Source organism: Dendrobates tinctorius, unplaced genomic scaffold (assembly GCF_039654945.1).
Source record: "Dendrobates tinctorius isolate UK_male_01 unplaced genomic scaffold, ASM3965494v1 ptg000180l, whole genome shotgun sequence".
Lineage (NCBI taxonomy): Eukaryota > Metazoa > Chordata > Amphibia > Anura > Dendrobatidae > Dendrobates > Dendrobates tinctorius.
The window spans coordinates 1,847,204-2,116,914 of record NW_027361847.1 but is presented as its reverse complement, the minus strand read 5'-3'; the positions used below and the strand labels follow the sequence as shown (position 1 = coordinate 2,116,914).

General features: G+C 46.4%; 1 protein-coding gene across 1 annotated transcript; it reads right to left on the bottom strand.

Moving 5' to 3' along the window:
- Window positions 1-80,129: 80,129 nt before the first annotated feature.
- Window positions 80,130-245,394, bottom strand: LOC141054881 (uncharacterized). Its single transcript, XM_073551765.1, is given in 19 exon segments — window positions 80,130-80,706; window positions 113,839-114,678; window positions 125,780-125,897; window positions 126,020-126,117; window positions 126,224-126,302; window positions 127,933-128,030; window positions 130,752-130,875; window positions 156,911-157,084; window positions 177,216-177,406; window positions 178,184-178,312; window positions 199,407-201,185; window positions 227,325-227,442; window positions 227,564-227,661; window positions 228,883-228,961; window positions 229,040-229,137; window positions 242,456-242,579; window positions 243,878-244,057; window positions 244,376-244,523; window positions 245,298-245,394. Coding segments are annotated over 18 exon segments (4,938 nt in total). The 5' UTR covers window positions 244,454-244,523; window positions 245,298-245,394; the 3' UTR covers window positions 80,130-80,173.
- Window positions 245,395-269,711: the final 24,317 nt, after the last annotated feature.

Below are 269,711 nucleotides of genomic sequence, written 5' to 3'. Positions count from 1 at the left end.
GTGCTGTCACTGATGAGGCTGTGGGGGGGAGGGTGCTGTCACTGATGAGGCTGTGGGGGGGAGGGTGCTGTCACTGATGAGGCTGTGGGGGGAGGGTGCTGTCACTGATGAGGCTGTGGGGGGAGGGTTCTGTCACTGATGAGGCTGTGGGGGGAGGGTGCTGTCACTGATGAGGCTGTGGGGGGAGGGTGCTGTCACTGATGAGGCTGTGGGGGGAGGGTGCTGTCACTGATGAGGCTGTGGGGGGACGGTGCTGTCACTGATGAGGCTGTGGGGGGAGGGTGCTGTCACTGATGAGGCTGTGTGGGGGGAGGGTGCTGTCACTGATGAGGCTGTGTGGGGGGAGGGTGCTGTCACTGATGAGGCTGTGTGGGGGGTGCTGTCACTGATGAGGCTGTGGGGGGTGCAGTCACTGATGAGGTTGTGGGGGGTGCAGTCACTGATGAGGCTGTGGGGGGTGGGTGCTGTCACTGATGAGGCTGTGTGGGGGGTGCTGTCACTGATGAGGCTGTGTGGGGGGTGCTGTCACTGATGAGGCTGTGGGAGGGTGCTGTCACTGATGAGGCTGTGTGGGGGGTGCGTCACTGATGAGGCTGTGGGGTGAGGGTGCTGTCACTGATGAGGCTGTGGGGGAGGGTGCTGTCACTGATGAGGCTGTGGAGGGAGGGTGCTGTCACTGATGAGGCTGTGGAGGGAGGGTGCTGTCACTGATGAGGCTGTGGGGGGAGGGTGCTGTCACTGATGAGGCTGTGGGGGAGGGTGCTGTCACTGATGAGGCTGTGGGGGGAGGATGCTGTCACTGATGAGGTTGTGGGCGGAGGGTGCTGTCACTGATGAGGCTGTGTGGGGGGAGGGTGCTGTCACTGATGAGGCTGTGTGGGGGGTGCAGTCACTGATGAGGTTGTGGGGGGTGCAGTCACTGATGAGGCTGTGGGGGGTGGGTGCTGTCACTGATGAGGCTGTGTGGGGGGTGCTGTCACTGATGAGGCTGTGTGGGGGGTGCTGTCACTGATGAGGCTGTGGGAGGGTGCTGTCACTGATGAGGCTGTGTGGGGGGTGCGTCACTGATGAGGCTGTGGGGTGAGGGTGCTGTCACTGATGAGGCTGTGGGGGAGGGTGCTGTCACTGATGAGGCTGTGGAGGGAGGGTGCTGTCACTGATGAGGCTGTGGGGGGAGGGTGCTGTCACTGATGAGGCTGTGGGGGAGGGTGCTGTCACTGATGAGGCTGTGGGGGGAGGATGCTGTCACTGATGAGGCTGTGGGGGGAGGATGCTGTCACTGATGAGGTTGTGGGCGGAGGGTGCTGTCACTGATGAGGCTGTGTGGGGGGTGCTGTCTTTGATGAGGCTGTGGGGGAGGGTGCTGTCACTGATGAGGCTGTGTGGGGGGTGCTGTCACTGATGAGGCTGTGTGGGTGCTGTCACTAATGAGGCTTTGTGGGGGGGTGCTGTCACTGATGAGGCTGTGGGGGGAGGGTGCTGTCACTGATGAGGCTGTGGGGGGAGGGTGTTGTCACTGATGAGGCTGTGTGGGGGGTGCTGTCACTGATGAGGCTGTGTGGGGGGTGCTGTCACTGATGAGGCTGTGGGGGGGTGCTGTCACTGATGAGGCTGTGGGGGGAGGGTGCTGTCACTGATGAGGTTGTGGGGGGAGGGTGCTGTCACTGATGAGGCTGTGGGGGGAGGGTGCTGTCACTGATGAGGCTGTGTGGGGGGTGCTGTCACTGATGAGGCTGTGGGGGGAGGGTGCTGTCACTGATGAGGCTGTGGGGGGTGCAGTCACTGATGAGGCTGTGGGGGGGAGGGTGTTGTCACTGATGAGGCTATGTGGAGGCGTGCTGTCACTGATGAGACTGTGGGTGTTAGGGTGTTGTCACTGATGAGGCTTTGTGGAGGCGTGCTGTCACTAATGAGGCTGTGGGGGGGTGCTGTCACTGATGAGGCTGTGTGGGGGGACTGTCACTGATGAGGCTGTGGGGGGAGGGTGCTGTCACTGATGAGGCTGTGGGGGGAGGGTGCTGTCACTGATGAGGCTGTGTGGGGGGTGCTATCACTGATGAGGCTGTGGGGGGAGGGTGCTGTCACTGATGAGGCTGTGGGGGGGTGCTGTCACTGATGAGGCTGTGGGGGGAGGGTGTTGTCACTGATGAGGCTGTGGGGGGGAGGGTATTGTCACTGATGAGGCTGTGTGGGGGGTGCTGTCACTGATGAGGCTGTGGGGGGGTGCAGTCACTGATGGGGCTGTGGGGGGAGGGTGCTGTCACTGATGAGGCTGTGGGGGGAGGGTGCTGTCACTGATGAGGCTGTGTGGGGGGTGCTGTCACTGATGAGGCTGTGGGGGGAGGGTGCTGTCACTGATGAGGCTGTGGGGGGAGGGTGTTGTCACTGATTAGGCTGTGTGGGGGGTGCTGTCACTGATGAGGCTGTGGGGGGGTGATGTCACTGATGAGGCTGTGTGGGGGGTGCTGTTGTGAGTTCATTTTCCGGTCCACCAGTTGTTAGTTCTCCTACCAGGCTCCATCTGGTGGTAACTGGAGGTAGTGAGGCTGATTTAATCAGTAGTGATCTGCCACCTGATAATGAGGATGACGATTGGACCTCAGGAATCTCAGACTGGATTTAAGACAGCCGACGCCCTAGTCTGGTGCTGGTGATTCCTTCTGGCTTATCAGGTCTTTGTTTTCAGCTCTGTTCCACTCATCTAAAGCTGTTTTTTTCTGCTAATGTTCACACTTGATTTTGTTGGTCTATTCAGTTTTTTGTGTGGTTAGCCAGCCCCGGCTGGGGCTGCGCTACATTTCCACTCTTATTTATCTGTATTTGCTAATTTGCTTTTTGTCCCTTATTAGTTTGGCCTCTTTTTGCTCTGTCTCAGAATATTTCAGAGTGCTGATATAGTGGGAGAAGTCTAGTGACTTCAGGGTTAATTTTGCTATCAGAAGTGTTGGACTTTATTCTTGTAGGGTTTTTTGCAGATTGCAGACAGTGTCTTTCCTTTCCTGTCCTTTCTAGTTAGCTTGGGCCCCATCGTTTGCTCAGCCTATTTTCCTGCCTGTGTTTGTGCTTTCATCTTGTTTCACCGTCAATACATGTGTGGGGGCTGTCTTTCCTTTGGGGCAGTTAGTTTTCCCCTTTTCATGCTTCAGGCTTATTTAGTCCTCTGGCTGTGACAAAGCGTCTAGGACCATCGTAGGTACGCTCCACGACTGCTGCTAGTTGTGTGGTTAGGATCAGGGATCTGCAATCTGCATAGTTACCAACCTCTCTTGTTTTCTGGGACTTAGCTTGTTTTGTTTTTCTCTCCTCCGTGACCCATTCATAACAGAATCACCAGCCATACCGCAGATTCTAGGGTACTCAAAAGCAGGAAAAAGTTGTTAAAGAAAGAAAAGAAAAAAGTGTCAGAATTTTTTTTTTTACTTATTTATTTTTTCCTCTTTTTTTTCTGGGGCCGTAGGAGGATTTTTTTTTTCCTAATGGAGATTTAGCAATTGTCTGATTGTGTGGAGCAACTTGCTGCTGAAGTGCAGGAAATTTCCACCTACCTCATTCAGTCACATGCTGCTGAACCTAAGATTCTTACTCCTGATGTGTTTTCTGGGGATCGGTCTAAATTTCTGAATTTTAAGATTAATTGTAAATTATTTCTTGCCTTGAAGCCTAACTCATCGGGGAGCTCTGTGCAGCAGGTTAAAATTGTCATTTCCTTGCTGCGCGGCGATCCCCAGGATTGGGCGTTTTCTTTTACACCTGAAGATCATGTTCTGACTAATGTGGATGCATTGTTTCAAGCCTTGGGGTTGTTGTATGATGAACCTAATGCTGTTGATCAAGCTGAAAAGACCCTGTTGGCATTAAGCCAGGGTCAGGATCCTGCAGAGTTATACTGTCAAAAATTCCGAAAGTGGGCGGTCCTTACTACATGGAATGATAGTGCATTGGCAGCCCTCTTTCGGAAGGGTTTACCAGAGACCGTAAAGGATGTAATGGTGGGATTTCCTGTTCCCTCTGGACTGGATAATTCTATGTCATTAGCCATTCAAGTTGATCGGCGTTTACGTGAACGTAAGACTACACGGGAGGCACTGCCACCTTCTGAACAAATATCTGAACCTATGCAATGTGATGGGTTTTGTCAAGGGCGCAACGTCAGGAGTTTAGAAGGCGTAATAAGCTGTGTTTTTTCTGTGGAGACGCCTTTCATACTATTTCTGTCTGCCCTAAACGAGAGAAAAGTTTTGCACACACATTTGCTGTGGGCAGTGTACAACCTAAGTTCCTTTTGGCAATTACTCTGATCTGCTCCTTATCCAAGTTTTCCACTAAGGCTTTCGTGGATTCAGGAGTAGCGTTGAATCTGATGGATTTGGACTTTGCTAAACGTTGTGGTTTTTCCATGACACCTCTGCGGACGCCTATTCCTTTGAGGGGTATTGATGCTACTCCTTTGGCGGAGAATAAACCTCAGTTTTGGACCCAGGTGATAATGCGAGTTGCCCCAGACCACCAAGAACATTGTAAATTTTTGGTGCTGCATAATTTGCATGATACTATTGTTCTGGGTTTTCCCTGGTTGCAAACTCATAATCCAGTTTTGGATTGGAAATCTGTGTCTGTGGTGAGTTGGGGTTGTCAGTGTGTTCTCAGGGACGCTCCTGTTTTCTCCACCTCTCCTCAGTCTCATGATGTTCCTGACTATTTGGCTGATTTTTCTGATGTATTTAGTGAGAGCAAGTCTGCGTCTTTGCCTCCTCATAGGAGTTATGACTGTGCAATTGACTTGATGCCTGGGTGTAAATTTCCCAAGGGTCGGCTTTTCAACTTATCAGTACCCGAACATGATGCTATGCGATCCTATATTAAGGAGTCGTTGGAGAAGGGTCATATTAGACCATCCTCTTCACCTTTAGGTGCTGTTTTTTTTTGTGGCCAAGAAAGATGGTTCATTAAGACCGTGTATTGATTACACAGGTCAACGAAAAAAATTTTTTTTTCTGGTGTCCAAAATATTTTAATGAATTTGGGGTATTTTTGGGGTGCTGATTCTGAATATGTCATCAGTTTTGCCAGATTGGCTCAAGTTTTTGAGATTTTTGGTATCTTATTTATAGCACTTGTTGGTAAATGCGACGCATCATCTCATTAATTTCTTTGGATTAGTACTTGAACTGAGCAGTTCTCAATATAGTTTTGTGTTAATTAGTGTTCTAAAAGTTTGTTCATAGCTTGATTTTTGCACTAACTTTATGTTGTTGTCTGTTTTCCAGTGAAAAGCATGAACTCATCATGAAGAAGTTGTCTTAACGATCCAGACTCATTCTGTTACATTTGTGGTGAATATACACTGCCAAAACATAGAAGAAACATAACAGACTTCGTAAAAAAAGTGTATTTTGCCTATTTTGGGGTTATGCTTGGGGACCAAGACAAGTTTTGGGCACCACACATAGTGTGCAAAGCATGTATCGAATTATTACGAAAATGGAGCAAAGGACAAAGAAAAAGCTTCAAATTTGGTGTTCCAATGGTGTGGAGAGAGCCAAAAAATCATCATGATGACTGTTATTTCTGTGCAGTGCAAGTGCAAGGATTCAATAAGCATAAGAAACGAAAATGGGAGTAACATGGAATCTGCAAGAAGGCCTGTCCCTCATTGTGAAGATGTGCCTGTACCTGTGTTTACCATAAATAACAGTCATCATGATGATTTTTTGGCTCTCTCCACACCATTGGAACACCAAATTTGAAGCTTTTTCTTTGTCCTTTGCTCCATTTTCGTAATAATTCGATACATGCTTTGCACACTATGTGTGGTGCCCAAAACTTGTCTTGGTCCCCAAGCATAACCCCAAAATAGGCAAAATACACTTTTTTTACGAAGTCTGTTATGTTTCTTCTATGTTTTGGCAGTGTGTATTCACCACAAATGTAACAGAATGAGTCTGGATCGTTAAGACAACTTCTTCTTGATGAGTTCATGCTTTTCACTGGAAAACAGACAACAACATAAAGTTAGTGCAAAAATCAAGCTATGAACAAACTTTTAGAACACTAATTAACACAAAACTATATTGAGAACTGCTCAGTTCAAGTACTAATCCAAAGAAATTAATGAGATGATGCGTCGCATTTACCAACAAGTGCTATAAATAAGATACCAAAAATCTCAAAAACTTGAGCCAATCTGGCAAAACTGATGACATATTCAGAATCAGCACCCCAAAAATACCCTAAATTCGATGAAATATCTTTGGCACCAAAAATGCTGTTGACCAGTGTTATCGTTCCCTTAACAAGATGACGGTTAAATATCAGCACCCTTTACCTCTGATGTCTGATTTATTCTCCAGAGATAAGAGTGCCTGCTGGTTTACTAAGCTTGACCTCAGGGGGGCGTATAATCTTATTCGCATCAAGCATGGGGATGAATGGAAGACGGCGTTTAATACTCCGGAGGGACATTTTGAGTACCTGGTGATGCCTTTTGGGCTCTCTAATGCCCCTTCTGTCTTCCAGTCCTTTATGAATGATATTTTCTGTGACTTTGCGGATAAGTTTTTGATCATCTATCTGGATGATATTTTGGTCTTTTCTAGTGATTGGGATTCTCATGTGGAACATGTTCAGACTGTTCCGGATTTCGAGGGAGAATTCCCTGTTTGTTAAGGGATCGAAATGCCTCTTTGGTGTACAGAGGATTTCATTTTTGGGATTTATCTTGTCTCCATCGACTATTGAAATGGACCCGGCCAAGGTACAGGCCATTTTTGATTGGGTTCAGCCTACTTCTTTGAAGGCCCTCCAGAAGTTTTTGGGTTTTGCCAATTTCTATCGTAAATTTATTGGTAATTTTTCTGGTATTGTCAAACCACTGACTGATCTGACCAAGAAGGGCGCTGATGTGCTGAATTGGTCTCCTGAGGCTGTCTCAGCATTTCAGGAGCTTAAGCGGAGATTTACTTCAGCTCCAGTTTTACGGCAACCTGATGTCTCACTTCCATTTCAGGTGGAGGTAGATGCTTCTGAGATTGGTGCAAGAGCTGTTTTGTCCCAAAAAGACCCTGTGACTTCTAAGATGAATCCCTGTGCCTTCTTTTCTCGAAAGTTCTCCCCATCTGAATGCAACTATGACGTGGGGAATCGGGAATTGTTGGCCATGAAATGGGCATTTGAGGAGTGGAGACATTGGTTGGCGGGAGCAAGACATCAAGTTGTGGTCCTCACTAGTGTTGAGCATTCCGATACAGCGAATATCGGCCGATACCCTATATTTGCAGTATCGGAATTCCGATACCGAGTACCGATATTTTTTCAATATCGGATACCGGAATCGGAAGTCCCCATAATGCAATGAGCCACTTTTGTGGCTGTGATTGGCTGCTGAAATGATGTCATCATGCTGCGCGGTCTGTGCCGGCTGCCAGTGGTCTGTACGGGCCTCTTGGGGTCTGTACCGGCTGTTGGTGGTCTGTACGGGCCTCTCGGGGGCCTGTGCTGGCTGTCAGTGGTCTGTACGGGCCTCTCGGGGGCCTGTGCCGGCTGTCGGTGGTCTGTACGGGCCTCTAGGGGGCCTGTGCCGGCTGCCGGTGGTCTGTGCGGGCCTTCCGGGGGTCTTGTGTGTGTGCAGGCATCGTCCGATGGGACTACAAGTCCCATCATGCGATGCCTGCTACACTGACAGTGATTGACACATTTGCCAATGACAGTAGTAGTCCCATCATCCGGCTAATGTGTTGAATGTAAAAAAAACACAAAACATACTACATACATACTACATATATACTACATACATACTACATACATACATACTACACACATGCTACATATATACTACATTCATACAACTTACATATATACTACATACATATTACATTCATACAACATACATATATACTACATACTACATACATACTACATACATGCTACATATATACTACATTCATACAACATACTGTACATATATACTACATACTACATACATGCTACATATATAACACATATATATACTACATACTACATACATGCTACATATATACAACATACATACATGCTACATATATACTACATTCATACAACATACATATATACTACATACTACATACATGCTACATATATACAACATACATATATACTACATACATGCTACATATATACAACATACATACTACATACATACTACATACTACATACATGCTACATTTATACAACATTCATACAACATACATATATACCACATACATACTACATTCATACAACATACATACATACTACATACATGCTACATATATACTACATTCATACAACATACATACATACTACATATATACTACATACATACTACATATATACTACATACATACTACATACATACATACTACACACATGCTACATATATACTACATTCATACAACATACATATATACTACATACTACATACATACTACATACATGCTACATATATACTACATTCATACAACATACTGTACATATATACTACATACTACATACATGCTACATATATACAACATACATACATACTACATACATGCTACATATATACTACATTCATACAACATACATATATACTACATACTACATACATGCTACATATATACAACATACATATATACTACATACATGCTACATATATACAACATACATATATACTACATACTACATACATGCTACATATATACAACATACATATATACTACATACTACATACATGCTACATTTATACAACATTCATACAACATACATATATACTACATTCTACATACATGCTACATATATACAACATACATATGTACTACATACATGCTACATATATACAACATACATATATACTACATACCACATACATACTACATTCATACAACATACATACATACTACATACATGCTACATATATACTACATTCATACAACATACATATATACTACATACATACTACATATATACTACATACATACTACATACATACATGCTACATATATACTACATTCATACAACATACTGTGATAAAACACTCCGGGATCGCCTTTGCTGGGGTCAAAGGTCACGTGCGTTCAGCATGAAACTCAGGCGCAGAGCTGGGATTCGGGTGTAACTGACCCTGGGTCAGGTTTATTAACGGTGAAAGCAATGCAAAAGGAAATAAAACATAAAACAAATCCTTGCCTGTCCGGCACTAACTAAACAATGGACAACCTAACTACCAACTGGCGGGCTTCTCCCGTCCAGCCAAACCACAGTTGCAGTGGGCACTGCTTTCACTCACATGTGTCTCTCACACAGACAGGCTCTCTGTGTTCCCAGGCTGAGACACTCACACAACCACCTGGCATCCTTTTATATCCACCTCCCATTATCCATTAGTAAGCAGGTGCGATACTGACCAGACTAGGCCACATAGGAAAGGAATCTGGGCGAGATATACCTGCCCTCATCCACTATTCCCACATGATTCTCACATATCCCCCACTTCTGCTCAGACCACTCCGGTCGAGCAATGACACCCGCCAAACAGTGCACTCGGGACAGGGCATCTGCATTTCCCATCTGTACCCCTGGGCGGTGCTCCACCGTAAAAGTGTAGGCCTGCAAGGCAAGGAACCACCGGGTCACCCGGCTATTCCGTTCCTTGTTCAAGTGCATCCACTTGAGAGGGGCATGGTCAGTGATCAACCTGAACTTTCGGCCCACCAGGTAATATTTGAGGGCCTCTAGAGCCCACTTAATGGCGAGGCACTCTTTCTACGACTGCATACCTTTGCTCGTGTTTATTCAGCTTCCTGCTGAGATAGAGGACTGGGTGTTCCACTCCGTCCCTCACTTGTGAGAGTACAGCCCCGATACCGGTATCAGAGGCATCCGTTTGTACCACAAACTCACTGCGGAAGTCCGGAGTCACCAGTACGGGCTGAGAGCAAAGTGCCCGTTTTAGGCTATGGAAGGCTTCTTCTGCCGCTAAGCTCCATTTAATCATGACGGAGTCTTTCCCTTTTGTAAGATCCGTCAGGGGGGTAGCGATGGCTGCAAAATTGGGTATGAACCGGCGATAATAGCCGGCGATCCCCAGGAAGGCTTGCACCTGCTTCTTGTTGACAGGTTGTGGCCAGTCCTGAACCGCCTGAATCTTATCAACCTGGGGTTTAACAACACCCCTCCCAATTACATACCCCAAATACCGGGCTTCTTCTAGCCCGATGTGACATTTCTTGGGGTTCGCGGTTAGACCTGCCTCCCACAGGTCGTCAATCACAGCTTGTACTTTCTGGAGATGAGTCTCCCAGTCCAAGCTGTAAATGACAATGTCATCCAAATAGGCCGAAGCGTACCGCCTATGTGGCCTCAAGACTCGATCCATCAGTCTCTGGAAGGTCGCCGGTGCCCCGTGCAGTCCAAACGGCATATACACATACTGAAATAAACCTTCCGGCGTAGCAAATGCCGTCTTTTCTCTGGCAGCCTCCACCAGAGGGATCTGCCAATACCCCTTTGTTAGGTCTAGGGTCGTAATATACCGGGCTTTTCCTAACCGATCTATTAACTCGTCGACCCGGGGCATGGGGTAGGCATCAAATTTTGAGACCGCATTCAGTTTCCTGAAGTCATTGCAGAACCGGATGGTGCCGTCCGGTTTAGGAATTAGCACAATCGGGCTGGACCAAGCACTGTGCGATTCCTCAATGACTCCTAACTCTAACATTGCCTTCACTTCTCGGGAAACGGCTTCACGGCGCGCTTCCGGGATTCAGTAGGGCTTTACGTGAACTGTGACACCAGGTTCCGTTACGATGTCATGTTTCATTAGCATAGTCTGCCCGGGTTTTTCTGAGAAAAACTTTTGGTTGTGAAGTAGAAACTGCCTGACTTCCGTCTTTTGCCGCTCCGAGAGAGTCTCTGCAACCCGTACCTCCGGTACGGTATGCGAGCAGACAGGACGGGCCAGCTCCGCTGACAAGGCAGACCGATCCTTCCAGGGCTTTATCAGATTTACATGATAAATCTGTTCAGGTTTCCGTTTACCTGCCTGGTATACTTTGTAGTTTACTTCACCAACTCTTTCCTTGATCTCAAAGGGGCCCTGCCACTTTGCCAGGAACTTACTGTCCACCGTGGGGACCAGGATCAACACCCTATCTCCGGGTGCAAACGTACGGATCTTGGCGCCCCTATCATAGATTCTTTTTTGGGCTCCTTGAGCCTGTATCATGTGTTCTTTGACGATAGGCATCACAGCCGCAATACGGTCCTGCATTTGTGTGACGTGATCTATCACTGTTTTAAATGGAGTGACCTGACCCTCCCACGTTTCTTTTGCAATGTCTAACAGTCCGCGAGGACGTCGGGCGTACAATAACTCGAAAGGCGAGAATCCCGTGGAAGACTGGGGTACTTCCCTGATGGCAAAAAGGAAATACGGAAGTAAATAGTCCCAGTTCTTCCCATCCTTGTCTATCACCTTTCTCAGCATCTGCTTCAGAGTTTTATTGAACCGTTCAACCAACCCGTCTGTTTGAGGGTGATACACGGATGTGCGTAACGGTTCGATTTGTAACAATCGGCAGAGCTCCTTCATTATCCTGGACATAAAGGGGGTCCCCTGGTCGGTGAGTATCTGTTTTGGTATACCGACCCGACTAAACACATGCACCAGTTACTTGGCAATCGTCTTGGTGGCCGTGTTACGCAAAGGGATGGCCTCTGGGTAACGAGTGGCATAATCCAAGATGACCAGGATATGTTGGTGTCCACGTGCAGACCGTGGAAGGGGCCCAACTAAATCCATCCCAATCCTCTCAAACGGGACTTCAATAATAGGTAGGGGTACCAGAGGGCTACAGAACCGGGGCTTAGGTGCAGAGGCTTGGCAGTCAGGACAAGACTCGCAATATACACGAATATCATGATGCATGCCTGGCCAAACAAAACAGTGTAATATCCTTTCGGTGGTTTTCTGGACTCCCAGGTGACCTCCCATCACATGTCCGTGGGCCAGGTCCAGCACCTGCCGCCGGTAGGGTTTTGGCACGACTAATAGTTGCACCGTATCTTCCCCCTTTTTCCCTATCTGATAGAGTAAATCATTCTCCAGAACCATGTAAGGATATGCCAGCCTAGAGCCATGTTCTACGGGTACCCCATTTATCACTTTTACATTTGTCCTAGCCTGAGAAAGGGTAGGATCCTTTATTTGCTCGCTTTGGAAGTCATCTTTCTGAACTTCTAAATCCGGCAAACGGGGAGGTGGACGGCTGTCGGCCTCCTCCTCTTCCCCGGTCTCCTCCGTATCACCCGCCATGACTGAAAACGGGAACTGCAGGTCATTTCCCGCAGACTCTTCCCCAGAGTCTTCCGGGGAGACCTCTTCCAGGGGTTCGGGACCCACACGTGCCCTGGGAGAAGAATCATGTACACTATTACCCGAGGGCATCAACTGATGCTCCCACAATTGCCAGAAGTGGGGAAAATCCCGGCCCAGGATAACATCATGCAGTAACGCCGGGACGAGTCCCACTCTATGTTGCACAGACCCATAGGAAGTAGTAATGCATATGACCGTGGTGAGGTACGAACAGGTGTCTCCATGCACACACGTTACAGAAAATTTGTCTGATGTTCCAGTCGGGGCTGACACCAGACTGGCCTTCACCAGAGTCACCACACTTCCCGAGTCTAACAATGCCACCACATTTTTGCCATCAACAGTTAAATCACACAAGTGTTTTTCCGCATCCTTTTGACCGGCATTCACACTCACTACCCGTGCAACCATAGACATGCGGTTTTTAGAGTCTGTGACGTCGCACTGCATGGGTTCAGTAGTGACCGGACAGTTCGCAGCAATATGTCCCATCTCTTGGCAGTGGAAACACCTAACGGGCCCCTTGCTTAGACCATAGTTCGTTACTCTCGGCCTCGCAGTGCGGGCAGTCCCGTTTTCCTCCCCCACTGTCTTAGGGATTTTTCCATCTCCCCTACTCCCTGGAACAGTCTTACCGGTTCCACGTGGAGACGATGAAGAACGAGGTGGGGTAGCGTCGTCTCGGAGTCCTTCCGCCACGGAGTAACGTTCAACCAGATCCACCAGTTGATCTGCCGTCGTAGGATTTCCATGGCTTACCCACTTCCTCAGGGCTGGCGGTAGAGCTCTCAGGTACTTGTCCATGACGATTCTCTGGATTATCTCTGGCGCTGTCAGCACCTCGGGTTGTAGCCACTTCTTCGTCACGTGGATCAGGTCGAACATCTGTGACCGCGGTGGTTTATCCGGCTGATAAGTCCATTGATGCACTCTCTGTGCACGGACAGCGGTCGTCACTCCCAGCCGGGCCAAGACCTCGGCTTTCAGTTTGTCAAAGTCCTGCGCGGCTTCAGGCTCTAAGTCATAATAAGCCTTTTGGGCCTCACCGGAAAGAAACGGGGCAATCAGGCCGGCCCATCGTGCCTTCGGCCATTTTTCTCTCACCGCCGTCCGTTCAAACGTGGTCAGGTATGCCTCGACGTCATCTTCGGTCGTCATCTTCTGCCAGTACCGACTCACGTGAATCACTCTCGACTCGGCTTCCAGGTTAACCTCAGGTAAGCTTGCCAAGTGCTGCGCCACCTGCTGGAGAAGCGAACGATCGGTAACTGTCATGTCCACCAACTCCTTCAGCTGGGCCATCATCACCCGATTAGCTTCTTGCTGGACGGCGGTGGACTGTACCAGCGCTTTCACCACGTCCTCCATGCTCATGCTTGCAACGTGATGCCCGTGTTCTCCACCACAATGTGATAAAACACTCCGGGATCGCCTTTGCTGGGGTCAAAGGTCACGTGCGTTCAGCATGAAACTCAGGCGCAGAGCTGGGATTCGTGTATAACTGACCGTGGGTCAGGTTTATTAACGGTGAAAGCAATGCAAAAGAAAATAAAACATAAAACAAATCCTTGCCTGTCCGGCACTAACTAAACAATGGACAACCTAACTACCAACTGGCGGGCTTCTTCCATCCAGCCAAACCACAGTTGCAGTGGGCACTTCTTCCCCTCACGTGTGTGTCTCTCACACAGACAGGCTCTCTGTGTTCCCAGGCTGAGACACTCACACAACCACCTGGCATCCTTTTATATCCACATCCCATTATCCATTAGTAAGCAGGTGCGATACTGACCAGACTAGGCCACATAGGAAAGGAATCTGGGCGAGATATACCTGCCCTCATCCACTATTCCCACATGATTCTCACAATACATATATACTACATACATGCTACATATATACAACATTCATATATACTACATACATGCTACATACATACTACATTCATACAACATACATACAGTGCCTACAAGTAGTATTCAACCCCCTGCAGATTTAGCAGGTTTGATAAGATGCAAATAAGTTAGAGCCTTCAAACTTCACACAAGAGCAGGATTTATTAACAGATGCATAAATCTTACAAACCAAAAAGTTATGTTGCTCAGTTAAATTTTAATAAATTTTAAACATAAAAGTTTGGGTCAATTATTATTCAACCCCTAGGTTTAATATTTTGTGGAATAACCCTTGTTTGCAATTACAGCTAATAATCGTCTTTTATAAGACCTGATCAGGCCGGCACAGGTCTCTGGAGTTATCTTGGCCCACTCCTCCATGCAGATCTTCTCCAAGTTATCTAGGTTCTTTGGGTGTCTCATGTGGACTTTAATCTTGAGCTCCTTCCACAAGTTTTCAATTGGGTTAAGGTCAGGAGACTGACTAGGCCACTCCAACACCTTGATTTTTTGCCTCTTGTACCATGCCTTGGTTTTCTTGGCTGTGTGCTTTGGGTCGTTGTCTTGTTGGAAGATGAAATGACGACCCATCTTAAGATCCTTGATGGAGGAGCAGAGGTTCTTGGCCAAAATCTCCAGGTAGGCCGTGCTATCCATCTTCCCATGGATGCGGACCAGATGGCCAGGCTCCTTGGCTGAGAAACAGCCCCACAGCATGATGCTGCCACTACCATGCTTGACTGTAGGGATGGTATTCTTGGGGTCGTATGCAGTGCCATCCAGTCTCCAAACGTCACGTGTGTGGTTGGCACCAAAGATCTCGATCTTGGTCTCATCAGACCAGAGAACCTTGAACCAGTCTGTCTCAGAGTCCTCCAAGTGATCATGAGCAAACTGTAGATGAGCCTTGACATGACGCTTTGAAAGTAAAGGTACCTTACGGGCTCGTCTGGAACGGAGACCATTGCGGTGGAGTACGTTACTTATGGTATTTACTGAAACCAATGTCCCCACTGCCATGAGCTCTTCCCGGAGCTCCTTCCTTGTTGTCCTTGGGTTAGCCTTGACTCTTCGGACAAGCCTGGCCTTGGCACGGGAGGAAACTTTCAAAGGCGGTCCAGGCCGTGGAAGGCTAACAGTAGTTCCATAAGCCTTCCACTTCCGGATGATGCTCCCAACAGTGGAGACAGGTAGGCCCAACTCCTTGGAAAGGGTTTTGTACCCCTTGCCAGCCTTGTGACCCTCCACGATCTTGTCTCTGATGGCCTTGGAATGCTCCTTTGTCTTTCCCATGTTGACCATGTATGAGTGCTGTTCACAAGTTTGGGGAGGGTCTTAAATAGTCAGAAAAGGCTGGAAAAAGAGATAATTAATCCAAACATGTGAAGCTCATTGTTCTTTGTGCCTGAAATACTTCTTAATACTTTAGGGGAACCAAACAGAATTCTGGTGGTTTGAGGGGTTGAATAATAAATGACCCTCTGAATAAACTTTTCACAATTTAAAAAAAAATTAAACAAAGAAATAACATTCTTTTTTGCTGCAGTGCATTTCACACTTCCAGGCTGATCTACAGTCCAAATGTCACAATGCCAAGTTAATTCCGAATGTGTAAACCTGCTAAATCTGCAGGGGGTTGAATACTACTTGTAGGCACTGTATATACTACATACTACATATATACTACATACATACTACATACATACATGCTACATACATACTACATTCATACAACATACTGTCACGTCACCGCCAGACTCAGGGCCTGCTGTCCCAGCCTCGGCCAGTAGGAGGCGCCGGACTATCACATCGCCATCAGACTCAGGGCCTGCTGTCTCGGCCTCGACCACTAGGAGGCGCCGGACTGTCCTATCACCGTCTGACCCGTGGCCTGCAGTCCCGACCTTGGTCTCTGGGAGGCGCTGTGCTTCAACCCCGAGTGGTGGCGGCGATAGTCATGAGGCTCCTGCGCAGGCGTCCGCTGGACGCAGGCTTCGCTCCTCGGTCAGTCATGAAGGGGCTGGTGCATCACCATCCAGCCTGGTCCTGGGGGCGGTCCGGATGACATCATCAGCCCACGGGCCTGTGAGGGATGACCTGATCCCTCAAATACCTTGGGACTGCTCTTGCAGGCCGCCGGATATATTCTTGGTTCCCCTGCGTGTTACTGTGTGTATTACTGTTGACTGACTCTGACTTTTGCCTGGACTTCTGACTCTGCTTCTGCCTAACGATTCTGTACCTCTGCGACTCTCCTGGTTTATGACACTGACTTCGGCCTGGATTCTGACTCTGCTTTTGCCTAACGATTCTGTACTTCTGCGACTTCCCTGGTTTATGACTCTGGCTTCGACCTGGTATCTGTCTTTGCTGCTGTCTACCGTTTTTATACCTTTTCTGCCTGACTGGTTTAGTCTCGGATATCATTGCCTTTTTGTCCTGTGTTGGAACACCTGTCTGGCGACCGTCCTGCTCTGGTCATTGCTCCTATTCAGACAGCGCTTCCTGGGCTCTGCTATAAATCCAGATCCCTGTATAGGGGTAAAGGGTATCAGTGTTTCTCGGGGTGTTGTCTGGCTGCAGCCCAGACCGCAGGCAGACGTCACACATACATACATACTACATACATGCTACATATATACTACATTCATACAACATACATATATACTACATACATACTACATATATACTACATACATACTACATACATGCTACATATATACTACATACATACAACATACATATATACTACATACATGCTACATATATACAACATTCATATATACTACATACATGCTACATACATACTACATTCATACAACATACATATATACTACATACATACTACATATATACTACATACATACTACATACATATATACTACATACATAATACATACATACTACATACATGCTACATATATACTACATTCATACAACATACATATATACCACATATATACTACATACATGCTACATATATACTACATTCATACAACATACATATATACTACATACATGCTACATATATACTACATACATACTACATACATACATGCTACATACATACTACATTCATACAACATACATACATACTACATACATGCTACATATATACTACATTCATACAACATACATATATACTACATACATACTACATATATACTACATACATACATGCTACATACATACTACATTCATACAACATACATACATACTACATACATGCTACATATATACTACATTCATACAACATACATATATACTACATACATACTACATATATACTACATACATACATGCTACATATATACTACATTCATACAACATACATATATACCACATACATGCTACATATATACTACATTCATACAACATACATATATACTACATACATGCTACATATATACAACATTCATATATACTACATACATGCTACATACATACTACATTCATACAACATACATATATACTACATACATACTACATATATACTACATACATACTACATACATATATACTACATACATAATACATACATGCTACATATATACTACATACATGCTACATACATGCTACATATATACTACATACATACAACATACATATATACTACATACATGCTACATATATACAACATTCATATATACTACATACATGCTACATACATACTACATTCATACAACATACATATATACTACATACATACTACATATATACTACATACATACTACATACATATATACTACATACATAATACATACATACTACATACATGCTACATATATACTACATTCATACAACATACATATATACCACATATATACTACATACATGCTACATATATACTACATTCATACAACATACATATATACTACATACATGCTACATATATACTACATACATACTACATACATACATGCTACATATATACTACATTCATACAACATACATATATACTACATACATGCTACATATATACTACATACATACTACATACATATATACTACATACATAATACATACATACTACATACATGCTACATATATACTACATTCATACAACATACATATATACCACATATATACTACATACATGCTACATATATACTACATTCATACAACATACATACATACTACATACATGCTACATATATACTACATTCATACAACATACATATATACCACATATATACTACATACATGCTACATATATACTACATTCATACAACATACATATATACTACATACATGCTACATATATACTACATACATACTACATACATACATGCTACATACATACTACATTCATACAACATACATACATACTACATACATGCTACATATATACTACATTCATACAACATACATATATACTACATACATACTACATATATACTACATACATACATGCTACATACATACTACATTCATACAACATACATACATACTACATACATGCTACATATATACTACATTCATACAACATACATATATACTACATACATACTACATATATACTACATACATACATGCTACATATATACTACATTCATACAACATACATATATACCACATACATGCTACATATATACTACATTCATACAACATACATATATACTACATACATGCTACATATATACAACATTCATATATACTACATACATGCTACATACATACTACATTCATACAACATACATATATACTACATACATACTACATATATACTACATACATACTACATACATATATACTACATACATAATACATACATACTACATACATGCTACATATATACTACATACATGCTACATACATGCTACATATATACTACATACATACAACATACATATATACTACATACATGCTACATATATACAACATTCATATATACTACATACATGCTACATACATACTACATTCATACAACATACATATATTCTACATACATACTACATATATACTACATACATACTACATACATATATACTACATACATAATACATACATACTACATACATGCTACATATATACTACATTCATACAACATACATATATACCACATATATACTACATACATGCTACATATATACTACATTCATACAACATACATATATACTACATACATGCTACATATATACTACATACATACTACATACATACATGCTACATATATACTACATTCATACAACATACATATATACTACATACATGCTACATATATACTACATACATACTACATACATATATACTACATACATAATACATACATACTACATACATGCTACATATATACTACATTCATACAACATACATATATACCACATATATACTACATACATGCTACATATATACTACATTCATACAACATACATACATACTACATACATGCTACATATATACTACATTCATACAACATACATATATACTACATACATACTACATATATACTACATACATACATGCTACATACATACTACATTCATACAACATACATACATACTACATACATGCTACATATATACTACATTCATACAACATACATATATACTACATACATACTACATATATACTACATACATACATGCTACATATATACTACATTCATACAACATACATACATACTACATACATGCTACATATATACTACATTCATACAACATACATATATACTACATATATACTACATACATGCTACATATATACTACATACATACTACATACATACATGCTACATTCATACAACATACATACATACTACATACATGCTACATATATACTACATTCATACAACATACATATATACTACATACATGCTACATATATACTACATTCATACAACATACATATATACCACATATATACTACATACATGCTACATATATACTACATTCATACAACATACATACATACTACATACATGCTACATATATACTACATTCATACAACATACATATATACTACATATATACTACATACATGCTACATATATACTACATACATACTACATACATGCTACATTCATACAACATACATACATACTACATACATGCTACATACATACTACATTCATACAACATACATACATACTACATATATACTACATATATACTACATTCATACAACATACATATATACCACATATATACTACATACATGCTACATATATACTACATTCATACAACATACATATATACTACATACATGCTACATATATACTACATACATACTACATACATACATGCTACATACATACTACATTCATACAACATACATACATACTACATACATGCTACATATATACTACATTCATACAACATACATATATACTACATACATACTACATATATACTACATACATACATGCTACATACATACTACATTCATACAACATACATACATACTACATACATGCTACATATATACTACATTCATACAACATACATATATACTACATACATACTACATATATACTACATACATACATGCTACATATATACTACATTCATACAACATACATACATACTACATACATGCTACATATATACTACATTCATACAACATACATATATACTACATATATACTACATACATGCTACATATATACTACATACATACTACATACATACATGCTACATTCATACAACATACATACATACTACATACATGCTACATATATACTACATTCATACAACATACATATATACTACATACATGCTACATATATACTACATTCATACAACATACATATATACCACATATATACTACATACATGCTACATATATACTACATTCATACAACATACATACATACTACATACATGCTACATATATACTACATTCATACAACATACATATATACTACATATATACTACATACATGCTACATATATACTACATACATACTACATACATACATGCTACATTCATACAACATACATACATACTACATACATGCTACATACATACTACATTCATACAACATACATATATACTACATACATGCTACATATATACTACATTCATACAACATACATATATACTACATACATACTACATATATACTACATATATACTACATACATACATGCTACATATATACTACATACATACTACATACATATATACTACATACATGCTACATATATACAACATTCATATATACTACATACATGCTACATACATACTACATTCATACAACATACATATATACTACATTCATACAACATACATACATACTACATACATACTACATATATACTACATTCATACAACATACATGTATACTACATTCATACAACATACATACTACATACATACTACATACATATATACTACATACATGCTACATATATACTACATTCATACAACATACATATATACTACATACATGCTACATATATACTACATTCATACAACATACATGTATACTACATTCATACAACATACATACTACATTCATACAACATACATATATACTACATACATGCTACATATATACTACATTCATACAACATACATATATACTACATACATGCTACATATATACTACATTCATACAACATACATATATACTACATATATACTACATACATGCTACATATATACTACATACATACTACATACATACATGCTACATTCATACAACATACATACATACTACATACATGCTACATACATACTACATTCATACAACATACATATATACTACATACATGCTACATATATACTACATTCATACAACATACATATATACTACATACATACTACATATATACTACATATATACTACATACATACATGCTACATATATACTACATACATACTACATACATATATACTACATACATGCTACATATATACAACATTCATATATACTACATACATGCTACATACATACTACATTCATACAACATACATATATACTACATTCATACAACATACATACATACTACATACATACTACATATATACTACATTCATACAACATACATGTATACTACATTCATACAACATACATACTACATACATACTACATACATATATACTACATACATGCTACATATATACTACATTCATACAACATACATATATACTACATACATGCTACATATATACTACATTCATACAACATACATGTATACTACATTCATACAACATACATACTACATTCATACAACATACATATATACTACATACATGCTACATATATACTACATTCATACAACATACATATATACTACATACATGCTACATATATACTACATTCATACAACATACATATATACTACATACATGCTACATATACAAAGGAAAACATTTTTTGTCAGCTCACCAAACCGTAGCACATGGGAAGTCTGGAGGAATGCAATCAATCCTGGGCGGTGCAGGGAACTTGGATTCCGGAATATCTTGTAGACATAATACTTAGGAGATGTTCCAGCAACTTCGACCAAAGGATGGTTAAAATCAAAAGACTTTATTCCAAAAAAAAATTAAAAACAGGATAGATGCATAAAAAACATATGGTTCACCAATGTGACAGACGCTTACGAGTTTCGGACTAGAGGGTCCTTACTCATAGCTTAACATCTTACAAATAAACATGTACCTATATACACTTGCTGGCTGAAGTAAAGTGGGAGGGAAATAAAATGGGCGGAGGTCCACAATAGCAGGAAGGGAGGATTTTCTCCACCATACTCAAGAAAAAAAAAAAAAAAAAAAGCATTGTATCTAAACATGGAGGAAATCACCACATCATCTTAATCATATATATATATAAAAGATCAGATTTTAAATTCATGCCTGCGGGATATCGTGTTTTTAACTTTAAAATCCACATTGCTTCTTTGCGCTGCAATTCCTTTTTTCTATCACCTCCCCTCTTGGGGTTTGGGACAGTTTCTATTATATTAACCCTACAAGTACTGACATCTCCTCCATGTACAGAAATAAAATGCTGAGAGGCTCCCGAGGGACTCCTTGTAGTTTTATTACATGAATCATAAAGATGTTCAGAAATCAATGCCCAGGATTGATTGCATTCCTCCAGACTTCGCATTTGCTACGGTTTGGTGAGCTGACAAAAATTTTTTCCTTTGTATACTTGCCGGTTTTTGTCTTGCTCCTATAAACCATTAGCTGAATTTGATCTATAACAATAATTTTTTCTGGAGTGAATAGTTCATTTTCTAAAGATAAAGACTATTTATATAATATGGCTGAAGGTGAAGTGTCCTTTAAAGACTCAGAATTTTTTTCTATAAAAGATGTGGATAGACTTAATAAGGCCGCTGCTGTTTTTTCTAGAACAAATAGAGTGGATTCGAAAGATCATGATAATATTGAAAAATCTATATCAGAATTGGAAAAGCAAATGATCATTAGATTAAAACGTGGTGGGATCTGACCACTTTGCAAAATTATATAGGTCATGAAATGATCCCTAGAGGTTTAAGATTGAATAAACGCTCCACAGTTCTATTTGATGTCTCATTTTCTGACAAGTGGAATAACATTCTGTCACATTGTTCCATAAAATTAATGTCCCTTATTATCCAGTATGAGGAAGAAAAAGTTTCCGTTTTGGATAAAAAAATCAAAGATATTGAAATCGAATTAATACAATTTGAGAAAACGGATTATTATATCAAATCAAAAAAGAAGATGTTTGATAATCTGAATATGCTGGAAGAGGACATTGTAAAAAGGAAACAAGAAAAATTTAAAAGAGACATTAGAGATTATGATTAGAGTTGAGCGACTTTTGTTTTTTTAGGGTCGCGTTTCGTTTCGTGAAACCCGACTTTTCCAAAAGTCGGGTCGAGCAAGATCGGCCGATTATAGGGAAAAGTCGGGGTCGTCCTGAAACACGAAACCCAATGTAAGTCAATGGGGAATAAAAGTCGGCAGTGAGAGGAGGACAGGAAACACACCTACAGTGCCCATTTGAATGCCAAAAGCATCAATTCTTCTTACTTAAGCTTGTCAACCTTAATTAACTTCATAATACAAGTTACGCACTGAAAAATGGGGGTTATTTGGCTAAAGTTGTGGGGGGGTAGGGCTGGCTCCAGGTTTTCATGTGCCCTGGGCGAAAGAGCGCCCCTTTAACACATACCACAACTCATCATGCTCCGATACGGCAGAGAAATAGCGGTATAGTACAATGAAAAATACTTCACTTTTTACATCTCATGACGAGGCCCATCTATTTCTCCATACAGAATCATTGGTCCCATATAATGTTTGAAACAGTATATGATGAGCTCCACATAATGCTACAGTATATGTTGGTCCCCATGGATGAAGCTTCACTGTCTTATGGGCCCAAATAATGCTCCAAACATAATGGGCCCCATTTCTAATGCTCTAGTGTATAATGGGCCCTGTAAATGCTGCTCCAGTGTCTGATGTCCACCTGTGGAATGTTCCAGTGTATGGTGGGCCCCATCTATCATTCTCCAGAGTATAGTGCTCCCCAAAAATTGCTGTCCCAACATTGAAAACAATCAAATAAGTCTCCTCGCTAGGGAATCCCTGAACTAGTCTGGACTCCTCGTCGTCCCCATCTTCCATCTCACTGCACAGTATTTCAACCTTGCAAGTGCTATGATCCTGAGCAAGCAGGGGGGGCCCACTCATTGGCGACGGCACTGGCACAGGGCCCCTGATAGTACGGTGGTGTGTCTGATGGCGGGTGGGCTGAACCTGCACTTTCATCTGCAGCTTCCTCTTTGTCACCGTGTAAGATGGAACTGTATATGGGAAGGGTAACCTGAGTTTCATCAGGGTCAGATTCAGGCCGTGTAGCGTGCGAGGGGAATGTAGTGGTCTGGGTCAATGTACCAGCAGATTCATTGAGCAGTGGCTGGGCATCAGTGCACTTGTGTCGCCCCCAGGAGTACGGTCGCCACAGTGGCATTACCTTCCTCCTAGGGAGTGTGATGTCATGCTTGGGAGCAACGAAGGATCTCTCTAGCAGGTTAACTGATTGGGCGGCGTTATTCCCACGAGTCATGACCCTCCAAACAGCGTTCATGAAGGCAAAGTTTTGTTTTACGTGGGCACTGGGCAGTATGGTTGCAAAGCTGAACCTTAAAGGAATGTCCAGAAGGGCACCACCAGGAGTGGAGCCTACGGTTTAATTCGACTCCACCTGGGAAACCTCAACCATGCCAGCTACAGAACAGATGCACACATTGCAAGCTTAATTCTGTTAACGAACGAGACTCCGTCATGCCCCGCGGTCCGAGTCCGGCTTACTAGAGGGACATGTGAGGCTCTGGCACATGAGATTGGCCAATAACTGGTGTGTCATGCCCTTACATGTCCGTGGCTGCATGTGCGCTACACTGAAAAGGCCAGCGTTTGTCGCTTACAGGTGCAGATAACCCGCTGAACACCGTTAGTGATGGGGATCTGTGATTACAATTATTACCCGCGAACGATGATTTCCCAGTAAGTGCAGGTCAATCGCAGTTCCGGAATTAGGCCTAACCGTCATTCCTGAAAAAATGAAAAACTTACGTGTGCAAACCACAGGTGCTGTAGCTTGCTTAACAGCTCGCCAGCCGTTCTCACGCCCAGTATGGCTTGCACGTGATTGCACAAAGGTGAGAAAGGGTACCGTATCCCCAGATAACATGTATGGATAGCGTACACATTCAAAATATATGTCTATACATCAGGAGGCAGGCTCAGACGGTGTTAGGCCCAGTATGGCTTGCACGTTATTGCACAAAGGTTAGAAAGGGTACCGTATCCCCAGATAACATGTATGGATAGCGTACACATTCAAAATATATGTCTATACATCAGGAGGCAGGCTCAGACGGTGTTAGGCCCAGTATGGATTGCACGTGATTGCACAAAGGTGAGAAAGGGTACCGTATCCCCGGATAACATGTATGGATAGCGTACACATTCAAAATATATGTCTATACATCAGGAGGCAGGCTCAGACGGTGTCAGGCACAGTATGGATTTGACGGCCCAGACTACATAGCGGAGGAGCAGGAAGAGGTAAATATTGCAAATGCTGGGGCCCTGCCCAAGCAAGGGGGGCCCACTCGTGGGCGTCGGTACTGGCACTGGGCCCCTCATAGTACGGCGGTGTGTCTGACGGTGGGTGTGCACCACCACCGTCAGAGACACTTGATTGCACTATGAGGGACCCTGTGCCAGTGCCCGCGCCCAAGAGTCGGCCTACCCACCTGTCCAGGGCAACGGCACTCGCACGGTGTCGTGCGCTAGGTGGTGACCACGGCCATGGGGGGGGAGGCAGCACAGTTAGGGAGTTTTTGAAAGTGGCATATGTTGATGTTGGACATTCAGCTGATGCAAAAGGCAAAATAGGTCAAGTCCCAGGAAGAGGTGGACCAAAGTAAGCCATTTTTCTGTCACCCTATGTGTCATCAGGGGAAGATGGGACAAAATCCTTGGAAAACCATGCATGGTTCATTTTAATGAAGGTTAGATCATCCACATTTTGGGTCGACAGACGGGTCCTTTTTTCTGTCAGGATTGATCCAGCTGCACTGAAGACTCTTTCCGATAGCACACTTGCAGCTGGGCAAGCGAGCTCCTGTAAGGCATATTGTGCCAATTCAGGCCAGGTGTCCAGTTTAGCGGCCCAATAGTCAAAAGGGAATGACCTGTGTGGGAGAACATCGATATGGGAGGAAAAGTAGTTTGTAACCATAGTTGACAACTGCTGTCTCCTGTCACTTTCCATCGATGCAGTATTACCAGTTGTGTGAGCGGTACTTGAAAAATCAGTCCACAACATTGTCATGAAACCCCTGTCTGCAATGCCACTTCTGCTGTGTGCACCACGAACACCTCTGCCAAGCTGCCCCAGGCCCGTACGGCTCGTGTGAGAACCATCACCGCTGCTGTGTGCTGGGAATGCCTCAAGCAACCGATTTACCAGAGTTGCTTGTTTATTAGCCAATATTAGGTCAAGGTTCTCCTGTGGCATGATGTTTTGTAATTTGCCTTTATAGCGTGGATCCAGGATGCTGGCCAACCAGTAGTCGTCATCGTTCATCATTTTGGCAATGCGGGGGTCCCTTTTTAGGATCTGCAAGGCATAATCTGACATGTGGGCCAATGTTCCCGGTGTCAATGATGCACTGCGAGTGCTGGTTGGAGGAGCACTTTCTGGCAAACCCACATCCCTCCAGTCACGCACAAACCCTGTACCAGACCTTGCCACGCCAACATTTTCACTTGCCCCACGAGATGCATCCTCCTCCCCTAAGTAATCATCCCCATCATCATCCTCCTCCTCTTCTTCCTCCACCTCATCCAGGAGAGGTCCCTGAACAGACAATGGCTGAATGTCATCAAGGATTCCCTCCACCTCTTCCTCCTCGTCAACATTGGCTGCAGACGCCTGCTCCTTAAGGTGCGTCAAAGTTTGCATGAGCAGACGCATAAGTGGGATGCTCATGCTTAGGATGGCGTCGTCTGCGCTTACCAGCAGTGTGCATTCCTCAAAACACTGAAGGACTTTACAAAGGTCTTTCAGCTTCGACCACTGCACACCTGTCAACTCCATGTCTGCTCTCAAAGTGCCTGGCCGTGTATCCTCCCACAAATGCATTATGGCCTGCCTCTGCTCGCACAGCCACTCCCCCATGTGCAGGGTGGAGTTCCACCTTGTTGCAATGTCGATAATGAGGCAGTGGTTGGGAAGGTGGAGCAATCGCTGCAGCTTCTGCATACGAATGGAGTGTACAGGCGACCGGCGGATGTGCGTGCACAGTCTTCGCACCTTCTGGAGCAGGGCTGTTAACTCCGGATAATTTTTGATGAAGCACTGCACCACCAGGTTCAAGGTGTGAGCCAAGCAAGGTATGTGGCTGAGTTTTGAAAGGGCTATGGCTGCCACAAAATTACGGCCGTTATCACTAACTACCTTGCCTGCCTCAAGATGTACACTGCCCAGCCATGACTCAGTTTGTCGCTGAAAGTACTCGGCCAGCACCTCGGCGGTGTGTCTGTCGCCCAAACACATCATCTGCAACACAGCCTGCTGATGCTTTCCACTAGCTGCTCGATAGGGGGACACCTCGTGTGCAACAGTGGCAGCTGCAGATGGAGTGCTCGTACGACTGCGCTCTGTGGACGAGCTTTCGCTTCTGGAGGAGGAGGAGGGTCAAACGCCTACAGCCAACTGTTTCCTATACCATGGGCTAGGCAGCACTGTCCCACCACCGCTGTCCCCTGTGGACCCTGCATCCACCACATTAACCCAGTGCGCAGTGATGGACACGTAACGGCCCTGGCCATGCATCAGTTGTGAGGTGCACCTTTCCACTCAATGACTGCTTGAGTGCATGGACAATGCGGTCTTTCACATGATGGTGGAGGGCTGGGATGGCTTTGAGAGAGAAGAAGTGGCGACTGGGTAGGTCATAGCGTGGTACTGCATAGGCCATGAGTTCGCGGAAAGCTGCGCTTTCCACCAACCGATAGGGCATCATCTCAAACGAGATTAGTTTGGCAATGTGGGCGTTCAAACCCAGTGTACGCGGATGAGAGACTGAGTACTTTCGTGACCTACTCATAGTCTCTGGGAGGGTGAGCTGGACTTGAGAGCTGCATATGTTGGAAGTAGCGGTGGACAGGGCGGACTGAGAGAGGGTTGATGATGGTGATGGAGTTGGTGTTCTTTCTGATGGCCTACATTCAGTATTTCGTTGATATAACAGTGGGATTCCCTGACTGCTGTGGCCTTGCAACGACACCTCAACATTTGCTGCTGTGCTAACCGGTGGGCTTACAGTGGGGGAAACAATGTAGCGTTGCTGACTACCTTCGTTGTGATCAGTTGCACATGTGGCACTTGAGGTTTGGTGTTGTGTCCACGCTTGCAAGTGCATGGTGGTTAAATGTCTAAGCATGCAACTGGTATTCAAATTTTTCAGATTTTTCCCTCGGCTAAAGGTCTTTGCGCACTTCTTACAGATAACCTTGGCCTGATCATGAGGATTTTGTTCAAAAAAGTGCCACACTGCACTCTTCCTACTTTGGCAGACATTTTGCGGCCTAGCACGCTGTGATCTTTTGACCCTCTGGACAAGCTGTCCAGCAACTCTTTTGATTTTTGGAACCTGTCTTTGGAGTGCTCCGGGCATGCCAGATAACAGCTGTTGCGATGTCGATGTCTGCTGTGGATGCTCCTCATCTGAGCTATTGGAAGCAGCACCCTCTTCCCCCAATGGATGCCAATCTGGGTCAACAACTGGGTCATCCATCACCTCCTCTTCAATGTCATGTGCACCTTCCTCTGTGTCACCGTGTATGGTGGTATAGTGTGCGGGAAGGGGCAACTGAGTCTCATCAGGGTCAGAATCTGGCTCTGTACACTGCGAGGACAATGTAGTGCTCTGAGTGAATGTACCAGCAGGATCATCTATCAGCGGCTGTGCATCAGTGCACTCCATGTCAGATTCATCTTGGCCTGGGTAATTCACCATTTCACTTGATAATCCAGGCATGGTATGTGAAAACAGCTCCATGGAGTAATCAGTAGTATGGCCTGCGTCGTCCTTCAATCTCGGTTGGGGTGAAGGACACAAGGAAAGGTGTGGTTCATGAACATGAGCCTCCATTGATGACTCAGTGCTTTTACTTTTTACAACTTCAGAAGAGGAGGCGATAGAGCTGGAGGCTGAGTCAGCAATGTAAGACAAAACTTTTTCCTGATGCTCTGGCTTTAAAAGCGGTTTGCCAACTCCTAGAAAACTAAGCCTTCGAGGCCTTATGGAGCCAGACGATGACGCAGGCTCAACACCTCCTGCATTCGGTCCTATTTTGCTCTTGCCACTACCATCAGATCCACCACCAACACCATCATTACCAGCTGCCAACCCCCGCCCAATTCCACGGCCTCTTCCACCAGCCTTCCTCATTTTTTGTAGAAATGTAGACAAAATCCAACAAACTATATAGTAATGTAAAACAAGGTACAAGGTGTCTATAGCACAGGGGAGATTTTGAATTTCTGCACACACTTGTGGACACTGGACACTTTTGGATTGTGTGAGGCCCACTGAATATCAGAGCGCTATGTCACAGGCTCGATGGCACAGGTGTGACAAAAGTGACTGCAGGATAAGGGAGATTTTGAATTTCTGCACACACTTGTGGACACTGGACACTTTTGGATTGTGTGAGGCCCCCTGAATATCAGAGCGCTATGTCACAGGCTCGATGGCACAGGTGTGAAAAAAGTGACTACAGGATAAGGGAGATTTTGAATTTCTGCACACACTAGTGGACGCTGGACACTTTTGGATTGTGTGAGGCCCACTGAATATCAGAGCATTATGTCACATGCTCGATGGCACAGGTGTGAAAAAAGTGACTACAGGATAAGGGAGATTTTGAATTTCTGCACACACTAGTGGACGCTGGACACTTTTGGATTGTGTGAGGCCCACTGAATATCAGAGCATTATGTCACATGCTCGATGGCACAGGTGTGAAAAAAGCGACTGCAGGATAAGGGAGATTTTGAATTTCTGCACACACTTGTGGACACTGGACACTTTTGGATTGTGTGAGGCCCACTGAATATCAGAGCGCTATGTCACAGGCAGAAATTGGCTAGTGTATCACAAACCAGAAGGTGTATGTAGAATTGGGCAGAATAGGAATCTCCCTAGAGTGTAGGTCTGTAAGAACGGAACAAGTCCTCGACTTATTCTCACAGAGTGACACACAGATAGCTTCACTGTGGCCGTGATAACAGCCGTTACACGGTACTGAGAGGAGCGTGCACGTACACGGCTGTCCGGTGTACGTAAAATTGTCAAGCTCCGTGTTTTTTAAGTATACGGACTGACACTCGCTGTCTATAGTTTTGAATGTGATCAAACAGCAAATATATTTAACTGTTTGAAAGCTAGACAAAACTAGTAGGTGCAGGTCTGTAAGAACGGAACATGTCCTCGACTTATTCTCACAGAGTGACACACAGATAGCTTCACTGTGGCTGTGATAACAGCCGTTACACGGTACTGTGTGAGGAGCGTACACCGCTGTATGGTGTGAAAAAATGCACGCTCAGTACCTCAGCAGGACAAAAAAAAAAATTGGGATTGCTTTTAAAAAAGCAGTTTGCAGAGCAGTGGGTAAACAGCAATGCAGCCGTCAGGAAGCCTTAGAAGGCAGCCTAACAACCAACACCGCTGATCCACCAAAATATAGCCTCCCCTTGCACTGCACACACAGTGACTGGTGTGTTGCACAGGCAAAATCGCTAGCAGCAGAAGCAGTTTTTTTTTTCTTCTTCCCTGCCTAACGCTCTCCCTACAGAATCAGCAGCAACCTCTCCCTATGCGAAGATTGGCAGAAGTAAGATGGCGGTCGGCGTGCACGCCCTTTTTATACCCCCTGTGACGCCCACCAAAGCAAGCCAATCACTTGCATGCCCTTCTGAAAGATGGTGGTGACCCCTGCCTATGTCATCACGTTGCCCACAGTGTCCGTGGATCCTGATTGGCTGAAAAAGAGCGCAAAACAAACTTTCGAAGCTCGACTTTGGCGCGGAAGTCGCCGACCTCGTGGCCGACCTCATCCTAGGGTCGGGTTTCGTTTAATGAAACCCGACTTTGCCAAAAGTCGGCGACTTTTGAAATTGTTCGACCCGTTTCGCTCAACTCTAATTATGATGAAAATGTGGTCTATAGTTGGAAAACATTCAATAGAAATAATACCCCGAACAGTAGTTTTCGAAAGCGGTATAAATCGCAAAGACACGTGAGTTTTTCGTCTACTGATAATACAGATGGGTGTACTGATCAGTCTGATGTAGACATAGAAGAACAGGCAGCGACTGTTAGTTCTATCCTGACAAAAAACTTGGATTCACAGAACAAAGGATTGCCATCAAGAAAAAACGGAGGCGGGCAGGGCGAAAATATCGTAAGATGAAATTACTATACCAGGCACTACCAGAAGAGGAACAAACAGTTCTAAACCTGTCAGACACAATTTTATCAGATGCACAGGTGGAAGTTCTAGAGAAAGGACTGGGTTTTGTCCCAAATAAACAGTTCAATCTTTTTGATACAATTCTGGACATGAATAAATTCATCAGAGGTCTAACAATAAAGAAACATTTTTTTGATGAACAAGACTCTATTCATATCGTCCAAGGTGAGATTCCACCTGTGAATGAATATTCAGAAAAATCTTTTTCAGACCAGATTATGTTAAAAAATTTGTATGAAATGTCAGAAGAAGAAAAAAATTTTTTGGACATAAATGACCGTCTGTTTGGAAACAGGGTTCCCAGTCCTACTTATTACCCAGTGCAGTCACGTAGCACAGTGATGAATTTCAAACAGTGGTGGAAAGTGAACTTACCAAATTGGCATCGGAAAATAAAAATCAGAATAATAAAAAAAATTTAAAAAAATTGGAGGAATTGAAGAAAAATTCAAACATTGTAATAAAAAGTTCAGATAAAGGTGGATCTACTACTATACTGGATACTGGTCTTTATGAACAAGAAGTGCATAAGTTGCTTCAAGACAGTGTTGTGTACAAGCTGTTAAAAAAAGATCCTACAGAGGAGATAAGAGTTCTTTTAATGAAAATTTTGGAAGAAGGACATTTGATGGGTTTTCTTACTAGTCAGCAATTGGAATTTATGAATCCGCCTTTCCCCAAAATTCCTCTTTTTCATGCCTTGCCCAAGGTTCATAAGGGGGTATTTCCCCCACCTATGCGGCCTATTGTATCTGGAATAGGGTCATTATTGGAGAATTTGGGGGATTGGTTGGATGCACGACTTCAACCACTAGTATTGAGATCACCCAGCTATATCAAGGACAGCAAACATGTGTTACGTGTAATGAAGAACATTAAGTGGAATAGTAATTATACATGGGTTACTGCAGATATTGCTGCCCTGTATTCATCTATACCTCATCATCTAGCTATTCGTGCACTTCAGGATCAGTTGCTTAAATATACTAAATACAGTGTGGAATTGCAGCAATTTATTTTATCTGTAACTGAATTCTTGTTAAAAAACAACTACTTTATGTTTAAAAGGAAAAGCAATTTGTTCCTTCAATTACAAGGATGTGCGAAGGGGGCGAAATTTTCCCCATCGCTTGCAAATATATTTGTTACTTGGTGGGAGGAAGAAAAAATTTATGGTCAGGAAAATATTTTTATGGATCATATAGAATTTTTTGGAAGATTTATTGATGATCTGATAATAATATGGAAGGGTGATCCAGATAATATAAAAGAATTTATAAAATTCCTCAATACTAATAATCATAATCTAAAATTTACATATCATATGAATAAGGAACGAATTGCTTTTCTTGACATGATGTTGATTGGAAATGAAGCAGATTTTAGGGATGAAGTATGTTTATATAGAAAACCGCAATCAGGTAATTCTTTGCTGCATGCTAGCAGCAACCATCCCAAACACGTCATTAATAATCTCCCAGTAGGTGAGTTTGTGCGTGCCAAGAGGTGCTGCACAACTGATTCATCTTACAGACAGGAATGTGAAGTAATTGATGAACGATTAAAGACTAGAGGTTATCGCAAGCATCAAATTAATAGGGGTAAAATTGTAGCAGAAAGAAAAACAAGAGATGATTATTTGGAAATAAAATCAATATTTAGTAATTTTCAGGAGAAACCAGTTTTTATTACTAAATATAGTGATCAATTTAATCAAATAACGGAAATTATTAAATCAAATCTACCTATTTTACGGGTGGATCCAACTTTGAGAACTATATTGGATAAAGGCTGCAATTTTATTCCTAAAAAAGGAACTACAATTGCGAATATTTTGTCCCCCAGTGATCGCACTTTGCGTCTTTCATCAGAAAATAATTCAAGCTGGTTATCTGTCTCTGGCAGCTATCGTTGTGGAATAAGATCATGCGGTTTATGTAAATACATATATAATACGTCTACATTTAAATCCACAGTTACAAAAAATGAATATGTCATAAATATGTTTGCCAACTGTAGTTCCACATATGTTATTTATTTAATAACATGTGAAACATGCTGCATTCAATATGTGGGCAACACCACACGTTCTCTCCGCAAAAGGATTTCTGAACATCTTTATGATTCATGTAATAAAACTACAAGGAGTCCCTCGGGAGCCTCTCAGCATTTTATTTCTGTGCATGGAGGAGATGTCAGTACTTGTAGGGTTAATATAATAGAAACTGTCCCAAACCCCAAGAGGGGAGGTGATAGAAAAAAGGAATTGCAGCGCAAAGAAGCAATGTGGATTTTAAAGTTAAAAACACGATATCCCGCAGGCATGAATTTAAAATCTGATCTTTTATATATATATATGATTAAGATGATGTGGTGATTTCCTCCATGTTTAGATACAATGCTTTTATTTTTTTTTTTCTTGAGTATGGTGGAGAAAATCCTCCCTTCCTGCTATTGTGGACCTCCGCCCATTTTATTTCCCTCCCACTTTACTTCAGCCAGCAAGTGTATATAGGTACATGTTTATTTGTAAGATGTTAAGCTATGAGTAAGGACCCTCTAGTCCGAAACTCGTAAGCGTCTGTCACATTGGTGAACCATATGTTTTTTATGCATCTATCCTGTTTTTAATTTTCTTGGAATAAAGTCTTTTGATTTTAACTATCCTTTGGTCGAAGTTGCTGGAACATCTCCTAAGTATTATGCTACATATACACTACATTCATACAACATACATATACTACATACATGCTACATACATACTACATTCATACAACATACATATACTACATACATGCTACATATATACTACATGCATACTACATACATATATACTACATACATACTACATATATACTACATGCATACTACATACATATATACTACATACATACTACATATATACTACATGCATACTACATACATATATACTACATACATGCTACATATATACTACATTCCTACAACATACATATATACTACATACATGCTACATATATACTACATTCATACAACATACATGTATACTACATACATGCTACATATATACTACATTCCTACAACATACATATATACTACATACATGCTACATATATACTACATTCATACAACATACATATATACTACATACATGCTACATATATACTACATTCATACAACATACATATATACTACATACATGCTACATATATACTACATTCATACAACATACATACATACTACATACATGCTACATATATACTACATTCATACAACATACATATATACTACATACATACTACATACATACTACATATATACTACATTCATACATACATACTACATACATACTACATATATACTACATTCATACAACATACATATATACTACATACATGCTACATATATACTACATTCATACAACATACATACATACTACATACATGCTACATATATACTACATTCATACAACATACATATATACTACATACATGCTACATATATACTACATTCATACAACATACATATATACTACATTCATACAACATACATATATACTACATACATGCTACATATATACTACATTCATACAACATACATATATACTACATACATGCTACATATATACTACATGCATACTACATACATATATACTACATACATACTACATATATACTACATGCATACTACATACATATATACTACATACATACTACATATATACTACATGCATACTACATACATATATACTACATACATGCTACATATATACTACATTCCTACAACATACATATATACTACATACATGCTACATATATACTACATTCATACAACATACATGTATACTACATACATGCTACATATATACTACATTCCTACAACATACATATATACTACATACATGCTACATATATACTACATTCATACAACATACATATATACTACATACATGCTACATATATACTACATTCATACAACATACATATATACTACATACATGCTACATATATACTACATTCATACAACATACATACATACTACATACATGCTACATATATACTACATTCATACAACATACATATATACTACATACATACTACATACATACTACATATATACTACATTCATACATACATACTACATACATACTACATATATACTACATTCATACAACATACATATATACTACATACATGCTACATATATACTACATTCATACAACATACATACATACTACATACATGCTACATATATACTACATTCATACAACATACATATATACTACATACATGCTACATATATACTACATTCATACAACATACATACATACTACATACATGCTACATATATACTACATTCATACAACATACATACATACTACATACATGCTACATATATACTACATGCATACTACATACATATATACTACATACATACTACATATATACTACATGCATACTACATACATATATACTACATACATACTACATATATACTACATGCATACTACATACATATATACTACATACATGCTACATATATACTACATTCCTACAACATACATATATACTACATACATGCTACATATATACTACATTCATACAACATACATGTATACTACATACATGCTACATATATACTACATTCCTACAACATACATATATACTACATACATGCTACATATATACTACATTCATACAACATACATATATACTACATACATGCTACATATATACTACATTCATACAACATACATATATACTACATACATGCTACATATATACTACATTCATACAACATACATACATACTACATACATGCTACATATATACTACATTCATACAACATACATATATACTACATACATACTACATACATACTACATATATACTACATTCATACATACATACTACATACATACTACATATATACTACATTCATACAACATACATATATACTACATACATGCTACATATATACTACATTCATACAACATACATACATACTACATACATGCTACATATATACTACATTCATACAACATACATATATACTACATACATGCTACATATATACTACATTCATACAACATACATATATACTACATTCATACAACATACATACATACTACATACATGCTACATATATACTACATTCATACAACATACATATATACTACATACATGCTACATATATACTACATTCATACAACATACATACTACATACATGCTACGTATATACTACATTCATACTACATACATATATACTACATACATGCTACATATATACTACATTCATACAACATACATACATGCTACATACATGCTACATATATACTACATTCATACAACATACATACTACATTCATACAACATACATATATACTACATACATACTACATACATACTACATATATACTACATTCATACAACATACATACATACTACATACATACATATATACTACATTCATACAACATACATATATACTACATACATGCTACATATATACTACATTCATACAACATACATGTATACTACATACATGCTACGTATATACTACATTCATACAACATACATATATACTACATACATGCTACATATATACTACATTCATACAACATACATACATACTACATACATACATATATACTACATTCATACAACATACATATATACTACATACATGCTACATATATACTACATTCATACAACATACATACATACTACATACATGCTACATATATACTACATTCATACAACATACATATATACTACATACATGCTACATATATACTACATTCATACAACATACATGTATACTACATACATGCTACATATATACTACATTCATACAACATACATATATACTACATATATACTACATTCATACAACATACATATATACTACATACATACTACATATATACTACATGCATACTACATACATATATACTACATACATGCTACATATATACTTCATTCATACAACATACATATATACTACATACATACTACATATATACTACATTCCTACAACATACATATACTACATACATGCTACATATATACTACATTCATACTACATACATACATACTACATTCCTACAACATACATATATACTACATACATGCTACATATATACTACATTCATACAACATACATATATACTACATACATGCTACATATATACTACATTCATACAACATACATATATACTACATACATGCTACATATATACTACATTCATACAACATACATACATACTACATACATGCTACATATATACTACATTCATACAACATACATATATACTACATACATGCTACATACGTACTACATTCATACAACATACATGTATACTACATACATACTACATTCATACTACATACATATATACTACATACATACTACATATATACTACATACATGCTACATATATACTACATTCATACAACATACATATATACTACATACATACTACATATATACTACATTCCTACAACATACATATATACTACATACATGCTACATATATACTACATTCATACAACATACATATATACTACATACATGCTACATTCATACAACATACATGTATACTACATACATGCTACATATATACTACATTCATACTACATACATATATACTACATACATACTACATATATACTACATTGATACAACATACATATTATTATTATTATTTATTGTTATAGCGCCATTTATTCCATGGCGCTTTACATGTGAGGGGGGTATACATAAAAACAAGTACAATAATCTTAAACAATACAAGTCATAACTGGTACAGGAGGAGAGAGGACCCTGCCCGCGAGGGCTCACAATCTTCAAGGGATGGGTGATAATACAGTAGGCGAGGGTAGAGCTGGTCGTGCAGCGGTTTGGTCGATCGGTGGTTACTGCAGGTTATAGGCTTGTCAGAAGAGGTGGGTCTTCAGGCTCTTTTTGAAGGTTTCGATGGTAGGTGAGAGTCTGATATGTTGTGGTAGAGAGTTCCAGAGTAGGGGTGATGCGCGAGAGAAATCTTGTATGCGATTGTGGGAAGAGGAGATAAGAGGGGAGTAAAGAAGGAGATCTTGTGAGGATCGGAGGTTGCGTGCAGGAAAGTACCGGGAGACGAGGTCACAGATGTATGGAGGAGACAGGTTGTGGATTGCTTTGTATGTCATGTTTAGGGTTTTGTAATGGAGTCTCTGGGCAATTGGGAGCCAGTGAAGGGATTGACAGAGGGGAGAAGCTGGGGAATAGTGGGGGGACAGGTGGATTAGTCGGGCAGCAGAGTTTAGAATAGATTGGAGGGGTGCGAGAGTGTTTGAGGGGAGGCCACAGAGCATGAGGTTGCAGTAGTCAAGGCGAGAGATGATGAGGGCATGGACTAGGGTTTTTGCAGATTCTTGGGTGAGGAATGAACGGATGCGTGAAATATTTTTGAGTTGAAGTCGGCAGGAAGTGGAAAGGGTTTGGATATGTGGTTTGAAGGAGAGATCAGCGTCAAGGATTACTCCGAGGCAGCGAGCTTGTGGGACTGGGGAGAGTGGGCAGTCATTTACTGTAATTGATAGGTTCGTAGGGGGGGTCACGTGAGATGGGGGAAAGATGATGAATTCTGTTTTGTCCATGTTGAGTTTCAGATATCTAGTGGAGAAGAAGGATGAAATAGTGGACAGACATTGAGGGATTCTGGTTAGTAGGGAGGTGATATCTGGTCCAGAGATGTAGATCTGTGTGTCATCAGCATAAAGATGATACTGAAAGCCATGAGATTCTATGAGCTGTCCCAGGCCAAAGGTGTAAATAGAGAACAGCAGGGGCCCAAGGACTGAACCTTGTGGGACTCCGACAGATAGGGGGCGAGGTGAGGAGGTGGTGTGTGAGTGGGAGACGCTGAATGTCCGGTCTGTTAGGTATGATGAGATCCAGGAGAGGGCCAAGTCTGTGATGCCGAGGGATGAGAGGGTCTGTAATAATAGGGAATGGTCCACTGTGTCAAAGGCAGCCGACAGGTCCAGGAGGAGGAGGACAGAGTAGTGTCGCTTGCTCTTGGCAGTTAAGAGGTCATTGGTGACCTTAGTAAGGGCAGTTTCAGTGGAGTGGTGTGACCGGAAGCCAGATTGTAAGCGGTCGAAGAGGGAGCAAGAAGAGAGATGGGAGGACAGTTCAAGGTAGACGTGTTGTTCCAGTAGCTTGGAGGCGTATGGGAGAAGTGATATAGGGCGATAGCTAGATACAGAGGATGGGTCAAGAGAGGGCTTTTTGAGGATAGGTGTGATGGAGGCATGTTTAAAGCTTGAGGGGAAAACACCAGTTGTTAGTGACAGGTTGAAGAGATGGGTTAGGGTTGGGATGAAGACTGTGGTGAGGTTTGGGATGAAGTGGGATGGGATCGGGTCGAGTGCACAGGTGGTGAGATGTGATCTTGAGAGTAGAGTGGAGAGTCGATCTTCTGTAATGGTGGAGAAGTTGGTTTTGAAGGTGGAGGGCTGGGAAGTCGGGAGGAAGGGCTCTGGGGGTTGTTGACCAAAACTGTCCCTGATGTTATCAATTTTCTGCTTGAAAAATGAGGCAAAGTCTTCAGCTGAGATGAGTGGGGAGGGAGGAGGTGCTGGGGGGCGGAGGAGAGAATTGAAGGTGTTGAATAACTGTTTAGGGTTGTGAGACAGGGAGGATATGAGAGATGAGAAGTAGGTTTGTTTAGCTGTGGCGAGTGTGGTCTTGAAAGTAGTGAGGGACTGTTTGAATGCGATGAAGTGCTTGTTGGAGTGGGATCTTTTCCATCTGCGCTCAGCAGCCCTGGAAGCTCGCCTCAGCTCTTTGGTCAGGCTGGTGTGCCAGGGCTGTCTGTTGATTTTGCCAGTTTTGGTATGTGTAAGTGGGGCAGCGGATTCCAAAGCTACAGCTATTGTGGTGTTATATAGAGCGGCAGCGTCATCCGCATTGTGTAAGGAACTTATATCTGTAAGAGGGAGGAGGGATTCAGAGAATGAGTGTAGGTCAAGGTGTTTAAGATTCCTGCGAGGGTGTGAAAGTTTGTGGGGTGGGGATTGTAGACATGGAGTGAAGAGGGAAGAGAATGTGAGCAGGTTGTGGTCAGAGAGAGGAAGAGGTGAGTTAGAGAGGTTAGATAGGGAGCAGAGGCGGGTGAAGATGAGGTCCAGTGTGTGGCCATCTTTGTGGGTGGCTGTAGAAGACCATTGAGTGAGGCCGAAGGAGGAAGTGAGAGATAGAAGTTTAGTGGCAGCTGAGAGGGAAGTGTCAATGGGGATGTTGAAGTCGCTCATGATGATGGTAGGGATGTCCGCGGAAAGGAAATGAAGTAACCAGGTGGTGAAGTGGTCAAAGAAGGAGGTGGCTGGCCCTGGGGGGCGGTAGATGACAGCCAGTTGGAGGTTGGAGGGGGAGTAGATGCGCACAGAGTGCACCTCAAAGGAAGGGAGGGTAACAGAGGGTGGCAGTGGGATTGGGGTGAAGGAGCAGGTATCTGACAGGAGAAAACCAACTCCTCCACCATGTTTGCTGCTGGGGCGGGGGGTGTGAGAAAGGTGGAAGCCGCCATACGAAAGTGCAGCAGGAGAGGCTGTGTCAGAAGGGGTGAGCCAGGTTTCGGTGATGGCGAGGAAGGAGAGTTTGGTAGTAACAAAAAGATCATGGATGTAGGAAAGCTTGTTGCAGACAGAGCGAGCGTTCCACAGAGCTCCTGTTAGTGGGACTGGGGAAGCGGGGGCTGGGTGAATGGGTATAAGGTTGGAGAGGTTACGGAAGGTTGTGATAGAGCGTGGATGGGAGGTAGAAATGACTGTGGGAATGTGAGGAGGACCAGGATTTGGGGAGATATCGCCAGCAGTGAGAAGGAGCAGAGAAAGTGTTAGCAGGTGGGAGCAGGAGAGGGCATGAGGGGGCTGTCTGTGTTTGGAGACAGAGGATTGTATGTTAAGGAACAGTTTAGAGGCGGAGGTGAGGTGGATGGGGAGGATTGAAGAAGAGATGAACAGTTCCTTACTAGGAGTAGGGATTAGGGGAATTAGCAGAAAGTGAAGGATTATTGGGGTGAAAGTGAAAACAAACAGAAACATTGTTTACAGTGACTGTGTACAGTTACCTTCAGTTCCCTTCTGGTTCAATTCTGGTTTTAATTGTTAAATTAATCTTCACACTTCTAGCACACACTTATAGCAATCACACTGCAGACTTGTGCTCTGCAATATATGTACAACTAAGTGCAGTCAGGTGTGAAGCAGAGAGGAGTGGTCTCTGCTCTTCTTGGTCAGACAATTAAGAGTGGACCAGATGTATATGATCAAGCCAGAGTAAACAAGGTCATAAATAACACTGGGGTAAGCTGGGGTTAGCTGAAAGGCATACCATGTGAATGCTAGGTGCAGAGGCAAGTCTATGTGCAAAGCTGGGTGATGCACTGTGTGTCCTTCATAGACAGACAGCAGGAGAGCAGGAGAGCTGGGTGGATGGACATACCATGTGAATGCTAGGTGCAGAGGCAAGTCTATATATACATATATACTACATACATACTACATTCCTACAACATACATATACTACATACATGCTACATATATACTACATTCATACAACATACATGTATACTACATACATGCTACATATATACTACATTCATACAACATACATATATACTACATACATGCTACATATATACTACATTCATACAACATACATACTACATTCATACAACATACATATATACTACATACATACTACATATATACTACATTCATACAACATACATGTATACTACATACATGCTACATATATACTACATTCATACAACATACATATATACTACATACATGCTACATATATACTACATTCATACAACATACATACTACATTCATACAACATACATATATACTACATACATGCTACATATATACTACATTCATACAACATACATACATACTACATACATGCTACATATATACTACATTCATACAACATACATATACTACATACATGCTACATATATACTACATTCATACAACATACATATATACTACGTACATACTACATATATGCTACATACTACATACATACTACATACATACATACTACATACATGCTATATATATACTACATTTATACAACATACATATATACTACATACATACTACATTCATACAACATACATATATACTACATACATGCTACATATATACTACATTCATACAACATACATATATACTACATACTACATACATGCTACATATATACAACATACATATATACTACATACATGCTACATATATACTACATTCATACAACATACATATTTACTACATACATACTACATATATACTACATTCTTACAACATACATATACCACATACATGCTACATATATACTACATTCATACAACATACATACATACTACATACATGCTACATATATACAACATACATATATACTACATACATACTACATATATACTACATTCATACAACATACATATTTACTACATACATACTACATATATACTACATTCTTACAACATACATATACTACATACATGCTACATATATACTACATTCATACAACATACATGTATACTACATACATACTACATATATACTACATTCATACAACATACATATATACTACATACATGCTACATATATACTACATTCATACAACATACATATATACTCCATACATACTACATATATACTACATTCATACAACATACATATATACTACATACATACTACATATATACTACATTCATACAACATACATATATACTACATACATGCTACATATATACTACATTCATACAACATACATATATACTACATACATACTACATATATACTACATTCATACAACATACATATATACTACATACATACTACATATATACTACATTCATACAACATACATATATACTACATACATACTACATATATACTACATTCATACAACATACATATATACTACATACATGCTACATATATACTACATTCATACAACATACATATATACTACATACATGCTACATATATACTACATTCATACAACATACATATATACTACATACATACTACATATATACTACATTCATACAACATACATATATACTACATACATACTACATATATACTACATTCATACAACATACATATATACTACATACATGCTACATATATACTACATTCATACAACATACATATATACTACATACATACTACATATATACTACATTCATACAACATACATATATACTACATACATACTACATATATACTACATTCTTACAACATACATATACCACATACATGCTACATATATACTACATTCATACAACATACATGTATACTACATACATGCTACATATATACTACATTCATACAACATACATATATACTACATACATACTACATATATACTACATTCATACAACATACATATATACTACATACATGCTACATATATACTACATTCATACAACATACATATATACTACATACATGCTACATATATACTACATTCATACAACATACATATATACTACATACATGCTACATATATACTACATTCATACAACATACATATATACTACATACATACTACATATATACTACATTCATACAACATACATATATACTACATACATACTACATATATACTACATTCATACAACATACATATATACTACATACATACTACATATATACTACATTCATACAACATACATATATACTACATACATGCTAGATATATACTACATTCATACAACATACATATATACTACATACATGCTACATATATACTACATTCATACAACATACATATATACTACATACATACTACATATATACTACATTCATACATATATACTACATACATACTACATATATACTACATTCATACAACATACATATATACTACATACATGCTACATATATACTACATTCATACAACATACATATATACTACATACATACTACATATATACTACATTCATACAACATACATATATACTACATACATACTACATATATACTACATTCATACAACATACATATATACTACATACATACTACATATATACTACATTCATACAACATACATATATACTACATACATACTACATATATACTACATTCATACAACATACATATATACTACATACATGCTACATATATACTACATTCATACAGCATACATATATACTACATACATGCTACATATATACTACATTCATGCAACATACATATATACTACATACATGCTACATACATGCTACATATATACTACATTCATACAACATACATATTTACTACATACATACTACATATATACTACATTCTTACAACATACATATACTACATACATGCTACATACATGCTACATATATACTACATACATGCTACATATATACTACATACATGCTACATATATACTACATTCATACAACATACATATTTACTACATTCATACTACATATATACTACATTCTTACAACATACATATACTACATACATGCTACATATATACTACATTCATACAACATACTTATATACTACATACATACTACATATATACTACATACATACTACATACATGCAAGATTCAAAGAAGCTTTAGTGGCAGGACTAAATACACATACTACATACATACTACATACATGCTACATATATACTACGTTCATACAACATACATATATACTACATACATACTACATTCATACCACATACATATATACTACATACTACATACATACTACATACATGCTACATATATACTACATTCATACAACATACATATATACTACATACATGCAACATATATACTACAATCATACAACATATATATATACTACATACTACATACATGCCACATATATACAACATACATATATACTACATACATACTACATTCATACCACATACATATATACTACATACTACATACATACTACATACATGCTACATATATACTACATTCATACAACATACATATATACTACATACATGCTACATATATACTACAATCATACAACATATATATATATACTACATACTACATACATGCCACATATATACAACATACATATATACTACATACTACATACATGCTACATATATACAACTTACATATATACTACATACTACATACATGCTACATATATACTACATTCATACAACATACATATATACTACATACATGCTACATATATACTACAATCATACAACATACATATATACTACATTCATACCACATACATATATACTACATACATGCTACATATATACTACATTCATACAACATACATATATACTACATACTACATTCATACAACATACATATATACTACATACATGCTACATATATACTACAATCCTACAACATATATATATATATACATACTACATACATGCCACATATATACAACATACATATATACTACATACTACATACATGCCACATATATACAACATACATATATACTACATACTACATACATGCTACATATATACTACATTCATACAACATACATATATACTACATACATGCTACATATATACTACAATCATACAACATACATATATACTACATTCATACCACATACATATATACTACATACATGCTACATATATACTACATTCATACAACATACATATATACTACATACATACTACATATATACTACATTCATACCACATACATATATACTACATACATACTACATATATACTACATTCATACCACATACATATATACTACATACATGCTACATATATACTACATTCATACAACATACATATATACTACATACATACTACATATATACTACATTCATACAGCATACATATATACTACATACATGCTACATATATACTACATTCATACAACATACATATATACTACATACATGCTACATATATACTACATTCATACAACATACATATATACTACATACATACTACATATATACTACATTCATACAACATACATATATACTACATACATACTACATATATACTACAATCATACAACATATATATATATATATATATACATACTACATACATGCCACATATATACAACATACATATATACTACATACTACATACATGCTACATATATACTACATTCATACTACATACATATATACTACATACATGCTATATATATACTACATTCATACTACATACATATATACTACATACATACTACATATATACTACATTCATACAACATACATATATACTACATACATGCTACATATATACTACATTCATACAACATACATACTACATTCATACAACATACATATACTACATACATGCTACATACAGTGGGGCAAAAAAGTATTTAGTCAGTCAGCAATAGTGCAAGTTCCACCACTTAAAAAGATGAGAGGCGTCTGTAATTTACATCATAGGTAGACCTCAACTATGGGAGACAAACTGAGAAAAAAAAATCCAGAAAATCACATTGTCTGTTTTTTTTTTCATTTTATTTGCATATTATGGTGGAAAATAAGTATTTGGTCAGAAACAAGCAATCAAGATTTCTGGCTCTCACAGACCTGTAACTTCTTCTTTAAGAGTCTCCTCTTTCCTCCACTCATTACCTGTAGTAATGGCACCTGTTTAAACTTGTTATCAGTATAAAAAGACACCTGTGCACACCCTCAAACAGTCTGACTCCAAACTCCACTATGGTGAAGACCAAAGAGCTGTCAAAGGACACCAGAAACAAAATTGTAGCCCTGCACCAGGCTGAGAAGACTGAATCTGCAATAGCCAACCAGCTTGGAGTGAAGAAATCAACTGTGGGAGCAATAATTAGAAAATGGAAGACATACAAGACCACTGATAATCTCCCTCGATCTGGTGCTCCACGCAAAATCCCACCCCGTGGGGTCAGAATGATCACAAGAACGGTGAGCAAAAATCCCAGAACCACGCTGGGGGACCTAGTGAATGAACTGCAGAGAGCTGGGACCAATGTAACAAGGCCTACCATAAGTAACACACTATGCCACCATGGACTCAGATCCTGCAGTGCCAGACGTGTCCCACTGCTTAAGCCTGTACATGTCCGGGCCCGTCTGAAGTTTGCTAGAGAGCATTTGGATGATCCAGAGGAGTTTTGGGAGAATGTCCTATGGTCTGATGAAACCAAACTGGAACTGTTTGGTAGAAACACAACTTGTCGTGTTTGGAGGAAAAAGAATACTGAGTTGCATCCATCAAACACCATACCTACTGTAAAGCATGGTGGTGGAAACGTCATGCTTTGGGGCTGTTTCTCTGCAAAGGGGCCAGGATGACTGATCCGGGTACATGAAAGAATGAATGGGGCCATGTATCGTGAGATTTTGAGTGCAAACCTCCTTCCATCAGCAAGGGCATTGAAGATGAAACGTGGCTGGGTCTTTCAACATGACAATGATCCAAAGCACACCGCCAGGGCAACGAAGGAGTGGCTTCGTAAGAAGCATTTCAAGGTCCTGGAGTGGCCTAGCCAGTCTCCAGATCTCAGCCCTATAGAAAACCTTTGGAGGGAGTTGAAAGTCCGTGTTGCCAAGCGAAAAGCCAAAAACATCACTGCTCTAGAGGAGATCTGCATGGAGGAATGGGCCAACATACCAACAACAGTGTGTGGCAACCTTGTGAAGACTTACAGAAAACGTCTGACCTCTGTCATTGCCAACAAAGGATATATCACAAAGTATTGAGATGAAATTTTGTTTCTGACCAAATACTTATTTTCCACCATAAATATGCAAATAAAATGAAAAAAAAAAACAGACTATGTGATTTTCTGGATTTTTTTTTCTCAGTTTGTCTCCCATAGTTGAGGTCTACCTATGATGTAAATTACAGACGCCTCTCATCTTTTTAATTGGTGGAACTTGCACTATTGCTGACTGACTAAATACTTTTTTTCCCCACTGTATATACTACATACATATATACTACATACATGCTACATATATACTACATTCATACAACATACATATACACTACATACATACTACATTCATACAACATACATATATACTACATACATGCTACATATTTACAACATACATATATACTACATACTACATACATGCTACATATATACAACATACATATATACTACATACATGCTACATATATATTACATTCATACAACATACATATATACTACATATATACTACATTCATACAACATACATATATACTACATACATACTACATTCATACAACATACATATATACTACATACATGCTACATATATACTACATTCATACAACATACATATTTACTACATACATACTACATATATACTACATTCATACAACATACTTATATACTACATACATACTACATATATACTACATACATACTACATACATGCAAGATTCAAAGAAGCTTTAGTGGCAGGACTAAATACACATACTACATACCTACTACATACATGCTACATATATACTACATTCATACAACATACATATCTACTACATACATGCTACATATATACAACATACATATATACTACATACATGCTACATATATATTACATTCATACAACATACATATATACTACATATATACTACATATATACTACATACATACTACATTCATACAACATACATATATACTACATACATGCTACATATATACTACATTCATACAACATACTTATATACTACATATATACTACATACTACATACATGCAAGATTCAAAGAAGCTTTAGTGGCAGGACTAAATACACATACTACATACCTACTACATACATGCTACATATATACTACATTCATACAACATACATATCTACTACATACATGCTACATATATACTACATACTACATACATGCTACATATTTACAACATACATATATACTACATACTACATACATGCTACATATATACAACATACATATATACTACATACATGCTACATATATACTACATTCATACAACATACATATATACTACATACATGCTACATATATACTACATTCATACAACATACATATATACTACATACTACATACATGCAACATATATACAACATACATATATACTACATACTACATATACACTCACTGGCCACTTTATTAGGTACACCTGTCCAACTGTGTGTTAAGACTTAATTTCTAATCAGCCAATCACATGGCGGCAACTCAGTGCATTTAGGCATGTAGACATGGTCAAGACAATCTCCTGCAGTTCAAACCGAGCATCAGTATGGGGAAGAAAGGTGATTTGAGTGCCTTTGAACGTGGCATGATTGTTGGTGCCAGAAGGGCTGGTCTGAGTATTTCAGAAACTGCTGATCTACTGGGATTTTCACGCACAACCATCTCTAGGGTTTACAGAGAATGGTCCGAAAAAGAAAAAAAATCCAGTGAGCGGCAGTTCTGTGGCCGGAAATGCCTTGTTGATGCCAGAGGTCAGAGGAGAATGGGCAGACTGGTTCGAGCTGATAGAAAGGCAACAGTGACTCAAATTGCCACCCGTTACAACCAAGGTAGGCAGAAGAGCATCTCTGAACGCACAGTGCGTCGAACTTTGAGGCAGATGGGCTACAGCAGCAGAAGACCACACTGGGTACCACTCCTCTCAGCTAAGAACAGGAAACTGAGGCTACAATTTGCACAAGCTCATCGAAATTGGACAGTAGAAGATTGGAAAAACGTTGCCTGGTCTGATGAGTCTCGATTTCTGCTGCGACATTCGGATGGTAGGGTCAGAATTTGGCGTAAACAACATGAAAGCATGGATCCATCCTGCCTTGTATCAACGGTTCAGGCTGGTGGTGGTGGTGTCATGGTGTGGGGAATTTTTTCTGGGCACTCTTTGGGCCCCTTGGTACCAATTGAGCATCGTTGCAACGCCACAGCCTACCTGAGTATTGTTGCTGACCATGTCCATCCCTTTATGACCACAATGTACCCAACATCTGATGGCTACTTTCAGCAGGATAATGCGCCATGTCATAAAGCTCAAATCATCTCAGATTGGTTTCTTGAACATGACAATGAGTTCACTGTACTCAAATGGCCTCCTCAGTCACCAGATCTCAATCCAATAGAGCATCTTTGGGATGTGGTGGAACGGGAGATTCGCATCAGGGATGTGCAGCCGACAAATCTGCACCAACTGTGTGATGCCATCATGTCAATATGGTCCAAAATCTCTGAGGAATGCTTCCAGCACCTTGTTGAATCTCTGCCACGAAGAATTGAGGCAGTTCTGAAGGCAAAAGGGGGTCCAACCCGTTACTAGCATGGTGTACCTAATAAAGTGGCCAGTGAGTGTATACTACATACATATATACTACATTCATACAACATACATATATACTACATACATGCTACATTCATACAACATACATATATACTACATACATGCTACATATATACTACATACATACTACATACATGCTACATATATACTACATTCATACAACATACATATTTACTACATACATACTACATATATACTACATTCTTACAACATACATATACTACATACATGCTACATACATGCTACATATATACTACATACATACTACATACATGCTACATATATACTACATTCATACAACATACATATTTACTACATACATGCTACATATATACTACATTCTTACAACATACATATACTACATACATGCTACATATATACTACATTCATACAACATACATATATACTACAAACATACTACATTCATGCAACATACATATATACTACATACATGCTACATACATGCTACATATATACTACATACATACTACATACATGCTACATATATACTACATTCATACAACATACATATTTACTACATACATACTACATATATACTACATTCTTACAACATACATATACTACATACATGCTACATATATACTACATACATACTACATACATGCTACATATATACTACATTCATACAACATACATATTTACTACATACATACTACATATATACTACATTCTTACAACATACATATACTACATACATGCTACATACATGCTACATATATACTACATACATACTACATACATGCTACATATATACTACATTCATACAACATACATATTTACTACATACATGCTACATATATACTACATTCTTACAACATACATATACTACATACATGCTACATATATACTACATTCATACAACATACATATATACTACAAACATACTACATTCATGCAACATACATATATACTACATACATGCTACATACATGCTACATATATACTACATACATACTACATACATGCTACATATATACTACATTCTTACAACATACATATACTACATACATGCTACATATATACTACATACATACTACATACTTATATACTACATTCATACAACATACTTATATACTACATACATACTACATATATACTACATACATGCAAGATTCAAAGAAGCTTTAGTGGCAGGACTAAATACACATACATACATATATACTACATTCATACAACATACATATATACTACATACATGCTACATATATATTACATTCATACAACATACATATATACTACATATATACTACATTCATACAACATACATATATACTACATACATGCTACATATATACTACAATCATACAACATATATATATATATACTACATACATGCCACATATATACAACATACATATATACTACATACTACATACATGCTACATATATATTACATTCATACAACATACATATATACTACATACATACTACATTCATACAACATACATATATACTACATACATGCCACATATATACAACATACATATATACTACATACTACATACATGCTACATATATACAACTTACATATATACTACATACTACATACATGCTACATATATATTACATTCATACAACATACATATATACTACATATATACTACATTCATACAACATACATATATACTACATACATGCTACATATATACTACAATCATACAACATACATATATACTACATACATGCTACATATATATTACATTCATACAACATACATATATACTACATATATACTACATTCATACAACATACATATATACTACATACATGCTACATATATACTACAATCATACAACATATATATATATACTACATACTACATACATGCCACATATATACAACATACATATATACTACATCCTACATACATGCTACATATATACTACATTCATACAACATACATATATACTACATACATGCTACATATATACTACATACTACATACATGCTACATATATACTACATTCATACAACATACATATATACTACATACATGCTACATATATACTACAATCATACAACATATATATATACTATATACTACATACATACTACATACATGCCACATATATACAACATACATATATACTACATACTACATACATGCCACATATATACAACATACATATATACTACATACTACATGCATGCTACATATATACTACATTCATACAACATACATATTTACTACATACATACTACATATATACTACATTCATACAACATACATATATACTACATACTACATACATGCTACATATATACTACATTCATACAACATACATATATACTACATACATGCTACATATATACTACATTCATACAACATACATATATACTACATACATACTACATTCATACAACATACATATATACTACATACATACTACATACATGCTACATATATACTACATTCATACAACATACATATATACTACATACATGCTACATATATACTACATACATATTTACTACATACATGCTACATATATACTACATTCAGGCAACAAACATACTGCATACAATACATTCATACATTCATACAATACATACATATAGACATACAGTACATATAACATAGAGTACATACTTACCATTACTTGTCACTTTGTTCCCCAAAGCCAGTGTCAACTATGAAAGAAATTAGAAAATAACAAACAAACAATATACTTACCCTGATCCGCAGAAATCCTCGAGCACGAGTGTCCCATGCCGATTTGCCGTGGAGAACAGCAGCATCAGCTGATGCGACCGCTCTCCAGGGGCTTCAATAATCCAATGACGGAAGGTAGGTATCCTTCCGCACTGTATTCCTCCGCCACTGTTAAAAAAATAGTCCCTAGTCTCACTTTATGGCAAAAGCTGTGTGAGAAATTTCCCATGCAGCTTTTGCCATAAAGTGAGACTAGGGACTATTTTTTTAACAGTGGCGGAGGAATACATTGCGGAAGGATACCTACCTTCCGTCATTGGATTATTGAAGCCCCTGGAGAGCAGTCTCATCAGCTGATGCTGCTGTTCTCCATGGCAAATCGGCGTGGGACCCTCGTGCTCATGGATTTCTGCGGATCAGGGTAAGTATATTGTTTGTTTGTTATTTTCTAATTTCTTTCATAGTTGACACTGGCTTCAGGGAACAATGTGACAAGTAATGGAAAGTATGTACTGTATGTTATATGTACTGTATGTCTATATGTATGTATTGTATGAATGTATTGTATGCAGTATGTATGTAGTATATATGTAGCATGTATTTAGTATATATGTATGTAGTATGTATGTAGCATGTATGTAGTATATATGCATGTAGTATGAATGTAGTATATATGTAGCATGTATGTAGTACGTATGTAGCATGTATGTAGTATATATGCATGTTGTATGAATGTAGAATATATGTAGCATGTATGTAGTATATATGTATGTTGTATGAATGTAGTATATATGTATGTTGTATGAATGTAGTATATATGTATGTTGTAGAAATGTAGTATATATGTAGCATGTATGTAGTATATATGTATGTTGTATGAATGTAGTATATATGTAGTATGTATGTAGTATGTATGTTGTATGAATGTTGTATATATGTAGTATGTATATATGTAGTATGTATGTAGTATGTATGTATGTTGTATATATGTAGTATGAATGTAGTATATATGTAGCATGTATATAGTATGTAGTATGTATGTATGTTGTATGAATGTAGTATATATGTCAGATACCTGCTCCTTCACCCCAATCCCACTGCCACCCTCTGTTACCCTCCCTTCCTTTGAGATGCACTCTGTGCGCATCTACTCCCCCTCCAACCTCCAACTGGCTGTCATCTACCGCCCCCCAGGGCCAGCCACCACCTTCTTTGACCACTTCTCCACCTGGCTACTTCATTTCCTTTCCGTGGACATCCCTACTATCATCATGGGCGACTTCAACATCCCCATTGACACTTCCCTCTCAGCTGCCACTAAACTTCTATCTCTCACTTCCTCCTTTGGCCTCACTCAATGGTCTTCTGCGGCCACCCACAAAGACGGCCACACACTGGACCTCCTCTTCACCCGCCTATGCTCCCTATCTAACCTCTCTAACTCACCTCTTCCTCTCTCTGACCACAACCTTCTCACATTCTCTTCCCTCTCCACTCCATGTCTACAATCCCCACCCCACAAACTTTCACACCCTCGCAGAAATCTTAAACACCTTGACCTACACTCATTCTCTGAATCCCTCCTCCCTCTCACAGATATAAATTCCTTACACAATGCGGATGACGCTGCTGCTCTATATAACACCACAATAGCTGTAGCTTTGGAATCTGCTGCCCCACTTACACATACCAAAGCTCGCAAAATCAACAGACAGCCCTGGCACACCAGCCTGACCAAAGAACTGAGGCGAGCTTCCAGGGCTGCTGAGCGCAGATGGAAAAGATCCCACTCCAACGAGCACTTCATCGCATTCAAACAGTCCCTCACTACTTTCAAGACCACACTCGCCACAGCTAAACAAACCTACTTCTTATCTCTCATATCCTCTCTGTCTCACAACACCTTCAATTCTCTCCTGCGTCCCCCAGCACCTCCTCCCTCCCCACTCATCTCAGCTGAAGACTTTGCCTCATTTTTCAAGCAGAAGATTGATAACATCAGAGACAGTTTTGGTCAACAACCCACACAGCCCTTCCTCCCGACTTCCCAGCGCTCCACCTCCAAAACCAACTTCTCCACCATTACAGAAGATCGACTCTCCACTTTACTCTCAAGATCACATCTCACCACCTGCGCACTTGACCCGATCCCATCCCACTTCATCCCAAACCTCACCACAGTCTTCATCCAAACCCTAACCCATCTCTTCAACCTATCACTAACAACTGGTGTTTTCCCCTCAAGCTTTAAACATGCCTCCATCACACCTATCCTCAAAAAGCCCTCTCTTGACCCATCCTCTGTATCCAGCTACCGCCCTATATCACTTCTCCCCTATGCCTCCAAGCTACTGGAACAACACGTCTACCTTGAACTGTCCTCCCATCTCTCTTCTTGCTCCCTCTTCGACCGCTTACAATCTGGCTTCCGGTCACACCACTCCACTGAAACTGCCCTTACTAAGGTCACCAATGACCTCTTAACCGCCAAGAGCAAGCGACACTACTCTGTCCTCCTCCTCCTGGACCTGTCGGCTGCCTTTGACACAGTGGACCATTCCCTATTACTACAGACCCTCTCATCTCTTGGCATCACAGACTTGGCCCTATCCTGGATCTCATCATACCTAACAGACCGGACATTCAGCGTCTCCCACTCACACACCACCTCCTCACCTCGCCCCCTATCCGTCGGAGTCCCGCAAGGTTCAGTCCTAGGACCCCTGCTCTTCTCCATCTATACCTTCGGCTTGGGACAGCTCATAGAATCTCATGGCTTTCAGTATCACCTCTATGCTGATGACACACAGATCTACATCTCTGGACCAGATATCACCTCCCTACTAACCAGAATCCCTCAATGTCTGTCTGCTATTTCATCCTTCTTCTCTGCTAGATTTCTGAAACTTAACATGGACAAAACAGAATTCATCATCTTTCCCCCATCTCACGTGACCCCCCCCAACGAACCTATCCATTACAGTAAATGGCTGCCCACTCTCCCCAGTCCCGCAAGCTCGCTGCCTCGGAGTAATCCTTGACGCTGATCTCTCCTTCAAACCACATATCCAAGCCCTTTCCACTTCCTGCCGATTTCAACTCAAAAATATTTCACGAATCCGTTCATTCCTCAACCAAGAATCTGAAAAAACCCTAGTCCATGCCCTCATCATCTCTCGCCTTGACTACTGCAACCTCCTGCTCTGTGGCCTCCCCTCAAACACTCTCGCACCCCTCCAATTTATTCTAAACTCTGCTGCCCGACTAATCCACCTGTCCCCCCGCTATTCCCCAGCTTCTCCCCTCTGTCAATCCCTTCACTGGCTCCCCATTGCCCAGAGACTCCAGTACAAAACCCTAACCATGACATACAAAGCCATCCACAACCTGTCTCCTCCATACATCTGTGACCTCGTCTCCCGGTACTTTCCTGCACGCAACCTCCAATCCTCACAAGATCTCCTTCTGTACTCCCCTCTTATCTCCTCTTCCCACAATCGCATACAAGATTTCTCTCGTGCATCACCCTTACTCTGGAACTCTTTACCACAACATATCAGACTCTCGCCTACCATGGAAACCTTCAAAAAGAGCCTGAAGACCCACCTCTTCTGACAAGCCTATAACCTGCAGTAACCACCGACCGACCAAACCGCTGCACGACCAGCTCTACCCTCACCTACTGTATCCTCACCCATTCCTTGTAGATTGTGAGCCCTCGCGGGCAGGGTCCTCTCTCCTCCTGTACCAGTTATGACTTGTATTGTTTAACATTATTGTACTTGTTTTTATTATGTTTACCCCTCCTTACATGTAAAGCGCCATGGAATAAATGGCGCTATAACATTAAATAATAATAATAATAATAATAATATGTAGCATGTATGTAGTATATATGTATGTTGTAAGAATGTAGTATATATGTAGCATGTATGTAGTATATATGTATGTTGTATGAATGTAGTATATATATAGCATGTATGTAGTATATATGTATGTTGTATGAATGTAGTATATATGTAGCATGTATATAGTATGTAGTATGTATGTTGTATGAATGTAGTATATATGTAGCATGTATATAGTATGTAGTATGTATGTATGTTGTATGATTGTAGTATATATGTAGCATGTATGTAGTATATATGTATGTTGTATGAATGTAGTATATATATAGCATGTATGTAGTATATATGTATGTTGTATGAATGTAGTATATATGTAGCATGTATATAGTATGTAGTATGTATGTTGTATGAATGTAGTATATATGTAGCATGTATATAGTATGTAGTATGTATGTATGTTGTATGATTGTAGTATATATGTAGCATGTATGTAGTATATATGTATGTTGTATGAATGTAGTATATATGTAGCATGTATGTAGTATATATGTATGTTGTATGATTGTAGTATGTATGTAGCATGTATGTAGTATATATGTATGTTGTATGAATGTAGTATATATGTAGTATGTATGTAGTATGTATGTAGTATATATGTATGTTGTATGTATGTTGTATGTATGTAGTATGTATGTAGTATGTATGTAGTATATATGTATGTTGTATGAATGTAGTATGTATGTAGCATGTATGTAGTATATATGTATGTTGTATGAATGTAGTATGTATGTAGTATGTATGTAGTATGTATGTAGTATGAATGTAGTATGTATGTAGTATGTATGTAGTATGTATGTAGTATATATGTATGTTGTATGTATGTTGTATGTATGTAGTATGTATGTAGTATGTATGTAGTATATATGTATGTTGTATGAATGTAGTATGTATGTAGCATGTATGTAGTATATATGTATGTTGTATGAATGTAGTATGTATGTAGTATGTATGTAGTATGTATGTTGTATGAATGTAGTATATATGTAGTATGTATGTAGTATGTATGTAGTATATATGTATGTTGTATGTATGTAGTATGTATGTAGTATGTATGTAGTATATATGTATGTTGTATGAATGTAGTATGTATGTAGCATGTATGTAGTATATATGTATGTTGTATGAATGTAGTATGTATGTAGTATGTATGTAGTATGTATGTAGTATGAATGTAGTATGTATGTAGTATGTATGTAGTATGTATGTTGTATGAATGTAGTATGTATGTAGTATGTATGTATGTTGTATGAATGTAGTATATATGTAGCATGTATATAGTATGTAGTATGTATGTTGTATGAATGTAGTATATATGTAGCATGTATATAGTATGTAGTATATATGTATGTTGTATGATTGTAGTATATATGTAGCATGTATGTAGTATATATGTATGTTGTATGAATGTAGTATATATATAGCATGTATGTAGTATATATGTATGTTGTATGAATGTAGTATATATATAGCATGTATGTAGTATATATGTATGTTGTATGAATGTAGTATATATGTAGCATGTATATAGTATGTAGTATGTATGTTGTATGAATGTAGTATATATGTAGCATGTATATAGTATGTAGTATATATGTATGTTGTATGATTGTAGTATATATGTAGCATGTATGTAGTATATATGTATGTTGTATGAATGTAGTATATATATAGCATGTATGTAGTATATATGTATGTTGTATGAATGTAGTATATATATAGCATGTATGTAGTATATATGTATGTTGTATGAATGTAGTATATATGTAGCATGTATATAGTATGTAGTATGTATGTTGTATGAATGTAGTATATATGTAGCATGTATATAGTATGTAGTATGTATGTATGTTGTATGATTGTAGTATATATGTAGCATGTATGTAGTATATATGTATGTTGTATGAATGTAGTATGTACAGTATGTAGTATATATGTATGTTGTATGAATGTAGTATATATGTAGCATGTATGTAGTATATATGTATGTTGTATGATTGTAGTATGTATGTAGCATGTATGTAGTATATATGTATGTTGTATGAATGTAGTATATATGTAGTATGTATGTAGTATGTATGTAGTATATATGTATGTTGTATGAATGTAGTATGTATGTAGCATGTATGTAGTATATATGTATGTTGTATGAATGTAGTATATATGTAGTATGTATGTAGTATATATGTATGTTGTATGAATGTAGTATGTATGTAGCATGTATGTAGTATATATGTATGTTGTATGAATGTAGTATGTATGTAGCATGTATGTAGTATATATGTATGTTGTATGAATGTAGTATATATGTAGTATGTATGTAGTATATATGTATGTTGTATGAATGTAGTATGTATGTAGCATGTATGTAGTATATATGTATGTTGTATGAATGTAGTATGTATGTAGTATATATGTATGTTGTATGAATGTAGTATGTATGTAGCATGTATGTAGTATATATGTATGTTGTATGAATGTAGTATATATGTAGTATGTATGTAGTATATAGTATATATGTATGTTGTATGAATGTAGTATATATGTAGTATGTATGTAGTATGTATGTTGTATGAATGTAGTATATATGTATGTTGTATGAATGTAGTATATATGTAGTATGTATGTAGTATATATGTATGTTGTATGAATGTAGTATGTATGTAGTATGTATGTAGTATATATGTATGTTGTATGAATGTAGTATATATGTAGTATGTATGTAGTATATATGTATGTTGTATGAATGTAGTATATATGTAGTATGTATGTAGTATATATGTATGTTGTATGAATGTAGTATGTATGTAGTATGTATGTAGTATATATGTAGTATGTATGTAGTATATATGTATGTTGTATGAATGTAGTATGTATGTAGCATGTATGTAGTATATATGTATGTTGTATGAATGTAGTATTTACATGTAGTATGTATGTAGTATGTATGTAGTATGTATGTAGTATATATGTATGTTGTATGAATGTAGTATGTATGTAGTATGTATGTAGTATATATGTATGTTGTATGAATGTAGTATGTATGTAGTATGTATGTAGTATATATGTATGTTGTATGAATGTAGTATATATGTAGCATGTATGTAGTATATATGTATGTTGTATGAATGTAGTATGTATGTAGTATGTATGTAGTATGTATGTAGTATGTATGTAGTATGTATGTAGTATATAGTATATATGTATGTTGTATGAATGTAGTATGTATGTAGTATGTATGTAGTATGTATGTAGCATGTATGTAGTATATATGTATGTAGTATGTATGTAGTATGTATGTAGTATATAGTATATATGTATGTTGTATGAATGTAGTATGTATGTAGTATGTATGTAGTATGTATGTAGCATGTATGTAGTATATATGTATGTAGTATGTATGTAGTATGTATGTAGTATGTATGTAGTATATAGTATATATGTATGTTGTATGAATGTAGTATATATGTAGCATGTATGTAGTATGTATGTAGTATATAGTATATATGTATGTTGTATGAATGTAGTATATATGTAGCATGTATGTAGTATATATGTATGTTGTATGAATGTAGTATATATGTAGCATGTATGTAGTATGTATGTATGTTGTATATATCCTCACCCATCCCCTGTAGACTGTGAGCCCTCACGGGCATATATATTCTTGTTTGCTCCCGTAAATTTGTATATAATAAAAATTTGTACTAATCAGCATTAAATCTGTATGAGTGTGTGGTGAATTTAAATTATATTCCTTTCACATGTAAAGCTCCATGGAATAAATGGCGCTATAATAGTGAATAATAATAATTAGCTAATAAATAACCAATTTAACTTAATGTATAAATAACAATCGAAAAAAACACTCCAGGCAAAAAAAGAAACACTTATGTCTCGTTCAGGGCCTGTTGGAAAGTTGCATAACACAACAATAAATACTTTCAAGGTCCATTTCCTTCAAGTATAATCCCACAAATGGAACTTGCATTTGTTTTGAGCACAGGGCCCCGTCACACAGTGATGTAAGGGGTGAGGTAGGCAAAATTCTGGCCATCTCTCCACTAACAGCGAAACAGATGCCTGTTCCATTTGTGAGGCCCACATCTACTATTGTGGCACATTCTGGAAATATGGGAGCACCCATTAAAGTGCTATAGCAAAAAATGACTTATTTACTAGATAACAATAAATTTTATACAAAACTGACTTTACTGAACAAAATGTATAAATCCCAAAGAAATAGGAATTTCACCTTTCCCAATTTTAAAAATTGGAAATCAAATTTGCCTACAAGCCATCTCAGCGTGTTCTTAGCACCTACTCAGTAATGCAAATAGACACAATTAGCTCAAAGTATGTTGGGAATATGCTGGGATCACCCAGCAGCACCATTGAAGCAGCGCATCACACTTGCCCCATCAACAACACTGTTGGGCCCTTTACATGTTCATATAAATCATGTATGTGTTCCACCGATATTGGTGACACCAGTGTTTTCGATCAGTGTGTTGTCCATGCGCCATCCGTGTTTTTCCGCTATGGATACTGGAAATGAAATTACAAAGCCTCTCACATACTTTCCATGTGAAACACGTACAGCACACGTATGGCTCATGGACAGCACATGTACAGCTCACGGACGGCATGTTTACATGGACCCATAGACTTGTATTTTGTCATCTGTGCTGCTGGGAAAACATGGACATGAGAGCAGCGCCGTATGTTAAATAGGGGACACGTGTGGTTGTGTGAAGGAGACCGTATAGTCACATAATAGAAAACATTAGCAGAATTGCCGCCTTTTCTATATACTACCTCACAAACGTCAGAATAAAAAGCGATAACAAAAAGTCTTACATGTCCTCCAGCCTACTCTGCTAATTCCCCTCTGGATCTGTGGCCGATGGTTTGGGGGCCCTGATGAATATTATTCACTTTGCAGCTATAATATAAGGTGCTGTCACAAGATGACTGCAGCCCAGTGCTGAGACTGGCAGAGACCCCCGGAGCCACAAGATGACTGCAGCCCAGTGCTAAGACTGGCAGAGACCCCCGGAGTCACAAGATGACTGCAGCCCAGTGCTAAGACTGGCAGAGACCCCCGGAGCCACAAGATGACTGCAGCCCAGTGCTAAGACTGGCAGAGACCCCCGGAGCCACAAGATGACTGCAGCCCAGTGCTGAGACTGGCAGAGACCCCCGGAGTCACAAGATGACTGCAGCCCAGTGCTGAGACTGGCAGAGACCCCCGGAGCCACAAGATGACTGCAGCCCAGTGCTAAGACTGGCAGAGACCCCCGGAGCCACAAGATGACTGCAGCCCAGTGCTAAGACTGGCAGAGACCCCCGGAGCCACAAGATGACTGCAGCCCAGTGCTGAGACTGGCAGAGACCCCCGGAGCCACAAGATGACTGCAGCCCAGTGCTGAGACTGGCAGAGACCCCCGGAGCCACAAGATGACTGCAGCCCAGTGCTAAGACTGGCAGAGACCCCCGGAGCCACAAGATGACTGCAGCCCAGTGCTAAGACTGGCAGAGACCCCTGGAGCCACAATATGACTGCAGCCCAGTGCTAAGACTGGCAGAGACCCCCGGAGCCACAAGATGACTGCAGCCCAGTGCTAAGACTGGAAGAGACCACCAGAGCCACAAGATGACTGCAGCCCAGTGCTAAGACTGGCAGAGACCCCCGGAGCCACAAGATGACTGCAGCCCAGTGCTAAGACTGGAAGAGACCACCAGAGCCACAAGATGACTGCAGCCCAGTGCTAAGACTGGCAGAGACCACCAGAGCCACAAGATGACTGCAGCCCAGTGCTAAGACTGGCAGAGACCCCCGGAGCCACAAGATGACTGCAGCCCAGTGCTAAGACTGGAAGAGACCACCAGAGCCACCATACCCCTGCAGCCCAGTGCTAAGACTGGCAGAGACCCCCGGAGCCACAAGATGACTGCAGCCCAGTGCTGAGACTGGCAGAGACCCCCGGAGCCACAAGATGACTGCAGCCCAGTGCTAAGACTGGCAGAGACCCCCGGAGCCACAAGATGACTGCAGCCCAGTGCTAAGACTGGCAGAGACCCCTGGAGCCACAAGATGACTGCAGCCCAGTGCTAAGACTGGCAGAGACCCCCGGAGCCACAAGATGACTGCAGCCCAGTGCTAAGACTGGCAGAGACCACCAGAGGCACAAGATGACTGCAGCCCAGTGCTAAGACTGGCAGAGACCCCCGGAGCCACAAGATGACTGCAGCCCAGTGCTAAGACTGGCAGAGACCCCCGGAGCCACAAGATGACTGCAGCCCAGGGCTAGGACTGGCAGAGACCCCCAAAGCCACAAGATGACTGCAGCCCAGTGCTAAGACTGGCAGAGACCCCCGGAGCCACAAGATGACTGCAGCCCAGTGCTAAGACTGGCAGAGACCCCCGGAGCCACAAGATGACTGCAGCCCAGTGCTAAGACTGGCAGAGACCCCCGGAGCCACAAGATGACTGCAGCCCAGTGCTAAGACTGGCAGAGACCCCTGGAGCCACAAGATGACTGCAGCTCAGTGCTAAGACTGGCAGAGACCCCCGGAGCCACAAGATGACTGCAGCCCAGTGCTGAGACTGGCAGAGACCCCTGGAGCCACAAGATGACTGCAGCCCAGTGCTAAGACTGGCAGAGACCCCCGGAGCCACAAGATGACTGCAGCCCAGTGCTGAGACTGGCAGAGACCCCTGGAGCCACAAGATGACTGCAGCCCAGTGCTAAGACTGGCAGAGACCCCCGGAGCCACAAGATGACTGCAGCCCAGTGCTAAGACTGGCAGAGACCCCTGGAGCCACAAGATGACTGCAGCCCAGTGCTAAGACTGGCAGAGACCCCCGGAGCCACAAGATGACTGCAGCCCAGTGCTGAGACTGGCAGAGACCACCAGAGCCACCATACCCCTGCAGCCCAGTGCTAAGACTGGCAGAGACCCCCGGAGCCACAAGATGACTGCAGCCCAGTGCTAAGACTGGCAGAGACCCCCGGAGCCACAAGATGACTGCAGCCCAGTGCTAAGACTGGCAGAGACCCCCGGAGCCACAAGATGATGCAGCCCAGTGCTGAGACTGGCAGAGACCCCCGGAGCCACAAGATGACTGCAGCCCAGTGCTAAGACTGGCAGAGACCCCTGGAGCCACAAGATGACTGCAGCCCAGTGCTGAGACTGGCAGAGACCCCCGGAGCCACAAGATGACTGCAGCCCAGTGCTGAGACTGGCAGAGACCCCCGGAGCCACAAGATGACTGCAGCCCAGTGCTAAGACTGGCAGAGACCCTGGAGCCACAAGATGACTGCAGCCCAGTGCTGAGACTGGAAGAGACCACCAGAGCCACCATACCCCTGCAGCCCAGTGCTAAGACTGGCAAAGACCCCCAGAGCCACAAGATGACTGCAGCCCAGTGCTAAGACTGGCAGAGACCCCCGGAGCCACAAGATGACTGCAGCCTAGTGCTGAGACTGGCAGAGACCCCCGGAGCCACAAGATGACTGCAGCCCAGTGCTAAGACTGGCAGAGACCCCCGGAGCCACAAGATGACTGCAGCCCAGTGCTGACACTGGCAGAGACTCCCGGAGCCACAAGATGACTGCAGCCCAGTGCTGACACTGGCAGAGACTCCCGGAGCCACAAGATGACTGCAGCCCAGTGCTGAGACTGGCAGAGACCACCAGAGCCACAAGATGACTGCAGCCCAGTGCTGAGACTTGCAGAGACCACCAGAGCCACAAGATGACTGCAGCCCAGTGCTGAGACTGGCAGAGACCACCAGAGCCACAAGATGACTGCAGCCCAGTGCTAAGACTGGCAGAGACCCCCGGAGCATCAGTGCTGGAGCCGCTGGGGATTAATCATTACAGCCTTTTCACTTGCATTTTTGTGTCCCGTTCATTTGAATAGGAAAAAAAAGCTTTAGAAAATGCTGAAAGACAACAGCAAAAGATTTATATAAAAAAGTGTCTCCTGGCCAGTGTCAACTTAACCTGACACTGCAGGGAGAGAGAGAGGGGGGATGTAGAGGGGTTTGAGAAAGACGATCAAGGACTGCAGAGAATGCACAGCGTTATTCACTGTAAGGAATGTTGTACACTGTCTGTGCACTTCATAAAGGGGCTGCAGATGCAGGGGGCCCCCTTTGTGGGTGGCAGGAGATGGGGCTGGGGGTGGGCGCCTTGCCCATTTTCAATGGACTACAATATTTTCCACGTTCACTAAAGATGGCTGAATTGGCAGCGAACTTAGATGTGATACGTGTGCGGGAAAACGTCACATTAAAATATCTGGACTGTAGGTAAAAATTTATGTTTGGATATCAAACTGGTGTCAATAACTAGGGTAAGACACAGCAAAACCAGTAGAATGGAGGCCTGAAATGCCACAATTTGTAGCACGCAGATAGACCAGGCGTGTGACGGAGATACCACACTGTTCAATACGAGGCCGGGATTTATTTTTTACCCCAAAATAGTGTATAAACCTAGGGTAACAGACAGCAAATATAGTAGAATGCAGGCCTGAAATGCCACAAGTTGTTGCCCACAAATAGATCAGGTGTGTGACGGAGATAGCACACTGTAAAATATGTGGCCTGGATTTTTTTGGGCCACTAGAATTGTGTCAATAAGTAGGCTATGACACTACAAAAAAATTCTTTGGAGGACTGAAATTGTAAAATATTTAGCGCAATGATATGTGATGCGTGTGGCAGACAAAACACAGTGTTAAATAGATGAACTGTAGATAAATATTTTTTTGTCAGATAAAAATTTTTTGGTCACCAAAATGGTGTAAATTTTTTTTATAAGACACCCCAAAAAATACTACAGCACCACAAAAAATGCCAGAATTTTCTGCACACTCAGATGTGATGCCTGGAACGGGCAAATCGGTTTAATATTGCTGGATTTTCATGCTGTAGTATTAAAAAAGGATCTGGCTGTAGTCTGCAGTGTCAACAAGCAAATGGAGAAAAAAAGGGGCTCTGGATTGCTTTGGAATAAAATAATCAGGATTAAGGTGCAAAAAAAAAATATTCCTAGCCACTTATACCTGGAGCTAGGTATATATGTATATATATATATTCCAAAAACATACTGATAGGGAATTTAGATTGTGAGCCCCATCGGGGACAGTGATGATAATGTGTGCAAACTGTAAAGCGCTGCGGAATATGTTAGCGCTATATAAAAATAAAGATTATTATTATTATATGTAGCATGTATGTAGTATATATGTATGTTGTATGACTATAGGTAGTATATATGTAGCATGTATGTAGTATATATGTATGTTGTATGAATGTAGTATATATGTAGCATGTATGTAGTATGTAGTATATATGAATGTAGTATATATGTAGCATGTATGTAGTATGTAGTATATATGTATGTTGTATGAATGTAGTATATATGTAGTATGTATGTAGTATGTTTTTTTTTGTTTTTTTTTTACATTCAACACATTAGCCGGATGATGGGACTACTACTGTCCCATCATTGGCAAATGTGTCAATCACTGTCAGTGTAGCAGGCATCGCCCGATAGGACCCATCGGACGATGCCTGCACACACATAAGACCCCCGGCAGGCCCGCACAGACCACCGGCAGCCGGCACAGGCCCCAGAGAGGCCCGTACAGACCACCGGCAGCCGGCACAGGCCCCCGAGATGCCCGTACAGACCACCGACAGCCGGCACAGGCCCCCGGCAGCCGGCACAGGCCCCCGAGAGGCCCGTACAGACCACCGGCAGCCGGCACAGGCCCCCGGTAGGCCCATACAGACCACCGACAGCCGGCACAGGCCCCCGAGAGGCCCGTAAAGACCACCGACAGCCGGCACAGGCCCCCGAGAAGCCCGTACAGACCACCGGCAGCCGGCACAGGCCCCCAAGAGGCCCGTACAGACCACTGACAGCCGGCACAGGCCCCCAAGAGGCCCGCACAGGCCCCCGACAGCCGGCACAGGCCCCCGAGAGGCCCGTACAGACCACCAGCAGCCGTCACAGGCCCCCGAGAGGCCCGTATAGACCACCGGCAGCCGGCACAGGCCCCCGGCAGGCCCGTACAGACCACCGACAGCCGGCACAGGCCCCCGAAAGGCCCGCACAGGCCCCCGAGAGGCTCGTACAGACCACTGGCAGCCGGCACAGGCCCCCGGCAGGCCCGTACAGACCACCGACAGCCGGCACAGGCCCCCGAGAGGCCTGCGCAGGCCCCCGAGAGGCCCGTACAGACCACCGACAGCCGGCACAGGCCCCCGAGAGGCCCATACAGACCACCGACAGCCGGCACAGGCCCCCGGCAGGCCCGTAGAGACCACCGACAGCCCGCACAGACCCCGCCCGCACACACAGACACGCACAGTGTCCGCCCACGCACTGCCCACACTCTCCCCCCCCTCCCGAAAGGGTTTTTTTTAATTCTGATATTTCTGTCCCATTGATTTTAATGGGACTTCCGGTATTGGAATCGGCGATACCCGATACTTTTTTTGTATCGGCCGATCCATTCCGATCCGATACTTTTGAATATCGGATGGTATCGCTCAACCCTAGTCCTCACCGATCACAAAAATTTGATTTATCTGGAGTCAGCCAAACGCTTGAATCCTAGGCAGGCTAGATGGGCCTTGTTTTTCACGCGTTTTAATTTTGTGGTCTCTTTTCTTCCGGGCACTAAGAATGTTAAGGTAGACGCCCTTTCTAGGAGTTTCTTTGCCGATTCTCTTAATGTGACCGAGCCTACTACTATCCTAGGTGAGGGGGTAGTTCTTTCTGCCATTTCGCCCGATTTGAGACGCGCCCTGGAGGAATTTCAGGAGGATAAACCTGAGCGTTGCGCTATGGGAAAATTGTATGTTCCTGACCAGTGGAGAAAGAGAGTAATGTCTGAAATTCATTGCTCCGCATTGGCTGGTCATCCAGGTATTTTTGGTACCAGAGATTTGGGGAGTCGGTCTTTTTGGTGGCCTGCCTTATCTCATGACGTTAGGAATTTTGTACAGTCCTGTGGGACTTGTTCTCGGTCTAAACCCTGTTCTCGTTCTAGTGGGTTGCTGATGCCCCTGCCGGTGCCCAAGAGGCCATGGACCCATATCTCAATGGATTTTATTTCTGATCTTCCTGTCTCTCAGAGAATGACTTATCTGGGTGATTTGTGATAGATTTTCGAAGATGGTCCATCTTGTACCACTCCCAAAATTGCCATCTTCCGCTGAGTTGGTGCCCTTGTTTTTACAACAGGTGGTTCGGTTACATGGGATTCCTGAGAACATTGTGTCCGACAGAGGAGTCCAGTTTGTTTCCAGATTCTGGAAAGCCTTTTGTTCCAATCTGGGAATTCAGTTATCCTTCTCCTCCGCGTTTCATCCCCAGACCAATGGACAGACTGAGAGAACAAACCAGACCTTGGAGCCCTATTTAAGATGTTTTATATCTGCTGATCAGGATGATTGGGTCTCATTTTTGCCCTTGGCCGAATTCGCACTGAACTATAGAGCCAGTTCTGCCACTTGGATGTCACCCTTTTTCTGTAATTTTGTGTTTCATCCTCGATTCTCTTCAGGGCAAGTGGAATCTTCGTCTTGCCCAGGTGTGGACACTGTGGTTGAGAGAATGCAGCAGATATGGGACCAAATGGTGGATAAGTTGTCAGTCTCTCAGGAAAAGGCCCAGCGATTTTCCAACCGGCATAGGACCATTGGTCCCCGGTTTAAAGTGGGTGATATGGTTTGGTTGTCGTCTAAGAATATTCCTATCAAGGTTGCATCTCCAAAATTTAAGCCAAGATGGACCTTATAAGATTTTGGAGATTCTTAATCCTGTTTCTTTTCGATTGGCTCTTCCAGTTACGTTCAAGATCCATAACGTATTTCACAAGTCTCTGTTGAAGAGGTTTGTTGAGCCAGTGGTTCCCATGGCAGCACCTCCTGACCCTGTGTTGGTTGAAGGCAATATGGAATATGAGGTAGAGAAAATTTTGGATTCTCGTTTGGTTAGACGGAGACTCCAGTATTTGGTCAAATGGAAGGGTTATGGCCAGGAGGATAATTCTTGGGTCTCTGCCTCTGATATTCATGCCAATAGATTGGTTCGTGCTTTTCACCGGGCCCATCCTGATCGGCCTGGTGGCGTGGATGAGGGTTCGGTGACCCCTCCTCAAGGGGGGGTACTGTTGTGAGTTCATTTTCCAGTCCACCAGTTGTGAGTTCTCCTTCCAGGCTCCCTCTGGTGGTAACTGGAAGTAGTGAGGCTGATTTAATCAGTAGTGATCTGCTACCTGATAATGAGGATGACGATTGGACCTCAGGAATCTCAGACTGGATTTAAGACAGCCGACGCCCTAGTCTGGTGCTGGTGATTCCTTCTGGCTTGTCAGGTCTTTGTTTTCAGCTCTGTTCCACTCATCTAAAGCTAAGTTTTTCTGCTAATGTTCACACTTGATTTTGTTGGTCTATTCAGTTTTTTGTGTGGTCAGCCAGCCCTGGCTGGGGCTGCGCTAAATTTCCACTCTTATTTATCTGTATTTGCCAATTTGCTTTTTGTCCCTTATTAGATTGGCCTCTTTTTGCTCTGTCTCAGAATATTTCAGAGTGCTGATATAGTGGGAGAAGTCTAGTGACTTCAGGGTTAATTTTGCTATCAGAAGTGTTGGACTTTATTTTTGTAGGGTTTTTTGCAGATTGCAGACAGTGTCTTTCCTTTCCTATCCTTTCTAGTTAGTTTGGGCCCCATCGTTTGCTCCCCTTTTTTCCTGTCTGTGTTTGTGCTTTCATCTTGTTTCACCATCAATACATGTGTGGGGGCTGTCTTTCCTTTGGGGTCTGCTCTGGGGCAGTTAGTTTCCCCTTTTCTTACTTCAGGCTTATTTAGTCCTCCAGCTGTGACGAAGCGTCATGTAAGATCAAAAACGTCACCACAGAGGGCAGAATAAAGAAACTGAAAGAATTTGACACAACTATACCCATTACCCATCATCCCTCGACCTTTCCCCCGTGGTACTACTGAACGCCAGTGACTGTCCGCAGTCTCCAACATCATGTCCGCTCTCTATCTGAAACTTAACCTCTCAAAAACTGAACTTCTTCTGCTCCCGCCGTCTACCAACCTCCCTAAATCTGACATTTCCCTCTCCGTGGGTGGCACCATAATAACACCCCGGCAGCAGGCGCACTGTCTGAGTGTTATGTTTGACACCAATCTCTCCACATCCTATATACAATCTCTTGCCGGTTACACCTAAAGAACATCTCTAGAATCCGCCCTTTTCTCACCATGGAAACAACAAAAACCTTCACTGTCACCCTGATCCACTCCCGCCTGGACTACTGCAACGCTCTATTAACCCCTTAGTGACGGGGCCAATTTTTTAAATTCTGACCAATGTCACTTTATGTGGTGATAACTCTGGAACGCTTCAACAAATCCCAATTATTTTGAGATTGTTTTTTCGTGACACATTATAATTTATGATAATGGTAAATTTAGGTTGACCTGTTTTTAGTTTATTTATAAAAAATATCAGAAACTTGACAAAAATGTAAAGAAAATTGAAATTTTCAAACTTTGAATGATTATCCCTTTAATCCAGATTGTCATACCACAGAAAAACATTAAAAAATAACATTTCCCACATGTCTGCCTTACATCAGCACCATTTTTAAAATGTTAACTTATTTTGTTCGCATTTTAAAAGGTTTAAATATGTAGCAGTAATTTTTCATTTTTTCAAGGAAATTTACAAAATTTATTTTTTTGAGGGACCTATCCAGGTTTGAAGTGACTTTGGGGGTCCTATATATTGGAAAACCCCAAACGTGTTACCTTTTTAAAAACAGCACCCCCTGACATATTGAAAACTGCTGTCAGATAGTTTATTAACCCTTCATGTGATTTTCAGGAATTAATGCAAAGTGGTATAGCAGGAATGAAAAAGTGTTTGTTTACCACCTACAGTTAGGTCCATATATATTTGGACAGAGACAACATTTTTCTAATTTGGGTTCTAGACATTACCACAATGAATTTTAAACAAAACAATTCAGATGCAGTTAAAGTTCAGACTTTCAGCTTTCATTTGAGGGTATCCACATTAAAATTGGATGAAGGGTTTAGGAGTTTCAGCTCCTTAACATGTGCCACCCTGTTTTTAAAGGGACCAAAAGTAATTGTACAATTGACTCCAAGGCTATGTCATGGACAGGTGTGGGCAATCCCTTCGTTATGTCATTCTCAATTTAGCAGATAAAGGCCTGGAGTTGATCTGAGGTGTGGTGCTTGCATCTGGCAGGTTTTGCTGTGAAGGAAACAATCGGTCAAAGGAGCTCTCCATGCAGGTGAAACAAGCCATCCTTAAGCTGCAAAAACAGAAAAAACCCATCCGAGAAATTGCTACAACATTAGGAGTGGCAAAATCTACAGTTTGGTGCATCCTGAGAAAGAAAGAAAGCACTGGTGAACTCATCAATGCAAAAAGACCTGGGCGCCCACGGAAAACGACAGTGGTGGATGATCGCAGAATAGTCTCCATGGTGAAGAGAAACCCCTTCACAACAGCCAACCAAGTGACCATCACTCTCCAGGAGGTAGGCGTATCAATATCCAAATCTACCATAAAGAGAAGACTGCAAGAAAGTAAATACAGAGGGTTCACTGCACGGTGCAAGCCACTCATAAGCATCAAGAATCAAAAGGCTAGACTGGACTTTGCTAAAAAACATCTAAAAAGCCAGCACAGTTCTGGAAGAACATTCTTTGGACAGATGAAACCAAGATCAACCTCTACCAGAATGATGGAAAGAGAAAAGTATGGCGAAGACGTGGTACAGCTCATGATCCAAAGCATACCACATCATCTGTAAACCATGGCAGAGGCAGTGTGATGGCTTGGGCATGCATGGCTGCCAGTGGCACTGGGTCACTAGTGTTTATTAATGATGGGACACAGGACAGAAGCAACCGAATGAATTCTGAGGTATTCAGAGCCATACTGTGTGCTCAGATCCAGCCAAATGCAGCCACACTGATTGTCCATCTGTAGTATGAAACGATGACCAATGACCCAAAACATAAAGCCAAAGCAACCCAGGAGTTTATTAAAGCAAAGAAGTGGAATATTCTTGAATGGCCAAGTCAGTCACCTGATCTCAACCCAGTTGAGCATGCATTTCACTTGTTAAAGACTAAACTTCAGACAGAAAGGCCCACAAACAAACAGCAACTGAAAACCACCGCAGTGAAGGCCTGGCAGAGCATCAAAAAGGAGGAAACACAGCGTCTGGTGATGTCCATGAGTTCAAGACTTCAGGCAGTCATTGCCAACAAAGGGTTTTCAACCAAGTACTAGAAATGAACATTTTATTTACAATTATTTAATCTGTCCAATTACTTTTGGTCCCTTTAAAAACAGGGTGGCACATGTTAAGGAGCTGAAACTCCTAAACCCTTCATTCCAATTTTAATGTGGATACCCTCAAATGAAAGCTGAAAGTCTGAACTTCAACTGCATCTGAATTGTTTTGTTTAAAATTCATTGTGGTAATGTCTAGAACCAAAATTAGAGAAATGTCTCTGTCCAAATATATATGGACCTAACTGTAAATGTCGCTAACTTCTGAACTGACGGCTATAGCCGAGTGACTCTAAGGCCACTATTGGGCCATGAACTGCTATGGCAAACATCAGGACCACACAATCATGATTTCGGTGTGTCAATTAGATTAAAGCGGAAGCCCCCACAATCTATTAACCATTTATTTGATGTAGTAACTTTTGACAGCAGTAACAAAGGGGTTAAACAGATATGGATGGTGACAACACTGATCGTTTATGATACAGCAAGTTGTCAGCTATAGTATACAGTTGACAGCTGCTGGATTGTTACCTGTATGGGGATGATATTCTCTTATATCTCAGGTCAGTTAAAAGACGTATTGGCAGTCATTAAGGGGTTAATTGGCCTCCCCGATACTCGACTATCCCCTCTCCAGTCCATACTTAATGCAGCGACCAGGGTCATCTCTCTGGCTTATCGGTACTCGGACACTTCCACTCTTCGCCAGTCCTTACACTGGCTGCCCATCAGGGCCGGACTGGGACTAAAATTCAGCCCTGGCATTTGAAGTTACACAGGCCCACTAGTCACATGGTGACTATATAATATCTTTGTACACTTGTAGTTTACAAGAAGTGAGAGGAGATTAACATGACTATATAACATGCAGTCACAGCTGTGCCCAGTATTTCAGCTCAGTCCCATTTATTGCTTTTAGTTGCAGTACTCCTCCCAAAGCTCTGTTCCCTTTTGTATGCACGGTGACAGAATTCCTGGCAGAACTGCTATCCATTGGGCAACCAGACCCCCAGGTCATAGCCGCCCCATCATACCTCCCAACTTTTGAAGAAGGGAAAGAGGGAAAAAGACTGCGGCGCGCTGATCACACTGACTGGTACTGAGGGCACAGTGGCTGGCATTATGGGCACATTTGCTGGTACTGTGAGCACACTGACTGGTACTAAGGAAGAGAGAAAACAGAGAGAGAGAAAAAAGAAAACAGAGAGAAAGAAAGGAGAGCGAAAAAGAAAGGAGAGCGAGAGAGAAAGAAAAGTAAAGAAAAGAAAGAACAGAGAGAAAGAAAGAGAGGAAAGAAAAAGAAAGAGGGGAAAGAAAGAACAGAGAGAGAAAGAAAATGAGGGAAAGACAGAACATAGAATGAGAAAGAAAGAAAGATTCTATAAAGATACTATAGCAGCCCAGCTCCCATTGTAGTGCCCACCTGAGCCTCCCGATGCAGGACATATCATGATCTGCTCACATGGCCGGCATCCCTGATTCCAAGGTGATCCTGCTGTCTGTGCTGTCGGAGGAGGACATGGTGATGGATCTGAAGCATTCCTAGTTCCGTCACAATCTCCTCATGAAATTATCTCATTACCGGTCAGCTTCCAGCACATCACTTCCAGTGGAACGTCATGTGTGAGTTTTAAAATGCTCCTCGGGGCTCCGCCGTGTACTCCTGTGTCCGTGGGAAAAGCCCGCTTTGTATGCTTCGTACACACTTGGCTTCGCTCCGTACATCCCATACACATATGGCTCCACTCCATACACCTCATACACGCTCCGCTCCGTACACCTCGTACACACATGGCTCCGCTCTGTACACCTCGTACACACACGGCTCCGCTCCGTACACCTCGTACACACACGGCTCCGCTCCATACACCTCGTACACACACGGCTCCGCTCCGTACACCTCGTACACACACGGCTCCACTCCGTACACCTCGTACACACCCGGCTCCACTCCGTACACCTCATATACACACTGCTCCGCTCTGTACACCTCATACACACACTGCTCCGCTCCGTACACTTCGTACAAACACGGCTCCACTCCGTACACATATGGCTCCACTCCGTACACACACGGCTCCTCTCGGTACACCTCGTACACACACGGCTCTGCTCTGTACACCTCGTACACACGTGGCTCCGCTCCGTACACCTCGTACACACACAGCTCCGCTCTGTACACCTCGTACACACACGGCTCTGCTCTGTACACCTCGTACACACGCGGCTCTGCTCTGTACACCTCGTACACACATGGCTCCACTCCGTACACCTCGTACACGCGGCTCCACTCCGTACACCTCGTACACACACGGCTCTGCTACATCCACCCTGTAAACCCCTCCTGACCCCACACACACTTCCCTCATCCAGCACCATGACAACCAGCACAGCAGAGTCCTGCAGACACCAAGAGGCAGGGCTGTGTGCACAGGACCTGTGATGAGGTCACAGAAGGGGCGGAGTCAAGGGTCTGGACAAAAATGCGTGATCATGTGACCCCTGACTCCTCCCCTCCTGTGACCTCATCACGGGTCCTGTGTACAGAGAAGAGAGCAAGCAAGCAACACTGTGAGTGGCTGCGGGGGGGTCTCATGCTTGGGCGAGGATGGGCTGCGTTGGGGGGGGGGCGTGGCGGCTTATCTCCCTGAGGGAGGGATAGAAAAATCCCAGGAGGGTTGGAAACTATAACCGCCGTGCCCGCAGAGGGGGCCGGCGGCAGGAACAACAGCCAGGCCAGTGGCCGCATCAGCTGGCAAGCGGCCAGATGACCGCCCGCAGCCCACATGACAGCGGCCCAGCGGGAAAATGCCAGGTTGGGCATATTACCAATCCGGGCCTGCTGCCCATTCATTATAGGATTCAATTCAAAGTACTTGTTCTCACCCACAAAGCTCTCCACAGTGCGGAACCCCCCTACATCTCCTCCCTCATTTCTGTCTATCGGCCTAACCGACCTCTGCGCTCTGCAAATGACTTTCGACTAACCTCTGCACTAATCCGTACCTCCCACTCCCGACTCCAAGACTTCTCCCGCGCTGTGCCAATCCTCTGGAATGCTCTACCCCAAGAAATTAGAACCAGCCACAACTTGCACAGTTTTAGGCGCTCCCTCAAAACACGTTTGTTCAGAGCGGCCTATCATGTTCCCTAATAAGTCATTTTTGCTGTAACCCCCCAACCTACTGTCTCCTTCCCCACCATCCTGTAGCATGTAAGCCCGAAAGGGCAGGGTCCTCTCCACTCTGTATCAGTCTGTCATTGTTAGTTTGTTTACTGTAAGTGATATCTGTATTTTGTATGTAACCCCTTCTCATGTACAGCATCATGGAATCAATGGCGGTATATAAATAAATAATAATAATTTTATGTGTAAGTGTGCGTGTGTAGCCCATACACTATCTCTATCCCTCAAGATGGCTGGACCATCATTGTAAATACACACCTGCACTCTGTATCTCCCCACCTGTAGATAGTAAGCTCTCACGAGCAGGGGCGGCTTATTTTCATCTTATTTTGCTTTAATCATTGTATTATTGTTACTTTTGACTGTTGTGTGTGAAACTGTTAAATTTTAAAGCGCTGCGGAATATATTGGCACTATATAAATATAGAATATTATTATTATTATTATTCTGACTAGAAGAGGTAATTTTTACCCCCAAATTTGGGTGGAAAGTTGGGGTGTGTCTTATAGTCTGAATATAGCTTATATGGGGGGAGGGTACAGTTGTGGAGCGGGGGTCACAGGAGGCAGGGTCCCGGCTGCAGGAAGCCGGCGGTAGAATTGGGGCGAGGCTGAAGGACCTCAGGCAGTAGTTTTCCTGAAGCCTGACCACTTCTTCCAGCCTAGGACCCGCAGCCTTGCTACGCTGGGACACCCTCTCCTCCTCCCAGGGCTGGAGCTCTGCCTCACCACCACTGGTTTCGTGTAGCACGGACCCTGCCTCCTGTGATCCCAATCCACTGCTCCCCATGTTAGCTACCGTAAATATGGACTGTAAGGCTGGTTTCACACTTGCGTTTTTTAGCGCTGCGCCTCGTGCGCATGCGCATTGCTCCCATATATTTAACATGGGTGCGCATGGTCTAGTGCATGCACGCGTTCGTATGCATTTTCGTGCGCATGCGTTTTTTTGTAGTGTGCGCGTAGGTGCGCCAGACGCAACCTGTTGCATTTTTGGTCCGTCCGACCTGTCTCCAAAAAACGCATGCACACGTTAGCGCGCGGAATCTGCAAAAAAAACAGCATTACAGTCTATGGGAACGCACACGTGTGCTAGGACATGCGCACACATGCGTTTAAAATCGCATGCGTTTTTGAGTTAACATGGTGACAAACTGGTTAAATCGCATGCGCAAAAAAAACAGCAAACGCATGCAAAACGCCTGATGCGTTTGGTATGCGCACGAGGCGCAGCACAAAAAAACGCTAGTGTGAAACTAGTCTAAGATCCTCATTTTATCAAAAATCTTTTTTTTTTCTTTCTATTTTCCCTCACCATAATTTGGGGTGCCTCTTATAGTGTGAAAAATGTAGTAAATTAAAAAAAAAAAAAAAAAAGTAAATAAAAAAACCTGATAATCATATATGTAACCAATTTCTCAGGGCCCAGCGGTGTTTTTCGGTGTACGTCGGCCTTCTGTAAGCACTTGCCGTTCTCGGTGACCCATACGGCCCGGTCCGTTGTAGTAGTCATATAGGACATATTATTATGGATATTTATTAAAGGGCCGTCAGTTTCTGAGGGTTTGACTGCGGTGCCCCCACTGCTCCACAGCACAGACTCTGGCAGCGGTCACTACGTATTTTACAGAGGGGGTACAATACTCCTCTTAATAATTTTGAAGAGTGTTTTTTAGCCAAGAAGGACATAATCTGCAGTGAGATCTCCAAGCGATGTACACAGTATACATTAGAGCATACTAATCCTATCATCTCTACATTGTATCAGATTAAGATGTGTTTGCACAAGTTTTATAAAACGAATCTCTTTATTTTAAAGAGATCTAAAATACATGGAAATGCCATTAAAAATTAAACAAGGAGCCTCAAAGAGCACAGATAAAGAGGCCGGCTAAAGCCTGACGCAGATATACACAGGGAAATGTCTGTCAAATATTCATCTGAACTGGTCCACGTGCTGTTACCTTTTCCAAGGGCAGCACTCAAGCAGACAATACGGTTGTGTGAATATAGCCTATGAAGAAGCAGCTGAAAATAAACATGTTAAGGATGGGCTGCTACTCATAGGCCATTGCTGTGTGCTTGCCCCCCCAGGAAAAAATTTGCCAGCCAGTCCCTGGTCCCATACAGTCCTTCTCATGAGGTGGGAAGGGGACAGATCAGGGGTTAAAAGGAGCACAGTAAGGTCGGAGACTCAGGCCTCTCTACCTTCAAGAGTACCCCCTGGACAGGGATAGATAGGGTCCCAGTTCCAGGGACAGTTTGAGGCCCCTCTTCCTTATCAAAGACAGTCACAGCGTGACACGTTATTATCGGTAACATCATTTATCCTAGTTTATATCTGTACAAGAAAGTCAGCCGACACGTGGGTGACAAATACCAGAGGTTTTATTGGATGTGGTAGACCTAAATGTGGTTTGTGCAAGTATGTGCCCAAAGCAAAAAGGTTTCATCTACTAAACAGAATAATATAATATTGGACGTCTCATTAGTTGTAGCTCCACACGTCACTGACATCATAGTGTGAAGCTTGCCCCCTGCAATATGTGGGGTGCACGGTCAGAACCTTAAGTCTCCTCATTGGGGACACATTAGGGACGTTCTCAGCCCCACAACACATAATAAATATAAAGACTCCTGGGACTCTGGAGTGAGGAAACCAAAATAAATGTTTTGGAACTGATGGATTCAAAACTGTATGACTTTGCAAAGGTGAGGAATACAATGAGAAATGCACGGTACCTACAGTGATACATGGTGGTGGCAGTGTCCTTATGTGGAGGATGCACACGTGCAGATGGTGTCAGGAGCTACATGTCATTGATGGCATCATGAATTCACAGATGTCCTGCTCTACAGTGAAAGAGAAGATGCTGCCATCACTCTGTGCTCTTAGTAGACCAGCACTTTCCAATATGACAATGATATAAAACACACATCTAAGGCCACTGTTGTATTTCTGAACAACAGGGTGAAAGTGATTCAGTGGCCAAGTGTCTCCTGATCTCAACCCAACCACACACCTATGGTGAATCCTGATGAGACAAGTCATCATCACTCTCCATCCAGCATCCAGACTCTAAGAGAGCTCGTTCTTGAGAGGGAAAAAAAGATAGAAGGTGTATTATGTCACCAACTAGTCCATTCCAGGCCTAGAAAGACTTGGTGCTGTGATTACAAATCATGGAAACCATACAAAATGCTAGATGTAGTAGCTTGTGGGGTGCACTAATTTTTTCCTCAACTAATTTGAGTAAACCTGAAGATTGCGTAATGACATTTATATTATTAACCTTACTTTTATGTTTTTATTCAAAAAAATGTTCTATGAAACTCAGCACTGGCAAAATTTTAGAAGTTTTTCTTGTGTTCTGTGTGAAATTAATTAAAATCTTACCGATCAAAGGGGGTGTAATTATTTATGCTGAGCAATGTTTATTAACATTTAAAAAAACATATAACATAATTACAGTTTATTTCCTGCAAGCCTCTTGTGTTTTACAAGACATGATTTATACTTAAAAGATTTCCCACATAGTGAACATGAATACGGCTTCTCTCCTCTATGACTTTTCTCATGTTGCACAAGATTTGATTTAGCTGTAAAGCATTTCTCACAGAACGAACATGAATACGGCTTCTCTCCTGTGTGAACTCTCTGATGTCTAACAAGCACTGAATTATCTCTAAAACATTTCCCACATTCTGAACATGAACATGGTTTTTTTCTAGTATGAATGCTTTGCTGTCTAGTAAGATTCCCTTTATCTGTGAAGGACTTCCCACATAGTGAACAAGAAAATGGTTTTTCTCCTGTGTGACTTCTCTGATGTTTAATAAGATTCTCTTCAGCTGTAAAGCATTTCCCACATTCTGAACATGAATACGGCTTCTCTCCTGTGTGAATTCTCTGATGTTTAATAAGAAGCCCTTTAAAAGCGAAGGTCTTCCCACATTCTGAACAGGAATATGACTTTTCTCCTGTGTGCATTCTCTGATGTATAATAGGACTCCCTTTATCTATAAAGCTTTCCCCACATTCTGAACATGCATATGGCTTCACTCCTGTATGAAGTCTCCATTGTCTACTAAGACTCGCTTTATCTGTGAAGGCCTTCCTACATTCTAAACATGAAAATGGCTTTTCTCCTGTGTGAATTCTCTCATGTATAACAAATTGTGATTTAGTTGTAAAGCATTTCCCACATTTTGAAAAAAAAAATGGGTTTTCTCTTGTATGAACTCTCTGATGTGTAATAAGACTTCCTTTATCTGTAAAGCTTTCTTTGTGTTAAATAAACTGAGATTTTTGCAAGTTGCTTGTCACACTGGAATCTTGTATCCACTTTGTCACCTGGAATTGTGGTAACAATGTGAGATTGCTCAGGAGAGGGTTCCTCATGATTAGGAGGATTATAAGAACGTGAAGTGCTGGGAAGTCCAGGAGCTCCATGAAGGGTAATGAGGTTTTCTCCATTAGACTGCTTCCCGATATCTTCTTCTTTTTTACAATTGAGTGATAAACCGTTATTCTCACAAAGATTTCCTATGAGGATGAAAGAATGAAAAAAATCACATCTAATCTACAACAAAAGAGATTTCTAAATATATTTTATGGAGCTTACAATGAAAACGCCAGACAGTGAAAAGACCGGTAATAAGGAAGACAACGACATGCCACTTGACAAACGGTAAGGTTTTTAATATCAGATTTAGGATTGTCCCAATTACGGTCACTGTGAAGAGGTGGGATGGCTTTTGCATTTTTTTTTATATGGTCGCTGTCATGGGGTTACCGCGACAGAACAGAGCCAGAAGACCGCAGTATCTGATGGTTCCTGCTTTGCCGCTGAGAAGAAGCACTTCTCCGGCGTATTAAGGATGTTTGTTTCTTTCAGCAGGACAGGGGTTAATCGGCCATGTGGAAATCCCTGCTTTCAGCTGTGCTTGGTTAACCACTCCTCTCTCATATAAAAAGTAGGTCTGCAGGCCAGATCATTGTCTGAGATAGCATTTGCTAAAAAGATCTGGAGAGAGAGAGGAGCTGGTGTTTGGAGTGCTGGAGGAGTTTACTGGGCGACGGTTGCTTGGTTTGTACGCTTGGAAATTCCTCATCCATTCCTGCTTTGTTTTCTTACTCCGTCCTTCACACCCTGGTGTATACCTCTGTTGCTTGTGAGAGTATTATTTGTGAGTGGAATTTTCTTTTACCATTGTAAGGTTTTTAATATTAGATTTAGGATTGTCCTAATTACGGTCACTTTGAAGAGGTGGGATGGCTTCTGCATTTTTTTTTATATCAAAAAACATGTTAGCTAAGTTCCCAAATTATTTCCTTGCACTATTACTATTTATTTATTTTTTATATCACTTAATATTAAAACAATGATGGGTAAAGTGAATAGCACTTATAAACTGCTGACAGTGGCATAAGTCAGTGGTGGTTTCACAGGTTTACCATGACAAGGAGGAGCCAAAAGACCACAGCATCTGATATCTGATTTCTCCTATTCCTGCACTGATTAGAAGCACTTCACCTTCATATTAAACGGTGTAAAAAAATTTTTTTTAGCAGTGCAGGGGTTAATCTGCTCTGTTGAGAGCTCCTGGAGCTAAGGCCTCAGCTGAGCACTGTTAGCCACTCCCATCTCCTATATAATTTGGGCCCAGGCTAGCACTCACTGTCAGAGGAGATTGCTTATGCTGCATGGTTGGAGGTTGTTGGTGGTTGTTACTGGAGAAGGCGTTTGGTGATGGATTTATCTGTGACTGTTGCTAGGTTTTCTGTTGTGAAATCTGCAATACTATAATACAGGAATACAAGGCAATATATTACAGTTTTCTATGAAATGGTAACATATTCATGTGGCAATACCATAAACAATTAGCGGTAATACATAGTTAAACATGAAGCAAGACTGCAGGCAATTATCATAAAACACATCTGTAAACATTAAGAACCGGAAGACAATCAGAGGGAAGGGAAGCATGAAAGACATTATATCTCACCCTCTTACACATTCATAGGGTAATAATCTTCTTGGGTACATTTAGTTACTATCTAAGCCTCAAAATATGTATCTGCTGTAAGACACTCACCCAGACTGTTTAGCGAAAGCGTGGATTGTGGCCCCCTGAGCCACAAACCAGACTGACCCCTGAGGTGCATGATTAACCCTAGAACGCATACCGGGGGCCTCGCAGGCCTGCTAGGTTAATTGTTTTCTATTTTCTGCAAGATTACTTTAGTTAGAATTCTGAAACTCTAGGTATTCCTAATTTGGACACATGGACTGATTTCTTGGCAGCTCCAAGACTCCCCTCCGATTGTTTCATGTAGGGGAAGGCCTGGACACAGCTGCTACAGTAATACAGGTCATGACTTCAGTCCTGGCCCTCGCTTACACTTGGCGTAGTCGGTAGGATTCGAACCTGCGCTGGGAATGCTGCAAGTGATGAACTTGGAAGAGATGAGTTTGGCAGGATGCGGTTGCATTGCCATATGGAGAATCTGCTGAAAAAGATAATGAGAATGTATGTGTGACTGCTGTACCCCTGGAAGATGACCAGAAGAAGGAGTCAGAAGTTGCTGTTGACGAAGAAGCGCTGAATTTGCCTACTACTAATTTTTTGACAACACCGGACTTGACTGCTGCATTGAATTTGACTGATTGGAGAGGAAAGACTAGCACCTTCACTGTGACCAAGATGGCGGCGGTGAGAATGGCGGGAAATGGAGAAGTAAACAGCGAAAACCACGTCCTTCATGGGCACTGCCATCCCTTTTTGTTGCAAACCTTGCCTGTCAGTATGCCCGGGTCCGCCCCTGGTGGGAGCGGATGAAGAGAAAGAAACCACGCCCCTTGCAACTGAACAGAAGTGGACGGGCGAGGCGGCGGCTGGAGGTGGTTCCCCCTGGGAGCAGGTGGGCACAGAACAAATATGCCGTATATGACCGCATCTATTGGGATTGGCTGCAGAGGGCTGATGCGATGGAGATGCGGGAACCCGTTGGCCAGTGGAAAGCTGAGTTCGCCCCTGCGGAGTCTGGGGCCCCTCAGTCCCTAAAGCCAGGGGCTGAGGTGCTGCACCTCCTGGAATCATGGCGTACGGCTGGTGGTGAAAAGGAAGAATGTGGCTGCGGGACTGAAGTGTGCAGAATGTATTATAGGAAAGTGGTGAGAGTGCCCCAGGTACCTCAACTTCGAATCCGCCGAGTCTGGACCACTTCCTCTTCGTCTGCTCCTATAGATAGCCCCCAGGATGTGGGGGGGACCACGACTGGAACTCACATCTGAATACTCGTGGACTTCCCCAGTGCCGTTCAGGCGGAAGGGCAGACCTTCCCGTCCAGATCTCCCCTTCGTGATGTGGCCGCTGTCGCTGTTCCACCCAGTAAGATCTTGAAGTCCGCGGCTGCGGAGTCGTCTTTGGCCCATACCAGGGCACGGAAATCTAGAAGATATGGGAGCGTGGGTCTCTTCCCGGAGTTGGTACAGGCCCCATCATCTGCTGACACCGAGATCTGACGGTGCTGTAGTGGCACCATCCACATCCTCTGTGGCTGCAGGGATGACATATGACGGAGCGACATGCGGTGCATGCCGTTGAAGTTTGTGGATCATTATGCCTGTTGCATTTTCTTGGGACTGTTCCGCATCCCTGTGGGCACTGTGGCCCTAGAAAAAGGTTTTTCCCCGCTTATGGTGAGCGGAAGTGTTTTCGGTTTTCTTTGGCAACGCTGAAGACAAACGTTGTCGGCGGTGTATATTGATTGCCTAGAGGACTGCGAACTAGGCAGAAAAAACAGAGTCTATGGACTCTCTTTTTTTGTTGTTGCGCTTGATGCGCCCATTCTGCTGGAAATAGGATTGTCTCTTCAACTGGAGACCTAGAGAAAGTCTGTACTCCACTCAAGGGAAGGGGAAGCATCTCTCCTAGGACTACCTATCGTAATCGGGACAAGACTGGGAACTTGGAGTGTTACCTGTGCACCATGGACTGCGGTGCGTACTGGATGGGGCTTATATTAAGCCAAAGGGCTGGTGGTTTTCTTGCGGTTTTATTATTATTGGTTTTTGTATCATGCCTTGGTTGAGGATGACCAAGTTCAAGGAAAGGAAGAGTGGAAGGGGGTGAGATATAATGTCAACTGCTCCCCCCGCCCTGTCGTGCTCTACACAAGAAGAAATGCGTAGAGCAAGACAGGGAGGGGGGAGCAGTTGAATAAGCCCCGCCCAGTGGACTGGACAGCGGCAGTTTACATACATCTGAACCGATATAAAAAAGGTATTTATGCATGAAAGGTGCGGGGTCAGGGGGAAGCAAAAGTACTAAGAGAATCCTTATGTGACACACAATTGAATGATATCATTATTAGTGTTGAGCGATACCTTCCGATATCGGGAAATATCGGACCGATACCCAAAAAGTATCGGATATCGCCGATTCCGATACCGGAAACCAATGCAAGTCAATGGGACAGAAATATCGGAATTAAAATAAACCCTTTCTTTCCTTCATGTGTTAACTCTACATGAAGGAAAACGACTAAGAATAATGTAGAATGTATTGGGGGAGGTGGAGGAGACATTAAAGGCATAGATGTTTAGCCCAATCAAATGGAATAGCAGGAATTATTTTTTTTTTTAAAGACGTTCGGCGTTACAAAGATATTGACTATGTTAAAGGGGTTGTGTAGCAATAGAGGGAGACGTTCAGAAAAGGCACATATGTTGGCGGAGTGTTGGAACGGAGTGCTTCATCTAGCTTGGAGGTTGACTGAGCCCCTGACCCGGAGGACACGGCACGGATGCGGGCACCTGTATGCACAACAGACTGTGAGTAAAGCTTTGGAACTACATGCCCTGGTGTCCTCCACTTATTCCTGCCCAAACCCACTCGGCACTGCTACATCTCTGTGCCTGGCACTGCACCATCTATGTCTCTTCACTACCTCTCCATCTACACTGCCCAGGGACTCCAGCCCTACCTGTGGAGGGCCACAACATCATTGCTGCACCACACCATCTGTCCCAGAGGATCTGTCTGCGGCGTTGGCTTAACATCTTCATTGCCGAACACCACAGGTAGCGCCATGACTCATTCACTCATAAACTTTAATCATCATCCACACGTTCAACATTTCCCTTTTACAATGGACGCCCAGGGCCACAGACCGGGTCACAGCTACAGTGACATCTCCCATTGAAACCAACGGGCCCGGTACCGAGTACCCCACCAGCCCTGGCGGGCGATCCAACTTGGCGGAAATACATAACAGAACAGGTTGTCCGGGCTTTTCACATAATCTCAGTGCATATCTAGGCTGCAGAATGCTGACAATAAGTAATTTAACTTCTGTGGCTAGTCTGCACGGTTTCCAAGATATCATCTCTTGCTTCTAAGATAAACGTCCGGGGGGGTGTTCTGGCATTGAAATGAGAACTTGTCGTTTCCTCGCAGCCAATCACAGCCATGCCATTAGTTAACATGCCTACATGCCTAACAGGATGTGCCCACACTTCTTAGGATTCCTCATTGGCTGAATCAAGTCAAACTGGCTCATAGCATTATGGGAACTTCCGATTCCGGTATTCGATATGCAAAAAGTATCGGAACTCAGTATCGGAATTCCGATACCCGATATTTGCAGTATCGGAATGCTCAACACTAATCATTATATGATATCTCAAAAAAGGGGTGACAGATTCCCTTTAATGTTTACAGATGTGTTTTATGATAATTGCCTGCGGTACTGCTACATGTACATTATAACTATGTATTACTGCTCATTGTTTATGGTATTGCCACATGAATGTGTTACCATTAAATAGAAAACTGTAATATATTGCCTTGTATTCCTGTATTATAGTATTGCAGATATTATATGCTTTTTGTACATGTATAGTTAGGGAAAGTTAGTGCATCGTTCCTTGGGACATTAGAGGATGGCACTCTTAGTACATAGTCTCCCCATAGACCTGGTAGATGTAATTATGTTGTGGGCCACTAGATGGGGTATGCTAGTGGGGCCTGATACGATGTTCATAGAGGGTTAATTGTAGGAGGGGCTGCCAATAATTAAGGTTAGTGCTGAAGAGCAGTGTAACGGGGTCTTCTTTGCTGTAATACCTCTTATATTACCACCCCGTGTTTCAGGAGGTCCAATCTGCTTTTCCTCACTTCTGGATGAAGGACGCTGGCTCGAAAGGCTTTGTAACATGGGAACATATAAAAGATCACTGCTTCTCAACGTATTTCCAGTGTGACAACATTTTACTCACCGGTCTCAGAATATATATACATACAGTGGACAGGACAATCAATATGTGGCGGGCCAGTAGATAACAGGCTCCAATTGAGACGCCAGACGTACATTACAATAGCCGCAGGTGGCCGGCGACCTCCGATCATTTACCGTGGGTTTTACAAAGGTGGGGGGAGGTCAGAAGTGGGATATCTCGTTTACCTCTGACCAGGGGTCGCAGCCGGTCGGTTGCTGCATTAGGGGGTATGCATCTCACATTGCACCTATCATACATGCATCTCCTATTCAGGGTGCTGGGGTTTCTGTAACATGGCTTCCCCTTTTCAGCGACGCGATAGGCATACACAGTCTGATCCTTAACGGATCGGCTTGGGGATGACCGAAGTCTATAGAGTTGGTAAAAGTTCCGTTTGTCGACTTAGTCCATCGGTGTTACCATTTTGTTTGCCGGGTCTGTAGTGGATGGTGAGGTCTAGAGGTTGTAGGGCTAAACTCCACCGCAGTAATCTGGCGTTGTCTCCAGAGACCCAATTAAGCCACACTAGGGGATTATGGTCCGTTAGGAGGGAAAACTGTCGTCCATACAAATATGGTTGTAACTTCTTGCGTGCCCATACTACCGCTAGGCACTCCTTCTCGATGGCCGCATAGCTTACTTCGCGGGGCAGTAGTTTCCGACTCAGGTAAGCTACCGGATGGTCTTGACCGTCCGGCCCGACTTGGCTCAGCACTGCCTCCAGTCCAAACATAGAAGCGGCTGTGTGAACAAGGAAACGTTTAGTTGGATCGGGTGCGGCCAATACTGGGGTATTTGTGAGGGTGTCCTTTAGCTGGCGAAAGGCTTCCTCACACTCGGGGGTCCAGGTTACCTGGCGGGGGAGGTTCTTATGGGTCAGATCAGTGAGGGGCTTGGCGATGCTGCTGTAATTGGGGACAAATTTCCTATAATACCCTGCTGTCCCTAGAAATGCCATGACCTGGGTTTTAGTGCGTGGAGTGGGCCATTTGGCTATGGCCTCAATCTTGGCTGGTTCTGGTCGCTGTTTCCCACTTCCCACCCAATGTCCTAAATACTGAACCTCTGCTTTACCCACGTGACACTTGTTGGGGTTCAAGGTGATTCCGGCCTTGTGAATCCTGTCCAATACTGTCTCTAGATGATTTAGTTGCTCATCCCATGTCGAGCTGTAGATGGCGATGTCATCCAGGTAGGCACAAGCATAGTCCTGGAGGAGACCATCCAGAATCCGGTCAGCCAGCCCCGGGAAGGTCTCAGGGGCATTCTTCATTCCGAATGGCATAACTCAAAACTGGAATAAGCCGAACGGGGTGACAAATGCAGACTTGGAAGTAGCGTCAGGACTTAGGGGAATCTACCAATAGCCTTTGCATAGATCGATGGTGGTCAAATACTTTTCCCCTGCCAGCAGGTCTAACAACTCATCCACACGCGGCATGGGATACGCATCCGTCACTGTTTTCTCATTTAGCTTGCGATAGTCTACGCAAAACCGGGTAGTCCCATCCTTCTTGGGTACTAACACTACGGGGGGATGCCCAGGGACTGACTCTTCAATGACCCCTAAACGCAACATCTCTTGTATCTCGTCGCATCCCGTCTCGTACAGACTCAGGGACACGGAAGGGGGGTTGTCTCAGGGGGTCTGATCCTGGGTCTCAACCTTGTGTTGTGCCAGGCGGGTGTGCCCCGTCTCTCTCAAAACATCCTCTGTCGCTGCCTCAACAACGTCTCCGCCTGCTGTTTCTCCCGGGGCCCTAGGTTTTCTCCCAAGCGTACCTGGTCTCATGTTTTAGATTGAGTCATCTCCCCTAAGACATCAGGCAAGGGGAGTCCTGCTAAATCCTCTGCTTCAGGTGCACAGATGGCCACTACCTCTTCCGGGCACTCCCGGTAGGGCTTCAGCATATTCATGTGGAATACTCGGATAACCCTGGGGTCGTCACAATCGGCAACATTGTAGGTGGTGTCGGCTATTTTACCCACTACCTGGTGGGGCCCCTGCCATGAAGCTTTGAACTTGTTCTGCCTAGTTGGTTCTAACACCAGGACCTTCTGTCCTATCTCAAAGGTGCGTTCTCTGGCCCTCCGATCGTACCACACGCGCTGGCGCCGTTGGGCCGCCTGCATGTTCCCACGTACAGGCTGAGTCAGCTCCTGTAGGCGGTCCTGGAATTCCAGCACATAGGGCACAATAGGTATCCCTTCTATGGTTCCCTCCCCTTCCCAGTGTTCTCGCACTAAGTCTAAGGGTCCCCTTACCCGCCTCCCGTATAAGAGTTCGAACAGGGAGAACCCCATGGATTCTTGGGGCACCTCCCGATAGGCAAACAGGAGGTGTGGCAAGAATTTCTCTCAGTCCCTGTAGGTCCTGGTAAAAGTCCCAATGAGTTGTTTTAATGTTCCATTAAAATATTCACACAACCCATTGGTTTGCGGGTGGTACGGGGCGCTTCTAATGGACTTTATGCCACATAACTTCCACAGTTGGTTGGTCACCTCTGCTGTAAACTGGGTACCCTGGTCCGAGATAACCTCCCAGGGGATTCCAACCCGTGAGAAACCCTGGAGCAGGGCAGCTGTCACTGTCTCTGCCAGTATGTTAGATAGTGCAACCGCCTCTGGATACCGTGTGACATAATCTACCACTGTCAATATATATTTTTTCCCTAATGGACAGGGTTTGGCTAATGGCCCTATCAGATCGACCGCTACTCGGCTAAATGGTTCCTCCACAATGGGGAGGGGGTGTAATTTGGCCTTGCAGCGATCTCCTCTCTTGCCAATGCGCTGGCAACTGTCACAGGTCTGGCAGTACTGACGAACATCATAGGTTACCCCCGGCTAAAAAGTTTTGTGTCAGATGATGCCTGGTGTGACTGACGCCGAGGTGCCCGGCCAAGGGTATGTCTTGAGAGATTCGCAGTAGCTCCTGCCTATACTCCTTGGGCACTACCAGCTGTCGTTTTATAGTGGTGCTCGTCCCTGTGTGGCGCTGCTCTGTAACTCGGTATAGGAGTCCCTGATGCCATACAAACTGTTCCCCTTCCAGTACTCCTCTCCCCTCCTTTGCCTTCCCACAATACCCCTGTAATGAGGGATCCTCAAGTACCTCCCTTTTAAACTCAGCTGGGGTGGCCCAAGAAATGTGTCTGGCTATGGGAATACATGTAGGGCTGTGGTGCCTTACCTGGGCCTCCTCTGAGTGTGATTCCGCCTCCGCAGCTCGCGCTTGTCTCCGGGTGGTCACAGGATAGGTCTCAGCCAGAGGGGTGACCGAGAATGCAGACGGCATGGGCCCCCAAGTCATTTCCCAGCAAGACATCCGCAGGCAAATCCTCCATCAGGCCAACCTCATCAAAGCCATCCCCGACTCCCCAGTTCAGGTGAATCCTAGCAGTGGGCAGTCGATGTATGGCTCCCCTGGCTACATGGACGCCACTGTCCGGTCCATCTTCTCTTGGTCCAGAACGAGATGAGGCTTCATAAGGGTCAAAGTTGCTCCGGAATCTCTTAGTCCCTGCATACATTTCCCATTAACCCACACCGCCTGTCGATGCTGTTGTTGATTATCTGCCCGGGCTGCCTGCACGGGGTCTAGTTCATGCAGCACTTCCTCCATCTCTTGCATCCCTAGATTGGTCCTAGCCCCCAATGCCGGGTCAGCTTCGCCTTGGTAGTAGTGTACAGTGGCCCGGTCGACGGTAGCCATTCCCGCCTCTGGCCACTGGGTACGCGGAGTCCGGTAGGGACATTGTCTTTGCAGGTGCCTCGGCTGATGGCAGGTGTAGCATCGCGCCCCATGGGGACTCTGGTAGGCCGGGGCTTTAGCTGGTCCCGCGACAATCTTCTGTGGTTTAGGGGCCTCCAGACCCATGGGAGGGCCCCTAGAGACAGTCTTTGATCCTGGCAACTGAGACCTCCTAGCATCATGATGTTCATCGGCCAGGCGAGCGGCCTTCTCAAGAGTCATTGGTCGTCTGTCCCGAAGCCATTCTTGTATCTCGGGGTTTAGTCCAGTAAAGAGTCGCTCTAACAAGAAGAGCTGGAGGACGTCCTCTTAGTGGTTGCTTGGCTCCCTTGTACCCACTGTAGCAGTGACCGCCATAGTTTACAGGCCCATTCAGCGTGGGTATCTGTTACCTGTTTTATAAGTCCGCGGAACTTTTGGCGGTATGCCTCTGGGGTCAGCGCATACCGGGCCAAGATCACTTCTTTGACCCGCTCATAGTCCATGCAGTTCTCATCAGGTACCGTGCGATAGGCGTCCGCTGCCCGGCCTGTCAGCTTGCTGGCCAGAACCTGAACCCAATCCTCCGGCTTCACTTGATGAAGGGCACACTGCCGCTCAAAGTCCTGCAGAAAGCCATCAATGTCTTCCTCTGCCTCCCCCAACTGTTGGAAGGCATTATACTGGATTTTTTTGTGGCTTACTGCTGACGGTACCTGGGCGGAGGCCAGAGCTCCCCCTACTCGCTGACTCTCCTCTCTCTGCTCTGCCATCTCCATCTTGGCTAGCTCTATCTTGGCTAGCTCTATTTTGGTCCGCTCTGCCATCTCCATCTTGGCTAGCTCTATCCTGGTCCGCTCTGCCATCTTTTCCTTCAGATCAGTACGCATATCAGCCATCACCTCTCGTACGATCTCTACTGCAGGGTTTGGGCCATAGAACTCTTTACCTCCCTCTGGAATTCAGTCTCTTCCACGTTCACATTGGGAGGCACTGCACTGTCGTGTTCCATGATGGCTGCTATCAAATCCGCTTTTGTTTTATTGCTGGTGATTAACCCTCGAGCTTCCACCAGGTCTTTTAATGTATTCCTCTTTAACGTCTGGTAGTTGTTTTCCATTCAGTCCTTTACACCTATAGACGGGGTATCATATCCCGCTGCTGCCACCAGTGTAACGGGGTCTTCTGTGCTGTAATACCTCTTACATTACCACCCCGTGTTTCAGGAGGTCCGATCTGCTTTTCCTCACTTCTGGATGAAGGACGCGGGCTCGAAAGGCTTTGTAACATGGGAACATATAAAAGATCACTGCTTCTCAACGTATTTCCAGTGTGACAACATTTTACTCACTAGTCTCAGAATATATACATACAGTGGACAGGACAATCAATATGTGGCGGGCCAGTAGATAACAGGCTCCAATTGAGAAGCCAGACGTACAATACAATAGCCGCAGGTGGCCGGCGACCCCCGATCATTTACCATGGGATTTACAAAGGTGGGGGGAGGTCAGAAGTGGGATATCTCGTTTACCTCTGACCAGGGGTCGCAGCCGGTTGGTTGCTGCATTAGGGGTATGCATCTCACATTGCACCTATCATACATGCATGTCCTATTCGGGGTGCTGGGGGGTTCTGTAACAAGCAGTTTAGTCAGACGGGGCCAGCGCACCCAAGTGTCCACATGGGCTATAGGCCCGGACAGCTCGGCAGCCACATAATGTTAAGTCGTTATAGCCCACATTACCCACGGCCACTGCAGATCTTAGCAGTGGGTCTGTTAGGCATCAGGTTCCTGCCTCTGCACAGCAGGAATCCTGGGCCTTGCTTTCTGCAGTCTCCCATTCCACTCTAGCAGCAGAGGAGCCTGCTCAGCAAAGACGTCGTTCCCAGCATCTTGCTCAGTCTACTTCTGTTGGCTTGGTTACTGCTGCCAAACAGGGTTCAGCTAGGGTAACCTGCAATAGCCAGCAGCGAGCAGCTCTTGGGACTAAGTCCTTCTTTCGGCCCACTGAGCATGCCCATGGAAAGTCCTCTCATTGCAGGTCTGAGGTCACATGCTCAGGTCCTATTGCTGCTCCCATTGGACCACTAGGAAGGTCCCGGAAGGACGTTGCTATAAAAGGTTTGCATGGCCGCTTGGCCATGCTCTAGTGTAGACTCTAATTGTTTTTTGTGTGTATGAAGATGGATGCATGTATCTGGTGACTGACTCATTAAGATTCCCTCCCTCTGGTTGTGTTTGTGTTAGGCCTGTTTCACACATCAGTTTTTGCTGTCAGTTGCAATCCGCTAAAATGGCGGAAAACGGATCCGTCGGCAGATAGACAGCAACGTGTGGCACCGGATCGTTGCTTTGACGGATCCGGCGAAGGCTGAATCTTAAAGGAAAGAGAGAGAGAATTTTTCACGATCCCAGAACGGCATTCAGGGTTAAAAATCTTCTCTGAGACAAGGTCAACAAAAAAAAAACGTTGCAGGGTTGGTCTCATCCGCCCGGGAAATGCTAAAATCGTCAAAAAACGGATGTGACGGACGACCGTCAGTCAAGATCCGCCACTAATGTACTGTAAGTCTATGGGGGAAAAAAACAGATCCGCCCCTTTTTTGGCGGATCCGTTTTTTTCAGGAATTGGTGGATTTTGACTGATGCCAAAAAACTGATGTGTGAAACAGGCCTTAGGGATTCAGAGTTAGAGTCAGCACCTACGGGTGGCAATGCTCATGCCACTGTGCTCCTAGTTCTCAGCACACACTAGTGTCCGATGGTGTCACCCTCTGTGGGTTATTATCGTACCATGGCAAGTAACAGCCACTGCCTGTGCAGCTCCATGCGCAACCTGTGCGCTTATCTGCCCGATCCGGGGCAAGTGGCGATGTCCATCTGAGCGGCTCTGTGCACACTTGCACGCTTGTTATAATATATCTGTTTTGCTGGCAACGAAGTTGCGGTGCCGCATGCTAGTGAGTCAAGAGGGACTCTATCCCTGAGTACTGGGGGCAGAGTCCTGAGACTCTACACTTGCGTTCCATTTGCCGAGTCCTGTGGAGTTAACAGGCTCCGGCTTTTTTTTCAGCGGCTCTGTGAACTAACAGAGTTCGCCCCTGTGCACACCAGGTCAGTGGTTAACCCGCCGGTGTTCACTTAGTACTCCGCCATTACTAAGCAGCAGTTTTCCATCTCTGCACGGTGGACCCCGGGTTGCGATCGCACTTCCTTATATTTTATATTTAGTGCGATCCGCAACCCTAACAGGGTCAGTACAGGAAAAGGAAGATGTGGCGTCTGATTGCCTGGGCCAATGCTTTTAGGGCAGAAGTTGGCTGGAATAAGGAAATGAAGAGAGTTGAAGCTTCGACGAGGTTGGTACAGACGGGCCAGATGTTTCACCAGGGGCCACCAAACGCAGTGACTGATGAATTCGTGTCTGGGGTGAAACAGGCTGAAGGAAATGTCATTATAGCGAGGTCAGGCCAGGAAGGAACTGGGAAGCAGTCTAGGACGGTCCGGGCGTGTACTGCACAGAAGTGACAGCAAGCAAGGGAAAGATGAGGAAGCAAGCAAATGTTATAATGTACCAACTGTGGATGTAACATGCAAAATCCTAAGTAAAGAAAGTGTTAAAGTTGACTCCGACTGTGTCGCCATTGATGGGGGTCACCTAGAAGAGGGACTGTTATTGCCTGGGAAGTGCCCGGGTGAAGCTGAATCTGGAGATGCAGGTATGCCGAGGGGAAGAGTATTGTTTCATGTAGGGGAAGGTTTGGACACAGCTGCTACAGTTATACAGGTCATGACTACAGTCCTGGACCTCCCTTGCAAATGAACAATATACCGATACATTTTGAACAAGTTTTTTTGAGGGTTGCATACCAAGGAAATTTACTCCATATCATATAATAGTCTATGGGTGAGCCATATAATAATACAATTTTTAAACATTTTTGAGGCTTGTATACCAAGGAAATGTACCCAAGAATACATAATACTGTATGGCTGAGAAATGTAACCCAGCAAAATTTTTAAACATTTTTTTGAGTCGTATATATCACAAAAATGTAGCCCAGAACACAGAATAGTGTATGGGTAAGTGATGTGAAGAAACAAGCAAAAGTTTCAAACACTTTTTTCTACTGTTATATACCACCAAAATGTAAAATAAAGCACGTAATACTGTATGAATGAGTAATCTATTCCTGAACTATTTTTCTACACTTTTTGTATGTTTACATACCACCCTATTGCAGCAATAACTATGTTAAACTGAATGGATGAGTCATTGAATCCATAACATTTTGAATGAAAATATTTTGAAAATGTAATTGATGTACTTATACAGTCATAAAGACAGAAATTATGAAGGTCATCCATAGACTCCTGAAAAGCAACAACTGGCATGCCTCAATAAATTTTTATGAGAGTGAGCCTGCCTGCATTCTCTGTTGACAGGCAAAAGCGTTTGTTTGTTATGATCCATCCAGCGGCACTAATAACCCAGCCAGACAAGACGATGGTGGCAGAATTAGGGAGTATGCTGGTTTGGTTAGCCAGGTATTGCTTGACCATCTTTAAAAACTTTTCCCTCCTTGTCAAAAATACCCTGTCATCAGGCCCTGGGTGCTGGACTGGTGTCATGAAATTGGCCCACGCCTTTGACCCCTGGCCCTGCTATGTGTCTTCCTGGCCTCATCTCCTTGTTTGGGCAAGGAAGCTTGCCCCCTGCCACTAGTGTGGTCTGCTGGGAATTTTTTCAACATATTTTCCACAATTGCCTTCTGGTATAGCACCATTTTAGTAGACCTCTCCGCTTCAGGAAGAAGAGATGCAAAGTTCTCCTTGTAGCGAAGATCTGGCAGGGTGAACAACCTGTACTCTTGTTTTGGCCAAGATAAATTTTAGCGCAAGGAGTAGCATCAATACCCCTCAAAGGAATAGGCGTCCGCAGAGGTATCATGGGAAAACCACAACGTTTAGCAAAATCCAAATCCATCAGATTCAAAGCCGCTCCTGAATCCACAAAAGCCTTGGTGGAAAATGTGGACAAGGAGCAGATCAGAGTAACTGCCAAAAGAAACTTAGGTTGCACACCACCCACAGCAAATGTGTGTGCAAAACATTTCTCTCGTTTAGGGCAGACAGAAATAATATGCGAGGCATCTCCACAGAAAAAACACAGCTTATTACGCCTTCTATACTCCTGACGTTGCACCCTAGACAAAACTCTATCACATTGCATAGGTTCAGACATTTGTTCAAAAGGTGGCAACACCTCTCGTGTAGTTTTACGTTCATGTAAACGCTGATCAACTTGAATGGCTAATGACATAGAATCATCAAGACCAGAGGGAACAGGAAATCCCACCATAATATCTTTTACAGTTTCTGATAAACCTTTGCGAAAGAGAGCTGCCAAGGCATCATCATTCCAAGTAGTAAGGACTGCCCACTTTCGGAATTTTTGACAGTATAACTCTGCAGGATCCTGACCCTGGTTCAATGCCAATAGGGCTTTCTCAGCTTGATCAATAACATTAGGCTCATCATACAACAACCCCTAGGCTTGAAAAAATGCATCCACATTAGTCAGAATAGGATTTTCAGGTGTCAAAGAAAACGCCCAATCCTGGGGATCGCCGCGCAGCAAGGAGATGACAATTTTAACCTGCTGCGCAGAGCTCCCCGATGAGTTAGGCTTCAAGGCAAAAAATAATTTACAATTATTTTTGAAATTCAAAAATTCTGACCGATTCCCAGAAAACACATCAGGAGTAGGGATTTTTGGTTCAACAGCATGTGAATGAGCGAGATAGGTGGAAATTCCCCGCACTTCAGCAGCGAGCTGCTCCACACGATCAGACAACTGCTTAATCTCCATTAAGGAAAAAATCCTCCTACTGCCCCAGAGAAAGAGAGGAAAAAATACATATATAAAAAAAAAAATTCTGACACTTTTTTTTTTTTTACAATTTTATTTCCTGCTTTTGAGTACCATAGTATCTGCGGTATGGCTGGTGATTCTATTATGAATGAGTCACCGAGGAGGAAAAGCAAAAACAAGCTAAGCCACAGAAAACCAGAGAGGTTGGTAACTAAGCAGATTGCAGACCCCTGATCCTATCCACACAACTAGCAGTTGCCATGGAGCGTACCTACGATGATCCTAGACGCCTCGTCACAGCCGGAGAACTCAATAAGCCTAAAGCAAGAAAAGGGGAAATCTAAACTGCCCCAGAGCAGACCCCAAAGCAATAGACAGCCCCCAAACATATACTGTCGGTTAGACAAGATGAAAACACAAACACAGATAGAAAACGATGGGGCCCACACTAACTAGAAAGGACAGGAAAGGAAAGATGCTGTCTGCAATCACGCACAAAAACCCTGCCAAAAAATGTCCAACACTTTCTGATAACAAAAACCCTGAAGTCGCTAGACTTCAATTCCCTATATCAGCACTCTGGTATATTCTGAAAACAGAGCAAAAAAGAGACCAATCTGATCAGGGACAAAAAGCAAACTGGCATAAACAGAGACATAAGAATGGAAATTCAGCACAGCCCCAGCGGGGGCTGGCTGACCACAAAAACTGAGTAAACCAGACCAAATCTCAAGTGAAAAATAGCAGAGCACACTTAGCTTGAGAAGGCAGGAACAGAACTGGAAACTAGAACCTCAGAGAAGGAAAATCACCAGCACAGAATTAGGGAGTCGGCTGTCTTAAATCCAGTCGGAGACTCCTGATGTCCAATCACAGTTCTCCTCCTCAGGTGGCAGGTCTCTGCCATTTAGATCGACTTCATTACCTACTGTCACCACCAGAGGGAGCCCAGATGGAGAACTCACAACTCCTCTGTCAACACAGCCAGCTCCACCACCCTCACTAGATGCCAGAGGTAAATGTTACCTATCACTAACCTATCACTAACAACTGGTGTTTTCCCCTCAAGCTTTAAACATGCCTCCATCACACCTATCCTCAAAAAGCCCTCTCTTGACCCATCCTCTGTATCTAGCTATCGCCCTATATCACTTCTCCCATACGCCTCCAAGCTACTGGAACAACACGTCTACCTTGAACTGTCCTCCCATCTCTCTTCTTGCTCCCTCTTCGACCGCTTACAATCTGGCTTCCGGTCACACCACTCCACTGAAACTGCCCTTACTAAGGTCACCAATGACCTCTTAACTGCCAAGAGCAAGCGACACTACTCTGTCCTCCTCCTCCTGGACCTGTCGGCTGCCTTTGACACAGTGGACCATTCCCTATTATTACAGACCCTCTCATCCCTCGGCATCACAGACTTGGCCCTCTCCTGGATCTCATCATACCTAACAGACCGGACATTCAGCGTCTCCCACTCACACACCACCTCCTCACCTCGCCCCCTATCTGTCGGAGTCCCACAAGGTTCAGTCCTTGGGCCCCTGCTGTTCTCTATTTACACCTTTGGCCTGGGACAGCTCATAGAATCTCATGGCTTTCAGTATCATCTTTATGCTGATGACACACAGATCTACATCTCTGGACCAGATATCACCTCCCTACTAACCAGAATCCCTCAATGTCTGTCCACTATTTCATCCTTCTTCTCCACTAGATATCTGAAACTCAACATGGACAAAACAGAATTCATCATCTTTCCCCCATCTCACGTGACCCCCCCTACGAACCTATCAATTACAGTAAATGACTGCCCACTCTCCCCAGTCCCACAAGCTCGCTGCCTCGGAGTAATCCTTGACGCTGATCTCTCCTTCAAACCACATATCCAAACCCTTTCCACTTCCTGCCGACTTCAACTCAAAAATATTTCATGCATCCGTTCATTCCTCACCCAAGAATCTGCAAAAACCCTAGTCCATGCCCTCATCATCTCTCGCCTTGACTACTGCAACCTCATGCTCTGTGGCCTCCCCTCAAACACTCTCGCACCCCTCCAATCTATTCTAAACTCTGCTGCCCGACTAATCCACCTGTCCCCCCGCTATTCCCCAGCTTCTCCCCTCTGTCAATCCCTTCACTGGCTCCCAATTGCCCAGAGACTCCATTACAAAACCCTAACCATGACATACAAAGCCATCCACAACTTGTCTCCTCCATACATCTGTGACCTCGTCTCCCGGTACTTTCCTGCACGCAACCTCCGATCCTCACAAGATCTCCTTCTCTACTCCCGTCTTATCTCCTCTTCCCACAATCGCATACAAGATTTCTCTCGCGCATCACCCCTACTCTGGAACTCTCTACCACAACATATCAGACTCTCACCTACCATCGAAACCTTCAAAAAGAGCCTGAAGACCCACCTCTTCCGACAAGCCTATAACCTGCAGTAACCACCGATCGACCAAACCGCTGCACGACCAGCTCTACCCTCGCCTACTGTATTATCACCCATCCCTTGAAGATTGTGAGCCCTCGCGGGCAGGGTCCTCTCTCCTCCTGTACCAGTTATGACTTGTATTGTTTAAGATTATTGTACTTGTTTTTATGTATACCGCTCCTCACATGTAAAGCGCCATGGAATAAATGGCGCTAGAACAATAAATAATAATAATAATAATAATAATGTTATGAATGAGTCACCGAGGAGGAAAAAACAAAAAGCAAGCTAAGCCCAGAAAAACCGGAGAGGTTGGTAACTAGCAGATTGCAGACACCTGATCCTATCCACAACAACTAGCAGCAGCTGTGGCGCGTGCCTACGGTGGTCCTAGATGCCTCGTCACGGCCGGAAAACTAAATAAGCCTAAAGAAAGAAAGGGAAAATCTAAACTGCCCCAGAGCAGACCCCAAAGCAATAGACAGCCCCCAACATGTATTGTCGGTGAAACAAGATGAAAACACTGACACAGGTAGAAAGATAGGCTGAGCAAACGATGGGGCCCTCGCTAACTAGAAAGGACAGGAAAGAAAAGCTGCTGTCTGCAATCACGCAAAAAACCCTGCCAAAAAGAATGTCCAACACGTCTGATAGAAAAAGGCCCTGAAGTCGCTAGACTTCAAATCACTATATCAGCACTCAGGTATATTCTGAAGACAGAGCAAAAGAGATCAACTGATCAGAGACAAAATGGAGATTCAGCCCAGTCCCAGCCAGGGCTGGCTGAACACAAAAATTAAGTAAACCAGACAAAAACTCATATGAACAATAGCAGAGAAAACTTAGCTTTAGGAAGGCAGGAACCAAACTGGAAACCAGGAGCCACAGTCAGGAAAAATCACCAGCAAGAAACTAGGGAGTCGGCTGCCTTAAATCCAATCAGAAATTCCTGATGTCCAATCGCAGTCCTCTTCCTCAGGTGGCCGGTCTCTGCCATTTAGATCAGCTTCATTATCTCCCTTCACCAACAGAGGGAGTCCAGATAGAGAACTCACTACTCCTCTGTCAGCACAGCCAGCTCCATAACCCTCACCAGAAGCCAGAGGCAAACCCGCAAATGAGCTCACAACAGGTAAACCAGAAAATGAGTTCACAACACCCTGGCCTTGCGCTGACGTCAGAAAGGTGATGCGAGTTCATTGACTGTGAACTCGCAGGACCTTTCTGACGGCACTGTGAGCAGAACTTTTTCACAATCGCGGTGCCATCATACAGATAATAGGTGTTCACAGGGAGACACGGAGCAGATGCTGCTCAATGTCTCTGCTGGATGGCAGGCTGTATGGTCACATCATGCAATCAAGCAGCCTGCCATATAGATGTAGCAGAGCTAGAGCCGTCATGGGACAAATGGATTATCATCTCTGCGGAAAGGTAAGGAATATTGTTCTTTTAACTCTTTTGCAGGAGACAATGGCATCTGTGGAATGAGTGTTGCAGTGAGTATGGTTTAATTAAGATTTAATGAAGGAGTCTGGTCATTCTTTCAATTAAAGGACATTATTCAGGATGTCTGTGTTTTTATACTATATGACTATGGGGTTAGTAATGGGGGTGTCTTATTGACGCCTCTCCATTAGTAACCTCTGGGCTTGATGTCACCTGACAATACAAAGGTGACATCAACCCACCAACTATCAACCCACTTGCCACCGCTACAAAGCAAGTGGGAAGAGCGAGGCTAAGTGCCAGAATTGGTGCATCTTATAGATGCGCCTTTTCTGGGGCAGCTGAGAGCTGCTGTTTTTAGCGTGGGGTGGGGGGCAGTATCGATGTCCCCTTCCTAGGCTATTAACATTAGCCCGAAGCTGTCTGCCTAGCCTTTGCTGGTTATTAATCACAGGGGGACCCATCTTCATTTTTTTTGTGGTGTCCTCCATTTTAATAGCCACTGTGAGCTGATGTTAATAGCCTGGGAAACTCCAAGGGTATTACCCACTTCGCTGGCTATAAACATCGTCCCCCAGCCGACGTTCCCTCTGCAGGTTAAGAAAACTGCGTCGTAGCTCAAGTCATTTTTTTTTCCAGAAAAGTAATCTTTTAATAATTAAATATATGTACAGTAAGCTGGACACGCACTGTACTAAGTGTATATGTCCCTGATTATCTATATATCTACCTATTCTATTTATATTTACTGTATGTAACCCATCTATTCTATGCTGTCTGCTCCTATTGTGATATTACGGTACATGGCTGCTGAATTGACGGCTATTCTTCTATCTATGTAATATATATACAGTTGTGTCCAAAAGTATTGACACCCCTGCAATTCTGTCAGATAATCCCCAGTTTCTTCCTGAAAATGATTGCAAACACAAATTCTTTGGTATTATTATCTTCATTGAATTTGTCTTAAATGAAAAAACACAAAAGAGAATGAAGCAAAAAGCAAAACATTGATCATTTCACACAAAACTCCAAAAATGGGCCAGACAAAAGTATTGGCACCCTCAGCCTAATACTTGGTTGCACAACCTTTAGCCAAAATAACTGCGACCAACCGCTTCCGGTAACCATCAATGAGTTTCTTATAAAGCTCTGCTGGAATTTTAGACAATTATTCTTTGGCAAACTGCTCCAGGTCCCTGATATTTGAAGGGTGCCTTCTCCAAACTGCCATTTTTAGATCTCTCCACAGGTGCTCTATGGGATTCAGGTCTGGACTCATTGCTGGCCACCTTAGAAGTCTCCAGTGCTTTCTCTCAAACCATTTTCTAGAGCTTTTTGAAGTGTGTTTTGGGTCATTGTCCTGCTGGAAGACCCATGACCTCTGAGGGAGACCCAGCTTTCTCACACTGGGCCCTACATTATGCTGCAAAATTTGTTGGTAGTCTTCAGACTTCATAATGCCATGCACACGGTCAATCAGTCCAGTGCCAGAGGCAGCAAAGCAACCCCAAAACATCAGGGAACCTCCGCCATGTTTGACTGTAGGGACCGTCTTCTTTTCTTTGAATGCCTCTTTTTTTTCTCCTGTAAACTCTATGTTGATGCCTTTGCCCAAAAAGCTCTACTTTTGTCTCATCTGACCAGAGAACATTCTTCCAAAACATTTTAGGCTTTTTCAGGTAAGTTTTGGCAAACTCCAGCCTGGCTTTTTATGTCTCGGGGTAAGAAGTGGGGTCTTCCTGGGTCTCCTACCATACAGTCCCTTATCATTTAGACGCCGACGGATAGTACGGGTTGACACTGTTGTACCCTCGGACTGCAGGGTAGCTTGAACTTGTTTGGATGTTACTCGAGGTTCTTTATCCAACATCCGCACAATCTTGCATTGAAATCTCTTGTCAATTTTTCTTTTCTGTCCACATCTAGGGAGGTTAGCCACAGTGCCATGGGCTTTACACTTCTTGATGACACTGCGCACGGTAGACGCAGGAACATTCAGGTCTTTGGAGATGGACTTGTAGCCTTGAGATTGCTCATGCTTCCTCACAATTTGGTTTCTCAAGTCCTCAGACAGTTCTTTGGTCTTCTTTCTTTTCTCCATGCTCTATGTGGTACACACAAGGACACGGGACAGAGGTGGAGTCAACTTTAGTCCATGTCAACTGGCTGCAAGTGTGATTTAGTTATTGCCAACACCTGTTAGGTGCCACAGGTAAGTTATAGGTGCTGTTACTTACACAAATTAGAGAAGCATCACATGATTTTTCGAACAGTGCCAATACTTTTGTCCACCCTCTTTTTTATGTTTGGTGTGGAATTATATCCAATTTTGCTTTAGGACAATGTTTTGGTTTTTTTTTGTGTTTTTTCATTTAAGACAAATTAAATGAAGATAATAATAACAAAGAATTTGTGTTTGCAATCATTTTCAGGAAGAAACTGAGTATTATCTGACAGAATTGCAGGGGTGTCAATACTTTTGACCACAACTGTACATATATGTGTGTTTGTCACTGACATCTATATTTCTATCTATTCTATGTGTATATATCTATTCTATTCTAACCAGTCACGCTGTGATTTTACTGTACAAAGTTGCTGAATTGCATGCTTTTCATTTATATCTAATATATATATCGTATATACTCGAGTATAAGCCGATCCGAGTATAAGCCGACCCCCCTATTTTTGCCACAAAAAACTGGGAAAACTTATTGACTCGAGTATAAGCCGAGGGTGCACAGTGAGTGGCCTGTTATCTGCAGTGTGTGGCCCCAGTTATGATGCACAGTGAGTGGCCCCAGCTTTTCTGCACAGTGAGTGGCCCCAGTTATCTGCACAGTGAGTGGCCCCAGTTATGCACAGTGAGTGGCCCCAGTTATGCACAGTGAGTGGCCCCAGCTTTGCTGCACAGTGAGTGGCCCCAGCTTTTCTGCACAGTGAGTGGCCCCAGTTAGGATGCACAGTGAGTGGCCCCAGTTAGGATGCACAGTGAGTGGCCCCAGTTATCTGCACAGTGAGTGGCCCCAGTTATCTGCACAGTGAGTGGCCCCAGTTATCTGCACAGCGAGTGGCCCCAGCTTTTCTGCACAGTGAGTGGCCCCAGCTTTCTGCACAGTGAGTGGCCCCATCATGTTGCTGCTGCCGCTGCCTCCCTTACAAAAAAACCCCCAAAAACCTGTATAGTCACCTCAGTCGCTGCCCCCTGCTCATCAGCGTTGCGCTCTGCAGTGACTGTGCAGGCAGAGAGCGATAGCGCCCTCTGACCTGATTGTCACTGCAGAAGACGCAAGACAGCAGAGCGCAGGGACAGGTGAATATGCCTCCCAACCCCCCGCGTTCATACTCACCGGGTCCTGGCGCTTGTCTCTGCAGCTCCCCTGCTTGTTGTTCCATGTTGCCGGCGCTGCTCTCTTCCTGGTTCAGCGGTCACGTGGTACCCGCTCATTAAATATGCGCATATTTAATGAGCGGGTACCATTTGACAGCTGAAGCAGGAAGAGAGCAGCGCCGACAACATAGAACAAGCAGGGGAGCTGCAGAGAAGGGTGAGTATGATCTGACACCCCCCGCTCCCCCGCCGATCCCCCCGGTATATGAATCGTGTATAAGCCGAGAGGGGGACACACGAGTATATACGGTATGTGTTTTGAAGAATAATTCCTTTGAAAACGATGTGTAAAAGACTTAGAACATTTCTCTATTTAAAAGCTCATGTTAAAATCGCACTGCAATCGGATGTAAATCAGATGCTAGGTGGGAAAAATCGGATTGTACCCACATGACACTCATCTGTTTTTTTTGTCCTGATATTGGAACTTTTTTTCACACATATGGATATGAGCTCTAAGGCTGTGTATTTATCCTCAGGACTCCTCACTCTACAGCTGTTCAATCAACCTAGCACTGAACATGGCCGATTAACCACTTCTTGTTCTGGGGCATTTTCCTAGGTTGATATCACTGAAGCTAATACACACATGGCTCCTCTCCATCATATACCTCTGATATAGAAGGGTTAATGATTTGCCTTTAAATGCCCTAACTGCCTTTAATTCTCCATTTGCCTTTCATTTATTCTTATGACACTGCAGTTTTGCCTGTCTCCTCTTCAAGGGAAAAATGCTTCTTATAATATATGTTCTCAATAGTCAGCCACAACATGTTCTGGATACATTGTAAACATGGTATGTCCCTGAAGGTGATGTTGGAGGCCACATGAGCTCCGTAGAATTTCATATTGTTGTAAATGGTATAAAAGATTGCCTTGTATTTCATTACGTCAGATAAAGTGATTTGACCACGGCCCGTGTGTGTTCAGTCTCTTTGTCTCCAAGCTCTTGTAAATTAAGGGCGAAAACTCCTAATCTGGACTCACTGGTGATCTGGCATATCTGACTCTGGGTCAGAATCAAAATCAGCTACAACACCCCCACAAAGCTCCTGTTATATTACCCCCCACACACAGCTCCTCTTTGTTATATCCCCCACACAGCTCCTCTCCGTCATACTCCCCCCACAGCTCCTCCCAATACCCCACACACAGCTCCTCTGTTACACTTTCCCCACACTTGCAACTCCTCTGCATCATATTCCACCCACATACAGCTCCTCTCTGTCATATTCCGCCCAAACAGCTCCTCTTCATCATATTCTCCCACACAGCTTCTCTCTAGCATATTCTCCCCACACACAGTTCCTCTGTTATATTCCCCCCACACACAGCTCCTCTCTATTATATTGCCCCCTGTGATGTACCATGTCTGCAAGATATGTTTTCTGTTGCAATGTGCTAACAAATCCTCCATCCTAGGACATTGTAAACTCTCAGTAGTAGGAATTCCTTCCCCCCAGGTTTTATCAACCCTGCCACTTCCTCTGGAAGAGCAGGAATGTTAATTAGCTAGACCATCTTCCTCACACCATTTGCCTTCTCTCCTCTTCAGAGCGGGAAAAACTTCTTTGTTTGAAACGAATAAAACTATGAGAGACTATACCATAAGAACCAAATACCCTAGAGATATGAAAATCATATTTTTGTAACCTGAGCGGTCCCAGCTTCGAGACCGCGTATGTTTCGAAGTTCTACCCTGTCCAGAACATGAGATAGGATTTGCGCCCAAATGGACGGTCATATCGCATAGATGTTTGATGTTTTCTTGATGGGCTCATTACGCTGGGAAACATGATACCACTGATGAGTCCATACCAGCTTCTCCCATAAAGTTATAGCTAATCTAAGTTTTGTAGCCAAAACATAACTTGGATAAGAGAGGTGGGATCAACCCAGAATGCACCTCTCTGTGATGTCACATAGGAAAGTCTATAAGGCATTTCCTGGGCAAACCAGCTCAGAACAGCTCAAGTCGTCGTGCTAGAAGGACCCCAATGAGCGGAGAAGTGCAGCTCCGCCTCCACCCACCTTAGCCGCATGGTCTGCCTAAGGAACAATATGGAACTGTGAGTGTAATCTCTTTGTTTTCTCCACTTTTATTTTATACCTGTACTGTACATATTTTATGTCTCAATTTTATAGCAACTTTTATCTGTAATCACTGTCCTCTTTCGGAAAATAAATGAAATTATTTAGATCTGTCTCCATGCTCTAAGAATCGAACTATACGCCTTTGATAGATAATCGCTACTAATTCAAGGGGTTTGCCACAGACCCTCTTAATTTAACACTGTGAATTAAGTAACCGTGACTGGTGGCAGCGCGTTGTGTACGGCTATTACGGCTTGCTGGCAGTCTAGAAGGGTCTTATATTGCTGAGTAAGGGGCTTCAGCCACAGCATTGATAATTCCCTTACTGCAGAAGCCTAATTGCCGGTTCACAACAGGCAGCCCGTCCGGCGACCAATTATCCTAGGTGCAGTTCCCTGACTGACCTGAGGGTAAGGGGGGCGCCGGAGAGCTGCGAGTTCCAAGGTGGAACTGAGAAAGTGGGATATACATAAATCCCCGCAGTACTTGGAAGATTGATAGCAGTGGTGGGGCATCCAAATTAAACTCCCCCTGCGGCAAATTGTAGAGCGAGATTAGCTTGCTGGATATTTTTGGTCACATGGTGCCAGTGTTGGGATAACTAAGATAAGCCCCACTGCGCCTGTGATAGCCGTGTGCCGGCATTGTGTCACGCCCCTCCGTCCGCTGATACACCCGTGTCAGTGGTGGGACTGTGACATAGTGGTGACACAGGGTCCGCTGCCGTCGCGTTTTGGTGGCAGCGGGACTCCCGTTAGTGTCGCCCGTAAGTGGACGAACGGCGGTGGGCTGTTCGTCACATATTGGTGGCAGCGCGGTGGGATAATCCTAGAGCATTAGTGATTTGGTTTGAGCAATCATTCCTCTCACTAAAAACCTGCACGGTTCCTGCGGGAATCCTGCATCATAGGTTTTGGAGAACAGACTCAGTGGTTACTAGTCCTGAGACATTAGTGTGTACTTGCAAGTATCCCCCTCCCGTTTCTTCGTTTTTCTTTTTCTATCTTTTATTTGGCAACCATGGCGGCAAAAGGAGAACCTTGGTACACCCGGCAGACAAAGGAAGTTCTTGCTGCGTTATGCACGTACCAAGGCCTTGACGCCACGAACAAAAACAGAGCTCAAATGATCGCGGCTCTAGTGCAGCTGGACAACGACCAGAATCCAGCGAGCGCAGAAGTTGGCCCAAGTTGCAATGGGGCTGCAGCAGAGGCTCCACTCCTGAGCGCTGGCCCCACATTCAACCAGAACGGGGTGGACCCCTATCTGCAAATGGCCTTGGACGAACTCCCCGCCGAAGACAGTGATGGGCGGGTGAGGCTGATCCAGCAAGCTCGAGAGAGAGCAGAGCAGCGAGCCGAGCGCCAGGCGGAGAGAGCTGAGCGCCAAGCTGAGGCTGAGAGAGCCGAGCGCCAGGCGCAGAGGGCCCATGAACTGGAGGTACTCCAGCGGGGTGGGAATGCCCTCACAGCCCGAAGCCGTGAGCCCAGCAGCGTCCAGACTCCTAAACCCCGGCCAGAGCATTTTCCCGTGATGGAAAAGGACGGGGACTTGGACACATTTCTGCGAGCCTTTGAGAAAGCCTGCAGACAGTACCAGATGCCTAGAGACCAATGGGCAAGGTACTTGACCCCAGGGCTAAAAGGCAAAGCCCTGGAGACATTTGCTTCTCTTCCGCCAGAAGCCGATGATGACTATGACGCCATAAAGCAGGCGCTGATCGCCAAATACCGGCTGACACCTGAGGTATACCGAAAGAAGTTCCGACACCTCCAACGTGGCCCACACGATAGCTACAGTGATGTGGTGCAAGGACTCAGGACCCACTTTGACCAGTGGATCCATGGACTGTCCGTTGAAACCTTTGAGCAGCTACGGGACCTGATGATCAAAGACCAGTTCCTGCATCTCTGCCCAGCTGAGGTCCGACAGTTCATCCTGGACCGCGAACCAACGAACGCGGACAAAGCGGCGCAGATCGCCGACAACCACGAGGCCAACCGGAAGCCCGAGACGCGGAGGCCAGTCGCCACCAGCTGGAAAGGGGGTAAGCCAGCAACCAACCCCAATGCCCCAGCTAGCCGTCCCTCCGGAGGCCCTGTCCCTGTTGTCAACAACAGGCCGGCTACTGACAGTCGCCTGTGTCACCACTGCCAGCGGCCTGGTCACTTCTTTTACACCTGTCCGAACAGGCCGAAGAACCCCCCAGCCAAGGCCCCCGGGCCCAATGCCTCTGTTCTTTTGGTGGGAGGTGTGGTTGGGAGGGCTGACGACAACGTTCAACCTGTTCAGGTGGGGGCCCGTCTTGCTACAGGCCTCAAGGACACCGGGGCTGAACGAACCCTCATCCGTCCTGGACTGGCGGCCCCTGAAGAGTTTGTTGAGGGGAAAACCCTGACTGTCACCGGGATTGGAGGCACCCGTTGTCCCTTGCCAGTGGCACGAGTTTTTCTTGACTGGGGTGCCGGGAGCGGGTTGAGGGAGGTGGGAGTGTCTGAAAATTTGCCCACTGATGTTTTATTGGGGACTGACTTGGGGAGGATGGTTGCATACTATGTCCCTGACACCCTTCCCCAAACTGATAATAAGGGTAACGTTAACCCTGATGATGTTGATGATGGGAAACTGAATGTGTTACCTGCTAATGCCTTGATGAGTAATGATGCAACTAACAACCATTCTTTCCCCAGGTACGATGCTGATGCTGATGTGAATGTACCAAAGCAAACTGATAACCATTCTTCTCCTAGGAAGGATGATGATGATGTTGATGTATCTGTGCCGACTGAACCCGTTAACCCTTTCTTTGAAGCGGTAGATGTGTCCACAGGTACCGAAGTGCTCAGCCCCGTCACTCTGCGGAGTGAGACGGCTGAGGAACCCCTGGCAGGAGTAAGCAACGGTGCTCAAGGAAATGGGGAGGTGCATGGGGACCATGAGGAAGGTAATGCCATGCAGCTGACCAGTGCCACCGAGGAAGGTAACTGGCCCATAAGTAGCACTGCTCCTGAAGTGTTGGGGGTGGATGGGGAGGTAGAGCCCAGGGCAGCACCAGCTGGTGGGTCTGCAGAAATCCCCAGGGAGACAGCATACATAGCAGCTGTCACACGCAGTCAGAGTGCCCAGATCGCAGGTAACGCACTGTCTTCTGGACCCTCTGCTGCTACAGGAGAGACTGAACCAGAGGTGAACCCAGAGCCGGTTCCAGAGGGTCCCAGTAAAGAGGGGACCCTGACGTCACTTCTGGCAGCCTCCAGCATGGAGTTCCAGGCTGCTCTGCACTCAGATGCCAGCCTGGAGAAATTGAGAGGTCTCGCCGAGACGCCCACCTCCAAGTCTGATAAGGAGAGGGTGTTCTGGGAACGAGGAAGGTTGTACCGGGAGACAGTACCCGGAGATCCTAAAAAGGAGTGGTTGAGGGAAAGACAGCTGGTCGTCCCCTATCAGTTCAGAACTGAGTTGTTGCGGATTGCCCATGAGATTCCACTCGCTGGACACTTGGGGATCAGCAAAACAAAGGCACGGCTGTCTCAACACTTCTATTGGCCCAAGATGGGGACAGATGTAACACACTACTGCCGCTCCTGTGCCACCTGTCAAAAAGTGGGTAAGGCGGGGCCTGCTCTTAAGGCTCCCCTTATTCCTTTGCCGGTGATAGAGGAGCCTTTCCAGAGAATCGCGGTGGACATTGTAGGACCGCTGTCCGTCCCCAGCAGCTCCGGAAAGCGATACATTCTCACCGTGGTAGACTACGCTACCCGGCCCAGAGGCAGTAGCTCTGTCTTCAACCAGGGCAGATAAGGTGGCTGACGCACTGGTGACCATCTTTTCAAGAGTAGGATTTCCCAGGGAGATGCTTACCGATCAAGGGCCCCAATTCATGTCTCGCCTAATGGAGGCTCTCTGTGAGAAAATGCAGGTGACGCAGCTGGTATCGAGTCCGTATCACCCACAGACTAATGGTTTGTGTGAACGTTTCAACGGTACCCTCAAACAGATGCTCCGCATACTGGTTGAGACCCAAGGGCGCGACTGGGAGCGGTACCTCCCACACCTGCTGTTCGCTTACAGAGAAGTTCCGCAGGCCTCGACCGGGTTCTCCCCCTTCGAGCTCCTGTATGGCAGGCGAGTCCGGGGACCCCTTGGGTTGATAAGAGAATCCTGGGAAGATGAGCCAAACCCCACAGAAGTGTCCATCGTGGATTATGTCATGCGCTTCCATGACAAGATGCAGACCTTGACGCAGTTGGTGCATGACAACATGACGCAGGCTCAGGCTGACCAGAAGCACTGGTACGACCAGAACGCCCGGGAGCGGACCTACCAGGTGGGTCAAAAGGTGTGGGCGCTGGTCCCTGTACCAACAGATAAGCTTCAGGCAGCCTGGGAAGGCCCGTACGTCGTCCACCAACAGCTCAACCCGGTCACCTACGTGGTCACGCTTGACCATGCTCGGGGTAGGCGCAAGGCCTTTCACGTCAACATGCTGAAGGCACACTACGAACGTGAAGCTTGCATCCTACCGGTCTGCAATCTGCCAGAGGATGGGGAGGAAGATTCCCTCCTGGACATGCTGGCCCAGGCCAAGGCCAATGGGTCCATTGAGGACATGGAGATAAGTGGTTCGCTCACCGTGTCCCAGCGGTTGCAGTTGATGGCCACCCTGGAACTCTTCCGGCCCGTGTTCACCAACCGTCCTGGGAGGACGGAGTTAGCGGTTCATGAGGTGGACACCGGGAATCATGCCCCATTACGGCGAACACCTTATCGGATCTCTGAAACGGTGCAACAAGTCATGCGCCAAGAGGTCGATGAGATGTTAAGGCTGGGAGTGATTCGACGGTCAAAAGGTGCGTGGGCTTCACCTGTAGTCCTCGTGCCTAAAAAGGATCGAACCACCCGGTTCTGCGTGGACTACAGGGGGCTCAACGCCATCACAACCTCTGATGCCCACCCGATGCCGCGCATCGAGGATCTGCTCGAGCGGTTGACAAACGCCAACTACATATCCATCATGGATTTGAGTCGGGGATACTGGCAGATTCCCGAGCCCTGAGGCGCAGGAGAAATCCGCCTTTATCACCCCCTTTGGACTGTACGAGTCCACGGTCATGCCCTTCGGCATGAAGAATGCCCCTGCCACTTTCCAGCGGATGGTCAACCACCTGCTTCGGGGACTGGAGGAGTACGCAGTGGCGTACTTAGACGATATTGCCGTCTTCAGTTCCACCTGGGAGGAACACCTTCAGCACCTCCAGGAGGTGCTCAAGCGTCTTCACCAGGCAGGCCTGACCATCAAGCCGGGGAAGTGCCAGATAGGCATGCGCGAGGTCCACTACCTGGGGCACCGGGTAGGCGGGGGTTCCATGAGTCCGGAGCCAGAAAAAGTGGACGCAATCGTGTCCTAGCCCACCCCCAGGACCAAGAAACAGGTGAAGTCCTTCTTGGGCACTGCAGGGTACTATAGGCGGTTCGTACAGGACTATAGCGCCCTTGCCAAACCCTTGACTGACCTCACCAAGCAGAGGCTACCCCAAACAGTCAACTGGACAGATGACTGTGAGGCGGCTTTCCAAGCTTTGAAAGCAGCCCTGTGCAACTCTCCAGTGTTGAGAGCAGTCGACAGCAGTCGCCCGTTTCTGGTACAGACCGACGCCAGCGAGTTTGGCCTCGGTGCTGTGCTTAGCCAGGTCGACTCGGGGGACCAAGAGCACCCCGTGTTGTACCTGAGCCGGAAACTTTTGCCGAGGGAAGTGGCATACTCGACCATCGAGAAGGAGTGTCTGGCCATGGTGTGGGCACTGCAGCGTTTGCAGCCCTACCTGTATGGGCGCGCCTTCACGGTGGTAACCGACCACAACCCACTGAGCTGGTTGCACACCGTGTCGGGAACCAATGGAAGATTGCTCCGCTGGAGCCTTGCCCTTCAACAGTACGATTTTACTGTAAAACACAGGAAGGGCAGTGAAAACGGCAATGCCGATGGGTTGTCCCGCCGGGGCGAACCCGCTGAGGTGCGCATGGCCGATTACCGAGAGGTAATGCCTCCTTAGCGCTCTCTTAAGGGGGGAGGTGTGATGTACCATGTCTGCAAGATATGTTTTCTGTTGCAATGTGCTAACAAATCCTCCATCCTAGGACATTGTAAACTCTCAGTAGTAGGAATTCCTTCCCCCCAGGTTTTATCAACCCTGCCACTTCCTCTGGAAGAGCAGGAATGTTAATTAGCTAGACCATCTTCCTCACACCATTTGCCTTCTCTCCTCTTCAGAGCGGGAAAAACTTCTTTGTTTGAAATGAATAAAACTATGAGAGACTATACCATAAGAACCAAATACCCTAGAGATATGAAAATCATATTTTTGTAACCTGAGCGGTCCCAGCTTCGACCGCGTATGTTTCGAAGTTCTACCCTGTCCAGAACATGAGATAGGATTTGCGCCCAAATGGACGGTCATATCGCATAGATGTTTGATGTTTTCTTGATGGGCTCATTACGCTGGGAAACATGATACCACTGATGAGTCCATACCAGCTTCTCCCATAAAGTTATAGCTAATCTAAGTTTTGTAGCCAAAACATAACTTGGATAAGAGAGGTGGGATCAACCCAGAATGCACCTCTCTGTGATGTCACATAGGAAAGTCTATAAGGCATTTCCTGGGCAAACCAGCTCAGAACAGCTCAAGTCGTCGTGCTAGAAGGACCCCAATGAGCGGAGAAGTGCAGCTCCGCCTCCACCCACCTTAGCCGCATGGTCTGCCTAAGGAACAATATGGAACTGTGAGTGTAATCTCTTTGTTTTCTCCACTTTTATTTTATACCTGTACTGTACATATTTTATGTCTCAATTTTATAGCAACTTTTATCTGTAATCACTGTCCTCTTTCGGAAAATAAATGAAATTATTTAGATCTGTCTCCATGCTCTAAGAATCGAACTATACGCCTTTGATAGATAATCGCTACTAATTCAAGGGGTTTGCCACGGACCCTCTTAATTTAACACTGTGAATTAAGTAACCGTGACTGGTGGCAGCGCGTTGTGTACGGCTATTACGGCTTGCTGGCAGTCTAGAAGGGTCTTATATTGCTGAGTAAGGGGCTTCAGCCACAGCATTGATAATTCCCTTACTGCAGAAGCCTAATTGCCGGTTCACAACAGGCAGCCCGTCCGGCGACCAATTATCCTAGGTGCAGTTCCCTGACTGACCTGAGGGTAAGGGGGGCGCCGGAGAGCTGCGAGTTCCAAGGTGGAACTGAGAAAGTGGGATATACATAAATCCCCGCAGTACTTGGAAGATTGATAGCAGTGGTGGGGCATCCAAATTAAACTCCCCCTGCGGCAAATTGTAGAGCGAGATTAGCTTGCTGGATATTTTTGGTCACATGGTGCCAGTGTTGGGATAACTAAGATAAGCCCCACTGCGCCTGTGATAGCCGTGTGCCGGCATTGTGTCACGCCCCTCCGTCCGCTGATACACCCGTGTCAGTGGTGGGACTGTGACATAGTGGTGACACAGGGTCCGCTGTCCGTCGCGTTTTGGTGGCAGCGGGACTCCCGTTAGTGTCGCCCGTAAGTGGACGAACGGCGGTGGGCTGTTCGTCACACCCCCCAACACACAAACAGCTCCTATCCATAATATTACCCACACACAGCTCCGCTCCATTATATTCCCCCCAACAAAATGTTCTATGAAACTTAGTGTTGGCAAAATGGTTCTGAAGTTCAGTGAGATATTAATTAAATCTTATCAAAGGGGGTGTACTCATTTATACTGAGCAATGTTTATTAAAATTTATAAAACACAGAACATAATTATAGTTTTTTCCCAGCATGTCTTCTCTCATGTTTTACAAGATTTGATTTATTTCTAAAATATTTCCCACATTCTGAACATGAATACGGCTTCTCTCCTGTGTGAATTCTCTGATGTGTAATAAGACTCCGTTTATCTAAGAAGGACTTTCCACATTCTGAACATGAATATGGCTTCTCTCCTGTGTGAATTCTCTGATGTATAGTAAGATTCCCTTTAATTGTGAAGGCCTTCCCACATTCCAAACATGAAAATGGCTTCTCTCCTGTATGAATTCTCTGATGTCTAATGAAATTCACTTTATCTGTGAAGGCCTTCCCACATTCCAAACATGAAACTGGCCTTTCTCCTGTGTGACTTCTCTGATGTCTAATAAGACTCCCTTTATCTGTGTAGGATTTCCCACATTCTGAACATGAATATGGAGTCTCACCTGTATGAATTCTCTGATGTTTATTAAGATTCCCTTTTTCTGTGAAAGACTTCCCACATTCCGAACATGAAAATGGCTTTTCTCCTGTATGAATTCTCTCATGTGTAACAAATTTGGTTTTAGTTGTAAAGCATTTCCCACATTCTGAACAGGAGTATGGCTTCTCTCCTTTGTGTTTTCCTTGTGTTAAAAAATCTGAACGTCTAGTAAGTTGCTTGTCACACTGAAATCTTGTATCCACGTTGTCACCTGGAATTGTGGTAACAATGTGAGATTGCTCAGGAGAGGGTTCCTCATGATTAGGAGGATTATAAGAAAGTGAAGGGATGTGAAGTCCAGGAGCTCCATGAAGGGTAATGAGGTTTTCTCCATTAGACTGCTTCCCGATATCTTCATTCTTACAGTTTATTGACAAACCGTTATTCTCACAAGGATTTCCTATAAGGAAGAAAGACAGACTGGATGTGAATTTTTTCTAACTACACTAAAGGGATTTCTAAATATATTTTATGGAGCGCACAATGAAGACCCTCGTCAGTGAAAGTATCAGTAATAAGGAAGACAACGACATGCCATAACAATAACAGGTAAAGTGAATAAACACTTAGAAACTGGTGACACTGGCACAAGCCAGGCACCATAATCATGTCCCCAGTATGCCCCAGGGCATCATAGGAAACCTTAGAAGACTGCAATAGCTCTGAAGGCACATTAACTCCTTAGGACCAAGCCACTTTGTAAGTTATGTACGTTAATGACCGAGCCTCCTTCTGACCCCTGTCACTTTATATGGTAATAACGCTGGAGACTCCACACATTCCACTGATTCTGAGATAGTGTTTTAGTGACATACTGTACTTCAAGTTTGTTGTAAATTTTGGTTGTCATTTTTTGAGTTAATTTTCTGTAAAATTTTTGATATTTTCAAAAATAACGAGTATTTTGGAGTTTACAAATTTTAAATTTTTAATCCCCTTAACCCATTTCCAATGTTGGGCATAATAATATGCCCATGACCGAATCTTTCCAGCATATGTCAGCTCTTTTAAGCCGCTGACATGTGCCTCTAACAGCCGCAGGTGGAATCGTGATCCACCAGCGGCTGTTAACTAGTTAATCTCTGACATTGGCATTTAACTTGCGCTTTCCGGAAGTGCGCCAGAAATCCTGCCCATCAGTTACCCCGTCACATTATCGCGGGTCACCGATGGATTGGCAGGACAAGCAGAGGTCTCCAGCAGACCCCTATGGTTGCCATAACCGAACTGTGATCTGATCATCACCTGTATGTAGCAGAGTCAATCAAAGAAGTGCAGCTTGGAGACTACTAAAGCATGCAAAAGGTAAAAAAAAAATTTTTTTTAAAGTATTTAAAAAATAAAAAAGTTCAAATCACCCCCTTTCACCCCATTCAAAATAAAACAATAAAAAAACAAATATACACATATTTGGTGTTGCTGAGTTCAAAATAGCCCAATCTATCAATATAAAAAAGAATTAACCCAATCGCTAAACGTCGTAACAGGAAAAAAAACTAAAAACATCAGAATTATGTTTTCTTGATCGCCGCTACATTGCAATAAAATGCAATAATGGGCGATCAAAAGTTCGCAGCTACACCATAATGGTATCAATAAAAACTTCAGCTCAGCACACAAAAAATAAGCCCCCACCCAGCCCCAGATTACAAAAAATTGAGACGCTACAGGTCTCGGAAAATGGCGCTTTTTTTTTTTTTCTCAACAAAGTTTGGATTTTTTTTTTCACCACTTAAATAAAAAAGAACCTAGACATGTTTGGTGTCTATGATCTCGTAATGACCTGGAGAATCATAATGGCAGGGCAGTTTTAGCATTTAGTGAACATGGCTTAAAAAAATAAAACAACTGTGGAATTGCACTTTTTTGCAATTTCACCGCACTCTGATTTTTTTTCCCGTTTTCCAGTATTTGATATGTTAAAACCAATGGTGGTGTTCAAAAGTACAACTCGTCCCACAAAAAGCAAGCCCTCACATGGCCATTTTGACTTAAAAATAAAAACATTATGGATCTGGGAAGAAGGGGAGCGAAAAACAGAAACGCAAATCAAACATACCTCTGGTCGTTAAAGGATTAAACAACATAGTTACCGTATAAGTCGACCAGAGTATAAGCCGAGGCACCTAATTTTGCCTCAAAAAAATGGGTAAACATATTGACTCGAGTGTAAGCCGGGTATGCATTTTCTCATTATCCCTGTCTTGGTATGCATGGCTCCCCCATCCCTGTCCTTGAATACATGGCTCATTATCCCCTATCCTTGAATACATGGTTCCTATTAGAAAGAAAACAAAAACACATCCTACTTACCTTCCTGCGCGTCCTCGCCGCATCTCGTTCTGGCGCCAGCAGCTCTTTCTGCCGAGCGATCACGTGGCCCACTCATTAAGGTAAAGAATATTCACTCCACGCCTATGGGAGTGGAGAGGCATGAATATTAATTACCTTAATGAGTGGAGCAACGTGATTGCTCGGCTGGAAGAGCAACTGGTGCCGGAACGAACGAGATGCAGCGAGGGCGCGCAGGAAGGTAAGTAGGATGTGTGCTAAAAGACGGCCGCTGTGACTGTAACTGTGCACGATATTAGAGAAATTATTATTTACTGCCAGCGCAGTGAATATTCACTTCTCCTTAGCAGCGGGCACAGGATTTGGCTGCCGTCTTCTGCCTCTGTGACCCGCTGCTCCGCCACTCCCCCTCCCCTGCTGTATTTCTGGAACAATGACTCATGTATAAGCCGAGGGGGGTGATTTCAGCCCTAAAAATGTGCTGAAAAGCTCAGCTTATACACGAGTATATAGGTAAATAACCAAAAATAGTTAATAAATAACATCTCCCACATGTCTACTATACATCAGAATCATTTTTGAAACATATTTTTTGGTTAGGAAATTTATCAGCAATTTCTCTTTTTTCCCCAACAAAAGTTACAAAACTTTATTTAGAGACCACTTCACGTTTGAAGTGACTTTGAGGGGCTTATGTGACAGAAAACACCAAAATTGACACCAGTCGAAAAACTGCACCCCTCAAGGTGCTCAAATCCACATTCAAGAAGTTTAATAACCCTTCCGCTGCTTCACAGGAATTAATGGAATGTGGAAGGAAAAAATACATTTTAATTCTACCACCACAAAAATGTTGCTTTAGCTCCAAATTTTTAATTTTCACAAAAGAAAAAGCATAAAATGCACCATACAATTTGTTGTGCAATTTCACCTGCGTACCCCATATGTTTGGGAATACTGCTGCATGGGTGCATGGCAGAGCTCGGAAGAGAAGGAGAACCATTTGAATTTTGGAGCAAAATCAGATGACATAGATAGAGGATGCCACGTCGCCTTTTGCAGAGCCTCTACTGTGTCTAAGCAGTGGAAACCCCCCACAACTGACCCTATTTTGGATACTAGACCCCTCAAGGAATATGTCTTGAGGTATGGTTTCACAAAATGCTATACCATTGAACTGTGAGGGAAAAAAAATTACATTTTTACCACTACAAAGTTGTCTTAGCCCCAGATTTCACTCTTTCACAAGGTGAAATGGGTAAAAATGACTTCATAATTTGTTACACAATTTCTGCTGGACGTGGAAATACGACATATGATGCTGTGCAGTACTGCGTATCCGCACGGCGAGACTTCGGAGCGCTATTTGACTCTTGGGGAACAAATTTTCGTAGAATAATTTGAGGACTCCATATACAGAACTCCTAAGTGTTAGAAAAGCAGAATCCCCCACAAGAAACCCTATTTTTGAAATTACACCCCTCTAGGAATTTATTCACAGGTTCACTGATGTATTTGACTCCATGGGTGTTCTCTACAAACAAGCAGTGTGGATATTGATAAGTGAAAATACAAATATGCCATTGTAGTGCCTGTACATTGTAGTGCCCAGTACATAGTAGTGCCCATAAATTATAGTGCCCAGTACATTGCAGTGCCCAGTACATTGCAGTGCCAGTCATTGTAGTGTCCGGTACATTGTAGTGCCCATTGTGGTAGATCGGCTCACATGGCTGCACACGCAGGTAGACACGGGTACACTGCGGCTTTAAGAACTTCCTTGGGTTTATTGTAGGCAGCATAAACTCAGGTGTGGTAAAGAAAATACAGCCCTCTGGGCAAAACAGGAAAACAAAACAAAATGGCGGCAGAACAAACACAGTCCTTCCGTGAGTGGCTAACAGAACAACCACGGTTCAGGTTCTGTAGTCCATGCAGCACTCTCGTGCAGTGCTCCTTCTCCAGGCAAACACACTGAACACTGAGAGTTTTTCACTTCAGCCATTATTTAATCCCAGACATGTGACGCCTCCACCACGCGACTGATCATATGACTGTGACCTCACCAAGGTCCTGTCAGCACACAGTGGTGCTAGCTCTGTAGGGGGAGATAGGCGGGGACATTCTCCCACCCACTCTATGAATGTTCCCCTAAAAACAAGCCAACAGCTTAACTCTGGCAACACTTACTGTGCTGGAGGAAATACAACTCTGGATTTTATATCACTGACGCCATTAGGTGTAGTGAAACATTTCTTTTTCGTCTCATTGGGGGACACAGTAACCGTGGGTGTGTGCTGCTGCCTCTAGGAGGCTGACACTATGCCATGAAAAAATGTTAACTCCGCCTCCGCAGTATACACCCTTCCGACCGGCTGTAGGACAATCAGTTTTGCTTAGTGTCAGATAGGAGATGGACAGGGGTCTCTCGCAGACCCATGCCTACCTCAATGTGCGTCGTTCCTTTTCAGGTAACCATGGAGGGATACAGAGTAATGTAGATCGGCTACATCTGTATTCCCACACCGGGATCATGAGTTTGGGGTGTACTGCCACCCCATATCCTCATAGATCCCATTGGCAGGACCCTAGCCCCTAACACGGACTCGTGCTCAGGTGATCGTACCTGGTCCTGACCTTCGTCTCCCATCACTCGCCCTCCAGAGCCTGATGATTGAGTGAGATGCCCTACAGAAAAGATTTGGGACAGCAATCTTTTCGTCAGGTAACTGCTCCCTGTCACGGGGGAGCTGGAGGTAAGAGGCTGCAGCATTTTTTTATTGAAAAAAAAAAAAAAGAGAGAGAAGCTCTTTTCCTTGCATACAGCCCATGGCTCTAACTTATGTCAAGAGCCTGTACCTGCTTCCAAGCACTGCAGGAATGCAGATTGCGGGGTGTCTCCAATCCTTCCTCCCGCGGCGGCGTTATGCTCCTGGGCTCCAGCGGCTCCCCACCGGCTTCAGAGTCCAGATCCCGGCTTCCAAGGTAGGTCCAGCCCTCCGGGGTCCTATTCCGGGACCAGCGCCATCTTGGTGCTCCAGGGAGTGCGGGGCTGGGACCTGGCCTCCGGCTCCGGGCGGGGGCGGCAGGGCTGTTCACCTCTCTCTCCTCTGCCTTCGGGCAGCAGCTGCGGTGGGGACACAGGACGTGGGATGTGAGTACTGCACTACAGTTGTTGCTCCCTCACTCCACTTTTTACCCCCGATGGTCAGCCAGTTAGAAGGGCCTATCAGTATACCCAAAGGAGAGCAGTCCCGCTTCCTCCTCATCCTCTCCAGCTACCATCGTTAAACATTTTGTACGTACCTCATGCAATAACAAGCTTCCTTCGGGTCAGTCCTCCCCACTCTGCTCAGAGCGCAGCAGACTCACTGTATTTCCTATGCTAGAGAGCAGGTGCAGCCCTCCCCCACCTTTCCTGCCAGAACTCCCGCATTACCCAGGAGCTGGATGAGGCCATCCTGCCTGCCGCCCAGGGGTCAGCCGTTGCCGCGGGAGACAGTGAGTGTCCGGGATGGGCCTCTTCCTTAGGTTAAATCAGTGGCTAACCTTACCAAGGTATCACAGAACCTGGTAACGGTGCCACTTCAGACTCCAGTGGACACAGGTGCATCGAAGGAGTCACTTTTTAGACCTTCTAGAGGCCGTAAAAGGTTGAGACAGGACCACCAACCCAGGTCCCCTTCTTACTCCATCTCACCGCCAGAGTTTCTCTGGCTGTCTGCCCAGAATCAGGAGGCAGTTTTAGAGACCCGCTCGGAGGAGGGTTCTGAGTACGGGTTGGAACAGTCCCAGGGCATCAAGGATATGGTCCAGGACCTTATTGCTGCAGTCAATAAGACCTTAACATTAAGGACGCCACATTGAAGCCTGATGATCAGGCTCTCTCATTTAAACGGCATAGGTCCCCCTCCAGGGTCTTCGCCTCCCACAGGGATTTTGAGGAGGTGTTGGCCAGGGAAAGGAAAAACCCAACCAGGCAGTTTCAGAGGGGAAGCCATTTTGGGATCTCATATCCAGATCTCACTGCCAACTGGACCGCCTCCCCTTCGGTGGATCCACCAGTGTCCAGACTCTCTACCAAAACAGTCCTTCCACTCGCCAGTGGGGCACCCCTGGAGTATCCCAATGATAGGAGGATAGAATCCCTGGCAAGATCCACCTTTAGAGGCAGCAGCTGCTATATTGTGTCCGGCCTCCGCCTCAGCTTGGGTAGATGAGTCTGTTTCAGAATGGGTCAAACAGCTTAGACAGGACATATTGGCCGTGGCCCCACCAGCAGAACTAACGGAGTTCGCAGACCAAATCTCTGATCAGGAAGTGTATGGTATCAGCAGCCTTAGACGCCGCATCCTGCGCAGCCCAAGCATCCAGCATCAGCCTGGCAGGCTGATTTGTCCTCAAAGAGATCCCTGACCAATCTGCCTTTTCAGGATTCGCGACTCCTTGGTCCAATGTTAGATCAAATCATTAAAGATGCAACTGGGGGCATAAGCTTCCTTCTCCCTCAGGCCAGGTCTCGTCAATAGGTTTTCAAACGAAAGACCCAATCCTTTTGTCCCTTTCGTCGGGCCCACAGCGGCAGACGCTTATGCTCAGGGCCCACAGAGGTCGCAGGCGCCCAAGGACAGGGAGAAGGTGTCCTTTCAGGCCTTCCCATCATGGCACCTTGCAGTTCCCACAACAGAGCTACCAGGTCAGGGCCAGGCAGATCCTCTTCAGCCTGAAGGGATTACAGCTCCCTTCCCAGTCCCTCTCCCAGACTAGGGGGCCGCCTTCACTTCTGCAGAGATGTCTGGCAGAGTTCAGTAGAGGATACCTGGGTAAGGGAGGTGGTATCTACAGGATGCAAGATAGACTTCAACGCGCTTCTGCGACACCGTTTTTTTCTATCCCAACCACCAAGAGACGCTGCCATGGCCTCAGGTTTTGGTGCGGCAATCGACTCTCTCCTCAGCACAGGAGTAATCATGCCTGCTCCCGAGCAGGAGCGTTCTACAAGCTTTTACTCAAACCTGTTTGCAATACCAAAAAAGGATGGCTCGGTTCGTCCCATACTAGACCTCAAGAGGTCAAATGGGTCCGCCTACGCCACTTCAGGATGGAGTCGATCCAGCCGGTGATTGCCTCTATGGAGGATCAGGAATTCCTATGCTCCATAGACATTCGGGACGCCTACCTGCACGGCCCCATTTTTCAGGGACAGCAAAGATTTTTGTGCTTCGCTGTCCAGCTGCAGCATTCCCAGTTTTCAGCCCTACCATTTGGGCTGGCAACAGCCCCCAAAATTTCTACGAAGATTATGGCAGTAATGGTAGCTACAGTATATTAAGGGTCAGAGGTATAGTATTAGTCCCATATCTCGACGATATTCTCATCAAAGCACCCTCCTTCGATCAGGCTCAGGAAAACCTATCTGCGGTTCTAATCATGCTGTCCCGGTTTGGTTGGCTCTTCCAACAGGGAAAAAATACCGCCTTATGCCAACACAACACCTAGAGTTCTTATGGATGCTAATCGACACCCGCCGCTCGAAGGTCTTTCTTCCCAAAAGGAAGTAGATTACTCTCCGGTAGGGAATCTCCTCTCTGCTAGAATCCCGACTCCTATCTTTTCACGCTGCCATGAGGGTCCTGGGGAGGATGGTGGCAGCTTCAGAGGCGATGCCCTTTGCCCTGTTCCGTTCCAGGATACTTCAGAAGGACACCCTCCTTCAGTGGTACAGGGCCATCTCTTCACTGGATCTCCCCTTCCAGTCAGGCCAAGCAGTCCCTCAAGTGGTGACTGACCTCCCCCCTTGTTTATCTGGGAGGGTCCTTTCCCCCTGTCCACTGGCAGGTGATAACTACGGATGCCAGTCTCCTGGGCTGGGGTGCAGTATTCAGTCACCTAGCGGTCCAGGGGCGATGGTCGAGGCGAGAATCTTCCCTGTCGATCAACATTCTAGAACCAAGGGTGGTCTTTTCAGCACTTCTACATTGGGAAGGATGCCTCAAGGATCAGTCAGTCCGGATTCAGACGGTCAGTGCCACAGCGGTGGCATACATAAATCACCAGGGGGGAACCAGGAGTCCCCGGGCATCAGCCGAGGTATCCAGAATCATCGGCCGGGCGGAAGCCGCGTTTCCGGCAATATCAGCAGTTTACATCCCCGGCACAGACAACACGGGCACCGACTTCCTCAGTCGGGAGGGGCTCGCAGCAGGAGAATAGTCCTTACATCAGGACGTGTTCCATCAAATCTGCCGGGTATGGAGAACTCCGGATGTGGACCTTCTGGCATCTCGACAGAATAGAAAGGTCCAATAGTTTTTCTCCAGGTGCCGCGATCCTCTGGCAATAGGGGTCGACGTGCTGGTTATTCCCTGGTCACAGTTCAGACTCCCTTACCTGTTCCCTCCCCTTCCTCTCCTACCCAGGTTGCTAAAGAGGATCAGGCCAGTCATATTGATCGCCCCGTACTGGCCCAGGAGGGCCTGGTTTGCAGAAATTATCAATCTTCTTGCAAGATGGAGACCCCCCCGACAGACCAGCGCTCCTGGCACAGGGACTGTTTTACCACCCGAATTCTTGGTTGCTCAATTTGATGGCTTGGCCATTGAAACCATAATACTGAGAGCAGTGGGGGGTTTTTCGGACCGAGTCATTAATACAATGATCCAGGCTAAGAAGCCATTTTCTTCAGGGTCTATTATAAAGTCTGGAAGGCTTATTTTTGCTGGTGTGAGTCTAATCACATCTCACCTATAACCTGTTAACTACCATCTGTCCTAACCTTCCTCCAGGCAGGATTAGATGCCGGTCTTGCCCTAAGTTCCCTGAAAGGCCAAGTATCTGCTGTCTCTATTCTTTTCCAATGGAATTTGGCCTCTAGCCTGCAGGTTAAGACCTTTCTTCAAAGGGTGGCACATACAGCTCCTCCTTACAGATCCCTAGTCCCTAGCGGATCCATGGGATCTTAACCTGGTCTTGGAAGCCTTGACAGATTCACCCTTGGAGCCCCTCCGGGAAGCTCCCATATCGTTTGTGTCCTGGAAGGTGGTATTTCTCGTAGCCATCACCTTTATTAGGCGGATTTCAGAGTTGGCGGCCCTGTCCTGTCGCCTTCCATTTTTAATTATGCACCAAGACAAGGTTGTTTTGCGCCACCCCCCCCTTCCATCCTTCCCAAGGTGGTATCTGCCTTCCACCTGAGCGAGAATATAATCTTTCCGTCATTTTGCCCCCCCCCCCCACCAACTCATCCTCTGGAGCGTTCTTTCAATAAGCTGGACCTGGTCAGGGCAATAAGGGTCTACCTGGCTAGGACTGCTCCTTTCAGGGAAACAGACTCACTCTTTGTCATTCCCAATGGGGTGAGGCGACAATCGCCTGCTGGATCAGAATTGCAATTCTGGAAGCCTACCGGGTGAAGAACAGGGTGTCCCCTGATGGGGTCAAGGCTCACTCAAAGAGGGCGGTGGGCGCCTCCTGGGCGGCACACCATAGGGCAGCAGCCATGCAATTGTGCAAGGCAGCTATCTGGTCATCCGTTCATACCTTTTCAAGGTTCTATAAGGTCCATACCTATACTTCAGCAGACGCCAGCCTAGGCAGAAGAATTTTTCAGGCGGCAGTGGTGAGTTCTCTGACCTGAAGGAAGTTTCTGTCTTCTCCCTCCCCAGGGACTGCTTTTGGACATCCCACGGTTTCTGTGTCCCCCAATGAGATGAAAGAGAAAACAGGATTTTGGTTGCTTACCATAAAAACTGTTTCTCAGAGTCTTCATTGGGGGACACAGCGCCCTCCCATGATTATGTTACTTACAATGATTATATGATTGGCTTACATGACAATGTCTCCTACTGCTTTTTCACTAACTGATTGTCCTACAGCCTGTCGGAGGGGTGTATACTGTGGAGGTGGAGTTAACATTTTTTTCATGGCATAGTGTCAACCTCCTAAAGGCAGCAGCACACACCCACGGTTTCTGTGTCCCCCAATGAAGACTCTGAGAAACAGATTTTACGGTAAGCAACCAAAATCCTGTTATCTCCCCTCTATTACATTACCAGTGACTCTGTCACACCATATAATGTAATGCCCACACATTGTAGTGTCCGGAATATCGCAGTGCCTATATATTGTAGTGCCCAGTGCATTATGCCCAGTAGACTGCCCGTACATTATAGCACCCAGTACATTGTAGTGCCAATACCTTGTAGTGCCTGTACATTATAGTGCCCATACATTATAACCAGCTTGTGTTTCAGGAGATGCCCACCCTGTAAATTAAGGGGTCTCTACTTGCAAAAGAAATGCCAAACATATGGACGCTAACTGCAGTTTAGGCACACTGTGGGGCTCATGAGGAGGGGGTATTTGGATTCGAGAGTGCCGATTTTGCTGGATTTCTTTTGGTGGGAGCCATATAGCTTTTTCCAGATCCTTTGTGCTACCAGTAATGTGGAAGCCTCTATATTTCCATTAAAAGATGATGGACCTGATTGGGAACTTGCTTTTTTTGTGAATTGAGATGAAGCTTTCATTGGGAACATTTTACAGAACATTTTGATTCACATTTATCCTGCGCACTACGCTGAGCACTTACATTGGGGTTTCCATCTAAATATACAAAATACGTGATCCAGATGAATCATCAAGGAATTCAATCACTAATGGGGCAGCACAGTTACTGTCTAGCCTTTATTCAGCGTTGTCTGTCTTTTCAGAGATGCACAAAACTGTGGCCGACCGCACTTTCATGAACGCTTGAAAAGATGGACACTGACGGACCACCGGTTCTATGGCGTCCACAGTGTCTCCATCTGCCTCATTATAGGGAATCATCTGCCAGAGGTTCCATCTAAATCGCAAGCTCAGTCATTTATATGGCAACTTGGGATGAAAAATATGGACAGAAAGGATGGAAGGAATATTAACAAAGGTAAAGGAAAACTAAATTTGTGCTTTCTAAATCATTAAGAAGAGGTGTGACGGCGGCCCTGTTATGCATTGGTGCTCCGCCAGACTCTACAGGAGCAGCTGTGCCATCACCAGACACTTCTGCTGTCATGTGGACAGCAGATAAAACTTCACTGCTCCAGAGACTCCACACGATACCACACACCGGTCATCATCATCACACCCCAGACATCATCATCAAATGCTGCTCATCATCATCATCACGCTCTGCTCATCATCATCACGCGCTGGCCATTATCAAATACCTGTGAAAACATCTCCTGTAATCTCCTCCTTCCCGCCACTCACACACGGCTGATCCCCCCTCGTTATCACTTCTTCTTCTGTCTCATCCTTCACTTTATTCTTAGTTGGATCTTCCTCCTGATATATCAGATATAACAATCAGCACAATACAAGAAACCACCAAAATCTGTGACACCTATGACCTCGATCAGAAATGTCCCTCCATATACAGATCCTCTACAGGGCTCTGCGCCGTCTACCTGATGATCCTCCGGGATGTTGTGATTCTCCTCTGGACAGTCCGGGGGACACAGAGGACGGGGACATCTATCTGGTGGATTTCTCCTCCTGGATCCATCTGTAGGAAACACACAGTGATGGAATAGATTGTGTCATGTGATGATGAGATCATGGAAGCAGTAGTAGGTGATCGCAGAACAGACATGACAGTCTCCCCTCCTCACCCTGCTGATCGGCCCATATTGCGATCGCCTCTTGTGCTCCATGTATAACCTCAACCTTAATATCAATCAGATCTTCACCCTAAAAAGAAAAATGTAAGATGAGCTCAGGTCCCATCACTTCATGGTCAGTGTCATGACTCAGGATGGGGTGTTTCTGTCTCCGTCCTGGTCAGGTTGTTAGAATCTGTTTAGTTTTTGACTATCCGCTATTTTCTTGTGGTGTTCTGGCTGCTGGTCTTTTTCCTCAGTTGCAGGGTTTGTCTTGGGTCAGGTGTTTGCATCACTCTTTATTAACCAGCACCTGCCTCCCAGTCCTTGCTGGACAACAGTGTTAATCCGCTTGAGTTCTGCCTTGGTGCTTTGCTTTGCCTACTGTGTGTGTAATATGTGCAGTGCTGGGACCTCTGGTTCTGCTAGTCTTAGTTTCTGTTTTCAGTTGGTTTCTGCAGCCTTCTCTATGCTTTCTATTAGGTGACCCATTTTTGTACCCAGTCCTTAGATCTTTCAGGGACCCCCCTCCCCCTATCTATAGGTCTTCGCTTGAGATTAACCTAGAATCGTCGGTGGGTCAATTCGCAAGGAATGGGTCACCTACTCCATCGTAGGGTATCAGCCTAGTCATAGTGCAGGGTCAGTTTTCCATCTTCTACCCTAGTCCTGTGTTGCAGATCCATAACACAGGTCAGGGTTAATTTAGTTCACCTCTCTTTGGTTCTGGGGCTCCTATTTAATTCTGGTGTTTTCTGGGTCCAGTATCGGTGGTACTTCTGTTTACTCGGCTAGAGGAGCTGACCCAGGTTATCTGTAATCGTTGTGCCTCTGTTTGACTGAGCTCTGCTGTGTATGACGCGGTTTGTCCCCTGACTATTGCTTGTCTTACGCTTCTGTACTGTTCCGTCTTTCCTGGTTCCTTGACCCCTTGGCTCACCCCTGACTACTCTCCCGTCTAGCCCTTTGGTTCACACATGCTTTATGCATCCATTAGCCCTCTGTGTCTGTACTGTTACACACTTAACATTATGGCTGGTCCATACAATCAGAGCAACTGTTACCACCCACCTTTCGTGTCTCCCTCTTTCCTCATAGAGTGTAAGCTTGCGAGCAGGGCCCTCACTCCTCTTGGTATTTGTTATAATCTACTGTATGTGATTATTGTTATGCTGTAATGTCTATTGTCTGTACAAATCCCCTCTGAAATGTAAAGTGCTGCGGAATATGTCGGCGCTATAAAAATAAAATTTATTATTATTATTATTCACACCCTCCCGTCTGGCTTCCGACCCTCGGCTCACCTCTGACTACGCTATGGTCTCGTGCTTCGGATCCCGCACTCCCGTCGGTTTGTTAGCTCCGTCTCCCTCGGCTCTCCATGCTTCGCGCACATAGCCTTGAGCCCTCAGCTCACCCCTGACTACTCTCCTGTCTGGTTTCCACCCCTCGGCTCACCTCCGACTACGCTATCGTCTCGTGGTTCGGATCCCACGCTCCCGTCCTACCAGCAGGTGGTTAGCTCCGCCCCCCTTGGCTCTCCGTGCTTCACGCACCCAGCTTGTTTCAGGCTTCCGCTCTCCCCGCTGGTAGTGGTGTGAGTGCACTGCTGTCCACTCTGCATCCCTGTTAACCCTGCAGTGCCCCCTATGCATAATCCCCTGTGACACCAGCCCTGTGTCATTACAGTCAGATGTTGTGGGGGCTTCAGTGTCATCTACCTGATGATCCTCCGGGATGTTGTGATTCTCCTCTGGACAGTCCTGGGGATACAGAGGACGGGGACATCTCTCTGGTGGATTTCTCCTCCTGGATGCATCTGTGGAGACACACAGACTGAATACATGACCTGCCGTGTATCTGTCTATATATGAGACACGTCTCTCAGAACCAGTGATTCTAGGTTTATGTATCAGGGACTAAATTACATTGTTGTGGTCCTCACCACCGGTACCGAGGTCCCAGCACATTGTGGGCCCCAAGTATGAAGTGATAATCAGCGAGACCAAAGCCTAATACTCTCTGCTCTGCACTCGGAGGATGAGGACCCTGAGGAGAGGGACAGAGAAGATCCTCGTCAGTCAGATGGAGGAGCTGCACTAAGAAACACAACTTCTCCAAGTTTCCCTCCACCAGGGATGGAACCACAGAGAAGCTGGAGAAAGCTCCACATTTCTATCCAGAGGTTTCTTCTCTCCTAATTCACCGTTATAGAGACTGGGGGAAGGACGGTTACCATTTACCAGGGATTGTTTTTTGAGAGCTCATGATGTCACCATGAGGACACGGCCTCCCTCCTGGACAGGATCCTCTGGTATCACTCTAAGAGGAGAGAAACTGCTGTGCTCCTATTAAAAGACGAGTTACTGTGTTTTATTCTTTTTTAAAGAGAGATAAATCCCAACATCCGCGTTGATATAAACACAAAAATAGTCAGCAAGTTCACAGGATGACGGTGTTGTCGGGAGCACCCAGTACACAGCGGTTAGTGCCTATCAATGTGTAATATAGGAGGACACTAGAGAGCAGGCACCGGGGTCATGGGCGCTGACTGAGGGACACGGGGAGCCAAGGAGAGATTGTCTGGTCAGATTCCACAGAAAAGCCCCATAATACATATTCTACTGAACGAACAACCCTTTACTGGAGACTTACACTGATTATTACCATCATTGTGTGGCCCGATGTCCCTGCAGGGCCAACACCTGCGTCACCATCCCACTTACATTGTTCTGATCAGACCCCATGAAGAGGAAGAGCGGACCCCCTGACATTTTGTGGTCATTAAGCCTTTGAGGCTAGGACCCCAGTCCCGTGTCCCGTGCATTCTGACATCATGTGATAAGGCTCATTAACCCTTTCCTGATATCTAGTGTTCAATCATGGAGCATACCATGAGCAGATCTGTGGCTCAAACTCTGATTCCTACTGTTTAACCAGTTCACTGCCTCTGACAGCCTGAAAGTGCCATTTAAAGGGGACCTGTCATGTAAAACAATGCTTATAACCTGCAGACATTGGGTTAACCTGCAGATTAATAACATATTGAACCTGCCCGGTGTCAGCTCTGAGAGCCCCGCTGCCAGGAGGAAATGAACTTTAGTCACACTCGGCAGCTTTCGACTTCCGGTCACGGCGTTTCGGCCGGAGCAGCTGCAGTCACCAGTCAGTGTACAGAGAGCGGCGGCTGTTACCACGCCGCCGGCACTGACTGACAGCCAGCTCAGCATTAGAGCCGGCTATGACCGCCTGTGGCCTCCAGAACACCCCTGTCTCTGCCACCAAGGTTTTACTATAAAGCTCGGTATGAAAAGGATCTCAGGTGTAATCCTCATTAGTTTTGCTTTGTCTCCAAAAATGAGAACAAAAAAAAGTATAAATAAACATATTTGTCATTGTCACGTCAAGTTTAATCTCACACGGTAAACGCCATAAGGAAAAAAAAACATCAAAACATAAAGAACACAAAAATGTAATAAAAACACAATGTTCAAAAGATCACAAAAAAGGTACCAATAAAAGGTCAGCGCGCCATTCAAGAGGAGAAGCCGTCACACAGCGCCGATAACGGCAGATAAAGTGATCGGTCTCAGGGAAAGGGCTGATATTATAATCCAGAAATATATTATAAAAAAACCTCACAAAATTGGTTTCACCGTAACTGACCTGGAAAGTTGCAGCGACGTCATTCTTACCGCCCAAAAAATGTCAAGAAACAAAACCCAAAATAAAAATCTGGAAATTATTTTTTTTTATTACTCGTTTCACCTCATCTGGAATTGTTTTTCCTGTTTTTCAGCACATTATACGGAAAAATAAAAATTCATGAAGCAAAAAAAACACAAGATCTCAAACGTCTGTGGATGGAAAATAAAATTGTTATGTCTTAAGGTAGAAGGGAAGAAAACAATGCAAAAATGGAAATTTGCCCCATCAGGAAGAGGTTGAAACATTGATATTGATTTCCAGAATTGCTGCGTCCTATAGGAGGCGCTAGAGACCCCGTCCTCTGTATCTGGGGAGAGGAAATTTACATATGTTATTTCACATGGGGCACACAAGTGTCAGCCAAGAGGGAGGAGCCGGACGCCGACCACGACTGATGACGACATTGACCCTGCACCGATTCTGAGGGACGGACGAGCAACAGCGGATTAGGGGGAAAATCACCAATAAATTAACCCCGACTATGCTGAGTAACAATCCACAACAGACTTAGAGACTGAAAGAACTCACAGGAGAGAACGGACAGAAGGACGAGACATCTGCAGAGAAAATGTGACCGATGCTCTAAGGAAGGAGAAAGATTCTGAAACAAGCCGCCGAGAACGAAGACTCAAGACTGATGAAGACGAGACGACAGCGGAGAAACCGCGACTCACAGATCAGAAGAAAATAATCAGGGAAATGAAAGCTGTTGTCAGACGGAGGAAATGTAGAGAAAACCAGAGGAAGTCTGGAGAAAACTCATCTGTTATAGGAGGACGCCGGAGAGATGTCATCACATCCACCGGAGCCAACAAGGAGCCTCGCTGCTCACCTCGTGGTGTAAGAGGCCGGAGCTCCTCCATCATCACGGCCTGGTACCGATCCTGGTGTCCTTCTAGATACTCCCACTCCTCCATGGAGAGATAGACAGCGACGTCCTGACACCTTATAGGAACCTGACAACAACGACACCGTCATCACCCAGAATCCTCCAGTGCTGTATAATGTCCCAGCAGTCACCTCTCCGCTCATCACCCAGAATCCTCCAGTGCCGTCCTGTATAATGTCCCAGCAGTCACCTCTCCGCTCATCACCCAGAATCCTCCAGTGCCGTCCTGTATAATGTCCCAGCAGTCTCCTCTCCGCTCATCACCCAGAATCCTCCAGTGCCGTCCTGTATAATGTCCCAGCAGTCACCTCTCCGCTCATCACCCAGAATCCTCCAGAGCCGTCCTGTATAATGTCCCAGCAGTCACCTCTCCGCTCATCACCCAGAATCCTCCAGTGCCGTCCTGTATAATATAGCAGCAGTCACCTCTCCACTCATCACCCAGAATCCTCCAGTGCCGTCCTGTATAATGTCCCAGCAGTCACCTCTCCGCTCATCACCCAGAATCCTCCAGAGCCGTCCTGTATAATGTCCCAGCAGTCACCTCTCCTCTCATCACCCAGAATCCTCCAGTGCCGTCCTGTATAATGTCCCAGCAGTCACCTCTCCGCTCATCACCCAGAATCCTCCAGTGCCGTCCTGTATAATGTCCCAGCAGTCACCTCTCCGCTCATCACCCAGAATCCTAGAGTGCCGTCCTGTATAATGTCCCAGCAGTCACCTCTCCGCTCATCACCCAGAATCCTCCAGTTCCGTCCTGTATAATATACCAGCAGTCACCTCTCCGGTCATCACCCAGAATCCTCCAGTGCCGTCCTGTATAATGTCCCAGCAGTCACCTCTCCGCTCATCACCCAGAATCCTAGAGTGCCGTCCTGTATAATGTCCCAGCAGTCACCTCTCCGCTCATCACCCAGAATCCTCCAGTTCCGTCCTGTATAATATACCAGCAGTCACCTCTCCGGTCATCACCCAGAATCCTCCAGTGCCGTCCTGTATAATGTCCCAGCAGTCTCCTCTCCGCTCATCACCCAGAATCCTCCAGTGCCGTCCTGTATAATATACCAGCAGTCACCTCTCCGGTCATCACCCAGAATCCCCCAGTGCCGTCCTGTATAATGTCCCAGCAGTCACCTCTCCTCTCATCACCCAGAATCCTCCAGTGCCGTCCTGTATAATGTCCCAGCAGTCACCTCTCCGCTCATCACCCAGAATCCTAGAGTGCCGTCCTGTATAATGTCCCAGCAGTCACCTCTCCGCTCATCACCCAGAATCCTCCAGTTCCGTCCTGTATAATATACCAGCAGTCACCTCTCCGGTCATCACCCAGAATCCTCCAGTGCCGTCCTGTATAATGTCCCAGCAGTCTCCTCTCCGCTCATCACCCAGAATCCTCCAGTGCTGTCCTGCATAATGTCCCAGCAGTCTCCTCTCCGCTCATCACCCAGAATCCTAGAGTGCCGTCCTGTATAATGTCCCAGCAGTCACCTCTCCTCTCATCATCCAGAATCCTCCAGTGTCGTCCTGTATAATGTCCCAGCAGTCACCTCTCCGCTCATCACCCAGAATCCTCCAGTGCCGTCCTGTATAATGTCCCAGCAGTGACCTCTCCGCTCATCACCCAGAATCCTCCAGTGCTGTATAATGTCCCAGCAGTCTCCTCTCCGCTCATCACCCAGAATCCTCCAGTGCCGTCCTGTATAATGTCCCAGCAGTGACCTCTCCGCTCATCACCCAGAATCCTCCAGTGCTGTATAATGTCCCAGCAGTCACCTCTCCGCTCATCACCCAGAATCCTCCAGTGCCGTCCTGTATAATGTCCCAGCAGTTACCTCTCCGCTCATCACCCAGAATCCTCCAGTGTCGTCCTGCATAATGTCCCAGCAGTCACCTCTCCTCTCATCACCCAGAATCCTCCAGTGTCGGCCTGTATAATGTCCCAGCAGTCACCTCTCCTCTCATCACCCAGAATCCTCCAGTGTCGTCCTGTATAATGTCCCAGCAGTCACCTCTCCACTCATCACCCAGAATCCTCCAGTGTCGTCCTGTATAATGTCCCAGCAGTCACCTCTCCTCTCATCACCCAGAATCCTCCAGTGCCGTCCTGTATAATGACCCAGCAGTCTCCTCTCCTCTCATCACCCAGAATCCTCCAGTGCCGTCCTGTATAATGACCCAGCAGTCACCTCTCCGCTCATCACCCAGAATCCTCCAGTGCCGTCCTGTATAATGACCCAGCAGTCTCCTCTCCTCTCATCACCCAGAATCCTCCAGTGCCGTCCTGTATAATGACCCAGCAGTCTCCTCTCCTCTCATCACCCAGAATCCTCCAGTGCCGTCCTGTATAATGACCCAGCAGTCTCCTCTCCTCTCATCACCCAGAATCCTCCAGTGCCGTCCTGTATAATGACCCAGCAGTCACCTCTCCGCTCATCACCCAGAATCCTCCAGTGTCGTCCTGCATAATGTCCCAGCAGTCACCTCTCCGCTCATCACCCAGAATCCTCCAGTGTTGTCCTGTATAATGTCCCAGCAGTCACCTCTCCTCTCATCACCCAGAATCCTCCAGTGTCGTCCTGTATAATGTCCCAGCAGTCACCTCTCCGCTCATCACCCAGAATCCTCCAGTGTCGTCCTGTATAATGTCCCAGCAGTCACCTCTCCTCTCAACACCCAGAATCCTCCAGTGTCGTCCAGTATAATGTCCCAGCAGTCACCTCTCCGCTCATCACCCAGAATCCTCCAGTGCCGTCCTGTATAATGTCCCAGCAGTCACCTCTCCGCTCATCACCCAGAATCCTCCAGTGCCATCCTGTATAATGTCCCAGCAGTCACCTCTCCGCTCATCACCCAGAATCCTCCAGTGTCGTCCTGTATAATGTCCCAGCAGTCACCTCTCCGCTCATCACCCAGAATCCTCCAGTCCTGTATAATGTCCCAGCAGTCACCTCTCCGCTCATCACCCAGAATCCTCCAGTACCGTCCTGTATAATGTCCCAGCAGTCACCTCTCTGCTCATCACCCAGAATCCTCCAGTGCCGTCCTGTATAATGTCCCAGCAGTCACCTCTCCTCTCATCACCCAGAATCCTCCAGTGCCGTCCTGTATAATGTCCCAGCAGTCACCTCTCTGCTCATCACCCAGAATCCTCCAGTGCCGTCCTGTATAATGTCCCAGCAGTCACCTCTCCGCTCATCACCCAGAATCCTCCAGTACCGTCCTGTATAATGTCCCAGCAGTCACCTCTCTGCTCATCACCCAGAATCCTCCAGTACCGTCCTGTATAATGTCCCAGCAGTCACCTCTCTGCTCATCACCCAGAATCCTCCAGTGCCGTCCTGTATAATGTCCCAGCAGTCTCCTCTCCGCTCATCCCCCAGAATCCGCCAGTGCCGTCCTGTATAATGTCCCAGCAGTCACCTCTCCGCTCATCACCCAGAATCCTCCAGTGCAGTCCTGTATAATGTCCCAGCAGTCTCCTCTCCGCTCATCACCCAGAATCCTCCAGTGCCGTCCTGTATAATGTCCCAGCAGTCACCTCTCCGCTCATCACCCAGAATCCTCCAGTGCCGTCCTGTATAATGTCCCAGCAGTCACCTCTCCGCTCATCCCCCAGAATCCGCCAGTGCCGTCCTGTATAATGTCCCAGGAGTCACCTCTCCGCTCATCACCCAGAATCCTCCAGTGCAGTCCTGTATAATGTCCCAGCAGTCTCCTCTCCGCTCATCACCCAGAATCCTCCAGTGCCGTCCTGTATAATGTCCCAGTAGTCACCTCTCCGCTCATCACCCAGAATCCTCCAGTGCCGTCCTGTATAATGTCCCATCAGTCTCCTCTCCGCTCATCACCCAGAATCCTCCAGTGCCATCCTGTATAATGTACCAGCAGTCACCTCTCCTCTCATCACCCAGAATCCTCCAGTGCCGTCCTGTATAATGTCCCAGCAGTCACCTCTCTGCTCATCACCCAGAATCCTCCAGTGCCGTCCTGTATAATGTCCCAGCAGTCACCTCTCCGCTCATCACCCAGAATCCTCCAGTGCCGTCCTGTATAATGTCCCAGCAGTCACCTCTCCGCTCATCCCCCAGAATCCGCCAGTGCCGTCCTGTATAATGTCCCAGCAGTCACCTCTCCGCTCATCACCCAGAATCCTCCAGTGCAGTCCTGTATAATGTCCCAGCAGTCTCCTCTCCGCTCATCACCCAGAATCCTCCAGTGCCGTCCTGTATAATGTCCCAGCAGTCACCTCTCCGCTCATCACCCAGAATCCTCCAGTGCCGTCCTGTATAATGTCCCATCAGTCTCCTCTCCGCTCATCACCCAGAATCCTCCAGTGCCATCCTGTATAATGTACCAGCAGTCACCTCTCCTCTCATCACCCAGAATCCTCCAGAGCTGTCCTGTATAATGTCCCAGCAGTCACCTCTCCGCTCATCACCCAGAATCCTCCAGTGCCATCCTGTATAATGTCCCAGCAGTCACCTCTCCGCTCATCACCCAGAATCCTCCAGTGCCATCCCGTATAATGTACCAGCAGTCACCTCTCCGCTCATCACCCAGAATCCTCCAGTGCCGTCCTGTATGTCCCAGCAGTCACCTCTCCGCCCATCACCCAGAATCCTCCAGTGCCGTCCTGTATAATGTCCCAGCAGTCACCTCTCCGCTCATCACCCAGAATCCTCCAGTGCCGTCCTGTATAATGTCCCAGCAGTCACCTCTCCGCCCATCACCCAGAATCCTCCAGTGCCGTCCTGTATAATGTCCCAGCAGTCACCTCTCCGCTCATCACCCAGAATCCCCCAGTGCCGTCCTGTATAATGTCACAGCAGTCTCCTCTCCGCTCATCACCCAGAATCCTCCAGTGCCGTCCTGTATAATGTCCCAGCAGTCACCTCTCCGCTCATCACCCAGAATCCTCCAGTGCCGTCCTGTATAATGTCCCAGCAGTCACCTCTCCGCATATCACCCAGAATCCTCCAGTGCCGTCCTGTATAATGTCCCAGCAGTCACCTCTCCGCCCATCACCCAGAATTCTCCAGTGCCGTCCTGTATAATGTCCCAGCAGTCACCTCTCTGCCCATCACCCAGAATCCTCCAGGGCCGTCCTGTATAATGTCTCAGCAGTCACCTCTCCGCTCATCACCCAGAATCCTCCAGGGCCGTCCTGTATAATGTCCCAGCAGTCTCCTCTCCGCTCATCACCCAGAATCCTCCAGTGCTGTCCTGTATAATGTCCCAGCAGTCACCTCTCCGCCCATCACCCAGAATTCTCCAGTGCCGTCCTGTATAATGTCCCAGCAGTCACCTCTCCGCCCATCACCAAGAATCCTCCAGTGCCGTCCTGTATAATGTCCCAGCAGTCACCTCTCCGCCCATCACCAAGAATCCTCCAGTGCCGTCCTGTATAATGTCCCAGCAGTCACCTCTCCGCCCATCACCCAGAATTCTCCAGTGCCGTCCTGTATAATGTCCCAGCAGTCACCTCTCTGCCCATCACCCAGAATCCTCCAGGGCCGTCCTGTATAATGTCTCAGCAGTCACCTCTCCGATCATCACCCAGAATCCTCCAGGGCCGTCCTGTATAATGTCCCAGCAGTCTCCTCTCCGCTCATCACCCAGAATCCTCCAGTGCTGTCCTGTATAATGTCCCAGCAGTCACCTCTCCGCCCATCACCCAGAATTCTCCAGTGCCGTCCTGTATAATGTCCCAGCAGTCACCTCTCCGCACATCACCCAGAATCCTCCAGTGCCGTCCTGTATAATGTCCCAGCAGTCACCTTTCCGCACATCACCCAGAATCCTCCAGTGCCGTCCTGTATAATGTCCCAGCAGTCACCTCTCCGCCCATCACCCAGAATTCTCCAGTGCCGTCCTGTATAATGTCCCAGCAGTCACCTCTCTGCCCATCACCCAGAATCCTCCAGGGCCATCCTGTATAATGTCTCAGCAGTCACCTCTCCGCTCATCACCCAGAATCCTCCAGGGCCGTCCTGTATAATGTCCCAGCAGTCTCCTCTCCGCTCATCACCCAGAATCCTCCAGTGCTGTCCTGTATAATGTCCCAGCAGTCACCTCTCCGCCCATCACCCAGAATTCTCCAGTGCCGTCCTGTATAATGTCCCAGCAGTCACCTCTCCGCTCATCACACAGAATCCTCCAGTGCCGTCCTGTATAATGTCCCAGCAGTCACCTCTCCGCTCATCACCCAGAATCCTCCAGGGCCGTCCTGTATAATGTCCCAGCAGTCTCCTCTCCGCTCATCACCCAGAATCCTCCAGTGCTGTCCTGTATAATGTCCCAGCAGTCACCTCTCCGCCCATCACCCAGAATTCTCCAGTGCCGTCCTGTATAATGTCCCAGCAGTCACCTCTCCGCCCATCACCAAGAATCCTCCAGGGCCGTCCTGTATAATGTCCCAGCAGTCACCTCTCCCCTCATCACCCAGAATCCTCCAGTGCCCTCCTGTATAATGTCCCAGCAGTCACCTCTCCGCCCATCACCAAGAATCCTCCAGTGCCCTCCTGTATAATGTCCCAGCAGTCACCTCTCCCCTCATCACCCAGAATCCTCCAGTGCCGTCCTGTATAATGTCCCAGCAGTCACCTCTCCGCCCATCACCAAGAATCCTCCAGGGCCGTCCTGTATAATGTCCCAGCAGTCACCTCTCCGCTCATCACCCAGAATCCTCCAGTGCTGTCCTGTATAATGTCCCAGCAGTCACTTCTCCGCCCATCACCCAGAATCCTCCAGTGCCGTCCTGTATAATGTCCCAGCACTCACCTCTCCGCCCATCACCCAGAATCCTCCAGGGCCGTCCTGTATAATGTCCCAGCAGTCACCTCTCCGCTCATCACCCAGAATCCTCCAGTGCCGTCCAGTATAATGTCCCAGCAGTCACCTCTCCGCTCATCACCCAGAATCCTCCAGTGCCGTCCTGTATAATGTCCCAGCAGTCACCTCTCCTCTCATCACCCAGAATCCTCCAGTGCCGTCCTGTATAATGTCCCAGCAGTCACCTCTCCGCTCATCACACAGAATCCTCCAGTGCCGTCCTGTATAATGTCCCAGCAGTCACCTCTCCGCTCATCACCCAGAATCCTCCAGTGTCGTCCTGCATAATGTCCCAGCAGTCACCTCTCCGCTCATCTCCCAGAATCCTCCAGTGTCGTCCTGTATAATGTCCCAGCAGTCACCTCTCCGCTCATCTCCGAGAATCCTCCAGTGCCGTCCTGTATAATGTCCCAGCAGTCACCTCTCCGCTCATCCCCCAGAATCCTCCAGTGTCGTCCTGTATAATGTCCCAGCAGTCACCTCTCCGCTCATCCCCCAGAATCCTCCAGTGTCGTCCTGTATAATGTCCCAGCAGTCACCTCTCCGCTCATCACCCAGAATCCTCCAGTGCCGTCCTGTATAATGTCCCAGCAGTCACCTCTCCGCTCATCACCCAGAATCCTCCAGTGCCATCCTGTATAATGTACCAGCAGTCACCTCTCCTCTCATCACCCAGAATCCTCCAGAGCTGTCCTGTAAAATGTCCCAGCAGTCACCTCTCCTCTCATCACCCAGAATCCTCCAGTGCCGTCCTGTATAATGTCCCAGCAGTCACCTCTCCGCTCATCACCCAGAATCCTCCAGTGCCGTCCTGTATAATGTCCCAGCAGTCACCTCTCTGCTCATCACCCAGAATCCTCCAGTGCCATCCCGTATAATGTACCAGCAGTCACCTCTCCGCTCATCACCCAGAATCCTCCAGTGCCGTCCTGTATGTCCCAGCAGTCACCTCTCCGCCCATCACCCAGAATCCTCCAGTGCCGTCCTGTATAATGTCCCAGCAGTCACCTCTCCGCTCATCACCCAGAATCCTCCAGTGCCGTCCTGTATAATGTCCCAGCAGTCACCTCTCCGCCCATCACCCAGAATCCTCCAGTGCCGTCCTGTATAATGTCCCAGCAGTCACCTCTCCGCTCATCACCCAGAATCCCCCAGTGCCGTCCTGTATAATGTCCCAGCAGTCTCCTCTCCGCTCATCACACAGAATCCTTCAGTGCCGTCCTGTATAATGTCCCAGCAGTCACCTCTCCGCTCATCACCCAGAATCCTCCAGTGCCGTCCTGTATAATGTCCCAGCAGTCACCTCTCCGCACATCACCCAGAATCCTCCAGTGCCGTCCTGTATAATATCCCAGCAGTCACCTCTCCGCCCATCACCCAGAATTCTCCAGTGCCGTCCTGTATAATGTCCCAGCAGTCACCTCTCTGCCCATCACCCAGAATCCTCCAGGGCCGTCCTGTATAATGTCTCAGCAGTCACCTCTCCGCCCATCACCAAGAATCCTCCAGGGCCGTCCTGTATAATGTCCCAGCAGTCACCTCTCCGCCCATCACCAAGAATCCTCCAGGGCCGTCCTGTTTAATGTCCCAGCAGTCACCTCTCCGCTCATCACCCAGAATCCTCCAGTGCCCTCCTGTATAATGTCCCAGCAGTCACCTCTCCGCTCATCACCCAGAATCCTCCAGTGCCGTCCTGTATAATGTCCCAGCAGTCACCTCTCCGCTCATCACCCAGAATCCTCCAGTGCCGTCCTGTATAATGTCCCAGCAGTCACCTCTCCGCTCATCACCCAGAATCCTCCAGTGCCGTCCTGTATAATGTCCCAGCAGTCAACTCTCCGCTCATCACCCAGAATCCTCCAGTGTCGTCCTGCATAATGTCCCAGCAGTCACCTCTCCGCTCATCACCCAGAATCCTCCAGTGCCGTCCTGTATAATGTCCCAGCAGTCAACTCTCCGCTCATCACCCAGAATCCTCCAGTGTCGTCCTGCATAATGTCCCAGCAGTCAACTCTCCGCTCATCACCCAGAATCCTCCAGTGTCGTCCTGCATAATGTCCCAGCAGTCAACTCTCCGCTCAACACCCAGAATCCTCCAGTGTCGTCCTGCATAATGTCCCAGCAGTCACCTCTCCGCTCATCACCCAGAATCCTCCAGTGCCATCCTGTATAATGTCCCAGCAGTCACCTCTCCGCTCATCACCCAGAATCCTCCAGTGCCGTCCTGTATAATGTCCCAGCAGTCACCTCTCAGCTCATCACCCAGAATCCTCCAGTGCCGTCCTGTATAATGTCCCAGCAGTCACCTCTCCGCTCATCACCCAGAATCCGCCAGTGCCGTCCTGTATATTGTCCCAGCAGTCACCTCTCCGCTCATCACCCAGAATCCTCCAGTGCAATCCTGTATAATGTCCCAGCAGTCACCTCTCCGCTCATCACCCAGAATCCTCCAGTGCCGTCCTGTATAATGTCCCAGCAGTCACCTCTCCGCTCATCACCCAGAATCCTCCAGTGCCGTCCTGTATAATGTCCCAGCAGTCACCTCTTCGCTCATCACCAGAATCCTCCAGAGCCGTCCTGTATAATGTCCCAGCAGTCACCTCTCCGCTCATCACCCAGAATCCACCAGTGCCGTCCTGTATAATGTCCCAGCAGTCACCTCTCCGCTCATCACCCAGAATCCTCCAGTGGCGTCCTGTATAATGTCCCAGCAGTCACCTCTCCGCTCATCACCCAGAATCCTCCAGTGCCGTCCTGTATAATGTCCCAGCAGTCACCTCTCCGCTCATCACCCAGAATCCTCCAGAGCCGTCCTGTATAATGTCCCAGCAGTCACCTCTCCGCTCATCACCCAGAATCCTCCAGTGCCCTCCTGTATAATATCCCAGCAGTCACCTCTCCGCTCATCAACCAGAATCCTCCAGAGCCGTCCTGTATAATGTCCCAGCAGTCACCTCTCCGCTCATCACCCAGAATCCTCCAGTGCCGTCCTGTATAATGTCCCAGCAGTCTCCTCTCCGCTCATCACCCAGAATCCTCCAGTGCCGTCCTGTATAATGTCCCAGCAGTCACCTCTCCGCTCATCACCCAGAATCCTCCAGAGCCGTCCTGTATAATGTCCCAGCAGTCACCTCTCCGCTCATCACCCAGAATCCTCCAGAGCCGTCCTGTATAATGTCCCAGCAGTCACCTCTCCGCTCATCACCCAGAATCCTCCAGTGCCGTCCTGTATAATGTCCCAGCAGTCTCCTCTCCGCTCATCACCCAGAATCCTCCAGTGCCGTCCTGTATAATGTCCCAGCAGTCACCTCTCCGGTCATCACCCAGAATCCTCCAGTGCCGTCCTGTATAATGTCCCAGCAGTCACCTCTCCGCTCATCACCCAGAATCCTCCAGTGCCGTCCTGTATAATGTCCCAGCAGTCACCTCTCCGGTCATCACCCAGAATCCTCCAGTGCCGTCCTGTATAATGTCCCAGCAGTCACCTCTCCGCTCATCACCCAGAATCCTCCAGAGCCGTCCTGTATAATGTCCCAGCAGTCACCTCTCCGCTCATCACCCAGAATCCTCCAGTGCCGTCCTGTATAATGTCCCAGCAGTCACCTCTCTGCTCATCACCCAGAATCCTAAAGTGACGTCCTGTATAATGTCCCAGCAGTCACCTCTCCTCTCATCACCCAGAATCCTCCAGTGTCCTCCTGTATAATGTCCCAGCAGTCACCTCTCCGCTCATCACCCAGAATCCTCCAGTGCCGTCCTGTATAATGTCCCAGCAGTCACCTCTCCGCTCATCACCCAGAATCCTCCAGAGCCGTCCTGTATAATGTCCCAGCAGTCACCTCTCCGCTCATCACCCAGAATCCTCCAGTGCCGTCCTGTATAATGTCCCAGCAGTCACCTCTCTGCTCATCACCCAGAATCCTAAAGTGCCGTCCTGTATAATGTCCCAGCAGTCACCTCTCCTCTCATCACCCAGAATCCTCCAGTGTCCTCCTGTATAATGTCCCAGCAGTCACCTCTCCGCTCATCACCCAGAATCCTCCAGTGCCGTCCTGTATAATGTCCCAGCAGTCACCTCTCCTCTCATCACCCAGAATCCTAAAGTGCCGTCCTGTATAATGTCCCAGCAGTCACCTCTCCTCTCATCACCCAGAATCCTCCAGTGTCCTCCTGTATAATGTCCCAGCAGTCACCTCTCCGCTCATCACCCAGAATCCTCCAGTGCCATCCTGTATAATGTCCCAGCAGTCACCTCTCCTCTCATCACCCAGAATCCTCCAGTGCCATCCTGAATAATGTCCCAGCAGTCACCTCTCCCCTCATCACCCAGAATCCTCCAGTGCCATCCTGTATAATGTCCCAGCAGTCACCTCTCCTCTCATCACCCAGAATCCTCCAGTGCCATCCTGAATAATGTCCCAGCAGTCACCTCTCCCCTCATCACCCAGAATCCTCCAGTGCCATCCTGTATAATGTCCCAACAGTCACCTCTCCCCTCATCACCCAGAATCCTCCAGTGCCATCCTGTATAATGTCCAAGCAGTCACCTCTCCTCTCATCACCCAGAATCCTCCAGTGCCGTCCTGTATAATGTCCCAGCAGTCACCTCTCCTCTCATCACCCAGAATCCTCCAGTGCCATCCTGAATAATGTCCCAGCAGTCACCTCTCCCCTCATCACCCAGAATCCTCCAGTGCCGTCCTGTATAATGTCCCAGCAGTCACCTCTCCCCTCATCACCCAGAATCCTCCAGTGCCATCCTGTATAATGTCCCAGCAGTCACCTCTCCCCTCATCACCCAGAATCCTCCAGTGCCGTCCTGTATAATGTCCCAGCAGTCACCTCTCCGCTTATCACTCAGAATCCTCCAGTGTCGTCCTGTATAATGTCCCAGCTGTCACCTCTCCGCTCATCACCCAGAATCCTCCAGTGCCGTCCTGTATAATGTCCCAGCTGTCACCTCTCCGCTCATCACCCAGAATCCTCCAGTGCCGTCCTGTATAATGTCCCAGCTGTCACCTCTCCGCTCATCACCCAGAATCCTCCAGTGCCGTCCTGTATAATGTCCCAGCTGTCACCTCTCCGCTCATCACCCAGAATCCTCCAGTGCCGTCCTGTATAATGTCCCAGCAGTCACCTCTCCCCTCATCACCCAGAATCCTCCAGTGCCGTCCTGTATAATGTCCCAGCAGTCACCTCTCCTCTCATCACCCAGAATCCTCCAGTGCCGTCCTGTATAATGTCCCAGCAGTCACCTCTCCTCTCATCACCCAGAATCCTCCAGTGCCGTCCTGTATAATGTCCCAACAGTCACCTCTCCCCTCATCACCCAGAATCCTCCAGTGCCGTCCTGTATAATGTCCCAGCAGTCACCTCTCCCCTCATCACCCAGAATCCTCCAGTGCCATCCTGTATAATGTCCCAGCAGTCACCTCTCCCCTCATCACCCAGAATCCTCCAGTGCCGTCCTGTATAATGTCCCAGCAGTCACCTCTCCGCTCATCACTCAGAATCCTCCAGTGCCGTCCTGTATAATGTCCGAGCAGTCACCCCTGCGCTCATCACCCAGAATCCTCCAGTGCCGTCCTGTATAATGTCCCAGCTGTCACCTCTCCGCTCATCACCCAGAATCCTCCAGTGCCGTCCTGTATAATGTCCCAGCAGTCACCTCTCCCCTCATCACCCAGAATCCTCCAGTGCCGTCCTGTATAATGTCCCAGCAGTCACCTCTCCGCTCATCACTCAGAATCCTCCAGTGCCATCCTGTATAATGTCCCAGCAGTCATCTCTCCCCTCATCACCCAGAATCCTCCAGTGCCGTCCTGTATAATGTCCCAGCAGTCACATCTCCGCTCATCACTCAGAATCCTCCAGTGCCGTCCTGTATAATGTCCCAGCAGTCACCTCTCCGCTCATCACCCAGAATCCTCCAGTGCTATCCTGTATAATGTCCCAGCAGTCACCTCTCCTCTCATCACCCAGAATCCTCCAGTGGCGTCCTGTATAATGTCCCAGCAGTCACCTCTCCGCTCATCACCCAGAATCCTCCAGTGCCGTCCTGTATAATGTCCCAGCAGTCACCTCTCCGCTCATCACTCAGAATCCTCCAGTGCCGTCCTGTATAATGTCCCAGCAGTCACCTCTCCGCTCATCACCCAGAATCCTCCAGTGCTATCCTGTATAATGTCCCAGCAGTCACCTCTCCGCTCATCACTCAGAATCCTCCAGTGCCGTCCTGTATAATGTCCCAGCAGTCACCTCTCCGCTCATCACCCAGAATCCTCCAGTGCTATCCTGTATAATGTCCCAGCAGTCACCTCTCCTCTCATCACCCAGAATCCTCCAGTGGCGTCCTGTATAATGTCCCAGCAGTCACCTCTCCGCTCATCACCCAGAATCCTCCAGTGCCGTCCTATATAATGTCCCAGCAGTCACCTCTCCGCTCATCACCCAGAATCCTCCAGTGCTGTCCTGTATAATGTCCCAACAGTCACCTCTCCCCTCATCACCTAGAATCCTCCAGTGCCGTCCTGTATAATGTCCCAGCAGTCACCTCTCCCCTCATCACCCAGAATCCTCCAGTGCCGTCCTGTATAATGTCCCAGCAGTCACCTCTCCGCTCATCACTCAGAATCCTCCAGTGCTGTCCTGTATAATGTCCCAGCAGTCATCTCTCCGCTCATCACCCAGAATCCTCCAGTGCTGTCCTGTATAATGTCCCAGCAGTCACCTCTCCCCTCATCACCCAGAATCCTCCAGTGCCGTCCTGTATAATGTCCCAGCAGTCATCTCTCCGCTCATCACCCAGAATCCTCCAGTGCTGTCCTGTATAATGTCCCAGCAGTCACCTCTCCCCTCATCACCCAGAATCCTCCAGTGCCGTCCTGTATAATGTCCCAGCAGTCACCTCTCCGCTCATCACTCAGAATCCTCCAGTGCCGTCCTGTATAATGTCCCAGCAGTCATCTCTCCGCTCATCAACCAGAATCCTCCAGTGCCGTCCTGTCTAATGTCCCAGCAGTCTCCTCTCCGCTCATCACCCAGAATCCTCCAGTGCCATCCTGTATAATGTCCCAGCAGTCACCTCTCCGCTCATCACCCAGAATCCTCCAGTGCCGTCCTGTATAATGTCCCAGCAGTCACCTCTCCTCTCATCACCCAGAATCCTCCAGTGCCGTCCTGTATAATGTCCCAGCAGTCACCTCTCCGCTCATCACCCAGAATCCTCCAGTGCCGTCCTGTATAATGTCCCAGCAGTCACCTCTCCGCTCATCACCCAGAATCCTCCAGTGCCGTCCGGTATAATGTCCCAGCAGTCTCCTCTCCGCTCATCACACAGAATCCTCCAGTGCCGTCCTGTATAATGTCCCAGCAGTCACCTCTCCGCTCATCACCCAGAATCCTCCAGTGTTGTCCTGTATAATGTCCCAGCAGTCACCTCTCCGCTCATCACCCAGAATCCTCCAGTGCCGTCCTGTATAATGTCCCAGCAGTCACCTCTCCGCTCATCACCCAGAATCCCCCAGTGCCATCCTGTATAATGTCCCAGCAGTCACCTCTCCGCTCATCACCCAGAATCCTCCAGTGCCGTCCTGTATAATGTCCCAGTAGTCACCTCTCCGCTCATCACCCAGAATCCTCAAGTGCCGTCCTGTATAATGTCCCAGCAGTCACCTCTCCGCTCATCACCTAGAATCCTCCAGTGCCGTCCTGTATAATGTCCCAGTAGTCACCTCTCCGCTCATCACCCAGAATCCTCCAGTGCCGTCCTGTATAATGTCCCAGCAGTCACCTCTCCGCTCATCACCCAGAATCCTCCAGTGCCGTCCTGTATAATGTCCCAGCAGTCACCTCTCCTCTCATCACCCAGAATCCTCCAGTGCCATCCTGTATAATGTCCCAGCAGTCACCTCTCCGCTCATCACCCAGAATCCTCCAGTGCCGTCCTGTATAATGTCCCAGCAGTCACCTCTCCTCTCATCACCCAGAATCCTCCAGTGCCATCCTGTATAATGTCCCAGCAGTCACCTCTCCTCTCATCACCCAGAATCCTCCAGTGCCGTCCTGTATAATGTCCCAGCAGTCACCTCTCCGCTCATCACCCAGAATTTTCCAGTGCCGTCCTGTATAATGTCCCAGCAGTCACCTCTCCGCTCATCACCCAGAATCCTCCAGTGCCCTCCTGTATAATGTCCCAGCAGTCACCTCTCCGCTCATCACCCAGAATCCTCCAGTGCCATCCTGTATAATGTCCCAGCAGTCACCTCTCCGCTCATCACCCAGAATCCTCCAGTGCCGTCCTGTATAAAGTCCCAGCAGTCACCTCTCCGCTCATCACCCAGAATCCTTCAGTGCGATCCTGAATAATGTCCCAGCAGTCACCTCTCCGCTCATCACCCAGAATCCTTCAGTGCGATCCTGAATAATGTCCCAGCAGTCACCTCTCCGCTCATCACCCAGAATCCTCCAGTGCCGTCCTGTATAATGTCCCAGCAGTCACCTCTCCTCTCATCACCCAGAATCCTCCAGTGCCGTCCTGTATAATGTCCCAGCAGTCACCTCTCCGCTCATCACCCAGAATCCTCCAGTGCCGTCCTGTATAATGTCCCAGCAGTCACCTCTCCGCTCATCACCCAGAATCCTCCAGTGCCGTCCTGTATAATGTCCCAGCAGTCACCTCTCCGCTCATCACCCAGAATCCTCCAGTGCTGTATAATGTCCCAGCAGTCTCCTCTCCTCTCATCACCCAGAATCCTCCAGTGCCGTCCTGTATAATGTCCCAGCAGTCACCTCTCCGCTCATCACCCAGAATCCTCCAGTGCCGTCCTGTATAATGTCCCAGCAGTCACCTCTCCGCTCATCACCCAGAATCCTCCAGTGTTGTCCTGTATAATGTCCCAGCAGTCACCTCTCCGCTCATCACCCAGAATCCTCCAGTGCCGTCCTGTATAATGTCCCAGCAGTCACTTCTCCACTCATCCCCCAGAATCCTCCAGTGTTGTCCTGTATAATGTCCCAGCAGTCACCTCTCCGCTCATCACCCAGAATCCTCCAGTGCCGTCCTGTATAATGTCCCAGCAGTCACCTCTCCGCTCATCACCCAGAATCCCCCAGTGCCATCCTGTATAATGTCCCAGCAGTCACCTCTCCGCTCATCACCCAGAATCCTCCAGTGCCGTCCTGTATAATGTCCCAGTAGTCACCTCTCCGCTCATCACCCAGAATCCTCCAGTGCCGTCCTGTATAATGTCCCAGCAGTCACCTCTCCTCTCATCACCCAGAATCCTCCAGTGCCATCCTGTATAATGTCCCAGCAGTCACCTCTCCTCTCATCACCCGGAATCCTCCAGTGCCATCCTGTATAATGTCCCAGCAGTCACCTCTCCGCTCATCACCTAGAATCCTCCAGTGCCGTCCTGTATAATGTCCCAGTAGTCACCTCTCCGCTCATCACCCAGAATCCTCCAGTGCCGTCCTGTATAATGTCCCAGCAGTCACCTCTCCGCTCATCACCCAGAATCCTCCAGTGCCGTCCTGTATAATGTCCCAGCAGTCACCTCTCCTCTCATCACCCAGAATCCTCCAGTGCCATCCTGTATAATGTCCCAGCAGTCACCTCTCCGCTCATCACCCAGAATCCTCCAGTGCCGTCCTGTATAATGTCCCAGCAGTCACCTCTCCTCTCATCACCCAGAATCCTCCAGTGCCATCCTGTATAATGTCCCAGCAGTCACCTCTCCTCTCATCACCCAGAATCCTCCAGTGCCGTCCTGTATAATGTCCCAGCAGTCACCTCTCCGCTCATCACCCAGAATTTTCCAGTGCCGTCCTGTATAATGTCCCAGCAGTCACCTCTCCGCTCATCACCCAGAATCCTCCAGTGCCCTCCTGTATAATGTCCCAGCAGTCACCTCTCCGCTCATCACCCAGAATCCTCCAGTGCCATCCTGTATAATGTCCCAGCAGTCACCTCTCCGCTCATCACCCAGAATCCTCCAGTGCCGTCCTGTATAAAGTCCCAGCAGTCACCTCTCCGCTCATCACCCAGAATCCTTCAGTGCGATCCTGAATAATGTCCCAGCAGTCACCTCTCCGCTCATCACCCAGAATCCTCCAGTGCCATCCTGTATAATGTCCCAGCAGTCTCCTCTCCGCTCATCACCCAGAATCCTCCAGTGCGATCCTGAATAATGTCCCAGCAGTCACCTCTCCGCTCATCACCCAGAATCCTCCAGTGCCATCCTGTATAATGTCCCAGCAGTCACCTCTCCGCTCATCACCCAGAATCCTCCAGTGCGATCCTGAATAATGTCCCAGCAGTCACCTCTCCGCTCATCACCCAGAATCCTCCAGTGCCGTCCTGTATAATGTCCCAGCAGTCACCTCTCCGCTCATCACCCAGAATCCTCCAGTGTCGTCCTGTATAATGTCCCAGCAGTCACCTCTCCGCTCATCACCCAGAATCCTCCAGTGTCGTCCTGTTTAACGTCCCAGCAGTCACCTCTCCGCTCATCACCCAGAATCCTCCAGTGCTATCCTGTATAACGTCCCAGCAGTCACCTCTCCGCTCATCACCCAGAATCCTCCAGTGCCGTCCTGTATAATGTCCCAGCAGTCACCTCTCCGCTCATCACCCAGAATCCTCCAGTGCCGTCCTGTATAATGTCCCAGCAGTCACCTCTCCGCTCATCACCCAGAATCCTCCAGTGCCGTCCTGTATAATGTCCCAGCAGTCACCTCTCTGCTCATCACCCAGAATCCTCCAGTGCCGTCCTGTAAAATGCCCCAGCAGTCACCTCTCCGCTCATCACCCAGAATCCTCCAGTGCCGTCTTGTATAATGTCCCAGCAGTCACCTCACCGCTCATCACCCAGAATCCTCCACTTCCGTCCTGTATAATGTCCCAGCAGTCACCTCTCCGCTCATCACCCAGAATCCTCCAGTCCTGTATAATGTCCCAGCAGTCACCTCTCCGCTCATCACCCAGAATCCTCCAGTGCCGTCCTGTATGTCCCAGCAGTCACCTCTCCGCTCATCACCCAGAATCTTCCAGTGCCGTCCTGTGTAATGTCCCAGCAGTCACCTCTCCGCTCATCACCCAGAATCTTCCAGTGCCGTCCTGTATAATGTCCCAGCAGTCACCTCTCCGCTCATCACCCAGAATCCTCCAGTGCTGTCCTGTATAATGTCCCAGCAGTCACCTCTCCACTCATCACCCAGAATCTTCCAGTGCCGTCCTGTATAATGTCCCAGCAGTCACCTCTCCGCTCATCACCCAGAATCCTCCAGTGCCGTCCTGTATAATGTCCCAGCAGTCACCTCTCCGCTCATCACCCAGAATCCTCCAGTGCCGTCCTGTATAAAGTCCCAGCAGTCACCTCTCCGCTCATCACCCAGAATCCTCCAGTGCGATCCTGTATAATGTCCCAGCAGTCACCTCTCCGCTCATCACCCAGAATCCTCCAGTGCCGTCCTGTATAATGTCCCAGCAGTCACCTCTCCGCTCATCACCCAGAATCCTCCAGTGCCGTCCTGTATAATGTCCCAGCAGTCACCTCTCCTCTCATCACCCAGAATCCTCCAGTGCCGTCCTGTATAATGTCCCAGCAGTCACCTCTCCGCTCATCACCCAGAATCCTCCAGTGCCGTCCTGTATAATGTCCCAGCAGTCACCTCTCCGCTCATCACCCAGAATCCTCCAGTGCCGTCCTGTATAATGTCCCAGCAGTCACCTCTCCGCTCATCACCCAGAATCCTCCACTGCCGTCCTGTATAATGTCCCAGCAGTCATCTCTCCGCTCATCACCCAGAATCCTCCAGTGCCGTCCTGTATAATTTCCCAGCAGTCACCTCTCCGCTCATCACCCAGAATCCTCCAGTGCTGTATAATGTCCCAGCAGTCACCTCTCCACTCATCACCCAGAATCCTCCAGTGCCGTCCTGTATAATGTCCCAGCAGTCACCACTCCGCTCATCACCCAGAATCCTCCAGTGCCGTCCTGTATAATGTCCCAGCAGTCACCTCTCCGGTCATCACCCAGAATCCTACAGTGCCATCCTGTATAATGTCCCAGCAGTCACCTCTCCACTCATCACCCAGAATCCTCCAGTGCCATCCTGTATAATGTCCCAGCAGTCACCTCTCCGCTCATCACCCAGAATCCTCCAGTGCCATCCTGTATAATGTCCCAGCAGTCACCTCTCTGCTCATCACCCAGAATCCTCCAGTGCCGTCCTGTATAATGTCCCAGCAGTCACCTCTCCGCTCATCACCCAGAATCCTCCAGTGCCATCCTGTATAATGTCCCAGCAGTCACCTCTCCGCTCATCACCCAGAATCCTCCAGTGCCGTCCTGAATAATGTCCCAGCAGTCACCTCTCCACTCATCACCCAGAATCCTCCAGTGCCGTCCTGTATAATGTCCCAGCAGTCACCTCTCTGCTCATCACCCAGAATCCTCCAGTGCCGTCATGTATAATGTCCCAGCAGTCACCTCTCCACTCATCACCCAGAATCCTCCAGTGCCGTCCTGTATAATGTCCCAGCAGTCACCTCTCTGCTCATCACCCAGAATCCTCCAGTGCCGTCCTGTATAATGTCCCAGCAGTCACCTCTCCCCTCATCACCAAGAATCCTCCAGTGCCGTCCTGTATAATGTCCCAGCAGTCACCTCTCCGCTCATCACTCAGAATCCTCCAGTGACGTCCTGTATAATGTCCCAGCAGTCATCTCTCCCCTCATCACCCAGAATCCTCCAGTGCCGTCCTGTATAATGTCCCAGCAGTCACCTCTCCGCTCATCACTCAGAATCCTCCAGTGCCATCCTGTATAATGTCCCAGCAGTCATCTCTCCCCTCATCACCCAGAATCCTCCAGTGCCGTCCTGTATAATGTCCCAGCAGTCACCTCTCCCCTCATCACCCAGAATCCTCCAGTGCCGTCCTGTATAATGTCCCAGCAGTCACATCTCCGCTCATCACTCAGAATCCTCCAGTGCCGTCCTGTATAATGTCCCAGCAGTCACCTCTCCGCTCATCACTCAGAATCCTCCAGTGCCGTCCTGTATAATGTCCCAGCAGTCATCTCTCCGCTCATCTCCCAGAATCCTCCAGTGCTATCCTGTATAATGTCCCAGCAGTCACCTCTCCGCTCATCACTCAGAATCCTCCAGTGCCGTCCTGTATAATGTCCCAGCAGTCACCTCTCCGCTCATCACCCAGAATCCTCCAGTGCTATCCTGTATAATGTCCCAGCAGTCACCTCTCCTCTCATCACCCAGAATCCTCCAGTGGCGTCCTGTATAATGTCCCAGCAGTCACCTCTCCGCTCATCACCCAGAATCCTCCAGTGCCGTCCTATATAATGTCCCAGCAGTCACCTCTCCGCTCATCACCCAGAATCCTCCAGTGCCGTCCTATATAATGTCCCAGCAGTCACCTCTCCGCTCATCACCCAGAATCCTCCAGTGCTATCCTGTATAATGTCCCAGCAGTCACCTCTCCTCTCATCACCCAGAATCCTCCAGTGGCGTCCTGTATAATGTCCCAGCAGTCACCTCTCCGCTCATCACCCAGAATCCTCCAGTACCTTCCTGTATAATGTCCCAGCAGTCACCTCTCCGCTCATCACTCAGAATCCTCCAGTGCTGTCCTGTATAATGTCCCAGCAGTCATCTCTCCGCTCATCACCCAGAATCCTCCAGTGCTGTCCTGTATAATGTCCCAGCAGTCACCTCTCCCCTCATCACCCAGAATCCTCCAGTGCCGTCCTGTATAATGTCCCAGCAGTCACGTCTCCGCTCATCACTCAGAATCCTCCAGTGCCGTCCTGTATAATGTCCCAGCAGTCACCTCTCCCCTCATCACCCAGAATCCTCCAGTGCCGTCCTGTATAATGTCCCAGCAGTCATCTCTCCGCTCATCACCCAGAATCCTCCAGTGCCGTCCTGTCTAATGTCCCAGCAGTCTCCTCTCCGCTCATCACCCAGAATCCTCCAGTGCCATCCTGTATAATGTCCCAGCAGTCACCTCTCCGCTCATCACCCAGAATCCTCCAGTGCCGTCCTGTATAATGTCCCAGCAGTCACCTCTCCTCTCATCACCCAGAATCCTCCAGTGCCGTCCTGTATAATGTCCCAGCAGTCACCTCTCCGCTCATCACCCAGAATCCTCCAGTGTTGTCCTGTATAATGTCCCAGCAGTCACCTCTCCGCTCATCACCCAGAATCCTCCAGTGCCGTCCTGTATAATGTCCCAGCAGTCACTTCTCCACTCATCCCCCAGAATCCTCCAGTGTTGTCCTGTATAATGTCCCAGCAGTCACCTCTCCGCTCATCACCCAGAATCCTCCAGTGCCGTCCTGTCTAATGTCCCAGCAGTCTCCTCTCCGCTCATCACCCAGAATCCTCCAGTGCCATCCTGTATAATGTCCCAGCAGTCACCTCTCCGCTCATCACCCAGAATCCTCCAGTGCCGTCCTGTATAATGTCCCAGCAGTCACCTCTCCTCTCATCACCCAGAATCCTCCAGTGCCGTCCTGTATAATGTCCCAGCAGTCACCTCTCCGCTCATCACCCAGAATCCTCCAGTGTTGTCCTGTATAATGTCCCAGCAGTCACCTCTCCGCTCATCACCCAGAATCCTCCAGTGCCGTCCTGTATAATGTCCCAGCAGTCACTTCTCCACTCATCCCCCAGAATCCTCCAGTGTTGTCCTGTATAATGTCCCAGCAGTCACCTCTCCGCTCATCACCCAGAATCCTCCACTGCCGTCCTGTATAATGTCCCAGCAGTCACCTCTCCGCTCATCACCCAGAATCCTCCAGTGCCGTCCTGTATAATGTCCCAGTAGTCACCTCTCCGCTCATCACCCAGAATCCTCCAGTGCCGTCCTGTATAATGTCCCAGCAGTCACCTCTCCTCTCATCACCCAGAATCCTCCAGTGCCATCCTGTATAATGTCCCAGCAGTCACCTCTCCTCTCATCACCCAGAATCCTCCAGTGCCATCCTGTATAATGTCCCAGCAGTCACCTCTCCGCTCATCACCTAGAATCCTCCAGTGCCGTCCTGTATAATGTCCCAGTAGTCACCTCTCCGCTCATCACCCAGAATCCTCCAGTGCCGTCCTGTATAATGTCCCAGCAGTCACCTCTCCGCTCATCACCCAGAATCCTCAAGTGCCGTCCTGTATAATGTCCCAGCAGTCACCTCTCCTCTCATCACCCAGAATCCTCCAGTGCCATCCTGTATAATGTCCCAGCAGTCACCTCTCCGCTCATCACCCAGAATCCTCCAGTGCCGTCCTGTATAATGTCCCAGCAGTCACCTCTCCTCTCATCACCCAGAATCCTCCAGTGCCATCCTGTATAATGTCCCAGCAGTCACCTCTCCTCTCATCACCCAGAATCCTCCAGTGCCGTCCTGTATAATGTCCCAGCAGTCACCTCTCCGCTCATCACCCAGAATTTTCCAGTGCCGTCCTGTATAATGTCCCAGCAGTCACCTCTCCGCTCATCACCCAGAATCCTCCAGTGCCATCCTGTATAATGTCCCAGCAGTCACCTCTCCGCTCATCACCCAGAATCCTCCAGTGCCGTCCTGTATAAAGTCCCAGCAGTCACCTCTCCGCTCATCACCCAGAATCCTCCAGTGCGATCCTGAATAATGTCCCAGCAGTCACCTCTCCGCTCATCACCCAGAATCCTCCAGTGCCATCCTGTATAATGTCCCAGCAGTCACCTCTCCGCTCATCACCCAGAATCCTCCAGTGCCGTCCTGTATAATGTCCCAGCAGTCACCTCTCCGCTCATCACCCAGAATCCTCCAGTGTCGTCCTGTATAATGTCCCAGCAGTCACCTCTCCGCTCATCACCCAGAATCCTCCAGTGTCGTCCTGTTTAACGTCCCAGCAGTCACCTCTCCGCTCATCACCCAGAATCCTCCAGTGCTATCCTGTATAACGTCCCAGCAGTCACCTCTCCGCTCATCACCCAGAATCCTCCAGTGCCGTCCTGTATAATGTCCCAGCAGTCACCTCTCCGCTCATCACCCAGAATCCTCCAGTGCCGTCCTGTATAATGTCCCAGCAGTCACCTCTCCGCTCATCACCCAGAATCCTCCAGTGCCGTCCTGTATAATGTCCCAGCAGTCACCTCTCTGCTCATCACCCAGAATCCTCCAGTGCCGTCCTGTAAAATGCCCCAGCAGTCACCTCTCCGCTCATCACCCAGAATCCTCCAGTGCCGTCCTGTATGTCCCAGCAGTCACCTCTCCGCTCATCACCCAGAATCTTCCAGTGCCGTCCTGTATAATGTCCCAGCAGTCACCTCTCCGCTCATCACCCAGAATCCTCCAGTGCTGTCCTGTATAATGTCCCAGCAGTCACCTCTCCACTCATCACCCAGAATCTTCCAGTGCCGTCCTGTATAATGTCCCAGCAGTCACCTCTCCGCTCATCACCCAGAATCCTCCAGTGCCGTCCTGTATAATGTCCCAGCAGTCACCTCTCCGCTCATCACCCAGAATCCTCCAGTGCCGTCCTGTATAATGTCCCAGCAGTCACCTCTCCGCTCATCACCCAGAATCCTCCAGTGCCGTCCTGTATAATGTCCCAGCAGTCACCTCTCCGCTCATCACCCAGAATCCTCCAGTGCCGTCCTGTATAATGTCCCAGCAGTCACCTCTCCGCTCATCACCCAGAATCCTCCAGTGCCGTCCTGTATAATGTCCCAGCAGTCACCTCTCCGCTCATCACCCAGAATCCTCCAGTGTCGTCCTGTATAATGTCCCAGCAGTCACCTCTCCGCTCATCACCCAGAATCCTCCAGTGTCGTCCTGTTTAACGTCCCAGCAGTCACCTCTCCGCTCATCACCCAGAATCCTCCAGTGCTATCCTGTATAACGTCCCAGCAGTCACCTCTCCGCTCATCACCCAGAATCCTCCAGTGCCGTCCTGTATAATGTCCCAGCAGTCACCTCTCCGCTCATCACCCAGAATCCTCCAGTGCCGTCCTGTATAATGTCCCAGCAGTCACCTCTCCGCTCATCACCCAGAATCCTCCAGTGCCGTCCTGTATAATGTCCCAGCAGTCACCTCTCTGCTCATCACCCAGAATCCTCCAGTGCCGTCCTGTAAAATGCCCCAGCAGTCACCTCTCCGCTCATCACCCAGAATCCTCCAGTGCCGTCTTGTATAATGTCCCAGCAGTCACCTCACCGCTCATCACCCAGAATCCTCCACTTCCGTCCTGTATAATGTCCCAGCAGTCACCTCTCCGCTCATCACCCAGAATCCTCCAGTGCCGTCCTGTATAATGTCCCAGCAGTCACCTCTCCGCTCATCACCCAGAATCCTCCAGTGCCGTCCTGTATAATGTCCCAGCAGTCACCTCTCCGCTCATCACCCAGAATCCTCCAGTGCCGTCCTGTATAATGTCCCAGCAGTCACCTCTCCGCTCATCACCCAGAATCCTCCAGTGCCGTCCTGTATAATGTCCCAGCAGTCACCTCTCCGCTCATCACCCAGAATCCTCCACTGCCGTCCTGTATAATGTCCCAGCAGTCATCTCTCCGCTCATCACCCAGAATCCTCCAGTGCCGTCCTGTATAATTTCCCAGCAGTCACCTCTCCGCTCATCACCCAGAATCCTCCAGTGCTGTATAATGTCCCAGCAGTCACCTCTCCACTCATCACCCAGAATCCTCCAGTGCCGTCCTGTATAATGTCCCAGCAGTCACCACTCCGCTCATCACCCAGAATCCTCCAGTGCCGTCCTGTATAATGTCCCAGCAGTCACCTCTCCGGTCATCACCCAGAATCCTACAGTGCCATCCTGTATAATGTCCCAGCAGTCACCTCTCCACTCATCACCCAGAATCCTCCAGTGCCATCCTGTATAATGTCCCAGCAGTCACCTCTCCGCTCATCACCCAGAATCCTCCAGTGCCATCCTGTATAATGTCCCAGCAGTCACCTCTCTGCTCATCACCCAGAATCCTCCAGTGCCGTCCTGTATAATGTCCCAGCAGTCACCTCTCCGCTCATCACCCAGAATCCTCCAGTGCCATCCTGTATAATGTCCCAGCAGTCACCTCTCCGCTCATCACCCAGAATCCTCCAGTGCCGTCCTGAATAATGTCCCAGCAGTCACCTCTCCACTCATCACCCAGAATCCTCCAGTGCCGTCCTGTATAATGTCCCAGCAGTCACCTCTCTGCTCATCACCCAGAATCCTCCAGTGCCGTCATGTATAATGTCCCAGCAGTCACCTCTCCGCTCATCACCCAGAATCCTCCAGTGCCGTCCTGTATAATGTCCCAGCAGTCACCACTCCGCTCATCACACAGAATCCTCCAGTGCCGTCCTGTATAATGTCCCAGCAGTCACCTCTCCGCTCATCACCCAGAATCCTCCAGTGCCGTCCTGTATAATGTCCCAGCAGTCACCTCTCCGCTCATCACCCAGAATCCTCCAGTGCAGTCTTGTATAATGTCCCAGCAGTCACCTCTCCAGTCATCACCCAGAATCCTCCAGTGCCGTCCTGTATAATGTCCCAGCAGTCACCTCTCCGCTCATCACCCAGAATCCTCCAGTGCCGTCCTGTATAATGTCCCAGCAGTCACCTCTCCGCTCATCACCCAGAATCCTCCAGTGCCATCCTGTATAATGTCCCTGCAGTCACCTCTCCACTCATCACCCAGAATCCTCCAGTGCCGTCCTGTATAATGTCCCAGCAGTCACCTCTCCGCTCATCACCCAGAATCCTCCAGTGCCGTCCTTTATAATGTCCCAGCAGTCACCTCTCCGCTCATCACCCAGAATCCTCCAGTGTCATCCTGTATAATGTCCCAGCAGTCACCTCTCCACTCATCACCCAGAATCCTCCAGTGCCGTCCTGTATAATGTCCCAGCAGTCACCTCTCCGCTCATCCCCCAGAATCCTCCAGTGCCGTCCTGTATAATGTCCCAGCAGTCATCTCTCCGCTCATCACCCAGAATCCTCCAGTGCCCTCCTGTATAATGTCCCAGCAGTCACCTCTCCGCTCATCACCCAGAATCCTCCAGTGCTGTCCTGTATAATGTCCCAGCAGTCAGCTGTCCTCTCATCACCCAGAATCCTCCAGTGCTGTCCTGTATAATGTCCCAGCAGTCTCCTCTCCGCTCATCACCCAGAATCCCCTAGTGCCGTCCTGTATAATGTCCCAGCAGTCACCTCTCCGCTCATCACCCAGAATCCTCCAGTGCCCTCCTGTATAATGTCCCAGCAGTCACCTCTCCGCTCAGCAGCTCGATCATCTTGTTGCTGAGCTCCAGGATCTTCTTGTTCCTCTCATGTATCGGGGAGTGCGGGGGAGGCTCTGTGATGGGGCCCGGGCTCCGCCCTCCTGACTCCTGGAGATGGATGATGGGAGTCACACAGTTCCCCGGTGTCTTCCTCACTATTGTGTAATCCTGTGGAAGGAGAGAGACACTTAGGGAGAAGAATTCCTTCCCGACTCCAGATCTGACAATCAGAAGAAATCCCGGGATCAATAACCCTCTCCAGTAATCTGGGGCCATAACCGGGAACATTATTACACTCTGGACAGACATCCCGGCCTCTCTACAGCTCTTACAGGGAATCCCCATGACAACTCCTCCGGGCAGAGAGCTCCACAGAATCCCTGCTCTTACAGTAAAGAATCCTTCTCCTCCTATTCTGGATTTCCTCTTCCCGGTGTCGGACTCGTCACATCACACAATAAAGCTGATAGAAATGTAGAGGAGTTACCTCTCCGCTCAGCAGGGAGATGATCTCCAGGGCGCAGTGGAATAAACTCCTGTTGGTCTCATCCCTGTCCTCGTCCATCCTCGGGGGTCATTCAGGAGGAGGAGGGATGAGCACTGGATCAGCTGGAGGGATCTCGTCCTGCCGGCGGCTTCATGATGAAGAAGATGGACAATATAATGTGAGATCCAGAACCGCAATTCTCTAGCTATATGGGTTGATAAAGGCATTGTGAGGCCAAACCGTACTAATTTTTTGGACTAATAAAGTAACCAAAAAGGAGGCTGTCTGCTGCTCTGGTTTCCGGTTTTCTGTCACTCATTCTGAAGTGAATATGACAATGTAACCTAAAAACTGATCACATCTACAAGACGTCACCGACAACGACCGATGGATCCTGTAACTAAGGCTCCGATCACATCTACAAGACGTCACCGACCACAACCAATGGATCCTGTAACTAAGGATCCAATCACATCTACAAGACGTCACCGACCACGACCAATGGATCCTGTAACTAAGGATCCAATCACATCTACAAGACGTCACCGACCACGACCAATGGATCCTGTAACTAAGGATCCAATCACATCTACAAGACGTCACCGACCACGACCAATGGATCCTGTAACTAAGGCTCCGATCACATCTACAAGACGACACCGACCACGACCGATGGATCCTGTAACTAAGGCTCCGATCACATCTACAAGACGTCACCGACCACGACCGATGGATCCTGTAACTAAGGCTCCGATCACATCTACAAGACGTCACCGACCACGACCGATGGATCCTGTAACTAAGGCTCCGATCACATCTACAAGGCGTCACCGACCACGACCGATGGATCCTGTAACTAAGGCTCCGATCACATCTACAAGACTTCACCGACCACGACCGATGGATCCTGTAACTAAGGCTCCGATCACATCTACAAGACGTCACCGACCACGACCGATGGATCCTGTAACTAAGGCTCCGATCACATCTACAAGACGTCACCGACCGCGACCGATGGATCCTGTAACTAAGGCTCCGATCACATCTACAAGACGTCACCGACCGCGACCGATGGATCCTGTCACTAAGGCTCCGATCACATCTGCAAGACGACACCGACAACGACCGATGGATCCTGTAACTAAGGCTCCGATCACATCTACAAGACGTCACCGACCACGACCGATGGATCCTGTAACTAAGGCTCCGATCACATCTACAAGACGACACCGACCACGACCGATGGATCCTGTAACTAAGGCTCCGATCACATCTACAAGACGACACCGACCACGACCGATGGATCCTGTAACTAAGGCTCCGATCACATCTACAAGACGTCACCGACCACGACCGATGTATCCTGTAACTAAGGCTCCGATCACATCTACAAGACATCACCGACCACGACCGATGGATCCTGTAACTAAGGTTCCGATCACATCTACAAGACGTCACCGACCACGACCGATGGATCCTGTAACTGAGGCTCCGATCACATCTACAAGGCGTCACCGACCACGACCGATGGATCCTGTAACTAAGGCTCCGATCACATCTACAAGGCGTCACCGACCACGACCGATGGATCCTGTAACTAAGGCTCCGATCACATCTACAAGACGACACCGACCACGACCGATGGATCCTGTCACTAAGGCTCCGATCACATCTACAAGACGTCACCGACCACGACCGATGGATCCTGTAACTAAGGCTCCGATCACATCTACAAGACGTCACCAATCACGACCGATGGATCCTGTAACTGAGGCTCCGATCACATCTACAAGACGTCACCGACCACGACCGATGGATCCTGTAACTAAGGCTCCGATCACATCTACAAGACGTCACCGACCACGACCGATGGATCCTGTACCTAAGGCCCCGATCACATCTATAAGACGTCACCGACCACGACCGATGGATCCTGTAACTAAGGCTCCGATCACATCTACAAGACGTCACCGACCACGACCGATCGATCCTGTAACTAAGGCTCCGATCACATCTACAAGACATCACCGACCACGACCGATGGATCCTGTAACTAAGGCCCCGATCACATCTACAAGACGTCACCGACCACGACCGATGGATCCTGTAACTAAGGCTCCGATCACATCCACAAGACGTCACCGACCACGACCGATGGATCCTGTCACTAAGGCTCCGATCACATCTACAAGACGTCACCGACCACGACCGATGGATCCTGTCACTAAGGCTCCGATCACATCTACAAGACGTCACCGACCACGACCGATGGATCCTGTAACTGAGGCTCCGATCACATCTACAAGACGTCACCGATCACGACCGATGGATCCTGTAACTGAGGCTCCGATCACATCTACAAGACGTCACCGACCACGACCGATGGATCCTGTAACTAAGGCTCCGATCACATCTACAAGACGTCACCGACCACGACCGATGGATCCTGTCACTAAGGCTCCGATCACATCTACAAGACGTCACCGACCACGACCGATGGATCCTGTAACTAAGGCTCCGATCACATCTACAAGACGTCACCGACCACGACCGATGGATCCTGTAACTAAGGCTCCGATCACATCTACAAGACGTCACCGACCACGACCGATGGATCCTGTAACTAAGGCTCCGATCACATCTACAAGGCGTCACCGACCACGACCGATGGATCCTGTAACTAAGGCTCCGATCACATCTACAAGACGTCACCGACCACGACCGATGGATCCTGTAACTAAGGCTCCGATCACATCTACAGGACGTCACCGACCACGACCGATGGATCCTGTAACTGAGGCTCCGATCACATCTACAAGACAACACCGACCACGACCGATGGATCCTGTAACTAAGGCTCCGATCACATCTACAAGATGTCACCGACCACGACCGACGGATCCTGTAACTAAGGCTCCGATCACATCTACAGGACGTCACCGACCACGACCGATGGATCCTGTAACTAAGGCTCCGATCACATCTACAAGACGTCACCGACCACGACCGATGGATCCTGTAACTAAGGCTCCGATCACATCTACAGGACGTCACCGACCACGACCGATGGATCCTGTAACTGAGGCTCCGATCACATCTACAAGACGTCACCGACCACAACCGATGGATCCTGTAACTAAGGCTCCGATCACATCTACAAGACGTCACCGACCACGACCGATGGATCCTGTAACTGAGGCTCCGATCACATCTACAAGACGTCACCGACCACGACCGACGGATCCTGTAACTAAGGCTCCGATCACATCTACAAGGCGTCACCGACCACGACCGACGGATCCTGTAACTAAGGCTCCGATCACATCTACAAGACGTCACCGACCACGACCGATGGATCCTGTAACTAAGGCTCCGATCACATCTACAGGACGTCACCGACCACGACCGATGGATCCTGTAACTAAGGCTCCGATCACATCTACAAGACGTCACCGACCACAACCGATGGATCCTGTAACTAAGGCTCCGATCACATCTACAAGACGTCACCGACCACGACCGATGGATCCTGTAACTAAGGCTCCGATCACATCTACAAGACGTCACCGACCACGACCGATGGATCCTGTAACTAAGGCTCCGATCACATCTACAAGACGTCACCGACCACGACCGATGGATCCCGTAACTAAGGCTCCGATCACATCTACAAGACGTCACCGATCACGACCGATGGATCCTGTAACTAAGGCTCCGATCACATCTACAAGACGTCACCGACCACGACCGATGGATCCCGTAACTAAGGCTCCAATCACATCTACAAGACGTCACCGACCACGACCGATGGATCCTGTAACTAAGGCTCCGATCACATCTACAAGACGTCACCGACCACGACCGATGGATCCTGTAACTAAGGCTCCGATCACATCTACAAGACGTCACCGACCACGACCGATGGATCCTGTAACTAAGGCTCCGATCACATCTACAAGACGTCAGTGATGACGGATCCTGTCCCGCGGTCTCTGGCTCCTCACCTCGGTGCTGCCGTCGCTCAGGTGCTGGTACACGCTCAGTACTGTGCTGGCTCCCGCAGTTCTCTGTAGATTAGTTGATATTTAGGAGATGATGAGATTTTCTCTTTTCCAAGACTAATCTGTAGCGGTGGATGATGTGAAGGACCTGCGGTGACGTCACGGTCATGTGATCTGGGGGCGGAGCTCAGCAGCCTTGTGGGATGATGGACCTGTGGTGACGTCACGATCATGTGATCAGGGGCGGGGCTCAGTGGTGTAATGGGTTAAGGACCTGTGGTGACGTCACGATCATGTGATTAGGGGCGGGGCTCAGTGGTGTAATGGGTTAAGGACCTGCGGTGACGTCACGGTCATGTGATCTGGGGGCGGAGCTCAGCAGCCTTGTGGGATGATGGACCTATGATCATGTGATTAGGGGCGGGGCTCAGTGGTGTAATGGGTTAAGGACCTGTGGTGACGTCACGGTCATGTGATCAGGGGCGGGGCTCAGTGGTGGAATGGGTTAAGGACCTGTGGTGACGTCACGGTCATGTGATCAGGGGCGGGGCTCAGTGGTGTGGCGGGCTGTGTTGCTGCTGAGTTGGATCAGTGCCATGATGAGGGAATGTTACCCCCTGGTGAATTTGGGGAGGAGACATGAGGCCTCGCTGTGAGGTTGGTGTCTCCCCCGTTTCTCTGTGTGGGGTACCAGTCCGTGTTCTCACACTTTTGGGTCTGTCCCTCGTCCCTTATATTCCTTTCTCTATTATTGGCTCCTCCTCGTTGGCTTCTAGATACTTTTGAAAAGAATTCTTTGTGCTGAGTGTTATATACACTACTGAGGCTGAAAACATTTTTTTGGATTTATTACATGGATTCTTGTTTCACTGCGCACTATTCTTATTCAGAAGCGTGGTAACATTTCTTTATTCATAGAATGGTAGAGTTGGAAGGGACCTCCTGGGCCATCTGGTCCAACCCCCTGCTCAACGCAGGATTCGCTAAATCATCCCAGTCAGATGTCTGTCCAGCCTCTGTTTGAAGACTTCCATTGAAGGAGAACTCACCACTTCTCGTGGCAGCCTGTTCCACTCATTGATCACTCTAACTGTCATATTCATATTTTCACTGCGCAGGCGCCTGGTTCCTTCTGATCGTCACTGCGCAGGCGCCTGGTTCCTTCTGATCGTCACTGCGCAGGCGCCTGGTTCCTTCTGATCGTCACTGCGCAGGCGCCTGGTTCCTTCTGATCGTCACTGCGCAGGCGCCTGGTTCCTTCTGATCGTCACTGCGCAGGCGCCTGGTTCCTTCTGATCGTCACTGCGCAGGCGCCTGGTTCCTTCTGATCGTCACCGCGCAGGCGCGGAGCAGCACTTTCGCTCTGTTTCCTGACCTGCGCAGGATGCTGGCACACACATGTATTTCATGTTATATGGGGTAAGCCATGGATTATGTTTTTAATCAAGTTGGATGCTTTGCACCTGCACTATTATTGTCAGTGCTTTAAGCACTTTATATTCCGCTTCGTATGGTTACATGATATGCCCCGCACTTCATATGATATATATTTGTATACATAATATCCTGCACTTTTTGTGCACTATGCATGGTAATAAGTCACGCTCATTTTTGTATTATTGTTGATACTTCAGTGCCATGCACCCTACATTATTAATGTTCAGCATTTGCACATACCCATTGCTTGAAAAATGTCTGCACTCAGGACCGGAACGTCGCCATTGTGGGCGAAAATACAATTGCTCCATTTCACTCAATACGGTGTGCTGCTGCTATTTTTTTTTGGATCTATGGATACAAGGTTTGGTACTTGCCTGGGGGGGGCTTCTTTTTGCACCCGGACTCATTGTCTTTTTATAGTGCTGCTCTGTACTTTTTTTAAATAGATATATACAGTTGTGGCCAAAAGTATTGACGCCCCTGCAATTCTGTCAGATAATATTCAGTTTCTTCCTGAAAATGATTGCAAACACTAATTCTTTGTTATTATTATCTTCATTTAATTTTTCTTAAGTGAAAAAACACAAAAGAGAATGAAGCAAAAAGCAAAACATTGATCATTTCACACAAAACTCCAAAAATGGGCCAGACAAAAGTATTGGCACCCTCAGCCTAATACTTGGTTGCACAACCTTTAGCCAAAATAACTGCGACCAACCGCTTCCGGTAACCATCAATGAGTTTCTTACAATGCTCTGCTGGAATTTTAGACCATTCTTCTTTGGCAAACTGCTCCAGGTCCCTGATATTAGAAGGGTGCCTTCTCCAAACTGCCATTTTTAGATCTCTCCACAGGTGTTCTATGGGATTCAGGTCTGGACTCATTGCTGGCCACCTTAGAAGTCTCCAGTGCTTTCTCTCAAACCATTTTCTAGCGCTTTTTGAAGTGTGTTTTGGGTCATTGTCCTGCTGGAAGACCCATGACCTCTGAGGGAGACCCAGCTTTCTCACACTGGGCCCTACATTATGCTGCAAAATTTGTTGGTAGTCTTCAGACTTCATAATGCCATGCACACGGTCAAGCAGTCCAGTGCCAGAGGCAGCAAAGCAACCCCAAAACATCAGGGAACCTCCGCCATGTTTGACTGTAGGGACCGTGTTTTTTTCTTTGAATGCCTCTTTTTTTCTCCTATAAACTCTATGTTGATGCCTTTGCCCAAAAAGCTCTACTTTTGTCTCATCTGACCAGAGAACATTCTTCCAAAACGTTTTAGGCTTTTTCAGGTAAGTTTTGGCAAACTCCAGCCTGGCTTTTTTATGTCTCGGGGTAAGAAGTGGGGTCTTCCTGGGTCTCCTACCATACAGTCCCTTTTCATTCAGATGCCGACGAATAGTACGGGTTGACACTGTTGTACCCTCGGACTGCAGGGCAGCTTGAACTTGTTTGGATGTTAGTCGAGGTTCTTTATCCAACATCCGCACAATCTTGCATTGAAATCTCTTGTCAATTTTTCTTTTCCGTCCACATCTAGGGAGGTTAGCCACAGTGCCATGGGCTTTACACTTCTTGATGACCCTGTGCACAGTAGATACAGGAACATTCAGGTCTTTGGAGATGGACTTGTAGCCTTGAGATTGCTCATGCTTCCTCACAATTTGGTTTCTCAAGTCCTCAGACAGTTCTTTGGTCTTCTTTCTTTTCTCCATGCTCAATGTGGTACACACAAGGACACAGGACAGAGGTTGAGTCAACTTTAATCCATGTCAACTGGCTGCAAGTGTGATTTAGTTATTGCCAACACCTGTTAGGTGCCACAGGTAAGTTACAGGTGCTGTTACTTACACAAATTAGAGAAGCATCACATGATTTTTCGAACAGTGCCAATACTTTTGTCCACCCTCTTTTTTATGTTTGCTGTGGAATTATATCCAATTTGGCTTTAGGACAATTCTTTTTGTGTTTTTTCATTTAAGACAAATTAAATGAAGATAATAATAACAAAGAATTTGTGTTTGCAATCATTTTCAGGAAGAAACTGAGTATTATCTGACAGAATTGCAGGGGTGTCAATACTTTTGGCCACAACTGTGTATATATATATGTATATATTATATAAAGCTCAAGTGTGTGCATGTGAGTATGTCCGGGATTGGCATCCGCACCGTCGCAGCTACAGCCGCAAAATTTGGCACAGTCACACGTCTGGACCCCGAGAGCGTCATAGGCTATGTTGTGAGGCAAAATTTTAACCCCACGCGTTCCAATTCACCAAACAATTTTGCCCCTATCTACATACTGGGGAAAAAATGTGTGTATCAAGCCCCGCCCCTCATGATGTCATAATGGTTGACTATGGGATGGAGGATGTGTGATGGGTATATGGGCACTGGACTATGGGATGGAGGATATGTATGACAGGTATATGGGCACGGGACTATGGGATGGCGAATATATATGACGGGTATATGGGCATGGGACTATGGGATGGAGGATATGTATGATGGGTATATGGGCACGGGACTATGGGATGGATGATATGTATGATGGGTATATGGGCACGGGACTATGGGATGGATGATATGTATGATGGGTATATGGGCACGGGACTATGGGATGGAGGATGTGTGATGGGTATATGAGCACTCGACTATGGGATGGAGGATATGTATGATGGGTATATGGGCACGGGACTATGGGATGGAGGATGTGTGATGGGTATATGAGCACTCGACTATGGGATGGAGGATATGTATGATGGGTATATGGGCACGGGACTATGGGATGGAGGATGTGTGATGGGTATATGGGCACGAGACTATGGGATGGAGGATATGTATGACAGGTATATGGCCACTGGACTATGGGATGGAGGATATGTATGACGGGTATATGGGCACGGGACTATGGGATGGCGAATATATATGACGGGTATATGGGCATGGGACTATGGGATGGAGGATATGTATGATGGGTATATGGGCACGGGACTATGGGATGGATGATATGTATGATGGGTATATGGGCACGGGACTATGGGATGGATGATATGTATGATGGGTATATGGGCACGGGACTATGGGATGGAGGATGTGTGATGGGTATATGAGCACTCGACTATGGGATGGAGGATATGTATGATGGGTATATGGGCACGGGACTATGGGATGGAGGATGTGTGATGGGTATATGAGCACTCGACTATGGGATGGAGGATATGTATGATGGGTATATGGGCACGGGACTATGGGATGGAGGATGTGTGATGGGTATATGAGCACTCAACTATGGGATGGAGGATATGTATGATGGGTATATGGGCACGGGACTATGGGATGGAGGATAATTATAATTTGCTATAACTAACCACAGTTAGTTACTATGCCCGGGCAGCGCCGGGCTCTTCAGCTAATATATATATAATGTGTGTGTTTGTTTTGAAGAATATTTTCTTTGAAAACGATGTGTAATGACAGAGAAATTCTCTATGTAAAGGCTCATGTCAAAATCGTATTGAAAATGGATGTAAATCGGATTGTTCTCACATGACAATCGTCTGTTTTTTGGTCCTGATATCGGAACTTTTTTCACACATATGGGTATGAGCCCTGAGGCTGTGTATTTATCCTCTGGACTCCTCCCACTCTATAGCTGTTCAATCAACCTAGCACTAAACATGACTTATTAACCCCTCTCAATACTTGTGCTGGAGCATTTTCCTAGGTTGCTCTCAATGAAACTAACACGCACGGCTCCTCTCCGTCATATACCTCCCCACACACAGAGCTCATCGCTGATATATCTCTCCCACACACAGCTCCACTCCGTCACATTCCCACCCACACAGCTCCTCTCTGTTATATTTCCCCCACACAGCTCCTCTTCATCATATCCCTACACATACACAGTGTTAGGGTTGGCGGAACACACCAAATAAAATATAATAATAAGGTGCATTTGCAACCCGGAGTCCACAGTGCAGAGATGGTATACTGCTGCTCGGTAAGGGCGAGCCCAGACTGAACACCGGCGGGGTAACCGCTGACCCGGCGTGTACAGGAGTGAACTCTGTTACTGCACAGAGCCGCAGAACACAAGTGCCGGAGCCTGGTAACCTCACAGGGCTCGGCAAGGTGAACACTAGTTAAGAGACACAGGACTCTGCCCCAAGGACACAGGGTTAGAGCCCCTTTAGCGTTCGACACCGCAACTGCGATGCCTGAACTAAATAGTATAACCGCACCACGTGCACACTGCACCGGTTCAGCGGATGGCACTAACCACCCAGAGCGGGGAGGTAAGCGCTTGACTTGCGCACAGTGCCGCTGCAAGGAATGCTGCTGCACATGCAGTCCAGTGGTGCCTTGTGCTGACTGACGGTATCTGGGGCTAACTCTCGTGCGGAGAGTGGGATGCTCTGTGGCACATAGATTATGGCACTGCTGGCGCTGACTCTAGCTCCCTAAACCATAACTCATACATAAGTGAGGGTAGGGGTTTCATGAGTCAATCACCAGTCTCATACATCCGTCATCACACACACAACCATTAGAGTCTATATTAGCGCATGGCCGAGTGGCCATGCGAACCTTTTATAGCAGCGTCCTTCCAGGACCTTCCTGATGGTCCAATCCGAGCTGCTTGAGGACCTGAGCATGTAACCTCTGACCTCCAATGAAAGGTCGTCCCACGGGCATGCTCAGTAGGCTGCAAAAAGGACTTATCCTCTGGAGCTGCTTGCTGCTGGCTAGTGCGGATTGCTAAAGCGGCACCGAAGGTGGCAGCAGCAACCAACCTGACTGCACTAGCTTGAGCAAGACGCCGGAAACGACGCCTTTGCTGAGCAGCCTCCTCTGTGGTCGGGACTGAATGGGAGACCACAGAAGGCAAAGCTGGGGGTTCCTCCTGTGCAGAGGTCGGAATCCAAAGCCTAACTTTACCCCCCATCCAACGGCCCCCTCCCTCCTGTCCTCGCTGCGCTCAAAGGCCGCAATGAGCAGGGGAACACGAATATTCTCCACAGGCTCCCAGGTCCTATCATCTGACCCGTCCAGTCAACCAGTTAATACCTTTTGCCATGTACCACCTTACACCCCCCCGATGGAATTCACCTCGTATTCGTCCAAGGACAAGCTTGATGTCCCGGTAGATGACTCAGAAAATCGGGACAAGTGAACGGGCTTAAGGAGAGACACGTGGAAGGTGTCCGTGATACCCAGGTGTGGAGGAAGGGCCAGACGGTACACCACAGGGTTAACTTGCTCAAGGACCTTTAAGAGACCTATAAAGCGAGGCGCGAACGTAGAGGGCTCAACCCGCAACCTGATGTTATAAGCGGAGAGCCACACCAAGTCGCCACGAGCAAAGGTGGGAGCGGGGCGCCAGTGTGCGTCAGCGTAAGACCTCATTCTCTCCTTGGAGGCCCATATGGCATCCTGAGTGCGGTCCCAAATGTCACGTGCCTCCACTGCCCAGTCTGCCACCCTGGAGTCGGTGGAAAACACAGGCATGGGCACAGGAATGCGCGGATGCTGGCCGTAATTAAGGAGGAATGGGGTCTGACCAGTGGAATCAGCCACAGCGTTGTTGAAAGCTAACTCCGCCCACGGCAGCAAGGATGCCCAGTCATCCTGTCTGGCTGAGACAAAATGTCGAAGATATGTGACCAGGGTCTGATTGGCCCTCTGTACCAACCCGTTCGTCTAGGGGTGATAGGCCGAGGAGATATTCAGCTCAATACTGAGCAGGTGTCATAACTCTCTCCAAAAATGAGACGCGAACTGGGGACCCCGGTCGCTGACAATCTTGTCTGGCATACCGTGCAGGCGGAAGACATGCTTAATGAACAACGCCGCCAGGCCCCGTGCAGAAGGTAACCAGTAAAGAGGCACCAGGTGCACCATCTTAGAGAAATGGTCGGTGACAACCCAAATGACCCATGCTGCCACTGGACTTGGGCAGTCCCACCATAAAATCCATACCGACCATCTCCCAGGGCCTGTTCGCTACCGGCAGAGGGTAAAGTAGCCCAGCGGGCCGTTGCCGAGGGGACGTATTCTAGGCGCAGGAGACACACCCGAATATAGTCCCTGACATCACGGGCCATATGCGGCCACCAGTACATCCTCGCCAGAAGCTCAGAGGTCCGTTTTGTCCCAAAATGTCCACCCACCCTGGAAGAGTGAGCCCAAGAGAGGACCTCCAGTCACAGGGACAAATGTCTTGCCCGGTGGTAGAGACTCAAGAGCAACTGGAGCCATGGTCCTCAGGCTCTCGGAAGGGACAATTAGCCGAGGCTCCTCCTCCGATGACACCACGGAGTGGGAGAGAGCAGCGGCTTGGACGTTCTCCCCGGAGAGAAAATGTAGGGTAAAGTGGAACCGGGAGAAGAATAGGGACCATCTGGCCTGGCGAGAGTTCAGCCACTGGGCCGTCTGCAAATATACCAAGTTCTTATGGTCAGTGAACACCTGGAAAGGGTGGCGAGCCCCCTACAGGAGGTTTCTCCACTCCGAAAAGGCCAACTTCATCGCTAGCAACTCCCTGTCCCCGATGGAATAATTCCTCTCCACTAGTGTGAAGGTCTTGGGGAAAAATAAGCATGGGTGCTTCCGACCTTGTGTGTCCTTCTGGAACAGGACCACTCCAGTACCTCCAGAATGAAGGGTTTAAGGGTTTATCTACATCGGGGCGATGTAGAATGGGAGCGCTAGTGAAATGGGACTTAGAATCATAGAATCGTAGAGTTGGAAGGGACCTACTGGGCCATCTGGTCCAACCCCCTGCTCAAAGCAGGATTCGCTAAATCATCCCAGTCAGATGTCTGTCCAGCCTCTGTTTGAAGACTTCCATTGAAGGAGAACTCACCACTTCTCGTGGCAGCTTGTTCCACTCATTGATCACTCTAACTGTCAAAAAGCTTTTTCTAATATCTAATCTGTGTCTCCTCCCATTCAGTTTCATCCCATTGCTTCTAGTCTTTCCTTGTGCAAATGAGAATAAAGTTGATCCTTCTACAATGTGACAGCCCTTGAGATATTTGTAAACAGCTATTAAGTCTCCTCTCAGTCTTCTCTTTTGCAAACTAAACATTCCCAAATCCTGCAACCTTTCCTCATAAGACAGGGTTTGCAGACCGGTCACCATTCTGGTCGCTCTTTTCTGAACTTGCTCCAGTTTGTTGATGTCTTTTTTAAAATGTGGTGCCCAAAACTGGACACAATATTCCAGATGAGGTCTGACCAAAGAGGAGTAGAGGGAAATAATGACTTCACGTGATCTAGACTGTATGCTTCTGTTAATACATCCTAGAATTGCATTTGCCTTTTTTGCTGCTGCATGACACTGTTGACTCATATTCAGTCTGTGATCTATTAGTATACCCAAGTCTTTTTCACATGTGCTGTTGCTTAGCCCTACTTCTCCCATTCTGTATATGCTTTTTTCATTTTTATTGCCCAGATGTAGTACTTTGCATTTTTCCCTGTTAAAAACCATTCTGTTAGTTGCTGCCCACTTCTCCAGTTTATTTATATCTTTTTGAATCCTCTCTCTCTCTTCTCTAGTATTAGCTATCCCTCCTAGCTTTGTGTCATCAGCAAATTTAATGAGTTTACCCTCAATTCCTTCATCTAAATCATTGATAAAGATGTTGAACAATACAGGGCCCAGGACAGAGCCCTGTGCTATCCCACTTGAGACATTCTTCCAACTGGATGTGCAGCCATTTACGACCACTCTTTGGGTCCGATCACTAAGCCAGTTATGAATCCACCTAACAGTTGCCTTGTCCATTCCATACTTAGTCATTTTTTCAATAAGGATTGTATGAGATACTTTGTCAAAACCTTTGCTGAAGTCAAGATATACTATATCTACAGCATTTCCTTGATCCACCCAATCAGTGATTCCATCATAGAAGGAAATTAAGTTAGTCTGACATGACTTATTAGTTCCAAACCCATGCTGACTCTGTTTAATCACTTCATTCTTATCCAGGTACTGACATACATGTTGTTTAATAATTTGTTCAAAGATCTTTCCTGGTATAGAAGTCAGACTCACCGGCCTATAGTTGCCTGGGTCCACCTTCCTCCCCTTTTTGAAGATAGGAACAACATTTGCTCTTCTCCAGTCTTCTGGGACTTCTCCTGTTCTCCAAGAATTTTCAAAGATTATGGAGAGGGGTTCAAAAATTTCTTCTGCTATCTCCTTCAGTACTCTGGGGTGTAATTCATCTGGACCTGGAAACTTGAATTCATTTAGGTTAGCTAAGTGTTTCCTCACTATCTTTCTGTTTATAGATATCCTGGATTTTTCTATTCCCTTAATAGGACAGTGAAGAACAGTTGATGTTACATTTCCTTTCTTTGAAAAAACAGATGCAAAATAGGAATTTAAAAGTTCGGCCTTCTCAACATCCTATCTTACCATTTCATCATTTTCGTCCTGTAAAAATCCTATAGCATCTTTGACTTTCCTTTTACTTTTGACATATCCCCAAAATCCTTTATTATTGCTTTTGACATCTCTTGCAAGCCTCAATTCATTGTCCGCTTTAGATAATCTGATTTGTGCCCTGCAGGTTCTGCAGACAGCATTATATTCTTCTTTAGATATGCCTCCCTCTTTCCATTTTATAAACATTTTTTTCTTCCTTTTTAGCATGTGCTTAAGTTCTGTGTTCATCCATCCTGGTTTCCTTAAATGCTTCCTATTCTTCCCTCTTTTCGGAATTGTTAACAATTGTGCTTTGAGAATTTCATTTTTCAAGATTTCCCATCCTCCCTGGACATTTTTGTCTTTAAGGATATCCAGCCATTGGATCCCTCCAATTCTCTCTCTGAATCCCTTAAAATCTGCCTTTCTGAAATCTAACCTTGACGTCTGAGTCTTCACAGGTCTTCCTCCTCTAGTTATCCAAAATTCTAAAATAACATGGTCGCTACCTCCTAGGGTCCCAGCCACTTTTACCTCCTCAACCATTTCCTCCCTGTTTATAAGGATTAGATCCAAGGTAGCAGTTCCCCTTGTTTTCTCCCCTACCTTTTGGAAGATAAAGTTGTCAGCAAGAGAGGATAAGAATTTCCTTGACCTGTTAGTTTTGCCTGAGAGAGATTCCCAACAAATGTCTGGATAGTTGAAATCTCCCATCACAACTATGTCATATTTTTTGGAGAACTTGGCCATTTGATTCATAAAGAGTTCATCCATATCTTCAGCTTGCACAGGCGGCCTGTAGTAAATGCCTACAATGGTGTCCTTTCCATTGTTCTGTCCTTGTATTCTTACCCAAACCGTTTCCACAGAACTCCCAGTCTCTGAAGCTTCAATCTCTGTGCAGATATACGTGTTTCTAACATACAATGCGACACCTCCTCCTCGTTTATCAAGTCTGTTTCTTGCAGATAAGTTGTATCCTTCTAGTCTTGTATTCCAATCATGTGTATTGTCCCACCAAGTTTCAGTGATTCCAATGACATCATATTTCTTTTCCTGTGTTAGTAGTTCCAATTCTCCTTGTTTGTTGCCCATGCTTTGTGCATTAGTATAGAAACATTTTAGTTCGTGATTGGTTTCTCTTTCTCCAATATTTTTATTAATTAGATTCTTTTGTCTTTGTTCTTCCTTTCCACTTCTAATAGCAGAGTTCTCAATAGCATTTGTCAGGTGTATGGCTTTTTCTGGTCTTTTGCTTCCCTTCCCATGTTCTTCTAGTTTAAAGCTCTCCTTGCAAGTGTAGCAAGGCGACTTCCAAATACATGTTTTCCAGTCTTCGTAAGGTGCACCCCATCTCTAGCAAGTAGTCCATCGCAAAGGTAATTCACTCCGTGATCCATAAATCCAAATCGTTGCTGACGGCACCATCGACGTAGCCAGTTGTTCACCTGCAGAATCTTATTCCACCTCCTTGTTCCATGGCCATCCACTGGGAGGATGGAAGAGAAGACCACCTGGGCTCCCAGTTCTTTCACTTTCTTGCCTAAGTCTTCAAAGTCTCTGCAGATGGTTTCCAGGTCATTTCTTGTTTAATGGAGAAGGCCTTGGAGACAGGTTCTGACCATAACTTGGGATTTGCTCCTTTCTTGGTGAGGGCCACCAAGGGAGCTGTGAGACTGGAGTGCTCCGGGAGTTGAACCCTCAGGACCGCGACGACGAACCTCCCTCAGGCGAGCTGGCCAGGTGCACCACCCCCTATACAGGGAGCGTTAGTCTCCCCTGGGTCTGCCCCTATCGCCACGGAAGCTGATACCTGGGAACAGCCGGAGGGAAACACAGGCGGGGAATAGTACTGGCTGGCAGAGGGGAGATGGCGACGACCACAGGGGAGACTGCTGTAGCCGCAGGGACAGAGGTAGACGGCAAGGGAGGAGGCAGGAATGGGCTCTGGGAGAGACGCTGGAACAGGCGGACACAAGCTGGATCGGATCGGACCTTGAAGGGAACACAGGGAGGTCACAAGTGGAGAACAAGCGGAGGACCAGGAAAGGTACAAAGCGCAGACACAGAGGGGAACGCAGGAGAGCGTGGACCCGAGATCAAGCGTGAACCACAACTGATAGGCTCAGAGCATGGGGTGAGGCTGCCTGATATAGGGCACGCTGCGGGACTTCTGGGTCAGGGTGCACCAGCATCATGGAGGTCAAGGGATAGGGCGACTCTGGGAGAGGCGTGCCTTGATGTGCGCCTGCGTACCTGACAGGGTACAGAGACCGGCCGCAGGACTGGAAGGGAGGACGCTGATTGACAGGCGCCTGCAGTGGGGGCGGGCCGAGAGAGCTGGGGAGCCCTGGGCAGCACGGAGACACGGGAGGCGGCAGGCGCCGCCGGCGCTGTGACAGGAGTAGCTGCGGCAGAGGCAGCCAGAGCAGCGGCCGCAGGAGCAGGGACAGCGGGAGCTGTGGCAGAGGCGGCCAGAGCAGCGGCCGCAGAAGCCGCAGGGAGAGCGGGAGCCATGGAACAGGAGGTAGGCGTGACAGTACCCCCCTCCTTACGCCCCCTCTTCTTAAGACCGGAAAGGAATCTGGCTAGAATGCGAGGAGCCTGGATGTTTTCCCGGGGCTCCCAAGATCTCTCCTCCAGATTGAATCCCTTCCAATCGATTAGGAAGAGAGTCTTACCTCTTGATCTTTTAATAGCGAGAATGTCTTTAACTTCAAAGACATCCTGTGCAGGCACAGGCGGAGGCGAGCAACCAGTGGAAGGATGAAAGCGGTTAAGTATGACAGGCATTAAGAGGGAAGCATGGAAGGAATTAGGAATCCGGAGCGAGACGTGAAGTTTTTACTTGTAGGCCACATCATTGATACGAGCTAAGACCTCAAACGGACCTATGTACCGAGGACCTAGTTTATACGAGGGTTGCTTCAGACGGACAAATTTTGAAGACAGCCATACTTTATCTCCGGGTTGGTACAGTGGAGAATCCAGGCATTTTTTATCAGCATGTCTCTTGATCCTGCCTTGAGCTCGTTTTAAGCGCGGTTTTGGTCTCCTACCAGACCCTGGAGAACTCCTTGGTCAGAAGATTGACCACCGGCACACCCGAGACAGGAGGTACCGGCAGAGGAACACCAGGATGTTGCCCGTAGACAATAAAGAAGGGTGACTTGGAGGAGGATTCACTTGTGTGGTTATTGTAGGTGAATTCGGCCCACGGGAGCAAGCTGGACCAGTCGTTATGGTGGGCGTTGGAAAAATGCCGGAGATAAGTTACAAGGATCTGATTTGTACGTTCTGCCTGGCCGTTGGTCTGGGGATGGTAGGAAGAGAAGTCCAACGTTACTTCCATCATTCTGCAAAGGGCTCTCCAAAACCGCGAGGTGAACTGAACCCCTCTGTCGGAAACGATGTGCTTGGGGAAGCCGTAAATCTGGAAAACATGGGTGACGAAGATCCTCGCCAACTCAGGAGCAGAGGGTAAACCTGGCAGTGCAATAAAATGGGCCACCTTGGAAAATCGATCCATCACGACCAAGATGACGGTGTGGCCTGAAGACCGAGGCAGAACAGTAATAAAGTCCATTGCGACATGCTGCCAGGGGGCCGAAGGAACCGGAAGCGGGAGTAAGAGTCCAGAGGGTAGGTACCGAGGGACTTTGCTTCTGGCACACGACGGGCAGGAGGCGATAAAACTTCAGACATCTTGAGGAAGAGATGGCCACCAATAGAAACGAGAGATGAGAAGGAGCGTTTTCTTGAGGCCCACATGGCCAGCTAGCTTGGAGGCATGACCCCAGCGTAACACTCGCTTCCTCTCGCTTTCTTGCACAAATGTCTTACCGGCTGCAACGAAGTCAAGCTATTGGGGGCGACTACGATGACTTTACTGGGGTCTATAATGTGTGATGGCTCTTCCTCATTATCAGAGACCAGAAAGGACCTTTATAAAGCATTTGCTTTGAGATTCATGTCACCGGGACGGAAATGAAGCTCAAAATCGAACCGGGCAAAGAATAACGACCACCTGGCTTGCCGGGGATTAAGTCTCTGTGCTGACTGGATGTATGCCAGGTTCTTGTGGTCAGTGAAATTTTAAATGGAAGCACAGCTCCCTCCAGAAGATACCGCCACTCTTCCAAGGCCAATTTGATGGCGAGCAGCTCCCTGTCACCAATGGTGTAGTTTCTCTCTGCGGTGGAGAACATCTTAGAAAAGAAACTGCAGGTGACCAGTCGACCGGAGGAAGATCTCTGGGAAAGAACCGCCCCGGGTCCAATGGCAGATGCATCTACCTCGAAGATAAAGGGTTTGTTAACTTCAGGACGATGGAGTACGGGCGCTGTAGGGAAAGCTTGTCTCAAGGTTTGAAAGGCATTTTCGGCTTCCGGGGACCAGAGGTGAGGGTTAGCTCCCTTACGGGTTAAGGCGGAGATAGGAGCGGTCAAAGTAGAAAAGTGTGGGATAAACTGCCGGTAGTAATTAGAATCATAGAATCGTAGAGTTGGAAGGGACCTCCTGGGCCATCTGGTCCAACCCCCTGCTCAAAGCAGGATTCGCTAAATCATCCCAGTCAGATGTCTGCCCAGCCTCTGTTTGAAGACTTCCATTGAAGGAGAACTCACCACTTCTCGTGGCAGCTTGTTCCACTCATTGATCACTCTAACTGTCAAAAAGTTTTTTCTAATATCTAATCTGTGTCTCCTCCCATTCAGTTTCATCCCATTGCTTCTAGTCTTTCCTTGTGCAAATGAGAATAAAGTTGATCCTTCTACAATGTGACAGCCCTTTAGATATTTGTAGGCAGCTATTAAGTCTCCTCTCAGTCTTCTCTTTTGCAAACTAAACAATCCCAAATCCTGCAACCTTTCCTTATAAGACAGGGTTTGCAGACCGGTCACCATTCTGGTTGCTCTTTTCTGAACTTGCTCCAGTTTGTTGATGTCTTTTTTAAAATGTGGTGCCCAAACCTGGACACAATATTCCAGATGAAGTCTGACCAAAGAGGAGTAGAGGGAAATAATGACTTCACGTGATCTAGACTGTATGCTTCTGTTAATACATCCTAGAATTGCATTTGCTTTTTTGCTGCTGCATCACACTGTTGACTCATATTCAGTCTGTGATCTATTAGTATACCCAAAACTTTTTCACATGTGCTGTTGCTTAGGCCTATTCCTCCCATTCTGTATATGCTTTTTTAATTGCCCAGATGTAGTACTTTGCATTTTTCCCTGTTAAAAACCATTCTGTTAGTTGCTGCCCACTTCTCCCATTTATTTATATCTTTTTGAATCCTCTCTCTCTCTTCTCTAGTATTAGCTATCCCTCCTAGCTTTGTGTCATCAGCAAATTTAATCAGTTTACCCTCAATTCCTTCATCTAAATCGTTGATAAAGATGTTGAACAATACAGAGCCCAGGACAGAGCCCTGTGGTACCCCACTTGAGACATTCTTCCAACTGGATGTGCAGCCATTTACGACCACTCTCTGGGTCCGATCACTAAGCCAGTTATGAATCCACCTAACAGTTGCCTTGTCCATTCCATACTTAGTCATTTTTTCAATAAGGATTGTATGAGATACTTTGTCAAATGCTTTGCTGAAGTCAAGATATACTATATCTACAGCATTTCCTTGATCCACCCAATCAGTGATTCCGTCATAGAAGGAAATTAAGTTAGCCTGACATGACTTATTAGTTACAAACCCATGCTGACTCTGTTTAATCACTTCATTCTTATCCAGGTACTGACATACATGTTGTTTAATAATTTGTTCAAAGATCTTTCCTGGTATAGAAGTCAGACTCACCGGCCTATAGTTGCCTGGGTCCACCTTCTTCCCCTTTTTGAATGAGCGAAACCAAGGAATCGCTGGATCGCCTTGATTCCCTGGGGACGCGGCCATTTGAGCATGGCGGATACTTTTTCAGGGTCCATACGTAGGCCAGAGTCAGAAATTATATAACCCGAGAACGGCAGGGAGGACTGCTCGAAGGCGCACTTCTCAAGTTTGGCATAGAGATGATGTTCTCTTAAACGTAGTAAGACTTGGCGGACATCTTTTCTCTGGGTAGCCAGGTCCGAGGAAAACACAAGGATGTCCAAATACAGCACTACACAGGAGTAGAGAAGATCTCGAAACACATCCTTGACGAACTCCTGGAACACTGCGGGTGCATTGCACAGGCAGAAGGGCATGACCAAATATTCATATCTCGGGTATTGAAAGCGGTCTTCCACTCGTCTCCGGAACGAATGCGGATTAGATTATAGGCCCCTCAGAGATCCATTAGCAGGTAACACATTCAGTTTCCCATCGTCATTATCATCATCAAGGTTAACGTAACCCTTATTATCAGATTGGGGAGGGGTGTCAGGGACGTAGTATGCAACCATCCTCCCCAAATCAGTACCCAATAAAACATCAGTGGGCAGGTTTTCAGACACTCCCACTTCCCTCACCCCGCTCCCAGCACCCCAATCAAGGAATACCCGAGCTACTGGCAAGGTACAGCGGGTACCCCGATCCTGTTGACAGTCAGGGTTTTCCCCTCAACATACTCTTCAGGGGCCGCCACTCCAGGACGGATGAGGGTTCGTTCAGCCCCGATGTCCTTGAGGCCTTTAGCAAGACGGGCTCCCACCTGGATGGGTTGAACGTTGTCGTCAATCCCCCCAACCACACCTCCCACCAAAAGAACAGAGGCGTTGGGCCCAGAGGCCTTGGCTGGGGGGGTTCTTCGGCCTTTCCGGACAGGTGAAACTGATGTGACCAGTCCGATCACAGTTGAAACACTTGCGACTGTCAGTAGTTGACCTGGTTTTGGCAACAGGAACAGGGCTACCGGAGGGATGGCTAGCTGGGGCACAGGGGTTGGTTGCAGGCTTACCCCCTCTCCAGCTGGTAGTGACTGGCCTCCACGTCTCTGGCTTCCGGTTGGCATTATAGATGTCGGCGATCTGCTCCGCTTTGTCCGCGTTCGTTGCTTCGCGTTCCAGGACGAACTGTCGATCCTCAGCTGGGCAGAGATGCAGGAACTGGTCTTTGATCATCAGGTCCCATAGCAGCTCAAAGGTGTTAACTGACAGTCCACGAATCCACTGGTCAAAGTGGGTCCTGTGTCCTTGCGCCACATCGCTATAGCTATCGTGTGGGCCACGTTGGAGGTTCCAGAACTTCTTTCGGTATACCTCGGGTGTCAGCCAGTATTTGGCAATCAGAGCCTGCTTTATGGAGTCATAGTTGTTGTCTTCTTCTGGCGGAAGAGAAGCAAACGCCTCCAGAGCTTTGCCTTTAAGCCCTGGGGTCAAGTACCTGGCCCATTGTTCACTAGGTAGCTGGTACTGTCTGCAGGCTTTCTCAAATGCTCGCAGAAACGTGTCCAAGTCCCCGTCCTTTTCCATCACGGGAAAATGCTCTGGCCGGGGTTTAGGACTCTGGGCGCTGCTGGGCTCACTGCTGCGGGCTATGGAGGATGTTCCCCTTGCCGGAGCATCTCAAGTTCATGGGCTCTCTGGGCTTGTGCTTGGCACTCAGCTCTCTCCGCCTCCCACTCGGCTCTCTCCGCCTCCCGCTCGGCTCGCTGCTCTGCTCTCTCCTGAGCTTGCTTGATCAGCTTCAGACGTCCATCACGGTCTTCGGCAGGGCCGCTTGCAGGCAGGGGTCCAGCCTGACCTGGTTGCATGTGGGGCCGGCGTACGGTGGTTGGACTTCAGCTGCAGCGCCACCTTGGCTGGGGCCGGCTTCCGCGCCCGCTGGGCTCTGAGTGTTGTCCAGCTGCACCAGAGCCGCGATCAGTTGGGCTCTGTTTTTGTTTGCGGCGTCAAGGCCTTGGTACGTGCATAACCCAGCAAGAACTTCCTTTGTCTGCTGTGTGTAGCCGCGTTCTCCTTTTGCCGCCTTGGTTGCCAAATAAAAGATAAGAAAGAAAAACAAAGAAGGAAGGGGATACTCGCAAGTACACAAAATTGTCTCAGGACTAGTAACCACAGAGTCTGTTCTCCAAAACCTATGACGCAGGATTCCCGCTGGAACCGTGCAGGTTTTTAGTGAGAGGGATGATTGCTCAAACCAGATCACTAATGCTCTATGATTATCCCACCGCTCTGCCACCAATATGTCACGATCCCACCGCTGACACCAGTATGTGACGGACAGGGGAATGCGACGCACTGCCGGCACACGGCTATCAGAGGCACAGTGGGGGCTTATCTTAGTTATCCCACCACTGGCATCATATGACAAAAATACAGCAAGCTAGTCTTGCCCTAACAATTTATCGCAGGGGGGTTATTTTGGATGCCCCACCACTGCTAACCACCTTCCAAGAACTGCGGGGATTTATGGATATCCCACTTTCTCAGTTCCACTTTGGAACTCGCAGCTCTCCGGCGCCCCGCCTTACCCTCAGTTCAGTCAGGGAACTACACCTAGGATAATTGGTCACCGGCCAGCTGCTTCAATGAGGTCTGGCCACCCGGCACGCTGCAGTGACGGAATTATAAACGCTCTGGCCACAGCCACCCAATTAGCTTATAAAGTCCCTTTCCATCACAGCCAGCAGTACCAGGGGTCCAAATCACACTTCGCTGCCACCAGCTACGATTCACTTAATCAATGAGTTAATTAAGAGGGTCTGTAGCAAACCCCCAAACTAGTAGCGATTATATTAAAGGTGCTAAAGTTCGTTTCTTAGAGCATGTTGACAGACTGATAACTTTACGATTTATTCCCCAAAGTCGGGCAGTGATTACATAGATAAAAAGTTATTACAAAGTTGAGACATTAAATATGTACCTTGCAAATATAAAATAACAAGGATTAAAAACAGAGATTAACACCTACATTTGCTCAATGCTCTCTAGGCAACTCATGTGGCTGGGGGGAGGGGCATCAACCATTCATCTCCAGACATCTGGTGATCCTTTCAGCATGGAATCTCCAGCACAATTGCCTGGTATGTACCTTGGCATGCCTTATGGCCTCTGCTGTGTGACATTACCGAAGGAGCTGGATGGGGAAGTTCAGCCCCCTTTTCTCTAAGTTGCAATTTAACTAAAAACTTATACTAACTATATCACGACGAGGAAAGCTCGTATAAACACGCAGATGGTATCATTTGTTGTAGTTCGTTGAAAACAATAAAACAAAACCAACCATGCAGTAATTAGGACTCTCCATTTGGGAATAATCCATATCTCCATTTCTGGGAGTGCGAGAACCGTGAAAATTAGGGATCAGAACATCGGTCTCGTGTCCTACGCAGGGATATGATTATTATATCTCTGTGGTGTATGGTTCTTGCCATAGAGCTTCTTTTAATATTACTCATACTGGTCCAAGCACATGTCTAGAGAACAAAAGAAATCCTTTTTCTGGCTGTGCAGGGAGGGGGGAAAAGAAGGCGGAGAGAAGATTCTTCACTGAAGTTTCAGGTTTCACAGAGCTGCAAGCCGGCAGATAGCTGTGACAGGCAGATTTTCTCATCAGTCGAGTAGCAATGGGAGATTCTAGAAGGTTCCAGCAAAATCATATATACTTTAGGATTACAATTACTGTATAGTAACTCTAAATAATATACACATTTTAGATGGCGCGCTCTTCATTCCTGTATAGTAATACTACATAATATACACATTATAGATGGCGCGCTCTTCATCCCTGTATAGTAATTCTACATAATATACACATTATAGATGACGCGCTCTTCATTCCTGTATAGTAATTCTATATAATATACACATTATAGATGGCACGCTCTTCATTCCTGTATAGTAATTCTACATAATATACACATTATAGATGGCGCGCTCTTCATCCCTGTATAGTAATTCTACATAATATACACATTATAGATGGCACGCTCTTCATCCCTGTATAGTAATTCTACATAATATACACATTATAGATGGCACGCTCTTCATTCCTGTATAGTAATTCTACATAATATACACATTATAGATGGCACGCTCTTCATCCCTGTACAGTAATTCTACATAATATACACATTATAGATGGCACGCTCTTCATTCCTGTATAGTAATTCTACATAATATACACATTATAGATGGCGCGCTCTTCATCCCTGTATAGTAATTCTACATAATATACACATTATAGATGGCACGCTCTTCATTCCTGTATAGTAATTCTACATAATATACACATTATAGATGGCACGCTCTTCATTCCTGTATAGTAATACTACATAATATACACATTATAGATGGCGCGCTCTTCATCCCTGTATAGTAATTCTACATAATATACACATTATAGATGGCGCGCTCTTCATCCCTGTATAGTAATTCTGCATAATATACATATTATTGATGGCGCGCTCTTCATCCCTGTATAGTAATTCTACATAATATACACATTATAGATGGCGCTCTCTTCATCCCTGTATAGTAATTCTACATAATATACACATTATAGATGGCGCGCTCTTCATCCCTGTATAGTAATTCTACATAATATACATATTATTGATGGCGCGCTCTTCATCCCTGTATAGTAATTCTACATAATACACACATTATAGATGGCGCTCTCTTCATCCCTGTATAGTAATTCTACATAATATACACATTATAGATGGCGCGCTCTTCATCCCTGTATAGTAATTCTACATAATATACACATTATAGATGGCGCGCTCTTCATCCCTGTATAGTAATTCTACATAATATACATATTATTGATGGCGCGCTCTTCATCCCTGTATAGTAATTCTACATAATACACACATTATAGATGGCGCTCTCTTCATCCCTGTATAGTAATTCTACATAATATACACATTATAGATGGCGTGCTCTTCATCCCTGTATAGTAATTCTACATGATATACACATTATAGACGGCACGCTCTTCATTCCTGTATAGTAATTCTACATAATATACACATTATAGATGGCGCGCTCTTCATTCCTGTATAGTAATTCTACATAATATACACATTATAGATGGCGCGCTCTTCATCCCTGTATAGTAATTCTACATAATATACACATTATAGATGGCGCGCTCTTCATCCCTGAATAGTAATTCTACATAATATACACATTATAGATGGCGCGCTCTTCATCCCTGTATAGTAATTCTACATAATATACATATTATTGATGGCGCGCTCTTCATCCCTGTATAGTAATTCTACATAATATACACATTATAGATGGCGTGCTCTTCATCCCTGTATAGTAATTCTACATGATATACACATTATAGACGGCGCGCTCTTCATCCCTGAATAGTAATTCTACATAATATACACATTATAGATGGCTCGCTCTTCATCCCTGTATAGTAATTCTACATAATATACACATTATAGATGGCGCGCTCTTCATTCCTGTATAGTAATCCTACATAATATACACATTATAGATGGCGCTCTCTTCATCCCTGTATAGTAATTCCACATAATATACACATTATAGATAGCGCGCTCTTCATCCCTGTATAGTAATTCTACATAATATACACATTATAGATGGTGCGCTCTTCATCCCTGTATAGTAATTCTACATAATACACACATTATAGATAGCGCGCTCTTCATCCCTGTATAGTAATTCTACATAATATACACATTATAGATGGTGCGCTCTTCATCCCTGAATAGTAATTCTACATAATATACACATTATAGATGGCTCGCTCTTCATCCCTGTATAGTAATTCTACATAATATACACATTATAGATGGCGCGCTCTTCATTCCTGTATAGTAATCCTACATAATATACACATTATAGATGGCGCGCTCTTCATCCCTGTATAGTAATTCTACATAATATACACATTATAGATGGCGCGCTCTTCATTCCTGTATAGTAATCCTACATAATATACACATTATAGATGGCGCGCTCTTCATCCCTGTATAGTAATTCCACATAATATACACATTATAGATAGCGCGCTCTTCATCCCTGTATAGTAATTCTACATAATATACACATTATAGATGGTGCGCTCTTCATCCCTGTATAGTAATTCTACATAATACACACATTATAGATGGCGCGCTCGTCATCCCTGTATAGTAATTCTACATAATATACACATTATAGATGGCGCGCTCTTCATCCCTGTATAGTAATTCTACATAATATACACATTATAGATGGCGCGCTCTTCATCCCTGTGATGTACAATGTCTGTGAGGTATGGGGTTTTGTCCACAAAATATGATGTTTTCTGTTGTAACTTTCCAGAAAGATCCGGCAGATATGACAATCCAGGCTGCTAGCTCTGCAGCTTCATTCCTCCTCCCTTCACACACACACAGAGCAGTGCCACCCCCCCTCCTCTACAGCCTGTGTTCGCACTAGTAATAGGAGACCCCCCTGCTGTTACAACCATTTGTTTCCTTCTCTCCTCTTCAGAGCGGGAAAAACTTCTTTGTTTGAAACGAATAAAACTATGAGAGACTATACCATAAGAACCAAATACCCTAGAGATATGAAAATCACATTTTTGTAATCCGGGCGGTCACAGCGTCGCTGCCGTGGTTCTGGCGAAGCGTAATCCTTTCAGAACCTGAGATATGTGTTCCAGCTAAACGGTGTATCAGAACTACTGCATATTTGGTCTTGAATTATTGTACTCAACAAATCACAACCAATGATGCCCTATATGTGTCTGTGCGGGCTGCCCCCACGGAGTTATGATTAGTATAAGTTTTCTAGTGTAATTCTAAATCCAAAAGGGAGAGGTGGGATTAACCCAGCATGCATCTCTCCGTGATGTCACATAGCAAGTCTATAAAGCATTTCCTAGACAAAACCAGGGCAGAACAGCTCAAGTCGTCGTGCTAGAAAGACCCAGATGAGCGGAGAAGTGCAGCTCCGCCTCCACCCACCTTAGCCGCATGGTCTGCCTAAGGAACAATATGGAACTGTGAGTGTACTCTCTTTGTTTTCTCCACTTTTATTTTATACCTGTACTGTACATATTTTATGTCTCAATTTTATAGCAACTTTTATCTGTAATCACTGTCCTCTTTCGGAAAATAAATGAAATAATTATTTAGATCTGTCTCTATGCTCTAAGACTCGAACTATACGCCTTTGATAGATAATCGCTACTAATTCAAGGGGTTTGCCACGGACCCTCTTAATTTAACACTGTGAATTAAGTAACCGTGACTGGTGGCAGCACGTTGTGCACGGCTATTGCGGCTTGCTGGCAGTCTAGAAGGGTCTTATATAGCTGAATGAGGGGCTGCGGCCACAGCTGATAATTCCCTTACTGCAGAAGCCTAATTGCCGGTTCACAACAGGCAGCCCGTCCGGCGACTAATTATCCTAGGTGCAGTTCCCTGACTGACCTGAGGGTAAGGGGGCGCCGGAGAGCTGCGAGTTCCAAAGTGGAACTGAGAAAGTGGGATATACATAAATCCCCGCAGTACTTGGAAGATTGATAGCAGTGGTGGGGCATCCAAATTAAACTCCCCCTGCGGCAAATTGTAGAGCGAGAGTAGCTTGCTGGATATTTTTGGTCACATGGTGCCAGTGGTGGGATAACTAAGATAAGCCCCAACGGTGCCTGTGATAGCCGTGTGCCGGCATTGTGTCTCGTCCCTCCGTCCGCTGATACACCCGTGTCAGTGGTGGGACTGTGACATAGTGGTGACACAGGGTCCGCTGTCCGTCGCGTTTTGGTGGCAGCGGGACCCCCATTAGTCGCCTCCGTAAGTGGACGAACGGCCGAGGGCTGTTCGTCACATATTGGTGGCAGAGCGGTGGGATAATCCTAGCGCATTAGTGATTTGGTTTGAGCAATCATTCCTCTCACTAAAAACCTGCACGGTTCCTGCGGGAATCCTGCATCATAGGTTTTGGAGAACAGACTCAGTGGTTACTAGTCCTGAGACATTAGTGTGTACTTGCAAGTATCCCCCTCCCGTTTCTTCGTTTTTCTTTTTCTATCTTTTATTTGGCAACCATGGCGGCAAAAGGAGAACCTTGGTACAACCGGCAGACAAAGGAAGTTCTTGCTGCGTTATGCACGTACCAAGGCCTTGACGCCACGAACAAAAACAGCTCAAATGATCGCGGCTCTAGTGCAGCTGGACAACGACCAGAATCCAGCGAGCGCAGAAGTTGGCCCAAGTGGCAATGGGGCTGCAGCAGAGGCTCCACTCCTGAGCGCTGGCCCCACATTCAACCAGAACGGGGTGGACCCCTATCTGCAAATGGCCTTGGACGAACTCCCCGCCGAAGACAGGGATGGGCGGGTGAGGCTGATCCAGCAATATCGGCAGGAGGCCCAAGCCGAACGTGAGCGCCATGCAGAAGCTCAGAGGGCCCATGAGCTGGAGATGCTCCAGCAGGGGTGGAATGCCCCCACAGCCCGAACCAGTGAGCCCAGCAGCATCCAGACTCCTAAACCCCGGCCAGAGCATTTTCCCGTGATGGAAAAGGACGGGGACTTGGACACGTTTCTGCGAGCCTTTGAGAAAGCCTGCAGACAGTACCAGCTGCCTAGAGATCAATGGGCAAGGTACTTGACCCCAGGGCTAAAAGGCAAAGCCCTGGAGGCATTTGCTTCTCTTCCGCCAGAAGCCGATGACGACTATGACGCCATAAAGCAGGCGCTGATCGCCAAATACCGGCTGACACCTGAGGTATACCGAAAGAAGTTCCGGCACCTCCAACGTGGCCCACACGATAGCTACAGTGATGTGGTGCAAGGACTCAGGACCCACTTTGACCAGTGGATCCATGGACTGTCCGTTGAAACCTTTGAGCAGCTACGGGACCTGATGATCAAAGACCAGTTCCTGCATCTCTGCCCAGCTGAGGTCCGACAGTTCATCCTCAACCGCGAACCAACGAACGCGGACAAAGCGGCGCAGATCGCCGACAACTATGAGGCCAACCGGAAGCCCGAGACGCGGAGGCCAGTCGCCACCAGCTGGAAAGGGGGTAAGCCAGCAACCAACCCCAATGCCCCAGCTAGCCGTCCCTCCGGAGGCCCTGTCCCTGTTGCCAACAACAGGCCGGCTACTGACAGTCGCCTGTGTCACCACTGCCAGCGGCCTGGTCACTTCTTTTACACCTGTCCGAACAGGCCGAAGAACCCCCCAGCCAAGGCCCCCGGGCCCAATGCCTCTGTTCTTTTGGTGGGAGGTGTGGTTGGGAGGGCTGACGACAACGTTCAACCTGTTCAGGTGGGGGCCCGTCTTGCTACAGGCCTCAAGGACACCGGGGCTGAACGAACCATCATCCGTCCTGGACTGGCGGCCCCTGAAGAGTTTGTTGAGGGGAAAACCCTGACTGTCACCGGGATTGGAGGCACCCGTTGTCCCTTGCCAGTGGCCCGGGTTTATCTCGATTGGGGTGCCGGGAGCGGGTTGAGGGAGGTGGGAGTGTCTGAAAATTTGCCCACTGATGTTTTATTGGGGACTGACTTGGGGAGGATGGTTGCATACTACGTCCCTGACCCCCTTCCCCAAAATGATAATAAGGGTAACGTTAACCCTGATGATGATGATGATGATGATGACGGGAAACTGAATGTGTTACCTGCTAATGCCTTGATGAGTAATGATGCAACTAACAACCATTCTTTCCCCAGGTATGATGATGATGCTGATGTGAATGTGCCAAAGCAAACTGATAACCATTCTTCCCCTAGGAAGGATGATGATGATGTTGATGTATCTGTGCCGACTGAACCCGTTAACCCTTTCTTTGAAGCGGTAGATGTGTGCACAGGTACCGAAGTGCTCAGCCCCGTCACTCTGCGGAGTGAGACGGCTGAGGAACCCCTGACAGGCGTGAGCAACGGTGCTCAAGAGAATGGGGAGGTGCATGGGGACCATGAGGAAGGTAATGCCATGCAGCTGACCAGTGCCACCGAGGAAGGTAACTGGCCCATAAGTAGCCCTGCTCCTGAAGTGTTGGGGGTGGATGGGGAGGTAGAGCCCAAGCCAGCACCGGCTGGTGGGTCTGTAGAAATCCCCAGGGAGACAGCATACATAGCAGCTGTCACACGCAGTCAGAGTGCCCAGATCGCAGGTAACGCACTGTCTTCTGGACCCTCTGCTGCTACAGGAGAGACTGAACCAGAGGTGAACCCAGAGCCGGTTCCAGAGGGTCCCTGTGACGAACAGCCCACCGCCGTTCGTCCACTTACGGGCGACACTAACGGGAGTCCCGCTGCCACCAAAACGCGACGGACAGCGGACCCTGTGTCACCACTATGTCACAGTCCCACCACTGACACGGGTGTATCAGCGGACGGAGGGGCGTGACACAATGCCGGCACACGGCTATCACAGGCGCAGTGGGGCTTATCTTAGTTATCCCAACACTGGCACCATGTGACCAAAAATATCCAGCAAGCTAATCTCGCTCTACAATTTGCCGCAGGGGGAGTTTAATTTGGATGCCCCACCACTGCTATCAATCTTCCAAGTACTGCGGGGATTTATGTATATCCCACTTTCTCAGTTCCACTTTGGAACTCGCAGCTCTCCGGCGCCCCCCTTACCCTCAGGTCAGTCAGGGAACTGCACCTAGGATAATTAGTCGCCGGACGGGCTGCCTGTTGTGAACCGGCAATTAGGCTTCTGCAGTAAGGGAATTATCAATGCTGTGGCTGAAGCCCCTTACTCAGCAATATAAGACCCTTCTAGACTGCCAGCAAGCCGTAATAGCCGTACACAACGCGCTGCCACCAGTCACGGTTACTTAATTCACAGTGTTAAATTAAGAGGGTCCGTGGCAAACCCCTTGAATTAGTAGCGATTATCTATCAAAGGCGTATAGTTCGATTCTTAGAGCATGGAGACAGATCTAAATAATTTCATTTATTTTCCGAAAGAGGACAGTGATTACAGATAAAAGTTGCTATAAAATTGAGACATAAAATATGTACAGTACAGGTATAAAATAAAAGTGGAGAAAACAAAGAGATTACACTCACAGTTCCATATTGTTCCTTAGGCAGACCATGCGGCTAAGGTGGGTGGAGGCGGAGCTGCACTTCTCCGCTCATTGGGGTCCTTCTAGCACGACGACTTGAGCTGTTCTGAGCTGGTTTGCCCAGGAAATGCCTTATAGACTTTCCTATGTGACATCACAGAGAGGTGCATTCTGGGTTGATCCCACCTCTCTTATCCAAGTTATGTTTTGGCTACAAAACTTAGATTAGCTATAACTTTAGGGGAGAAGCTGGTATGGACTCATCAGTGGTATCATGTTTCCCAGCGTAATGAGCCCATCAAGAAAACATCAAACATCTATGCGATATGACCGTCCATTTGGGCGCAAATCCTATCTCATGTTCTGGACAGGGTAGAACTTCGAAACATACGCGGTCTCGAAGCTGGGACCGCTCAGGTTACAAAAATATGATTTTCATATCTCTAGGGTATTTGGTTCTTATGGTATAGTCTCTCATAGTTTTATTCGTTTCAAACAAAGAAGTTTTTCCCGCTCTGAAGAGGAGAGAAGGCAAATGGTGTGAGGAAGATGGTCTAGCTAATTAACATTCCTGCTCTTCCAGAGGAAGTGGCAGGGTTGATAAAACCTGGGGGGAAGGAATTCCTACTACTGAGAGTTTACAATGTCCTAGGATGGAGGATTTGTTAGCACATTGCAACAGAAAACATATCTTGCAGACATGGTACATCACACCTCCCCCCTTAAGAGGGCGCTAAGGAGGCATTACCTCTCGGTAATCGGCCATGCGCACCTCAGCGGGTTCGCCCCGGCGGGACAACCCATCGGCATTGCCGTTTTCACTGCCCTTCCTGTGTTTTACAGTAAAATCGTACTGTTGAAGGGCAAGGCTCCAGCGGAGCAATCTTCCATTGGTTCCCGACACGGTGTGCAACCAGCTCAGTGGGTTGTGGTCGGTTACCACCGTGAAGGCGCGCCCATACAGGTAGGGCTGCAAACGCTGCAGTGCCCACACCATGGCCAGACACTCCTTCTCGATGGTCGAGTATGCCACTTCCCTCGGCAAAAGTTTCCGGCTCAGGTACAACACGGGGTGCTCTTGGTCCCCCGAGTCGACCTGGCTAAGCACAGCACCGAGGCCAAACTCGCTGGCGTCGGTCTGTACCAGAAACGGGCGACTGCTGTCGACTGCTCTCAACACTGGAGAGTTGCACAGGGCTGCTTTCAAAGCTTGGAAAGCCGCCTCACAGTCATCTGTCCAGTTGACTGTTTGGGGTAGCCTCTGCTTGGTGAGGTCAGTCAAGGGTTTGGCAAGGGCGCTATAGTCCTGTACGAACCGCCTATAGTACCCTGCAGTGCCCAAGAAGGACTTCACCTGTTTCTTGGTCCTGGGGGTGGGCCAGGACACGATTGCGTCCACTTTTTCTGGCTCCGGACTCATGGAACCCCCGCCTACCCGGTGCCCCAGGTAGTGGACCTCGCGCATGCCTATCTGGCACTTCCCCGGCTTGATGGTCAGGCCTGCCTGGTGAAGACGCTTGAGCACCTCCTGGAGGTGCTGAAGGTGTTCCTCCCAGGTGGAACTGAAGACGGCAATATCGTCTAAGTACGCCACTGCGTACTCCTCCAGTCCCCGAAGCAGGTGGTTGACCATCCGCTGGAAAGTGGCAGGGGCATTCTTCATGCCGAAGGGCATGACCGTGGACTCGTACAGTCCAAAGGGGGTGATAAAGGCGGATTTCTCCTGCGCCTCAGGGCTCAGGGGAATCTGCCAGTATCCCCGACTCAAATCCATGATGGATATGTAGTTGGCGTTTCTCAACCGCTCGAGCAGATCCTCGATGCGCGGCATCGGGTGGGCATCAGAGGTTGTGATGGCGTTGAGCCCCCTGTAGTCCACGCAGAACCGGGTGGTTCGATCCTTTTTAGGCACGAGGACTACAGGTGAAGCCCACGCACCTTTTGACCGTCGAATCACTCCCAGCCTTAACATCTCATCGACCTCTTGGCGCATGACTTGTTGCACCGTTTCAGAGATCCGATAAGGTGTTCGCCGTAATGGGGCATGATTCCCGGTGTCCACCTCATGAACCGCTAACTCCGTCCTCCCAGGACGGTTGGTGAACACGGGCCGGAAGAGTTCCAGGGTGGCCATCAACTGCAACCGCTGGGACACGGTGAGCGAACCACTTATCTCCATGTCCTCAATGGACCCATTGGCCTTGGCCTGGGCCAGCATGTCCAGGAGGGAATCTTCCTCCCCATCCTCTGGCAGATTGCAGACCGGTAGGATGCAAGCTTCACGTTCGTAGTGCGCCTTCAGCATGTTGACGTGAAAGGCCTTGCGCCTACCCCGAGCATGGTCAAGCGTGACCACGTAGGTGACCGGGTTGAGCTGTTGGTGGACGACGTACGGGCCTTCCCAGGCTGCCTGAAGCTTATCCGTTGGTACCGGGACCAACACCCACACCTTTTGACCCACCTGGTAGGTCCGCTCCCGGGCGTTCTGGTCGTACCAGCGCTTCTGGTCAGCCTGAGCCTGCGTCATGTTGTCATGCACCAACTGCGTCAAGGTCTGCATCTTGTCACGGAAGCGCATGACATAATCCACGATGGACACTTCTGTGGGGTTTGGCTCATCTTCCCAGGATTCTCTTATCAACCCAAGGGGTCCCCGGACTCGCCTGCCATACAGGAGCTCGAAGGGGGAGAACCCGGTCGAAGCCTGCGGAACTTCTCTGTAAGCGAACAGCAGGTGTGGGAGGTACCGCTCCCAGTCGCGCCCTTGGGTCTCAACCAGTATGCGGAGCATCTGTTTGAGGGTACCGTTGAAACGTTCACACAAACCGTTAGTCTGTGGGTGATACGGACTCGATACCAGCTGCGTCACCTGCATTTTCTCACAGAGAGCCTCCATTAGGCGAGACATGAATTGGGGCCCTTGATCGGTAAGCATCTCCCTGGGAAATCCTACTCTCGAAAAGATGGTCACCAGTGCGTCAGCCACCTTATCTGCCCTGGTTGAAGACAGAGCTACTGCCTCTGGGTACCGGGTAGCGTAGTCTACCACGGTGAGAATGTATCGCTTTCCGGAGCTGCTGGGGACGGACAGCGGTCCTACAATGTCCACCGCGATTCTCTGGAAAGGCTCCTCTATCACCGGCAAAGGAATAAGGGGAGCCTTAAGAGCAGGCCCCGCCTTACCCACTTTTTGACAGGTGGCACAGGAGCGGCAGTAGTGTGTTACATCTGTCCCCATCTTGGGCCAATAGAAGTGTTGAGACAGCCGTGCCTTTGTTTTGCTGATCCCCAAGTGTCCAGCGAGTGGAATCTCATGGGCAATCCGCAACAACTCAGTTCTGAACTGATAGGGGACGACCAGCTGTCTTTCCCTCAACCACTCCTTTTTAGGATCTCCGGGTACTGTCTCCCGGTACAACCTTCCTCGTTCCCAGAACACCCTCTCCTTATCAGACTTGGAGGTGGGCGTCTCGGCGAGACCTCTCAATTTCTCCAGGCTGGCATCTGAGTGCAGAGCAGCCTGGAACTCCATGCTGGAGGCTGCCAGAAGTGACGTCAGGGTCCCCTCTTTACTGGGACCCTCTGGAACCGGCTCTGGGTTCACCTCTGGTTCAGTCTCTCCTGTAGCAGCAGAGGGTCCAGAAGACAGTGCGTTACCTGCGATCTGGGCACTCTGACTGCGTGTGACAGCTGCTATGTATGCTGTCTCCCTGGGGATTTCTGCAGACCCACCAGCTGGTGCTGCCCTGGGCTCTACCTCCCCATCCACCCCCAACACTTCAGGAGCAGTGCTACTTATGGGCCAGTTACCTTCCTCGGTGGCACTGGTCAGCTGCATGGCATTACCTTCCTCATGGTCCCCATGCACCTCCCCATTTCCTTGAGCACCGTTGCTTACTCCTGCCAGGGGTTCCTCAGCCGTCTCACTCCGCAGAGTGACGGGGCTGAGCACTTCGGTACCTGTGGACACATCTACCGCTTCAAAGAAAGGGTTAACGGGTTCAGTCGGCACAGATACATCAACATCATCATCATCCTTCCTAGGAGAAGAATGGTTATCAGTTTGCTTTGGTACATTCACATCAGCATCAGCATCGTACCTGGGTAAAGAATGGTTGTTAGTTGCATCATTACTCATCAAGGCATTAGCAGGTAACACATTCAGTTTCCCATCATCAACATCATCAGGGTTAACGTTACCCTTATTATCAGTTTGGGGAAGGGTGTCAGGGACATAGTATGCAACCATCCTCCCCAAGTCAGTCCCCAATAAAACATCAGTGGGCAAATTTTCAGACACTCCCACCTCCCTCAACCCGCTCCCGGCACCCCAGTCAAGAAAAACTCGTGCCACTGGCAAGGGACAACGGGTGCCTCCAATCCCGGTGACAGTCAGGGTTTTCCCCTCAACAAACTCTTCAGGGGCCGCCAGTCCAGGACGGATGAGGGTTCGTTCAGCCCCGGTGTCCTTGAGGCCTGTAGCAAGACGGGCCCCCACCTGAACAGGTTGAACGTTGTCGTCAGCCCTCCCAACCACACCTCCCACCAAAAGAACAGAGGCATTGGGCCCGGGGGCCTTGGCTGGGGGGTTCTTCGGCCTGTTCGGACAGGTGTAAAAGAAGTGACCAGGCCGCTGGCAGTGGTGACACAGGCGACTGTCAGTAGCCGGCCTGTTGTTGGCAACAGGGACAGGGCCTCCGGAGGGACGGCTAGCTGGGGCATTGGGGTTGGTTGCTGGCTTACCCCCTTTCCAGCTGGTGGCGACTGGCCTCCGCGTCTCGGGCTTCCGGTTGGCCTCGTGGTTGTCGGCGATCTGCGCCGCTTTGTCCGCGTTCGTTGGTTCGCGGTCCAGGATGAACTGTCGGACCTCAGCTGGGCAGAGATGCAGGAACTGGTCTTTGATCATCAGGTCCCGTAGCTGCTCAAAGGTTTCAACGGACAGTCCATGGATCCACTGGTCAAAGTGGGTCCTGAGTCCTTGCACCACATCACTGTAGCTATCGTGTGGGCCACGTTGGAGGTGTCGGAACTTCTTTCGGTATACCTCAGGTGTCAGCCGGTATTTGGCGATCAGCGCCTGCTTTATGGCGTCATAGTCATCATCGGCTTCTGGCGGAAGAGAAGCAAATGCCTCCAGGGCTTTGCCTTTTAGCCCTGGGGTCAAGTACCTTGCCCATTGGTCTCTAGGCAGCTGGTACTGTCTGCAGGCTTTCTCAAAGGCTCGCAGAAATGTGTCCAAGTCCCCGTCCTTTTCCATCACGGGAAAATGCTCTGGCCGGGGTTTAGGAGTCTGGACGCTGCTGGGCTCACGGCTTCGGGCTGTGAGGGCATTCCCACCCCGCTGGAGTACCTCCAGTTCATGGGCCCTCTGCGCCTGGCGCTCGGCTCTCTCAGCCTCAGCTTGGCGCTCAGCTCTCTCCGCCTGGCGCTCGGCTCGCTGCTCTGCTCTCTCTCGAGCTTGCTGGATCAGCCTCACCCGCCCATCACTGTCTTCGGCGGGGAGTTCGTCCAAGGCCATTTGCAGATAGGGGTCCACCCCGTTCTGGTTGAATGTGGGGCCAGCGCTCAGGAGTGGAGCCTCTGCTGCAGCCCCATTGCAACTTGGGCCAACTTCTGCGCTCGCTGGATTCTGGTCGTTGTCCAGCTGCACTAGAGCCGCGATCATTTGAGCTCTGTTTTTATTCGTGGCGTCAAGGCCTTGGTACGTGCATAACGCAGCAAGAACTTCCTTTGTCTGCCGGGTGTACCAAGGTTCTCCTTTTGCCGCCATGGTTGCCAAATAAAAGATAGAAAAAGAAAAACGAAGAAACGGGAGGGGGATACTTGCAAGTACACACTAATGTCTCAGGACTAGTAACCACTGAGTCTGTTCTCCAAAACCTATGATGCAGGATTCCCGCAGGAACCGTGCAGGTTTTTAGTGAGAGGAATGATTGCTCAAACCAAATCACTAATGCTCTAGGATTATCCCACCGCGCTGCCACCAATATGTGACGAACAGCCCACCGCCGTTCGTCCACTTACGGGCGACACTAACGGGAGTCCCGCTGCCACCAAAACGCGACGGACAGCGGACCCTGTGTCACCACTATGTCACAGTCCCACCACTGACACGGGTGTATCAGCGGACGGAGGGGCGTGACACAATGCCGGCACACGGCTATCACAGGCGCAGTGGGGCTTATCTTAGTTATCCCAACACTGGCACCATGTGACCAAAAATATCCAGCAAGCTAATCTCGCTCTACAATTTGCCGCAGGGGGAGTTTAATTTGGATGCCCCACCACTGCTATCAATCTTCCAAGTACTGCGGGGATTTATGTATATCCCACTTTCTCAGTTCCACTTTGGAACTCGCAGCTCTCCGGCGCCCCCCTTACCCTCAGGTCAGTCAGGGAACTGCACCTAGGATAATTAGTCGCCGGACGGGCTGCCTGTTGTGAACCGGCAATTAGGCTTCTGCAGTAAGGGAATTATCAATGCTGTGGCTGAAGCCCCTTACTCAGCAATATAAGACCCTTCTAGACTGCCAGCAAGCCGTAATAGCCGTACACAACGCGCTGCCACCAGTCACGGTTACTTAATTCACAGTGTTAAATTAAGAGGGTCCGTGGCAAACCCCTTGAATTAGTAGCGATTATCTATCAAAGGCGTATAGTTCGATTCTTAGAGCATGGAGACAGATCTAAATAATTTCATTTATTTTCCGAAAGAGGACAGTGATTACAGATAAAAGTTGCTATAAAATTGAGACATAAAATATGTACAGTACAGGTATAAAATAAAAGTGGAGAAAACAAAGAGATTACACTCACAGTTCCATATTGTTCCTTAGGCAGACCATGCGGCTAAGGTGGGTGGAGGCGGAGCTGCACTTCTCCGCTCATTGGGGTCCTTCTAGCACGACGACTTGAGCTGTTCTGAGCTGGTTTGCCCAGGAAATGCCTTATAGACTTTCCTATGTGACATCACAGAGAGGTGCATTCTGGGTTGATCCCACCTCTCTTATCCAAGTTATGTTTTGGCTACAAAACTTAGATTAGCTATAACTTTATGGGAGAAGCTGGTATGGACTCATCAGTGGTATCATGTTTCCCAGCGTAATGAGCCCATCAGGAAAACATCAAACATCTATGCGATATGACCGTCCATTTGGGCGCAAATCCTATCTCATGTTCTGGACAGGGTAGAACTTCGAAACATACGCGGTCTCGAAGCTGGGACCGCTCAGGTTACAAAAATATGATTTTCATATCTCTAGGGTATTTGGTTCTTATGGTATAGTCTCTCATAGTTTTATTCGTTTCAAACAAAGAAGTTTTTCCCGCTCTGAAGAGGAGAGAAGGCAAATGGTGTGAGGAAGATGGTCTAGCTAATTAACATTCCTGCTCTTCCAGAGGAAGTGGCAGGGTTGATAAAACCTGGGGGGGAAGGAATTCCTACTACTGAGAGTTTACAATGTCCTAGGATGGAGGATTTGTTAGCACATTGCAACAGAAAACATATCTTGCAGACATGGTACATCACAGCATACTCCATCATCGAGGAGTGCCTGGCCATGGTGTGGGTACTGCAATGTTTGCAGCCCTACCTGTACGGGCGCAACTTCACGGTGGTAACCAACCACAACACTCTGAGCTGGCTGCACAGTGTCCAGAACCAAGGGAAGATTGCTCCGCTGGAGCCTTGCCCTTCAACAGTACAACTGTCAGGAACAGCGCACTACACTCACTCACTGAGCCAGTGCGCATGTCCTGAGTACAAAAAACGTGCTCAAAGATACCTGTGGGGTGGGCAGCAGCGGTGACAATGCGTGCTTCAAACTATCAGGACCTGAAGCACGTGACTGCTGGGGGCGTGGCCTAAGCTCCACAGAGCTAGGAGCTGCAGGGAAACTCCTAGAAAGGTAACTACGGGACAAGTTGCCAAGGGGCATAGACAGGGGCGGAAACCAGATCAAGCCGGGGTCAATGCACGAGATAGCAGGACAGTACCAAAGGGTTTAGACAGAGCGGATAGTCAGGACGTAGCAATAGATCAGAAAACCAGAACGGGCAATAGATGGTACAATAGGGGCAAACGGTAGCGGAGTTACAATAGCCAAGCCAGGAGGTCAGAACCAGAGAAGACAATAGTGCCTAAAACGTGAGACGAAGTTCAGAGTGAGGGGACAGGCCGGGTCATACACGGGAATCAAACAAGCAATGCAGTACACGCACACCAGGGGGATCGGTCAGACACACAGCCAGAATAACAGTATAGCAGAGAATGCTAGTCTGGAGTGAGTATAAATACCCCTCCCAGGTCCAAAGAGAGGCCGGCAAAAGTTAACCCTGTGAGAACAGGACATTAACCATGTCCTAACCATGACAACAACTTTACCGTACAACACAAAAAGGGCAGCGAGCATGGTAATGCCGATGGGTTGTCCTGCCGGGGGCAAACCCGCTGAGGTGCGCATGGCAGATTACCGTCAGGTTATGCCTCTGTAGCACACTCTAAAAGGGGGAGGTGTAATGTTTAAGTAAGATATGATTTTGCAGAACATTCTAGAATCTCCCATTGCTACTCTACTGATGATATTGTAGCCTGTCACAGCTGCAGATGTGATCCCCCCCCCCTCCTTAGCAGCTGTGTGTATGTGTCTCCTCTACCTGCTGGTAATAGGACACTGGCCAATTCCTGTGAAGCTAAGGAATGTTGATTAGCTAAGTGAAAGGATTTCTTTTGTTTGAAGTCATGAGGCTATTCCAGCTATGGGAAATATTAAAAATCATATCGCAGGAACCATATGCGACAGAGATATAAAACCCACATCCCTGCGTAGGGCATGAAACCGACATTCTGATCCCTAATTTTCACGGTTCTAGCACCCCCACAAACTGAGATATTGATTACTCCCAAATGGTGTAACGGAACTACTGCATGTTTGGGTTTTAATTATTTTCTTTGATAAACTGAAAAAAATGATACCATGCACGTGTTTATACACGGTACTCTCAGCTAGTCATTATAAGTTTTGTAGTTAAATTATAACTTCAAGAGTAGGAGGCAGAACCTCTCCAGACTGCCCCTTCTGGGATGTCACACAGCAGAGGCCATAAGGCATTCCCTTGAACAAACCAGTCAGTTAAGCTGCAGAGTCCGTGCTGACAGGACCCCCAGATGAGTGGAGATGTATGGCTGGGTGCCCCTCCCCTGGCTTGCCTTAAGACCATTAAGCAACTGTAACTGTTGATCTATGTTAATGCCCTTTTATTTTATATTTGCAATGTACATATCTAATGTCTCACGTTTGTAAAATCATTTTATCTTTGTAATCACTGCCCCCCTTTGTGGAATAAATCATAAAATTTATCAGCCTGCCTTCATGCTCTAAGAAACGAACTTATGAGCCTCAAGATAATTACGCTACTGATTGGGTTGGCTTCGAACCCCTCTATTAAGTTTATAATTTAAGCAGAGAAATCTGGAGCTGGTGGCGGCATGGTGTGTCTTGGTTGGGCTAGCTGGCAGTGACGGGTTATAAGCGGCCAAAGCAGTGATAATTCCCTCACTGTCTAATCGCCCGTGCACAACACGCAGCCCGTCCAGCGACGAAATATCCTAGGTGTAGTTCCCTTACTGACCTGAGGATAAGGGGGCGGCGGAGAGCTGCGAGTTCCAAAGTGGAACTGAGAAAGTGGGATTTACATAGCTCCCCGCAGTTTATGGAAGATTATTAGCAGTGGTGGGACATCCAAAATAACTCCCCTGCGATAAATTGTTGGGGCAAGACTAGCTTGCTGTTTTTGTCACATGGTGCCAGCGGTGGGATAGCTAAGATAAGCCCCCACTGTGCCTGTGATAGCCGTGGGTCGGCAGTGCATCGCATCCCTCCATCCGTGACGTACCTGTGTCAGCGGCGGTTTGTGACAGGCTACATGAGCGCTGATGTTGTCAGGGTCTACATGTTATTGATGGTATCATGAATTCACAGATGTTCTGCTTTATAGTGAAAGAGAAGATGCTGCCATCACTCCGTGCTCTTGGTAGACCTGCACTTTTCCATCATGGCAATGGTTCAAAACATACATGTAAGGCCAATGTTGCACTTTTAAAGAGCATCGTGAAAGTGATTCAGTGGCCAAGTGTTTTCTGATCTGAACCCCACCAAACACCTATGGTGTATTCTGAAGAGACAAGTTGCCATCACTTTTCATCCAGCATCCAGGCGCTAAGAGCACTCGTTATTTAAAGAGAAAGAAGATAGATGATGTATTACGTAACCAACTTATGTAACAAGGAAAAAATAAAAAGAGAGGCGCAATGAGTGTACCTGTATTAAAATTGATTTCCCTAACTAAATGAACACGGTGCTCACCTTAGAGGGTTGTGCTACCCTTGCACAACCACGGCGTGAACGTTAGTGGGTGGGGAGCGTGTCCTCTCACCCCAGGAGGGCACTGCACGTGGCTGTCAGCAACCTCCGCTCTCCTGTTCGGTCCGTCTCTCACTGGCCTCCGGACATATCCTGTAGCCGGCCACAGCTGTAGGTGCGATACGGTCCTGGAGCTTCTCAGCGTCGCCCAAAAAGCCGCAGGCCCTCCCGCAAGTGGTTGCCCTCCAAGCTGCTCCTGCCGCTAGTCCTCAAGGAGAGGAAAATATGTGAAAAGCTGCAGTAAAGCGGCCTATAGGAGCGCTAAAGGAGAGCGGTGGGTATTGGAGGAATAAAAGCTGATTTTTAAACCCTTTTTTTATGGTTTCTGCCTCTCCTTTAGCACTCCTATAGACCTCTTTACTGCAGCTTTTCAACTTATGTAACAAGGCCTAGAAGACTTGGTGCTGTCATTAAAAAATCATGGAAGACATACAAAATGATAGAAGTAGTAGCTTTTGATGTGGGGTGTACTCATTTTTATCACCTAACTTGTGTAACCCTAAAAGATTTGGTAATGAAAGTTATATTAACCTATCTTACATGTTTTGATTACAATAAAAGTTCCATGAAGTGTTGGCAACATTTTAGAAATTGTTCTAGTGTTCGGTTAGATATTAATAAAAATCTTACCGAACAAAGGGGTGTACTCATTTATGCTGAGCAATGTTTATTAACATTTATAAAACACAGAACATAATTACAGTTTGATTTACGCATGAAAGATTTCCACCATTCTGAACATGCTTCTATGTGTGACTTCTCTCGTGGCTCACAAGACTTGATATTTTTGTGAAGCATTTCTCACAGACTTAACATGAATACGGCTTCTCTCCTGTATGAATTCTCTGGTGTATAATAAGACTCCTTTTAACCGTGAAAGACTTCCCACATAGTGAACATGAATACGGCTTCTCTCCTGTATGAATTCTCTGATGTTTAGTAAGAGCCCCTTTATATGTGAAGGACTTCCCACATTCCAAACATGAATACGGCTTCTCTCCTGTGTGAATTCTCTGGTGTATAATAAGATTCCTTTTAACCGTGAAAGACTTCCCACATAGTGAACATGAATACGGCTTCTCTCCTGTATGAATTCTCTGATGTGTAACAAATTGTGATTTAGCTGTAAAGCATTTCCCACATTCTGAACAGGAGTATGGAGTCTCTCCTGTATGAAATTTCTGATGTTTAGTAAGATTCCCTTTTAATGAGAAGGCCTTCCCACATTCTGAACATGAATACGGTTTTACTCCAGTGTGAAATCTCTCATGTTTAGCAAGCGTTGATTTACATAAAAAACTCTTCCCACATTCTGAACATGAATATGGCTTCTCTCCTGTGTGAGTTCTCTGATGTGTCATAAGATACCGTTTTTCTGTGAAGGCCTTCCCACATTGCGAGCATGAAAATGGCTTTTTTCCTGAGTGAATTCTCTCATGTCCAACAAGTTTTGATTTATGTGTAAAGCATTTCCCACATTCCGAACATGAATATGGAGTGTCTCCTGTATGAACTTTCTGATGTGTAATAAGATCCCAATTTTGTGAGAAGGCCTTTCCACATTCCGAACATGAAAATGGTTTTTCTCCTGTGTGAAATCTCTCATGTCTAACAAGTTTTGATTTATGTGTAAAGCATTTCCCACATTCTGAACATGAATATGGAGTGTCTCCTGTATGAACTTTCTGATGTGTAATAAGATTCCCTTTTAATGAGAAGGCCTTCCCACATTCTGAACATGAATACGGCTTTTCTCCAGTGTGAAATCTCTCATGTGTAGCAAGCATTGATTTATATAAAAAACTCTTCCCACATTCTAAACATGAAAATGGCTTTTCTCCTGTGTGAAATCTCTCATGTGTAACAAGCATTGATTTATATAAAAAACATTTCCCACATTCTGAGCATGAATATGGCTTCTCTCCTGTGTGATTTCTCTGATGTGTCATAAGATGCCGTTTATCTGTGAAGGCCTTCCCGCATTGCGAACATGAAAATGGCTTTTCTCCTGTGTGAAATCTCTCATGTCCAACAAGTTTTGATTTATCTGTAAAGCATTTCCCACATTCTGAACAGGAGTATGGCTTCTCTCCTGTATGAATTTTCTGATGTGTAATAAGATTCCCTTTTAATGAGAAGGCCTTCCCACATTCTGAACATGAAAATGGCTTTTCTCCTGTGTGAATTCTCTCATGTGTAATAACTTGTGATTTATTTGTAAACCATTTCCCACATTCTGAGCAGCAGTATTTCTTTTTTCCTTTGTGTTTTCTTTGTGCTAACAAATCTGAGCTTGTAGTAAGTTGCTTGTCACACTGAAATCTTGTATCCACTTTGTCACCTGAAATTGTGGTAACAATTTGAGATTGCTCAGGAGAGGGTTCCTCATGATTAGGAGGAGTATAAGAAAGTGAAGTGCTGTGAAGTCCAGGAGCTCCATGAAGGGTAATGAGGTTTTCTCCATTAGACTGCTTCCTGATATCTTCTTTACAGTTTAGTGATAACCAGTTATTCTCACAAGGATTTCCTATAAGGATGAACAATAGATTGGATGTGATTTTTTCGACAAGACAAAAGGGATTTCTAATTTTCTTTTATGGAGTTCACAATGAAAACCCTCGTAAGTACCGGTAATAAGGAAGACAACTACATGCCATAACATTAACACGACAACGGGTAAAATGAATAACACTTATAAACTGGTGACACTGGCACAAGTCAGGGGTGGCAGAGATTAGACAGCAATAGACAGTTCTTAAAAGAAACCGGTCATCAGGAATTACCCCCTAATGTACCACCAGTTTCACTCTTGTAGCAAGCTTCCTATCATGCCCTTAGTGTAGATAAGTGTCCACGCAATTAAAAATGGAGCTTTAATATTTCAGTACCGTATGCAAATGAGATTGACTAATCACAAAAGTGGCCGTACATCCAGGACCAGTCCAGCTCCAGCCACTGTAATCACGTCCTCAGTTTGCATAAGGCAGTGTTTCTCAACTCCAGTCCTCCAGACCCACCAACAGGGCGAGTGTTCAGGATTTCCTTAGTATTGTACAGGTCATAATTTCATCACCTGCTCAAGCAATAATTCCTATGTAATAATAATGAAATCCTGAAAACTTGACCTGTTGGTGGCTCTTGAGGACTGGAGTTGAGAAACACTGGACAAAGGGCATGATAGGAACCCTTAGAAGCCTCCAACAGCACTGAAGGCACATTAACCCCTTAAGGACCAAGACACTTTGTACGTTAATGGCCAAGCCTCATTTTACAGTTCTGGCCAGCGTCGCTTTAAGAGGTAATAACTCTGGAGCTTCCACACATCCCAGTGATTCTAAGAAAACTGTTTTTTGTGACATTGTACTTCATGACAGTTGTAAATTTTGGTCATTTGCCTTTATTTATGGAAATATCAAAAATTTGACAAAAAAATGAGAGTATTTTGCAGTTTGCAAACTTTGAATTTCTGTGTCTTTATACCAGATAAGTAATTAATAAATGACATTTACCACTTGTCTACCTTTTTTTTGATCAAATAGATTTTTATTAATCAGAATTCAAAATACAGAATATACAGTAAATCTTCCACAAACAATAGATTTACAAATTGAACATCCCTGTTCCCCCCCTCCCACGTAGACAGCTTTTATAACTCTTTTCTCCATAAGATTTCTCTTACACCGTAATTTACCATTATTCATCCTTTTTACCCATATTATCAATCAAACCATACAAAACAGAAATGTTCCTATGTCCGGGTATTAATGGTCTATCCACAACACCAGCATTGTAAAATATAGCACATTCCCATCAGTTCACTGTACCGTATTGTAGCCAGGGATTCCACAACCTCTCATAGGTTTTAGAATTGCCTCTTTTAGCATATATCCTTTCCTCCAGCTGGATGATACAAGACACCTGTTTCACAAACTCTCTCCCAGAAGGTGGTTCTTTCCTGATCCAGTTCCTCGCAATCAGCTTCCTTGCTACATATAGTAGTCTGGCCATAGCAAGCTTGCATTATTAACTATTTCAATTTCCTCCACATATCCCAGTATGCAGACCAGTGGGTTTTTGGGTATAACACTTCCGTAAGCCCCTTCTATTCTGTTAATGACATTACACCAGAACGCAGATAGCCTGGGACAAGTCCACATCCTATGAAGGATTCCGGCATCAGACCCCCCACATCTTGGACAGCCAGAGTTGTCCCTCAGCCCCATTTTAAACATCAGAAGGGGGGTACGGTACACACGATGGATCACATAAAGATGGGACAACCTAGCTGGTTCACTCATAGTGAGTTTGGAGACATATTCTAGGACGCTGTCCCATACCTCGTCAGTCATCACCCCAATCTCTCCCTCCCATTTGGATCTTGCTTTAAGTGGGAGCCCCATTGAATGTGTATGCAATATATCTTTGTAGGTGTTAGACATCAGCATCATTTCTAACTCCTTTCCGAGATCAGGTGTAATAGTAATAATAATAATTTTTATTTATATAGCGCCAACATATTCCGCAGCACTTTACAATTAAGCGGGGACATGTACAGACAATAAATTCAATACAAGTTAAGACAATTCAAACAGTGACATTAGGAGTGAGGTCCCTGCTCGCAAGCTTACAATCTACAAGGAAATGGGAGGACACAGTAGGTGAGAAATGCTTGTTAATTCAGGTCTGGCAATTATAATAGGGATTTTCATATAAAGCTGCATGATCCGGTCATCAGCCCGTGTGTTTAAGTGCAATAGACAAGTATCAAGTGCAGTTATCATGTGCATGAAGGGTGTGGAGACAGATGAATAGTAGGGTGCAGATTCAGAATAATATTTGGAAGGAGGGAACAGGGCAAAGTTAGCTTGCTGGGTAGTTGATGTGGTAGGCTTGTTTGAAGAGATGGGTTTTCAAAGCGCGCTTGAATAGGTCAGGGCTAGGTATCAGTCTGATCGCCTGGGGAAGTGCATTCCAGAGAGCTGGAGCAGCACGAGAGAAGTCTTGGAGGCGGAGGTGCGAGGTTCGGATTACGGGGGATGTTAGTCTTAGGTCATTTGTAGAACGGAGGGCACGTGTAGGGCGATAGACAGAGATGAGAGAGGAGATATAAGGCGGTGCAGAACAGTGGAGAGCTTTGTGGGTGAGAGAGATGAGTTTATACTGGACCCTGTAGCGAATAGGTAGCCAGTGTAATGACTGGCACAAGATGGAGGCATCGGTGAAGCGGCTGGACAGAAATATGACCCTGGCTGCCGCATTCAAGATGGATTGGAGAGGAGAAAGTTTGGTAAGAGGGAGACCGATCAGAAGAGAGTTGCAGTAGTCCAGGCGAGAATGAATAAGAGCGACAGTAAGAGTCTTAGCAGTTTCAAAGGTGAGAAAAGGTCGGATTCTGGAGATGTTTTTAAGATGCAGGTGACAAGAGCGACTGAGTGATCGGATGTACGGAGTAAAGGAAAGTTCAGTGTCGAATATGACCCCAAGACAGCGGGCATGCTGCTTGGGAGTTATGGTTGAACCCTCCAGGGTTATTTCGATGTTAGGTAGAGTGAGGTTAGTAGAGGGGAGAAACACAAGAAGTTCAGTTTTAGAGAGATTTAGTTTCAGATAGAGGGAGGACATGATGCTAGAGACAGCAGACAGACAATCCTTGGTATTTTGAATTAGGGTAGGGGTGATGTCAGGGGAAGAAGTGTATAATTGGGTGTCATCAGCATAGAGATGATACTGGAACCCAAATCTGCTGATTGTTTGTCCAATAGGGGCAGTGTATAAAGAGAAGAGGAGGGGGCCTAGGACTGAGCCCTGCGGGACCCCGATAGTAAGGGGACGAGAAGAGGAAGAGGAGCCGGAAAAAGATACAGTGAAGGAGCGGTCAGAGAGGTAGGAGGAGAACCAGGAGAGGGCTGTGTCCTTGAGGCCTATAGAGCGGAGCATAGTGAGGAGGAGCTGGTGATCCACAGTGTCAAATGCGGCAGAGAGATCCAGGAGAATCAGCAGGGAGCAATGACCTTTCGATTTAGCTGTTATTAAATCATTAGAGACTTTAGTGAGGGCAGTTTCAGTAGAGTGTAAAGAGCGGAAACCAGATTGTAAGGGGTCGAGAAGAGAGTTATCCGAGAGATAGCGGATTAGACGGGAGTGGACCAGGCGTTCCAGGAGTTTAGAGATGAAGGGAAGGTTAGAGACAGGTCTGTAGTTAGCAGTGCAGTTCTGGTCCAGGGATGGCTTTTTAAGTAAAGGGGTTATGATGGCATGTTTAAATGAGGAGGGAAATATACCTGAAGAAAGAGAGAGGTTAAATATTTTAGTCAGGTGAGTGGTGACCACTGGTGAGAGAGACTGCAGGAGCTGTGAAGGAATAGGGTCACTGTTGCAGGTTGTAGGCCGAGCAGAAGCGAGGAGCTTGGAAACTTCTTCTTCTGAAACAGGCTCAAAGATGTCTAGTGAGCTTGAGGTGCGGCAGGGAAGGGGATCCAGGCACTGAGGAGATAGGGCTGAGATATCCTGATGGATGTGGTTGATTTTTTCTAGGAAATAAGTGGCCAGATCCTCACCGCTGAGGTTGGTGATGGGGGCCTGTACTTTAGGTTTCAGGAGGGAGTTTAAGGTTTCAAAAAGTCGTCTTGGGTTGTTGGATAGTGAGGTGATGAGGGTGGTGAAGTAGGATTGTTTGGCCAGATGAAGGGCAGAGTTATAGGTTTTGAGCATGAACTTATAGTGGATGAAGTCTTCTGCTAAGAGAGATTTTCTCCACTGCCGCTCTGCACACCTCGAGCAGCGCTGAAGAAAGCGTGTTTGCGTTGTGTGCCAGGGCTGCCGTTGTCTGTGTCGGGTCTTTCTGCGTATAGAAGGTGCTGCTTCATCTAGGGCATTCTTCAGTGTATTATTGAAGTGTGACAATGCTATGTCTGGACAGGAGAGGGTGGAGATGGGGGCTAAAGATGTGTGGAGATTGTCCCTAAGCTGTTGGGTATTAATGGTACGTGTATTCCGATAAGTGTGGTAAGTGGGGGTGTTCCGGGTGAGGAGACAATTCTTGACAGAGAAGGAAAGAAGGTTGTGGTCCGAGAGCGGGAGGGGTGAATTAGTAAAGTCGTGCAGCGAGCCGGGACGGGAGAAAACCAGGTCCAGAGTATTCCCGTCCTCATGTGTAGGAGAATTAGTAAACTGTGAGAGGCCGAATGAAGAAGTTAGAGAAAGAAGATGAGAGGCAGACTGGGAGAGCGGATCATTGATGGGGATGTTAAAGTCTCCCATGATGAGGGTGGGGATGTCACAGGATAGAAAGTGAGTAAGCCAGGTGGTGAAGTGGTCTAGAAACTGGCGGGAGGAGCCTGGAGGGCGATAAACGACCGCCACTCGTAAGGAGAAGGGCTTAAAGAGTCTGACGGCGTGGACTTCAAAGGAAGGAAATGTAAGTGAGGGAACCGGGGGGATGACCTGGAAAGCACATTGTGATGAAAGGAGCAAACCAACACCTCCACCCTGTCTGTTCTCAGGTCTGGGGGTATGTGAAAATTTTAGCCCACCAAACGAGAGAGCGGCAGCAGCGGTGGTGTCTGAATGCTGGATCCAGGTTTCTGTAATAGCCAGAAGGTTAAGGGAATTAGAGAGAAAAAGATCGTGAATGTAAGTCAGTTTGTTACACACAGACCGTGCATTCCAGAGAGCACATTGGAAAGTGAGAGGAGAAGGTATGCACTGAATGTTAATAAGATTAGCAGGGTTTCTATATGCAGATGGAGGAGAGTAACGTATGCTGGTGGAGGGAGGCCCAGGGTTGGGGGAGATGTCACCTGCAACTATTAAAAGGAGAAAAAACAGAAAAAGCAGGTGGTGGGATGATTTGTATGAACGTTTTGAGTGCTGCATGGTGGTTTTTGATGGTTTGGTGTGGGTAAGAAATGTCAATAGAGCCTCAGAGTTATACATGGGAGAGGGGAGAAGGGAGGGGTGGATATGCAGAGAGTGCACAGAATGTGTAAAAGGGCAGGCGAGTTGTTAGAAAGCAGAGGTGAAGACAAAAAAGCAGCAGGTTGATATGATCAATGCATATGTAGTACGACTGACCAAGAAGCATGCGTGCATGAAAAACTTATGCACCTTACCTGTCTCCTGCCCTGTCCAACTGCATTGTCTAACTGCAAAACACTTGATCCCGTTGCACTTAATATCTGTTGCATGCGTGAGCCCGCACGCGTGCTATCCCAACCAGAGCTAAATATATATGAAATGAAATGTCTGCTAGCATCAGCCACCAAAAGGCCACAATCAGTAATTAACCAATTAGCACAAGGCCAGAGCAGGCATTACTATGCAGGGTAAATAACTAACGCTGGACAAGGCCATCAAACTGAGAAAGGGAAAAAAAACCTTTCTACACTTCAAAGCAGAAACCAAATAGTTAAAAAAAAAAAAAAAAAAAAAAAAAGTACGCCAATGTCGGACACCCTCCCTTTGATGTGGGCTCCGGCGTTGAGCCCTCATCTTTTCCGGCACATGTCAGCTGTTTAAAAACATCAGCTCGGCATGCAAAAAATAAGCCCTCACTCAACCCGAAATCACGAAACATGGAGACGTTACGGGTATCGGAAAATGGCACAATTTTTTTTATTTTGGAATTTTTTTCCTGTTATCCAGTACACAATATGGTAAAACCAACGGTGTCGATCACAAGTACAACTTGTCCCACAAAAAACAAGCCCTCACATGGCCATTTTGACCCAAAAAAATAAAAAAAAGTTATGGCTCTGGGAAGAAGGGAAGCAAAAAATGAAAATGCAAAACCAAAAATACTTCTGGTCATTAAGGGGTTAAAGCATATTTGTTTCTGAAGAAGTTACAAGGCGTAAAATTCTATCAGCAATTTCTCATTTTTACAATAAAATTTACAAAACCAATTTTTTTTTAGGGAATACAACACATTTGAAGTGACTTTGAGGGGCCTATGCGACAGAAAATCTCTAAAAGTGACTCAATTTTAAAAACTACGCTACTCAGCATGCTCACAACCACATTCAATAAGTTTATTAACCCATCACGTGCTTCACAGAAATTAAAGCAATGTGGAAAGAAAAAATTAATTTGACTTTTTCCCTACAAAAATGTTGTTTAGCCCCAAGCCCCAAATTTTGCATTTTTACAAAGATAACAGGAGAAAATGGACCCCATAATTTGTTGTGCACTTTCCCCTGAGTATGCCAATACCCCATATGTGGGGAAAAACTTCTATTTATTTTCATGGCAGGGCTCGGAAAGGAAGGAGCACAATTTGACTTTTGGAGAGAAAAATCGGCAAAAAAAGATAGCGGACGCCATGTTGTGTGGGAGAGCCCCTGATGTGCCTGAACAGTGGAAACCCCCACAACTGACCAAAATTTGGAAACTACACCCATCAAGGAATTTATGTAAAGTTATGGTGAGCATTCTGAAACCACAGGTGCTTCACAAAATTTTAAGACATGGGACTGTGAAAATGTATAATTTTCATAAAGAAATCATCCAGTGGTGCAGCGAGCAAATTGACTCCACGTGTTTCACAAAATGTTATACCAATGAACGGTGAAGAAAAAAAAATTACATTTTTACCACTATAATGTTGTTTTAGCCCCAGATTTTACATTTTCATAAGAGGAAATGGGTAAAGATGACCACATAAATTATTACACAATTTCTGCTGAACGTGGCAATACCCCATATGTGTCTGTACAGTACTGCTTAGCTACATGGCGAGGCTCAGGAGGGAAGAAGCGCTATTTGACTCTTGGAGAACACATTTTCATAGAAAAGTTTGCGGACTCCATATACAGAGCCCCTAAGTGGCAGATGAGCAAAATCCCCCTCAAGTGACCCCATTTTGATAATTACGCCACTCTGAGAATTTATCTACAGGTGTAGTGATGAATTTGACTCCATGTGTGTTTTCTAGAAACGAGCAGCAATGGATGTTGCTGAGTGAACATGCAAATATGCCATTATAGTGCCCGGATATATTGCAGTGCCTGGTATGTTGTAGTGACTGTGCACTGTATCATCCAGTACATTGTAGTGTCCAATACACTGTAGCGCCCAGTACATTGTAGCATCCAGTACATTGTAGTGCCAGTACACTGTAGCATCCAGTACATTTCAGAGTCCAGTACATTGTAGTGCCCAATACATTACAGTGTCCAGTACACTGTAGTGCCCCGTACATTGCAGTGTCCAGTACATTGTAGTGCTGTAATGTACTGTAGATATGTTTCTGTAACATACTAGAAATCTCCCATTTTACTCTACTGAGGACATTGTATCCTGTCACAAGCTGCAGCATCCCCCCTTCCCCCCTCCTTAACAGCTCTGTGTTCGCATTGGTAATAGGACACTTCCTGTTACAAGCATTTGGCTCCTCTCCACAGCTAGGAATGTTAATTAAGCTGAGTGGAAATAGTGTCTTTGTCCTGGCCATGAGGCTGGCTACAGGTATAGGAAATGTTAAAAGAAGCTCTAGCGTGCACCTGCCTCGGGGCAGAGATATAATAATTACATTTCTGCGAAGGGCACGAGGCCAGCTTTCTAATCCCTAATTTTCACAGTTCTGGCCCCTCCAGAAACTGAGATATGGATTGCTCCCAAATGGATTGTCTTAATTATGGCATGTTTGATGTTGTCTTGTTGGGTTCGATGAACTACAACCAATGATACCATATGTGTGTTTGTGCGAGCTTCCCTCATTAAGATATGGTTATTATAGGTTTTTAGATAGATTGCAGCTTGGAGAGAAGGGGGGTTGAACCTCACCAGACCGCCCCTTTGGTGAGGTCACAAACCCAAAGGGATAAGGTATTCCCTCCCAAAATTAATTCAGTTGAGCTGGAGTTTTGACGCTGACAAGACCTACCAGATGTCCGGGGATGTGTGGCTGCTGCCCATCCCCCAAGCCACATGGGTTGCCTAATACCAACTAAGCACATGTAAGTGTTACTCTGCCTTTTAATCCTTGTTATGTTATATTTGCATTGTACATATTTAATGTCTCAACTTTGTAACAACTTTTATCTGTGTAATCACTGCCCACATTTTTGGGAATAAATTATAAAATTATCAGTCTGCCTTCATGCTCTAAGAAACGAACTATGCGACTTTTTTTTAGATAATCGCTACTAATTTGGGGGTTTGCCATGGACCCTCTTAATTAACTCTTTGATTAAGTGAATTGTGGCTGGTGGCAGCGTGGTGTATGCGGTTGGTTGGGCTAGTTGGCAGTACGGAAGGGTCTTACATACTGAATGAGTGATTGCGGCCAGAGCATTGATAATTCCCTTACTGCAGTAGTCTAATTGCCCGTGCACAACAAGCAGCCCATCCGGCGACTAATTATCTTAGGTGCAGTTCCCTGACTGACTTGAGGGTAAGGGGGGCCGCTGGAGAGCTGCGAGTTCCAAAGTGGAACTGAGAAAGTGGGATATACATAAATCCCCGCAGTTCTTGGAAGGTTGTTGGCAGTGGTGGGGCATCCAAAATACCCCCCTGCGATAAATTGTTAGGGAAAGATTAGCTTGCTGTATATTTTTGTCACATGGTGCCGGTGGTGGGATAACTAAGTTAAGCCCCCACTGTGCCTGTGATAGCCGTGTGTCGGCAGTGCGTCGCGTCCCTCCGTCCGCTGACATACCCCTGTCAGTGGTGGGATCGTGACAATTTGGTGGCACCGGCCGCGCTGTCCATCACAATTTGGTGGCAGAGCGGTGGGACAATCATAGAGCATTAGTGATTTGGTTTGAGCAATCATCCCTCTCACTAAAAACCTGCACGGTTCCTGCGGTAATCCTGCGTCATAGGTTTTGGAGAACAGACTCAGTGGTTATTAGTCCTGAGACATTTTTGTGTAATTGCAAGTATTCCCTCCCTTTTCTTTTCTATCTTTTATTTGGCAACCATGGCGGCAAAAGGAGAACACTGGTAAAAACAGCAGACAAAGGAAGTTCTCGCTGGGTTATGTACGTACCAAGGCCTTGACGCCGCAAACAAAAACAGCCCAACTGATCGCAGCTCTGGTGCAGCTGGACAACGACCAGAGCCCAGCGGATGCAGAAGCTGGCCCAGGTGACAATGGGGCTGCAGCAGAGGCTCCACTCCTGAGCGCTGGCCCCACATTCAACCAGAGCGGGCTGGACCCCTACCTGCAAGTGGCCTTGGACGCATTCCCTGCCGAAGACAGTGAGGGACGGGTGAGGCTGATCCAGCAATATCAGCAGGAGGCCCAAGCCGAGCGGGAGGCCCAGAGAGCCGAAAGAGAGGCTGAACGAGAGGCTGAGAGAGCCGAGCGCCAAGCGCAGAGGGCCCATGAACTGGAGGTGCTCCAGCGGGGGGGGGGGAATGCCCCCACAGCCCGAAGCAGTGAGCCCAGCAGCGTCCAGACTCCTAAACTCCGGCCAGAGCATTTTACCGTGATGGAAAAGGATGGGGACTTGTACACGTTTCTGCGAGCCTTTGAGAAAGCCTGCCGACAGTACCGGCTCGATAAGGTCCAATGGGCCAGGTACTTTACGCCAGGGCTAAAAGGCAAAGCTCTGGAGGCGTTTGCTTCTCTTCCGCCAGAAGACGATGACGACTATGACACCAAAAAGCAGGCCCTGATCGCCAAATACCAGCTGACACCTGAGGTATACCAAAAGAAGTTCCGGAACCTCCAACGTGGCCCACACGATAGCTATAGCGATGTGGTGCAAGGACTCAGGACCCACTTTGACCAGTGGATCCATGGACTGTCCGTTGATTCCTTTGAGCTGCTACAGGACCTGATGATCAAAGACCAGTTCCTGCATCTTTGCCCAGCTGAGGTCCGACAGTTCATCCTGGACCGCGAACCAACGAATGCGGACAAAGCGGCGCAGATCGCAGACCACTATGAGGCCAACCGGAAGCCAGAGACGCGGAGGCCAGTCACCACCAGCAGGAGAGGGGGTAAGCCTGCAACCAACCCCAGTGCCCCAGCTAGCCGACCCTCCAGAGGTCCTGTCCCTGTTGCCAGCGCCAGGCCTACTACAGTCGCCAGTGTTTCAACTGCAATCGGACTGGTCACCTCCGTTTCACCTGTCCTGAAAGGCCAAAGAACCCCCCAGCCAAGGCCTCTGTTCTGTTGGTGGGAGGTGTGGTTGGGAGGATGGATGACAACGTTCAATCCGTCCAGGTGGGGGCCCGTCTTGCTACAGGCCTCAAGGACACCGGGGCTGAACGAACCCTCATCCATCTTGGACTGGCGGCCCCTGAAGAGTACCCCCTGAATCGGGGGTACGCGCTGTCCCTTGCCAGTGGCCCGGTTATTCCTTGATTGGGGTGCTGGGAGCGGGTTAAGGGAAGTGGGAGTGTCTGAAAACCTGCCCACTGATGTTTTATTGGGGACTTACTTGGGGCGGATGGTTGCATACTACGTCCCTGACACCCCTCCCCAATCTGATAAGGGTAACGTTAACCCTGGTGATGATGATGATGGAAAAATGAATGTGTTACCTGCTAATGCCTTGATGAGTAATGATGCAACTAACAACCATTCTTTCACCAGGAATGATGCTGATGGTGATGTAACTGTACCAAAGAAGTCTGATAATAGAATTACACTTACCGGTAATTCGGTTTCTAGAAACCTTCCACGACAGCATAGGAGGTTGTCTCCACACCCTAATGGGGGACAGGAAGTTCGAGAGGTTAAAAGGTCCCTCCCACCTCCCTCTCACCAGTGACTTATAACTGATTACCATAGCACCGGTTACCTTAAGATTCTCAGAATTTGTCCAAGAATGCAGGGAGGGTAATAGTGGTGTCGTGGAAGGTTTCTAGAAACCGAATTACCGGTAAGTCTAATTCTATTTTCTCTAGCAACCTTCCACGACAGCATAGGAGGCATAACAACCTTTACTGCACTGGCAGGGGGGGGGGGGGGACTATGGCCTGAAGAACTTTCCGGCCAAAGACTAGATCTCTGTTGGACACAAGGTCCAACCTGTAGTGTTTAGTGAAAGTATGTAAGGAGGATCAGGTTGCTGCCTTGCAAATCTGCTCTGAAGATGCGCCTGCCCTCTCAGCCCATGAAGTAGAGGTAGATAGTGTTGAATGCGCTTTGATCCCCGTAGGAGGAGTGATGTTCTGCGCCAGGTATGCTTCGGAGATGGCTTTCTTAATCCAATTGGCAATGGTGTTCTTTGCTACCTTTTTCCCTTGTTTGGACCAGAGGTATGGATAAATAGGTTGTGGTCAATTCTATAGGGTTTGGTACACTCTAAGTAGTAGAGAATTATGCGCCTCACGTCCAGCGTATGAAACACCTTTTCCTTAGGGTTTGCTGGGTTTTGACAAAATGAGGGAAGAATTATTTCCTGTGATCTATGGAAATCAGACACAACCTTTGGTAGGAACAATGGATCAAGGGAAAGAACTATGGAATCTTCTCTAACTGTTAGGAAGGGTTCCCCGATTGAGAGAGCTTGGAGCTCTCCTATTCGCCTTGCCGAGGTTATCGCTATAAGGAAAGTCACTTTACAGGAGAGGAATCATAGAATCATAGAGTTGGAAGGGACCTCCTGGGCCATCTGGTCCAACCCCCTGCTCAAAGCAGGATCCTCTAAATCATCCCAGTCAGATGTCTGTCCAGCCTCTGTTTGAAGACTTCCATTGAAGGAGAACTCACAACTTCTCTTGGCAGCCTGTTCCACTCATTGATCACTCTGTCAAAAAGTTTTTTCTAATATCTAATCAGTGTCTCCTCCCATTCAGTTTCATCCCATTGCTTCTAGTCTTTCCTTGTGCAAGACGATAACGATAACGATGATCCTTCTACAATGTGACAGCCCTTTAGATATTTGTAGACAGCTATTAAGTCTCCTCTCAGTCTTCTCTTTTGCAAATTAAACATTCCCAAATCCTGCAACCTTTCCTCATAAGACAGGGTTTGCAGACCGGTCACCATTCTGGTCGCTCTTTTCTGAACTTACTCCAGTTTGTTGATGTCTTTTTTAAAATGTGGTGCCCAAAACTGGACACAATATTCCAGATGAGGTCTGACCAAAGAGGAGTAGAGGGCAATAATGACTTCACGTGATCTAGACTGTATGCTTCTGTTAATACATCCTAGAATTGCATTTGCCTTTTTTGCTGCTGCATCACACTGTTGACTCATATTCAGTCTGTGATCTATTAGTATACCCAAGTCTTTTTCACATGTGCTGTTGCTTAGCCCTATTCCTCCCATTCTGTATATGCTTTTTTCATTTTTATTGCCCAGATGTAGTACTTTGCATTTTTCCCTGTTAAAAACCATTCTGTTAGTTGCTGCCCACTGCTCCAGTTTATTTATATCTTTTTGAATCCTCTCTCTCTTTTCTCTAGTATTAGCTATCCCTCCTAGCTTTGTGTCATCAGCAAATTTAATCAGTTTACCCTCAATTCCTTAACCTAAATCGTTGATAAAGATGTTGAATAATACAGGACCCAGGACAGAGCCCTGTGGTACCCCACTTGAGACATTCTTCCAACTGGATGTGCAGCCATTTACGACCACTCTTTGGGTCCGATCACTAAGCCAGTTATGAATCCACCTAACAGTTGCCTTGTCCATTCCATACTTAGTCATGTTTTCAATAAGGATTGTGTGAGATACTTTGTCAAATGCTTTGCTGAAGTCAAGATATACTATATCTACAGCATTTCCTTGATCCACCCAATCAGTGATTCCATCATAGAAGGAAATTAAGTTAGTCTGACATGACTTATTAGTTACAAACCCATGCTGACTCTGTTTAATCACTTCATTCTTATCTAGGTACTGACATACATGTTGTTTAATTAATTGTTTAGGAGCTGAGGAGTACAAGATGGCAGGGGCTCAAAGGGAGATTGAGTGAGTCCTGTAAGTACCATATTCAAGTCCCATGGTGGAATGGCGACTAGCCTTTTTGGATGTAGCCTAGTGGCTGATGTGATGAATCTTTTTATCCACCTGTGGTTGGCCAAGTCACAGTCGAACATGGAGCTTAACGCTGATACCTGAACTTTAAGTGTGTGTCACGTCCGCCTGTTTTGCCATGTCTTGCTTTTGCTATGCTTTGACTTGTAGTCCTCCCTGTGTTCTCTGCCTTGCTATTCCTTGCTTTGTGTTCCTCTCTATGGTCTCAGTCTTTGCTTGCTCTGCCTCGCTCTCTCCTATGGTGCTCTGTAGTGCTCCCTGGCACACGCACCATTTCTCCTCTCCTTAGTGCTCGTTTCTTTGTCTAGTCCCAAGGTCTTCCCTTGGCCCGGCTCTGGGCTTCTGCCTACGCTCCGCTGCTAGACTCTGTCCTCGCTCTGACCTGGCTCTGTTTCTGCCTGTATTCCTTTCCTTGTTCCCTGCCTTGTCCTTGCATTGAACCCCGGCGTGGGTTCCCCTTGGCCGTCTCCTGTGCCGTGGTAAGTGCCACGTGTTTGTGTACAGCCGTGTGTACTGGCCAGTGTGGCGTGCCCCCTGCGTGGCTCCTAGCACGCAGCCCTTCCTTGTGCCCTGGCGTGGCTCCTAGCACGCACCCTGCCTTGAACCCTGGCGTGGCTACTAGCACGCACCCTGCCCTGAACCTGGCGTGGCTCCTAGCACGAAGGTTCCTTTGCCCCCTCCTGTGCCTTAGTCGTGCCTCGTGCTGGCGTTACAGCCGTGTGCATTGGCCAGTGAGGTGTGCGTCCCTGCGTAGCTCCTAGCACGCAGCCCTGCTCTGAACCCTGGCGTGTCTCTACACGCACCCTGTCTTGTGCCTTGGCGTGTCTCTACACGCACTCTGTCTTGTACCTTGGCGTGTCTCTACACGCACTGTCTTGTACCTTGGCGTGTCTCTACACGCACTCTGTCTTGTACCTTGGCGTGTCTCTACACGCACTCTGTCTTGTACCTTGTGCCTTGGCGTGTCTCTACACGCACTCTGTCTTATTCTATGCTTTGGCGTGGCTACACACGCACCCCGTCTCGTTTGCGAACCTTGGCGTGTCCCCTACACACGCACCTCGCTTTGAACCCTGGCGTGTCCCCTACACACGCACCTTGCCTTGCACCTAGTCTTGAACCCTGGTGTGTCCCCTACACACGCACCTAGCCTTGGACCCTGGCATGTCCCCTACACACGCACCTAGCCTTGGACCCTGGCATGTCCCCTACACACGCACCTAGCCTTGGACCTTGGCGTGTTCCCTAACACGCACCCTGCTTGGATATCTGTCGTGCCTCCTTGCCTGAACCCTGGTTTGCCTGCCGGATGCCCGGAACCTGCCGACCGTTGCCAGAGGTCCGGAACCAGATGACTACGGCCTGATGTCCGGAGCTGACGTCCGCAGCCTGATCCCTGGACCCTGTCGGTTGCCAGCAGTCCGGAGTCCGATGCCATCATGCCATTACCTGTGCCTAGGCGTGCCATCTGGCACGTACCATGTTATGGACCTTGGCGTGCCCACGAGCGCACCTTGCACGTTTTGCTTGTTTTCTCTGTATGTGATCTTGTGTTATTCTAATCAAGATACCTTGCACCTACGTCTAGTCTCGTCTTGCTTCCTGCTCATCCTTGTCGTCAGACACTCGTCTAGTGTCCCCTGAGCCGGCCGTCTGGTCCCAGCAGTCGTGGTGGCTCACCACCTTGGTCTTGCCCCTGACACTCCCTGTATAGGGGGTGGATTCTCACAAGGTCAGCTCGCCCTCGGTGGGTGGGTGCCACGACCCAGAGGGTCCACTCAAAAAATGGGCTCAGCAGGAGCTGAGTCCGTCACAGTGTGCTGGGCTTTAGACCTAGCTCAAGCCCCCTCTGTAAGAAATCCAGAATACGGGAAATGTTAGGGTTTTCTGGGTCAGGCAAATCTGGCAGACACCATGAGGAAAACTTTTTCCATATTTTGTTATAAATAGCAATGGTGACCGGTTTCCGAGATTTCTGGAGGGTTTTTATTACTGCCTCTGATAGCCCCCTGGCCCTCAGGATCTGGGTCTCAGTAACCAGGCCGCTAACTTCATTCCCAGGAGGTTTGGGTGATGTAGAAGGCCCTGCAAGAGAAGCTCGTCTTCCAGGGGTAGGTGGAATGGCCCGTCTACCTGTAGGTCCGTAATTAGAGAATACCAGCTCCTCTTTGGCCATAGCGGGGCTACTAGAAAGGTTTGGGTCCGATCTTCCCCAGGGTTGCGGCAAGGATTGGAACTGGAGGGAAGGCATACGCCAGACGAAACCTCCACTTGTGGGCGAAGGCATCTACCCCCAGGGATCTGTCCCTGGGGTTCAGGGAGAAGTAGCTTCTCACTCGGGCATTTTCTCTTGAGGCCAGTAGATCCACCTCCGGAAGACCCCACCTGTTGACCAGTCTCTGAAAGATTCTTTAGGCTCCACTCTCCAGGCTGGATGCATTGTCTGCTCAAGAAATCTGCTTGAAGATTGGAGGTACCCTTTAGGTGGACTGCCATTAGAGAACGGAGGTGTCTTTCGGCCCAGCAAAATATTCGGCCTGAAAGGACCTCTAGGCTGCTGGATCTCGTGCCACCTTGGTGTCTCAGATGGGCCACAGTTGTTATGTTGTCCGAGTAGACTCTGATATGATGGCCCTGGACTAGCTGTCTTGCTGCCAGAAGAGCTTCCTCCACGGCCTTCAGCTCACTGAAGTTTGAGGATTTTGCACTCACTTTCTGGCTCCACAACCCCTGAAATGGTTGTCGGGACACCACAGCTCCCCAGCCTTTTTTGCTGGCGACTGACGTTACCGTGACCAGGGGGATCTGGGACCAGTTGATTCCCTTGCACAGATTCTTGCGGTCCATCCACCATACTAGTGAAGCTTTCACCTTTCCTGGGGTCTGGACTCTTTTGTTCAGGCAGGTATGATCTCCGTTCCAAGTTTCCTAAGATGTGGGACTGGAGTATTCTGGAGTGGGCCTGTGCCCAAGGTACTGACTGGATGCAGGAGGTCATTGACCCTAGCATGGACATGGCTGACCTGAGGGTTGGGGACCTTTGTTCCCTGAAACTCTAGATCCTTGATATTATGGAACTCTGATGTTCCTCTGGGAGGAAGGTCATTTGTTTTCTTGAATCTAGGAGAATTCCTAAGAATTTTATCTCCTGCGAGGGTTGGATCTGCGACTTTTTTATATTCGGGATCCACCCCAGTGATTGAAGAATACTCAGGGTTTGAGTCACCTGGCTTTCCAGGATCTGGTAGGAGGCTCCTATAATCAGTAGATCGCCCAGGTAGGGCACAATGCATATGCCTTGGCTTCTGATGTGGGACACAGCCTCTGCCATAATCTTGGAAAATACTCGAGGGGCAGAGGATATCCCAAAGGGAAGCACGTTGTACTGATAGTGCCTGCCTTCTGTACCCTGACGGATCGCAAACCTCAGATACTTCCTGTGAGAAGGATGTATGGGGATGTGAAAATAGGCATCCTTTAGGTCTATGGTTGCCATGAAGTAAGACGGCCCTATCAGAGGAATGGCGGTCTTCACCGACTCCATCTTGAATCTGTGATATGCAATGTGTCGGTTGAGGCCCTTCAGATTTATTATTATTCTTGCCTCTCCTGTGGGTTTTTTCACTAGGAACAGTCTGGAGTAATGCCCCCTTCCCTGTTCCTCCACAGGAACCTGAGAGATGGTGTTTGATTGTAGCAGGAGCTGGATGCCGGATTTTAGTGCTGGAGTCTCCCAAGGTGGTAGGGAGGTAACTCTTATACTCCGCGGGGGGGAGGATTCGAGTTCTAGCAGTAGGCCCTCCCTGATCACGCTGAGGACCCAGGGGCTGTTGGAAATCATCTGCCAAGAGTGAATGAACCTCGAAAGCCTTCCCCCCACCGGGGTTGAGTCATTGTTTTTCTTGTGGCTGTTGCTGCTGGGGGACCAGGATGTTCCTGCCTCTCCCCTTAGCGTAACTCCATCTCCCCGTCTTTCCCTTCCCTCTTGGCTGGGATGGCTGATTCTGGGGGGGCTCGAAAAAGCCGCTTTTTTGTGGTCCTCTGCTCAGGAAGCACCTTCTACTTATCTGTGGCCTTTTCAAGAATTTTATCTAAGGCCAGGCCAAAGACACGTTCACCCTTGAAGGGTAAAGAGCAGAGTTTAACCTTGGAGGTCACGTCCCCGCTCCACGTTTTAAGCCAAAGGGCCCGTCTTGCAGAATTGGACTGTACCATGGCCCTGGCAGAAGTGCGGATCATCTCCATAGATGCATCGGCCAAGAAACCTGTAGCTCTCTGTAGTATGGGAAGGGAGTTAAGGAGGTCACCTCTTGAGGTTCCCCGAGAAATATGACTCTAGTTCCTCTATCCATTGGAAGAGAGACCTAGAGACACATGTGGACGCTATTCCTGACTTTAGGGAGAAGGCAGAAGTTTCCCAGGCCTTTCTTGGGAGGCTTTCTGCCTTACGGTCCATCGGGTCTCTAAGCTGGGACACGTCATCAAATGGAAGGACCGTCTTTTTCACCATCCTTGCCACCTGGACATCAACCTTCGGGATGTCCCATTTAAACTCCTCTCCCTCCAGGGGGAATCTATGCCTGAGCTCCGACGGGGCTAGGTAGCGCTTCTCTGGGTACTCCCATTCCTGAGAGATCATATCTACTATGCTCCTATGAACTGGGAAGCCTGTTCGTCTGGGTCCCTCAAATCCTCCGAACATGCGGTCCTGTGCTGACTGAGTAACGGGTTCGTCCTCTAGGCCCATGGTGGCCCGCACTGCACTGACAAACTCCTCCACATATTCCGCGGAAAGAAGGTATTTCCTAGTTTCGGCTGATTTAGAAGTCCCCGGTTGCTCCCAATTCCCGGAGCCTGAATTGTATGACCTCTCTGATTCGGATTCTGAGTCCTCTAATTGTATTTTTCGTTTTTTGGGGGATGGTGAGCCTACAATCGGAGGAGGTGGCGGAGGGGGGGACAGGGCGGCTAAAGAAGTCGAACCTGATGAGTGACCAGGCTGCGGATCTCGTCAATCAATGATGGGTGCTCAGCCCTGACCACCCTGTCCGTGCAAGTTTGACATAACTTCTTCACCCAATTTGAGGGAAGTTTTGCACTGCATATGGCACATTTGGCCGACTTGCTGGTGGTATTGGTGCTTTTGTGCGCAGACTTTTCTCCCTATACCAAAGGGGGAGAAGCATTTTGAGGACCTCTATCCCAGAACCGCACCACTAGGACCCACCCCAGGTAACACAGTGGCTGGGGCAGCGCTGGGCTCTGCAGACGCAGGGCAGGAAGAACCGTCCATGCTGACAGGGGATTTCGCCTTACCTGTCGGCATCTTCTGGCGCGATAAGGGGTTAACCCCGCCCTCAGCGCAGTTTTTCATTTTTCCCCCTCCTCCTCCCTGGGTCCTGGAGCAGGCACAGCAGGTGCTGGCGAGCTCCACGCGCCGGCGGCTGAATGGGGGCCGCCATGACAGGAAGTCGTCAGACATAACCCGAAAGTGATGTCACTTCCGGGTCACCGCACTGCGCGCAGCAGGAGGAGGAGAGACCGGAGAGCTGCGGAAGGCCTCCTGTCAGGGATCACTGGCCCGCTTTACTCCCCCTAGGGGAGCGCGGGTGGGCCAGGAAAGGTCCCGAATTAAAAAGAAGACGGAAGCAGTCTGGAGGAGGGGAGACAGCGCCCCCGACCACCACTGCCCGGCTTAAAGACACCAGGTATGCTGCAGCAGCCGGCCACACAGTATACCGAACCTCTCCATGCCCCATGGGGGACAGGAAACACTGGTGAGATGGAGGGACCTTTTAACCTCTCGTACTTCCTGTCCCCCATTAGGGCGTGGAGACAACCTCCTATGCTGTCGTGGAAGGTTGCTGGAGAAAAACATTCTTTTCCTAGGAATGATGATGATGATGATGTGTCTGTGCCGACTGAACCTGTTAACCATTTCTTTGAAACGGTAGATGTGTCCACAGGTACCGAAGTGCTCAGCCCCGTCACTCTGCGGAGTGAGACGGCTGAGGAACCCCTGGCAGGAGCAAGCAACAGTGCTCAAGGAAATGGGGAGGTGCATGGGAACAATGAGGAAGGTAATACCATGCAACTGACCAGTGCCACCGAGGAAGGTAACTGGCCCATAAGTAGCACTGCTCCTGAAGTGTTGGGGGTGGATGGGGAGGTAGAGCCCATGACAGCACCGGCGGGTGGGTCTGTAGAAATCCCCGGGGAGATAGCATACACAGCAGCTGTCACACGCAGCCAGAGTGCCCAGATCGCAGGTAGCGCCCTGCCTTCTGGACCCTCTTCTGCTACAGGAGAGAATGAACCAGAGGTGAACCCAGAGCAGGTTCCAGAGGGTCCCAGTGAGGAAGGGACCCTGACGTCACTTCTGGCAGCCTCCAGCAAGGAGTTCCAGGCTGCTCTGCACTCAGACGCGAGCCTGGAGAAATTGAGAGGTCTCGCCGAGACGCCCACCTACAAGTCTGATAAGGAGGGTGTTCTGGGAACGAGGAAGGTTGTACCGGGAGACAGTACCCGGAGATTCCCAAAAGGAGTGGTTGAGGGAAAGACAGCTGGTTGTCCCCCTCTAGTTCAGAACTGAGTTTTTGCGGATTGCCCATGAGATTCCACTCGTTGGACACTTGGGGATCAGCAAAACAAAGGCACGGCTGTCTCAACACTTCTATTGGCCCAAGATGTAACAATACTGCCGCTCCTGTAACACCTGTCAGAACGTGGGTAAGGCGGGGCCTGCTCTTAAGGCTCCCCTTATTCCTTTGCCGGTGATAGAGGAGCCTTTCCAGAGAATCGCTGTGGACATTGTAGGCCCGCTGGCCATCCCCAGCAGCTCCGGAAAGCAATACATTCTCACCGTGGTAGACTACGCTACCTGGTACCAAGAGGCAGTAGCTCTGTCTTCAACCAGGGCAGATAAGGTGGCTGACGCACTGGTGACCATCTTTTCAAGGGTAGGATTTCACAGGGAGATGCTTACCGATCAAGGGACCCAATTCATGTCTCACCTAATGGAGGCTCTCTGTAAGAAAATTCAGGTGAAGCACCTGGTATCGACGGCATATCACCCACAGACTAATGGTCTGTGTGAACGCTTCAACGGTATCCTCAAACAGATGCTCCACATGCTGGTTGAGACCCAAGGGCGCGACTGGGAGCGGTACCTCCCACACCTGCTGTTCGCTTACAGAGAAGTTCCGCAGGCCTCGACCGGGTTCTCCCCCTTCGAGCTCCTGTATGGCAGGCGAGTCCGGGGACCCCTTGGGTTGATAAGAGAATCCTGGGAAGATGAGCCAAACCCCACAGAAGTGTCCATCGTGGATTATGTCATGCGCTTCCGCGACAAGATGCAGACTTTGACGCAGTTGGTGCATGACCACATGACGCAGGCTCAGGCTAACCAGAAGCACTGGTACGACCAGAACACCCGGGAGCGGACCTACCAGGTGGGTCAAAAGGTGTGGGTGCTGGTCCCCGTACTAACGGATAAGCTTCAGGCAGCCTGGGAAGGCCCATACGTCGTCCACCAACAGCTCAACCCGGTCACCTACGTGGTCATGCTTGACCATGCTCGGGGTAGGCGCAAGGCCTTTCATGTCAATATGCTGAAGGCGCACCACGAACGTGAAGCTTGCGTCCTACCGGTCTGCAACCTGCCCGAGGATGGGGAGGAAGATCCCCTCTTGGACATGCTGGCCCAAGCCAAGGCCAATGGGTCCATTGGGGACATGGAGATAAGTGGTTTGTTAACCGTATCCCAGCGGTCGCAGTTGGTGACCACCCTGGAACCCTTCCGGGCTGTGTTCACCAACCGCCCTGGGAGGATGGAGTTGGCGGTTCATGAGGTGGACATCGGGAATCACGCCCCACTACGGGCGAACACCTTATCGGATCTCTGAGGCGGTGCAACAAGTCATGCGCCAAGAGATCGATGAGATGTTAAGGCTGGGGGTGATCCGACGGTCAAGAAGCGCGTGGGCTTCACCTGTAGTCCTCGTGCCTAAAAAGGATCGAACCACCCGATTCTGCGTGGATTTCAGGGGGCTCAACGCCATCACCACCTCTGATGCACACTCGATGCCGCGCATCGAGGATGTGCTTGAGCGGTTGGCGAAAGCAAGGTACATATCCATCATGGATTTGAGTCGGGGATACTGGCAGATCCCCCTGAGCCGCAGGAGAAATCTGCCTTTATCACACCCTTTGGATTGTACGAGTCCACAGTCATGCCCTTCGGCATGAAAAATGCCCCTGCCACTTTCCAGCGGATGGTCAACCACCTGCTCCGGGGACTGGAGGAGTACGCGGTGGCGTACTTGGACAACATCGCCATTTTCAGTTCCACCTGGGAGGAACACCTTCAGTATCTCCAGGAGGTGCTCAAGCGTCTTCACCAGGCAGGCCTGACTATCAAGCCGGGAAAGTGCCAGATGGGCATGAGCGAGGTCCACTACCTGGGGCACCAGGTAGGCGGGGGTTCCATGAGTCCGGAGCCAGAAAAGATGGACGCAATCGCGTCCTGGCCCACCCCCAGGACCAAGAAATAGGTGAAGTCCTTCTTGGGCACTGCAGGGTACTATAGGCGGTTCGTGCAGGACTACAGCGCCCTTGCAAAACCCTTGACCGACCTCACCAAGCAGAGGCTACCCCAACTGGACAGATGACTGTGAGGCGGCCTTCCAAGCTTTGAAAACAGCCCTGTGCAACTCTCCAGTGTTGAGAACAGTCGACAGCAGTCGCCCGTTTCTGGTACAGACCGACCCCAGCGAGTTTGGCCTCGGTGCTGTGCTCAGCCAAGTCGACTCGGGGAACCAGGAGCACCCCGTGTTGTACCTGAGCCGGAAACTTTTGCCAAGGTAAGTGGCATACTCCATCGAGAAGGAGTGTCTGGCCATGGTGTGGGCACTGCAATAATTGCAGCCCTACCTGTACGGGCGCACCTTCACGGTGGTAACCGATCACAACCCTCTGAGCTGGTTGCACACAGTGTCCGGGACCAATGGAAGGTTGCTCCGCTGCAGCCTTTCCCTTCAATAGTACGACTTTGCTGTACAACACAAAAAGGGCAGCGAACATGGTAATGCCGATGGGTTGTCCCGCCGGGGCGAACCCGCAGAGGTGCGCATGGCCGATTACTGTCAGATAATGCCTCCGTAGCGCCCTCAAAAGGGGGGAGGTGTAATGTACTGTAGATATGATGTTTCTGTAACATGCTAGAAATCTCCCATTTCACTCTACTGAGGACATTGTAGCCTGTCACAAGCTGCAGCATCCCCCCTTGCCCCCCCTCCTTAACAGCTCTGAGTCCGCATTGGTAATAGGACACTTCCTGTTACAAGCATTTGGCTCCTCTCCACAGCTAGGAATGTTAATTAAGCTGAGTGGAAATAGTGTCTTTGTCCTGGCCATGAGGCTGGCTACAGGTATAGGAAATGTTAAAAGAAGCTCTAGCGTGCACCTCCCTCGGGGCAGAGATATAATAATTACATTTCTGCGAAGGGCACGAGGCCAGCTTTCTAATCCCTAATTTTCACGGTTCTGGCCCCTCCAGAAACTGAGATATGGATTGCTCCCAAATGGAGTGTCTTAATTATGGCATGTTTGATGTTGTCTTGTTGGGTTCGATGAACTACAACCAATGATACCATATGTGTGTTTGTGCGAGCTTCCCTCATTAAGATATGGTTATTATAGGTTTTTAGATAGATTGCAGCTTGGAGAGAAGGGGAGTTGAAACTCACCAGACCGCCCCTTTGGTGAGGTCACAAACCCAAAGGGATAAGGTATTCCCTCCCAAAATTCATTCAGTTGAGCTGGAGTTTTGACGCTGACAAGACCTACCAGATGTCCGGGGATGTGTGGCTGCTGCCCATCCCCCAAGCCACATGGGTTGCCTAATACCAACTAAGCACATGTGTTACTCTGCCTTTTAATCCTTGTTATGTTATATTTGCATTGTACATTTTTAATGTCTCAACTCTGTAACAACTTTTATCTGTGTAATCACTGCCCGCATTTTTGGGAATAAATTAGTCTAATTGCCCATGCACAACAAGCAGCCCATCTGGCAACTAATTATCCTAGGTAAAAAACAAATAAAAAACAAATAAAAAACAAATCTGAACTGAGAAAAGTAAGTTAATGTGTATGCACAATGTAAGTGCATATTAACACATGACCATTAACCAGAGAAAACAAAAAGCAAAAAACACAAATATCCTAAACTAAAAAGTAAAAAAATGTATACTGCAAATAATGCATAAAGGTAATAATAATAAGGGTATTTAGTAAACATAATTTTGATCAAAATAATGTACAAGCCATCCCGCCACGTCACGGCAACCCTTGTGGGACAGTCCCTACTCTAGTATTTAAAACCTTATCACTTGCCAAGTGGCGTGAATGTGAATAAGGGTCGAGCGGCTGAACCACTAGTAACAGCTTAGGCCAGACTGGATGGCTTTCCCAGCTCAGAAAGAGGGCGGTCACACCCATATATGCACTGAATGCACAATGAAATGAATAAAAAACAAATCTGAACTGAGACAAGTAAGTTAATGTGTATGCACAATGTAAGTGCATATTAACACATGACCATTCACCAGAGAAAACAAAAAGCAAAAAACACAAATATCCTAAACTAAAAAGTAAAAAATGTATACTGCAAATAATGCATAAAGGTAATAATAATAAGGGTATTTAGTAAACATAATTTGCAGTATACATTTTTTACTTTTTAGTTTAGGATATTTGTGTTTTTTGCTTTTTGTTTTCTCTGGTGAATGGTCATGTGTTAATATGCACTTACATTGTGCATACACATTAACTTACTTTTCTCAGTTCAGATTTGTTTTTTATTCATTTCATTGTGCATTCAGTGCATATAGGGGTGTGACCGCCCTCTTTCTGAGCTGGGAAAGCCATCCAGTCTGGCCTAAGCTGTTACTAGTGGTTCAGCCGCTCGACCCTTGTTCACATTCACGCCACTTGGCAAGTGAAAAGGTTTTAAATACTAGAGTAGGGACTGTCCCACAAGGGTTGCCGTGACGTGGCGGGATGGCTTGTACATTATTTTGATCAAAATTATGTTTACTAAATACCCTTATTATTATTACCTTTATGCATTATTTGAAGTATACATTTTTTACTTTTTAGTTTAGGATATTTGTGTTTTTTGCTTTTTGTTTTCTCTAATTATCCTAGGTGCAGTTCCCTGACTGACCTGAGGGCAAGGGGGGGCGCCGGAGAGCTGCGAGTTCCCAAGTGGAACTGAGAAAGTGGGATATACATAAATCCCCGCAGTTCTTGGAAGGTTGTTAGCAGTGGCGGGGCATCCAAAATACCCCCCCTGCGATAAATTGTTAGGGCAAGATTAGCTTGCTGTATACTTTTGTCACATGGTGCCGGTGGTGGGATAACTAAGATAAGCCCCCACTGTGCCTGTGATAGCCGTGTGCCGGCAGTGCGTCGCGTCCCTCCGTCCGATGACATACCCGTGTCAGTGGTGGGATCGTCACAATTTGGTGGCACCGGCCGTGCTGTCCGTCACAAGTGCCCAATACATAGTAGTGACCCGTACATTAGTGTCCAGTACATTGTAGTGCCCAATACACTGCAGTGTCCAGTACATTGTAGTGCTCCGTACACTGAAGTGTCCAGTACATTGTAGTGCTCCGTACATTGTAGTGCCCCACACATTTCAGAGTCTAGTACATTGTAGTGCCCCATAAATTGCAGTGTCTAGTACATTGTAGTGTCCAATACATTGTAGTGCCCTGAACAATATGCTCAGCTCGTCCTTCTGGAGACATGTATCCTGGAAATGAAGTGGGGATTCTCGATACATTAATGTTAAATGTATGGACCCCAACTGCGGTTTAGGAACACTGTGGGGCTCTTCAGGAGGGTGTATTTGGATTTGGGAGTTCATATTTTGGTGGATTTCTTTGTTGTTAGCACAAAGGCTTTGAAAATGTGACGTGGCTATCAGTAACGTGGACACCTCCTACATTTCTGTTAACAAATGAGGAACCTTAGTGGGGACTTTGTTTTTTTTTGGGTGGGGGGATTGACTAGAAGATTTTATAAGAGGCATTTTGGGGTAAACAAAATTTTGGATAACATTTATCCTGTGCCCCACGCTGAGCACTTACATCAGGGTTTCCATCTAAATCTACAAAATACATGATTCAGATGACATTTCCGAGGGATCCATTCCCTATAATGAGGCAGCAGTTACTCTAGACTCTGTCTGGCCTCTGTTCAGTGGTGTCTTTCTTTTCAGTGCTGCACAAAACTGTGGTCGATCGCCCTTTTATGCACGCTTATACAGTAAAGACGGTCACTGCCGAACCATAGGACAGAGTGCGTCCACAGTGCCTCCATCTTCCTTATTATAGGGAATCTTCTGCCAGAGGTTCTGTCTGAATCACAAGCTCAGACATTTATATGGCAGCACGGGATTTATGTAAGAAAAATATTAAAGTAAAGGATGGAATATTAAAAATGTATACTTTGAAAAATTAAATATGTGCTTCTTAAATCATTAAAAAGAGGTGCACCGTCAGACTTTGTACAGGAGCAGTTGCGCCATCACCGGACACTTCTGTAGTGAGCAGTGAATAAAGCTTCAATGCACTGGAGACTTCACACAATATCACATACCGGTCATCATTGTCACACGCCAGTCGTTATCACAGACTAGATATTATGACATACCTGTGGAAACATCTACCGGAATCTCCTCCTTCCCGTCACTCACACACGGCTGATCCTCCCTCGTCATCGCTTCTCCATCTGTCTGATCCTTCACTTTATTCTTAGTTGGATCTTCCCCCTGATATATCAGATGTAACAATCAGCACGATACAAGAAACCACCAAAATCTGAGACACCTATGACCTCGCTCAGAAATGTTCACCGTATACAGATCTGGTACAGGGCTCAGCGCCGTCTACCTGATGATCCTCCAGGATGTTGTGATTCTCCTCTGGACAGTCCTGGGAATACAGAGGACGGGGACATCTATCTGGTGGATTTCTTTCCACGAGTTCATCTGTAGGAAACACACAGTGATGGAATACAGCGGCATGTTAACCCCTTCACCCCGAAGCCTGTTTTCAACTTCCTGACCAGGCCAATTTTTACAATTCTGACCACAGTCACTTTAGGAGGTCATAACTCTAGAACGCTTCAATGGATCCCGCTGATTCTGAGGCTGTTTTCTCGTAACATATTGTACTTTATGTTAGTGGGAAAATTTCTTTGATATGACTTGCGCTTATTTGTTAAAAAAAAAAAGATTTGGCGAAAATTTAGAAAATTTTGCCATTTTCAAATTTAAATTTTTAGGACCTTAAATGAGAGAGTCATATCGCACAAAATAGTTAATAAATAACATTTCCCACATGTCTACTTTGCATCACCACAGTTTAGGAAACTTTTTTGTTAGGAAGTTATAAGGTTAAAAGTTGAACAGAGATTTTTCATTTTTACAACAAAATTTGCAAAACCATAATTTTTTTTTAGGGACCACATCACATTTGAAGTGACTTTGAGGGGCCTATATGACAGAAAATACCCAAAAATGACCCCATTCTAAAAACTGCACCCCTGAAGGTGCTGAAAACCACATTCAAGAAGTTTATTAACCCTTCAGGTGCTTCACAGGAATTTTTGGAATGTGGAAAAAAAATGTACTTTTCTTACACAAAAATTTTCATGTAGACCTAATTTTTTTTTACTTTCGCAAGGGTAACAGGAGAAAATGGACCATACATTTTGTTGTGCAATTTCTCATGAACATGCCGATATCCCATATGTGGGGGAAATCTCCTGTTTGGGCACACGGCAGTGCTCAGAAGGGAAGGCGCGCCATTTCACTTTTTGAATGTAAAATTTACTGCCATAATTCGCAGTCGCCATGTCACGTTTGGAGAACCCCTGATGTGCCTAAACAGTGGAAACCCCCCTCAAGTGACCACATTTTAGAAATTATAACCCTTTGGGAATTTATGTACAGATTGTAAGGTAGCGCTTGTTATTCGTGTTGGGGACACTCTCTTGGCTGCAGATAAACCAGGTCCGGCACAGGCTTTTTCAACATAAACATAGTCCATACGGTTTATTGTACAGCATAAACCATAGCAGCATGAGGAAAACCCAACAGTCTTACAGCAGACAACAATGAATCTTCATAGTGGAGCTCTGCTCCCTTATCCCTGTGGGAGTAGTAGTAGGTGACCACAGAACAGACATGACAGTCTCCCCTCCTCACCCTGCTGATCGGCCCACATTGCGATCGCCTCTTCTGCTCCATGTATAACCTCAACCTTAATATCAATCAGATCTTCACCCTAAAAAGAAAAATGTAAGATGAGCTCAGGTCCCATCACTTCATGGTCAGATGTTGTGGGGGCTTCAGTGTCATCTACCTGATGATCCTCCGGGATGCTGTGATTCTCCACTGGACAGTCCTGGGGATACAGAGGAAGGGGACATCTCTCTGGTGGATTTCTCCTCCTGGATCCATCTGTGGAGACACACAGACTGAATACATGACCTGCCGTGTATCTGTCTATATATGAGACACGCCTCTCAGAACCGGTAATTCTAGGTTTATGTATCAGGGACTAAATTACATTGTTGTGGTCCTCACCACCGGTACCAAGGTCCCAGCACATTGTGGCCCCAAGTATGAAGTGATAATCAGTGAGGCCAAAGCCTAATGCTCTCTGCTCTGTACTTGGAGGATGAGGACCCTGAGGAGAGGGACAGAGAAGACCCTCGTCAGTCAGATGGAGGAGCCGCACTAAGGCTACTTTCACACATCAGTTTTTTGCCGTCAGGCAGGATCCGGCTTTTTTTAGAAAAAACGGATCCGGCATAAATTTTGGAGAACTGTAGAAACGGATCCGGTTTTTTGCTGGATCCGTCTCTGTTCCTGGCGGCTGGCCAATTGGATCTGAGCATGCGCAGACTTAAAAAAAACGGATCCGGTGGCTGGATCCGTCTTTTTCTGGATCCGGCGCATTCCGGCGCCCATAGACTTTCATTGTAGCAAAAAGCTGGAAGCGCCGGATCCAGCGCTTCCGGCTTTTTCGCCAGAGACAAAAAACGTTACAGTAGCCGTTTTTTCCAGACGCCGGAATGAGACAAGTTGCCGGATCCGGCAAAAAACGGATGAAACGCAATGCCATCCGGCACGATCCGGCGCTAATGCAAGTCAATGGGGAAAAACCGGATCCGGCATTGCATTTTGCCGGATCCGGTTTTACAAAAAAAAGCCGGATCGCGCCTGAAGGCAAAAAACTGATGTGTGAAAGAGGCCTAAGAAGCACAACTTCTCCAAGTTTCCCTCCACAAGGGATGGAACCACAGAGGAGCTGGAGAAAGCTCCACATTTCTATCCAGCGGCTTCTTCTCTCCTAATCCACGTTAGGGAGATTGCGGGGAAGGACGGTTACCATTTACCAGTGATTGTTTTCTGAATGTCAGTAACTGGGGGTATGTGGATGCCCCCAGTTGTCAGGGATTTATTTTATGCCACTAATTGTCATGATTTTATTATTTATTATTGGTCGTGGGTCATATAACCACCTACAACTTTTTTTTCCACCTTCAGTTCTGGTTTTGGCACTTCCATCTCTCTGGCGTCCCCCCTTGCCCTTAGGTCAGTCCGGGAACTGCATCCAGGATAAGTAGTCATCAGAAAGGCTGCCTTGCTGTGTACTGGCTCTTGCGCACTCTGCAGTGAGGGTGGTATGTATATTCCCAGGCTCAGCCTGGAAATACATACAAACCTCCGTTCTGTCAGTGCCAGGGTCTCCCAAATACCCCAGAACACTTTGCTGCCACCAGCTACTCGTTCGGCATTAAAAATCAATATCGGTGAGGAGCCAACCCACACAGTAGTGTAATTAGCGCGGAAGTCGTGGCGGTACGTTTATAGAGCAAGGAAAAACGAAACTAGTAAATTTATAGATTTACTCCAGAAAGTATAGGCAGTGTTTACAAAAGTATAAAAAGATGTTACAAAAGAGACAAGATACAGTATATACAGACAATTACAAAGTAAGATGGATTAAAATATGAAACTTATACATCTCAGTCACTGGCACGCCGTGTGGAGCTGGGGGAGGGGAGTTCCCAAGGACAAAGATTCAGTCCACAGCACGGATGGTAGATCACTGTCTCCCTAGGTCTGAATAACAGCCTTATGAAGCCTTCTAGCCTTACGTCTTTTCTTTGCTGACCTCACTGGTGGGGCGGAGCTAGGGAGTGTACTCCCCTTTTTAAAGTTACTAAAAACTTATAAGTGCCATAATTCTAGCTGCGAGGCTCACAAAGTGATGACAGAGGTATAATTTTTCTTATTACAACATTACCTTTCTTTTGATACCAAACATCGTATATCTATGTGTCACTGGGAATCATATACCCTTTACTTGGCTTCTGGTGGGCGCATTATGCAGATTCCAGAAATATATTTGTCCTGTCCCTATGACTAATATGTGTTTTTAAATTTGAGTTTGAATAGACAAAGGAACTCTCAAAGCCATGTGCTAGAGGGAAACCGGATTTACCTGGTCAAAAGCCACATTCCCGAGGGAGGGGGGAAAGGGTGGGATAGAAATACACATAGGCAAGGGGAACTGCAGCTATGTGAGGGGGATGAGGGTGAGATCTGCCAGCACTGCACAAACGCAATGTTAGGCGTCGGATTCCTGTAGCTACACTACAGGGCTGTGGAGTCGGAGTCGTGGAGTCGGAGTCTGTGCTCATTTTGGTGGAGTCGGAGTCAGAATAAAATGGACCGACTCCGACTCCTAAAATATATAATAAATTGGGTACAGTAATTCAATGCAGAATGTGCGGAATATTTTTTCATAGGAATTTGGGAAAGTTATGAGATGTCCTATAAATGGCTGTTCTATTCCTGATCTAAGGCTACATTCACACACAGCGTTTTTGCTGCGTTTTTTTGTGGATACGTTTTTCAGCTGCAAAAGCAGATCAGCTTTTTAAAAAACCGCATCACCTGAAAGGTTTTTGAGCTCACAGATAATGTTTTCAATATCAAAAGCAGATTAGAAATCTGCTCTATCTATCCATTTATCCATATCTGTCTCCATATCTTATCTGTACCAAAAGAATGAAAGCCGGGTAGCACACAGACTGACACTTCCTGCCTTGCAAAGGAGGAGGAAAGAGCGTCTCAAACATCATTATCAAGATATTTTGTAAGTGACAAAGTTACTGTAACAAAGACAGCAGATATGTCTAAAAGACAGCTCCTCCAGCTTGTTGTGAAGGACGATGTACCATTATCACTATTTGCACGACCAGCTTTTACAGCTCTTAATGGAGAAATGGCTGCAAACTTGGTGTTTCTCTGGAAAGAGAAAGTATTAGAAAATTAGTGATTGAAGAAGCCCTTAAACAAAAGGAAGATCTTAAAAAGACTCTCAAAAGTTGCTTCATGTTTCTTAAAATGGACGCCTGCACACGTCACAGAGTGAACTATTTTGCCATCAATATTCGATAGGTTTGTTACCAACACGCTGGCAGTAAGATTCTAAAGCTCATCACAGCAGCCAGTTTCTCCAGACCTTAGTGGAAAAAGTTCTGCAAGATTACAAACTCAAAAAAGAACAGGTTCTTGTTATTGTAACGGACAATGCTTCAGACATAAGTACAATTACACTGATGAATGAGAGTAATGAACAACAGCCAGAGGAACATTTAGGATTCAGTATGTTTGAGATGGAAGGCCACAGTGCTGTTCATGTAACTGAGGAACAAACAGATATTACTACAGAAGAACAGCAAAATTATACTGTAGAAATAGATGATTTTGTTGAAGCTGCTTCAAAACACTTTCCTATTCATCACATGAGCTGTGTTGTGCACACGCTGCAGCTGGCAATAAGAGTCTGCAAGAGGGACATGCTGGAAATCTGATTGGAAAAGTGAGGAAATTGGTTATTGCCGCCAGAACCCCTAAAATTGATTCCATCTTGAAGAGACGTGCTGGAAAAGGGGCAATTGTTGATCAACTAAAACAGTTTCTTATAGATATGGCGAACCCTCAGGTAACCCTAAATGAAGGTCGATGGAGACAGGTGGCTGAATTGAAGGAATTGCTTAATCACCCATTTACTATGACTAAAAAATTACAAGCTGAGGATTTAACTCCTGGCATTTTCATGAGGGGAGTGGAAGAACTTGCTATTTTGCTGTTTAATCGCAGATGGCATTTCTGCTTCAATGAAACGGAGAGAGACACAGCTATTGGAAAATAAAATTTTTCTGGCAGCTGTTTATGTGGACCCAAGTCATCATATATTGCTTGATGATCAACAGCTTACTAAAAGAAAAGAAGCTCTGACTGAGGTAGCAGTTAGGAAGAGTGGCCTACAGGAGGACTGCCAGGCGCAAGAAGACTTGGGTCCTGCCAGCGCTACTGCTGCCATATCTTCATCCTCATCAGATGAGGAGTTTGACTTTGACAAGTATTTGGATGATATGGAGCAGGCAAAGCGTTGCCGCAAGGAAAAAGATTTCACTCCGTCTACTATAGCAAGCAGATTGACCAGATTTCAGCAAAATGTTTCACTTGCTCTCAAAGAAATAGAAAAATTCAACCATTCATCAAAACTGACTGTGCATGAGGCAATCCCTTTATACCCGGAAATTGTTAGAGATGTTGCCCATGTGGTTACGGCTTTGCCTCCAACCCAAGTTACTGTAGAGAGGTTGTTCTCTAGCCTTAAGATTATTAGGTCAGATGTGAGGTCATCTATGAAGGAGGATCTGATGGTGGCAATTATATTTCTTAGAACAAATTCATAGACTGCACAAATGTTATTTGGTATGTTTTTGTTGAAAGCTGTTTTTTGCCACTTGTAGTTTATTACATAGTGTGTATATATATATATATATATATATATATATATATACACACACACATACATACACACACACACTATATATATATATAAAAATAAATAATCGACATTACATAGTGTATTACATATTTACAATTTATTACAGTTTTTTGTGTTCTAAAGTTGTATTCCAATAAATATTATGTTATATCTAAATATCTTGATTATTGGATCATAAAAATGATTTAATGTCTGATGTTCACATAGTACTACAATAAATTTTTCACTTAAATATAAGCAATATATGTGGGAGTCGTGGAGTCGGAGTTGAAGTCGGTGTAAGGGAAATTGAGGAGTCGGAGTCGCAGGTTTGGCTTACCGACTCCACAGCCCTGACTACACAACAGGAGTCCAGAGCCTCACATACTGCTTTACAGCAAGTCACTCCTGAGGCTAAGTCCCGCTGCCGCTCCACTGAGCATGCTCATGAGACGATCTCCCATTGGAGCTTGGGAGTCACGTTCTCAGGTCCTTCCCCTGATTTGATTGGTCCATCTCAGAGATCTGGAAGGTCCCGGCAGCGCACGGCTATAAAAGGACCGCATGACCGTTCGGCCACGCGCTAGTATAGACATTACTTGCTAGATGTGTGAATGGTGACGGATGTACGATTCTGGTGACTGACTCATTTGAAACCCCTTCTGTTATGAGCTCATTTTCTGCTCCACCAGCTGGGAGTTCTCCTTCCGTTCTCCCTCTGGTGGTGACAGGAGGTAGTGAGGTTGGTTTAATTGGTAATGGTCTGCCACATGACGAGGAGGATAGTGATTGGATCTCTGGAGTATCAGACTGGATATAAGACAGCCGACGCCCTATCCTGTTGCTGGTGATTAGTCTGCTACTCAGGTCTTGGACTTCAGCTCTGCTCCAGTCATCTCAAGATAAGTTTGTTTTTTGTTGATGTTCACACTTGCTCTTGTTGGTCAACTCGGTTTTTGTGTGGTCAGCCAGCCCGGCTGGGCTGTGCTGAATTTCCACTCTTATTTATCTGTGTTTGCCAACTTGCCTTTTTGTCCTTTATTAGATTGGCCTCTTTTTTGCTCTGTCTCAGAATATTCCAGAGTGCTGATATAGTGGGAGAAGTCTAGTGACTTCAGGGTTAATTTTGTTATCAGAAGCGTTGGACATTATTTTTGGTAGGGTTTTTGGCAGATTGCAGACAGTGTCTTTCCTTTCCTGTCCTTTCAAGTTAGTTTGGCCCCATCGTTTGCTCAGCCTATTTTTCTGCCTTTGTTTGTGTTTTCATCTCACTTCACCGTCAATACATGTGGGGGGCAGTCTTTCCTTTGGGGTCTGCTCTGGGGAGTTAGTTTTCCTCTCTTCCTGCTTTAGGCTTATGTAGCTCTCCGGTTGTGATGAGGCATCTAGGATCATCGTAGGTACGCTCCACGACTGCTTCTAGTTGTGTGTTAAGATCAGGGCTCTGCAGTCTGCATAGTGACCAACCTCTCTGGTTTTCTGAGACTTAGCGTTTGTTGCTTTTTTTCCTCCTCGGTGACCCATTCATAACAGAATCACCAGCCAATGCGGAGCAATGAACTTCAGACATCACTCTCTTTCTCCACTGGTCAGGAACACACAATCTTCCCATAGGGCAACGCTCAGGTTTATACTCCTGAAATTTCTCCAGGGCGCGTCTCAAATCGGGCGAAATGGCAGAAAGAACTACCCCCTCACCTACGATAGTAGTAGGCTCGGTCACATTAAGAGAATCAGTCAGTATCATGAGACTGAGGAGAGGTGGAGAAAACAGGAGCGTCCCTAAGAACACACTGACAACCCCAACTCACCACAGACACAGATTTCCAATCCAAAACTGGATTATGAGTTTGCAACCAGGGAAAACCCAGAACAATAGTATCATGTAAATTATGCAGAACCAAAAATTTACAATTTTCTTGGTGGTCTGGGGGAACTCGCATTATCACCTGGGTCCAAAACTGAGGTTTATTCTCTGCCAAAGGAGTGGCATCAATACCCCTCAAAGGAATAGTCTTCTGCAGAGGCGTCATGGACAAGCCACAACGTTTAGCAAAGTCCAAATCCATCAAATTCAGACCTGGTCCTGAATCCACAAAAGCCTTTGTGGAAAATGTGGACACTGTGGTTGTGAGAATGCAGCAGATATGGGACCAAGTGGTGGATAAGTTGTCACTCTCTCAAGAAAAGGCCCAGCGTTTTTCCAACCGGCATAGGACCATTGGTCCCCGGTTTAAAGTGGGTGATATGGTTTGGTTGTCGTCTAAGAATATTCCTATGAAGGTTGCATCTCCAAAATTTAAGCCAAGATTTATTGGACCTTATAAGATTTTGGAGATTCTTAATCCGGTTTCTTTTCGGTTGGCTCTTCCAGTTACGTTCAAAATCCATAACGTATTTCACAAATCACTGTTGAAGAGGTTTGTTGAGCCAGTAGTTCCTGTGGCGGCTCCTCCTGACCCTGTTTTGGTTAAAGGCAATGTGGAATATGAGGTAGAGAAAATATTGGATTCTCGCTTGGTCAGACGGGGACTCCAGTATTTGGTCAAATGGAAGGGTTATGGCCAGGAGGATAATTCTTGGGTCTCTGCCTCGGATATTCATGCCAATAAATTGGTTCGTGCTTTTCACCGGGCCCATCCTGATCGGCCTGGTGGCGTGGATGAGGGTTCGGTGACCCCTCCTCAAGGGGGGGGTACTGTTATGAGCTCATTTTCTGCTCCACCAGCTGGGAGTTCTCCTTCCGCTCTCCCTCTGGTGGTGACAGGAGGTAGTGAGGTTGGTTTAATTGGTAATGGTCTGCCACATGACGAGGAGGATAGTGATTGGATCTCTGGAGTATCAGACTGGATATAAGACAGCCGACGCCCTATCCTGTTGCTGGTGATTAGTCTGCTACTCAGGTCTTGGACTACAGCTCTGCTCCAGTCATCTCAAGTTAAGTTTGTTTTTTGCTGATGTTCACACTGTCTCTTGTTGGTCAACTCGGTTTTTGTGTGGTCTGCCAGCCCAGCTAGGCTGTGCTGAATTTCCACTCTTATTTATCTGTGTTTGCCAACTTGCCTCTTTGTCCTTTATTAGATTGGCCTCTTTTTTGCTCTGTCTCAGAATATTACAGAGTGCTGATATAGTGGATGAAGTCTAGTGACTTCAGGGTTAATTTTGTTATCAGAGGCGTTGGACATTACTTTTGGTAGGGTTTTTGGCAGATTGCAGACAGTATCTTTCCTTTCCTGTCCTTTCAAGTTAGTTTGGCCCCATCGTTTGCTCAGCCTATTTTTCTGCCTTTGTTTGTGTTTTTCATCTCCTCGCTTCACCGTCAATACATGTGGGGGGCTGTCTTTCCTTTGGGGGTCTGCTCTGGGGAGTTAGTTTTCCTCTCTTCCAGCTTTAGGCTTATGTAGCGCTCCGGTTGTGACGAGGCGTCTAGGACCACCGTAGGCACGCTCCACGACTGCTTCTAGTTGTGTGTTAAGATCAGGGCTCTGCAGTCTGCATAGTGACCAACCTCTCTGGTTTTCTGAGACTTAGGGTTTGCTGCTTTTTTCCTCCTCGGTGACCCATTCATAACACCCTTCCCTCTGATATTACGCATGTGGATAGGGAATTAGTTCAGCTGTCAGTGCCAGTCAGTGGCAAGCCTTAGGCCACTGTGCACACCGCGCCTCTACACTAGCATCCGATAGTGCCGTGAGTAGCACAATCGTCTCGCGGCAGTGTCCTACGCCGCACTGCAGTTGCAGCGCTCTTTGGCGCCCGCAGTAGCGACGCCGCACACACGGTAGGTCTAGACGGACGCAGTTCCTTCCGCCTTTGGTCCTGCACCTGTGACCTGATACCGTGTGTGCATATATCTGAGACCTGTGACGCTAACAGGCTCAGCCTTTGTGTGTTTACACTCACTGGCATCTCTGTGATTAAACAGTGATTGCTCTGCGCACCTGGGTGACATTTAACCCTGTGCGCATTATACCGCCATATAGCATGTCTGCCATTACTCATCAGCGGTTGTTACACCTACTGCACGGTGGACCATGAGCGGCGAACACACTTTATTATTTATTTTATTTAGTGCATTCCGCTGTTCCTAACATTATACTAGCGCCAGGGTCTGGCTAGTGATGGCAGAACAGCAGCAATTAACTACAGTACATTCGGCAGCTGGAGGGCCGGTTGGCTACTCTTGAGAGTGCGCTCTCTGCTGCGAAGTCCACTGAGGCTGCTGTTCCGAAGATCGCAGAGGCGGTTTCTCGTGGGTCCACGTCCTCCCCTGCGCCGACAGTTTCCCGCCTCCCGTTGCCCGATAAATTTTCGGGCGATAGCGCCTCCTGTAGGGGTTTCGTGAGCCAGTGCTCTATCCAACTGGAATTACTGGCTGCGCGATTCCCTACGGAACGTGCTAAGGTGGGGTTTATTATTTCCCTTCTGTCGGGCAGGGCGTTGGAGTTGGCCACACCGCTTTGGGAGCGTGGCGACCCAGATGTTCGGACTGCTGCTCAGTTCTTAACAGCTATCAAGCAGGTCTTCCTGGGACCACGAGTCATGCAAGACACCTCTCTTCAGCTATTGGCATTAACTCAGGGATCGCTCTCGGTCAGTCAGTATGCCGTAAGTTTTCGGACTCTGGCTTCCGAGCTGGAGTGGTCTGATAGAGCTCTCATCACTGTGTTTTGGAATGGTTTAGCAGAGCATGTTAAGGATGCTCTACCAGAGAGGTTCCTGCAAGTCTGGAGGAGCTGACTGCCATCTCCACCCGCATTGATCTCCGTTTTTCGGAGCACGGGCTGGAGCGTGCTCAATCCAGACGGAAGGTTACTCTGGCTCCAAACCTCTTTGAACCTCTGGAGTCACCCGAGCCAGAGTGTTCACTTCCAGAGCCCATGGAAGTGTCTTGCGCCAGTCTCGAGGCGCGTCCGCCACTAAGCTCCATTTGCGGTTGCCATTGCCAACACCCTGTTCCCGATAACAGGGCCCCGCAGTGGTCAACCTCTGTGCCGCGGGGCAAGACCTTTGTTCCCCCTCGCCTTCGGCCGAAGGTTCTCGCGTGGGCACATGCGTCCAGGTTGTGTGGACACTGTGGCTACATGCAGACCACAAAACTCTTGGCAAGGTCTTATTGGTGGCCGCACAGGGCTCAGGACACTAAAAAATATATTCGGGCATGCGCCTCTTGTGCTCGGAAGCCTTCCCTACACAGAGAGTGAAGATGCCTACCGATACTCTGCGGCGTTCTACTCCAACTTCGGTTTCGGGCCTTAGTGCCGCTCCCGTTGTCTCTCAGGTGTCCCTTCTCAAATCTGGAGATTTTGCCGCCTCTGATGCCCTCCACGTGTCCCGGTTTTCTGTGTCACCTGCCGGGACATCAGATTTGCCTTCGGACGAGTCTGAAGCCTATGCCTTTGATGGGCATAAGGTGGTGGTTTGGAGGGCTCAGGAGGGAGCCCTAAGAGAGGGGGTAATGTTAGGCGTCGTATTCCTGTAGCTACACAACAGGAGTCCAGAGCCTCACATACTGCTTTACAGCAAGTCACTCCTAAGGCTAAGTCCCGCTGCCGCTCCACTGAGCATGCTCATGAGACGATCTCCCATTAGAGCTCGGGAGTGAGTCACGTGCTCAGGTCCTTCCCCTGATCTGATTGGTCCATCTCAGAGATCTGAAAGGTCCCGGCAGCGCACGGCTATAAAAGGACCGCATGGCCAAAGGCCATGCGCTAGTACAGACATTACTTACAGACATTACTTGCTAGATGTGTAAATGGTGACGGATGCATGATTCTGGTGACTGACTCATTTGAAACTCCTTCCCTCTGATATTACGCATGTGGATAGGGAATTAGTTCAGCTGTCAGCGCCAGTCAGTGGCAAGCTTTAGGCCACTGTGCACACCGCGCCTCTACACTAGCGTACGATAGTGCCGTGAGGAGTAGCACAATCGTCTCGCGGCAGTGTCCTACGCCGCGATGCTGTTGCAGCTCTCTTTGGCGCCCGCAGTAGCGATGCCGCACACACGATAGGTCTAGACGGACGCAGTTCCTTCCGCCTTTGGTCCTGCACCTGTGACCCGATACCGTGTGTGCATATATCTGAGACCTGTAACGCTAACAGGCTCAGCCTTTTTGTGTTTACCCTTACTGGCATCTCTGTGACTAAACAGTGATTGCTCTGTGCACCTGGGTGACTTTTAAGCCCGTGCGCATTATTCCGCCATATAGCATGTCTGCCATTACTCAGCAGCAGTTATAACACCTTCTGCACGGTGGGCCCCGAGCGGCGAACGCGCTTTATTATTTATTTCATTTAGTGCGTTCCGCCGTTCCTAACACACAATGGGGGAGGGGAAGCACGAGCTCTGGAAGTGGACATAGAAGTCTGGGGCCTATACATATTTCCTGACAGAGAGCTGATGAGGTCACCATGAGGACATGGCCTCCCTCCTGGACAGGATCCTCTGGGATCACTAAGAGGAGAGAACCTGCCGTCCTCCTATTATAAGACGAGTTATTGTGTTTTTATTCTTCTTTAAATAGAGATAAGTCTCAACATTCGCCTCGATATAAACACTAAAATAGGCAGAAAGCGCGCGGAAAGTTCTATGTATCTGAAGAAGTGCCCGTGTACGGCTAATGGATGAAGTCACAGCGCTCGGGAGGACTGTGTTGTGGGAGCCCCCGGTACACAGCGGTTAGTGCCTATCACTGTGTAATATAAGAGGACACTAGAGAGCAGGCACTGGGGTCATGGGCGCTGACTGAGGGACACGGGGAGCCAAGGAGAGATTGTCTGGTCAGATTCCACAGAAAAGTCCCATAATACATATTCTACAGAACGAACAACCCTTTACTGGAGACTTACACTAATTATTACCATCATTGTGCGGCCCGATGTCCCTGCAGGGCCAACACCTGCGTCACCATCCCACTTACAGTGTTCTGCTCAGACCCCATGAAATGGAAGAGCGGACCGCCTGACATTTTGCGGTTGTTGAGCACTTGAGGCTAGAACACCCTGTCCCGTGCATTCTGATGTGTCTTTAACCCCTTCCTGATATCTAGTGTTCATACATGGAGGATGCAAGGTGCGCGTCTGTGCAGTCAGTTCAGATTGCTGATATTTAACCACTTCACTGCTGCCGACAGCCTGACAGTGCCATTTAAATTGAACCTGTCATATAATAATGCTAATAGCCTGCAGATACGGGGTTAATCTGCAAATTAATAGCATTTTGAACCTGCCCGGTGTCAGCACTGAGAGCCCCGCTGCAGAGAGGAAATGAACCTTATTCCACCTGGCAGTGTTCAGCTTCCAGTCATAGAGATTTGGCCGAAGCAGCTACAATCACCGCTCATTGTATAGAGAGCGGCAGCTGTTACCGCGCCCCCGGCACTGACTGACAACCGGCTCAGCATTAGAGCTGAGCATTAGAGTCGGCTGTCAGCGCCGAGGGATGGAATCAGCCACCCCTCACTGTATACGGAGAGGTCACTGTGTGAACGGTTAAAACTAAAATCAAAGCTGAAGTTTCGTTTTATCCATTCTCTGAAGGTTTCGTTTCTCCATTTTTGTTGCTGTAAGATAAATTTTTGTAATTGGGATAAAAACAGTTCAGGCTGTCATGAAACCAGACTGTTCCCATCAGGTACAAGATAAGGGAGGCTGGGGTGTAAAACTCTGAAGAATATGCCATTATACTACTTTCTATTTGGATACGGACATATATGTAGTTTCCGGTTTTCTTGCAATATTATTGGCTTATAAAGTGAAATGATGCTATTGGTAGTTGAGAACTTTGCATAATTAAGCAAAAGATTATAAAAGAAGTGACTAAAATAAAAGGGGGCTAGTGATGTCTCAATCCTCCCGTACAGAGACCCCAGTCTCCGTGTGGTCATTCCCAGTTGCTAGCAACACTCTGTGGAATAATTTGGACATCACTGGCTCAACCATGAAGGGTTAATTTAGCCCTCAATAGCTACCCCGACAACTGAAGCCGCACCTCTATGGCTGGAAGTCGATCGCTTCCGGGGGAATAAAGGTAATTTCCTCCTGGCAGAGGGGCTCTCAGTGCAGGAGCCGGGCAAGATCAAACTGTTATTAACCTACAGGTTAACCCCATGTCTGAAGGTTAATTTTATTTTAAATGACAGGTTCCCTTTATGTGGTTGGGTGCCCTAGTCCCCTGAGCGGTGATCTGACCTTCCCCTCCACTACGGAAGAGCGAGTGGTGAATAGACGCGGGGCCAGAGAACGGCTGGAAAGCCTCCATGTCAGACTGACGGGTGATCGGCTCCACCACGCTCCATCTTTATGTCAGGACAGCGACTCGTGTCTCGAGGTCTGAGGGACGGTCCGGGGCCGATATTTATCCAGGACTTTGTGCACAGAACGGAGAAAGTGATTTGTCACAAAGAAGAAGAGAGAATGAAGGAGGAGTCCAAGGAAGGTGACACAAGTGTCAGCCAAGAGGGAGGAGCCGGACGCCGACCACGACTGATGACGACATTGAGCCTACACCGATTCTAAGCGACGGACGAGCGACAGAGGATTAGGGGGAAAATCATCAGTAAATTAACCCCGACTCTGCTGAGTAACAATCCACAACAGACTTAGGGACAGAAAGAACTCACAGGAGAGAACGGACAGAAGGACGAGACATCTGCAGAGAAAATGTGACCGATGCTCTAAGGAAGGAGAAAGATTCTGAAAGAAGAGAACGAAGACTCAAGACTGATGAAGACGAGACGACAGCGGAGAAACCGCGACTCACAGATCAGAAGAAAATAATCAGGGAAATGAAAGCTGTTGTCAGACGGAGAAAATGTAGAAAAAACCAGAGCAAGTCTGGAGAAAACTCATCTATTATAGGAGGACGCCGGAGAGACGTCATCACATCCACCGGAGCCAACAAGGAGCCTCGCTGCTCACCTCGTGGTGTAAGAGGCCGGAGCTCCTCCATCATCACGGCCTGGTACCGATCCTGGTGTCCTTCTAGATACTCCCACTCCTCCATGGAGAGATAGACAGCGACGTCCTGACACCTTATAGGAACCTGACAACAACGACACCGTCATCACCCAGAATCCTCCAGTGCTGTATAATGTCCCAGCAGTCACCTCTCCGCTCATCACCCAGAATCCTCCAGTGCCATCCTGTATAATGTCCCAGCAGTCACCTCTCCGCTCATCACCCAGAATCCTCCAGTGCCGTCCTGTATAATGTCCCAGCAGTCACCTCTCCGCTCATCACCCAGAATCCTCCAGTGCCGTCCTGTATAATGTCCCAGCAGTCACCTCTCCGCTCATCACCCAGAATCCTCCAGTGCCGTCCTGTATAATGTCCCAGCAGTCACCTCTCCGCTCATCACCCAGAATCCTCCAGTGCCGTACTGTATAATGTCCCAGCAGTCACCTCACCGCTCATCACCCAGAATCCTCCAGTGCCGTCCTGTATAATGTCCCAGCAGTCACCTCTCCGCTCATCACCCAGAATCCTCCAGTGCCGTCCTGTATAATGTCCCAGCAGTCACCTCTCCGCTCATCACCCAGAATCCTCCAGTGCCGTCCTGTATAATGTCCCAGCAGTCACCTCTCCGCTCATCACCCAGAATCCTCCAGTGCCGTACTGTATAATGTCCCAGCAGTCACCTCACCGCTCATCACCCAGAATCCTCCAGTGCCGTCCTGTATAATATCCCAGCAGTCACCTCTCCGCTCATCACCCAGAATCCTCCAGTGCCGTCCTGTATAATGTCCCAGCAGTCACCTCTCCGGTCATCACCCAGAATCCTCCAGTGCCGTCCTGTATAATGTCCCAGCAGTCACCTCTCCACTCATCACCCAGAATCCTCCAGTGCCGTCCTGTATAATGTCCCAGCAGTCACCTCTCCGCTCATCACCCAGAATCCTCCAGTGCCGTCCTGTATAATGTCCCAGCAGTCACCTCTCCGGTCATCACCCAGAATCCTCCAGTGCCGTCCTGTATAATGTCCCAGCAGTCACCTCTCCACTCATCACCCAGAATCCTCCAGTGCCGTCCTGTATTATGTCCCAGCAGTCACCTCTCCGCTCATCACCCAGAATCCTCCAGTGCCATCCTGTATAATGTCCCAGCAGTCACCTCTCCGCTCATCACCCAGAATCCTCCAGTGCCGTCCTGTATTATGTCCCAGCAGTCACCTCTCCGCTCATCACCCAGAATCCTCCAGTGCCGTCCTGTATAATGTCCCAGCAGTCACCTCTCCGCTCATCACCCAGAATCCTCCAGTGCCCTCCTGTATAATGTCCCAGCAGTCACCTCTCCGCTCATCACCCAGAATCCCCCAGTCCTGTATAATGTCCCAGCAGTCACCTCTCCGCTCAGCAGCTCGATCATCTTGTTGCTGAGCTCCAGGATCCTCTTGTTCCTCTCATGTATCAGGGAGTGCGGGGGAGGCTCTGTGATGGGGCCCGGGCTCCGCCCTCCTGACTCCTGGAGATGGATGATGGGAGTCACACAGTCCCCCGGTGTCTTCCTCACTATTGTGTAATCCTGTGTATGGAGAGAGACACTTAGGGAGAAGAATTCCTTCCCGACTCCAGATCTGACAATCAGTAGAAATCCCGGGATCAATAACCGTCTCCAGTAATCTGGGGCCATAACCGGGAATATTATTACACTCCGGACAGACATCCCGGCCCCTCTACAGCTCTTATAGGGAATCCCCATGACAACTCCTCCGGGCAGAGAGCTCCACAGAATCCCTGCTCTTACAGTAAAGAATCCTTCTCTCCTATTCTGGATTTCCTCTTCCCGGTGTCGGACTCGTCACATCACACAATAAAGCTGATAGAAATGTAGAGGAGTTACCTCTCCGCTCAGCAGGGAGATGATCTCCAGGGCGCAGTGGAATAATCTCCTGGTGGTCTCATCCCTGTCCTCGTCCATCCTCGGGGGTCATTCAGGAGGAGGAGGGATGAGCACTGGATCAGCTGGAGGGATCTCGTCCTGCCGGCGTCTTCATGATGAAGGAGAAGATGGAAATCACAGGGGACGAGAGAACGACAATCACTAAATTCTGCCCAAATATCAACATTTATCAGGAAGAATCTGGAGGAAAAGCCACAAAACTTCACCAAGGCCTCCTCCGCCGATCTGACCGCTCATCATCAGCCTCGTAAGCGGAGGACGGTCACCGTGGTAACTACACCGCCAGCGGGGGACGGTCACCATGGTAACTACACCACCAGCGGGGGACGGTCACCGTGGTAACTACACCGCCAGCGGGGGACGGTCACCATGGTAACTACACCACCAGCGGGGGACGGTCACCATGGTAACTACACCACCAGCGGGGGACGGTCACCGTGGTAACTACACCTCCAGCAGGGGACGGTCACCGTGGTAACTACACCTCCAGCAGAGGACGGTCACCGTGGTAACTACACCTCCAGCAGAGGACGGTCACCGTGGTGACTACACCGCCAGCGGGGGACGGTCACCGTGGTAACTACGCCGCCAGCGGGGGACGGTCACCGTGGTAACTACGCCTCCAGCGGGGGGACGGTCACCGTGGTAACTCCACCTCCAGCGGGGGACGGTCACCGTGGTAACTCCACCTCCAGCGGGGGCCGTGAGGTGAGGAGACGCTGCACATCCCCCATACAATGCTGCCCGTCCCCAACACTGAGGAGCCGCAGTCACATGGAGCAGGAGCCTCCACAGGAACAGCTCTGATCTCCCCCCACACTCTCCTCTCACAGATTCACCACAAACCCTCCTGTCATCTCACCGGAATGGCGGGAACCGGAAATCTGCTGCTGGCTGACCCCAGAGAACACGCGCTGCGCACACCCGGGACGGAGCGGCTGCACTGAGAGCGGGAGGACCTGTGGTGACGTCACCGTCATGTGATCAGGGGCGGGGCTCAGGAGAGAAGAGGACCTGTGGTGACGTCACAGTCATGTGATCAGGGGGCGGGGCTCATAGTTCTTTCTTTTAACGGAAAGTAGAATAGACATAAAGAAAAACATGAAACCCCGTCACGTGATGGGAAGTAAAATGCTGGATACACACAGTGACACGAGGCACCGTCCGTAAAGGGATAAATAGAATTGGTGATTGGAGAGATTCGCTCCACCTGGCTCAGTGAGAAGCAGAAATTGCAAAGGCGAAACCGTCCGCACTGAGACAGGAGCTCAGGAAAGAGAAGAGTAATGACCCTGTATCTGCCCCACAGTCTCCAGGTAATAACACTGTATCTGCCCCACAACCTCCAGGTAATAACACTGTATCTGCCCCACAGCCTCCAGGTAATAACCCTGTATCTGCCCCACAGCCTCCAGGTAATAACACTGTATCTGCCCCACAGCGTCCAGGTAATAACTCTGTATCTGCCCCACAGCGTCCAGGTAATAACCCTGTATCTGCCCCACAGTCTCCAGGTAATAACACTGTATCTGCCCCACAGCCTCCAGGTAATAACACTGTATCTGCCCCACAGCGTCCAGGTAATAACCCTGTATCTGCCCCACAGCCTCCAGGTAATAACCCTGTATCTGCCCCACAGCCTCCAGGTAATAACGCTGTATCTGCCCCACAGCGTCCAGGTAATAACTCTGTATCTGCCCCACAGCGTCCAGGTAATAACCCTGTATCTGCCCCACAGTCTCCAGGTAATAACACTGTATCTGCCCCACAGCCTCCAGGTAATAACACTGTATCTGCCCCACAGCGTCCAGGTAATAACCCTGTATCTGCCCCACAGCCTCCAGGTAATAACCCTGTATCTGCCCCACAGCCTCCAGGTAATAACGCTGTATCTGCCCCACAGCGTCCAGGTAATAACCCTGTATCTGCCCCACAGCCTCCAGGTAATAACCCTGTATCTGCCCCACAGTCTCCAGGTAATAACCCTGTATCTGCCCCACAGCCTCCAGGTAATAACGCTGTATCCGCCCCACAGCCTCCAGGTAATAACGCTGTATCCGCCCCACAGCGTCCAGGTAATAACCCTGTATCTGCCCCACAGCCTCCAGGTAATAACCCTGTATCTGCCCCACAGCCTCCAGGTAATAACCCTGTATCTGCTCCACAGCCTACAGGTAATAACCCTGTATCTGCTCCACAGCCTGCAGGTAATAACCCTGTATCTGCCCCACAGCGTCCAGGTAATAACCCTGTATCTGCCCCACAGCCTCCAGGTAATAACCCTGTATCTGCCCCACAGCCTCCAGGTAATAACCCTGTATCTGCTCCACAGCCTGCAGATAATAACCCTGTATCTGCCCCACAGCGTCCAGGTAATAACCCTGTATCTGCCCCACAGCCTCCAGGTAATAACCCTGTATCTGCCCCACAGCCTCCAGGTAATAACACTGTATCTGCCCCACAGCGTCCAGGTAATAACCCTGTATCTGCCCCACAGCCTCCAGGTAATAACCCTGTATCTGCCCCACAGCCTCCAGGTAATAACCCTGTATCTGCCCCACAGCGTCCAGGTAATAACCCTGTATCTGCCCCACAGCCTCCAGGTAATAACCCTGTATCTGCTCCACAGCCTCCAGGTAATAACACTGTATCTGCCATTGTAATGGGTTCATGCGTCACTTGGGCTCTTTAGCCGTTGCTTGGCTTATCCTGTGATTTTGGCGCTTTGCGCAGTGTTTCTCCGTCTCCTCCGGTTCCATCATTGCCGCTCCCTGTGAAGACGCCTCCAGGTCCACTCTCTGTCCTGTGATGTCGCTCTTCCTGTAGCTCGGGCTGGCGGCAGCATGGTCTCCGCTGTGTGATTGCTCCTCGCACCGTTCCTCCTGGGAGGATCCTTCTATTAGCGCCAGCCCCTCTGCTCCCGGCTCCTCCCCTAGGCGCTCGCTCCACCAGGTGCCATCCCCGGCGCTCTCCTCACTCCGCCTTCTGGCTCTTCTTCTCCATGGCTCCTCCATCTTGCAGTTCTCTCCTGCTGTATCCGGCTCCTCACATATCCTCCCCCTGCAGTCACTCACCTTACACTGGAGACTCTATGGCGCTTCTCTCTCCTCAGCTCCCCGCTCTGTGAGGACGGTTTTACAACTGGAATTCCTGCTTCTCACTGAGCCACTTCCTCCAGTCACCAATTCTATTTAACCCTTCATCGGCGGCTCCTAGTGTCACTGTGTGTATCCTGCATTTCACTTTCCATCAAGGGATCACGTGACGGGGATTTGGGTTCTTTATGTTTTTCTTTGTGGCTATTCTAGTTTCCGTTAAAAGAAACAACGATGAGCCCCGCCCCCTGATCACATCACGGTGACGTCACCACAGGCCCTTCCGCTGTCAGTGCTGCAGCTCCGTCCCGGGTGGGTTGCGTCTAGTTTGGAGTTTACTTTTTGTGGTTCTCAAAAAATCAGCTCCATTCTAGCTGATTCACTAGTGAGCCGTCTGGATCGGAGTTGATTTTTTGAGGCCTCATTTTATCAACTCCACTGTAGACGGTTCACTAGTGAGATGACTAGATCGGAGTTGTATTTTTGAGGCCTCTCTGTAGTCACATGTTTTTGAGGACCTCATTTTATCCACTCCACTGTAGCTGATTCACTGGTGAGGTGACTAGATCGGAGTGGATTTTTTGCCGATCTCCTTGTAGCCTCCAATCTGTAAAGTTATATATTATTGTAGATACAGACTGTACGGGCTCCTGTCAGGTATATATTATTGTAGATATAGACTGTACTGGCTCCTGTCAGGTATATATTATTGTAGATACAGACTGTATGGCTCCTGTCAGGTATATATTATTGTAGATATAGACTGTATGGGCTCCTGTCAGGTATATATTATTGTAGATACAGACTGTATGGCTCCTGTCAGGTATATATTATTGTAGATATAGACTGTATGGGCTCCTGTCAGGTATATATTATTGTAGATACACACTGTTCGGGCTCCTGTCAGGTATATATTATTGTAGATACACACTGTTCGGGCTCCTGTCAGGTATATATTATTGTAGATATAGACTGTATGAGCTCCTGTCAGGTATATATTATTGTAGATACACACTGTACGGGCTCCTGTCAGGTATATATTATTGTAGATATAGACTGTATGGGCTCCTGTCAGGTATATATTATTGTAGATATAGACTGTATGGCTCCTGTCAGGTATATATTATTGTAGATATAGACTGTACGGGCTCCTGTCAGGTATATATTATTGTAGATATAGACTGTATGGGCTCCTGTCAGGTATATATTATTGTAGATACAGACTGTATGGCTCCTGTCAGGTATATATTATTGTAGATATAGACTGTATGGGCTCCTGTCAGGTATATATTATTGTAGATACAGACTGTATGGCTCCTGTCAGGTATATATTATTGTAGATATAGACTGTATGGGCTCCTGTCAGGTATATATTATTGTAGATACACACTGTTCGGGCTCCTGTCAGGTATATATTATTGTAGATACACACTGTTCGGGCTCCTGTCAGGTATATATTATTGTAGATATAGACTGTATGAGCTCCTGTCAGGTATATATTATTGTAGATACACACTGTACGGGCTCCTGTCAGGTATATATTATTGTAGATATAGACTGTATGGGCTCCTGTCAGGTATATATTATTGTAGATATAGACTGTATGGCTCCTGTCAGGTATATATTATTGTAGATATAGACTGTACGGGCTCCTGTCAGGTATATATTATTGTAGATATAGACTGTATGGGCTCCTGTCAGGTATATATTATTGTAGATATAGACTGTATGGGCTCCTGTCAGGTATATATTATTGTAGATACAGACTGTAAGGGCTCCTGTCAGGTATATATTATTGTAGATACAGACTGTATGGGCTCCTGTCAGGTATATATTATTGTAGATATAGACTGTACGGGCTCCTGTCAGGTATATATTATTGTAGATATAGACTGTATGGGCTCCTGTCAGGTATATATTATTGTAGATATAGACTGTATGGGCTCCTGTCAGGTATATATTATTGTAGATATAGACTGTACGGGCTCCTGTCAGGTATATATTATTGTAGATATAGACTGTATGGGCTCCTGTCAGGTATATATTATTGTAGATACAGACTGTATGGCTCCTGTCAGGTATATATTATTGTAGATAAACTGTACGGGCTCCTGTCAGGTATATATTATTGTAGATATAGACTGTATGGGCTCCTGTCAGGTATATATTATTGTAGATATAGACTGTATGGGCTCCTGTCAGCAATGGCGGATCTTAATAGGGGCGGATGGGGCGGGTGTCAGAGAGGCAAATGCCCCCCGTGCCGCTCCCCCAGCACCTGTACAGTGACGGCCGTGCCCTGTGCTGTGACGCCACCGGCAGCAGACAGCCGCCCGCGTCACATTCTATGAGGCCGGGAGCTGTGCACGGCCGTCACCTTGACGGCTGCTCAGCTCCGGCTCCCTCCGGCTGTACTTCCGGGTCAGATGTCGGGCGTGCGCGATGACGTCATCGTGCACACGCCGCCATGTCCCGGAGGATGCTGAAAGCAGAGGCGCTGCTGGGAAGCGAGCCGGCTGTGAGGTAAGTATGGGGAACTTTTTTTTATTTTTTTTTATTTATAAAATGAATTAAATGGGGGAGGGGGTGAGTGGGGGCTGTACACAATGAAGGGGGGGTGACTGGGGCCTGTATATGATGACGGGGGGGTGACTGGGGGCTGTATATGATGAAGGGGGGTGACTGGGGTTGTACAGGATGAAGGGGGGATGAGTGGGGGCTTCACATGATGAAGGGGGTTGAGTGGGGTTGTACAGGATGAAGGGGGTTGAGTGGGGTTGTACAGGATGAAGGGGGTTGAGTGGGGTTGTACAGGATGAAGGGGGGTGACTGGGGTTGTACAGGATGAAGGGGGGGTGACTGGGGTTGTACAAGATGAAGGGGGGATGAGTGGGGGCTTCACATGATGAAGGGCGGTGAGTGGGGCTGCACATGATGAAGGGGGGTGAGTGGGGCTGAACATGATGAAGTGGGGGATAAGGGGGACTGCACATGATGAATTAAGGGGTAAGTGGGACAGCACATGATGAATTAAGGGGTAAGTGGGACTGCACATGATGAATTAAGGGGTAAGTGGGACTGCACATGATGAATTAAGGGGTAAGTGGGACTGCACATGATGAATTAAGGGGTAAGTGGGACTGCACATGATGAATTAAGGGGTAAGTGGGACTGCACATGATGAATTAAGGGGTAAGTGGGACTGCACATGATGAATTAAGGGGTAAGTGGGACTGCACATGATGAATTAAGGGGTAAGTGGGACTGCACATGATGAATTAAGGGGTAAGTGGGACTGCACATGATGAATTGGGGGTAAGGGGGACTGCACATGATGTGGGGGTAAAATTAACTGCACATGATGATGGGGGAGTGGGGCTGCACATGAAGTTGGGGGGAAGGGGACTGCACATGATGAAATGGAAGGGGGGATAAGGGGCTGCAAATGATGAAGCGGCACTGCAGATGAAGTGAGTGGGTGATAGGGGACTGCAATGGATGAAGTAAGGGGACTTCAAATTAAAAAGTGGGGACATTAAAGTAGATCCCCTATGGCCAGGATCACATTGGGCGATTTTGTGCGTATTGGCCGTAGGCCTACAGCTTATGTGCAACGTCTTTTTAGGCCATGTCCACACGTGGTGGAATGGTGGCGGGTTTTCCGTATGGACCCGCAGCAAACCAAGTGCTGCGGTCCGTACGGCTGTCAATTCCCGCACGGGGACCGCAGCGCTCAGGTGGGAAGGGGGGTACAGGGGCCCAGGTTTTATGAACAGCCCCGGGCCCATAGTCCACTTAATCCGCCACTGCCTGTCAGGTATATACTATTGTAGATATAGACTGTATGTGCTCCTGTCAGGTATATATTATTGTAGATATAGACTGTACGGGCTTCTGTCAGGTATATATTATTGTAGATATAGACTGTACGGGCTCCTGTCAGGTATATATTATTGTAGATACACACTGTATGGGCTCCTGTCAGGTATATATTATTGTAGATATAGACTGTATGGGCTCCTGTCAGGTATATATTATTGTAGATATAGACTGTATGGGCTCCTGTCAGGTATTTATTATTGTAGATACAGACTGTATGGGCTCCTGTCAGGTATATATTATTGTAGATACAGACTGTACGGGCTCCTGTCAGGTATATATTATTGTAGATACAGACTGTACGGGCTCCTGTCAGGTATATATTATTGTAGATACAGACTGTATGGGCTCCTGTCAGGTATATATTATTGTAGATACAGACTGTATGGGCTCCTGTCAGGTATATATTATTGTAGATACAGACTGTATGGGCTCCTGTCAGGTATATATTATTGTAGATATAGACTGTATGGGCTCCTGTCAGGTATATATTATTGTAGATACAGACTGTATGGGCTCCTGTCAGGTATATATTATTGTAGATACAGACTGTACGGGCTCCTGTCAGGTATATATTATTGTAGATATAGACTGTATGGGCTCCTGTCAGGTATATATTATTGTAGATACAGACTGTATGGGCTCCTGTCAGGTATATATTATTGTAGATACAGACTGTATGGGCTCCTGTCAGGTATATATTATTGTAGATACAGACTGTACGGGATCCTGTCAGGTATATATTATTGTAGATACAGACTGTATGGGCTCCTGTCAGGTATATATTATTGTAGATATAGACTGTATGGGCTCCTGTCAGGTATATATTATTGTAGATACAGACTGTATGGGCTCCTGTCAGGTATATATTATTGTAGATACAGACTGTACGGGCTCCTGTCAGGTATATATTATTGTAGATATAGACTGTATGGGCTCCTGTCAGGTATATATTATTGTAGATACACACTGTACGGGCTCCTGTCAGGTATATATTATTGTAGATACAGACTGTACGGGCTCCTGTCAGGTATATATTATTGTAGACACAGACTGTACGGGCTCCTGTCAGGTATATATTATTGTAGATACAGACTGTACGGGCTCCTGTCAGGTATATATTATTGTAGATATAGACTGTATGGGCTCCTGTCAGGTATATATTATTGTAGATACAGACTGTACGGGCTCCTGTCAGGTATATATTATTGTAGATATAGACTGTATGGGCTCCTGTCAGGTATATATTATTGTAGATATAGACTGTGCGGGCTACTGTCAGGTATATATTATTGTAGATATAGACTGTATGGGCTCCTGTCAGGTATATATTATTGTAGATATAGACTGTATGGGCTCCTGTCAGGTATATATTATTGTAGATATAGACTGTATGGGCTCCTGTCAGGTATATATTATTGTAGATATAGACTGTATGGCTCCTGTCAGGTATATATTATTGTAGATATAGACTGTATGGGCTCCTGTCAGGTATATATTATTGTAGATACACACTGTATGGGCTCCTGTCAGGTATATATTATTGTAGATATAGACTGTATGGGCTCCTGTCAGGTATATATTATTGTAGATACAGACTGTATGGGCTCCTGTCAGGTATATATTATTGTAGATACAGACTGTATGGGCTCCTGTCAGGTATATATTATTGTAGATATAGACTGTATGGGCTCCTGTCAGGTATATATTATTGTAGATACAGACTGTATGGGCTCCTGTCAGGTATATATTTTTGTAGATACACACTGTATGGGCTCCTGTCAGGTATATATTATTGTAGATATAGACTGTACGGGCTCCTGTCAGGTATATATTATTGTAGATATAGACTGTACGGGCTCCTGTCAGGTATATATTATTGTAGATATAGACTGTACGGGCTCCTGTCAGGTATATATTATTGTAGATATAGACTGTACGGGCTCCTGTCAGGTATATATTATTGTAGATATAGACTGTACGGGCTCCTGTCAGGTGTATATTATTGTAGATATAGACTGTACGGGCTCCTGTCAGGTATATATTATTGTAGATATAGACTGTACGGGCTCCTGTCAGGTATATATTATTGTAGATATAGACTGTACGGGCTCCTGTCAGGTATATATTATTGTAGATACACACTGTATGGGCTCCTGTCAGGTGTATATTATTGTAGATATAGACTGTATGGGCTCCTGTCAGGTATATATTATTGTAGATACACACTGTACGGGCTCCTGTCAGGTATATATTATTGTAGATATAGACTGTATGGGCTCCTGTCAGGTGTATATTATTGTAGATATAGACTGTACGGGCTCCTGTCAGGTATATATTATTGTAGATATAGACTGTACGGGCTCCTGTCAGGTATATATTATTGTAGATATAGACTGTACGGGCTCCTGTCAGGTATATATTATTGTAGATACACACTGTATGGGCTCCTGTCAGGTATATATTATTGTAGATATAGACTGTATGGGCTCCTGTCAGGTATATATTATTGTAGATACAGACTGTATGGGCTCCTGTCAGGTGTATATTATTGTAGATATAGACTGTACGGGCTCCTGTCAGGTATATATTATTGTAGATATAGACTGTATGGGCTCCTGTCAGGTATATATTATTGTAGATACAGACTGTACGGGCTCCTGTCAGGTATATATTATTGTAGATATAGACTGTATGGGCTCCTGTCAGGTATATATTATTGTAGATATAGACTGTACGGGCTCCTGTCAGGTATATATTATTGTAGATATAGACTGTACGGGCTCCTGTCAGATATATATTATTGTAGATATGGACTGTATGGGCTCCTGTCAGGTATATATTATTGTAGATACACACTGTATGGGCTCCTGTCAGGTATATATTATTGTAGATACAGACTGTACGGGCTCCTGTCAGGTATATATTATTGTAGATATAGACTGTATGGGCTCCTGTCAGGTATATATTATTGTAGATACAGACTGTATGGGCTCCTGTCAGGTATATATTATTGTAGATATAGACTGTACGGGCTCCTGTCAGGTATATATTATTGTAGATACACACTGTATGGGCTCCTGTCAGGTATATATTATTGTAGATACACACTGTATGGGCTCCTGTCAGGTATATATTATTGTAATAATAATATAATAATAAATTTTATTTTTATAGCGCCGACATATTCGGCAGCACTTTACATTTCAGAGGGGATTTGTACAGACAATAGACATTACAGCATAACAATAATCACATACAGTAGATTATAACAAATACCAAGAGGAAAGAGGGCCCTGCTCGCAAGCTTACAGTCTATGAGGAAAGAGGTAGACACGAAAGGTGGGTGGTAACAGTTTCCCTGATTGTATGGACCAGCCATAATGTTAGGTGTGTGACAGTACAGACACAGAGGGCTAATGGATGCATAAAGCATGTGGGAGAATGATGCGGGGAACCTGGTTACGGTAAAACTTTTGGCTGTGCCACACAGGGATAGATTAGGTTAATGTGTTGAGGTGGTAGGCCAGTCTGAATAAATGCGTTTTCAGGACACGCTTAAAATTGTGGGGATTGGGGACTAATCGTATTGACCTGGGAAGTGCATTCCAAAGAATTGGCGCGGCACGTGTAAAGTCTTGGAGACGGGAGTGGGAGGCTCTGACTATTGAGGATGCTAACCTCAGATCATCAGCAGAACGGAGGGCGCGGGTAGGGTGGTATACTGAAACAAGGGAGGAGATGTAGGGTGGTGCTGACCCATGGAGGGCTTTGTGAGTGAGGGTAATAAGTTTATACTGAATTCTGGAGTGGATGGGTAGCCAGTGTAATGACTGGCACAAGGTAGAGGCATCGGTGTAACGATTGGTGAGGAATATGATCCTGGCAGCAGCATTCAAGACAGATTGGAGAGGGGAGAGTTTGGTAAGAGGGAGACCGATTAGAAGAGAGTTACAATAGTCGAGACGAGAATGAATAAGAGAAACAGTAAGAGTTTTCTGCAGAGTCAGAGGTAAGAAAAGGTCGAATTCTAGAAATGTTTTTGAGGTGCAGATGACAAGAGCGAGCCAGTGATCGAATGTGGGTGGCAAAGGAAAGCTCGGAATCAAGTATGACCCCAAGACAGCGGGCCTGTTGCTGGGGAGTAATAGTGGAACCACACACAGAAATAGCAATGTCGGGTATAGGTACATTAGTAGAGGGAGGAAACACCAGGAGTTCAGTCTTTGACAGGTTCAGTTTCAGATATAGTGAGGACATGATATTAGACACAGCATTTAGACAATCGCCGGTGTTTTCTAGAAAGGCTGGCGTGATGTCAGGAGAAGAAGCGTATAATTGGGTGTCATCAGCATAGAGATGGTACTGGAAACCAAATCTACTGATTGTTTGTCCAATAGGGGCAGTGTACAAGGAGAAGAGGAGGGGGCCTAGAACCGATCCTTGGGGGACCCCAACAGTAAGGGGAAGATGAGAGGAGGAGGAACTGGCAAAAGATACAGTAAAGGAGCGGTCGGAGAGATAGGAGGAGAACCAGGAGAGAACGGTGTCCTTGAGGCCAATGGAACGGAGCATAGTGAGGAGGAGCTGATGATCCACAGTGTCGAATGCTGCAGAGAGATCCAAGAGAATTAGCATGGAGTAATGACCATTTGATTTAGCTGTTAGCAGATCATTAGAGACTTTAGTGAGGGCAGTTTCAGTGGAGTGTAAAGAGCGGAAACCGGATTGGAGAGGGTCGAGAAGAGAGTTTTCTGAGAGATAGCGGATAAGACGGGAGTGGACCAGGCGTTCCAGGAGTTTAGAGATGAAGGGAAGATTAGAGACAGGTCTATAGTTAGCGGCACAGTTTTGGTCGAGGGATGGTTTTTTAAGTAGTGGAAGTATGATGGCATGCTTAAATGAGGAGGGAAAAATACCAGAAGAGAGAGAGAGGTTAAATATTTTAGTTAGGTGAGGGGTGACAGCAGGGGAAAGGGACTGGAGGAGCTGTGACGGAAATGGGTCACTGGTGCAAGTAGTTGGGCGAGAAGATGCAAGGAGCCTGCTTACTTCTTCTTCTGTGACTGGTTCAAAATCAGAGAGTGAGTTAGATGCAGTGGGGGAGGGAGGACAGTGCATGGTATGAGGTGATTGGGAGATAATTTCCTGTCGGATCTGGTCAATTTTTTCTTTGAAGTAATTGGCCAGATCGTCAGCTCGGAGCTCCGTGGTTGGGGCCTGTACTCTTGGATTGAGTAGAGAATGAAAAGTGTCAAAGAGACGTTTCGGGTTATTGGACAGTGAGGTGATGAGGGTGTTGAAATAGGTTTGTTTGGAGAGGTGAAGGGCAGTGTTGTATGTTCTAAGCATAAACTTAAAATGGATGAAATCTTCGGGTAGTTTGGATTTTCTCCACAGACGTTCGGCGCACCTGGAGCACCGCTGCAGGAAACGTGTTTGCACCGTGTGCCAGGGTTGTCGCCGTCTGCGTTGTGGTGTTCTATTTATAGGGGGTGCAAATTCATCCAGGGCAGTTTGAAGTGTTTCATTGTAATGCTTCAATGCAGAATCAGGACATGAGAGGGAGGAGATAGGGGCCAATGAAGACTGCAAGTTCTTCATAAGTTTCTGGGTGTTAATGGCCTGTATGTTTCTATAAGTCTGGACAGTGGGGGTGACCTGAGCAGCCTGGCAGTTCTTGATAGAGAATGAAAGAAGATTGTGGTCAGAGAGCGGGAGAGGGGAGTTTGCAAAATCATCCACTGCACAAAGCCGAGAGAAGACCAAGTCGAGGGAGTTACCGTCTTCATGCGTTGGAGAAGTAGTAAGCTGCGAAAGGCCAAATGAGGAGGTTAGAGATAAAAGGTGAGTAGCAGATGGTGAGAGGGGAAGAGCAATGGGGATGTTGAAATCTCCCATGATGAGGGTAGGGATGTCACAGGAGAGAAAATGTGGAAGCCAAGTGGCAAAATGATCCAGGAACTGATGGGAGGGGCTGGGAGGACGATACCACCGCCACTCGCATGGAGAAGGGGGTGTAGAGTCTGACGGCATGGACCTCAAAAGAAGGGAAGACTAGTGAGGGTACTTGAGGGATAACCTGAAAGGTACATTTTGGTGATAGGAGCAGACCAAAGCCTCCACCAGCTCTATTGTCTGATCTTGGGGTATGAGAGAAGTGAAGCCCCCCGTATGAAAGAGCAGCAGCAGTGGTAGTGTCTGACTGCTGGATCCAGGTTTCCTTAAGAGCCAGGAGGTTAAGAGAATTAGAAAGGAAAAAGTCATGAATGAAGGAGAGTTTGTTACACACTGAGCGAGAATTCCAAAGTGCACAATTAAGAGAGACAGATGACAGGCAGGGAATATTAATAAGATTAGAGGGGTTTCTGAGTGTAGCAGTCGGGAGGTTTGACTTTCTATAACATGGGGGACCAGGGTTGGGAGCAATGTCTCCTGCGACTAGGAGAAGGAGGATAGAAAGAGTGAGCAGATGGTTAAGTGATTTGTGAGAGCGTCTCTGATGTTGAATGGTGGGACTGACTGGATCTGTGCAGTTTAACAACGTGAAAAGAGCATGAGTGCTATACATAGGAGAGGAAAGAAGCGAGGGGCCAATGTGGATGGAGTGTAGAGAGTTAATGCCAGGGCGGTGGATGTGTGTGAATGCAGCGGCCAGGATTAAAATTACACAAATGCATATGGTATATAGTATATATTTGTTGTACTCCAAATGTACAGGGAGTAGATGTATATAAATGTCTTACCTGTTTCCTGCCCTGTCTAACTGCCATGTTATAACTGCCAGTACTTTGATAAACTGTACTTGGATAAAGTGTGCATAAATGCTATCCCCAAGCTATCTCTGAATATATAGGAGGATAAGACTTAGAACTTTTTTTTTTTTTTTTTTTTGGCTCTCTCTCTTCTCGTTAATCAATCACACTAAATTGAGACACCAGGACCCAATAAAATGTTGTGGTCAAATAAACACATGTCCAGCACTACATGGATCATAAAGCACTTTGAAAAGTTTCTTGACCTCACAACATAAGGGGACAAGCAGAGTAAGTTGAAAAAAACTATATACCATATATAAGCTTGCAGAGTTGAAAACACAGAGATAGCATTCAGGATTAACTGCTTGCTGACATTGAATGGAGACACAGGAGTGGATTCAGAGCAGAGATTGGAAAAGCTGGTTACCATATATAGGCTTGCAGAGTTGAAAACACAGAGATAGCATTCAGGATTAACTGCTTGCTGACATTGAATGGAGACACAGGAGTGGATTCAGAGCAGAGATTGGAAAAGCTGGTTACCTGAGAGAGAATTCATTGGTGGCCAGCGCGATCCTCCTGCATCTCCTGCGATTGTTTGCTGTCTTCTGTGTATTGTCGATATAGACTGTACGGGCTCCTGTCAGGTATATATTATTGTAGATACAGACTGTACGGGCTCCTGTCAGGTGTATATTATTGTAGATACAGACTGTACGGGCTCCTGTCAGGTGTATATTATTGTAGATATAGACTGTACGGGCTCCTGTCAGGTATATATTATTGTAGATATAGACTGTACGGGCTCCTGTCAGGTATATATTATTGTAGATATAGACTGTACGGGCTCCTGTCAGGTATATATTATTGTAGATATAGACTGTATGGGCTCCTGTCAGGTATATATTATTGTAGATATAGACTGTACGGGCTCCTGTCAGGTATATATTATTGTAGATACACACTGTACGGGCTCCTGTCAGGTATATATTATTGTAGATACACACTGTACGGGCTCCTGTCAGGTATATATTATTGTAGATATAGACTGTACGGGCTCCTGTCAGGTATATATTATTGTAGATACACACTGTACGGGCTCCTGTCAGGTATATATTATTGTAGATATAGACTGTATGGGCTCCTGTCAGGTATATATTATTGTAGATATAGACTGTACGGGCTCCTGTCAGGTATATATTATTGTAGATATAGACTGTACGGGCTCCTGTCACGTATATATTATTGTAGATATAGACTGTATGGGCTCCTGTCACGTATATATTATTGTAGATATAGACTGTATGGGCTCCTGTCAGGTATATATTATTATAGATACAGACTGTACGGGCTCCTGTCAGGTATATATTATTGTAGATACAGAATGTATGAGCCCTGTCAGGTATATGTTAGTGATTATATCAGAATGTATGGGCCTGTCAGGTATACAGTTGTGCTCAAAAGTTTACATACCCCGGCAGAATTATTGCTTTGTCGGCCTTTTTTCAGAGAATATGAATGATAACATCAAAACCTTTTCTCCACTCATGGTTAGTGGTTGGGTGAAGCCATTTATTGTCATACTACTGTGTTTTCTCTTTTTTAATTATAATGACAGCCCAAAATATCCAAATCACCCTGATCATAGTTTACGTACCACATTTTTTTAACACCATGTATTGCCCCCTCTAATATCAATTGACTACTTGAAGTCGTTTGTGGTAGTTATGGATAAGGTTCTTTATTTTCTCAGATGGTAAAGCTGACCACCAAAAAGTTTTGATGTTATCATTCATATTCTCTGAAAAAAGGCCAAGAAAGCAAAAGTTCTATGGCGGTATGTAAACTTTTGAGCACAATTGTATCAGTGATGACTTCGGTATGGAGTATATCTAAAGAGAGAAAAAAAAACTCTATTTCTATTATTTAATGGTGATGCAAACTAAAAACTTTATTGAAAACATTAAAATCATAAAAATAACGCCCACAGGTGACAGCTCTATTAGTGATCTCCCGCCCACACTGAAAAAATATTGCAGCATTTGTTAATAGTGAGCTGTACTGCAGGTTGTGAGTTCAGAAGCAGAGGATATATGTACAGAGATACAGTGCTGTGTACAATGTATCAATGATCCTATATCGTACAGTTGAAGAAAATATTTTTTTCATATAAAATAAAGTTAAAAAAATGCCAATTTCAATAACCTTTTCATCCCCCCAGTATTTATGAACTTTAATGACCAGACCACTCCTGGGAAGTTTCACCACTGTACCATGTTTTCTCCATTTGTGGATAATGGGTCTCACGGTGGTTCGCTGGAATATGAACGCTTTATAAATGGCTTTATAACCTTTTCCAGACTGATGGATCTGAATTAATTTCCATCTCATTTGTTCATGAATTTCTTCGGATCGCAGCATGATGTCTACCTTTTGAGGATCTTTTTGTCTACTTCACTTTGTCAGGCAGGTCCTATTTAAGTTTCAGAAATAAAATTCACTGCGCTTGCTAACTGAAAATTAGCAAGATTACATACGAAGAAAAAACATGTGTACCTGAAAAAATCCTCCAGATAGACTATTCACTGCCTCTGCCAGATAGCAATGAGTTAAAATGGCAGATAATAGCTGTGCCGAGTAAGTGCTATGTAGATTAGCCTCTCACTTCCTGCAGCAGAGAGTGTTGAAAGGTAACCTTGATGAAGAGGGACCGCGTGTCTCGAAACGCGTTGTTCGGATTGACCCTGAGCACCACCCGTTCAGCACGGCGGCTGGTCACGTGACGTCACGCCCCCGGCTCTCTGTGCTTTGCAGTGTGTTGGCGGCGGTACTTCGGCCGGAGCCCGCCGTCAGCCTCTGCCCTCTCCAAGCTCCCCGCCTGCACTTTTCAAGTGCTGGCAGCACGTTAAGGCTAAGTGCACACGTACCGGAACTCTCGCGGAAATTACCGCGCAGTGAATTGTATTTCTGAATCTTTTACTTGTAGCTTATCTGGCAGGACTTGCACAGTGCCTGTTTTCACCTGCAGCTTCTCCATCTAGGTGCACTTGTAAAAGGAGCGCCAGTGTGTATAATTGTTTGTTTTTTAGGTCCTATTTAAGTGATTTTTTGACTGAGGATAGGTGTGGCAGTAATCAGGCCTGGGTAGGGCTGGGGAAACTCAACTTCAAACTTTCAAAGATGTGACAAACCACAGTTAAAACAAAGTTTTCACACAGGGCCCTGCATTTTCTTCCCAATTAATAATAAAGACCTTCAATTACAAATTGATTTTTGTGTTTACTTGTGCTATCTTTGTCAAATATTTTATTTGTTACTCTGAAACATTTAAGTATGAGAAGCATGCAAGAGAGTAAAAAATCAGCAGGGGTGGGCAAAGAGTATTTCACATCACTGTACAGTACCGGGCCACACAGATCTTTATATGAAGTATGTACCCACCACATCTCCTGTATAGACAGTAATGACCCCCCACAAGTAGTGACTTAACCCCTTCCCGACCAGTGACAGCGTATGCGTCATGAAAGTCGGTGCCAATCCGACCATTGACACATATGCTGTGTCATGGATTTAAAGCCCCCCTGCGGGTCGGGTGACCAGGGTCAATGAAAGGTCACCTGACCCGCAGATACAGGGGGCTTTGTACTTAACCACAGGGGGGTGGATTCGCCCCCACGTGACTACGATCGCTCTGATTGGCTGTTTCACTTTTAACAGCCAATCAGAGCAATAGTAATATTTCATCAATGAAATTTGATGAAACATTACAAACCAGCCATGGCCGATGCTGCAGTAGCATCAGACATGGCTGGAGACACCGATCTGACCCCCCCCCCCCCCACACGGTTAACAGGGGCAATCTGCCCCCCGTCGCTGAATGACAGTGGCGATTGGCTGCCGCTGTCATCATCTGCTCCCCCCTCCTTCCGATCACCTCCCTCCCACCCCTTGGTACCTTTCCGAGTGCCGCTCCCGGTGTCTCGCGGTCCCGGATCATGGGTGCGGTCATCTTAGAAAATGGCGGGCGCATGCGCAGTGCGCCTGCCGGAATCTGCGGCTGCAGATTTCATTCATTTTGATCACTGTGATCAACTTTTCAGTGATCAAAGTAAAATAAAAAGTAAATAAACCCCCCCTTTATCACCCCCATAGGTAGGCACATATAATGAAATAAAGAAAATATTTTTATTTTTCCATTAGGGTTGGAATTAGGCCGGGGTCACACTAGAGAGGAATACGGACGAGTAAGAGGCGTTAAAAGCACACATTACACACGGACCAATGATTCTCTATGGGGCAGCTCCCATCAGCCGTATATTTCTCGTCCGTATTCTACGCTCCTTGCCAATAGCAGCATGCTGGGACTGTCAGCGTACTACGCCCGTAGTACGCCAATGCAAGTCTATGGGTGCGCAAAAAAAATGCATTACACACGGACCACACATGTGACTTGCGAGAAATACACACCCGGTGTCTTTTAGAAAAGCCGGCAATTCAGTGCGCCAATTCACCATTCGATTGTAAGGTAACATTAACCCTTTGTAAGATTAACCCATTCGCCACCGCTACAGGGCAATGGGAAGCCCACGCATTTTTTAACAATGAATTAACCCCTTAAAATAACAACTACAACTCCCAAATTTTGCACACAAACCCTCATCTAATTATCAGTCAAGGACATATAAATAAACATGAAATGAAATGCTTTACTGAATGTAAACCATGTGTCATTTCATGTCGGGTTGGGGAATGATTTGATAGAAGCCGGCAATTTAATTAGCGGCTATTCTGCTATGAAGAACTCTGTGAAATATAAATATCTCAATGACGTGTGTGTGTGTGTGTGTGTGTGTGTGTGTGTATATATATATATATATATATATATATATATGCATTCTATGTGTCTATATCTATTATTTCGTTTCTGTTAGAAACCCTGTCATAGGTCTCCATTATATGTCCATTTTGCAAGGCGGCGAGAAAATCTCAGCATACGGATGCAGACATGCGCAAAATACGCGACCACACCTTGCTTACGGATGACATACGGAGCACTGTTTAGGGGTCATTCATCCGTATTACGCATGTAAACTACGGACCGTATTTTGCGTCGGTTAGTGTGACCCCAGCCTTAGGGTTGGAATTAGGGTTAGGGGTGTGTTGGGGTTAGGCTTGTGGTTAGGGTTGGGAGTAGGGGTGTGTTGGGGTTAGGGTTGGGATTAGGTTTGTGGTTAGGGGTGTGTTGAGGTTAGGGGTGTATTGGGATTAGGGTTGGAGTTAGAATTGAGGGGTTTCCACTGTTTAGGCACATCAGGGGGTCTCCAAACGCAACATGGTGCCACCATTGATTCCAGCCAATTTTGCGTTCAAAAAGTCAAACGGTGCTCCCTCCCTTCCAAGCCCCGACATGTGCCCAAACAGTGGTTTACCCCAGCATATGGGGTATCAGCGTACTCAGGAAAAATTGCACAACAACTTTGGGGGGGCTAATGTCTCCTATTACCCTTAGGAAAATTAAGGGGTCTAGTTTCCAAAATGGTGTCACTTGTGGGGGGTTTTCACTGTTTAGGCACACAGGGGCTCTACAAACGTGACATGGCGTCCAATAACGATTGGAGCTAATTTCCCATTCAAAAAGTCAAATGGCGCTCCTTCCCTTCCATGCACCGATACAGTGGTTTATGACCACTTATGAGGTATCTGTGCACTCAGGAGAAATTGCCCAACAAATTTTAGGATCCATTTTATCCTGTTGCCCATGTGAAAATGAAAAAACTGAGGCTAAAAGAAAATTTTTGTGAAAAAAAAAGTTTTGTTTTTATTTACGGGTCAATTTGTGAAGCACCTGGGGGTTCAAAGTGGTCACTATGCATCTAGATAAGTTCCTTGGAGGGTCTAGTTTCCAAAATGGGGTCACTTGTGGGGGAGCTCCAATGTTTAGGCACACAGGGGCTCTCCAAACGCGACATGGCAAACGCTAAATATTCCAGCGCATTTTCCATTCAAAAAGTCAAATGGCGCTCCTTCCCTTCTGAGCTCTGCCGTGCGCCCAAACAGGTATCCATGTACTCAGGAGAAATTGCCCAACAAATTTTAGGATCCATTTTATCCTGTTGCCCAGGTGAAAATAAAAAAAAAATTGATGCTAAAAGAAAATTTTTGTTGGAAAAATTAAAATGTCCATTTTTTCTTTCCACGTTGCTTTAGTTCCTGTGAAGCACCTGAATGGTTAAGGCTGTGTGCACACGCTGCGGATTTAGGTGCGGATTAATCCGCGCGGATTTTGTAAAATCCGCAGGTCAAAAGACCTGCGGTTTTATCTGCGGATTGCTCTGCGGTTTTGCCCAGCGGTTTTTCATCTCAATGGAGATGGCAAACCGCAGCGGAATCCGCAGAAAGAATTGACATGTCAATTCTTTCTGCGGATTGAAAACCGCAGATATTCCGCACCGTCTGCATTGCGGTTTTTGATTCCCATAGGGAATCATGGTACTGTACACCGCAGCAAAATCCACAGCGTGTGCACACACCCTAATAATCTTCCTGAATGTAGTTTTGAGTAGCTTGAGGGGTGCAGTTTTTAGAATGGTGTCACTTTTGGGTATTTTCTGCTGTATAGACCCCTCAAAGTGACTTCAAATGTGAGGTGGTCCCTAAAAATAATGTTTGTCATTTTGTTGTAAAAATGAGAAATCGCTGGTCAACTTTTAACCCTTATAACTTCCTAACAAAAAAAATTTGTTTCCAAAATTGTGCGGATGTAAAGTAGACATGTGGGAAATGTCATTTAGTAACTATTTTGTGTCACATAACTCTCTGGTTTAACAGAATAAAAATTCAAAATTTGAAAGTTGCAAAACTTGATTTTATCACAAATAAACGCAAAAATTATCGACCTAAATTTACTACTAACATGAAGCCCAATATGTCACGAAAAAATAACCTCAGAATCGCTAGGATCTGTTGAAGCGTTCCAGAGTTATTACATCATAAAGGGACACTGGTCAGAATTGCAAAAAATGGCCTGGTCATTAAGGTCAAAATAGGCTTGGTCATGAAGGGGTTAAACTACAATGACCAACTTTCTACTCTGCTTTCTGTGCCACTTTGAGGCATGGCAGGCACAACGTAGGAATGTTCTCCCGTGTGCTCGGATGTCTGGCGGGTACAGTCTCATAACGTCCTCACGTGTGGTCTGAGGCACGGTCTCAAAACGTCCTCACGTGTGCTCTGAGGCACGGTCTCAAAACGTCCTCACGTGTGGTCTGAGGCACGGTCTCAAAACGTCCTCACGTGTGCTCTGAGGCAGATGTGAATAACATCTCATACTCACCTACGGGGCGGTCTGGTATTATGTTTGTCACTGTTCTTCTTCCAGCACAGTCCTCCTTCCCGTGGATGATGCGTCCTACATCATCCACACAACCTCCCCCATCACGGTTCTGTGCAGGAACATGTCTCTGCCCTGCCGATCACAAAGCAAAGTATTGCAGAGAAAAGTGAGCCTGCACCGGAGCGCGATGGAAGACAGTGTGTGGATGGACTTAGGACGCGTCGTCGACTCAAAGGATAGGAGGAGGCACCGAATTAAGACTAGCGAAGCCCATTGGATGGGACTGACCCGCAGGCAAATCTAATAAAAAAAACAAAGTTATACAGATTGGCATTCTAGAATGTTGTGTATATATAAGGGCATTCAGATAGTGGACGTGCTTTATGAAATGCTGTATATAGCGGGTATACAGGTAGTGGTCGTACTATACAGCATTCTAGAATGCTGTATTGTCATGTCGGACGCTATTCACACCACAGCGTCCGGCAGGCAGAGGTAGTTCCACCTCCGTCCACTATAGCCTCAGTGGCGCCGGCTTGATCTTCAGGCTCTCGGGGGTTAATCTTGCTGGAGACCAGGTTGGATGTTTAGTCACGCCCACGGTCTTTAAATAGTCATACTGGCCTATGGGCGTCGCCGATTATAGCTTGTGTTTCATACCAAGTGGTTCCGGTCTGGAGTGGAGGTGTTCAAGAGAGAGTGATTCGTATCTGGTGGCGTATGATCCGTTGTTATCCTTTCTCCTCCCCATATTTGAGAGTCTGGTTATGCCGTTTGGGTTGACAACCGCGCCTGCCGTTTTCCAACATTTTATTAATGATGTATTTGCTCATGTCCTGGGGAGATTTGTGATTGTATACCTGGATGATATCCTCATTTATTCTAGCGATCGGGACACTCATTTGGAGCATGTCAGGCAGGTGTTACAGTTACTCCGGGAGAACCAGCTCTATGCTAAGCTGGAAAAATTTTTATTTTTTGTTCAGGAGTTGCCCTTTTTGGGATATATTGTGTCCGCAGCCGGGTTTAAAATGGAAACCGCGAAGGTGCAAGCGGTGCTGCAATGGGAGAGGCCGGAGAGTCTGAAAGCACTCCAGCGGTTCCTTGGGTTTGCGAATTATTATAGGAAATTTATAAAACACTTTTCGACTATCGCCAAACCGCTCACGGACATGACAAAAAAGGGTGCCGATCTGGCTAGCTGGCCTGAGGTGGCTATACGTGCATTTGAGCGTCTGAAGAATAGTTTTGCTTCAGCCCCCATTCTGGTGCAACCAGACGTGTCTAAACCTTTTGTGGTGGAGGTTGATGCGTCGGAGGTGGGAGTGGGGGCAGTACTGTCTCAAGGCTCGTCCTTGAGCGAGATGCATCCATGCGCCTACTTCTCCAAGAAGCTGTCGCCAGCCGAACGGAATTATATCGGCAACAGGGAGTTGTTGGCCATAAAATTGGCTTTTGAGGAATGGCGACACTTCTTGGAGGGGGCGGCTCACCAGGTCACAGTTATCACCGACCATAAGAATCTGCTCTATCTGGAGTCGGCCAAGCGTCTGTCTCCTAGGCAGGCCCGCTGGGCATTGTTTTTTACTCGTTTCAATCTTCTTGTGACTTACTGTCCCGGGGCTAAAAACACCAAGGCGGATGCTTTGTCTAGGTGTTTTCCGGGGGGAGAACCTCGGGAAGAGCCGGTACCCATCCTCCAGGAAGGGGTAGTGGTCTCAGCTCTCACTACTGAGGTAGAGGCGGAGATTGCCGAGGCCCAAGAGGAGGTACCGCCAGGACTGCCCGCCAACAAATCATTTGTACCCCTGCATCTTCGGCTTAAGGTGTTGAAGGAACACCACGACTCGGTACTGGCTGGTCATCCAGGGGTGAAGGGCACCTTAGAGCTGGTATCGCGTCGTTTCTGGTGGCCCAAAATCCGGCAGGACGTGGTCTCATACGTGGCAGCTTGCATCACGTACGCTAGGGCTAAGTCACCCCGAACCCCTCCTGCTGGCACGCTACAGCCTCTGGGGGTACCCAATAGGCCATGGACAGAAATCTCCATGGATTTCATCACTGACTTGCCAGCCTCGGCGGGGAACACGGTCATCCTGGTGGTGGTTGACCGTTTTTCAAAGACGGCGCATTTTGTGGCGTTGTCTTCATTGCCCAATGCAAAGACGTTGGCTCAGGTATTTGTGCAGGAGGTGGTCAGACTCCACGGAGTTCCGTCGGACATAGTATCTGATAGGGGTACGCAATTTGTGGCGAGGTTTTGGAAAGCTTTTTGCTCACGTTTGGGGATCAAGTTGTCACATTCATCGGCGTTTCATCCACAGTATAATGGACGAACTGAGCGCATGAACCAAAATCTAGAGCAGTATTTACGATGCTTTGTGTCGGACAACCAGGAGGAGTGGTCTACTTTCCTTCCTCTGGCCGAATTTGCATTAAATAATCACCGCCAAGAGTCATCGGGAGAGTCTCCGTTCTTTTGTGTTTACGGTCAACATCCCCAGTTTTGTACCTTACGTCAGGGTGACTCGGTGGGTGTCCCGGAGGAGGACCAGCTAGGAGCCCAATTGTCATCGGTCTGGAGGAGGGTGAAACAGCGTTTGTTGAGCATGAGTGCTAGGTACAAACGGGTGGCTGACAGTAGACGCGTGCCAGGTCCGGACCTGTGTGTGGGTGAATGGGTGTGGTTAGCGACGAAGAACATAAAACTCAAAATTCCATCTTTAAAACTGGGTCCAAGGTTTATTGTGCCTTTTAGGACTTCTGCCATCATTAACCCAGTGGCTTATCGGTTGGAACTTCCGACGGTGTACAAGATACACAACATATTTCACAGGGCTTTATTGAAAAAGGTGGTAGGCTCGGTGGACACGACGCCGATGCCACCTCCAGTCATGGTGGATGGCAATTTAGAGTTTGAAGTCGCCAAGGTAGTGGACTCTCGAGTAGTACGCCGTACTCTTCAGTATTTGGTGCACTGGCGGGGGTATGGTCCGGAGGAGAGGTCTTGGGTTCCAGCCTCAGATATACATGCTAATCGGCTGGTCAGTTCCTTTCACCATCGTCATCCGGACAAGCCGGGTCCTATGAGTCTTGAGGGTCCGGGGGTCCCTCGTAGAAGACGGGGTACTGTCATGTCGGACGCTATTCACACCACAGCATCCGGCAGGCAGAGGTAGTTCCACCTCCGTCCACTATAGCCTCAGTGGCGCCGGTTTGATCTTCAGGCTCTCGGGGGTTAATCTTGCTGGAGACCAGGTTGGATGTTTAGTCACGCCCACGGTCTTTAAATAGTCATACTGGCCTATGGGCGTCGCCGATTATAGCTTGTGTTTCATACCAAGTGGTTCCGGTCTGGAGTGGAGGTGTTCAAGAGAGAGTGATTCGTATCTGGTGGCGTATGATCCGTTGTTATCCTTTCTCCTCCCCATATTTGTGTTTAGTTGTGCCCTGTTCACATTACTGTATATTCCTGTGTGCGTGCGGCGCAGTGCAGTTTAAGTTCTCCCTGTCTGTCGTTATTTGTGTGGGGGCTTTGGTGGTGTGTCTCCTCACTGGGTGGAGGGTTAAGTGCAGGGCTGAGCAGGAGATAAGGAAAGGCTGGAGGCTCAGGCATTTGCACCATCAGCAAAAACCCTGGGTTGAGGGTCATACAGGGTTTTCCCTAGTTAAAGGGACATCACAGGGGCCCCGGGTATTTCAGCCTTAGTTGAACTAAGCCCCGCGTGACATGTATATGGCGACATACAGGTAGTGGTAGTACTTTATATAGGGGGGGGGGGGACATAAACAATGATTGAATACCCCGTAGTAAACAGCAATAATGCATGAAAATATAAGGTACTTGGTTATCACACTCGATTTAAAAAAAATGCAAAAGCCATAAGCCATCTACCACTTCACAGTGACCCTAATTGGGACAGTGATAACTAATATTAAAACCCTTTATATATTGATGTGGTTTCCCATTCCTGTGTCCACTATTTGGGCCTAATCCTTCTCAGTCCTTATCCACATGCAAGTCACAGGACAAAGCGGTAAGGTTTTTAATATTAGTTAGGACTGTCCCAATTACATCCCGTGAAGTGGTGGGACGACTTTGGCTTTCTTTTTAATAAAGAACATGTTAACTAAATCCCCTATATCATTGTCATGCACTATGCCATTTACTGCGGGGTATTCAGTCATCTTTGTGTTTTTTTTCTGCTCAG